Raw genomic sequence first — 230,040 nt, 5'->3', positions numbered from 1 at the left:
TCCTGGCCCAGGGGAATCCCAACTAGAGTGTAACGAGCTCCCCCCTACCCCCCAGGACCAAGTCCTGTGCTTTTGCCCCGCCTGGGGCCTGTGTTTCTGACATGTACAAGTACTGTGCTGGTGAAATGGGCTGGCATCCTGGAGGATCCAGCACACTGGTACACAAGGAACATGTGCATCCGCCAGGTCATCTAGTGGCCCCGGGAACACAGAGATATGCTCCTGAAGCTCTCCACAAGGCTCTGTGGGCCTTCCCATGTCTCACCTTAGAGTGAAGTTTGTCAGCAGCAGGTATCCTCCTAGGTCTCCTGGTCCAACGGTTCATGGTCAAGACCACAACCAGCATAGTTGTAAGGATTTCTCAAGACAATGACACTGAAGTTAAAACCTCACCACTTTCATTTGACTCTGGCTCATAAATTATCCTGGGGCATTAAGGGAACACAGGGAAAGTTCCCTGGAGGTCGGATGCCATTTCTGCAACTTCTCCCACCATTTGAGAATGGCCAGTGGGCTCTGTCGTGTAGGTGAAACCCTCCCCTCTATAGAGAAGGGAGACCCCTCTGCCTCTTCTGGGCATTCCATCTATAGTCTGTGGCACCCCCTTCCATGAATAATTCAAGGCTGGAGGGGAAACTTCAGCCTCCTGAATGTGAAGCCAGGGTGAGGGGCTCTCATGTGTCCAAGAGCCTGGATCCCAGGCCAGGATGTGAGGACAATAATGGCTTCCTTGAGCTGTGCCTGCAAGAACCCAGCATCGGAAATTGTGTCCTCACTCCCTAGGGAACTTCAGCAGGTTGGGCCTGGATTTATCACTTGCCATCAGATGAAAGTATGGTGTAGGAACCCAGGGACTGTCTTGTATTTCCCGAATACACACAAAGTAAAGGCATCAGCCAGCACCTACAGGGCACTTAAGGCCGCAGGCAGGAACACGAGATTTTGCAAAAACTTCAAAGAGTGGACATGTCCAAGGGCATGGCAAGAGCATCTGCCATGGGCTCCGTCACTGTTCTCAGAGACCCTGGGAAGTGGTCACAGACACCAGACGAGTCAGAAGCTGGGGCCACATCATTTTGTAGCTAAGGCTCATGTTCCTGAGACATCAAGGCTGGGGTCCTACATCTTCCTCCCCATCCAAACACAGCAAGCATAGATGGGCCCTCGGAGATGGTGGGATGGAGTGTGGTCCTTCCTGCCTCCCCAGCAGCTCTGACAGAGCTCAGGGCCACCCCTCTCCTGAACACTCCCCACTCTTGTTTCCAGTGGAGATACAGGTGTGAATACCACAATGTTTGGTATGAACTAGTGTAGACTCTTTCTGTCCCTCACATGGGGCTCAGCGGAAACCTTGGAGGATGACCGGGGGAGAGAAAAGTCCTAGATTTGATGGAAAGTAGGAATCAGTAGTTCCAGGTCAGATGAAAAATCTCAGACCCGTGAATCTGAGCAGCAGGGCCCGCTGAAGTTATGATAAGAATCTGATTACTGTTTGGCACAGCACCTGTGTCCAGGCTGGGTCTAGATTTACTAAACCGGCAGCTATTCGGCACCTCTTGCTGGACTTGGAGTGGTCATTCACGAGGCCCGGCTCAGAAAACCCCCCCGCCACCGCCTCGTCTTCAGCTCAGACTAGTTCAGCCTGCTTTCACTTGGTCCCGGGCCAACAGCCAGCAATGTGGGGAGGGCTTAGACACAGAACTGGGTGTTCCTCTCTGTGACTTTCTCTTTTCTAGCATTTCCCCCTCGCTACCCAGAAAGCTTAGGGACTCTGTCCTTCTTCCCTGGCTTTGCTGACCAAAGGGAATGTGGGCTTTCTACCAAAGTTTTTGTCACCCCATGCAAGACTGGCCCGGCGACTCTGGGGGCCAGGTGATAGTAAACAGTAAACGTCTTACATTGGCTGTTTCCTCTTGAGTTCTGACTTCCCTCCAAAGTCAGCCTGTTTTGGTTTACTTTTCAGAGGCCTCTGGGGATGGTTCTTTGTCCAGAGCTTCTAGCTGTTTTCCACAAGAGGCTGGTTGGTGAGGAACCCAGGCTTGCAGCTCTAAAGCAGACCTCCTCATTCTCAGTCCGAAGCTTCAGGCCCGTCCTCCCCCACCCAGACCCAGCCATGCTTCTGGAGACGCCAGTGGTTTCAATGCCGCCTAGCCCCCTGCCCAGCCGAGAGAGAGAGAGAGAGACGCGAGTGTGCAGTACATACATCAAACAGAAAGCACCCCTTGGTCAGCTGAGACGCAGCCAGAACTATGCCCGTTGTGTTCTTCTGTGCCCACGGGAACACAAATCTCACCTACTTGGTGGGGGGGGGGGCTTGTTCAGTAAACAAAATGACAGAGCAAATGAAACGCCTGGGGGGAAAACGTGGATTATTCTAGAATTTCAGTTGGAGTTAATACTTATAGATCTATACAGGTAAGATGTATAAATTGTTGCTGAGAAGCCTAAGACTATTTTTTTTCTTTGTTCAAGGAGGAATCTGGTTTCTATACAGGTAAGATGTATAAATTGTTGCTGAGAAGCCTAAGACTATTTTTTTTCTTTGTTCAAGGAGGAATCTGGTTTTTGTTTCAAAGGGCTTACTTAAGCAGCCTTGTCTTTCCAAGGAATTGGGGCCACAGCCCTCCCTCTGCTTGCCTCCTGCACTAACTCCCCATCCACAAACTAGGAAAGAAAGAGCCCCCAACTGGATGTGTGTAAGTGAATATTTGGCTTGATAGGAAACCCAGTCATGCAGTTCAGTTCCTGGGCCCTGATTTCCGGCCTTCTGAAGCCTCACCACCTGGTTTGCATAGAGAGAGCTAGAGAATCCCCTCTCTCCTCTCAGCCCAGCAGAGCAGGGGGTGAGCCCAGTAGAGCTGCCTTGGGAGGCTCAGGCCGAGGGGTCCTTACCAAGAGCCTCAGGACCTCAGGAACACCAGGTCCTCCTACAGCTCCCAGGGACATGGCACACCGCCCCCCTGTAAGGTCACGGCCAAGCTCCCCAACATCTCAGCAAATAGCCTGCAACTGAGTCCAGGTAAACCGGACTGATGGGGTGAGAGGCTTAGTGTTCTTCATTGCCCTTTGCTGTCCTGGAGGGGAGGGGAGTAGACACCCTCCTTTCAAGCAAGAAGACCATCTCAACCTTCATCTACACAGCACAGGGCAGTGGGACCTCAATCAACCTGCTCCATTTGGTTGGGGGACCTCGGCCCCTCTGAGCGGCCAGGCACTGCCCCACACTCTGTGAGACACAGGGCCTGCCGTGAAGAGTCGGTGGGTCAGACTTTATCTCCTTGGCCATTCAGCCTCTCCCCCACCTTCCTAACAGCTCCCAGTTTCCTCTGGGTAGACGACATCTCCCCTTTACGTGCAGGAGCAGAGCAACTGCTGATCGGTATCAGGCCCCTGAGCGAGCCATACCCGTCCGCTACTTTGGGGAGTCAGACTCTTGAGAGAAGCTTGCTCTGGAGTTAAAAAAAAAAAAAAAAAAAGACGGAAAACATTCCTTCTGTAGTGGCTCCTTGATGAGATGGTGGAGTTGTTCCTGGAACTCAGTTCCTGGAGCTGCTCTGCTCCCCGACCTGGCTCTGGGGCTGTTTGCAGGCTCTGGGCCCAGCCTTTCTGCCCTTTTATGAGCCACTGGGTTGTCTGTTCAAAGAGTGTCTTTTTGTTCAACCTCCGTGGAGCTAGTCTGGCTGGCAAAGAGCCCTAACTGATACAAGCATTTTTGTGAGTTATTTACTTACTATTTTCAAGACCAGGAACTTCTGAGGAGCACAGCAAATATTAACTCATTAATACTCATGATCCCATGAGCTACGTACCACTTTCTTTATTTTACAGATGGAATTAGTGCATGGGGTGGAGGGGAGCAAGTCACGCGCCCAGGGATGCACAGCCACGGATGACTGGATGGCCCTGAATGAGGAGCTGGGATTCTACCTCCTGTGCTGGCTTTGAGAACATAGTCTGTGTTCTCAAACACGAGGCTCTGTGGTCCCTCATTACCAATTAGAACCGTTCACGACACCAAGAGTAGTCAATAAGAGCCAACTGCAATTGAGGCTTAATGAAAAATAAAAGCTGTGATAAGGACGATATAGAATCATATATTTACTGACATGTAACAGTGCTCATTATACACAAGTAAAAAATGTTGATTAGAACACCTTTTATTATTAAGACAGTATAACCACTGCCCCCTCCTAGCTGGTACTCCCCCCACCCTCAACCCGTCAGCTTGACAGACCAGAGGACGCCCTGTTTAAACGTTATTCCTGAATATGTCATTGAGGATGTTTCTGGATAAGATCAGCATTTTAATCAGTGCACTCAGTAAAATCAGCTGCCCTCCCCAGTGTGGGCGGGCACCAGCCACATCATTAAGGGCTTGGATAGAACAAAAAGGGGAGAAAGGAAAATTCATTCTCTGCCTGCCAGCTTAGTTGAGCTTGGATTCACTTTACTTACTCTCCTGGATTTTCTACTCTCTTAGACAGGGGTTTACATTATCTCTTCCTCTGGTTCTTGGGCCTTCAGACTTGGGCTGGAATTATTCCTCTTCTTTACTGGGCCTCTGGCTTGCAGGTGGCATGTCATGGAGATTCTTGGTTCTGTTCCCCTGAAGAGCCCTGATTGATACAGTCATTGCTACAGCAGACCAATGTACTGTATTTTAGTGACCAGGCAGACTAGGTTCCTTCCAGCTATGTTGTAACAGAGAACAGGAAAATTCAGATGGTCCCAGGGAAAGACTGTAAATATGGACTGCTGTCCAGTATACGCGGACATGAACTTCTGAACTTCTTCTTACCCTATTTCCTACCAGGTACGTTAAAAGCACATGTACAAGTTGCATAGTGTGTACACCATAAGCCATGCTACTCAGCTCTAATGAGGATACCACTTCCACAACAACAGCTGGGCTCGGTCCTACAACTTAATTCCTTTTTTTTTTGAGAGAGAGAGAGCATGTGCAAGCAGTCTGGGAGGGGCAGAGGGAGAGACAGAGAAAATCTTTAGCAGACTCCACGCTGAGCATGGGGCTTGATTCCATGACCCTGAGATCATGACCTGAGCTGAAATCAAGAGATGGACGCTTAACTGAGTGAGCCACCCAGGTGCCCTTGATTACAAGTCTAGTAGCCACGAACCAAGTAGCTTCTACAGAGGTCAGACCAAATGGAAGGGTAATGAGGACACAACCACTATAGCCTTGAAGTCTTTGCAGGTGGCACTAATCTCGGTCATTCCCCAGACCAGGAATATGATATTACTTTTGACTATTTCACCATGGGAAATTTCAGTTCCACAGCCTTCCACTGGGATTTTCTTAAGGCAGTCATTATTATCTCTCAAGGCATTTTATAGGTTAAAGGACCAGTTCATCCAACTCTCATGTGCTCAGGTCCTGGGGTGGCTCCAAGGATTGAGTGGACCCCTTGTGACATGGATATTACCTGACTTCCATATACTCCACTCTAATAAGGATCGTGTTGGGGCTTTGCCTCCCTAGAGTAGCATCAAATCAGATGTTGTATTCAACAATCTTTGAAAGATCTATGTATTTTCCATTCTCTGACACATAGTTCTAGAATAAAAGAACATTGGTCCTTTTGGTGAAGATCTGAAGAAATCACTACAGGTATATTTGCAGTTCTCATTTCCATCAGCAGGTTTTGGGTCCAAGAATTGACTCAGGTCTGGAAACTGGGCAAGGGAACTTGACTTTTCATTGGGGCAGCTGGACTCAGTTATCTGATCATCAATTTTTAATCACTTTTGATGGTATATATGAAGCAATCTCCTTGTTGGCTGCCCATCTGTCTTGCCTATAAGAACACCATGTCCTATTAGCTATCTCCAGAGACATCCATGGACCAGGCCCCCTGGCTGTCATTTCAACCTTGCTGTCCATTCCAGAAGTTACATCACCTTGTTCTGACAGTTAAATGCTGCCCCTTGCTTTTGTTATCCACCCATTTCCATTGCTACTAGGGAATCCAGTTCTGTAAAACATGCCTACATTTTTACAACCAATAGAGAGTGGCCCCTGCTGAGCATCCCAAGAATGCTGGTGCCCCTCAGCAGTACACTGTCACCTGGTTAAGTCAATGTCTCTGAGGCTTCCGGAGGAACAGTCACCTGAAGGATGGGATTTCCAACTGAAGAGAGCAGAGCCATGCCAATTTCAGAGCCACCCAGGAGCATAGTAGAACCATCACCTTTGGCTCTTGCCAGGCTAATGAAGTTCTGTGGCAGAGCAGAGTGCACCCATATCAACAATTCTCCTCTTTCCAGTTTCGTATCCCCCTTTCTTCATTTAGGATCCACTCCCAGACACAATCCCCTGGCACCTTCTGGTACACACTGGCCAGTCCCACAGCACCATTGGACTAGAAACCCTCTCTTCACCTAGCAGCTGTACTCAGGACATTCCCAATCAGGGCGTGTGGAGGCCACTCTGCAGGGTCCTCATTGAGGGAAGAAGTGGGGTGATAAGGTCTGTCTCCAAAGTAGGGACAGGAGTTTTCTTCTGCAGGCCCAGTGGGTTCAGGGGGATCTGGAGTTCAGAGTTCTCATATACATCTTCCTAGAGAGCCCCTTTCTGAGTTCCAGGGCTTCACTCCTTCTTCATTAGTGCCCTCCCTCTGGCATAAGAGACCATCCTGAGCTTAGAATTCAGTCTTCTCTAAAGTTCTACTGTTCTTAAAATTCGGGCCAGGCCTTCCGTACTGTCTGTTTTCCAGCTGCACGTATGAGGATTTAGGTGGTGATTAACAGATTTAAACCTGTCATTTATTCTTTTCAACATATTAGAGGCACTTAGCAATAACCATCAAAAACCACGGTTCTTAGTGTTATTATTTCTCTTTTCGTAGATGTCAGGCCATCAAATCTGCTGGTGTGCCTCTTCCTCTGTAGCTCATCCAGTTTCCTACAGGTGAAAGTTTGGGCAATGGCACTATTATAATACCCAGGGACTATCAACATTCTGCTTGTCACCATCTGGCTAGGCAGTGATCCAACACCAGAACTCCATCCTTAAGGCCCATTTGCTGGGACAGTTACCTGAAATTGGGATCCTTGGAAGCAGAGGCTGAGATAAAGTCTCTAAAGTAAGTGATTTTTTAAAAATTTAATTGACAGAGAGAACTCACAACTAGGCAGAGAGGCGGGCAGATAGAGAGGAGGAAGCAGGCTCCCCGCGGAGCAGAGAGCCCAATGCAGGGCTCGATCCCAGGACCCTGGGATCCTGACCTGAGCCGAAGGCAGAGGCGTTAAACCACTGAGCCACACAGGCGCCCCTCTTAAGTAAGTGATTTATTTTGAGAAGTTTTTCAGGAGAAGAAGGGAGAGGTTAAAAGGATGGCACAGTGGGAAAAACGAAGCATGGATATGGTCCCAGCTGGAGACTAGCTCTATCTTGATCTTCTGGGGAGTGCATGAGCATGAATCACACCACACATTGGTCCCACCTTGGGGCTGGGGGCCAACTCCCAGGTCCAAGAGGTGTTAACTCCAGATGAAGCTGGCAATGGCAGAACGTGATATTTTGGGGAGGGGTGGCATCCACAGCCAATCCTCACAGCAGATGGGAGATGAAATTTTTGCCCCAAAAGGGAATTTTCCAGGATGCCAACACCCTCCACTATGCCTGTGAACTGCTCTCATTTGTTTCTTCAATAGCAAACACTTCCTTGAATTTCCTCTCAAATTTTTCTTCCAGTCTAAGTCCCATCAGGCCAAAGTCATTGTACTGAAAAGAAAAAAAATTATAAGGACAAAAATAACGATCCTCATTGTCAGTGTTATTAGACACCTTGCAATCAAGAAGTTTGAAGACCTTGCTTAAATACCTAAGTTATATTAACCAGGTGACACTTAAAAATTCATGCAGCTAAGAGTAACTGTTGTTTCCTAAATGCACAATTACTTCTCATTAAGTAGACAGGAATGGGAAATCATTGCTTACCTGAGACTTTGACTTATTTGGTTTGGGTTGTTTATTTTAGTGAGACTTAGAAAAATCATCTACGTTCTTTGCAACCATCAAAGAGCTAGTAGTCTAACTACAGTCAGCCATCTCCTTCTAGTCCTAGAGGACTTCTAGTCCTCTCTGGTGACCCTGTATGACTACACACTCCACTCACATCAAAGGAGTCTGAAATTGGGACTTCTAAGAGTTTCCAGGGAGTTTATCTGGAGAGAGATAGGAAGGGTGACATAACTTTAAGATGCAATTCTCTCCTTGGGTTTGAAGCAAGCAGGACTCCACTGTTCTTTGGGGACACCTGTCACCTTGGAGCAAGGGAATGAGCTCTTAGGGGTCTGGGGTTCTGGTTGCAGAAACAGCCTCTGGCTCACTCTTGCCCTGCTATGGTGAGCTTACGTCCTGAATTAGAAAAGTCACTCCCTTCCAGAGCCCTTCCTTGTGTGGGCTTGTCATAGGGTGAGGGAAATGTAAAATTTTCCAGGCACCAGACTATGAGGGCAGAGTGACTCAAAGGAAAAAAAAAATGAAATGAAGGCAGGGAGAGCCTGTACCTTGTAAGACACCCTGTGGTTCTGAAAGATGAGACGCATGTCCTGCACGAACTCCCCTACTTGGCGATAACCCTGTTTATTCAACTTCTTCTTGATTTTGTCCAACCACATAGGTTCCTTCAGGTTTTGAGAAACCTCTCTAATCTGGTAAGAAAAAAATATCAATGGAAGAGTTACTGGCATAGTTCAATGTCCCCAAATCCAGCAGAGACACAAGGTACAGATAATGGTGGCTCATGCTCTCTGTCTCATGGGATTCAGATCACAAATCCCTCCGGCGCCTGTGTGAAGGACCCAGAACGTCACAGTGGCCTGGAAGTGTGGTTGGTTGTTGTTACTTACGTAGTAATAATATGGGATCTTCGAAAAAAATGAGCTCTCTGAATGGCAATAAACCTTCAAGAGGAGGAACTCACATTTCTGCAAAAGAGGAAGGCTGTGAATAAAAAGCCATTTGGGTGGGGTTGGGGGGGGGAGCCGTTTGGAGACATTAAACCCATACACATGCCCAGGCAGAGACATGACTCACATCAGTATTCTGGAAGTTTCCCTAAACATGTTTAGCTCTTGGAAACAGACATGTAATAACTGAGTTACTTCTTCCACAATCAAGTTCTGGTATGATTTCAGCATGGTTGAGACATGGCTTGGATGAACAGACTCCTTTGGGGCGCCCTTCCCCTCCCCCTCTATCTATTGGACTTCTCACATGTACAAGGTAAGGAGAAGGCTTGGGGTTTGCACCTAACTCACCAACTGCTCCTCAGGCTGCATCTGCCTCTCCAGGGCCTCAGATTCCCCATGACATGGCTGCCTTCCAAAAGACTCCATCCTGCAGATGGTGCAACTCCACGGACTCCTAAGAGGTTGGGCATGAGTGGACAAGGGCCAGGGCCCTGAAAACAGACCCTGTTCCAAAGGCTACCAATATCCTCCTTTCAGGCATGGCTGATGGACACAGCTGGGAGATGAAAGGGTGTCCCAGAGTCTCCAAGACCCCCAACCAGAACTTAAGCCCACAACCCTCCTCCCATCTACAGTGGCACCAGAGGACTCAGTGCATAGAGGGTGGTGTCAGGATGAGTAGTGGGCTCTCCTTCCCCCGGCTGAGCTGCTGAGAGCACAAGACGCCCTGCCTGACACACACAAGTGTCAAAATTGGGCCTTAACCCCTGGTGACCCAGGTTTCTATTAGCCCATTGAGCCCGTGGTAAAATGCAGAAACCAGACCACATTTTCTGCCTTTTCTAAAAAAGCACAAAATGCAAACAGTTGATGTTCCCATCTTTGTGAACAGGGGCCTAGGCTAGAAAACTCCTTGAAGGGACAGTAGCAGTATGAAGGCAAGGGATGCAGCCACCAGCCTCAGCATCCCAGCCTCAGCAAAGAACAGTATTATTCCCTGCCAGTGTCTTTAAACATCTCTCTGGACCATACTACTGGACCCCAACGTCCAACCCTGCTCTTTCTCTGCTTCGACACGTAGGTTCCTCCTATTGCGGGGGGAAGGCTTCCTAATCAGGGCCAGGGGACTTTATCTCACAAACCTCTCAGTTTCCACAGGTGGGATGTGACAGTCCTCATGAAAAGATCTCGAACAAGTATCACAGCAGAACAGCTTTCCTCCGTCCCGGCACGTCTCACACTCGTTGGAGTTTCCCAGCTAGAAGGTGAAAAAAATGTCTGTGTCCCTGGTGAGACCCCAGCAGACCACCGCTATGGGAATCTAGAATTTGAGACCTTTGTGCGAACCTGCCTGGACACATCTAGCTTCTCCCTGAGGTACGAAGGAGCACCATGTGGTGGAGGCTTCAGAAAAAGTTACCATCTTCAGTGACGCTTGGGAGGAGGAGCCTGTGTGTCATGCCAGAAAGTCCTCCCTATAAAAGCAGAGTATCTAACACAGAAAGACTAGGAGCAAAACAAGAAGATGGTTTTATAGGAATCTGAATACTATTATTACTTTGCAGATAAAACAAGTTCCCGAAAGAAAGTGCTAAATGTATTTGCCTATACCACAAGGAAGACAGACTTACAGAAAGATGAAATTTTGAGAATTTAATAAGATAGCATAAACCCCTTAATGTGGAAAGTGATAAAAGATGAAAAGACACTCATTAACAATATTTTGAGTCTTGTTTTGGGATTTGGGGTGAAAATACTTATGTTGGATGAATTGGGTTCTGGTTATTTCTTTTGTTTTTTAAGAATGGCCATGTATGAGGATGTGCTAACCCCAAAGAACATCTAGCAAATTCTCCCATTCAGTGTTCTAGGGGACCCTCAAGGATACCTCCACTGGGGCTAAGACTGCTCTGGCAAGGAGCTGTGGGGCCATTTTTCTTCTCATCAGTGCAGGCACTCATAGATTACTATCATCAGTCTCTAGGAAGTGATGACCACTCTCCCCAGAAGGACAATGAAATAACAAATTCAGCCAATGTTTAAGAATCTGACATTTGTATACTTCTTAACAGATACATCTGTTTGTTTCTTAGTCCAGCTGCACACTAAACTCATCCAGGAAGATTATGTAAAATTCTAATATTCTGGTTCCGATGCCAGAGATACTGAATCAATTGGTCTGGGTGGGCACAGCCACTGGTGTTCTTTTTAAATTCATAAAATGGGTAATTTGTGCATCAGAATCATTTGGGACTTTTAAACAATCCTAATGTCCAAAACATAGCCTAGATTGAATAAATCAGAATTTCACAGAGTGGAATCTAGGCAATGTTATTTTTCAAAGGTCCTCAAGTGATTCAGTGTTGAGTTAGCTCAAGTTGAGATTTAGCCTGGTTATTAGGCATGGGGATATTATAAGTCAATGTTGAATTGGCCCATAGTATCTACCCCTGGAAAGATTATGAACAGGGGTGAGGGTCTATGTCTATCCCAAACAAGCCACACAACACTGGAATTGAGGGCTGTTTAGATGATTGAAGACTCAGTTGGCCAAGTGTCAGAATCAGTGTGGATAAGATCTAAATATTGTTGGGGAATGCTTTGAAGGTATAGTGTACACAAACCCATCTGAATACCCCTCCTCTGTTGGATGTCCTGTGTCAATTTTACTGCTTGATATCCTCTGTGAGTGCTGCCCCCTGGAGTTGTACAAAGATGACTGCTTCAAAAGTCTATTTTGATGCAATGAAAGGAATCAAAGTATGATTTAGCGTAGAGAGAGCAGTCACCCATAATTTTGACAGAAGTTATAGCAGGTAGCCATATGGGACCACCCTGTGATTGGCTACATGGTGATGGTTTCAGCCCTCACCAGCTTAGCACCTTGATGGCTGCCTCAAGACTGGAGACATGGCCTCCAAAAAAGGCCACTTGCCCTGTATGCACTTCTCTGCAGGACTCACAATAGGGTCTACCCCCTGGATTCATCACCAGCTTGGCCGAGCCTGTTCCTTCTGGTGGACCTTAGCTCTGCCTGTACCTTGGAGTGAATGTTTGCGATTTTCCTTTCCTCCCCTATTGCCTTATTTAAAATGCTATTCTCCCAAATTTGCTCCTTAACCCTAATCTGCTGGCCAGCTCTAGCTATTACCACTTTGGGCCCTGGTTCTAGAGACCCCAATGGTCTAAAGCTCTGCCTCCCATACTCACTTTCAAGGGGAAATGAGGAAACAGAAAGGTTTCCCTGAACAAAGAGGAAAAAATATTTTCACACAGAGACACCATCTTCAGAACCACCTCCCTGGTATGGGTGCTGCATCTGCTCATCTCCACTCGTCACACACAGCGACACATTCCAACTGAGTGTGAGCATGCTTCAGGGAAACACAGCAATGACAGTGCACAGAAGAACAAGGCCTCGATTATTCTGGGGTTAGAGGTATAGTACTTACATAAGGGTCAACCAAGATGTTGTCATGAGGCTTTGGTATTGTCTGTTGAAAAGAGAGAAAGACTGAATGACAATATTGAATACAAGGATTGCATCCACCCCTTATTTAACAGCTATCTGTGGAGGAATTCAAGCCACAGTCTACCCATTATTTCATACTTTTTGTATGGACCTATATATCTATTTGTAGAATAAAAAGTACCAAAATACCACTGTTTGGTCCAATGCAAATTCAATTTCCTGGATTTCTGACCCAAGGTAGACCTTTATGAAACCAGGCAGGGAGCCTGGCCCTGGTTTCCACAGATGGAGTTGGAGAAACTCCACTGGTTCTCCTACTTTGAAGGATCCTCAGGCATTTTTCTCTACCTTAGAAAGTATCATCCCACCAGGAAGTGGTGCAGTGAGAGAATCAGGTTGAGAACTCATCATCAACAGCCCCCAGTGACCACAGGACCCAGAGTCCTGGAATCCATGGAAACATACCAGAGAATTGCACTGACTTTTGCAGTCCTCTTAGGGCACAGCCTCAAAGATAAAATGTGCCCAAGGTCCTCATTGTGGCAGCTTTTCTTCCAGAAGGTCATCCTTCTCTCTCCTCCCAAAAAGATGTCATCTGGGAGACTTTTCAGAGGTAATTGATTATCACTCACTAAACTTAGAGTGCTTTTGCATATTCAACAGAATGACCAGGTATCCTTCCCTCTGTAATGTGGTTTTTATCTCCAGCCCAGAGCATAGTAGTCATAGACAAGAGTGATCCATGGGACAATGACCTGAGAAGTGTCCAGTCATTGCCTATCTCTCTGGGTGACCTAAAATCTCCCCAGGTTAGAATTTGAGGTTGAAGTAATCCTTGCGGTCAGGAATATTGTTTAAATCAACTTTAATGGCCATTAGATATTTAGTATGGGCTTGACAATGATATGTTGAATGAGTAAATAAATGAATATTACTTAGCTTAGGAAAAGAGATTACTTGCTATCTCTTAAGAAATATTAGCATACAATATACTGGAGGAATATATTATTTTGCAACACAGCAACTGTCACCAAAAGATATTAGTGGCCCTTATCAGGAGCCAATAATCTATCATGTGATATCAAGAGTGATACTGAAGTTTCTGAAAGCCAAGGGGCTCCAACAGCAAAAGAGATTCTGGGAGGCACAGAGGACCCATAGGGATAATAATGGATTGTAAGATCTTCCACTCTGGGGAGTTCACGGAGAGACGCAAAATATAGAGGCAGCTGAAGCTTGTTGCAGGAAAGTATTGTACCCATGGATAAGGGTAGATCCTGTTGATAAGAAGTTGCCAGCTGACAGGGGTAATCTGACTAACTATTTTATTTTTTGAAGTTTATTTTAATTTTATTTTTTAAGTAAGCTGTATGACCAAAATGGGGCTTGAACTCATGATCCTGAGGTCAACTCTCACATGCTCTACTGAATGAGCCAGCAGGTACCCCAAACTGAGTAACTCTTGACATCTGGGAAATGATATAGATGCTGGTCTTTAATATACTAAACTGATCAAATAATAGTTTCCCTTTAGGAAATCCAGTGGATGCAACGTCCCAAGGACTGAAAGTTCAAATGATCCAGAACATCCAGATAATCACATTCGCAGTGGAAGATGAAGTTTCATTGGCCAGCTAGGCATGGCCTTAGAAGTCTATGAATGTCTTGGATGGCCATTCTTACTTGAAGTATGTAAGAATGACACTTCCCTTCTCTCCCTCTTTCTCAAGTTCTTGTTCATACTCGATCTTGGAAAATCCATCACCTTGTTTTGAATCTACACTACACTTAACCTGTTGTAACTATGTTGTCTACATAGACTTCTTCTATAGAGGAAGAAACCATTTTCTCAGATAGAAAAGAGGTCTCTACACCCCCCTGCTGTAGCCAAAAAGGTAGCATCAAAGTAAACAATTTTCCAGATCTGCCCCTCCCATATGATACATCAATCTCCCAAGAAGTTCCTTCCCAACAGCACCATCCTCAAGAAAGGCAAGTAATTTCCCCTGAGAAAAAAAGGTCTGTGTACTTTTTAATGAAAGGCAAAAGGGGATGAAATGAATCAGAAAAGAAAATATATGTTTTGTTTCCTATCTCATGAAATGATTTGGTTTTGTCTATGGCCCAGAATGGACTATCTGCTAGAAAGGGGTTGTCTGAATCATTTAATGAAATCCCATTAGATTTCATTAAAGTTGGACAATAGTAATGATGATTTTAAAAATCTGTATTTGAGTTGAAGAACCCTGCATCATAAATAAATCCCCAAAGATTTATTTATTCAAATCCTAAAACTTATATGGAACCAGAAAAGACCTCGAATAGCCAAAGGAATATTGAAAAAGAAAGCCAAAGTTGGTGGCATCACAATTCCGGACTTCAAGCTCTATTACAAAGCTGCCATCATCAAACAGCATGGTACTGGCACAAAAATAGACACATAGATCAATGGAACAGAATAGAGAGCCCAGAAATAGACCCTCAACTCTATGGTCAACTAATCTTCGACAAAGCAGGAAAGAATATCCGATGGAAAAAAGACAGCCTCTTCAATAAATGGTGTTGGGAAAATTGGATGGCCACATGCAGAAAAATGAAACTGGACCATTTCCTTATACCACACATGAAAATAGACTCAAAAATGGATGAAGGACTTCAATGTGAGAAAGGAATCCATCAAAATCCTTGAGGAGAACACAGGCAGCAACCTCTTCGACCTCAGCCGCAGCAACATCTTCCTAGGAACATCGCCAAAGGCAAAGGAAGCAAGGGCAAAAATGAACTATTGGGATTTCATCAAGATCAAAAGCTTTTGCACAGCAAAGGAAAGAGTTAACAAAACCAAAAGACAACTGACAGAATGGGAGAAGATATTTGCAAACGACATATCAGATAAATGGCTAGTGTCCAAAATCTATAAAGAACTTAGCAAATTCAACACCCAAAGAACAAATAACTCAAATGAGAAATGGGCAGAAGACATGAACAGACATTTCTGCAAAGAAGACATCCAGATGGCCAACAGACACATGAAAAAGTGCTCCACATCACTCGGCATCAGGGAAAGACAAATCAAAACCACAATGAGATACCTCCTCACACCAGTCAGAATGGCTAAAATTAACAAGTCAGGAAATGACAGATGCTGGCAAGGATGCAGAGAAAGGGGAACCCTCCTCCACTGTTGGTGGGAATGCAAGCTGGTGCAACCACTCTGGAAAACAACATGGAGGTTCCTCAAAAAGTTGAAAATAGAGCTACCTTACAACCCAGCAATTGCACTACTGGGTATTTACCCTAAAGGTACAAATGTAGTGATCCGAAGGGGCACATGCACCTGAATGTTTATAGCAGCAATGTCCACAATAGCCAAACTATGGAAAGAACCTAGATGTCCATCCACAGATGAATGGATAAAGAAGATGTGGTATATATACACAATGGAATACTATGCAGCCACCAAAAGAAATGAAATCTTGCCATTTGCGACAACGTGGATGGAACTAGAGGGTATTATGCTTAGCAAAATAAGTCAAGAGAAGAAATACAACTATCATATGATCTTCCCGATATGAGGAAGTGGAGATGCAATGTGGGAGGTTTGGGGATTAGGAAAATGTGGGAGGTTTGGGGAGTAGGAGAAGAATAAATGAAACAAGATGGGATCGGGAGGGAGACAAACCATAAGTGACTCTTAATCTCAGGAAACAAACTGAGGGTCGCTGGGGGGAGGGGACTTGGGAGAGGGGGTGGGGTTATGGACATTGGGGAGGGTGTGTGCTATGGTGAGTGCTGTGAAGTGTGTAAACCTGGCGATTCACAGACCTGTACTCCTGGGGATAAAAATACATTATATGTTTATAAAAAATAAAATAATAAAATTAAAAATTAAAAAAGAGAGAGAGATAGAGTGCATGAGCAGGGGGAGAGCGACAAACAGACCACCTGCTGAGTGGGGAGCCTAACGTGGGGCTCAATCCCAGGACCCTGAGATCGCGACCTAAACTGAAATCAAGACTCAGATGCTCAACTGACTGAGACATCCAGGGGCCCCGACCCTATCTTATTATGAAATTTTTTTGTATTGCATAATCATGTTTGCTTTTACAACTTTGACACCCTTACAACATCTGCACCTACAGTTAAAGCATATATATGAGGTCTGTTTTGATGACTCCTTATCATCTCTACCTCAAATGATTTATCATTCAAAGAAGATCTTGCCTTTTATATAGCATAATGTTCAAAGTAGCAACTCTGAAGTCACATGCCCCCCAAAAAAGGGGACGGGAGTTGGAGGAAGCCAAATTATAATTATCCAATTGAGAACTATAAATAATTGTGCATATAACATCAGTTATGTGATGAGAACTTATAAAAAGTGACTAATAATCACCTTTCTTCTCCTGAAATATTTTCTTGGAGGATTATGTAGAAGTCCTTTCTGAAAGATAAAAAGATCCAAGTTTGTGACTAGCCTATTTTCTATTTTGTAAGTCTGGCACTTCCAGCCTCCTCCCATATACTTCTACCTAGATGTCCCACTGCCAGATCAAAGCCAGGGTGGCTAAGTGAAAAAATATCTCCCTCTTCTCAGCTATACTTCTAGAATTCAATCAGTGGTTAGAATTTCAAGCATTGGAAAATCATCTTTAGAACATTTTTCCTTTCTCTTGTCTTTTTTCCTAAGTTTTAAGAGGTTTTCCTTCATCTCTTTGACACCTCTCACTTCCTTTCCATTCTCACAATGCCACTCATGCTGAATCCATACACCAGGACTATTCAATCAACACACATTTATCCCATGCGTACTGGGTATCAGACATTCTGGACAACCTTGGACACACAAAGATAGAGAAACCCCAGTGGTATCTAGAAATAAAAAGAGAATGCCTGGAAGGATAAGTATAAAACAGTATAAGAAGGGTCTTAGTAGTGGGCTCATGGAGTCCAGGGAAGGGAGGACCAGGCCAGGTCATTCAGGGACTATTCAGAGATGGGAAACATTTGACATGAGCATTGCAAGTTGGTATAGGTATCTTTGGGCTGAAAGACACTGAAATCATTTCAAGCCCCCAAGGTTGTCTGAAATATTGTTTTAAATATGTCATTTCATGCCTCAAAAGACCTCACTGATTTTTCATTGTCTATGAGTTTAAACTCCTTAGGCTGATATTAAAACCCTCTATAAACAACCCCCATCGATGGATCACCCCTTATCATACACAGCCAGTCTACCCCAACCCACAGAGCTACTTTTTTTGTGGTTCTGGTTTTTATGCCATTCTTTTCCTGGAGCCTCCTCTTTCCATTTGTTTGGCTATAGACACTCTTGTTTCGGTGCATGAAGTTTTCTGCAAGTTTCATGCACAATGACCTCTCCCTCCTCCAAGCTCTGGCCTCTATCCAGACAGAACCCCTTTACAACATTAATGTGCAACATTATAGGGAGGTTAAGAATGTGGGGCATCTCTCCCTGGGTCAGCAGATAAATTCAGGGGCATCAGATTTTTAGCTATAACTCAACAAAAATTTGGTGAGCAAGTAATGACTGTACAACAAGGAAAGTCACATCTACTCCAGTCCTTGGAATACCTCCATTAGCCATCGTAGGGGCCTCCCACCACAACGCACACTCATCTTCCAGTTCTTTGATCTTTCGTGGCCTCCTTTGACTTCAAATTCCCTGGGGGTGAACCATCTTCCATCCTCACTCTGTATACACTTCACCAAGACTCCTGTAAGACCAGGGTAAGTTGAGCCTCAGTCCTCTTTGTCTTCAGAACTCAGATGATGAGCTCCCACCACAATGCATCTGGAACCACCCAATTTGGGCTCAAGATTTATAGCAGGAGAGTCTAGCTTCCATTTTCAGTCTTTGGAATCCCCAAATATAGCCTGTAAGACCCCTTAAAGGAGATTTCCTGCCTTGGAACAACATCTCTTTAAAACTTTGTACAATAAAAGGAGATAATTACCATCAAAATCAACCTTTTAAAAGTATTTCAAAACCATCTACAAAGGAAAAGCACATGAACCTGAAGAGTGAGAGCATCTCAATTTGCTGAAGACAGAGAACAGACCAGTCTCCAATAGCTCTTGGGACAATGTGAAGGAAGAACCTCAGGTTGAGACTGAGCTTAGAATGGTATCACCTGACATCTGAAGCCTTTATTACATTTTTTTAATCCAGTGTAATGGCATTATTAAGCAAAGCTTTTCCCCTCCCTGAAATCATGGATAGCTGAGATTAAAAATAATTGTGAAATGTTACCCAGTGGAAAATTAAGCTATGTGTAAAAGATAATCATATGATAAACAGTATTTCTCAATCATTGGGGAAATGCAAATCAAAAATATCATGAGAGACCACTTCATACCCACTAGGATGGTCATAATTAAAAAAATCAGACAATTTAAAAAAGAATTAAAACAATAACAAGTATTGACAAGGATGTAGAAAAATTTGGGCTCTCAGACATTGCTGGTGGGAATGTGAAATAGTGCAGCCACTGTGGAAAACATTTTGGTGCTTTCTTAGTAAGTTAAATGTAGATTTACCATATGATCCACCAATTCCACTCCTGGATATATAACCAAAAGAATAGAAAACATTTGTTCCCACAAAAACTCACACATGAATATTCAAAGCAGCATTATCTATAATAGCCAACAAGTAGAAACAACCCAAACTAATGAATGAATGATGTATATGGTGTATTCACACCGTATGAAATATATTATTTGGAAAAAAAATGGAGCACCAATACATGCTAACACATGGATGAACCTCAAAAACATCATGATAAGTGAATAGCACAGTCATAAAATGGCATGTATTATATAATTTCATTTATAGGAAATACCTTGAATAGGCCAATTCATGAAGCAGAAAATAGATTAGTGGCTGCTTAGGGCTGGGCACCAGGATGAACTGGGAATGTACCGACTACAAATAGACGTGGCATTTGCTTTAGTCAGGGATAGACACATATGTTCTAAGATTAGATTGTGGTGATGGCTGGATAATCCCGGGGAAATGCAAGCAAAATTCAACATTGAATTGTACACTTTGAGGGTTGAACTTCATGATATGTGATTATATCTCAGTGAAACTGTTGAAGTATTTTACATTGATTATGTAAATTAATTCCTCACAGCTATATTGTGAGGCTCTCCAATTCTAAATTCTGTGGTCTCACCACATCCAGCACCCTGTGCTGGTGGTAATCATCCATAAGGGAGGAAGGATATGAAGATGGAGGCTGAGGGCCTCTTCCCTTTTATCTCTGGTTCAGTTCTCTTTGGTTCTTTGGGCATTGTGTATAATTTCTGAAAGTATAAAAACGTCATCTTAGGGATCCCTTCCTCCTTCCCTCAATTCCTTGAATGTTGTTTAATTTGCATGGGTAATTCCATACTGCAAATCAAGGAGACCATGGAACCTACCTCGTTTCAGTCTCTTCTTATACAACATCCCCTTCACCTTACCACAGGTCACAGGAAGTATTTGAGAGTGAAAATTCACACTATCATCTCGGTGCCTTCTTGACCCTGAAAGAGAAGATTTCCTCATTCCACCTCATTTTGCAAATGCACATGCACCTCTCCAACCCTGTGGATTTTGTCCTTATAAAATACAGAGGTGCTTAGGGAAGTCCATTCTACAAATCTCTAGCATCAAAGGCTTTCTTCCATGTGATATTTTTGATACATAACTATAGAATATCTACCTCCATCTTACCCTTCAAATCCCACACACAACAAGAATGCTTTTACAGAGAAATAAGTCTTCAATAAAACTGCCTTATTCCCAATCTAGTTAGTCTTGCTGATTCTTACATGACAATGAATTCTTATATGAAATTCTTGAATTTCAATTCAATTTCAATATAAGAATTCAAATGAATTCTTATATGATTCTTATATGAAACACACAACAGCTGCCTTGTTCTGAAGGGAGGTCTCCAGCCACACTATTTCACCGCAGTTAGGTAGCTGGAAACAAAGTGAGAGACTGTACTTATGTCTCCCTAGTTGAGATCTGACTCACTGAGCAGAGAGAGGGGAATGAATGACAGGGTAACCCAATGGAGATGATGTCTGCCTTCTTTTGTTCTTGTCTCTGTTTCTTTTGTTCTTATTCTTGTCTCTGCTTTGCTTCATTTCTCCCTCACGTTAGCTTTTTCCACAGCTAAAAGAGGAGCTCAGGAACTCTAGAACAATCTGCACACTGCAGAAGGGGAGGTGGCTGGCAACCTGACTCTGCAGAAGTAGGGATGAAAGGTCTTCAAAGGAACTAACTCAAGGAGGGTGTGTAGCTGATGCTGCCCTTCCAGCTGATGTTTAGAACCATGATGGGAGGAGGGAATGTCTGTGGTCCAGTGTTGAGCTGGGTAGACTATCAGAACTGCAATGGACTGAGAATTATTGGCTTAATTTTCTCTCTTGCTTTGTGCTCAAGTGACAGGTCCAAGCACACACAATCAAAAGTAGAGAAAGGCAAAGACTACTGACCATGACTCCAGGCTACCTGTAGTGTGCAACCTGTGACTCTCTATGTAGCAAAAGAAGGACCAACTAAATAATGTGGGTTATATGGCAACAGATGATTTCCAGCTCAAAATTTATCAGTTCAGTGAAGACAGCGTCATTACACTGGCCCCTGGACCCACAAGGTCTGGCCACCAAGTTACTTGTTTGTGGGATTATCTTGTTTCTCTCCCTGACGTATTTTGAAAATGTCCCAAATTATATACAACTTTCAACAGTTAGTAAAGCTATAAAGCAATTAGGGATATGGATTTATTATTAAAATCACAGAAAACAGGAATGCACAGGAAATTAGCTATTTAGTTATTGAAAGTTATTCCCCTTTTCTTCTTTACCTCTTGACCGGAATCTTTTCTGTGGGGCCCTTTCACTATGAGTTCTGCCTCTCTTTTTCCCTGATAAAATAGAAAAATATAATAACAATCACAGACAAGCAGTTGCAATGCATATATTAGTGCTTTCCAAAATTTCCATTTAAGTATAACTTCCCCAAAGTCTGTATAATGGATAAAGAAAAATATATAATCCCTAGTGTTAAGATACCAAGAATTAGATAGCTAACAGGTTTATTTTATATTTTATTTTTCATAGTCCTACATTAGTAAAACAAAAAACAAGTGAAATCAGCATTCCACTGATACCTTAAGCAGTCATGTGTTAAGGGCTTCATAGATGTCAATTGTACATCTACTAATTTACTTAGTCTTTCCAAAAAACATATGAGATCAAGATGATGATTATTGCCATTACAGAAACTAAAATATTCAGAGAAAATTGAAACAAAAACTATAAAGTTAAGTGAAGGCATTCCAGGTTTCTTCTTGTGGAGAAATGGAAATAAACAGGTGTTCTGTGAGGGGAAAACCTACGACAGGTTTTACACATGAGACACATTCCACACACCTTGAATGAAGTCATTTATACGTTTGTGTTGAAAGTGATAATAAATGTGACCAAGGGCTTTGTTTACCTGGGTTTGGACAAAGATATTAGAATCTAAGAAACTACCAGAAGAAAACTAACCAAGAAGAATGGGTAGAATTGAGTCTTCCAAAATCTTAATTTCAAATAGTTATTAAGAATTGACTTGGTAGGTTTCTGGGGAGTGGGGAGGGAGGGAAGAGTGGTTGGGTTATGGACATTGGGGAAGGTATGTGTTATGGTGAGTGCTGTGAAATATATAAACCTGGTGGTTCAAAGACCTGTACCCCGGGAGCAAATAATACATTATATGTTAATAAAAATAATTTTAAAAAAAGAATTGACTTGGTAGGTGTTGCATCAGGGAATGTTCTTACTTTTTGCAAGTTTTGGCTATGGATATGCATGTCTGTTTGCTGTCATTCAAATGTGATTTAGATTCTAGGGCAGGAAGACAAATTCATTTTCTTCTTTCTGTGTTCAGTGCCCCACTATCTGGTGGTACTAAGTGGGATTATGTAGACCCCATAAGGAAATATTTTTGAGACTATCCAGTCCACTTCAGGTGCTATAAACTATAAGCAGATTATGAGCATATTAGACCAGCAAAGCAAAAAAAAAAAAAAATCTTTCAATTAAACCCAAAATGGACTGATTACTTGGTAAATAGCCCCACTTTCTGGACTTTATCCTACACAATTACTGAGAGAGTTTTCATCTCTTTAAGACCAAAATGGCCCCATGGACAAAAATTGATAATTAGACTTTATTACAACATCAGACAAGTTATAGACTCACAAGTCATCACTCATTGTTATTTAACCATTACAACCTGGGGACACAAAAATTAGTTATAACCTGTCTAACATTATTTAACCAAGATAAAATCACCAGAAACAAAAGATTGGTAAATTTCTATAAGAAAGTAAAAGATTTGGTTATTACCAGCCATGGGATAAGGAGAATAACTAAAGGAGTTTAAAGCAAATAACTAAAGGAGTTTAAGGCAAAAAGACAGATTAATCTTTTTGCCCCCTCTTGATTTCTCCCTCCAGAAAGTGCGATCACCAGCCAATAGAAGGTCATCCACCCAGTTAGCTCTCCAAGGGACTCTCCTCATCTCTTCTTCACCCAAGATGGTAAAGTGGTTATGGACTCTCTGGTGCTCTCTCATTACTCTCCTGAAGGTCTATGCTCACAGTACCAAGAGAAGAGATCCAGATATCTTACTCTTACCCTCCTATATCCCAGTCAGGCTTGGCACTAAAGCTCTAACCGCAGCCTTGAACAACCCAACAAATAGAGAGTCTTTTTTGGTCTCCATCTGTCCCTCTCCCTGGTTACGTCTTTCCTAGGACTGGTAGCTATGTTAAACTTATCTTTCATCAAACGCCTTAGGCCTAATATTTTTAGGGAGAAGAAGGAAACACACTGAAGTCCATTCTAGCCTATGGAGCTTTTGATAGAAGGAAACCTGGAGCTTAAAACCAACTAATTTATAATACAGCACCGTTGTGTTTTCCTTTGAAAATAGAGTGACTAAGCAAGACAGCATCTAACTAATTTTTTGTGTCCCCAGGTTGTAATACCCATTTAGTAATACAGAATCCCCCACCATGAATTCTATCATGGCATTCAATATATAATTTAAGGTTATTTTTTAAAATTGTTGGGCTTGGTATTAATTAATCTCTAATAGTAATTGTGACATTATTTAAATTATTTCCTGTTTTCCCAAAATTTTAGTAAAAGTCTCAATAGATGGGAACAATTCACTAAGTGTCAAGGAGGGTAACCAACTGTCCCAGTCCACCCAGGACTAAGGGGTATCCCGGATGCAGGGTTTTCAGTGGCAAAACTGGTAATGTCTTGGGCAAACCAGAGTGTGTTGGTCACCCTAGTTTCAAGCACCCCGCATCATAAGGCAACGGGACCAAGTCACCTATGTGACCATACAAAGTATCGGTGGAACAGGTTATGCCCGCTCCAGTTCTTTACTCATATCCACGCAGTAGAAGAATGGCTACGTTTCTCTGCAAAAAGTCAAGCAGTGGTGACAGACCGCACTGCGGAGTTGATGAAAGAATTTCACAGAGGAAAGAGCTAGCACTTGTGTACCCTGCATTCCCAGTGTTACCTCAGAGCTGGATCTGTCCAGGGACACACTTCCACGTTCTTGTCTCTCTTCTCTCATCTTCCCCCCCCCCCCAATCCTGGGGTGGCCCAAACCAGTAGCTGTTCAGTGTGGGTGGAGCCAAGAGAGAATGTGAGAAGAATGTGACCATGCCACATCCCCACTGCAGGTGGCCCAGACAGAGGTTTGCTCAGGCTGAAGGAGGGGAGGTGCTTTGAAATGGAGAAAATATTGAAATTTTAATACTAGTCCCCAAAGGACTCTCAACTACTGAAGAGGGACTTAACTCTTGTGACAAGGGAACAGGAAAACTATCAGGCATGCCCAAGTCAGGAAAAACTCCTCCAGAAGGTAGATTTGAAAGGGCAGTGAAAAAAAGAATTTATTTTCTACCTGTAATTTACCAAGTCTGGCCACATTAATAAACCAATGATGCAAGGTAAAGAAATTTCCACAAAAAGCAGAGAAAACTCAGGGAAAAGATTTTAGGTCCTGGGTAGATAAAAACTATTATATAAATGCAAACAATTTATAAGCCTGGCTCCAAATGGGTTTGCTTTCTAGATTTTGCTGCTCTCAAACTGACTGACAACTTAAGCTGTCAGTTTAAGTTTGCTAAATTTGTATTGACCCATGGGGCCAAGTAGAAGTGGCACAAACTTTATCTTACCCCTGATCTTGGCACGTCCTTGTACACGCATTTTCACTTTTCTCTCACTGGAGACCACCTGGCCAGCAGTGTCGCTTCTTTCTGGGGATAAGCAGGGGAAGATACAGAATTGGACAAAACAGCAGTTGACATAGAGACCAAAAGCAAGTGAGTAAACACCGGATTCAATTCTGAAGCCCCTTTTCCTATTCACTTAGCCAAGAAAGCCTGTTATGGTAAGGGATCTCAAACAGGTGTCTAGAGCATACTCTACTTTTAGGAGGGAAGAGTTTTAATTATGTACAAGATTTTATTGTACTTTGGAAAGTACAAAGTGGTTTAGAATTTATCTATGTGTTTATCTATGTACACCTAAATGAGAATGATATAATGATTAAATCCAAATATTTGGTATTTTGAAAATAAGTATTCTTGGGGCACCTGAGTGGCTCAGTGGGTTAAAGCCGCTGCCTTCGGCTCAGGTCATGATCCCGGGGTCCTGGGATCGAGTCCCACATCAGGCTCTCTGCTCAGCAGGGAGCCTGCTTCCCCCTCTCTCTCTGCCTGCCTCTCTGCCTATTTGTGATCCCCCTCTCTCTCTGTCAAATAAATAAATAAATAAATCTTTAAAAAAAAAAAAGAAAGAAAATAAGTATTCTTAAAATAGATGCTACCACATTTTTTTGCCCAAACAAAACTGTACACATTCACCAACAAGGCGGCCATGTAAATTGACAAGAACACAAGATATATAGATTGGTGAAAATTAATAATTTTAATTGGACTTCAAAATCTTATTATATGGCTCTGTTCTGAAATTGATGATCACATAGAAAATGAGTTCTAGGTCTCATTTTCTAGAAGAAAGGAGTGCTTTAGACCACTACTGAGGTACGCCTGGGTGGCTCAGTTCATTAAGCATCCCACTTTTGATCTCAGCTCAAGTCTTAATCTCAGGGTCATAAGTTCAAGCCCCACATGGGGCTCCTTGCTGGGCCTGGAGCTTACTTTAAAAAAAAAAAAAAGAAGAAGTAAAGCATGACTGAAATAAAAATAATTTCAGAGGTCCAACTAGAAGTAATACATAATATATTACTGGAAATGTAGAACATAAAAATTATATGAGATATCACTATTCTAGAGAGAGCCATAATTAACTTGTTCAAAAATATTCCCCTAGGCTTTTGTCTCTGTATATTTTACTATTTAAACAATATCTTTTCATTGCAAAATTTGAACATGTTTAATACATTTCCATACTTAAAAAACACAAATAATAACATAAATATCACCTATATTCCAATGACCATATATAAACCACTGCATATATTTTTATTGATGACCATCTATTGATTTTTCCATATATCCATATCTGTGTCTGTCTCTCTATAGACAAATATATAAAAATAAAAATTTATAAATATCTAAAAATACATTTGTACAAATATATATGTTTTTGGTTTTTAACCATGTGCACAGGTGCACACCCACCTATACATACAGGCTGTTTTTTTGCATTTGGCTTTCTCTGAAACATCTTAACAAATTATTACAATTTCTTAACCCAGCAGAGAAGCCACATATGGAGGATGGCACTGTCTCCTGGGATCATTTAGCTCTGGGTGATTCTGTGTTGAGTACTAAGCCATTTTGTGCAAGCCACTATGTTTTCAGGCCTCCTTGTTACAGCATCTTAGCTTATGTCCTCGTGGTGCAGCCACTAGGAAAGGGTCAGAGCCCAAGCAGGGAGATAAGAAGCAGGGCCTTACACTGAATTGCTTACCTTTTTGATGTACTCTTCCCTGATATCTCCTTTTAATCCTTGTCCAGGCATGGCCTTTCTTTTTTCCTTCGAACATAAGAGAATAAAGTTAATCATTCAGAGCTGTAAATATAATTCTCAAAGCCATAGATGTTAGTAGTTTCAAGTACTTTTTCAGGCCACAAGAACGGGATGAAATTCTTAAATACCAGCGCAGCTGTGTGAGGCTGACTACAGAGTTATGCTTTACTCCACACAGAGTTGGGAGACTACAGGAGACGACCTTCCTTTGAAAATTAAAAGCCAAAACCAAAAAACACTAAAACTGGAAAATAAACAGGAGTTTATTTTGGTGTCTTAGCCTGAATGACCACCTTTGGGGACGTATGTCAATGTTTCCTCCTCAAGAGTCAAATGTGCCATGAGGAGGCACACTCCTCATAGCAGGATCGCATCATGGATAATATGCCATGTTGGGAGTTGGGAGATGTTCTCAGCTTTGAGGTGGAGACTTAAACAATCTCTGTACTTGTAGATGTGACACAAATCCTCTCACTTCTGTGCCATCTAGTCCTGGAGGACTTAAAGAAACCATAGCAGGTTATGTGTTGTGCGGCATATGAACACATGGGTGTGAGAAGATCACTGGCACTGGGTAAATAGAGACCTTATCTGGTCACCATTGTGAAATAAAAATAGCCAGCTACTAGATTTTTACTGCCAAGAGTGAAGACCTAATCCATGGAGGGAGGCCTTATGACTCCCTGTTGAGATTCCCATTGTATTCGGAGGTGGATCAACTCAGACTCCAGGACTTACAAGGCAGGAAGGGCCTACAAATAAAAAGCCTTGCTCATCAAATGAAAATGATATGTGCAAGAATTCTGGGATTTTGCCCCGTTGGCACCATGGCTTTCCAGGACCCTGCCCAGCCCTGTGTAGGGGTTATGACTATGTGCCAAGGTCATGATAGACCTGTTTGTCTCTCAGCAGGGAGAGCCACATCACAAGGGACTTTTTTCCTGACCACTCCAGGACACTGATCAGGCCTTGACCTCCTCTGGGAGATATGGGTGGTGCCTCAACACCATCTACACTTTAGCTCACAGACCAGCTGACTCTGGCCACACCACTGTGGCCCTAGAAACTCATATGTGTCAGAAGTACGGCCTGAACCATTAGTAGTCCGACAATGGTACCCTTTAAAAAAAAAGCTACTTCCAATGCACTGATTGTCTGACTCTTTGTCCCTCATCTCTTCCTGGACACCCAACTCTGGAAGGCTCCTTGGTCACTGAAGGCAGCTGTGCCCAGAAACAGATCAGTTCCTTCCTGCATCATGATCAGGATAAAAGTGGTGGGGGATTAATGGTGTTAGACCAATTCTGAAAATTTAGGATTCTGTTCTGCCTGCTCTTGGAGATGATGCCTCGTTCTTTCTCCTATCAGTCTGGAGGGCAGAGCCTTCAGAGATCCTAGGGGATTCAGATTTAATTCTGATCTGATTACATTTTATGAAAATGCCTTTGCCCCACTTGTATCTGACCCTCAGGATAAAAGTCAGAGTGGGAATAAGAGATCGTAAGGAAAGGAGATGAAGTTACAGCCACCGAAACAGTACACACAGATTTTGTGGCAGAAACGGAAGAGCAAAAATCCAGACACCTGTAGAGCCTAGCAGGTATGGTGGAAGGGGAAGCATTAATGATATCTGCCTTGCAGAACTGCCCTGAAACCTACCTCCAGAGAGAAACTACCCCAGTACATATCTCTTACCAGAGACATGATGAGTCTACCTTTCTGCATCAGACAAGAAAACATAGATTGGCCCCAGCATCTACACATCCCATGCAAGATTCCTCTAGACATCATCCCTACCCCTACTCTCAGTCACTTGGAGGGGGGTGCAGTTAGGGAAGGCTGATGCCACTTGGTTTGTGTCATGGACAAAAAGGACAGATTGGGATGGACTATCCTCAGGAAGTGCCCCCCCAACTGAACCCCACCCCCAAATCAAGGACTAGATGCAATGAATGAAACTAGGAGCTCCAAGATTCATAGCTCACCAGGGGCCCACGTTGGAGGCACCATCCATCTTCCCCTGGTTGATGTATGTTCCATTAGGGAACCTCAGCAACTATAAATGCTTCCCTTTCAGAGTCAACATGTGTGCCCCTGGAATTGCACTTCTTGTGTGGAAATGCACTTCACTTGACCCCTTATGCAAACATGGTAAATTATACTTTAGGGTTGTCATTAGAGACCTAAATCATTTAGGCTTTATGACATTTGTTAAATACTGCAGGAAACAAATTGAATGGATTTGTTCTTAGCCTACACTGGCCAAATTAATCAAAATGGCAGATGGAGTGGTGTCTTCATAGGTAAATTTACCAGGATCTGCTGTGTTTTGTAAATTTGTGGGCAGGCAATTTTCCATGGCATTTCCACATGCCTCAAAATATCTTTGCAAGGGTGTTTGGGTAACAAACAACCTTGGAAGCCAGAGATAATGTAACCCTCTAGGTCAGGGAGCAGATTTGTTTACTGACCTCTATAAGATAGAAAACTCCCTCCTCTCCCCGGAGATTTGTTCAAGTTCCAGCTAATAATATGTTTCCTTCAAGGGTAAGGTTTGAGCAGGTGTGCCAGCAGCTTCCTCCTAAGATCGAGGTTTCTGAAGTGTGGTATTCCTCAACTTGAGCACAGCCTGTGTATGCCACCTCACCCCTAACATGGGTTTTCGGGGAGAAGAACTAATGTACCTATCCTATATCCCAGACATTTCATTCCTAGGTATTTATACAATGGATCTGAAGGCATGAACCCACAGAAAGACTTCTACAAGAATGTTAATGTTCACTGCAGCTTTTTCATATTAACAAAAAATAGGAAACACTTGCAGTATGTGTCAATAGGAGAATATATATACAAAATTTGATATACTTATATACTGGGTGATACTTTGAAAAGAAACTGAAGAAAATGCTGATATATCCAACAATGTGAATAAATCTGAAAAATATGCTGAGTTAAAGAAACCTTACATCAAATGAGAACATGCTCCAAAACCTCATTTATGGTTTTAATACAAGCCAAACCAACTTGCTGAGAAAACTTAGAAAAGTGGTTCTCTCTTATGAGTGATGGGTAAGGCTATACCAAAGGACATAAAGGTTCTTTGCAGGGGGATGGTCATGTTCTGTACCTAGATAAGGATTTGGGTTATACAGGGGGGATGCATTTATCAGAATTCATCAGATGATACACTTCGTATTTGTGCATTTCATTATAATGGTTATCTTAAAAGAAAAAGAAAAGAACTGAAAACAAATAATGAATTCTAGTTAATGATATGCAGGTTGAAGTATTTGGGGGGAAGTGTACTGATATCTGCAACTTTGAGATGTTTCAAACTTGAAGATGGGTTAGTGAAGAGAAGGAACAGACAAATGGGTAGATAGATGGAAACATGACAAAGTAAGAATAGTATAATGCAAATTATGAATCTACATAAAGTATCTTGGTATTTACACAAAATTCTCCCAAGTTTTCTGTCCCTAAACTTTCCATGATTCAATCATGGCAAAAAGAGCTTTGGAAAGAAAAGAAAGATTATTTAACAAGCAATGACACTTACAATAAAAGAAGAATTTTCATACACCACACAATAATTTGATAAGATGGCACAGTAATCACCTTACTGTATTGAGGAGAAATAAATGTCAACTTAAAATTTTTAATCTTGCTAAAAATGTTCGATCGAGGCAAATTTGCAAATATAAACTTGGAGAGTCTGCCACTTAGAGATCACTCACTAAAAGAACCAAAAGAATTAAGTCAGCTGAACAGAAGTCAAACCAAAAAAAAAAAAAGAAAGAAAGAAAAGAAAAGAGCTCTTTCCCATCTTGGAAGATGGTGGGTGACAAAGCTGAGATGCCGGAAACAAGGAAGAAGAAACCAGAAGCCAAGAAGACTGATGCTGGTAGCAAGGTTAAGAAGGGGAACCTCAAGGCTAAAGCACCAAAGAAGGGGAAGTCTGACTATCGCAGAAACCCCATCCTTGTCAGAGGAAATGGCAGGTATTCCCAATTGGCTATGCATTCCAGAAAGGCCACATACAAGAAAAAGTGATCAACAGCTAAATCCAAGGTTGAAAAGGAAAAGATTCTTGCTACTGTCACAAAACCGGAATGGTAGTAAAAAATACCTACAAAATATGTAGGTATTATCCTACTGAAGATGTGCCTTGAAAGCTGTTGAGCCACAACAGAAAACCTTTCAGTCAGCATTAGAAAACAGCAAGCTAGCATCACTCTTGGGACTATTGTCATCCTCACTGCGTGTCACAGAGGCCAGAGGGTGGTTTTCCTGAAACCACTGAGCAGTGGCTTCTTACTTGTGACCAGACCTCTCGCCTCAGTCAAGTTCCTCTGGTAGAACACATCAGAAATTTGTCATTGCCATCTCCACCAAAATTGATATCAGCATTGTGATAATCCCAAAACACGTCACTGAAGCTTACTTCAAGAAGAAGCTGTATAAACCCAGACACCAGGAAGGTGAGCTCTTTGACAGAGAGTAGAAGAAATATGAGATTACAGAGCAGCACAAGGTTGATCAGAAAACTACAGACTCACAAATTCTGCCAAAAACCAAAATTGTTCCGCAGCTTTAGACTACCCCCACTCAGTGTTTTCTCTCACAAATGGAGTTTATCCTCACAAATTGGTGGTATTAAATTTCTTACAAAGAACCTAATTAAGTAACTGATCATTTAAAAAGTAAAAGAAACAAGAGTAAGCACATAAAATTAAAAAAATATATTTTTAAATTAAGGAAATATCAACTTCAAAAAATGGTAATAGTTTCAACATTGTGATGAAAGAAAATTAAAAATAAAATGTTACAATATTACACAACAATAGCTACATGGTGATCAAATGCCCAATGTGTAGCCAATCCACATGTTCAGACCTTTGACATCACCTGGGATTGAGGCATGCTAAAGAGATGCCAGAAATCTCATCTCAAATTTTCAAAATAGCAGAGGAAAAGGAGGGAATATAGAATTCAATCTCAATCCATCAGAAAGCAGGAAATGAACATAAAAACACAGAAAAAGAATGGTCAACAGTAATATAGAAGATATAAATCCACATATATCAGGAATTCATGAAAAATGCAAAGTGAACTGAACTATTAAAAGATTAGGATTATCAGAGAAGATTATAAAAAAAAACTAAGTGTTGCTATAGGAAACATAAAACACAACTGTACAGGGGCACCTGGGTGGCTCAGTGGGTTAAGCTGCTGCCTTCAGCTCAGGTCATGATCTCAGGGTCCTGGGATCGAGTCCCACATTGGGCTCTCTGTTCAGCAGGGAGCCTGCTTCCCTCTCTCTCTCTCTCTCTGCCTGCCTCTCTGCCAACGTGTGATCTCTCTCTGCCAAATAAATAAATAAATAAAATCTTTAAAAAAAAAAGAAAAAAAAACACAACTGTACAAGAGGCCTTAAGGAAAAGGGAATAAAAAAATCCAAAGATAAAACAATAAAAGTTAAAATAACAATTTTAGCTTCCCCAGAAAGAGAATTTAAGGTAAAAGAATATATATTAGAAGGATAAGGAATAAAAGTGTGTGATTTAAAAAAATCCACTAAGTCATAACAATCATGAATTGCCTCAAAGTACTTAAAGTAAAACAACAGAATAAGGAGGAATTGGCAAATACACAATCATGTGGGAGAACTGAACATATCTCTGTGCGAACCCAAAACAGCTTAATTTAGAAGATTTAGAACAAAGTTTTTCTTGACAAAGGAGATGTGTATGGGGAGAAGCTAGAGCCCAATGTACAGTATTTTAAAGTGGCATAGGCCATTTACAAATACTGACCACACATTAGTGTGCAAAGGAACTTTCAACAAATTTTAAAGAACCGATGAGGTCAGTTGTTCAGACTGTGTTCCAGAGAGGCACCTTCCATTCCTATTTAACTAACAGAATACCTGCACTATCAGAGATGTCGATGTGTCTGTACAATACCCTAGTTTGTAATGTCCCTTTCAAGCTCCCATGGCCACCAGCTTAAGATCTGATCAGTAAGTAAGAGCAGGATATTGTTGTGGGAAGAAGAGAACTCTAAGAAAGCTTCTCAGGGAAGAGATAGACCTCTGGGGGAAGGTGTTTTTTGCTCTTTACCCTTTCTCCCTCTGTTGGCTTAACACATAGACACACGGCTGGAGCTCAGGAGGCACTTCAGACAATGACATGATTTTTTTAAAAAGATTTATTTATTTAATTAATTGAGAGAGAGAGAGGGAGTTTATGAGCTGGGGGAGGGGCAGAGGGAGAGAGACAAGCAGATTCCCCACTGAGCAGGAAGACCAGTGTGGGGTTGGGGTTCAATCTTGAGACTCTGGGATCATGACCTAGGCTGCAGGCAGACGCTTAACTGACTAAGCCACCCAGGCACCCTAGGACAATGACATGATCTTGACAGTGACTGAACTGAAAGTCAGAAGAAGCTCCAAAGTGAAGGGCCTAAAGTAGCCAAAGCAAATTTGAAAAAGAAAAACAAAATGGGAGGTCTTACACTAACAGACTGCAGCACTTACTATCAAGCTATAGTAATTAAGATGGTGTAGTATTGGCATAAAGATAGACATGCAGATAAATAGAAAAGAACGTCCAAAGTTACACCCAAACACATATGGGCAACTGACTTACCGACAAAGATGTCAAGGTAATTAACTTATTAATTCAATGTGAAATGATCTGGAACAACTGGATATCTGAATATCAGAAGGAAGGAAGGAAGGAAGGGAGGGAGGGAGGAAGAGTGGGTTCTTACCTCACACCATGAGCAAAATTAACTCAAATTGGATCACAGATCTGAATGTAAGAACTAAAAACCATCAAAGTTCTTGAAGAAAATCTTCAAGCAAAGATTTGAAGAAAATCTTGAGCAAAGATTTCTTAAATAGAACTGTTGCAAATTATAAAAAATACTGTTACACTTCTAAATAAATTTTGCTCTTTGACACTAAGAAAATGAACAGAGAAGCTACAGATTATATGGTATATAACCAACAAAGGACTTGTATCCAGAATATATTAATAACTTTACAAGTAGAAAATAGACAACCCAAATAAATATGGATTAAAAAATTTGAATAGAACTCCACTAAATGAGATCTATGGGTGACAACTAAATACATAAAAAGATGGTTCAGCACCATTACTCATTAAGAAAATGCAAATTAAAACTATGAATTACCATTAGACACCTATGAGGATGGCTAAAATTAAGATTAGCAATACAGAGTGTTAGTAAATATATGGAGTAATTGAAACTTTCTACATTGCTGGTGGGAATATAAAAAGACACAACAACATAAAAAATACTTTGGCAGATCCTTAAAATGTTGAATATGTACTTATGTTCATATGACCCAGTAGTATCACTCCTACATATTTACCTAAGAAAAATTAGATCATATGTCCACCCAAAGATTTGTATGCACATGTTCCTAGAAGTTTTATTTGCAATAGCCAAAAACTAGAAACAACCCAATGTCTATCAACAGGTGAGTAGATCTGTGGAATATCCATATAATGAAATACTTCTCAGCAGTAAAAATGGAGTGACTAATGATCACATACCAGCATGGATGTGTCTTAAAAGCTTTATGCTAAATGAAAGGGCCACGAGGGGCACCTGGGTGGCTCAGTTGGTTGAGCCACTGCCTTCAGCTCGGGTCATGGTCCCGGAGTTTTGGGATCAAGTCTCACATCAGGCTTCCCCTGCTCTGTGGGGGGCCTGCTTCTCCCTCTCCCTCTGCCTGCTACTCCCCCTGCTTGTGTGCTCTCTCTCTCTCTCTGTGTCAAATAAGTAAATAAAATCTTTTTTTAAAAAAAGGGGCCACGTCTTGAAAAACTGTGTACTGTATGAAATCATTTATATGACACTCCAGAAAAGATAAAACTATAGTGATAAAAACAGATCAGCTGTTGTCAAGAGCCAGAGGGTAGGAAAAGGGACACAGGTTCACTGGATGATGGAGATGTTACATGTGATGATTGCAGCATTACATGATAACACATTTGTTAAAACTCATCTAGTCATCCCTTAACAGGGATGACTGCTAGTGTATGAAATTATATCTCAATAAAGCTGATAAGTAAAAATGTGCAAGATCCACAGAAAGAAAACCAAAACTTTGAAGAACATAAAAAGTGATCTGAAAAAATGTGTGGTTCATTCTCCTTCAATTCTACCCAAATTAATCTGCAATTTCAGTGTATTTTCACAGAATTGGGGAGGTGTTGGGGGGAAATCTTGACTGATTCTAAAACTTATCCACAATAAGCAAGCCAGGATTACTGAGCTTTTGTTTCCTTTGCCTTTGGAGACATATCTTGAAAGAAGTTGTTGTGGCCGATGTCAAAGAGGTTATTGCCCATGTTTTCCTCTAGGATTTTGATAGATTCCTGCCTCACATTGAGGTCTTTTATCCACTTCAAGTTTATCTTTGTGTATGGTGTAAGAGAATGGTCAAGTTTCATTCTTCTATACGTAGCTGTCCAATTTTCCCAGCACCATTTATTGAAGAGACTGTCTTCTTTACACTGTATATTTTTTCCTGCTTTGTCAAAGATTATTTGACCATAGAGTTGTGGGTCTATATCTGGGCTCTTTACACTCTGTTCCACTGGTCTATGTGTCTGTTTTTGTGCCAGTACCATGCTGTCTTGGTGATCACAGCTTTGTAGTAAAACTTGAAATGAGGCAACATAATGTCCACAGTTTTGTTTTTCTTTTTCAACTTTTCCTTAGCAATTTGGGGTCTCTTCTGGTTCCATACAAATTTTAGGATTGTTTGTTCCAGCTCTTTGAAAAACACTGATGGAATTTTGATCGGGAAGGCACTGAAAGTATAGATTGCTATAGGCAGTATAGACATTTTAACAATGTTTATTCTTCCTATCCGTGAGCATAGAATGCTCTTCCATCTTTTTGTGTCCTCTCCAATTTCTTTCATGAGGGTTCTGCAGTTCCTTGAGTACAGATCCTTTACCTTTTTGGTTATGTTTATTCCCAGGTATCTTATGGTCCTTGGTTTATAGTAAATGGAATTGATTCTCTAATTTCCCTTTATATATTTTCATTGTTAGTGTATAAGAAAGCAACTGATTTCTGTACATAGATTTTGTATCCTGCCACATTACTGAATTTCTGTATGCGTTCTAGTAGTTTGGGGGTGGAGACTTTTGGGTTTTCCATATAAAGTATCATGTTATCTACGTAGAGAGAGAGTTTGACTTCTTCTTTGCCAATTTAAATACCTTTTATTTCTTTTGGTTTTCTGATTGCTGTTGCTACAGTTTCTAGTACTATGTTGAACAACAGTGGTGAGAAATTTTGAAATCTCTTTTCTGATGTTTCTCCCTGCATTGTTTACTTTTTTCCTTGCAAAAGAAAATATGAAGAGTAGGAATAGCAAAATATACTTGAGAGCTTTGTAATTAAACCAATTGCTATGCATTAGAAATAAACAAACCAGGAGAGGAGGAGTCAAGATGGCGGAGAAGTAGCAGGCTGGGACTACATCTGGTAGCAGGAGATCAGCTCGATAGCTTATCTAAACATTGCAAACACCTACAAATCCAATGGGAGATCCAAGAGAAGAAAAACAGCAATTCTAGAAACAGAAAATCAACCACTTTCTGAAAGGTAGGACTGGCGGAGAAGTGAATCCAAACGACGGGAAGATAGACCACGGGGGAAGGGGCCGGCTCCAGCCAAGCGGCGGAGCAACGGAGCACAAAATCAGGACTTTTAAAAGTCTGTTCCACTGAGGGACATTGCTCCAGAGGCTAAACCAGGGTGAAGCTCACACAGGGTCAGCGTGGCCCCAGGTCCCGCAGGGTCAAAGAAGGATTGGGGTGTCGGAGTGTCGCAGAGATCGTAGGTGTTAGAACGGAGAAGGCGGCTACAGAGGCAGAGCTGAGGATTGAACTCTCAGCTCGGTTACCTTGAACCGGTCACAGGCTGGGTGAGCTTGGAGCGCAGCTTGAGGCTGGGGATACGGGAGTGATTGGGCGCTGTTCTCTGGGGATGCACTGAGGAGTGAGGCCCCGCCCGGGCCCTCGGCTCCTCCCGGCCGGAGACTGGGAGGCCACCATTTTCATTCCCGTCCTCCAGAACTCTACGGAAAGCGTTCAGGGAACAAAACCTCCCCAAAGCGAACCCCAGCGGATTACTTAATCCGGCCCCTGGTAAGGGCGGTGCAATTCCGCCTCGGGCAAAGACACTTGAGAGTCACTACAACAGGCCCCTCCCCGAGAAGATCAACAAAATATCCAGCCAGGACGAAATTCATCTATCAAGGAAAGCAGGTTCAATACCTAGGACAGCAGCGGAATTCCAGAGGAGGAGGAAGCAAAGCACAGAACTCATGGCTTTCTCCCCATGATTCTTTAGTCTTGTGGTTAATTCAAATTTTTTTCAATTTTTTTTCTTTCTTTTTTTTTCTTCTGGTAAATTTTTTAAAACTTTTACCCTTTTCTTTTTTAATGTTTTTGGACTAGTTTATCTAAAATATATATTTTTTCTTTCTTTTTTATATTTTTTCTTTATTTGTTTTCTTTTTTAAATTTTTTCTTTTTTTTCTGAACCTCTTTTTATCCCCTTTCTCCCTCCCACAATTTGGGGTCTCTTCTGATTTGGTTAAAGCACATTTTTCTGCTGTCTTTGCCACCCTTTTAGTATTTTATTTGATCCTTCATATCCTCTTATCTGGACAAAATGACAAGGCGGAAAAAATCACCACAAACAAAAGAACAAGAGGCAGTACTGAAAGCTAGGGACCTAATCAACACAGACATTGGTAATATGTCAGATCAAGAGTTCAGAATGACAATTCTGAAGGTTCTAGCCGGGCTCGAAAAATGAATGGAAGATATTAGAGAAACCCTCTCTGGAGATATAAAAGCCCTTTCTGGAGAAATCAAAGAACTAAAATCTAACCAAGTTGAAATAAAAAAAGCTATTAATGAGGTACAATAAAAAATGGAGACTCTCACTGCTAGGATAAATGAGGCGGAAGAAAGAATTAGTGATATAGAAGACCAAATGACAGAGATTAAAGAAGCCGAGCAAAAGAGGGACAAAAAGCTACTGGACCACGAAGGGAGAATTCGAGAGAAAAGTGACACCATAAGACAAAACAACATTAGAATAATTGGGATTCCAGAAGAAGAAGAAAGAGAGAGGGGAGCAGAAGGTCTATTGGAGAAAATTATTGGAGAGAATTTCCCTAATATGGCAAAGGGAACAAGCATCAAAATCCAGGAGGTGCAGAGAACCCCCCTCAAAGTCAACAAGAATAGGTCCACACCCCGTCACCTCATAGTAAAATTTACAAGTCTTAGTGACAAAGAGAAAATCCTGAAAGCAGCCCGGGAAAAGAAGTCTGTAACATACAATGGTAAAAATATTAGATTGGCAGCAGACTTATCCACAGAGACCTGGCAGGCCAGAAAGAGCTGGCATGATATATTCAGAGCACTAAACGAGAAAAACATGCAGCCAAGAATACTCTATCCAGCTAGGCTATCATTGAAAATAGAAGGAGAGATCAAAAGCTTCCAGGACAAACAAAAACTGAAAGAGTTTGCAAACACCAAACCAGCTCTACAGGAAATATTGAAAGGGGTCCTCTAAGCAAAGAGAGAGCCTAAAAGTAGTAGATCAGAAAGGTACAGAGACAATATACAGTAACAGTCACCTTACAGGCTAATAATGGCACTAAATTCATATCTCTCAATAGTTACCCTGAATGTTAATGGGCTAAATGCCCCAATCAAAAGACACAGTGTATCAGAATGGATAAAAAAAAAACAAAACCCATCAACATGTTGCCTACAAGAAACTCATTTTAGATGCAAAGACACCTCCAGATTTAAAGTGAGGGGGTGGAAAACAATTTACCATGCTAATGGACATCAGAAGAAAGCTGGGGTGGCAATCCTTATATCAGATCAATTAGATTTTAAGCCAAAGTCTATAATAAGAGATGAGGAAGGACACTATATCATACTCAAAGGGTCTGTCCAACAAGAAGATCTAACAATTTTAAATATTTATGCCCCTAACGTGGGAGCAGCCAACTATGTAAACCACTTAATAACAAAACCAAAGAATCACATCAATAATAATACAATAATAGTAGGGGACTTGAACACTCCCCTCACTGAAATGGACAGATCATCTAAGCAAAAGATCAACAAGGAAATAAAGGCCTTAAATGACACACTGGACCAGACAGACATCACAGATATATTCAGAACATTTCATCCCAAAGCAACAGAATACGCATTCTTCTCTAGTGCACATGGAACCTTCTCCAGAATAGATCACATCATGGGTCACAAATCAGGTCTCAACCAGTATCAAAAGATTAGGATCATTCCCTGCATATTTGCAGACCACAATGCTCTGAAGCTAGAACACAATCACAAGAGGAAAGCTGAAAAGAATCCAAATACATGGAGACTAAACAGCATCCTTCTAAAGAATGAATGGGTCAACCAGAAAATTACAGAAGAATTGAAAAAATTCATGGAAACAAATGATAATGAAAACACAATGGTTGAAAATCTTTGGGACACAGCAAAGGCAGTCCTGAGAGGAAAATATATAGCGGTACAAGCCTTTCTCAAGAAACAAGAAAGGTCTCAAGTACACAACCTAACCCTACACCTAAGGGAGCTGGAGAAAGAACAAGAAAGAAAGCCTAAACCCAGCAGGAGAAGAGAAATCATAAAGATCAGAGCAGAAATCAATGAAATAGAAACCAAAAAAACAATAGAACAAATCAACAGAACTAGGAGCTGGTTCTTTGAAAGAATTAATAAGATTGATAACCCCCTGGCCAGACTTATCAAAAAGAAAAGAGAAAGCACCCAAATAAATAAAATCATGAATGAAAGAGGAGAGATCACAACCAACACCAAAGAAATATGAACAATTATAAGAATATATTATAAGCAAATCTATGCCAACAAATTTGACAATCTGAAGAAATGGATGCATTCCTAGAGACATATAAACTACCAACTGAACCAGGAAGAAATAGAAAACCTGAACAGGCCCATAACCAGTAAGGAGATTGAAACAGTCATCAAAAATCTCCAAACAAACAAACGCCCAGGGCCAGACGGCTTCCCAGGGGAATTCTACCAAACATTTAAAGAAGAACTAATTCCTATTCTCCTGAAACTGTTCCAAAAAATAGAAATGGAAGGAAAACTTCCAAACTCATTTTATGAGGCCAGCATCACCTTGATCCCAAAAGCAGACAAGGATCCCACCAAAACAGAGAACTACAGACCAATATCCTTGATGAACACAGATGCAAAAATTCTCACCCAAATACTAGCCAGTAGGATCCAACAGTACATTAAAAGGATTATTCACCACGATCAAGTGGGATTTATTCCAGGGCTGCAAGGTTGGTTCAACATCCGCAAATCAATCAATGTGATAGAACACATTAATAAAAGAAAGAACAAGAACCATATGATACTCTCAATAGATGCTGAAAAAGCATTTGACAAAGTACAGCATCCCTTCCTGATCAAAACTCTTCAAAGTGTAGGGATAGAGGGCACATACCTCAATATTATCAAAGCCATCTATGAAAAACCCACCGCAAATATCATTCTCAATGGAGAAAAACTGAAAGCTTTTCCGTTAAGGTCAGGAACACGGCAGGGATGTCCTTTATCACCACTGCTATTCAACATAGTACTAGAAGTCCTAGCCTCAGCAATCAGACAACAAAAGGAAATTAAAGGCATCCAAATGGACAAAGAAGTCAAACTATCACTGTTCACAGATGATATGATACTATATGTGGAAAACCCAAAAGACTCCACTCCAAAACTGCTAGGACTTGTACAGGAATTCAGTAAAGTGTCAGGATATAAAATCAATGCACAGAAATCAGTTGCATTTCTGTACACCAACAACAAGACAGAAGAAAGAGAAATTAAGGAGTCAATCCCATTTACAATTGCACCCAAAACTATAAGATACCTAGGAATAAACCTAACCAAAGAGGCTAAGAATCTATATGCAGAAAACTATAAAGTACTCATGAAAGAAATTGAGGAAGACACGAAGAAATGGAAAAATGTGCCATGCTCCTGGATTGGAAGAATAAATATTGTGAAAATGTCTATGCTACCTAAAGCAATCTACACATTTAATGCAATCCCTATCAAAATCCCATCCATTTTTTTTCAAAGAAATGGAACAAATAATCCTAAAATTTACATGGAACCAGAAAAGACCTCGAATAGCCAAAGGAATATTGAAAAAGAAAGCCAAAGTTGGTGGCATCACAATTCCGGACTTCAAGCTCTATTACAAAGCTGTCATCATCAAGACAGCATGGTACTGGCACAAAAACAGACACATAGATCAATGGAACAGAATAGAGAGCCCAGAAATAGACCCTCAACTCTATGGTCAACTAATCTTTGACAAAGCAGGAAAGAACGTCCAATGGAAAAAAGATAGCCTCTTCAATAAATGGTGCTGGGAAAATTGGACAACCACATGCAGAAAAATGAAATTGGACCATTTCCTTACACCACACACGAAAACAGACTCAAAATGGATGAAGGACCTCAATGTGAGAAAGGAATCCATCAAAATCCTTGAGGAGAACACAGGCAGCAACCTCTTCGACCTCAGCCGCAGCAACATCTTCCTAGGAACATCGGCAAAGGCAAGGGAAGCAAGGGCAAAAATGAACTATTGGGACTTCATCAAGATCAAAAGCTTTTGCACAGCAAAGGAAATAGTTAACAAAACCAAAAGACAACTGACAGAATAGGAGAAGATATTTGCAAACGACATATCAGATAAATGGCTAGTGTCCAAAATCTATAAGGAACTTAGCAAACTCAACACCCAAGGAACAAACAATCCAATCAAGAAATGGGCAGAGGACATGAACAGACATTTCTGCAAAGAAGACATCCAGATGGCCAACAGACACATGAAAAAGTACTCCACATCACTCGGCATCAGGGAAATACAAATCAAAACCACAATGAGATATCACCTCACACCAGTCAGAATGGCTAAAATTAACAAATCAGGAAATGACAGATGCTGGCGAGGATGCGGAGAAAGAGGAACCCTCCTACACTGTTGATGGGAATGCAAGCTGGTGCAACCACTGTGAAAAACAGCATGGAGGTTCCTCAAAATGTTGAAAATAGAACTACCCTATGACCCAGCAATTGCACTACTGGGTATTTACCCTAAAGATACAAACGTATGATCCGAAGGGACACATGCACCCAAATGTTTATAGCAGCAATGTCTACAATAGCCAAACTATGGAAAGAACCTAGATGTCCATCAACAGATGAAGGATAAAGAAGATGTGGTATATATACACAATGGAATACTATGCAGCCATCAGAAGAAATGAAATCTTGCCATTTGCGACGACGTGGATGGAACTAGAGGATATCATGCTTAGTGAAATAAGTCAATAGAAGAAAGACAACTATCATATGATCTCCCTGATATGAGGACGTGGAGATGCAACATGGGGGTTAGGGTGATAGGAGTAGAATAAATGAAACAAGATGGGATCGGGAGGGAGACAAACCATAAGTGACTCTTAATCTCACAAAACAAATTGGGGGTTGCTGGGGGGAGGTGGGGTTGGGAGAGGGGGAGGGAGGTTATGGACATTGGGGAGGGTATGTGCTATGGTGAGTGCTGTGAAGTGTGTAAACCTGGCAATTCACAGACCTGTACCCCTGGGGATAAGAATACATTATATGTTTATAGAAAAAATAAGAAATAAATAAAAAATTTAAATGGGAAAAAAAAAGAAATAAACAAACCAGTGTTTCAGAGTAGAGTGCAGGCACAGATCCATGAATATAAGGAAAGGCACATAAAAAGAACATTTCAAGTCATAAGAAAAAACAGTGGGGTTATTTCTTGAAATTAGTGTCTCGCATCATACACAAAAATGTGAAATATAGATATAAACATTAAAAAGTATTAAGTACTTCAGATATTCCAAAAGCAAATATAAATATTTTTAAAATTTTGAGGTGGGAAATATTTTTGTAAATTTTAAGTATAAGCTAGAAACCATAAAAGAAAAGCCTGACAGATTTTGCTACATAAAATTTTCCAACTTCCTTAAGACAAAAGATAATACCAACCAAAAAGAATAACATCAAACAAAATAACAACATGTATCGGCAAAATGAAATATATATATTATTAGTTCTATGCTTGTTCAGCATGGTTAAAAAAAAAATAAAGGCCAGCAGGATTGTATCACCAGCAAGACACATGCACCAAGCATTTTTAGGAGGAAATCAAATGACCAATAATTGGAAAATGCTCAACCACAACAAAAATGAAAATAATGCAAATTAAAACAGGAATGAAATAAAAACTTTTACAGGTAAAATGTTAAATGTTTGTAAAGTCTTGTGCAAGAAATACTGCTCTAAAGTAAAGAAAATCTAACTGTATGAATAGATTTATTCAGATTTATGATAAAATTCTAAATGTGTTAATATATGCCTAGAAAAAAATCTGGAAAGATATACATTAAAGTTTACAAAGATCATATATTTTATTTTTTAATATTTAAAGATTAAGTTATTTATTATTTGAGAGAGCATATGAACACACATGCACATGGTGGGGAGGGGCAAAGGGAGAGGGAGAAAGAAACCCAAACAGACCACGAGTTAAGTGTGGAGCCTGACCCCAGGCTCGATCCTATGACCCTGAGATCACCACCCAAGCCAAAACCAAGAGCCCTATGCTCAACCGACTACAGCACCCAGAAACCCAACAAAGATCATATATTAAAAATAAATAAATAAATAAATAAAGATGTGCGCATTCTGGAAAAAATGTAAATTACTATCTTAAAAGATATGATCTAATCACATTCCTTTTTTCATTTTTTGGTCTTATGGAAAGTGTTAGTTCTCTATTGCTTCTGTAATAAATTGCCATAAGCTTCATGGCTTAAAAGAATACAAACTTATTATCTTACAGTTCTGAACGTCAGAACTGACACAAGTCTCATAGGGCTAAAACCAAGGTGTCTACAGGGCTTTGTTCCTCACTGGAGGCTACAGGATTTGAAGGACTCAGGTGACTTGATTGGGGCCACCTACACAATCCAGGACAGTCTCCCCATCTCAAGATCCTTAGCTTAATCACACCCTCAAAGTCTCTTGCCATGTGAAGTAATCAGTTACAAGTTCCAGAGATTAGGACTTGGATGTCCCTGCTTCTGTTAGGGATCATAGCACTCCCATGTATGTCATGGGGATCTCCTCCATTAGACAGACTCTTCCACAGATCTTTCCTAGACAATCATGTATCTATTTTTTACTTCTGTGGACATGGCTGAGGGGATCTGTGAGTCACATACTTAATCCCTTCAAAGAACCTCTTCCTCATTAACTGAATACGCTGACTGTTCACTACTTCTGGCGCATTAGCAGAAAGTTGTCAGGCCATACTCTTGGTTATCACTACAGACCACACTTTTCCTGACAGTGAAGCTCCAAATTTTAGCACCTTCTGCAGCTTGGAAAGGCTGAAACCTTTTCAAATCATCAAATCCTGATTCCTTTTGCTAAGCAGTTCTTCCTTCAATTTACCTCTTTCCCCTTGCATTTTACTATGAGCAGCAAAATGGAAACCAGTTGCACCTTTGTCGCTTTGCTTAGAAACCTCCTTAGCTATATATCCATAAAGTTTGGCCTTCCACACTATCAGCAGGACAGAATTTTGCTAAGCTTTTGGCCACTGCATACTAAGGCTTCCCCCTCTAGTTTCCAAAAACATGTTCCTTATTTCCTTCAAAGTGTCACCAGTGAGACTTTGAACTTCCATATGTCTACCAAGTCCTCATGATGATTTGGATATCCTCTAAGACAAAATGTGTTTTCTCTACAATGTTCCGCACTTCCAAGCTTCCTCTAGCAGAGTCTAAAGCCCCATATTTCTAACAAACTGCTTAAGGTAATCTAGACATTTTCTATCATTCCACTTAAAATTCTTCCCTTTGCCCACTGTTCAATTCCAAAAAACATTTCTATATTTTTAGGAATGCATTACAATTGCACTCCACCTCCAATAACCAAAGTCTGTATTACTCTTCTACTACTGCCATAACATGACTACAAATTTAGTGACTTACAACATAAATCTATTATCTCACAGTTATGTTGATTAGAAGTCTGACAAGGGTCTCTCTGGGCTAAAATCAAGATTCCAGTAGGCCTTCATTTCTTTCTGGAGGTTGTGCAGTAGAATACATTTCTTTGACTTTCCCAGCTTCTAGAGGTCATCCATATTCCTGGTTCTTTCCCTCCATCTTCCTCCTCCTCCAGCTAACAATATGGTATCTCTGTGTGACTATCTTCCATGGCCACTCCCCCTCTCTCCACAGCTAGGAAGAGCTATTCCATTATATTGGGTCTACTCAGATAATCCAGAACAATCTCCTCTTCCAAAGCCCCTAACTTGATTATATCTGTAAAATCTCTTTTGCCACATAAGATAATAGACAATACAAATTCCAGAGATTAAGATATGGACATCTTTGGGCAGACAGCATATTATCATCACTTAGTATTGTAAATAGTAATAATGCAATTCTAGCATTAAAAACCTCATTTTTAACATCAAAAGCAAGTAAAATTTTATGTACTCTTACTTCTCTTCCTCTTGAGTCTTCCCGAAGAAGAGGTGTTTTCAAGATCCACGGTATCTAGAGAATTGACAGGTGAGGGTGAGGAAACAGAACTTAAAAACAAAAGTTACACATTTTAGGATTACTCATACTGCAGAAGACTTGAATTTATAAAGATGTTTGGGTTATCATTTCTCTCTTCCTTCTAAAGGAACTAAAAACCTACTGAATTCAGAAGTAGGAGTCCAAGATGGGCCCCGGCTCTTCCTTTGTTTCTCAACAGTCCTTGGAAAAACACTGTGAAATACCTTTGTACTTCAGTTTACTCGGGGACATTTGTCTAGGTATTAAAATTATTGTGAGGATTAAACAAAATCTTATGTGAAAATATTTACAGGAAATCACTAGATAAACCAGCAACATGCTAGAGGGCATCCATCAAAAATATGTGCTGAGGGGCGCCTGGGTGGCTCAGTGGGTTAAAGCCTCTGCCTTTCGCTCAGGTCATGATCCCAGAGTCCTGGGATCGAGCCCCGCATCGGGCTCTCTGCTTGATGGGGAGCCTGCTTCCTCCTCTCTCTCTCTCTGCCTGCCTCTCTCCCTACTTGTGATCTCTATCTGTCAAATAAATAAATAAAATCTTTAAAAAAAAATATGTGCTGAGTTAAGGATAGTCTTTCCTCTTGACAAGTAAGTGGCATCACTAGTTATCTTTTGAGACTTTTCTGAGGTTGTGACAAAAAGATACTGTTATCTACTAACAGAAGTATGCTTGGCTTTCTTGGGCTCCACAGAAGATTGGGTGTGACAGGGATGGAAATCACTTTATAAATGCAAGTGTTCACTATTAGTAGACTAATGTAGTAAACATGATACTGCCATCTTTAAGTGAGTATTTCTACTACAACACTCATGTGTAATCAGCAGGGCCCATCCTGTTAAACACGACTTTATTATGATCTCTCGCCTCTCTACTATTCTCAAAAGGGTCAGGTCAAACAAAACAGGGAACAGGATACTGGGATGGACTGGACCACCTACCACTACCCAGCCCCTAGAGCCACTCCCCATCCCACAACCCTCCAGTGGCCTTACCCATCGTGTCACATGCTTGGCTACTTTCTGGACCTTCTGGCACATCTTTTGAAAAGCACATAACACAGCAACACTTCTTATTTCCATCTGCTGGTAGCTCTGCTTCTGGGCCAAAATTGTGATGTATGAAGACTTCCATTTACCTCAGAGATCCTCTTTTCTGTACCCTTCTTGATCACCCCTTCTCTGCTTCTTCCTCTGAAATCTTCCATTGACCGTCCCCATCTCTAGCCTCTCCCTTAAGTGTCCCTTTTTCCTCCCTTGCCTTTTTCTCTTTATCAGCTCTGTTTCTGTTTTTCGTATTCTTTAAGTCAGAATTACTTACCTTCTTCATCACAGAGTAGTAGTCTGGAACTAAGCTCTTCTGATTCTTCCTCTCTATTCATTTGGAGAGTTTCTGGCTTGCCAGATACTAAAGAGAAGCAAGAAAATTACAGTCCATGGATCCTGAGGGTGACCAGGGAAGAGATTCTGGTGCTCTCATGCTGCACCATGATATTCTGAGCTAAAATGAACTGCCTTCTGAAAGAAGACTACACCTGCTCCAATAATCACAACCTAAAGCTGCCAAAGACATGCTTTTCCCATCTTTTGTACCTCATTCTGCTTTCTTTACTCCTACTTTTCTACCTGTAGCCTCAAGAATAAAGGAAAAAGATCTTATCCTTTCAGGAAAAAAGTTATTCTTTGAAAATAGTAAAAAGTAATTATGAGAACAGTTTTAAACTCATCTCAATTGGTCCATCACTACTTACATCACTAACCACATTTAAAGCCAGCCGGTCAGTGACAGCCTCACACTTCTGAAAATCAGCCAATCAGCAAGAGCCGCATTCCAGAAAGCCTGTTTCTATGACTAAACGATAACCTAGTTATAAACACTCCCCAGATCTGAAAGTCTGCAGTTCCTGAACTACAAGCTTCCTAAAACTCTTCCTAAAAGCAATTTCCTTTTAAAAAGAAACTATGTTCTGTAAGTACCGTACCTCCTTCTACCATGCATCTTGCTTATCAAGATATGGCATGATGGTCTATCCCTCCAAAAATGGATTTCCCACCAAGCTATCTTGAAGGCTCTTGAAGATCACGTGGGATCTTTGAGCCAATAGGCCTAATCCACTGCTTCTTGTGCCCAACTCAGATTGTTTTCCTGATCAATCCATCTCAACAATGACTTGAGCTCTGCCTTGTTTCATTGAGTTCTTATTTCTGAATTAATTTTTTTAAAGATTTTATTTATTTATTTGTCAGAGAGAGAGAGGGAGAGAGAGCACAAGCAGGCAGAGTGACAGGCAGAGGCAGAGAGAGAAGCAGGCTCCCCGCTGAGCAAGGAGCCCAATGCGGTACTCGATCCCAGGATCCTGGGATCACAACCTGAGCCAAAGGCAGTGACTTAACCGACTGAGCCACCCAGGCATCCCCTGAATTAATCTTATTACTTAAAGATGTATATGTAATTAGACACAAAGCAGTTAGACACTTTGGTTTGGAGGTGCAGCATTTAGCAAATATTCTGTTAATATTTTTTATTATTCTACTGTTTCATTTACTCTAACTTTTGTCTATTTTTCAAGGTTTTCTTATGGGTGTTTGTTTGCTCTTGATTTTCTTGTGCTTCTTGAATGCTGGAAGGAAGTGATCCAAAGCAAATAGATGGAGGCACAGACCTGAAAAGTCCCCTATGCAAAATTTATTGATGGACGTGGGTCCATTAGACAGTAGCTAGTGTGTGCAAAAATATTTGGTCACCCTTGGCCTTGAGTCCCTCTCCAAAACCTCTCATCAATTTGAGAAACAAAATCATTTTGTTTAGCAAATAATCTGAGGTCAACTGCTATCATGTTATCAATCATACATTCCCATTTCAGTCTCTGCTCAATGGATGAACCCAATACTCCATTCACTTGCAGAACACAATTCTCATTAAGGACTGCATGTGGTGACCTCATTGCTACTTGCCATGGCTGTGTCTTGGTTGAAGCTACAGTCTCCCCCTGAAAGAACTCCACTTCCTTTTTGTACTCTCAGAATCATTCTTGCACTTTTCTTAATAAATGGCAAAAGTTCACCAAAGATAACTTTGAGTTTCAAAGGAGAACTCTGGACATGTCAAAATAAACAATGCTTTTGGTAGTACTTCTATAAGAGAGAGAAAGGGGCGCCTGGGTGGCTCGGTGGGTTAAGCCTCTGCCTTCGGCTCGGGTCTCTGCTCAGCAGGGAGTCTGCTTCCCCGTCTCTCTCTGCCTGCCTCTCTGCCTGCTTGTGATCTCTCTCTCTGCTAAATAAATCTTTAAAAAAAAAAAGAGAGAGAGAGAGAGAGAAAGATGACCAAAATTTCCCATATCCCAACCAGTAACTGCTGATTTCAGACCATAGTCTAACAATTTCTTTTCTTTTAAAAAATCTCCATAAATTTAATAGGAAGGATCTATTTTGCAAATGAAACTACCAGATTAAGGGGCACCTGGGTGTCTCAGATGGTTAAGCAACTGCCTTTGGCTCAAGTCATGATCTCAGAGTCCTAGGATCAAGCCCCATTTCATGTTCCTGGCTCAGCGGTGAGTCTGCTTCTCCCTCTCCTCTTTCCCTGCCCCCTGCTCCTGTGATCTCTCTCTCTCTCTCCAATAACTAAATAAAATCTTGGTTTCACTTACTTCTGAAACATAAGGAATAACATGGAAGACATTAGGAAAAGGGAAAAATGAAGGGGGAGAAATCAGAATGGGAGAGGAACCATGAGAGACCATGGACTATGGGAAACAAATGGAGAGTTTTAGAAGGGAGAAGAGTAGGGGGGATGGGTGACCCTGGTGATGAGTATTAAGGAGGGCACAAATTGTATGGAGCACTGGGTGTTATACACAAACATGAACACTACATCAAAAACTAATGCTGTACTGTATGGTGACTAACATAACACAATAAAAAATAAAATTTTCTATCATTAATAATTAATTAATTAATTAACAAAGAAAGAAACTACCAGATTAAATGTAAAGGAAGAATAACTTTAGAATTCCTAGAAAATTCTCCTATGCAAAATCAATTTAAAATTGATTTAAACATTAGTATGTCTACACTATGCATGATTCGAAATCTGCAGGCAGTTGACAAAGTAGGTATAACTCACTTCTCTGTAGTGCCTAACCCGATTACTATAACTCTTTTCTAAAGCCAGATTCTTTTCTTTAATACATTTATGCTCAGCTTTGTTTGATGTCCCATTTTATAAGAAGAGGTTACATTATTTACTTGGGAAAGTCAATGGCTCATATGGACTGTTATTTTCTAGAAATGTACTTAAGTCTCATTGTAGTAGGCAGAAGTCTCAATGTCCACTCAATATTTCCTTCCCTGATCCCAGGGACTGCAAATACCATGAGATGTTACCTCTGTTTTTAGGTTATGCTATATGGCAGAGTTGATGTTAAGAAAAAGAGACAATTAACATGAGAGATAACCAGTGCTGGTGAGGATGTGGAAAAAAGGAAGTCTTGGTGCACTGTTTGTAGGATTGTAATGTGGTATAGACACTATGAAGAACAGTATGAGGGTTCCTCAAAAAGACCTAAAAATTAAAACCTCCATATCATCCAGCGATTCCATTTCTGGGTATATATCTGATGGAAACAAAATAAGTGTGTCAAGGAGCTATCTGTGTCCCCATGTTCATTTCAGCATTGTTTACAATAGCCAAGACATGGAAACAACCTACATGTCCATCAGCAGAAGAATGGGTAAGGAAAATGTGGTAGGTAGATACATATATACACAATGGAATACTATTCATCAATTTACAAAAAGAGAGAGAGAGGGAAATCCTGCCATTTGCCCTCCCTTACCTGATCCACTTTCTGGTAGTGAGCTCAAGTCTTCCTGAGGTTCTTCATCACACATTTCTAAGCAGGCACTGTTACCTTCTGCTGAACAGAATAAAATCCCTTAGAGGATCCAGCATACGACCAATGGAAATGATAGCAGGAAAAACCACCCTGACAATCAAGGTGGCTCAAGTAGCTTCCAGGTGGGATGTCCCTGACCTCAGACCCTCCTGCCTTTGAGTTCACCTGACCTGGAAGTTAACATGGCTCATGTCACTATCACCAGTGGCTGAGAATGGTTCACCCACCTCCCTCCCTCACCATACACCTAATTCCCTCTCTTTTTGACCCTTTTCACTTGGCTTTACACATTTCTTCTGTATGAAGAAGTGAAGAGGAAGGGAATCAGTGGAGGAGGGAAGAGAACGGAAATTTTCCTCCTTGTAGAGAGAAAAACAAAGATTTGGTTAGTGAAATGGAAATTGAAGTTGTACTTACCTTCCCCATCACATAGCAGTTGCCTGGGCACTTCCACTGGTTCTCCTTCACTGATCAACTGGGGAGCTTCAGGATCACAGGACCATGAAGGGAAATAAGGAAATGAGCTGAGCCAGGATGTTCAGAACACAGGTGAGCTGCCCTTTGGGAAAAGGGACATCTGTTCCAAGGACCCCACTTGAGATCCAACTGAGCCCTTCTTCCCCTGACTCCTCTACTCTCTGCTTCTCCATTTCCTTCCCATAGATCTTCCTCCAGACATTTCCACTTCTGCACTAGGAAAATGTTTGTGCGTCTTTGATTTTGTGGACTCCACTCCCCCAACTTCTTCTATTTCTTTACTTTTCTATCTTTTTGTTTCCTCAGTGGTGATCTTAATCTTATCTTTCCTGCTTATTCTTCCTATCTCTCTTCTTCTAGGTCTCTCTATTCCCTAAAACAGGGTCCACCCATTCTGTCACTGTCTCTCTTGATTTCTTCTCCTTCCAACTGGCATTCTTTACTTGTAAAGTGGAAGTTTTTCTGCTTTAGGCCCTGTTCTGTTCCCCCGGGACTCTTCTGACATGGGACCACATTGACCTCTGTTAGCTTCACATAGCCACTACCTGCAATGGGATGCTCAGGGCGTGGGTCTCTGCTCTTCCTCCTACTCAATCTTAGGGAAAAACAAGTAATATTCATCTGTGCTTCCATGCCTTTCTCTAAGGAGAAATAACAGCAGTTTCCCTGGCTAAGTCCTAAAGCCTTATGAGGAAATCTCACTTGCCAAAGTACTCTGGAGATTTTTTTAAAAAGGCACAAAATAATGCAATAACATGATGACAAAAGCTTTAATTTGGGTTCAAGAGCCCTTGATCTTTCCTTCTGACAAGAAGATCTCAGAACCACATTTCATCTGAAGCCTATCCAAGTTTATGACAATATAATAATAATATTAAGCACTAGGTATATACTTAATTAACTTTTATTCTTTATAGAAAATAAGAAGTAGCTGGGGGTTAAAATCACAATACTGAGTTCTTCCTATAAATAGACATAAAGAGTGTGAAGGAAAAAAGGCACTGTCTTTGCCAGTATTTATCTACCACAACATGAAGAGGGAATACATCTGTTCTAACAATAAGGGCCATGCTGTTCAGCTATGAATTTAGCTGCCTGATACCCTGCAGCCCAGGGCTGGCAATCCCTTCCTTACCTTGCCCACATGTTGGTGGCAAACTCAAGGCTTCCTGAGGCTCTTCTTCCTCAAAGATCTCCCAGTACGCACTGCCATGCTCTGCAGAAAGGAATGAAACCCCTAGTCATCTCAGTACACAACCAAGGGAGATCATCGTGAGAAAACTCACAGTGAAGACATGGAACACTCGGGAATCTGCTAGGTGGAGCTGTTCCTTTCACAAACCATCTGGTCAATCTCTGGGCTCACCTGGCCTCAGGTTGACTCACTCCTGTTGCCATCACCAGAGCCTGAGGACCATCCACCATCTTCCTCCCCTTGTGCATACCTAATTCTGTCTCCACTTCTTATTTCCCATTGTCCTGCTCATTACTTCTGTCTCCGCCCTTATCTCCTGCTGTCAGTGTCTCTAAGTGCTTCTCTTTGTTTGGATGTTTTTCTGTCTTCTTTTCTTCTGTATCTTTTTCTCTTGTGCCTCTGACACTCTTTAGTATTTTTATTACCTTTCCCTATCTCACTCGGGTTTTTTTTTTTTTTTGCTTCCTTTCTTCTAAGTTAGGAGAGGCATCCCTAAAATAGTACTGTATAACCTGGTTGAGTCCATTCCAATGCTCTGATCAGGAGATGGAATAAGGAACAGACTAGGTCAAGGCAACACCACCACACACAGGGAAAAGTTGTTCTAACACCCACATATAAAAGAAAGATTGTAACATTGCAATAATTGAAAATATTTACACTATCATGAGAGATGAGGCAGAAGCAATAGACTGGTGCACCATGGTGAGTGGGAGACACAGAAGACCGCAGGAAGGACAACTGATTTAATCCTAAGACAACAAATATCACCAGGTTTACATCAGAAAGTAATATGATCTGATTGACATCTTGCAAATAACAATCATGCTAAAGTGGAGAAAATGGAGAGAATGGGAATAAGAGGAAATGGTACATTCATGTTCCCTTTAACGAGGAAGCAAACTCTGGAGGAGTTTCTAGTTTCACAGAAGAAGTTGTTAGCGTTAGTTTTAGAAGTGTCAGTTCCTGAAAGTCATCTAAATGGAGAGGATCCTGTGATAAATGCCTTCAGGTACACAGAAGGGTGACCTTGGGATACAGGTGTCCCTAGCAGGCATGCACTTGAGACTCATTCTATTACCTAGGAGTAACTGAGACAGCCAAGGAGAGGGTTATTGCTTTCTGAGTATGTTCTGGGCACCACTTCCTACCTGGGGAGATTAAATCTGAAAACTCACTACTGAGTGAGTTGGAAGATGCTCCTGTCTAGACTTGTACTTCAGCTTTACAAGATCCCAACTTCTCCCCTATACGGCAGTCTCCATTCCTTATTGATTTTTAAATTATTTTTATATAACTCTTTCTCTACATAGTCTCCTTTGTGCTTTCTTCCACGTTATTATTATTTTGATGTTTATTTGCCAAATTATTATATAATCTCTCGAATTTTCATCTCCATACCTCATTTCTCCATAAACTTATACTCTTTCCAGGTTGTCTCTCACTTTCTCCTTTTCTGTCTCTTGTTTCTCTGAGTCTTTCTCTCGCGTTCCTTAAAATTTCCCTTATTTTATCTATTTTCCTTGTTCTCACAGATGCTTCCTCCCAAACTGTCAAAAGTTCTTCCCTTTTCACATGGACCACAGTGCCAGACAGCCTTCCCTCATCAGCTCTATGCTAACAATCTCCCTAGGGACCTTTTAAAGTGCAAAACTATCACTCATTCACAAAACTTATGTCCATATTGCTGGTACTTTTGGAAGTAGGCTGAAAATGATCTCGTTGCTTCAATTGCCATAACCTGCTGTTATTTGGGTTTTTATGGACATTTAATAAAATGACCCAGGCCCGTCTGCTCTGGTGCCCCAGCCTACCTCTGTTATATCCTGTCTCCCTATGTTCTCCCTGCCTAGAGAACTCAGGAGCTCTGTTCACCATTATTCTTAGTCTCTCTCACAGTTTTGGGAAAAACAAGACAGAAAATGGACACAGTCTCACTTGTATGTATGTGACTATGAAGAATAGAATGGTAGGATGGGAGAAAGGCAAGATTTTTTTCCATGCTGATCAGAAAACAAAAGTTTATTGAGAGAGTTGGGAATTTAAATCAGAATTACCTTGTCCCTCTTCTGCTGGTTGACTGGGCATCTCCTCTAGTTCTCCTTCATTAGTCACTGGGGAAACTCTGGGATCACAGGTCACTGCAGAGAAACAAGGACATGATGGACCATGGAGGGTGATGGGAGCAGACCTCATCATTTCCATGCCCCACCAGGATGGGAAAGCAAGCTGCCTGCTCCATGGGGCCACTTGGAGCCTCATTGTCTTCTTCTGCTTTCTGCCATCTTGTTACATCTCCTCTGTCCACTTCTCACTGTCCCACCTGCATTCCTGCCTCCACACATCTGTTTCCTAGCTGTGCATCTCTTCCATTGTCTGGGCTTCTAACCCATCTGTTTTTAGGCCTTAGTTTTGTTTTTGCTTTTCAGGGATAATGTATCTATTTTCTCTCATTACCCTGTCAAGCTTTCTTACTCTAGATGTCTTCAAGCCCAAGTGGTTGAGTCCATTCCAATGCTCTCTGTCAGTATTTCCCTTTCTCTCCCCACCAACCTCAGTTTTTCCCTTATTTTTTTTAACTCAAGAAAACTTTTATTTTAGGTGAAACAGGCCCAGCTGCAAAAACACTAGAAACAATTCTCTTATACTAAGGTGGAAGACTGATGATTACATTCTATTAGAGCAGAAGGAGCTGTTAAAATACTCTCTTGTCCACAGGCCCTTAAGAATGTTGTCAAACAGTTGAAACATTTGGAAACCCATGCCCAGTTTTTCTTTTCTTCTCTTCTTAAAAATTTTTATTTAAATTCAGTTTAATTAGCATATACCATATAATTAGTTTCAGTGGTAGAATGTAGTGATTCATCAGTTGCACACATTACCAGTGCTCATTACCATACATACCCAGTTCTCATTACTTCAAGTGCCCTCCTTAATGCCCATCATACAGTTAGACATTTCTCCAAAGAAGACACACAAATGGCCAAACAGCCTCATCAACAAATGCTCAACCTCATGCGGCATCAGGGAAATACAAATCAAAACCACAATGCGATACCACCTCACACTAGTCAGAATAGCCAAAATTAACAACTTAGTTTCCCTCTTAATGAAGGTCTTATGTTGGACCCAACTTCTTTGGGAATGTGTGAGACTCCTGGGGCTTCCTCTTTGTGTTCTGACCACAGGACCCCACCTTGACTGCGAGGTGGTTTCCCACAACTGTTCCCTCAGTGACATACCCACTGCTGCCTTTTTTGCTTTGCCCTTGCAAAAATAACCTGCATGCCCTTCTGTGCTTTGTTTTCCCATCCACAAAACAGAGGTTACAACAGTTTACATGCCTGTGTCTTAAAGTTTTTCAAAGATAAAAGGAAGTCTCCCACAACCCAGTAATCTCATGGAGACTGTCAGAAACTTTGCACACCTGTCTCCCATACTTTGTTCTCTTTCTCATTTTTACCCTTCCCATGTGTATCTGCCTCTTCTGTTTCCAACTCTGTTTCACTCTTGGGATCTCTTGGCACTCCTCTTTGTCTTGATTTGTTTCTTTCCCAGTGTCGGTTCCCACCTCCCTTTTTTCCCCATCATGCTTCCCTGGTGCTGTGCTTTATTTCTTCTTCCTGACTCTTATCTTGGGGGCCAGAAAAGGCATCTCTGAGCTGGTATCTAATATCTACATGATTTCACCAGATTAGTGAGCAAGTGGGCAAGAAAACTGTCCAAGCACAGGGCCAAGCATGTGCCAAAGTTCAGATGAGAAAGAGTAATCAGATAATTAAAATTACTAAACAAGTTTTATACAAATTTTTGAGGTAATTGCAGGACAGACATGAGGCTGGAACAATGGGGAGGAAAGTGGATTTAATCCTTCTGACAACAGGAAGCTATCGACTTAATGTAGGAAAGTAGAATAGACCAACCTGCATTTTCAGAGTCCTCTAGTTAACCTGGAGAGATTGGGTATGATAAGAACATGACTGGAAGGAAGATATGAGACTAGAGGCTGTTGCTCTGGTTCCAGAGAGAAGAGACATCTCTCCCCGAATGTGTATTTGGGAACATTTATGTGATTCATGGGATTCCAGAACACCCTGGATTTTTTCACTGTGGAGTGTGCTCAGGGTAAAATGCATCAGGAAACACCAGCTTGAAACTCAGCCGCCTGACACCCTGCAGCCGAACGCTGGCAACCTCCCCATTTCTTTGTTGGGCCCACATCTTGGTGGGGAGCATAAGGCTTCCTGAGGCTCTTCCTCATCATTAGTCCCCCAACAAGCCTCGCTATCCTCAGCAGAAAGGAATCTCAAAAGGAAATCTCACTGACATCTCAATTTATGACCAAGGGAAAATCACAGCAAGAAAATAAGAAAAACCAAAAAACCCTGAGAAAGTGAAATGCCCCATTCCACAAGACAACCTGACCTGAGGTTATGTTTGCTTCAGTAGCTTTCACTAGAGGCTGAGAATAATTCACCCATCATGGGAAAATATTCCCCTTCTTACTTACACATCATCCTTTTTATATTCTTCCCTTTTCTGATTCTGTAAATCTAATCACTCCCTGCCTCAGTTTCTGCTGTTGTCTCGTGGTCTTCTCTTTCTCTTGGTGTGTTTCTCTCTTGTTCTCTGTTCCTGCAACTTTCCCCCTTGTTTTCCCCTGATACTGCTCCTCCTCTCCTACCATTTGTCTCTCAGTTGTTCCTGTCTAGCTTTCTCTAAAGAAAGGCCTCCCCAAGATGGTTTGTGTTAAGTAGGACTTAACCAGAATGGAGGAAGGTACGCCAAGGGCAGTGGAACAGAAAAACAGTTCTAAACAAGGCACATGAAAAAACTCAGATGTGGAGGATATATTTAACAATTAAAATCATTGGGGAAGAAAGTTTCTTCTATTTTTCTATTTTCTTCTGTTTTTTTAAAAGATTGTATTCATTTATTTGACACACAGAGAGAGAGAGATCACAAGTAGGTGGAGAGGCAGGTGGAGGGCGGGGAGACAGGCTCCCTGCTGAGCAGAGAGTGGATGTGGGGCTCCATTCCAGGACCCTGAGATCAGGACCTGAGCCGAAGACAGAGGCTTAACCCACTGAGTCACTCAGTTTCTTCTATTTTGAAGTAATAGTGTAGCAGGCAGGTGATGAGGCTGGGGAGATAGGCAAGTGGCTCATTCCGGGGCAATGCTGGACCCCACTGAGAGAAACTTTTATTTAATTCTTGATGTATTAGGAAGTAGGAAATACTTCTTATTATTCCTAATTAGGAAAACAATACAATCTAATTTTTATTTTCAAATGTCCCATTCAGTTGAAGGGCAAATAATGCACTTAATGGCAGGAAGTTTGGAGGGAAGAGGGAGGCAGAAGCCTGCCTCTGAGAACCACGGTAGCTGACAGAGACATGGATTAGAGACTCGGCTCTGGGCACTGGACAGATGGACAGGTGGGAGATATTCTGAAGGAGAACTGACCATGTTGGAAGAGTGACAGGCATGTAACTGAGGACCAGAGAGTCATGGGCAACTGCTAGGTTTCCAACTTGAAAAAAACGCAGGTGAACAGCAGTCTATCACTGAGAGACAGAACACTGAGGAGTCAGATCCAGCTTGAGCAAGGAAGAATGAACAATGCTCTCAGTTTGGGGAGTGCCAAGGTTAAGGTTCTTAAAAGAATTCCAGTGTAGTTATCTATCCGACCCCTGGTCTTCAGGTCCATGGATAAATAAGCTCTGAAGATGACCTGGGGTGGAGATTTGGTTTTGGGAATCACTGAAATATTCGGGGAGAGGCCTATCGCAATCTGACATTTCATAAGTGCCACTTTGATAATTAGGGACAGTTTGATCTGGAAACTGAAAGCTAGTGTTGTCAGCCCTTGTGCCCAAAGGTGCTTCTATCCTGTACCCTGGCCCCAAACCTGCAGCATCCCAACCTGTTCCTCTCCCTCTTGTCCCCTATTTATCATCCCCCTAGTTTCCATCTATTCTATTTCTCTCCATAGGGGTCTTTGCACTTCCCCAGCTTTCCCCACGTTCTAGTATTTATTTTCCACTCCGTATTGCTCTTACTGTAGATTTTTCTCTCAATTTTTATCTCTAATCCTTGAGCCATTTTTCAGTTAAATAAACTCTCTGCTACATCTCCCACTTCCTCCCTGCCTATCACTGTTTCTCCCACTTTATCTTGAGCTTCTATCTTTCCATGCGCTGAAATCCTCCTGATCAACTCTCTCATCATCTCCAGCACTCAAGGCTTTGACTACAGTACCAGGGGCCTCCCACTGGCCAGCTCCAGGGGGCCAGTCTCCCACATGGATGCACATGGATGCTACCTCCAAATTCTTTTCAATGGTCTCTGAAGTTAACTGAAAATTATCCCCCTTCCCCACCCTTGAAGGTAAGAATTTATGTTTCTCTTAGAAAACTGGATCCATTTGTGTGATTTGTCCTGTTACCCTAGCTACCTTTTCCTTGTTTTCCTTCTATATTCTCCATCAAAGAGTACTCTCTCTACTGAGGAGCTCAGATTCGTTTTTCTCATGGTGTCTGTTACATCTGTGGGTAGGTAAGTTCAGGTAGAAAGAGGGACTAGCAGAAGCCTGGGATCAGAGACAAAATGCAGGCTTTGCTCCCACAAAGACAAGAAAACAAAGATTTAATGCCGAATTGTAAGTTGAATGATAGTTACCTGGTCCCTCATTAGGCAGTAAGCTGAACGTCTCTTCCAGTACTCTGACATTATTCATTTGGGGAGGTGAGCGTTCACAGGACTCTGAAAAGGGGACAAGAAAATGGCAGGACTCAGACAGTGACCAGAAAAGAGACCTCTGTGCACTGAAGCCGAACTCTGATGTTCAAGCTCCAAGGACCCCACCTGGGGCTCCCCAAAGCCTTGCTCACCTCTTTCCCATTGTGATGCACCTAACCGAAATGTAAAACAACTGTGTCTCCAACGCAGCCGTGGCACTTACTGGCCATTTTCAACACCTGGAACATTTTCACCAGGCCAGAGTTCCCGTGTGCTGATTTCAAGTCTGTTTCTAACCACTGTAAGTGACCACTCTTCTGATTTTTTTCACCTTCAATTAAGTCCTTTCTTTCTGGAAATGTGCTCATCTGTCCTGATGCTCACATAAATAGAGTCACACAGCATATACTCTTGTGATAGGTTCTTCTGCTCAGTGTACATCGGACCCTTGAACAATACTCACAACAACTTTATTTTAGATATATAGATTTCTATATTGGTAGTTTCAATTTACACACTAGAACACAGAACGTAAGTAAGTCGCCGAAGTAAGCAAGAGGTAGAGCCCAGTGAAGCCGGGCAGTGAGGACTCAACACGTTTGCCCTTAACTGGTGTATAGAAGAGGATTCGAGCCTAGATTGGTCATGTGACCTTGCACAAATCACTAACTATCCTCATGTCTCTGTTTCTTCCCCTGGAAAGTGGGAATAACAAAACTTTATCATAGGGTTGTAATGAGGAGTACTTGTAAAGGGATAGCTGTGTCAGAGTAACTTAGCAAGAAATCATAATTTTCTGTATTAATGCTGTAAGCATTATAATTTGAGAAAGGTTGGCATTGCTACTGTTGTCACTGTTAAGTGATTATTGCCCTTTATTCTCTTTTCCCCCTTACACTTTTTTTCCTCTCTCTCTGTCGCGCGCGCTTTAAGTAGGGAACTCACAACCCTGAGATCAAGAACTGAGCTGAGCTCAAAGGTCAGATGCTTAAGGGACTGAACCACCCCAGAGTCCCTCTTTTTTTTCTGCACAGCATCACTCCTTCCATATTCTCTTCTGCACACAATTATTACTCTCTCTCCCTCTCTTTTCTCTTATTATGGGAAGCATTTACAGCAGTTTCTTGGCTTTCTCTTTGGGTCTGCCTCCTGGTGCCAAACCTAACCCTTCCCCGATCCACTGAATTCCTAATTACCACTAAATTGCGTCTCCTGGTCACAGTAAGATCTGCTCTTGTGCATTCCTGTTACACCTTCTGAGTGGTCCTATCTGTCTGGCAACATTTTTGGATTCCCCACCTGGTTGGTTAGTTAGGATCCCATACAAGCCATCACTGGCCTGGCTCTCCCTTCCCCCACCATCTCCTTTAGCACCCCTCCCTAGGGGGCACTCTCCACCCAGGAGCTTGGCCCCCTGATCTCTGCTGCCTTTCCTCTCAGCAGATGAGAGAACAAGTCTCTGTGAAGTTACACATACCTAACTGGTGGGGTATTTGTAAGTGGAATGTTTCCTTTGTCTCTTCTTCATCAATGACTTCATAATGGAAGTTGTCATAAATCACTGGGAAGAGGAAGAAAAGGCAGTTAGAGACCTCTGGCAGTGACCAGGAGCTTCCTCTCTCAAATACACACCTGGCTCACCCCTGACTCCAGCAGTTCAGCAGGAGCCTTCCAGCTCTCGGGGAACCCTGGGCTTCAGCGGGTCTCATGGAACGAGAGATTGATGCTATTGTACATCTCATAAGGTTTAAGAGAAGATGGACAGTGGAAAAGTTGTAAATAGTTCAATGAACTATTTAGAACAATGAAAGCTAATTTAAAATAGATAATATATATATGAAATGTATTTTGTAAATTCTACATGCAACTAGGAATAGAGAAGAAGCAGAGGGATTTCACCAGGAGAAAAGTAATGTTTAAAGAGAAATAGACCTACATAAAAAAAGAGAGCCCCAATATCTTTTAAGGATGAAGGTTTTAAAGGAAAGAAACAAAGCAGCAAAGAAATAAGAGAAAGAGAGAAAAAGAGGAAAGAAAAAAGGAAGAAAGGGAAGGAAGGAGGGAGGGAAGGGGGAAGGGAGAGAAAGATAGGGGGAGGAAGAGCGAAGGGAAGGAAGGACCTAGGGAGAAAGGGGATCTTAGATCAGGGAAGGAGGATGATCTTGTTACAAAGTAAACTTACAGTGAAGAGGAACTAGCATTTTCCTGGGGTGGGGTGGGTGGGGAGAGATACAGGAAACAACAGCAAAAAGATACTCTATTAGGCACAAACAGTTTGAAAGACACAACTGAAAGTGAACATCATAGCTGTACCAGGGTCCCAGGAAATGGCAACAAAATGTTCAGGAAAGCAGCCTAGGGCACCCCGCTTCACAGCTGCATCTAAAGGCAACTCAACCAAAGATAGATGGAAAAGCAAAATTCACAAAACATGAGAAAAAAAAATCCAAGAAATAGAGAAAGACGCCAACCAAGAAAGATGACAGGAGCACACCTCCTGGAAGCAGCCCCCACTGAAGCGTGAGAGCAGTCAGGTGGGCAGGGAGGGAGGTAGAAAGGCTCAATTCTCACAAGAGATGCTTCTGCAATCCCCAGGACACATTGACTTCTTGTCCAGGCAAACTCCAGAGGAGGACATGGGGATAAATACTGTATGAGTCAGAGGTCTTGGGGACACAGGGGGCACCCCACGTGCATGTATGTGTGTCTCTGCAGGTTGAACAACACTCCTACCAGCTTCTTGGCTTTGAACCTTGACCCATGACTCCCTTGAACAGTAGGGTCTAGGAGGCACCAGCAGTAACTTCCTGGTGGGTGTACAGGGGCACGGTAAGCCTCAGCATGGGGAGCCCCAGAAACATATGTGATGTGGGTGCTGGTGTCCAAGGAAGGGGATCCCCACAGACCACAGAGAGGATTAGAGCCTCTGAGATGTGGGCAGTAACAATAACTGCCATTCCTTCATACCCATGAGCTTGGGCCATCCTGGTTCTACATATTAAACTGACTTAAAATTTGTGATTGGTATTTGATTCCCTTTATTCCTTTTTTGACTTGGATATACCATAACGTGGAAATATTATAGATTTTCTTTTAATCAAGGTATGGTTTTCACAAGCCAGCACATCCCAGTCTGTACATTGACTTCTTTCACTTTTTCTCTGCTTAAAAATCCTTCATTACCTCCTTATTTCCCAGATAGTAAACTTCAAATTTCTTGGCACTGGGTATCAGACCCTCAAAAATCCCCACCAACTTTCTTTCCCAGAATTAGCTTCCAAACACTCTCTCCCAGGCTGTATTTTCAGCCACAGTCTTTTGCCAGCCCACTGGTCCTTTCCCAGCTGCCACTCCCCAGTCCTCTCTAGTGACTTCTCCGCTATTTGTCTGGAGAAGTAAGTTGGCAACAACTGCACCAAATGACACATTTTCTAAGACAAAGAAAACCTTTGAATATTTGAACCTCCCTAAAGGTAACAGAGAAGCTTCCTCCCCTTTCCTACAAAAGCACATCATTCATGCCTTCCCCCCTAAAAAAAGTAGAGATTCAAATCCTACATTTCTCAGCACCAAATTCAGATCCTGGCTGAGCAATCATTGGTGGAGTTACTTGGCTAAAGGTCTGTCACCCCCACTGGCTGTAAGTTCCATGAGGACATGGATCATGTGCATTTTCTTCACCACTGTCCATGCCTGCTGTGGAGCACTCACTCAATAAAATGACTGTCCAATATTAATGAAGATTGAATGAATGAATTGGTAAATGAATGCGCTTGACTCCCCCAAAGTTGTTGAAAGCTGTAATTACCATTTTGGAAGCTTCTGCAGATCTCAAGTAAGTCAGGATAGGCCTTTAGGTTAGAGTTGCTGAACAGTACATCCAGAACTGTCTTGTCAAATGTCTTCTCCAGATCACTGAGCACACGATAGACCACTCTTTCCACTGGGACATTATTCCCACAAGCTTCTTCAAAATTCTTAAAAATATTGAACAGAGAATTATGTAGATATGGATTTGCAGGTTATAGAAGGTGCAGATTGTAGCCCAGACCACCTGCTCTCTTGTGAAATGTTAGAACGTTGCACATGTTTGGATGACTTCTTAAATAACCATCACAAAAATAGACCCTTATTTGAACGTCTCTGACACTGATGCACACTTGAGGGAGGAATTTTGAAGAATAAAGGTGGCTTCAAAGTCGAATGATTGTGGAGGCTTCAAGAGCCTGGCTAGGCTGCTATAAGAGTGGTAGTGACTGGTAATGAGAGGCCATTCTGTTGACAGGACAGTAACCACTGCCCTCCCACCAGGACTGACCTGCCCTGAAGGGCTCCAGGAATTTAGGTGACCACTCTCCCCTGCAATGAACGTGGCCAAAGGGCAAAGAAAATTCATAAAGACAAAGAGAAGGCTTGTCCTCAGTGTCCCCAGGAAGACCCATTACTAAACTTCACCTGTGTCCTAGGGCTCCAGAAATTTCTGAGGAGCAAGAAATGATTTTGACTGAGAGCATAAGCATTTGCCTCTGGATTTATCCTAACGTGACCCAGCTTGCCTGTGAGTTTCAATAATCTCAGGTTCAGATGTGTCAAATAAGAGGGCTTTGTAATGAAATATCGCCCAGTTCATTTATTTGCTTTTGGTTCCTGTTACTCGATTATATAAATGTACCTAAGATGCACTGTAGCACTGTAACCTCTCCAGTCCCAATCCAGCTCCATCTCTACCACCATGGCCTTCCCCCCACATATCCTACAGAAGAAGGAATGTTTTCTGTGTTGCTGTTTCTCCTGTCACCTCTTAACTTACAGGATGGTGGTGGTCCCCACCCACCGAAGACCCTTGGACCTGTTCATTACACCCTGCAGTCTGGCAGAACATTGGAAGAGCTGGGTATCATAAGAAAAGTCTCCTCACTTACTTGGTACTTGTGCTCAGAGATAAAGCCACGGTCTCGGAGGCCCATAAGGAAAGGAAATGGCTTATTTATTGCACTTGCGATCTCCACCTTATTCTCTTTGAAGAACCTAAAAATAAACTCATAGAAAGCCTGCTCCTCTGAGGTTTGGTCTTCTAGGTTCTGGTTGCCTGTGAACATCCTGAGAAACAAAAACACATTACAAATTGAGTTTCCAAGAGGCCTGTGGTGAGTGGAAGATTTTAGACATGAAAGATAATCACGGGAGAGCCAACATGTATCCGATAGTGTTCTTGTGGAAGGACCAGAATAAATGGAATTTGTTTACTGAGAGAGTAATCAAGGATGCAGTAGAAGAAGACACTTCACTTAAGAAGGACTGTATGTAGCAGTGAAAGAGTTCACCCTGTGATAATCAAAACTACTGAGAAAGACTTTACCTGAACCTTCTAAAGAAAACATTGAATTTAAAAATGTTAACATCTTTACAGGAATTGATATGATACTGTGATAGCGAATTTTAGGTGTCAACTTGGAGGGGGTTTGGGGAAGAGAATAACATTTCAGTTGGTAGATTTTGAGTAAGTAGACCCTCTGTAATGTGGGCCTCATCCAATCAAGCGAAGGCCCAGATAGAACAAAAAAACTGACCTTGCCATGAAGGCCCAGATAGAACAAAAAGACTGAAGAAATTCACCAACAGACCACTTTCAGACCAAAACTACACCATCAGCTCTGATGGGACTCCAGCTCCATGGCAGATTTTGGAATTGCCAGGATCCATGTTCATGTGACTGATTCCTTTTATTTTTTAAGATTTTATTTATTTGAAAGAGAGAAAAAGAGAGTGAATAAGCAGGGAGTAGAGGGAGAAGCAGGCTCCCTGCTGAGCAGGGAGCCCAATGTAAGGCTCAATCCCAGGACCCTGGGATCATGACCAGAGCCGAAGGCAGACGCCTAACTGGCTGAGCCATCCTGGCACCCCACAAGCTAATTCTTTAAAATAAATCTCTTTTACACATGTGCACACAAACACACACACACACACACACACACACACACATTTTGTCTTTTCTGTTTCTCTGGAGAACCCTGACTAATATACACTGTTTTTTTTTTTTTTTTTTAGGATTTTATTTATTTATTTGACAGACAGAGATCACAAGTAGGCAGAGAGGCAGGCAGAGAGAGAGAGAGAGAGAGAGAGAGAGGAAGAAGCAGGCTCCCTGCCGAACAGAGAGCCCGATGTGAGGCTCGATCCCAGGACTCCAGGACCATGACCCGAGCCGAAGGCAGAGGCTTCAACCCACTGAGCCACCCAGGCACCCCATCTACACTGTTTTTAAAAGAAGTTCATAGACAAAAAAATACAAAAACAACTAAGATAATATTACAGAACACAGCACTGAACAGCAAGGTGTTTTTTCTTTAAACAAGGTATGCCTGATTTGTTTTCCTTTTTCCATGTATCATTATATTTATAATGTGTCCATATTGATATTTTTAAGTCAAATCGGTGCATTTTAATTGCTGTGTAATAATATTTTACATAAATATAGACAATATTTACCTAATAATCTTTTACTGGTAAATGTTTAGGTCTATTCCGATTTTTTGTTCTTATGAGCAGTATTTTTGTGAACATCCTTGTTTAGATCTCCTTATGTGCACATAACAAGAATTCCTTTAGCTTATGTACCTAGAAGTTAATTGTACAGTAATTGGGTATACTACCTTCAAACTTTTAAGTTACTAAGTTCTTTTTCAAAGTGATTGATTAGTTTACAGTCTTGCTAGAATTTCACAAGAGTTTTTCTTTAGACCTTTGTAGACACTAAGTATTGTCATACTTCAAAACTTCAATCACGACAGCTGTAAAGCCAACTTAATTTTGTTTTCGTCTACATCAGGAAGTATTTTCTGCAGTTAAAAGAACACATGCAGGAGGTAGCAGGCTGAGAAGACATCAGGTAGCAGGAGATCAGCTAGATAGCTTATCAAACCATTCTGAACAACTACAAATCCAACAGGAGATCAAAGATAAGAAGAGCAACAATTCTAGAAACAAAATCAACCACTTTCTGAAAGGTAGGACTGGCGAAGAAGTGAATCCAAAGCAATGGAAAGATATACCACAGGGGAAGGGCCTGGCTCCCGGCAAGCGGCGGAGCAACAGAGCACAAAATCAGAACTTTGAAAGTCTGCTCCACTGAGGGACATCCCTTCTGAGGCTAAACCGGGGTGAAGCCCATACAGGGACACGTGGCCTCAGGTCCAACGGGGTCACAGAAGGATCAGGGCTGTATGAATGTCACAGAACTCACAGGTATTAGAGCGGGGAAGCCGGCAACAGAGACAGAGCCAAGGAGTGCGCTCTCAACTCAGGGTTACCTTGAACCGTAATCCGTGACACAGGTCACTGCTCTCTGAGTGGGGTCCCCACAAGATCCAGGGAGACACCCCCTGGAAGAGCTCAGGGATCTTCAGGGTTTGGAGACTCTAGGCAGAGCTGCATGCCAGAGACAGAGATGCTTGGTTACAGGCTGGGTGAGCATGGAGTGCGGCTGGAGGCCAGGGAGATGGGAGTGATTGAGCGCTTTTCTCTGAGGGTGCACTGAGGAGTGGGGCCCCGAGCTCTCGGCTCCTCCAGGCTGGAGACTGGGAGGCCGCCATTTTCATTCCCATCCCCCAGAACTCTACGGAAGGTGTTCAGGGAACAAAGCCCCCGAAAGGGAACCCGATTGGATTACTTAACCTGGCCCCTGGTAAGGGTGGTTCAATTCCACCTCAGGCAAAGACACTTGAGAATCACCACAACAGGCCCCTCCCCCAGAAGATCAACAAGAAATCCAGCCAAGACCAAGTTCACTTACCAAGGAGAACAGCGGAATTCCAGAGGAGGAGAAAGCAAAGCATGGAATTCATGGCTTTCTCCCCATGTTTCTTTAGACTTGCAAAGTTAATTTTTTTAATTTTATTTTTTTCTTCTGCTAAATTTTTTTAACTTTTACCCTTTCCTCTTTTAACATTTTTTTAGCTAGTTTATCTTAACAATAACTTTCATTAAAAAAAATATTTTTGAAGCTTCATTATTATATTTTATCCTTCATTGTATCTAACATTATTTTTTGTATAAACATAGGGTTTTTTCTTCTAAAAAATTTAGGGTACAACTTCTTCTAGTAGATCAAAATACATCCTAAATATAACACTAGGCTTGTTCTAGTCTCCAGCCCGAGCAAATTCTCTCCACCTCCTTTTTCTTTATTCTCCCAACCAACTTACCTTATCAACTCCTTTTTTAGAAATTAAAAAAACCTCTTTTTTTTCATCTTTATAGTCATATTCCATCCCTTCATTGTGTTTACCCTTATATACATTTTTCATTCTTTAAAATTTTGGGAGGTAGTTTCTTCTAAGAGACCAAAATACTCCTAAAATTAAGTGGGTGACCCTGTTCTAGTCACCAGTCTAATATATATATATGTATTTTTTCTTTTTTATAGTTTTCCTTTATTTGTTTTCTTTTTAAAAAATTTTTTTTCCTGAACTTCTTTTTACCCACTTTCTCCCCCGCCACAATTTGGGGTCTCTTCTGATTTGGTTAAAGCAAATTTTCCTGGGGTCTTTGCCACCCTTTTAGTATCTTATTTGCTCCTTCATCTATTCTTATCTGGACAAAATGACAAGACGGAAAAACTCACCACAAAAAAAGAACAAGAGACAGTACCGAAGGCTAGGGACCTAATCAATATGGACATGGGTAATATGTCAGATCTAGAGTTCAGAATGACGATTCTCAAGGTTCTAGCTGGGCTCAAAAAAGGAATGGAAGATATTAGAGAAACCCTGTCCGGAGAAATAAAAGCCCTTTCTGGAGAAATAAAAGAACTAAAACCTAACCAAGTTGAAATCAAAAAAGCTATTAATGAGGTGCAATTAAAAAATGGAGGCTCTTACTGCTAGGATAAATGAGGCAGAAGAAAGAATTAGTGATATAGAAGACCAAATGACAGAGAATAAAGAAGCTGAGCAAAAGAGAGACAAACAACTACTGGACCATGAGGGGAGAATTTGAAACAACATTAGAATAATTGGGATTCCAGAAGAAGAAGAAAGAGAGAGGGGAGCAGAAGGTATATTGGAGAGAATTATTGTAGAGGATTTCCCTAATATGGCAAAGGGAACAAGCCTCAAAATCCAGGAGGTGCAGAGAACCCCCCTCAAAATCAATAAGAATAGGTCCACACCCCATCATCTAATAGTAAAATTTACAAGTCTTAGTGACAAAGAGAAAATCCTGAAAGCAACCTGGGACAAGAAGTCTGTAACATACAATGGTAAAAATATTAGATTGGCAGCAGACTTATCCACAGAGACCTGGCAGACCAGAAAGAACTGGCATGATATATTCAGAGCACTAAACGAGAAAAACATGTAGCCAAGAATACTATATCCAGCTAGGCTATCATTGAAAATAGAAGGAGAGATAAAAAGCTTCCAGGACAAATAAAAACTAAAAGAATTTGCAAACACCAAACCAGCTCTACAGGAAATATTGAAAGGGGTCCTCTGGGGCGCCTGGGTGGCTCAGTGGGTTAAAGCCTCTGCCTTCAGCTGAGGGCATGATCCCAGGTTTCTGGGATAAAGCCCTGCATCAGGCTCTCTGCTCAGCCGGAAGCCTGCCTCCCCACTGCCCCTGCCTGCCTCTCTGCCTATTTGTGATCTCCATCTGTCAAATAAATAAATAAAATCTTAAAAAAAAAAAAAAATGAAAGCCCTTAAAAAAAAAAAAAAAAGGACGCCTGGTGGCTCAGTAGGTTAAGTCACTGCCTTTGGCTCAGGTCATGATCCCAGAGTCCTGGGATCAAGTCCCACATCGGGCTCCTTGCTCAGCGGGGAGCCTGCTTCTCTCTCTGCCTCTGCTTGCTGCTCTGCCTGCTTGTGTTCTCCCTCTCTCTCGCCCTCTCTCTCTCTGACAAATAAATAAATAAAATCTTAAAAGATAAATAAATAAATAAAAATTAAAATTAAAATTAAAAAAAAAAAAGAAAGGGGTCCTCTAAGCAAAGAGAGAGCCTAAAAGTAGTAGATCAGAAAGGAACAGAGACAATATACAGTCACCTTACAGGCAATACCATGGCATTAAATTCATATCTCTCAATAGTTACCCTGAATGTAAATGGGCTAAATGACCCAATCAAAAGACACAGGGTATCAGAATGGATAAAAAAACAAAATCCATCATATGCTTCCTACAAGAAACTCATTTTAGACCTGAAGACACCACCAGATTTAAAGCGAGGGGGTGGAAAACAATTTACCAAGCTAATGGACATCAGAAGAAAGCTGGGGTGGCAATCCTTATATCAGATCAATTAGATTTTTAGCCAAAGACTATAATAAGAGATGAGGAAGGACACTATATCATACTCAAAGGGTCTGTCCAACAAGAAGGTCTAACAATTTTAAGTATCTATGCCCCTAATGTGGGAGCAGCCAACTATATAAACCAATTAATAACAAAATCAAAGAAATACATGGACAATAATACAATAATAGTAGGGTACTTGAACACTCCCCTCACTGAAATGGACAGATCATCTAAGCAAAAGATCAACAAGGAAATAAAGGCTTTAAATGACACACTGGACCAGATGGACATCACAGTTATATTGAGAACATTCCATCCCAAAGCAACAGAATACACATTCTTCTCTGGTGCACATGGAACATTCTCCAGAATAGATCACATCCTGGGTCATAAATCAGGTCTCAACCAGTATCAAAAAATTGGGATCATTCCCCGCATATTTTCAGACCACAATGCTCTAAGCTAGAACTCAATCACAAGAGGAAATTTGGAAAGAACCCAATTACATGGAGACTAAACATCATCCTTCTAAAGAATGAATGGGTCAACCAGGAAATTAAAGAAGAATTGAAAAAAATTCATGGAAACTAATGATAATGAAAACACAATGGTTCAAAATCTGTGGTACACAGCAAAGGCAGTCCTGAGAGGAAAATATATAGTGATACAAGCCTTTCTCAAGAAACAAGAAAGGTCTCAAGTACACAACCTAACCCTACACCTAAAGGAGCTGGAAGAACAACAAAGAAAGCCTAAACCCAGCAGGAGAAGAGAAATCATAAAGATCAGAGCAGAAATCAATGAAATAGAAACCAAAAAAACAATAGAACAAATCAACAAAACTAGGAGCTGGTTCTTTGAAAGAATTAATAAGATTGATAACCCCCTGGCCAGACTTATCAAAAAGAAAAGAGAAAGCACCCAAATAAATAAAATCATGAATGAAAGAGGAGAGATCACAACTAACACCAAAGAAATATGAACAGTTATAAGAATATATTATAAGCAAATCTATGCCAACAAATTTGACAATCTGGAAGAAATGGATGCATTCCTAGAGACATATAAACTACCACAACTGAACCAGAAAGAAATAGAAAACCTGAACAGGCCCATAACCAGTAAGGAGATTGAAACAGTCATCAAAAATCTCCAAACAAACAAACGCCCAGGGCCAGACGGCTTCCCAGGGGAATTCTACCAAACATTTAAAGAAGAACTAATTCCTATTCTCCTGAAACTGTTCCAAAAAATAGAAACGGAAGGAAAACTTCCAAACTCATTTTATGAGGCCAGCATCACCTTGATCCCAAAAGCAGACAAGGATCCCACCAAAACAGAGAACTACAGACCAATATCCTTGATGAACACAGATGCAAAAATTCTCACCCAAATACTAGCCAGTAGGATCCAACAGTACATTAAAAGGATTATTCACCACGATCAAGTGGGATTTATTCCAGGGCTGCAAGGTTGGTTCAACATCCGCAAATCAATCAATGTGATAGAACACATTAATAAAAGAAAGAACAAGAACCATATGATACTCTCAATAGATGCTGAAAAAGCATTTGACAAAGTACAGCATCCCTTCCTGATCAAAACTCTTCAACGTGTAGGGATAGAGGGCACATACCTCAATATTATCAAAGCCATCTATGAAAAACCCACCGCAAATATCATTCTCAATGGAGAAAAACTGAAAGCTTTTCCGTTAAGGTCAGGAACACGGCAGGGATGTCCTTTATCACCACTGCTATTCAACATAGTACTAGAAGTCCTAGCCTCAGCAATCAGACAACAAAAGGAAATTAAAGGCATCCAAATTGGCAAAGAAGAAGTCAAACTACCACTATTCGCAGATGATATGTGGAAAACCCAAAAGACTCCACTCCAAGTCTGCTAGAATTTGTCAGGAATTCAGTAAAGTGTCAGGATATAAAATCAATGCACAGAAATCAGTTGCACTTCTTTACACCAACAACAAGACAGAAGAAAGAGAAATTAAGGAGTCAATCCCATTTACAATTGCACCCAAAACCATAAGATACTTAGGAATAAACCTAACCAAAGAGGCAAAGAGTCTGTACTCAGAAAACTATAAATTACTCATGAAAGAAATTGAGGAAGACACGAAGAAATGGAAAAATGTTCCATGCTCATGGATTGGAAGAGCAAATATTGTGAAAATGTCTATGCTACCTAAAGCAATCTACACATTTAATGCAATCCCTATCAAAATCCCATCCATTTTTTTTCAAAGAAATGGAACAAATAATCCTAAAATTTATATGGAAGCATAAAAGACCTCGAATAGCCAAAGGAATATTGAAAAAAAAAAAAAGCCAAAGTTGGTGGCATCACAATTCTGGACTTCAGGCTCTAATACAAAGCTGTCACCATCAAGACAGTATGGTACTGGCACAAAAACAGGCACAGAGATCAATGGAACAGAATGAGAGCCCATAAATAAACTCTCATTCTATGGTCAACTAATCTTCAACAAAGCAGGAAAAAATGTCCAATGGAAAAAAGACAGCCTCTTCAACAAATGGTGTTGGGAAAATTGGACAGCCACATGCAGAAAAATGAAATTGGACCACTTCCTTATACCACACACGAAAACAGACTCAAAATGGATGAAGGACCTCAATGTGAGAAAGGAATCCATCCAAATCCTTGAGGAGAACACAGGCAGCAACCTCTTCGACCTCAGCCGCAGCAACATCTGCCTAGGAACATCACCAAAGGCAAAGGAAGCAAGGGCAAAAATAAACTATTGGGACTTCATCAAGATCAAAAGCTTTTGCACAGCAAAGGAAACAGTTAACAAAACCAAAAGACAACTGACAGAATAGGAGAAGATATTTGCAAGTGACATATCAGATAAAGGGCTAGGATCCAAAATCTAAAAAGAGCTTAGCAAACTCAACACCCAAAGAACAAATAATCCAATCAAGAAATGGGCAGAGGACATGAAAGAAATTTCTGCAAAGAAGACATCCAGATGGCCAACAGACACATGAAAAAGTGCTCCACATCACTCGGCATCAGGGAAAGACAAATCAAAACCACAATGAGATACCTCCTCACACCAGTCAGAATGGCTAAAATTAACAAGTCAGGAAATGACAGATGCTGGCAAGGATGCAGAGAAAGGGGAACCCTCCTCCACTGTTGGTGGGAATGCAAGCTGGTGCAACCACTCTGGAAAATAACATGGAGGTTCCTCAAAAAGTTGAAAATAGAGCTACCTTACAACCCAGCAATTGCACTACTGGGTATTTACCCTAAAGGTACAAATGTAGTGATCCGAAGGGGCATGTGCACCTGAATGTTTATAGCAGCAATGTCTACAATAGCCAAACTATGGAAAGAACCTAGATGTCCATCAACATTAGAATGGATAAAGAAGATGTGGTATATATACACAATGGAATACTATGCAGCCACCAAAAGAAATGAAATCTTGCCATTTGCGACAATGTGGATGGAACTAGAGGGTATTATGCTTAGCAAAATAAGTCAAGAGAAGAAATACAACTATCATATGATCTCCCTGATATGAGGAAGTGGAGATGCAATGTGGGAGGTTTGGGGAGTAGGAAAAGAATAAATAAAACAAGATGGGATCGGGAGGGAGACAAACCATAAGTGACTCTTAATCTCAGGAAACAAACTGAGGGTTGCTGGGGGGAGGGGGGGAGGGAGAGGGTGTTGGGGTTATAGACAATAGGGAGGGTATGTGCTATGGTGAGTGCTGTGAAGTGTGTAAACCTGGTGATTCACAGACCTGTACCCCTGGGGCTAATAATACATTATATGTTTATTAAAAAATTTTTTTTAAAAAGAACACATTTAGCGCACATGATCTGCCATCAAGGCATCTCAAACTGTGCCCCAGCATTCTTTCCCTTAATCCTGTTCTTTCTGGGGTGTTCTTGAGATTCCATTGTATCATATAATTAAAATCACTGACAGTTGGGGCACCTGGGTGGCTCAGTAGGTTAAGCGGCCAACTCTTTTTTTTTTCTTTTCAGCGTAACAGAATTCATTGTTTTTGCACCACACCCAGTGCTCCATGCAATATGTGTCCTCCTTAATACCCACCACCTGGCTCCCCCAACCTCCTACCCCCGCCCCTTCAAAACCCTCAGATTGTTTTTCAGAGTCCATAGTCTCTCATGGTTCACCTCCCCTTCCAATTTCCCTCAACTCCCTTCTCCTCTCCATCTCCCTATGTCCTCCATGTTATTTGTTATGCTCCACAAATAAGTGAAACCATATGATAATTGACTCTCTCTGCTTGACTTATTTCACTCAGCATAATCTCTTCCAGTCCCGTCCATGTTGCTACAAAAGTTGGGTATTCATCCTTTCTGATGGAGGCATAATACTCCATAGTGTATATGGGCTACATCTTCCTTATCCATTCATCCGTTGAAGGGCATCTTGGTTCTTTCCACAGTTTGGTGACTGTGGCCATTGCTGCTATAAACATTGGGGTACAGATGGACCTTCTTTTCACTACATCTGTATCTTTGGGGTAAATACCCAGTAGTGCAATTGCAGGGTCATAGGGAAGCCCTATTTTTAATTTCTTGAGGAATCTCCACACTGTCCTCCAAAGTGGCTGCACCAACTTGCATTCCCACCAACAGTGTAAGAGGGTTCCCCTTTCTCCACATCCTATCTAACACACGTTGTTTCCTGTCTTGCTAATTTTGGCCATTCTAACTGGTGTAAGGTGGTATCTCAATGTGGTTTTTAATTTGAATCTCCCTGATGGCTAGTGATGATGAACATTTTTTCATGTGTCTGATAGATATTTGTATGTATGTCTTCATTGGAGAAGTGTCTGTTCATATCTTCTGAAGTGGCCAACTCTTGATTTCAGTTCAGGTCATGATCTTTGGGTGGTGAGGTCGAGCCCCACGTCAAGCTCCAGGCTTAGTGTGGAGTCAACTTTTCCCTCTCCTTTTGCTCCTCCCTCCACTCATGTTCTCTCTTTCTATCAAAAATCACAGACTTAGGAGCGCCTGGGTGGCTGAGTCGTTAAGTGTCTGCCTTCAGCTCAGGTCATGATCCCAGGGTTCTGGGATCGAGCCCCACATCAGGCTCCCTGCTCAGCAGAAAGCCTGCTTCTCCGTCTCCCACTCCCCCTGCTTGTGTTCCCTCTCTCACTGTGTCTCCCTCTGTCAAATAAATAAATAAAATCTTTTTTTAAAAAAATCACAGATTTGAATGAAACCATGCAATGAATGTTATTCTGCTACACAGTATTCTGTAAGCAGAATACTAAACAGAATATTCTCTGCCTAGAAAAATCCTACTCTTTTTCAAGAACACCTTGGTTATCACCTATAAGAACTTTCCTCACATTCTCCTATCTAACATGTTCCTTAATCTGTTTGCCTCTATTAGACAGAGCGAGATCATTCTTGGTTATTCCAGATTGTTCTTTGACCCCACTGTGTGGTATCATAAACAAGGATGGTAAGGTGGAGTTTTGCAAAAGCCTGTTCAATATGCCCATTCCACAATGAGCCTGCACAAAGACAAGTACAGACTCTGGATGCAGATCACTTGAGGACAAATCCTGGCTGTGCTTCCTACTTGCTCTAACCTTAGCTAGCTTTCTGAGATTCAGTTGCCTGATGTGACACAGGAGTAGTGATAATATCCATTTACAGGATGTGGGGACACTTGAGTAAGACGTGTGTTGAGTATTTAGAACAACTGTACAGCAAATCTTAGTGAACAACAAATGGAAGAAATCTCAAGGAAAATGTACAAGAGGTAGCTCTCTCACACCCATCTGCAACTGCAGGGGTAAGAATGGCATTCTACATCAGAAAATTAGGTTAGAGATGCCCCTCCCATAAGATTTCAAGCAACAGTCACAATAAAATATGTTTTTCTCTGGTCTAATATAGAGACATGTGTATATTAAAAAGTATGACTCGTTGTTCTGTATCTAAACCTGTCCATGTAAGTGTTATCTATACGTGGAGACCCCTGGATTCCAAACATTATGGTCAAGCCTGAGAAAAATAATTTCTAAACCAAAAAAGCTTTGTAATTCTGGTTCTTACTCAATAGGTGGTCCCCCTGGCTGATAGTGTCTTAATAAACCTCTCTGTAATTCTAAAAGGTGTAAACGCTTGTAAGATTTTTCTATCCCACATTAAGAGGGTCATTGGGACTTCCCATTATAAATATGCATTAGAACAGAATGAAACCCATTCCTTCTCTGAATTCCTTTAAAAAAGAAAATGACTTCTGGTTAAAGCTAGTTAACCCAAGACAAGTGCTTTTCCCTTAGACTAGAGAGCTCCCTAAATTGAGAGTAAAGGAATTAAAGGCACAATAACTAAGGGAAGGGAGTTAGGTGAGAAATTGAAACCAAAGTCTGAAAGAGCAAAAGTGGTCTGGGTGCTAACTGCTGTAGCTGGTGGCCAAGGACCCCAGAGGCAAGAAAGGAGTCCATCCAGTATATCCTGCAGTGTGGCCTGGGAAGGAGACTCATGCATTAACCAGCAGGATTGCTTGAAAGGCAAAATACTGAGCGATCTGCTCCCTAGCTCCTCTCGGACGCCCCCATGCGCATCCATGCAGGAGCAGGAGACTCGAGGCTGCTTAAGAAAAATAGAGATGACTGGGGTTGGCGGGGGGAGCCTTCACCCTCAGGCATTTGGGATTCACAAAGCCAAGACCACAGATTTTCAAGCCCATCTCATTAAATGGAGTTCCAGACTAGCACCTCAGTCCCTTGCCCTTAAGTAGGAACAAACAACAGGCCACAAGCACTTGCACAAACCTACCACAGGAAGGAGTAGAACCAAGATGAACAAAGAATTAAAATGACCCCAGCATACACAGAAATAGTGCTGGGGACAGAAGAGAGTTTCCAAAAAACAAGTATTGTCGTACAGATAGGAGCATATATTGTTTCCAGGATGACATGAAGAAAAGATCAGAAAATAAGAACACAGTGGGCCTGGAAATTTGAAATGGTTGTTAAGATTAAAAAAGAGAAGACAAAAAGGTTAGCAGAAGTGGTTATAAAATAAGAGAATTTTCCCAGAACCCAGTGGGGAAAAAAGGGCGGGAACCAACCAACTAAACTTGAAACCCTCAATGTCTGAACAGTTATTCAAATCTACAGACTCAGAGGTAAAAGGAAATGGCTCAAAAATATATACTCTGTTCAGTTATTCATGTGTGAAGGCAAGATACTTGTGCAAAGTACACTGTGCTGAGCAGAGCATAACCTACACCTGAAACTAATGTAACATCGTGTGTCAACCAAACTTCAATTAAAACAAATCGTTGTGCAAAGGCTCAAAAAATATTTCTCTCCTGCACCATCTATGTTGGTCACACAATTTTCTTTGAGATTTTATTTATTTATTGGAGTGAGAGAACAAGGGAAGGGAAGGGGCAGGGTGAGAGGGAGAAGCAGACTCTCCTCTGAATAGGGAGCCCAACACTGGGCTCGATCCCATGACCCTGAGATCATGATCTGGGCCGAAGGCAGACACTTAACTGACTGAGTCACCTAGGTGTCCCAGTCACACAATTTTTAATGCCATTTCTTTACTTCTGGGCAAAGGTAAGATTGCATCTTCCTGTCTCCTTGAACTAAGAGGTATCACTTCGGCAGAATTCCAAGCTAACACCTGATTAGCCATGCTCACTTCTCCTCTGTTACAGTGGCTCTCATTTCATATGGCCTCTACTCATCAGCCAGAGACAGAGTCCAAGGTGAGGGTTCCCTGAAACAGAGGTCGTTGACCCACTGAAATTTTAGAATCGTTTTTGCAATAGAATAATCTACTCCATTCTTACTGACACATTCTCTAGAAAAATTATTTGATGATATACCACAAAAAGAGAATTAAAAAATCAATACCAGCAAAATTTTGCTATAAAGGAAGTAGAAGGCATCACCCAAACCAGTTAAAATAGTGATGTCTAAAACCTATAAATTTTATTTCAAAACAAAAGCACATCTCAAAGGTGATTTCTTTTTAATTTTTAAAAGATGTTATTTATTTATTTATTTTAGAGAGAGAAAGAAAGAGAGATCACAGAGAAAGAGGGAGAAACAGACTCACCACTGAGCAGGGAGCCCAATTCGGGGCTCTATCCCAGGAACCTGAGATCAGGACCTAAGCCAAGGCAGAAGCTCAACTGACTGAGCCATCCTGGCGCCCCTCAAAAATTACTTTAAAATAGTGAAAAAATAAAATTAGATTTAAAAATTAAAAAAATAAATATTTGGTATAATTCTTCAGGGAATAAATAAATAAAAACAAAAAATAAAATAGTGATTCTCAAAGTATGGTCCGGGGACCCCTGGGATTATATAAGACCCTTTTAGGTATGACCAGGGTCAAAACTGTTTTCATAATAGTACTAAGACATTATTAACCCTTTTCCTCTCTTGTCATGTCACACATGTGTAGTGGAATTTCCCAGGGAATACATGTTCTGTGGCATCACAAAAGATTGAATGCAGAACTGATAGGAGAATCTAGCTATCTTCTACTGAGGCAACTATTAAAGAGATCTGTGAAAATATAAAGCATTGCTAATCTTCTTATTAATTTACTTTCTTTTAGAAAACAGTTATTTTTCATTAAATATGTCATTTATATTAGCAGGTAATGAGTACATTATTTTCTTAATGAACAAATACATATTTAAGTGCTCAGTTTTAATTCCTAATATGGCAAATATCATATAGATGTCATCATATAGATGGGGTTCTCACTGATTTCCTATTCTCAAATGATCTAAGAGATACTGTTTGTTCAAAGTAATAATAGCAACTATGTGATTAGAGCATTTGGATAAGCAAAATGACAACAGCAATGTTGATAAGGACAGGAAGGAGAAGTTGGTGACATTCTAAGATTCCTGCATCTCCCATAAAGCAGGACAATGTAATTTGAAAACATGGATATGAAGAAAATAAATGATATTAAGCAAAGTAAAAATAAATAAGTAAATAAATAACTAACAGATATGACTAGTTGTAAATATATATTCAACCTCTAGGGAAAGCACTAAAAATGTTTTAAAAGAAACATAATTCAAATACCAGGGGAGAAGAGAAAATGGGGTCATAAAATGTTCAAATAAAACCATAAAAGGCAGAAAAAGATAAGAAGAAAAAGTAGAAACAAAGACAAAAATAATGAGTAGAAAACAGTTGCAAGCATGTAGCTATTAATCCAAGTACACAAATACTCTATATGTGAATGATCTCAATATAACAATTAAAAGACAAAGATCAATAGAGTGGAAAAAATAAAACAAAAAAACACCCAACTATATGCTGTCCATAAGAAAGCCACCTTAAACATAAAAACATAGACAAGATGAAAGTGAAGGGATGGAGAAAGATATACCATGCCAATGTTAATCAAAGGAAAGCCACAGTAGCTATATTAATTTCAGACAAAGAAGACTTCAGAATAAGGAAAATTGTCAGAGCTAAAAATGAGCATTATATAGTGATAGAGGGGTCAGTTTCTCCAGGAAGACACATGAATCCTTCATATGCATGCAACTAACAAAGTAGAATCAAAGTACATGATCCAAAAATTGATAGAACTACAAGGAGAAACAGATGAGTCCTCTACAACTGTTGGAGACCTCAATGCCTCTATTTTAGTAATTAATAGATCAAGCAAGCAGAAAATCAGTAGGAATATAGTTGACCTGAAAAGCACCATCAATCAACCTGATCTAATTGTCATTTATAGAATATTCCACTCAACAACAACAAAATACACATACCCCTCAAGCTCACATATGCCATAAAATATGCCATATTATGAGCTATGAAACATACCCTAAAAATTTTTAAGGATAGAAATCATTTAAAAATATGTTCTTGGAGGGGCGCCTGGGTGGCTCAGTGGATTAAGCCGTTGCCTTCGGCTCAGGTCATGATCTCAGGGTCCTGGGATTGAGCCCCGCATCAGACTCTCTGCTCAGCGGGGAGCCTGCTTCCCCCTCTCTCTCTGCCTGCCTCTCTGCCTACTTGTGATCTCTCTCTCTGTCAAATAAATAAATAAAATCTTTAAAAAAAATATGTTCTTGGAGCATAATGAAATAGAAGTAGAAGTAACAGATAGCTGGAAAATTCCCGCAAATACTTGGAATTAAAGAACACACTTCTAGGTTAAAGAGGAAATATCAAGAGAAATTATAAAATATTTTGAGCTAAATGAAAGTAAAAGCACAGCTTATTAAAATTTAGTAGCAAAAGCAGTGCTTAGGAAAATATACAGCACTGAATGCACATATTAGACAAGAAGAAAGATCTAAATGAATAATCTAAACTTCCACCTGTAGAAACCAAAGAAAAAAGAGAAACTGAGAACTAATGCAAGCAGAAAAAAATAAATCATAAAAAGTAGAGTAGAAATCAATGAAACAGGAAAACATCGGAGAATATCAATGAAGTCAAAGCTGATTTTGGGGGAAAATCAATAAAATTGATAGACCTCTAGAAAAGCTAACAAAGAGAAAAGATAGACATTACTGATATCAGAAATGAAAGAGGGATCATCACTATTAATCCCATGGATGTTAAAAAGATAGCAGAGAAATAATATCATGGAAAACTCTACAACGAAGAATTTGGTAGAAGATGAAACAGACAAATTCCTTAACAGACACAAACTACCAAAGTTCACACAAGCAGAAACAATCATCTGAATAACATATATCTACTAAAAGAATTGGATCGATGATTAACAGACCTCAAAAAGGGGTGTCTGGGTGGCTTAGTTGGTTGAGCACTTGACTCTTGAGTTAGGCTCAAGTCATGATCTCAGTGTGTAGGATCAAGGCAGCATCAGACCCCTTGCTCAGCTTGAAGTCTGCTTGTGATTCTCTCCCTCCCTCTCCCTGTGCCCTCCTCCCCAGCCCCATCCCACTCATGGTTGTGTGTGCACACACGCATGGGCTCTCTCTCTCTCTCTCTCAAACAAACAAACAAATAATAAAAGAAAATCTTAAAAAAAAAAATCTCCAAAAAAGAAAAGCACCAGACCCGGTGGTATCATGAGTGAATTCTATGGAACATTTAAAGAAAAAAACGATACCAGTTCCCTCTGATCTCTTCCAGAAAATAGAAGAGGTATCACGCCCCAACTCATTTTATGAGGTTAGCGTTACCCCACCCTCACTTCTCAGTGCCTTCCTTTCCCTGCCTGGAGGCCAAGGACTGGATGGACTCAAGTGTGCTCATCTCCCATTCTCAGGACCAGGTGGAGGAGCAGCTGTGGGCTGCATCCTTGGATTCCAGGAGGGAGGGTGCTGGGTGCTGAGGACCTACCTGGCTTTTCTGCAACAGCGGGTGATTTTCTGGGGTCTGGCCAGCACTGGAGTTGGGTTAGAAGGGTTTCCATACCCTTCTACATTACTTTAATTTCTAACAAGAATGTATTGATGTCTTTATCTTGTATTTTTAGAAGACAAATTCCCTCCTTCCCTAGTCAAATGTGTAACACCCCAGAACAGATAAAGCAATGTCTCCCTCCCTACCTGGTTGCCTTTGTCAGTATTGGATCTGCTTTCACTTCCCCTAACTCATGGGTGTTCAGGGGCCCTGCTTAGATGAGCTCTGAGCAGAACTATCCCCCGGCTACCCAGAAACCAGAAGTTTGATAACAGGCATCCAATTTCAACGTTACTTTTTCTAAAAGAAACTTTTCTGGGCAGAGTTGTCTTTGGGGGATTGGGGTAGGGAGAGAGGAGATGTGGGAGCAACGAGAAGATTTGTAGGGCCTGGGAGTCATGGAACCCCACAGCAAGGCCTCAGGAGGATCAGTTCCACCCATGCCAGTCCAGCTGCATGACTTTTGCAAAAAAATAAAAGGGTGACATGAGTCAAGGTGGCCCCAAGTTTCCCCAGCAGCTAATCTGCTGTGATTTAAGAAATCTGATCTGCCCATTATTGATTTATGTGGAATTTTTTTCTGTCATATACCTGTGGAATAAGTCTAGGAAGACAGAAATAACCAATGTAGACGCCGACCTTACGGCAGATAGGGATCAAAGACAGGAGGTGAGGACTGACCTGCGACTGAGCTGGCTGCCTCCACCCGCCATCTTCCACTGCCAGGCCCACTGGGTCATGGAGCTAGCCCAGGATCAACCTTGAGCAGACATTTACTCCCTTTGTGCTTCCCCAGAGCTCTGAGGAGAACGTCTACCAATTGATTGATCTCTCAAGTGTGGCACCTAAAGGATAAAAGTGAAATCGCTGAACAACGTGATGTGACTGCACCGACACAACGTCCCCCTCCGTGCCCAATCTCTAAGGTGGTTCTCAGCCCTGGGGACGAGGGGCAAGGCCAGCTGGGTTTCCACTGCAGACAGGTCACTGTTTGTGCAAAGGAAGGAGAACAGAAAGGTTGATTTCACGCAAATGGATCCAGGTTGTTCGTGGTGAGGGGGCATAGTATATGGGGGCAGGAAGTGAACCCCGTGTTTGCCCCAGCCTCTCTCTGCTCAGGTGGTCATGAGAAGGAAAGCCAGACATTTCAGATATTCTCTGAAATGGTGGACTGGCCTGGCACGGTACTCAGCCTGAACAAGAACAGCATTATAAGATGGGGAAGATGTTCCTCAAATTGCCGGAAAGCAGCCAGAGGCCAGAGAAAACTCCGGACTCCTGCAACCAGAGGGAAGTTCCAAGTTTGAGCAGAGAGGCCTGGTGTGCCATTCTAAGTTTTCTTACATTCATGGGCACTTTACAGATGCATCCAGGGTGACGAGAAAAACTGAGCTTCAACTCATCACTGAAGTCGGGGTGACAGGCTTCCCGAGGGATGGGAAAAGGGTTTGGTACTGACATTACCTAGACCTTAAAGGACGATGTGATGCTGGCTACCAAGGGCATCACATTCATGTTTGTATGTACTTTTTTCACACGTAGCCAGCCTTTCATTCTGTAAAGGATTTGAAGCCACTTATAAAACCACACTGTATCAGCATAAAGTTGGAAGAGAAAGAAACGGGAGCAAAGCACAAATAAAATAAACAAAACTGGAGGACTAGAAATCCCGGTAGGACAATGGATCCAAGACAGGCAAATGGGAGCCAAGGCATCTGTAGAGTCCAGGGCCTCTATCAGCGCAGTAGGCCAAAGCAGGTGAGGCCTGGGGGACCAGAAGCAAAGCAGGATGTTTCTAAAGTATGTTCCACTGGATCCTGCTTCTTCCGGCTCATTATAACTGTGCTAGAAATTTGCACAGATCTGTTTGCAAAGTGTAGAGGGCCAGAGACTTCTACCCTTCTGCACACTTCAGCTCTTTCTTTCCTCCAAAGAAGTGAACATCCGTCCGGGTGGGACAGATTCCATATTCTGGAATATTGATGAAGACATTCTTACCAGTGGGTGGGGCCTACAAGCTTAGCAGGTGCTGTACACACATGGGACGGTCTGCAGCCACCTGCTGCCCGTCCTTTCTCTCTCCCTCTCTCACTTTGTGGGTCAAAGGAGCTGTGAAGCTGAGCTGAGTGGCCCAGGCAAGGCCTGGCACAGACTATGAGAACCCACTGTGGTGTCTCCTTTCTCTCCTCTTCTTGCCCTTATTAAGCAGCAGGCAGACCCAGGGCACCACTCAGCTGGACAATGACATAAATGTACCAGCTTCTTTTGCTTAGAAACACAAGGTCTTTGGCATTCCTCAGGGGTACTCCCATCGAGTTTACAAGAAAGCCGTAGTTTGCGCTATCCTGCATTAGCCCAGATAACAACAGACTGGAATTTTAGCTTGTATCTCCCTCTATCTTGTTTTTCTCTATGTTCACTAGAGAACCAGTCTCCCTGAGGTAACAGATCCTGGACCAAAACCATCTATGCCCATCAGATGATCCCTGGTTCCTAACACAGGGTAGAGTTGTTTTCTTTTTTCTTCCCTATGACCTGTAAGATAAGAAGATTCTGGCCTCTGTCCTGTCTCTGTTTTCCCACCCAGATTTAGGCCAAGTAGGTGGGAACCTCTGAAGGCCAGTCAATGCTTTCTTTATAACTGAAAAATTCCTCTCCATCTTGGTAAGTGTGCTAAGATCTGGCACTTAGAATCATGTAGTCCTCATCGCAATCCAGTGCTAGAAGTTAATATGCTACCTTGCTCCTTGCCAAAATCTACCAGACTCCCATCTTTGAACACTAATGGGATTTCCACTCTGTTTGTGTCCAGGCAGGTCAGATAACCAAGCTCAGACTGAGCATACTTCTGTGAAGACTCATTGCCCACAATTCATTCTGATACCAACTTTTAGTCAGTTGGCGTTTTGGGGTATGAGTAATCAAAACTTCACTGGCTAATTCAGGCAGAAAATCAACTTCTTAGACGTATGTTGGGTAACTCCCAGAATTTACAGGATGGCCAAGGACTGAGATAAGAAAAGAAGCAGTCTGAGGAGTAAGATCCTCAGCCCAGGTCATTCCACGGACCTCAGATCCATGGTATGTGGCCACCGATTTGGCAATGTGTTCTTTCCATTCTGGCTAGAAAGGAGGGTCGGAAGGAGTTGTAGTTCCTGCATGACACATAAGCACACTCATTTACAGTTTTGTCTCGGGTTATATTAACTCACCTGTCCTTTGTCATAAAATAGAAGAGATCTGGATCATCTGGATATCCCACAGAACATCACACTGATCAATTACATTGGTGACATCATGGTGATCGGACAGGATGAACGAGAGTTGGCCAGCACACCTGCTGAAGAGGAATAATGTTGACCCTCAACAACGGAGGAATAATATTGACCCTCAATCTCAGAAGCATCATGACGACCCCAAGAAGCCACCTATAAAAATGTACATACTGTATGTTTTCATTTCTGCAAAACTTTGATATCGGCAAAAAGAATCTGCAGTAACAGGAAGCACATCAGTGACTGCCTGATGCTGGGGTTGGGGAGGAGGCTATTTGCAAAGGGTATGAGGGCACTTCCTGGAACGAAGGAAATGATTTATATTTTAATTGTAATTATGATTACATTGTTAAAACTCATCGAGTTAAACAGACACTTAAGATGAATGCATTTTTATGCCTCAATAAAATTGAGCTAAAAAGGAATTATGCATAATTTTAGTAAATTCTCAGAACATGTATCATTGAAATAAACAGCTCAACTTTTCTCATTAGTACTGTATTCTCAAGCATGCATGGCTTAGAGAAAACATCTTTCATCTTTATTCACATCTTTTTCTAGTTTAATCATTTCTGTCTGATCTGGCATTGTTTCCTCACCTGCTCCCCACCCCCCCCACCTTTGCCCTTTCTATCTCTGGGTGGGTCTAAAGGAGGGGATTCTTGGTTCCAGGCTGGGATGTCCAATGTCCATGAGGCGGTTTTCTAGGGTAAGTGGAGGGCTTCAGGTAAATGAAGTGTGACAATTGTACAAAATGGTCTGATTCCCTCTCTCTGCCCACACCCCTGCACCACCCAGTGCTGTATGTGACCGAGCAAGGCACAACCCTCTCAGCCTTGAGCACCACATTGTGTCCTGGGGCTCCCTCGATTACCACGGGCTTCCTGAGTCTCCTATGCTTCTGTCATCTTTACAGTGCTGACCTTCCAGCCCCAGAGCTGGGCCTGTTGCTCTAGAATATGCCTGGATTGCTGGTGCCTCCATAACAAGCAGGGAAGGGGCTCTCACTTGAGCCTGTGAGCCTTGGTTTCAAGCCTTCTTAGACCCCAGAACCATTTCTCCCTTTTTTTTTCCCCACTGAGGAGCATTGGTGTCCTGGTAAGGGGAGTTCATGGGTGGAGCACATTTGAGAATTATTGATTTAAATAAAGTTAAACAGATTTCTGTGTTCTCACAGACCTTGCATGCCAATGTACATACGGAATCTTTAAAGGGTGTTTGGAAGGGGTATTCTGCCTTCCCTGAAGTGGCTGTCTAGAGTCTTCTCCTGGTCCCAGCTCTTAGACCTGGCTTCCTCACATCCCCTGCTCCCAAATGTCTGCCTGGCCCCTGGTCACTTTCCTGACCAGAAGTCTCCCTACCTTTACATGATTTCAGATTATTTTTTTTTTATTTTAAAGATTTTTATTTATTTATTTGACAGACAGAGATCACAAGTAGGCAGAGAGGCAGGCAGAGAGAGAGATGGGGAAGCAGACTCGCTGGCGAGCAAAGAGCCCAATGCAGGGCTGGATCCCAGGACCCTGAGATCATGACCGGAGCCGAAGGCAGAAGCAAACCCACTGAGCCACCCAGGCGCCCCATGATTTCAGATTATATTCAGGTTCCCTTTTATCTCAACTTTCTCAGACAATAATTTTATACTGACAAATTATGGGCATTTCTGAGTTACCTCCCCTCCCCTTTGGTTTCCGTTTGTTTTTTGAAGTTTGATGGTTTCTAATACATTTATTCAGTTGTATAACCATCATCATACTTCAGTTTGGAAACATTTTCATCCCCCCAAAAGTACAGAAGGAGGACAAATCCTGGGGAAATAGAAGTGGGTAGGGAAGCATACAGATGGTAGATTCCCAGCTCCGTCCCATGGACCCTGGGGCTGGACCCTAATGCCTCCTCCCCCCTGCCCAGCCCCCCCCCCCAGGCTGATCCAGATGGCAGCACTCCCCACCTCCCCCAAATGCCCCCGGGAAACTCACAAGTGTCTGGACGGAGATGGAGGAAGGCAGCAAGCACTGTCTTCAGCTTCCTGCACGATCTGCTCCAAATACTTTCACTTTTCTTTTCTCCGGAAGCCTGGCCCTCACTGCATGTGGCAAAGCACAGACTTCCTGTTTCACCCACTGGCATCTCCCTGCTGTTCTCTCAGTCTTCCAGGAGTGATCCCTGCCCAGACCCTGAACTGGGAAAGGGGCAGAGCAGGTGGCAGACCCAGCATCCAGGTGGGTTTTTGTCTTGGCTGCTTTATTCTTCATGTTTGGTGATTGGGTTCTGATAGCTGATTTCCGGCAGCAGCTACAGGATGGAACCCAATTACTGAAACTGTGAGCCTCTCTCTTTGTAAAATATTGTCTTCCAAACATAGAGAGCAAAGTGGGATTTAACCAGAGACTCTGAAAAAGGGGGACAGACGTGGGAGTAGTGGGGGAGCAGAGACACAGCTCAACACTTTTTTTCCTAAATTCTAGCCTGTTGTTGTGGATGGAACCAAGATTTGCTCTCTACTCTCCTCTTCCGTGCTCTATGATTTGCACTCTGCCCCAAATGGGCAACTTATTTATTATCCATTGTGTAAGTGACTAGAGGTAGTTGGTGGGAAAGAGACAATAAAGAAAAAACATTTAATTTCCTCTCTAGTGTTTCATGAGCTTTTTATATATTTTTCTTAAGTACATTTATGATTGGTTCCTTGAAATAAATTCCTGGAAATGGAATTTGGAACTCAATGGAATACATACTTTAGAGCATCTGACCCTGATGGCTAAATTAGCCTCCAGAACATTTGGACCTGTTTACATTTCCACCAGGCGCATTTGTGATTATTGCTTTTATTCTTTATGTGGAAAAATTTAATAGGCAAACATTATTTAGTTTTTGGGATGCCTGGGTGTTTCAGTGATTAAGCATCTGCTTTCTGCTCAGGTCATGATCCCAGAGTCCTGGGATCAAGTCTGGCATTGGGATCCTTGCTCAGCAGGAGCCTGCTTCTCCCTCTGCCTGCTTTGCCTGCTGCTCCCCCTGTTTGTGCTCTCTCTCTCTGACAAATAAATAAAATCTTTGTAAAAAATTATTACGTTGTCTTCTTTTGTACTGTCCCAACTCCTAGTGAATTGCCATGTTTTTATATATTTATTGCACACTTGACTTAATTGCCTATTTATGCCTTTTGCTTTTTTTTCCTATGTAGATGTTTGTCTTTTGCTTATTCATTTTTAAGACTGCTTTACATGATAAAAATGTGAACACTTGCATATAAGACCCAGTATCATGCACTAGTGAAAAATGGGGCTTAGACATTGGGGAGGGTATGTGCTATCGTGAGTGCTGTGAAGTGTGTAAACCTGGCGATTCACAGACCTGTACCCCTGGGGATAAAAATACATTATATGTTTATAAAAAAAAAAAAATTGGAAGGGGAGGCGAACCATAAGAGACTATGGACTCTGAAAAACAACCTGAGGGTTTTGAAGGGTCAGGGGTGGGAAGTTGGGGGAACAGGTGGTGGGTAATAGGGAGGGCACGTTTTGCATGGAGCACTGGGTGTTGTGTAAAAACAATGAATACTGTTACGCTGAAAAAATAAATAAAAAAAATTAAAAATAAAAAAAAATGGGGCTTAGGGTTGCTTGGATGGCTCAATAGGTTAAGCCTCTGCCTTCGGCTCAGGTCGTGATCTCAGAGTCCTGGGATCAAGCCCAGCATTGGGCTCTCTTCTCAGCGGGGAGCCTGCTTCTCTCTGCCTGCGTCTCTACCTACTTGTGATCTCTGTCTGTGTCAAATAAATAAAATCTTTAAATATATATATATATATATATATATATACATATATATATGTGTGTATGTGTGTGTGTGTGTGTGTGCTTTAAAAATGGGGCTTTAGTCAGACAAGCTCTGCTTTACCAACCTTGGGCTAGTTATTTAACCTCTCTGTGCCTTGCTTTCATTCTTGAGAATCATAACAGACGAGGAAAAAGGAACCTAGTGGATATAATGTTCTGAATGCTGTAGTATAATTAATCATCCTAAATGTAACCCCAGGGCCACTTCCTCTTCTTACCACCTGTTCATTCTGGCTTTCTCTGGCTCTATGCTGATCTTTGAAGTATCCTTCCCCATTGGATGGATTCTGTCTATCTCAGGGATTCTAGATCTCCCTTCTACCTGTTCTCAGTCTTCCAGGATTTCTTCACGATTATAGATCTCCCATGGTGTCTTTTCTTTCTCAGTACCGTTATGGATTATCCTATTTTTACGATATGTTTCTTTTATCCTGTCAAACTTATAGGATGTGGGAATGAGTAGAGAGAGAAGGGACGCTCTGTCTACCACTGGTATTAGCCCTGGAACAATCATTACTTAGAGTTTAATTTTCAATCATACACAAAATGAAGTTGGAAAGTTGGAATCTCTGTTTGTTTTGTTTTAAAAAAAAATCTCTGGGTGGTTGAATTTTTTTGTTAGTACTCTTTTCTTGACAATTTGTCAGGAATGTCCTCTGTAAGTTTTCTACCTATTATAACATGAATATTTTCTCCTGGCCTATCATAGCTAATTTTTACAAATGTCTCATGGGCATGGGAAAGGCCCATGTCTGTTCTGAGATATGAAATTGATACATATAATAAATCAGTTACATTGCCTTTACTAATCATGTCTTTCACATATTTCACATCTGTTTATGTTTGTCTTGCTCCTGTGTCAAAGATTATAGGTGGGTTACTAAAGTTTATACATATTATCAGGTTTTCGTCTTTCTACTCATTACTGGGTGGGTCCCTCTTTACGAGCTTTGTTAGTGTCTGCCTTAAGTGACTGCTCAGGCAATCTTAACTCCTTTCAATGCAGCCATGGACGATAGAACTTATGACCATAAACCTAGAAGCAAAAAGTCGGAATTTATTTACTTTCTACCGCTTCCAAGTCATATGATATAGGGCAAGATAGTAAACATCTCTATGTCTCAGTATCCTTCACAATATAATGGGTACAATCACAGTAACCATCTTGCAAGGGTTTTGTGAAACTCAAATAAGCTAGTGCACGCGAAACTCTTAGAAAGAAGTTTGGCACGTAGGAAGTACTCAACAGATATTGGCTATTTGAAATCTGTTTTATGTTTACCAGCAGCCCCTTTGGAATTTCGGCATCATATTCTTGGTCGCTTTCCATCTCCATGGTTGCTGGGTGTTGTTATTGCCTCCTATGCCCATGAGCCTTTGAGGCAGGCATTTTGCTTTGCAGACAGCTCAGGGCTGCCTTTGGGACCAGGATGCTGGTCTGAAGATGGCTACTGAGTGCAGAGAACAGCTCCCCAAGTTCCCAGAGTCTTTCTTCTCTTCTCTTGCCTCTTTCATAGGATGCTCACCATGACCAGAGCCTTAGAAGAGGCTCTTCTCCAGCACTTCATATACCAGAAGCTGGAAACTGCCTATGCCATATACAAGCCATTTCCCTTCCTTGAAGGCTTCCGAGACAACTCCTTCATCACGGAGACAATGTACAGGGTGAGTCACACTGCCTGCTTTCCCATGTCAGCCCAGCCTCACCAAGGAGTCCCCATTACTGAAGTTTCAAGCCCCAAACTCCTAGGGCTTCTGGAGCTCAAAAGACCTATTCCCAAAGGCTCATTGTCAGGGAAAGATGGGGTCACAAGGCCTGCCATACAAATGACCTCGACCAAGCTTACTCGAAACAAGAGAAATGTATTGTCTCACAGTTTTGGAAACCAGAAGTACAAAATCCAGGTGTTGGCAGGCTCTGAGGGAGCATCCATTCTCTAACTCTTCTGCCTTCTGGTGGTACCAGCAACCCTTTGTGTTCCTGGGCCTATAGAAAAATCACCTATAATCGTGGTTTCAATCACCACATCAGGCTTTACATGACCTTTTCCTTTCCTTGTCTTTTCTCCTTCTCTCCTTTTATAAGGACACTGGTCATTGTGATTTAGAGCCCACTCTAGTCCAGGGTAATCTCATCTCAAGATCCTAATTTAATTACATCTGCAAAGACCCTTTTTGCAAATAAGGTCACATTTATAGGGTTCAGGTGGACATGTCTTTTTGGAGGAGTGACACCGTTCAACCCACAAAGGACACCCTCCCAGTTCCTAAGAGCTTGTTGAGCACAATCCATTCAGACGTGAAGCAAGGCAGGCATTGGAAGATAGGACTATGCAGACAAAAAGGGCATTCTTTTATAATTTGGGGGTTTTCTTAATGCATTTCCTGAGCACCAGGCCCAGGGAAGTGCATCAGTGGTTGAACGATCTTCTCCCAGTCTCGGCCTGGTTGCTTCCAACCCGTCTTCACATCACAGCCCAGATGTCACTACTCAGAGAGGCTTCCTCAACCCACTCATCCAATTATTTCTCCAAGAAATCTATGCTTTCTTTTCACAACAATTTTCTCAATAGCAACTGGGGATTTCTTTAATCTGTTTATTATTTAATGCCTATCTTCTCCACCTGACAGTGTCCCTTGCCCAGCATGGGTAGCACCATGTGTATTTTATCCATTGCTTTCTACCCAAGGACTAGTCTAGTAGGTGCTCAGTGTTATGTTGTTAATTTTCCTGCCATGTTTCTCCTTTTGGCCAGCTTCTCCTGAAGAGGAGTTCTCTGGATGACTTCCCTGTGGCTAGAACCCATTCAGGCTACCCCAAGTCCAAGAAAGAGAGCAGAGGCTAACAAGCAATTGCAGAATTGCCCCCTTGTGACCAACTCCTTGATCCATTGCTACAGAGTTCTGCCCAGAGCCTTGGAGAATTAATGACACAGTAGCAGCCTCGACTCCCCTTTTCCTTCCCTAAAATTTCTCTCTTCCCTCAAATGTACCTAAAATAAGGTTCACAAAGCAAACTTACTTTAAAGAAGTCTATTTATTTATTCCTATTTATTTATTTAATCCAAATATATATGAAGTTCTAAAAGTAAACATGTGGAACTGTAATTTTTCTATGTTAGAGTTTAACCATGCATTTGTGCTGAATTCCTTCTTAACAGAACAGAATACCATTCCTACAACTCAGAAAACCATAAGTGTGTAATAAACTTCCATTCTGTTTTATAATCGTTTATAATAATCCTTGACTCCATTTTTTAAGGAATCCTTGGAAGCCTGTAGAAATCAGGTCCCCGTACCCAGAGTAGCGTACAACATCCTCACCCACCTGGAAAAGACCTTCAGTCTGTCGGTTCTGGAGACGTTGTTCAGCCGAATTAACCTGCGTGAATATCCCAATCTGACGACGATTCTCAAGGGCTTCAGAAGAGGTACGAGGCTTCTTGAATATCTTTTGGGCTATAAAAGCATGCCAGAAGCTGCTATGGTCAAAGTCTGGGTTGGCTTTCAGCCCCTGGAATTATGCACTTATAGTGCCAGGTTCTCTGGAGAGATAGGGAGTGTACTCTGTCACGGGTGTGCCAGGAAGAGCAGCCTCTGGCCCCAGCTCTCTAAGATGAATTTCTAAAAGACACATTTCTGTCTTACCTGTTCTATAATGTGGGGGAAAGTTGTCCAGTTTACCCCACTGGGGAGTCTCTAGGGAAATGCAGTTCCAGAGACTTAGTCTGGCAAAAGGATGAGGAGAGCCAGAGGGGAAGAGAAATGAATAGGGATGGACAGTAATTATCTTTTTTTTTTTCAGTACTTACTATGTACCAGGCATTGTCCCAAGCCCTCTATATGATTACCTCATATCATCTTTATTATTACCCCATTATTATCCCCATCTGACATATGAAGAAATTAAAGCTCAGAATAAGTTTCCCAAATTTACTTGTCTGCTAAGAGCAAAGCCAGCTGTCCCACTGAGGGTTCCTAGCACTAGGGCCTGAGATTTCAGTCCCCCTTTTAAGTAAGGACAGGTGGAAGGCAGAGTGTAAACCTGGAGGAGAGGAGAGGGAGCTGAAGACAGAGAGAGGGTAGAAGAAGGAAGCAGAACATGATGCGCACTGGGAACGAGAACAAGCTGGATAGATCAAGAGCAGGAGAAAGAGCAAGGACAGGGTTGGGAAGGAGAAGCCCAGCGCAAGAGGAAGAGGTGACATGATCACTTTAGGCTTAAGGCCTAAAGCGCATGGCTCATTTAGCTGAGAACAACAGGAAGAGGACCAGCAGGTCACCCTGGATTGTAACATTTTATTAGTGGGTTCACCAGTGTTAGCAGCAATCACCCAAAGAAGAATTGACTCCTTGAGCTAAAGGGGCAGCAAAAGAGAAAAGTGCCCTTCCCTGTCCACCCAGGTGCACTTGAGTCCATGCTCCTGGCATCATCGGGATGGCATGAGGAGGACTGAGTTCTCAGAAGCCATGCTAAGTCAGTCTGAGAGCCAGAGGCACCACACCCTGCAGTGCTCCCCCTGACCTAGCCAAGCTCACGCATCTTTCTGGATCTGCAACTCTAAGCTTTTGTTTTAGGCCCCTCTCCAAAATCCCACCTTAATTCTTTTTTCTGTTCACTGGTTGAGACAACTTAACTCCTGAAATAAGTGATGGAGAAGAATCATAAGAGAAACCTGGCAATTGAAGGAATCACATACAGAAAGCCAAAGGCCTAGAGTATTGAGGATGGGGTGGAAAGTTGGTGTGGCCCACCACAGGGTGTGAGGCAGGGATCATGAGTCTTGTTCTGCAGAAATGAGCATAAACCAGAGTAGAAAGGATGTACCATGTGAAGGAATTTACATTTTATCTTGTTTGCTACAGGGAGGTGTGATGTGTTTATTTATTAAAACAGGGACATGTATTAAAATTATAACAGTATACAAAATTGTCTAGATTCTGAAACCAAAACTAAAGAAAAACGGAAGAAAATTAAATCTCTGAGTTCAAAGTGAAACTCAGCTTTATGTGCGAAATGACTTCAGTATTAGACCAGAGGCCTAATGCCCAAATCAAACGCATAGAATAGAAAGGGGCCACAAAGAGAAGATGCTGGTTGTGAATGGGTTCTATGCACCTGGGGGAGGATGAATCACTCCATGCCCCCAACTCTTTGGAAGTCCTGTACAAAGAAATTCCCTATAATTCTGAGTAGCCAGGGCGTTGATGTGTGTTCCTTGGCTGATCCCAGTTGTCATTGCCTACGGAGGATGGAACAGAGCTGTGCTGACCCTCCTCGAAGCTCCAGCCAACCCAGCAGAAGGATGCTCCCTCCAGATGCTGCTGCCACTGCCCCCACCCCAGAGCCACCAGCCCCCTTCGCCCAGTGTCACCGAACCCAGTTCATCAGCACAGCACAGCGCTGAGATCGTAGGCGAGCCATCCAGCCCTTCTGACCCTGCTGTGGCTCTCCCCAGAGCCACCCAGGAAGAAAGGATCATTCCAGGTAAGGGAAAGACTTTGTCTGACACCTGTGCCTCCCCGGCCTAGGGTACCTGTGGTCGTGTCTAGAAGCCCAGGGTCCCACCTTTTGGTAATCTTGTTCATCCCGTGTGCCCACCTACCACACACAGCCTTCTCCAAGAAGGACTACGGGCCCTGTCAGAAGTTTGGGGAAAGCCTAGAGCCCAAATACCTGCTTCCCACCCCTGGAATAACCCAACTCTGTGCCCTGGGGCATTGATGCTTTTGTCCTGGTTGTTTTTACCATTTGCTTTCCTCCCTGATATGCTGTCCCCGTACCCTGTAATGATTTTTCTTCCTCTCTTCAATGCCCAATGACAACTTAACATCCGAAATAAATGATGAAGAAGACCCACAGGAGATGTTTGGCTCTCCCCCCAACACTGTTCAAGGTAATATTGTTTGGGGCTGACTTAGTTTAGTTCAGAGTGGATTTGAGGGGCAAACATGCACCTGCCAACCCAGAGGCATGTAGCAGAAGCCCAGAGAAAAAGAACTGGGTGAGACAAAGAAAAAGAAACAGGAGGACTGATGCTCAGCTCAGCACAGGACTACTTGTCAGGGATAACTCCACAACCAGTTTGACGCCATGATGTCCAACTAATAACAGTGTTCTGAACTGACACGTAACTTGCACAATACCCCTCTCTGTGACCCTCACAAAGTCTCTCACTTTCTGGTTACATGGGCCTTCCAGTCATATTCACTTTTACGTGGTTTGGACTCTAAGAGTAATGTTAGTGAAATTATTATAAAAGATGATAGGGACACCTGGGTGGCTCAGTGGGTTGAAGCCTCTGCTTTCAGCTCAGGTCATGATCCCAGGACCCTGGGATCGAGCCGCATCAGGCTCTCTATTCAGCAGGGAGACTGCTTCCCTTCCTCTCTCTCTGCCTGTCTCTCTGCCTACTTGTGGTCTCTGTCTGTCAAATACATAAATAAAATCTTCAAAAAAAAAAAAAAAAAGAAAAGAAAAAAGATGATAAAACGTTGAAGGATCTGCTGATTGAAAAATCTGTGAAAACATTGAAAGATTTAGTTTCCAAAACTGTGTTTTATATCTCTCCCAACCATCATTATTAAGGACATTGATTCATTAAATGTAACTATGGAGTATTATCAGGCACTGTCGAAAATGGTATCATGGATTCTCCAACACTGAGCATAAAGGGCCCCATTTGGTCCAAATGTTTCCTTCATTCCTCTAATACCCACCATCCATATAAGATTAACATAATCATGAAGCCAATGACAACAGAAGATTCCATCTTCTAGACTACCTAAAGAAAGAAATCAATTATTAAATTAGGAAGTAATGGATCACTGTATCCTATACCTGAAACTAATAACACTGTATGTTAACTACGTTAGAATTAAAATTTAAAAATAATAATAAAGTTGAAAAAAATTGTAAGCAGCTAGTTGAAAGGAAATGATTATTGACTCTCCGCTCTATCCCACCTTTGCTGGACCTTGGTGTTGGGTTAGCCCCATCGTTTTTACTGAGGGAGTAGATTAGTGTTGTTTCTCTCCCTCTGATTCCTGTTTGCTGGTCCTAGGACCTGAAATTTCTCTTCTCCCTCGGTTTAGTGTCCAGTAACACTCTGAGCCCCAGATAAAAGATAACAAAATGTTCAAGAGATGCCCCACCAGGCCATGTGCCAGGTAATTTTGATGTAGACAACTTTAGCTTGCCCTACTTTGTGTCTACCGAGAGACAAGGTCATTCAGGTCTTCTTGAGACAGGGCTCTCCTGTCTCAAGATATCTTTGGGCTGTGCTCCCAGCCTTCAGGAGCTCCTACATGCAGGAGACCCTGGGGTGGAAAAGGGAGAAAAGTCCTGGGAAAGGAAAACCTAGAGTGGGGTCACTGAAGATGAGAGGCAGGAGCCCAGTTGGTACCCACTGGGCCTGGGCTACAAGCATCACGAGGAGGTCTGCTAAGCACAAGCATTCATTGCCATGAGTGCTGGTGGTAGGAACCCTGGGGAAAGGACAAGGACTGAGTCAGAGAAGAACTGTGTAAGTCACCCATGCTCTGAGGTCATTGCAATAAGGTAAATTTCAAAACTGCTCCATCCAAATGTGAAGGAAACAAAATTGCTGTGTGGTCCGGGTATGGATGGTTACTTTTCCCAGTCCCCACTCCGACTGCGGAGAAGTTTCAACTTTAAAACCAGTCATTTCTATAGCATTTTGATTTTTAAGAGTTGATAGGATTAAAATAATTTTAAATGCAACAAATTATTTAAAATGTCTCATGACTGCTTGCCAAAATCTGAGATTGATCTCATAGCACTGTGCAAACAAGAAGGTGACAGTCTTACTTGAGATTTATAATGGCTTCCAGCCCTTCTGTCTTCTCAGTGCAGCAAAGAAGTAGAACTTTGTATTTATTTGCTGTTAACACGTGCTTACAAGGAGAGGTTAGCTCCTGCTTTCTTGGTCCTTGTACACAGAATTATCAAGACTCTTAGCTTCCTTCACTATTTTTCAAGGTGAAATCATGACAAAGAGAAGGTCCAAAAATATCCATTCACAGACCTCTAAGCAATAACGTGTATTTTTCCTATGATGAAGACATTCCCCTTCATTGAAGCCACCAGAATTCAAGGTCAGCGCTCACCCAGTTCGAAGCCTCACTCCCTGCATGAGGGAGGCTGAGAACCCTTCTTCCTCTCTTCCACTGAGTAAGGGGAGCCTCTCGAAACAGGTCAAACTGAGCCTTCCTCTGTGTGACAATTGTTCCCTGCTTCACGGGGGTAGCCGCACAGGCAACTCTAACCACAAATTGATCACATCAAGGCAGAGCCAGGAAGCCCCATGGGCTGGCAGACCCCCAGCCCATAGTGACGTGTTTTGCACCCTCCTGCTCTGCTCTCAGCTCACTCAGGACTTTTCCTTCAGCCTGTTCCAAGCTCTGAACTGAATTCTCTTTCCTTTGTTAGTGATAACAGATGACTCTCGTGAACCAAACGACCCCAGAGAGCTCCAGGAGGCATCCAGCATACCTCCCAAGAAGAAAGGTAAGGAAGGGCCGCCTTTCTCCTGTAGACATCAGGAGCGTGAATTTGGAGATACTTTCTGCTTTTCTGCTATTTTCTCAGAAGCTCCCACCATATGATTGTAGTCATGATGTACACATGTTTCTGCATTCACTGTGTCTTCCTTGAAGGCTTTCGTGAAGACTGCAGGGAAGCCAGGAGGCACTGAGGGCTGTTGGAATATGTATCCATTGCAATCACTTTCTCTGAAATCATCAAGGTCTTCTTTACCCACAACTTCTTGAAGGGTTAGTCACACCTCCCTCTAACTGAAAGTGGGTTCCCCTGAGAGGACACTGCTTTCTCTCAAGATAAGGCCGCATACTGTCTGCTATCACTCTTGGTGGAAGGCAGGGAGGATGTCCACTGCTTGCTACCCACCAGCCCCAGCCAGCCCCTTCTTCCTCCATCCTCTACTTTGAAGCTTAACCATTCAAATGAAATACTCCCTCCCTAGTCATCACTACCATTCTTGACTTGCCCCCAATTCCTCAGCACACCTCAAAGGCTGACTTAGAATTTTTCTATTAGTTCAAGTCCTGCCACCATCCTGGACACCTTCAAGGTACACAGGGATAAGAGTACCCTCAGATCCTTCTTCAGGTCTTTTCCAGTGACTTCTTCCTGCACCAATTCTTGGCTCCTGCACCCAAAGGCAACCCATCAGCCTTCTCATCATTGAAGTCTGGCTCGACCTCCCAATAATTAATTTCAGAATTCTCTTTTTTGACCTCTAATCCTTAAAGTCTGCTGCTTCTACAGCCATTGTTCCATCTCTGAGCTCTCCTCCTCTGCCCAATCTTAAAAAATTAATTCGAGAGGCACCTGGGTGGCTTAGTCAGTTAAGCCTCCAACTCTTGATTTTGGCTCGAGTCATGATCTCAGGGTTGTGGGATCAAGGCCCGTGTTGGGTTCTACACTCAGCACAGAGTCTGCTTGTCCCTCTCTCTCTGGTCCTCCCCCAGCTCACATATGCATGCTCTCTCTCTCAAATACGTAAATAAAATCTTTTTAAGAAATTAATATGAAGGTATCGCTACCTGGTTTCTTCCTTACAATTTGTTCCCTCTGGAGCTGTCATTCAGCTTCATTTGGATAACCAGTGCACTGGCCTTTCTCTTTTCTGGTTCATCATATGTCCTCTTCATGCCCCTTTATACAAGGTTAGAGCCCACAAACCATCACTTCAGTAACCTCTTGCTGATATCTTAATCTGCCTTGACTCTCACTGTCTTTTCCTAGTATCCTCTGGCAGGTCTTGGAGGGACCCCATTATTGGCTTTCTGCACACTGTGTCTGAAGACAGGCACTGCTGGGGAGAGCCACACAGCAGGACAGAGCACATGGGCTGTGTCTTCATGACTCCAGCATAAATGACCCTCCCATGCTGCCTGACAATTGAACTTCTTGCAATGATCCTTTCCAATCCTGAGCTTTTCCTTTGAACTGCCGACCCTCTCACCCCCTCTTTTTTCTTAACAGATTACTTTTCCTCCTACTTCATAGAAAGGCTCAGATAGGAATCCCCTCAGTTCCTGCTACCAACCAGCAAACTCTAACTGCATCTGTCCCCTCCTCTCCAGTTCCCTCTTTCCCTCTATAGCCATCCTTCCACCTCCCCTGATGAGGTCCCTTCTCTTTCCTGAGAATTCAGCATCTCCCTGTCACAGGATCTGCATTCAACCACTTTCCAAACTTATCACAGCTCATGAAAAGAGCTTCCTCTTGATTCTCAGCTCACCTCACCTGCTTCCATAGTTCTCTCCTCCATCTCACAACCAAACTGGTAGAAATGAATTAGCTAAACTCACTGTCTACATCTCTTCATGTCACTCTCTCCTCTGCCATGTTAGAATTTCTTCTCGCGCATTAGTCCATGAAGCAGCAACAAGTAAGGTAACCAGTACCTCCTCACCACTATGGTGTGAAGACCGAAAGGGAAAGCTGAAAATTATCGACACGTAAAGCTGGCAGGTCTATGTTTGTAGCCATGAAAAGATGATCTGTACCTTTTCTGTTTAGGAAAGAAAAGAAAAAGATGTATCTGGTCAACTCCAAAAAAGAGACGCCAGAAAAAAAGCCTCCCAAAAGGTAAGATGAGAGAACAAGAGGAGGTCAGAGGTCACAGGCACCTCATGTTTGCAGGTCAAGGTGTGGGAAGTTGAATTTTAATTCTAATAAATGAGGAGACATTGAAGAGATTTCATCAATAAAGTGACATGATCCCATTTTATGTTTGACAAGAATGGTTCTGGGGCTGTGTAAAGAATGAACTGGAAATGGAAAAGAATGGAAGCAGGGCATCCCATTTGGGGGACAGATGTCACACAAGTGGATAGAACTCTGGATTCAGATCTGGCAGTGGAGATGGGGAGGACGGCCAGTTCAAGACCAGCTTGGAGGTAGAGTTGAAAGGCCTTGATAAACTGGAAGCTGAGGAGCAGAGAGAAACAAGGCCTGCTCTTCAGTATCTGGCTTGAATGGCCGGGTGGAGGGTGGCATGCATTGCTTAGAGAAGATGCAAATAATTGGAGGAGAAATTTTAGAATTTTCCATTTTTTTCAAGATTGGTGTTAGCAGTCTATGACCTTGTGCCAAGCTAGTAAGTTTTTTGTCAAAAACTGAAGGCTCTGAAATGGTACCCCACTTGCACTAACACATTCTTTAGGTGTATGACTGACCACTGCAGGAACCCAGGCACCTGAATCCAAGGGGAGAGAATTCCTTATTAATATTCACAACCAGCTCAACAGCCAGAGTAACATTGCGGCACCTAACTCCCCCCACATGCAGACCCATAAGCAACGAGAAGAGAGCTGATGGAATCTTTCTGAGGGCAGATGATATCCCACAGACAAGAGACAGAGAATGAGAATGGTCGATTTTCTGTTTAAGGACAAGGACAACCATCCTCTTGCCCTCCTGAAAGGAAAAGAAAACAAAAAACAAACTAAACAAAACAAACAAACAAAAACACCCTCTTTGCTGCTTTGAGATAAAATTAAAACAAGCCTGGGTTCTCACCCTTAACTTTTGGAATTTAAATGCCTCTTTCTAAGAGGCAGAGAAAAGCCCAGGTGTCTCCAGGTTTTACTGAAGTTGTCTCCAACTTCTGGGCTTCTCCCCTTTTGATGTGTAAATACCTGTGGAGGGAGGACTCCTCCTCCACTTTGGATTTATCTTTGGGAAGTTAACTTTGGGACTTAACCTAGGAAATTAACCCTGCTCTAGGCATTGGGCAATCTCAGGAGATGAGAAGTTTTATTATCCTTTTAGATCAGACAGCAATTGACTAGCTATAGCTCTCATTCTCATGGTATGTGAAGAGCAAATATGTCTAGGTAAGTGAAAGCAAGCGTTCCCTATCTTTATTCTGTAGGTATTTCCATATCTCTGGGGGCGAGGGCTTCTTATAGAAGCACTGAGAAATCAAGGGAGTTTAATTTCCCCACAATATGCCACTCTGGCACTTGATTAAAAATCAGATTCAAAGATATAAGTCCTTGGCAAAATGAAGGCATCCAGGACCATGGGAAAGGGCACCCTAAACTTGACAAGCCCCACCTCAGGCATTGCAAATCCTCTGTGTTCCAGACTCTCACACCATGACGGGGCCCCTCAATTCTTTAATACTTTGCACTCTCCCTACCAGAGGCACCTAAGGACCCTTGGATTTCTCCTGATCCATATCTAGGCCCTCAGGAACCTGGAGAGGTACTTTTTTTTTTTTTTTTTTTATTTGACAGAGAGAGAGGTCACAAGTAGGCAGAGAGGCAGGCAGAGAGAGAGGGAGAAACAGGCTCCTCACTGAGCAGAGAGCCTGATGCGGGGCCCGATCCCAGGACCCTGAGACCATGACCTGAGCCGAAGGCAGAGGCTTAAACCACTGAGCCACCCAGGCGCCCCCTGGAGAGGTACTTTTTAACAATCCCCCTGCGCCAAAACAGACTATTTGGCCATTTTTACTCGGATGCGGCCACCGCATGTGGTGTCATACAACAGGGCCCAGGAAAGAAATTCTAGTGCTCTGGGATTCTGGTTAATTTCAACAGGTTTTACAGGGGTGAGAGCAGATGGTAAGTCTAAGGGAGAAAGAAAGGTACACACAAGAAAAATATGTAATTACAGAGAAATAGCAGGAGAAAAACAAGACACAGGAGTACAGAGATCTCAAAATCTGTGGGAGCTGGGAGCATGCAGGAGGGAGGTGCTTTCCTGGGCACCCTGGTGAAAATTATTCAGAAATCACTATTTGGCCCAGGGAGAGCCTCACCTCGGCACAGAAGCCAAGAGAAGCTCCAAGTGGTGGAACAGGCAACTCAAAGGGAGGACGATTCACCTAGGAAGTCAAATGTCATGCCAAGAGCCCAAAAGGCAAGCCCTGAATGTGCCCAAATCTCTGGACCGGAGGGTAAGGCCAGTGACAGAATCTGCCATTTGAATGGTCAATGGTCGGTGTGGGAGGGTCTTTCACGGAACAGGCAGTGTTAGGCGGGCATGTAAAGGTAACAGCAGAGGGAGGGAGAAGTGCGGAAACAGGTGTGTTTGACAAGAGGGAACACAGATCTGTTGCACCTGAGGACATTTTGTGCAGAAACAGCTCTGTCCACACAGTACCGCTGACCTCAGCTGTGACCTAAGGCAGCAGCTCTCAACCTTTTTGGTTCCAAGAGTGCTTTACACTCTTCAAAATCACGGAGTACCCTAAAGACCTTCTATTTCTGTTGTTTATATTTATCTGTATGTACTTCATTAGGCATTAAAACTGATCGTTTGAAAATATTTATGTGTTAATTCATTTAAACATAACAGTAATATACCAACTACCTATTAACATAAATGACATATTTTTATGAAAAACAAATATATTTTCCAAAAGCAAAAACCGGTGAGAAGACTGGCACCATTTTACATTTTTACAAACCTCTTCGTGTCTAGCTGAATCCAAGACAGCTGGATGTGTATAGCTGCTTCTGTGTTCGATGGGTCGGGAAACATTGCTTTGGCGGGAGGACAGGAAGATAATCCAGCTTCATGAGGATCTGTAGTTCCAAAGGGTGGAGTATTTAAACAGTTTCTTGAAATAATTCTGTATGTTCACCTTTGATATTGCACCCAAAGTCAAGAAGGGATGGTTTCTTAAAGGTTAGTTGTGAATTAGCATCTGAAACCCCAGCAATTAACTTCTTACACCCTTCTGAAACTAATAATACACTATACATTAATTAACTGAATTTTAATATAAAATTTTAAATTTTTTTAAATTAACTTTTTATACTCTGCTGCAATACAGCACATTGTGCTGTCTCGCATTTTATTTTTTTTTTATTTTTTTTTTTAAAGATTTTATTTATTTACCCGACAGAAAGAGGTCACAAGTAGGCAGAGAGGCAGGCAGAGAGAGAGAGAGAGGGAAGCAGGCCCCCTGCTGAGCAGAGAGCCTGATGTGGGACTCGATTCCAGGACCCCGAGATCATGACCTGAGCCGAAGGCAGCGGCTTAACCCACTGAGCCACACAGGCGCCCCCTGTCTTGCATTTTAAATGGCATATCTGCTTGCACAGGATTTTATAATATCTCGAACATTTGGAAAATATTGGTTCACTGAATTCGACAGTAAGCTTGCAGCTCAATCACATGAGTATTTTTCTCAAGACATTCATGCTTCAAGATGTAGCGAACTGCTTTAGATGAACTCCCCAGTTTTCCACATAGACTATTAAAAAGATGTCTACTCAGGGGCGCCTGGAAGGCTCAGTCAGCTAAGCATCTGACTTTCAACTCTTGGTTACAGCTCAGGTTGTGATCTTACGGTCGTGGGATCCAATCCTGCATCAGACTCTGTGCTCAGCGAGGAGTCTGATTCTCTTTCCCTCTCCCTCCCGCTCACTGTCTCTCTCAAATAAACAAATAAAATCCTTTTTAAAAAAAAAAAAAGATGTATACTCAAAGGTAGAAATTTAATAAAGTTAATCATTTTCATTGGTTCATCAGGAGCATTCTTCAATGAAATTGGCTTCTTCTTCTTTTTTTTTTTTTTTGATGGTCTGTGGCAGAAAAAACAGTATGTAGTTTAGGGACACTGCTTTGATTTGTCCTAGGGTACCAGCAGCTTTCCCTGCCATGACTGCTGCTCCACATGAGAACTTGTCAACATAGCGAAAAGGCAAAGATCATCTTAGTATGGGACCAGTTTTGACCTCAAAGATCTCCTGAAAGGGTTTCTGGGATACCCCAGGGATTCACAACTTCACTTTGAGCTTCTGGTCCAGGGCCTCAAATGACTGCCCCTCACTAGACATCTCCCTTGGTAGAAGACAAGCTACTGCCCAGCCTTGCTCTGCTCCTCCCCAGAGGCATTCAGACCCAGTGGTAGAATCATTCTCAGAAAGGGTTATGGAGGGGCATCTGGGTGGCTCAGTGCGTTAAAGCCTCTGTCTTCAGCTCAGGTCATGACATCAGGGTCCTGGGATTGAGCCCCACATCAGGCTCTCTGCTCAGCGGGGAGCCTGCTTCCCTCTCACTCTCTGCCTGCCTCTCTGCCTACTTGTGATCTCTGTCTGTCAAATAAATAAATAAAATCTTTTTAAAAGGAAGGAAGGAAGGAAGGAAGAAAGGGCTATGGAGGTGCAAGCAAGACCTGGAAACTCCAGCCTTCACCGCAAAAGGTCTTTTCTGGGACCTCTGGAGACTCCTATGGGACTTTCCAGGGGATTTTCTGAGACCTGAAAGAAACGTCTTTTATTTTTTTCAGAAACCAGTGATGACTCACCAGAAATGAATGAAGAGAAGAGCCTCCAGGAGCCGCCCAGCACACCATCAAGCACCCCACATGGTAAACAGGAGGGATTGCAAGTTTCAGCATGCAGTCCCCAGGAGCCCAAATCAGAACTGTTAGACTCTAAATCAGTGTTTCTCAACCCTTTTTCCATTATCACTGCCCTAAGGAGCCCTCTTAGATATTTTTTCCTAGTCAAGAACACAACCTATGATATTTTAATACCACAAATATATTATATCTCCGTTTATGTTTAGATAGCTAGGAAGATAATTATTTTGAGGAGGAATAAATTTGTCTCTCCATATACTTTATACATAAAAAGAATGATTTCCCACCCCAATCCCCAAACCAATTTTTTTCTATCTAGGAGCAGTACCACTACTGCTGAATGTGTTCTAAATATATTCATGGTACTCTATTGGAAGTTCCCAAATCATGGAACAAAAGTTTTCCCAAGACACAAATTTCCAGGTTGCCCAGTTGACCTTTCTGGGAGAGTTGGGAAGAGACCAGCTCATCATAAACACAAATGCAGTCCTATAAGCAACTGAGCAGTTACAGATGACATGGCTGTGGGCATGCATGATGACATGCACTGACAAACGGTGAGGGGACTGTGCCCTCACCACCGCTACCATTGGCCATTTGCTACCACTGTCCTCAGAGGGGAAGAGAATATGGACATTCTTTTGTGTGTTGGCAATGTGGTCATTGTGTCACAAAATCACAGAACACAACTCTCAAATGAACAGTATTTATTGTCAGAAAGAATGGGTAAAATTTTCCCACCTTGAAATACAAATGATCATTTTAACAGTTTCTCCCATATTACACTAACTTATATAGAAATACTGCAAATTTTCTCATGGATAATTTCATTTTATTTGTACAACAATCCTTGAAAAATGTTGAATAATGATTTCAACTTTTACAGATGAGACTGAGACATGCCAAGGATGAGTGGGTTTTTCCAAGATCCCATGGATAAAGGATGGTGGCATAAGACAAACACCTTGGTCCCCTAGAACTTTCTTCAGACCCCATTATAATAGAAGGGACCGAAATAATGTTGTCAACTCTTTGCCAACTCAGTATTGTCTGAAATGAGGTGGTCACAAGTTTAAAGCCTCTTTAAAATGACTTTATCTTATTACTTTCTAGATCCAAAAAATAATGGAAATAAACAATCTTTGCAAAGATCTCCTAGGGAAAAGCCTAAGTGTAAAGAACCTATTCGGTCTCCGTTAGGGTGGATCTAATGTTACTTTTTCGGGTTGTTAACACTCTTCCAGGCTACGAAAGACATGCTAGACCATAAAAAGATTTGTGCTTTTTAAAGTAGTGATTTATTTATTTTTTTTCAACATGGAAAAATTTCCACACTATAAAAGCAATAATGCAGCCGCCATTGGGATTAGCTTGCTGTGTGGGACAAGAACCACCCTTCTCCTCAAAAGCCAGTGGCTGAAACAAGAGAGCTTACTTATTTCTCACTCCCATGTGGAGGTAGGCTAGAATCTCAAACTCCTTAGTTATTGTACCACCATTCCCAGAGGGTGGCATCCCCTCACTGGGTCCAGCTAGCGGGTCTACATTCCCACCAAAGGAAAGAGGCAAGGTCTAGGAGAGTGCGTCCCCTCCATTGAGGACACTATCTGCAGGTTGCAATCAGACATTCTGTACCATTTCTTTACTATGAGTGACCCGACTACACCTGACTGCAAAGGAGGCTGGGAAATGGCATTTTTATTCTCGAAGGACAGGTATTCAGCTCGAAATCCAACCACTCGGTGAGCAAAGAAAAGTGACACCAGAGAAAGCCGAATAATCAGCAGTCCCTGCCCCATGTACCATGGTGGTGAGCAATGCTAAGTGCTCACCATTATTTCCAGTTCTCTTCCCAGCCCTGGATGCTGCATTTCTCAGCTCTTTGCAGGAGACAGGGCGGTGATCACAGATCTGGCCAATAAGCTGGTGCGAGGGTCACTTCTGAGTCAAAACGCAGAAGAGCACTGTGCCCCTCTGCACCTCCTCCCCCTGATTGCAGAAGTGTGTGGAAGAGGGAGGTGCCAGAAGCATGGGTCTCAGCCCCACCACAAAGGCTGCCGGGAGACTCCAAGTCCTGCAGGGGACTCTGTGTGACTGAGACATAACACTGTGAATATGAAGCCACCGAACTGTGGTTTTGTTTGTACTGCAGCATAAGACTATCCTGGCCTGTGTGATACAGTGTTCTCAATAAAATCCACAGAGTCTGTACGGGAAGTTACTAATCACAAAGTGAAACTCCTATTTCATATCTGCTTCCCCTAGTTTATTTCTGTACCTTAGACATCTGCATACATTATCTCATTCTATATACATAGAAGCTCACACTATAGGGTCTATAAACAGTTTTTTCATTGTATATTTAATACACATATCTGCATATCAATGTTATCTATTTTTCTTTCTTTTAGTTATACAGCACATTATTGTATAATTAGCAATTTAGTTTAAATAATCGCCCATATGATGGACAGTTAGGCTATCTCTAATTTTATATGAAAATAGAAATCATGTTTGTATGTGTTTGTATCTTTGCACACATGTCCAGTGATTTCCTCAGAATTAATTTCTAAGTGCGATTACTTGGTTAGAGCCTGCACATCTTTGATTTTATCTATGTAGGCAAATTTTATACATACTGCAATTTTTCTCATTTTTTTGTCTTAATATTATAAAGATGTTTTTTAAAGTGTGGGGATTTTTCATTTTTTAAACAGTCAAATCTATTCGTCTTTCACCTTTATGATTTTTGCCCTTGAGTTTTAACTAAGTAAATCTCTTACATGTGGCTTATAACAATCTCTCTATTTTCTTCTACTCTTGAAAAACTGGTTATTAACTTGAAAAAAATTATATATTTTGTTTTATTTATTTTTAAATGGCATATTTTAAATGTTCATAATTTGGTATATCTATTACTTCTTTTTTTTTTAGATTTTATTTATTTATTTGACAGCGAGAGAGAGAGATCACAGGTAGGCAGAGAGGCAGGCAGAGAGAGAGAGAGGGAAAGCAGGCTCCCTGCGGAGCAGAGAGCCCGATGTGGGACTCGATCCCAGGACCCTGAGATCATGACCTGAGCTGAAGGCAGCGGCTTAACCCACTGAGGGTTAACACACCCAGGCGCCCCTATCTATTACTTCTTTGTTCAATTCTTTTTTATTTGCAAATGAAATGGAGTATTTTTACATAAATTTATTTACGAAGTATTGATATTTTAAGCTTGAAGATCAATATTTATAGCCATAAGTGATTTTTTTTCCTGTTTTAGGAAAGAAGACAGAAAAATATAATCTTCCATCTTCAAAAAGAAGACAGGAAAGAAAGCTCCCAAGAAGTAAGCAAGAAGAATGAAGCTACTTTTCCCTTGTTCAGGGGCTTACCTGGATGACCAGCATGACCTCCTTCAGCCACATGGCCATCTGGGTATCCCTGGAGCACAGACAGTCCCATCCTTGCCTTCTAGACCACCCTATTAAAGGACCTCCCCTCAAAAAAGAAGAACCCAGACACCATGTTGGTTCCAGCAGACTTCTTTCCTCTTATCAGTAGGAGGAATAGGGTGGAACTGGATAGGAGGTGTCAGACAGTTTTGAGATTAGGACTGTGTCTAGTCTGGCTCAGAGCAAGGATGAATAGACCAAGAAAGTCTTAATGGGCAGGCAGGATTCAGACTCCCAGTATCAAACTGGAGTTAGATTTAGAATTACTGAGCATTCAAAATCACCTGAATTGACTCATGCTTGTTTTTCTTGTGTCTACTCCATGCATGAAAACTGGATTATTTGTAGTTTAGGAAACAAAAATTTGTGAAACTGTATTTTTTAGTTCCTCTGCTTTATCTCTCTGCTGTCCTTGTCTCCCTGAACTCTCTCTCTCCTACTTTTCTCCTTCCCTTTTCCTTCATTCTTTTACTCAAAACTATGTATCCAAGGTGTGCCAATCAGTAAGGATTCCCTTGGATTCTGGGCCATTCTGTGAGCACCCTGGGAGGGCATTTTCCCTCGGCTCCCAACATGCATCGTGACATAAGCATCACTGCTTTGGACATGCTCTGAATTTTCCTGCTTGTTTCTAGGGCCTCTCAGTCTCAGGTTTGACCCCTGAGGGGACTCAGATCTCCTTGCTTGCCCTCTTCTTCCCCTTGTCTCTTTCCCCTGATTTCAACCCCATCACCTCCCGCGGCTGGAGGACACTTAGTCTTTGTCATATGCTGCATTTTCTTTACCAATGACTTCTAGGAAAACTTCACCTTTAGACCTCCAAACTTGTATTGTTAGCCTATAAAGGTAATTTTTGGAACTTCGAAATCCCTTGGGCTCTCAACAAGTTCTGTGTTTCAAGATTTAGTATGAGGTCTCCAAAACAGTCTCTACTGAGCAGTGACATCTCAGTTCTAGCCAGTATATATCCTTTCCCAGATACTTATTGATTTAAAAATTAGGGAACCCTGGGCCATTGTGATTCATAAGGATAAAAAATACATCAGTTTAATATTTTCAAAAATATGCTCCCCTTATATATTCAGTCAGCAAAGGCGAATGGAGTGTAAGGTATGTATCAGGTACATGTCCCAGGTCCTGTGGGTTCAGCAGTGAGCAAATCACAAGTATCACTACCCTCGTGAAGTTTACATTCTAGTTGATGTGTGTGTGATTAATAGACAAAAAGGGGAGTTAACGGGGAGAAAGAGAAACAAGATGAAATATTGTGAGTTTGGGAAAGAAAAAAAGCTACACACAAAAAAGAAGAGGAATAACTATAAGAAAATAACATAAAAATGAAGTACAAGAGTACTGAGATTTCCTGAAAGGTTGAGGACTGGGGTATGAGAGGGGAAGTCACTAAGGGGAGAGGAGGCAGTTCCCTGGGGACCCCATTTAAACGATTCACAAATCACTATCCCATGCGCAGCCTCACCTAGGCCCAGAATCCAAGAGAAACTCCACGCGGTGGATCAAGCAACTGAAGGGAAAGATGATTCAACCAGGAACTCAAAGATCATGACAAGGGCCCCAAAGGCAAGGACAGAATGTGTCCAAACCTCTGGACCAAAGGGTAAGCTGGGGACTGAACCTGCTCTGTGTGGGAGGGCCTCTCATGGGGCAGGCACAGGGTTGGGTATTATGTGAAGGAAATGGTAGATGGGAGTAGAGCAGACAAGACAGCAAGGAGCTGCTAGACTGAGAGTGGTTGTGGAAAGAAGTTAGTGCAGTGCTCCCCACAAGCAGGTCCACTCAGCTGTGCCACGTGGACTCAACATGACCACTTCCCAGTGTCTGCTGTTTACATTTCCGTTGGTAGTCATCACTGCTCCAATGGGTCTGGGGGCTTCTGTCGGTTTCATGCTTGTTCCATGGGAGGAGCGGCACCAATCCTCAAAGTGGACACACTCTTAAGTGTATTTCTTAATGGCTTATTTCTAGAAGTGAAGTGGCTTAATCAATATTTAAAATTAACATAGACTGATGATCATATTGTTGCCATTTTGGACTCCCATTAATAGCGTACAGATGCTCTTTTTCCTCCACCTCCACCAAAACTAGAAATAATAAGGCTTTTCTGTGTTGACAGATTAAAAACAAAAAATTATATTCCACCCATGTTTTCCTTGGAATCTTTTTGCATCTTGCACGTGATAGATTGTATTACTGCTCACTGATATCTCAGAAGGTTATAAACCCTTGCCCCGTGAACTCCATGTGGCCATGTCACTTGACTTGTCCAAAGAAATGTGGACAGGTGTGAGGGTCACTTCAAAGCCAAAGCTTTAAGAACCTTTGTATCGGGGCGCCTGGGTGGCTCAGTGGTTTAGGCCACTGCCTTCGGCTCAGGTCATGATCTCAGGGTCCTGGGATCGAGTCCCGCATCGGGCTCTCTGCTCGGCAGGTAGCCTGCTTCCCTCTCACTCTCTCTGCTTGCCTCTCTACCTACTTGTGATCTCTCTCTGTCAAATAAATAAATAAAATCTTTAAAAAAAAAAAAAGAACCTTTGTATCACCTTTTTGTCTGCCATGGGACCAACAGTGTTCTAGAGAGAGGTTGCTCTGTTCCCAGGATCCATATATGTCAATGACACAGAACTAGCTTGTGATGAATGAGTAACATGAAGGAGAAGTACAACTGGATTGTTCTAAGCCAGCACTTGGCAAACTTTTTCTAAAAGGGGCCAGATAATAGTTCAAGATTTGCTGGCCATAGAGTCTCTAGTACAACTACTCGACACTGCCACTGTAGAATGAAAGGAGCCAGAGACAAATATATATAAGCAAATGCAAATAAAACTTTATTTTGATTTTTTATGTTTATTTTGTTAGATTTTACTTATTTGAGAGAGAGACAAAGAGAGAGTGTGTGAGAGAGAGAGCATGAGCAAGATGAGGGGCAAAGGGAGAAGCAGATTGCCTGCTGAGCCGGGAGCCTTATGCAGGGCTCAATCCTAGGATTCTGGGATCATGACCTGAGCCGAGGGCAGATGTTTAACCAACTGATCCACCCAGGTGCCCCAAAACTTTATTCCTAAAAACAGGGATTGAGCCAATTTGGCTATTTGGCTGTCATTTGCTGATACCTGTTATCAACCACTGAGATGGGAGTTTCACAATTTACCATAACATTATCTAGCCTATTTCTACTAAGATAACTGTTTTTTAAAACAAATTTGCTATTAACATTTTTTCTTTTGAGGATCACCTGTTCATATTTACCCATTTTTGTATAGGATGATTCATTTTTTGTTTACTCTATTACAGAAATGAAAACTTTGTTATCTTATTACAATTTTTCTTATTTTATTTCTGTCTTTTAACCTGAGAAATTTTTGGTTGTGGAGACTTGTTTTTTTTGTTTTAATATTTTATTTATTTGACAGAGAAATCACAACTAGGCAGAGAGGCAGGCAGAGAGAGAGGAGGAAGCAGGATCTCCGAGGAGCAGAGAGCCTGATGTGGGGCTCGATCCCAGGACGCTGGGATCATGACCTGAGCCGAAGGCAGAGGCTTTAACCCACTGAGCCACCCAGGCGCCCCTGGAGACTTGTTTTTTTAATTTGGTTTAGACAAATCAGTTTATCTTCCCAAGATGGTTTATGCCAGAGTTTCTCAACCTTGACATGATGGGGATTTCGGGTGGAATAATTCTTCATCATGAGTGCTATCCTGTGTATCATGAGAAGTCTGGCAACATCCCAGCCATTAAATGTCAGTAGCATCTTCCTCCCAGTCATGGAAACAAAAAGATTTACCAGCATTGTCAAATATCCCCCAGTGGACCAAATCACCTAGCACTGAGAAGCATGGCTTTATGCCCAATATTTCTGCCTTAAAAAGCCCTTTCTGTATTATATTTATAAGGTTATATCCTTTACCTACTTCTGTTTGTATTAAATTTTGTTTGTATTATTATTTTGTTTGTATTAAATACATATATTATGGATATATGTATGTTTATATTAAAAACATATTGATTATTATATTAATATATATTAATTTATGAATATACAGCATCTGTAATATTTTTAGCCTTCCTCTCTATTAACATGAGCTTGCTATCTTACCATGATCAGTGCCATAATGTTCATTTCACAAGATTCATATCTATCTTGTTTCTCCAAAGTGGTAGAAAGAAAAAAAAATTACATTAAAATAGTTGGTATAGAAAGCATAAAAATCTGTTTCAAATTATAGATGACATTAATTTCTTTCATTTTTTTAGAGAAGAAAAGGAAAAAAGATGTTGATTCAAGTTCAACAAGAAGGTGCCAGAAAAACATTCCTCCAAAGGGTAAGCCAGAGGCAGGGACTGTCCCTCAGGCTGCATGGCACCTGGCCAGCAGCTGATTGTTTGTCTTCCTGTCTTCCTTCTCTTTCCCTCCCATCCTTGTCCTCCTCTACGTAGGTATCTTTCACCTACATTCTTCTCTTCTCTAACAAAGTGTCACGCCTGACACTCCAGGTGAATGCCAGTGCATACCTTGGGTTGCCTACCCCATCACCAACTTCTCCACTGGGATGGATTCTTCAACACAGAATCCACCAACAAAGACCCAAAATGTTTAAGAGAAAATGACTGAACTCATGAGTCAAGTTCTAACATCAACTTCTACTTCCTTCACTGTAAAATTTGGTGAAAACTCTTAGGGAAGCAAGGCCCTGACGGTGTTCCTATTTGCAAAGAGCTGAGCTTTCTCTTCCTGTGATAGACAGGGATGCTGGACTGGTCTCTGTGGGTCTGCCCCTTGGCTTGCTTCTGCCCCCTGCACTCCGAGGCCTCTTGGGGTCATTCTCCTCCTATCTTCCTCCTCCTTTTCCCCCTCCTCTTTTTCTGCCTGCACTGATTTTCTTTCTGCTTTTGTGACACTTCTTCAGCATTATCTCCTCTCACTCTCCCTTCCCTTTATGGTCCAGTGACATTGGTCTTTTTTTCCCCATGAATTTATTGAATTTACTGTTGAGGTAGAACAGGTACCCACAGACTGGGGCCATTGACAAGTCTGTGGCAGGTCTGCAAAAAGGAGGAGCTTATAAATTATCTGTGACACTGAACACATTGTCTTCACAGACCATCTCAGTGGAGGTGCCTTGATATCCATTTTTTTCTTTTTTCTTTTCTTTTCTTGTTTTTTTTTTTGTTGTTGTTGTTGTTATTTTTGTTTTTGGGGTTTTTTTTTTGACAGAGAGAGTGTGACAGAAAGTAAATGAGCTCCCCGGGGGACACCTGGGCAGAGGGAGAGAGAGAATCCCAAGCAGGGTCCACACCCAGAGTGGAGCCCAACATAGGGCTAGATGCCGCAACCTTGACAGCCTTGATTCTATTTTGATCAAGCTGCTATCTCTCAACACATCACATGTTGAGTAGTGCTCGTGTAATATGCCTAAGAAAAATGCGTGTACCATAAATGTACACCTTGAGGAATTAACCCAAAGGAAAAACGCGGAAACACAACATAACCCACACCCACAATCCAACCCCTACCCACACGCTGAGTGCCCCCACCAGCCTGATTTCTCAGAGCATGGGCCATTTTGAAACTGGATGCTATGTCCTCCTTTCCTGCTCAGGACATCCTCAGCAGTACATACACTCATACACTCCCTCCCCAAAACTAATAATCCCCCTTGCTCACCTTCCCTTTGCTTCACACCCTGAGGTCTCACCTTGAAGTAAGCATTCTCTGTCCCAGCAGGCAAGGGTGAGTCTCCCTGACATGACTTCATAGAGCCCGGTGTTATTTTTCTTCATGGCACTTGTCACAACTGTAATTAACTGTTGACTGTGTAAAAGGCAAATGAGATCAGTAAGCCGTCAATCTTGCTCATTGCTCTATGTCCAACTTCTCCATGCCTCACAGTTTATGCTTAAATAACTGTCAGATCAATACATTATCCGTTCTTCTTTGCAAAGTATGAATACCAATATCAGAGTCTCAGTTTACTCATACAATTCATTATGAGCTTTAATGACTACTACCATGGAGCTCCAGAACTTTCTCCAGGTTATGTCTGTCCATGAATGATTTTCACCTTTTTGCCTTTTCCTATGTTCGTCTATCCAATCAATAATTACTTTTTTTCCATTCTGTTTTTCCTTGTCTCTCTTAGGCTTTTTGTTTCCTCCATCATACTTTTCATTCCCATGAACTCTCTTTGTTAATTGCTTACTTTTCATAACAGGTTCCTCATTGTTTGCTCACACTTATGAATGGTGATCTCATACATGTGGTAGAGCTCCAGGCAGGCCTTCTCCTCAGGGGTCCATCCTTAAAAGCCTGTTTGCAAGAGGAAGACTAAGCCAAATGCAAAATTATTGGGAACAGATCCGAGAGCTGTCCCTCCTTAGGTTACGTGGTGGTGGCTTTGGAAATACTCAGGACTTAAGGTCCTGCCTGACTTGGTAAGCTGCCTGCACCAAGAAAAGGACGGAGTCTTGCTTGTGCCCACAACTCTGTACCCTGGCTCTCTGCCCAGAACTGCCAGTGCCACCCACTGTTCCTGCATCTGCTTACAAGGATGTCTGGGACCTATATTTACCATAGAAAATTAAGGAATTAGTTCCATGAGACAGAGAACTATACAAGGTCCCCAGTGCCCCGCTAATCCCCCTTGGGGTTTACAGCAGTCCAAAGTTGCTTGTGGCTCTGGCTTGTCACCCACATTAGGAACCCCCAGGGGCAAATCTTTCACTCAACTTTGACAATAATACGCACTTAACATAAACTTGCAAGTAAATTGCATAGTCAAGATTATAAGCCCGGCCAATCTGGCTCCTGAGGCTGAGCTGTCATCCCCTGGGCCATATCAATTTGAGTGGGCAGAGTCCGGAGACAAGCAGCAGAGCCAGCCATTCCATGTGAGAATTCTGGCTGGCTCTTGAAGCTAAGTTCTTCCCACCCCCATTCCTATCCAGGCCTGCTATAGCCCCTGCCCTTCCAAGACTGGACATCTTCTATCTTTCTGTTCAGGGGAGCCATCCTTTCAGTCCTCAGGGATCTCTGCTTTCTTATCTGATTCAAGTTCACATCTTTCCAAAGTAACTAATGGTTTCTTCACCATTAATGCTGCTCTGTTCTTTTTCCAATGGTGCTCTCTTTTTCATACACTTCTTTTGGCTCTTTTTTTAAAGATTTTATTTATTTATTTAACAGAGAGAGAGAGAGATTTAGCGAGAGAGAGAGAGAGAGAACAAGCAGGTGAAGCAGCAGAGTGAGAAGGAGTAGCAGGCTCCCTGCTGAGCAGAGAGCTGGACACAGGGTTTGATCCCAGGACCCTGGGATCATGACCTGAGCCGAAGGCAGAGACTTAACTGACTGAGTCACATAGGGGACCCTCCCTTTGGTTCTTTTAGTAAGTATTTGAGAAAGTTGGACTAGTTGTTCACCTAGACTTATTCCACAAGTAACGTCCTGTATAAGCACCATAAGTTATAGGAAGAGCTTTCTCCTTGCCGCCAGAGATACCTCCTGCAGTCTATCTGGAATGAATCCATCTACAGTGAGGCTGGGACAAAAGAAGCAGGAATTGTTGATATTTATTTTAAACTTTTATAACTGCTTATCCTGAATCAATATCCCACATCCTTACTCAGGGTTTCACAGTTACCAAATCTCTCCATGTGCAATTTGCAGATTAGTCTAGAGTTCTTGGGGGTTTCTTTTTTATTCACAGGGAAAGAAAGAGAAAAATAATAAAATGAAAAAGGACAGTAAAAAAGGAAGACTGACGCTAGTAACTCAGTGCTAAGCACCTCACTCACCCTGCCTTGGTTTAAATCAGGAGATAAGATTATAGGAAAAAACCTTTCCTCTAGCCACATGTGCACCACGAAATATTTTGAACAGGCAACTTCTGTTCACACAGAAGGATAAGCAGGATGCTTATGAAATAAAGGAAACTTAGGTGATGGCCAGTTAGCTTATGAATTAAAACCCATTCACCAAAGAAGCCTTATATGTTTTACTAACCATTTTGTTTGATGTAATGTTGGTGGCAATGGTTTGGTTTATTGGAAACTGCTCTGTCCATGTTAGCTAACCTGCCTCTCAGAATGGAAGACCTCCTGCCAGTTAACCAGAGGTTGTCTCTGGTGCCATTTCCATGATTATTGTTATTACTATTATCAGAATTCAGGGAAAGGAAAATCCATAAAGAAGAGAGAATGAAGACTGAGCAACACTACACTCTTCTACTTTCCCTTCTGCTTTCAGAAAAACCTGAAGATGAAACTGTAGATTTTCTCTCTCCTGAACTTCCTGTGACCTGTGGTGAAGCCAAAGGGATTTTATACAAGGAGAAATTGAAACAAGGTGAGTTTCTCAGTCTTCTCTTTGGAACCCCTAAAACCACTAGAAGAGACGGAAGTACCAGTGTGTTGAATCACCCAGAAAATGATCCCTGCAAGCGAGGTTGCTGAGAAAGAAGTGCTTGCTAAGAAAGAATTTTTAGTTTTCGGTGTCATGGTAAGCCTGGCAGCTGGGCCACTCTACTCCCACATGGAAGTCATCCATGGACCCAATGGCACTACTTGCCTCATGTAGATGTCACAAAAAAATGCAAATCCTCTCCCACTCCCACACCACTCCTGCAGGTTTTAGGGCTTCCTTCAGTCTGAGAGAGGAGGAATCCAGACTCTTTTGCTACTGCTCCCTCCCTCCAGGGAGTCTCTCTGGACCCAAGCAGGTGGAACAACCATAATTAGGGATTTGAGGTTTAGGGTGAATTCACAGAGAATGAAATTGGATCTAGGAATAGTCCATCTTTATCTTACAGGCTCCTCAGAGAAGTGCATTCAGAATGAGGAGGGGGTTTGGTTCACACCAAAAGAATTTGAAATCCAAGGAAAACGGGCAAATACAAAGAAATGGAAGGAGACCATATACTGCAGAGGAAAGACCTTAGGAGAACTGCTGAAGGTATTTATCAGGGAACAGAAGGGTGATGGGTTTAATTCCTGGAAGGATAAGTGGAATTCCAATAAGAGAAATGTGAAGGAATTTCCTTTAGGATTCAACAGCATGATTGAGAAGGAGCTAGATTTTTCATAGAAAAATTTGTGGGTGAGAAAATTAGGAATGCAGAGTGGTGGTACCCACAGCAGAGAATGTTAAATGTGAGGAAAAGGCTGTGAGATCAGGAGAGTTTTAAGAAACTTAGCCTGGGGGTATTAGATGGGGTGAGCTAGGAGGAAGCCAGATGGAGATACAGACCTCTGAGAACTTCCCTGCACCCTCTGCCCAAAAAAGACCTCCTTCATACCCAGCTCCATCTGGACCCCTGGGTGACACCTTTCCAGACCACCCTGTCTGTCATGCAGTCAGTCCCTCGTTTGTACTTCCCCGGCTCACACTCTATCCTGTGAGCAACAAACAAGGCTAGTGGTCTTTATGATCCCAGAACCCAACACAAAGCCTCCCCAAAATGCTAAAAAAATTATCGCTGGGGTGGAATCATAAGGACTTTACCTACAGAAGGAAAAATGGAGAGGAAAAAGTGGGTGAGAAAAGACCTGGAAAGAAGGACTAATGGGTCCTGGGTTTGAGTAATGGGGGAAAAACTTATTTTGTCAAGTGAAGTCCAGAAGAACTGATTGGAGGATGGAGCTAATGTTTCTCTCAGACACCTTGGGTTTGAGACTGAGTAGGATGTCCTGGTACAAATATTCACTAGGAAGTGAGAACTTCGATGTGGACAAAAGAAGAGGTTCTAGAATAACCTCATTCACTGACCCCTTCTCTCTTTCAGAAAGGATTTTTGTTCTGTCCTCCAAGAAGTGTCAAGAGAGAGATAAAGAGCAGGTGAATTTCTACCACATTTTCAGTCTCCGTATTGCAGACTCTGCATTCAAAGGCTTACCTTTGAGTCCTCGAGTTCCCCAGCCCTGGGTCACCTTTACTTTTAGGCATTGCATCCTCATGACAATAGCATTGGCACACTGGTACATGTATGCGCCGCCGTAATTTCACAGTTCATTTGATATGGGGCCACAAATAACTCTTAAAATAAGAGGACAGAAACTGATGATTTACATGTGTTTCAGACCTGGATATTTGGATGAATACAGACCAAAGTTCTCAGAAATTGAGTGCGCTAGTTTGAAAAGTAATTATGCAATAGAGGTAGATAAGAACAGTATGTGAAAGAGCAAGAAGACCATCCTTGATTGAACATAAATATTCCTCAATTCAACACGATCATTATCAATAGTACCAAAACGAAATAGTGTTTGAACTGAGCTTTGTCTCAGCAGAACATCCCTCCAGGTGAAAATGGCAGTCATCATTGTCTTGTACTGTTCCTCCTCAACCTTCTTCACTTGCTTAAATATGTCCTCCAGATACAAATCTCACTCATGAACTTCCCATTGATCTAAACCTTAGGCAGAGGCAATGGTGCCTTTCTCATGTCACTCTGGAGGCTGCCCTGACCCTTGGCTGGATTCATTCAAAGTTTAAAAAGCCAAAGGGTCCCCCAAAGCTGTTTATTGTATAAAACATCTTTTCCATGCTGATTTGAAATATCTTCATGTGTACAAGGATGCTCCTTGTAATAGCCAAAAATTAGGGAAGAATACAAATGGCCATCATTATTATAAACAAACTGATACATCTACTGACTGGTGTTCAAAAAAAAAAAAAATGCATGGTTATAGACTCCTCCTTAGTCAATGGAAAACCACCCAAAGGTTCTAAGGTCAAGAAAGTTTCAGAATTTTAAACTAGTAGTAGTAGTAGAAGGAACCCGATTTTATTTATGAGACTATGTAGGTCTATGATTGAAAATATATCTGAATGAATTGGTTATTTTGGCATAGGATTACATAAGACATTTGTTTTCCATATGATACGTTTATGTACAGGTAGAAAATGTCCATTTATTACTTTTGTAATGAGAAACAAAACAATAAAGATATTTTAAATCCAGAGCATTAATCAATGGCCCCAATATTATAGTTCCTTCTCACTCATAATGTCACACGTCAGCACATTATAGTCAGAAGCACACTTGACCCGACCTTTCGGTCCTGCCTATCAGAAGCCACATTGGGATAATGAGATAATCTGTAATGACTACAAATGGACAAATGCAGGCCTTTTCTTCAGTCATGTTATCTTACACATCAGTGTTGCTCAGCAATGTACCCAGTCTCCATTGGTGTCTATCTTTTTCAGTGCGTACTGTCAAGAAACATGATGCCCATAGTCCAAACATATATTTTGTGGCTTCCCTATGGGATGCTGCCCCCATAACCCAAGGCAAAATGAGCAGCTGGTGCAAAGTCATAGGCTCAGGGCCTGTGAGAGCCTCTATCACTAGAAGAGCCCAGTATGAAGACAGCAGTTGCTACTCTAATAGTTTCTAGTGAAAACTAATGAGAACAAGTTTTTTGTCTTTTTATATTTTTTGACAGATTCTAGAGCCTTTGATTAAAGAGATTCCCTTCAAAGTGGGCCAATTTACAAGGAAGCATACATAAGCATAAGTAAAATCTATAAATGAGGAATATGTTACCTTGAAATCAAAGGCCTGAAAGACGTTGGGCAACAGGCCTGGGTATTGAGAGGGTTGATAACTGGTTCTCGACACTGTCAGGGATGGAGAAGCCTTCAAATGACCAAATAACACCTAGAAATTTGCTGAGCTGGTGGGGCCTTGTACTGCGTGTGGATAATGGCCTGTCCCTTTTTGTGATCTCCTTTGTGAGTAATTGTACATTCTGAATGAGTATGTCAAATGAAAGGGTGTCATCAGTGTGGTGTCATGCTTGCGCTCCTGGGGAAAGTAGGATGCAGTTAAGGTCTTGGCTGCAGAGGTTGTGTGTGATGCTAAAGCTGTTGAGGTACTGCAGGCAACCATGTAAAGGTGTGCTATATCCCCACAGACATGGAGGCAAGCTGCAGCTCAGATGCTGTAGAAAGAGGCACAGAGAAGAACTTTCTAGTCAAATCTGGGACAGCAAAACACTTGCCAGTCGCCAAGAGGTTGGTGTCAGTGATTTCGGTAATATTGTGTTTAAGAGCCTTAATGTGTGGAGCTCCTTTGTGAGTAATTATATCCCACTAAATTTAAACAAGTTACCCTCTATACTCTTAGGGGTGTTGCCAAAGATAAAATAGAGGACAAACAGGTATACCTCACTGTAACCATCAAAATTGTTGCCTCCCCTGATGCCCCATGGTCATAATATAATACTAGTGGCTCTAAAATCTCACATAGTGGGCATGGATGTTCTTACCCAATGAATAATGAAGTAAAAGAAAATTGTTTTTGACACTTAACAATCAGTCTTACAACATGGAACCCATGGACCTTCCCCTCTGTTAAAATAGTTAGTAAAATCCAGTATAAATTTCAAGCACCAAAACTCATGATACAAGATCTACTCAAGCAGGAGTGATTACCTCTACTGTTGAATGGTGGAAAACTGCAACCTCAGTGCCGTGGCCCAGCAGGCAGCAATACTAAAGCATAAGACAGTCAGCAAGCTAGAGAAAGAGAAGATAGACCCTGGTCCCTGAGACTCATTGCTTCTTGATCCAGTTGTCTTCTGGTTGCCAGCAAGGAAGAGAGATCAGCCCTCCACCAAAAACTGGGGCCAGATAGTCAGAGCTGATGATGCACTACATGTACCAAGAGAGTATGAACTGATTTATTACTCATATAAGGCGGCTTTCTAGGGAGAGCGGGGCAGCCTCCCAAGCTGGTCTGAAAATGATCTGAGTGGCCAGGGGGAGTAGCCCAAGGTTTTATAAGGGCTGGAGGAGGTGGGGGCCAGGGTGAGAATTCTCCTACAGGGGCAGAACTTATTTCGTTTGAACTTCTCACTGGGGCCAAGAGGGGGAGTCCATGAGCTTCCTTATTGAGTTGCCCAGAGGAGCCAAAAGGGAAAGACGGAGGAGCGGGACTTGAAGCTCTCAGCCATCAAACATAAAAGCCACAGTCGGAACACGACTGTGGAATTGTACATCCTTTCTCTCTTTCTCTGCGATATCGTGTGTGTTGGAAACTGTTCCACGCCAGAGCCTACGGAAGGGGGTGTCATACAGTGAGGGGGGTCATGCAGTGAGACTGTGGAGAGACAGTTGGAGAGAGAGAGAGAGGTAGAGGAAGAGGAAGAGAGAGAGAGGGGGAATGAGCATAGGTATGAGGCTTTGCCTTTATTGGGGTAGAGGGTAGAGGCCTAGGTTTTCTCTGGGTCACTCTTTATTGGTGAATTTAAAACGTAAGAGCTAGAATTTCAAGTGTGGGAAGAAGGTGGGGGGAAAGGTAGTCCAGGGGCACCTGTGTGGCTCAGTTGTTTAAGCACCGGCCTTCAGCTTAGGTCATGATCTCCAAGTCCTGGGATTGGCCCAGTGTTCAGTGGGGAGTCTGCTTCTTCCTCTCCCTCTGCCCCTCTCCCTGCTCTCTCTCTCTCTCAAATAAAAATCTTTTTTAAATTTTTAAAAAACAAATAAACAAACAAGCAGCCCAAATAGTCAGTTACTGAAATGAATCACGATCTCTAAAACAAAGGAAGCTCAGTGGAAATTGGTGGCCTGACTCTATCCAGTTGTGTGGCTGGAAATGGGTTTATTTGAGAAATAGCGAGATAGCTGTGTTTATCAGGGGACTGGAGCAATCAAGACTTCAGTCAGGCACTTGCATTACCAAAAAAAGGAAAAAAGAACTATCAGTGCCCACACTACAGCAGGGGTGGGGCTCTGGATCCAGCTAGGGTCTCAACTAGGAGAAGCGAGTAGGTCTGGGTTACATGGGGAACTGGCGTCTGCACCGTGGACCTGGGTAAACAAGGCGTCCAGTCCCAGGGCAAGAATGGCCATTGAATGTCAACTCCAGGGACAAAGAAAGGCAGACTGGGAGGTTCCGGAGGGGAAACTCAGAAAGATCACGTGAAGAGGAGCCCTCTTTATGGAGTCCTGGGGCTCCTGTAAGTACACGAATCTGCTCAGGAAGTCTCCCCAATTAAGACAGAGATGGGGGGCGCCTGGGTGGCTCAGCGAGTTAAAGCTTCTGCCTTCAGCTCAGGTCATGATCCCAGGGTCCTGGGATCGAGCCCCGCATCAGGCTCTCTGCTTAGCGGAGACCCTGCTTCCTCCTCTCTCTCTCTCTCTCTGCCTGCCTCTCTGCCTACTTGTAATCTCTATCTGTCAAATAAATAAATCTTTAAAAAAAAAAAAAAGACAGAGATGGACTCACCCCCAAATCAAGGGGGAATTTTTACTTCAGCTGAGTAGCTAGATTTTTTTTATTTATTTGAGAGAGCGAGCATGAGCAGGGGGATGGAGAGAGGGAGAAGCAGACTCCCACTGAGCAGGGAGCCCAACACAGGGCTCGATCCCAAGACCCCAAGATCATGACCTGAGCCAAAGGCAAACGCTTAACCGACTGAGCCACCCAGGCACCCCTCCAAGTGCCTAGTATTAAGAATGGACAAAACATTTCCATCCCTTATGTCCTCAGCCAGGTCCTTGTACTTGTGTTGTGGACAGTTGAGGGTAGTGGCAGGATTTCTCTCCTTAGATACGACTGATCCCCGGCTCCTTCAGTCCTTTCCTCCAGCTCCTGATGGTCTATTTCCCACCTTTTCAACACCCAGAAAGACGTCTCTTCCTGGCTCCTATCTTTAGTACAGAGAAAACATGTTCTTATGTATGGAGCCCCACTATCCCTCTTGCGGGGTCAGGAGTGGAACCAGGGGCTCCTGCCTGTAGGTTCTTATCCAGCAGTAAAAAATCGCTTGTAGAATTTACTGGATCTCATTTTAAGGCCAGGAGAAAGACAATGATTTCAAAGGCCCACGAAACAGCCAATTTATACAGCAGCTCTCTATCTTTATGTTTCCGTTTTTCGGCCATAACGTCAGGAACCGTTCTGGGTCTGCCCGGCACACCTGCCTGCACACGGTGGATGGGACAGCTCTGAACCCAGAGGCACAGGCAGCCTGGGTGCCAGTCTGGCTCAGTTACTAAGTTGTAGCGACTCTGCAGGCTAAAAAGCATCTTGCCTTTCCAGGCTTGTAAAATAAGGAGGTTGCCAAAAGCTGGGTTTTCTCAAATTTCATGTACTTCCAAACCATCTGGGATCCTGTGAAAACAGATTTCAGTTCAGTAGGTCTGCATCTCTAGCCAGTTCCCAGGGGATGCTGATGCTGCTGGTCCTCAGGCCACACTTTGCATAGAAAGGGCTTAAAGGATGCTCCATCCCTTCCAGCTCTGCCAAGGTGTGGTTCAAGGGCAGCTTGATGATTCTTGCCATTTGCCTGTCTGTGATTGGTAAGGCCATGCTCGTCCCCCATCAGCCACCTCCCGGAGCACCATGGTCAGGCGGGTTGGAAACTTCCACTGGGCAACACACGAGGATGGTGTGTTCCAAAGCCCCTCGGTGTCAGGGCTGATCCCAGTGCTGCTGCATTCTCTCCACTTCCAGGGGGAACACTCCAAGGAATGTGAGGTGTGCTGTAGAGGGGGACCACTGGTCTGCTGTGACACTTGTCCAAGAGCCTTTCATGAGGACTGTCACATTCCATCGGCAGAGGCAGAGAGGTTAGTGAGACACAGCCTTGTCTTTTGCACACAGACTCTGCCCAGGCTCTGCCTCTAGTATCTCTTCTCCAGGCAGAAGAGCAGGACCTGTGAGTGTCATGGCTCAGGTATGACCCAGAGCAGCAGGATGGTGTATGTTCCATGTGGTATCATGGCAGCCTTTACTTCTGAGTCTGTGACAGAGCCGTCTTGCCTAGACCTTGCCACTGCCCCTGGCGAGCGTCCTCTCTTAGTGTTACAACCCTGACTCCCATCCCTGGGGATTGAGGATGGGAAACACTAGCTGTTGATGTTCCGCACTTTTTCAGAAAAGGCAGGAAACATGGCCTGTTCCTGCATTTTACCATGGGCTCAACGGGCTGATAGAAACCTGGGTCCCCAGGGGTTAACCCCCAGTTTTGACACTTGGGTATGACAGGCAGGGCGTCTTGTGCTCCCAGCAGCTCAGCTCAGGGAAGGGCAGCCCACCATTCACCCTGACACCACTCTCCGTGCACTGAGCCCCCTCGTGCCACTCTCAATGGGAGGAGGGTCTTGGACACTCCAGGAGGTGTCCCCTTCATCTCCCAGCTGTGTCGTCCATCGGCCATGCCTGAAAGGAGGACGGTGGCAGCTGTAGGAACAGGGTCTGTTTCCAGGGGCCTGGCCCTTGCTCACCCATCCCCCACCTCTCAGGAGCCCGTGGACTTGCACCTTCTGCCGGATGAAGGAGTCTTCGGGAAGGCAGCTGTGTCACAGGGAATCTGAGGTCCTGGAGAGGCAGATGCAGCCTGAGGAGCAGTTGGTGAGTTGCGTGCAAACCCCAAGCCTTCTCCTCACCCCAGACACGTGAGAAGTCCAAAAGATAGAGGGGAAGGGAAAGGGCGCCCACAGGTGCCTGAGGGAGCCTGCAGTGTCTCGCTTCTGAGGATGGCGATTCGGTGCCCAAAGTCCAGAGTTCGATGCACCCCAGGGCTCTTTGGCAAATGTGGCTGGACGGCTGGCGGTGTCTGGCTGCGCCCTCTTGTGCCTGTCTGTCTGGGCATAGGCCCGGCTTCGCTCTCTCGAAGCTGCATTTCCCTTTAAAACTCTCTTCACATTTTACAGAAATGTGAGTTCCTCCTCTTGAAGGCCTACTGTCATCCACAAAGCTTCTTTTTTGCAGAAACCCCACATAACGTAAGTGACATTTCATGGTTCTTGTTCTCTGGGCATCTCTTTGACGGAAAGCTCACTCTGGAATTTGGGAGCGTGACCCCTAAGGGTGCCGGCTGTTGGCCAAGAGCGGGTTTAGTTGCAGAGTCTAGGGGGCGGATACCCCTGTTCAAACTCCACCCGCCGAATCTGGGTTCTGGGAGCCCCGGGCGACTTGCTCCGCCTAGCAGTTTCTCCTTCTCTTAGATGAAAATGTCTTTCTTACAGTCAGCAGAGGGTTTAGAGCCCTTCCCAGGAGACTTCAAGTCCCGCCTCCACCATTTTTTAGCTGTGAAATCCTGAGTAGGTTGTTTAAGGTCTCCCTCCTTTGGTTTCCTCATCTGGAAAATGGGCGTAATTATAGTACCAATCTCACAGGGTTGTTGTAGGATCATATGTTAACCTAGTGGCAGTGCTTAGACCATGTCTGGCATAGACAAGTCCGGTGCTAATATCATCACTTCCGCTGTGTTTCTGTTGGATCCCTTCCAGGAATAATGGCGGTGCCAATATCACTCTTTTGGCTTTGTCCCTAGATTCGAGATTACGGAGAGCCCTTTAAGGAAGCCATGTGGTTGGACCTGATTAAGGAAAGGCTGACTGAGAACATGTACACAGTGGCGTGGTTTGTTCGTGACATGCGCCTCATCTTTAGCAACCATAAAACATTCTACAAGGTAAAGCGTGTCTCTGGTTTCCTCTGCACCTCCTTTCCACTTTTCCCTAATTTCTGGAGCAGCAGAGTTTTGGGAGAATTTTACCAGTCTGGTCCTGGAGAAAGCTCAGAATGAGTTGGATTACAGAAGAAAGCGGCCTCTTAATTCCAGGGGTGGAGAGGAATTCAGACAGAACAGGGAGAGGGAAGCATCCTTCCCTGAAAACAATCCGTCCCCAATTCTAGGACAGGCAGGATAGTCACACGGAGAACAGCCCATCTCATCCTGCCTCATTCTAATGGGGAGGAAAGGTGATTTATGGTTACCTTGTTCTCCATGCCTCAGAAATACAGAAATGAACAAAGGAATTCAACTTCATGAAATAAACTCCCAGGATGTTCATGCTTGGATTTTTTTTACTTCTAAATTTTTCAAGGGACCCAAACCTCCAGAATTGCCCTCAGAGAGTGCTGGGTTCATCCTTTGTCCGCAGTGAGAGACAACCAGTTGAGTTATCTTGCAAGCCAACAGGTTGTTAACTGTAGTCTGTTGAGTTTATCTTGATTTATGCCACTATTTGTACAGATACTTCTTGGGAGGTATCTAAGGAAGATTTCCATTTCCACCCAGCCTCCTTCCCTTCCTCCATGGCACAAGTTGCCATGTTCATGAAGGCACAAACTGTAAACTAGTGTCAGCTTATGGAGCTGGAGGGAGAATCTACCCAGGGAGCCCCTCCATGCCTGGCCCAGTGTCAGCCTTGGAGAACGGAAAGTTCATCCTTCCTTCAGAAGGTGGGCTTTCAAGAAATGCTTTATCTTTGTCTGTTTTATCCCAAGCTCAGGCTTTGCAGTGATTAAAATCAGCTCTCCAGTCCTGACCACCAGTCAGGTCCAAGTTAGGAATCGTGCAGAGGCTTGTCCATTTCAGTGTTGTGGCATCAGCATCTCCCCGTGCCCTGCGCACTCCACCTGGCTGCTGGGGAAGCACAGTATTCAGGATAGGCAGGGTGGGGCTCTAAAAAAAAAAATAATTTGAAAATGCAAGTGTTTTGATAGTCCTAATTATCCTTAAACGTCTGTTTGTTTGCTTTTTTTTTTTTTTTTTCCTTTCAGGCTTCCAACTTTGGTCAGATAGGACTGGACTTGGAGGCAGAATTTGAAAAGAACCTCAAAGAGGTGTTTATTTCTTGCAAAGCCAACGAGAACAGCTTCCAGACTCGGTGACCCTGTTTTAGAAAGACTAAGCCACCCCAACTTCAGGATCCAGATGACAAGACCCTGGCCATCTTTAGATAGCCAGTGAGTCTGGGATGCTATTGGCTGCCCTCTTGACTCAAAGCCAGAGCCTTCATACCATCATCAGGCCTTCTTTTTTTTGTTTGATTCTTTCTACACCTAAAAGTGTGTGTGTGTGTGTGTGTGTGTAAGATACACGTCTAATCCCCAGCCAAAACCACAAGCCTCTTCTTTGTCAATATTTCCATCTCCCTTCTCCCACAGTTATCTATTCTCTTTCACTCAACTAAACTACAGGGATAATAGCTTCAGAATTTCTACAGTCCAACCTCTATGAAAAAGAAACTAAGTTAATCTTAAATTGTGTGGAAATTATCTTGTTTCTCTTTTATATGTATATCCTGTTATATTTTGTTTCTGTTATATAGATGTATAATTTATATATAAATATATTTTATATATAATATATCATATATTATATGATATATTATATGTCTATATATTATTATATATGCTATATAATAACACATATATCATATATAATATATCATTATATATTTCATATACCATTGCAGAGAGTATTTTTTAGAATTTTGCACTTGTATTTGTGAATGAGATTGGTCCATAAGTTTCTGTGTACTGTCAAAATCAGATGTAGGGCTATCTCAGCTTGGCACAAGTATGTCTAAACTTTCTACCTTTTTTGTGCTCTGGAATAGCTTATAATGTTTTCAATGAACCAACTCATAAAATTATATAGCCTACTGTTCTTTGAAGAGGTAATATTGACCATATTCTTTGCTTTTTCAGAGTCATTAAATGATTCAGATGTTCTCTTGCTTTTTGAATCAGTTCCAATTTTAGTTTTCTAAGAAGTCATTCATTATATGTTGTTTTGACTTGGCCTTATTTCTGCCATATTATTTTATTCCTTCTCTTTGGAATACTTTCATGTGATTTTTGTCTATATTTTCTTTGTTTTTGCCTTCTACTCTGGCAGACATTTGTAAGAGTTTTTAATTTTAATATTTACCTGCAAGCTTTCCAAATGCGTTTTTAACTTACTTTTTAAATGTCAGAGCCTAGGGTGCTTGGGTGGCTCAGTCCGTTGAGCGGCTGACTCTTGATTTCAGCTCAGGTCATGATCACAGGGTCCTGGGATTCAGCCCTGCACAGCAGGCTCTGAGCTCAGTGGGGAGTCTGCTTGACATTCTTCCTCCCCCTCTGCCTTTCACCCTGCTTGTGCTCTCTCTTTCAAATGAATAAATAAATCTTTTATAAGATAAATAACTAAATGTCAGAGCCAAAAATAAAATATCTTCAATGAGCCACATATTTAAGCCAAGTGTTCGTCACCTCTTATGCCCCTAGGTTTCCTAATTCAAACAGGGAGGAATTCACTATTTTATAATATAGCTATTTATTATCATTATTAAATGTTTACTTTTAATTTGTATTAATTATTTTAGTTTTATTCAATTATATAAATCATTATTTTGTTTTTGTTTTTTTTTTAAAGATTTTATTTATTTATTTGACAGATAGAGATCACAAGTAGGCAGAGAGAGAGGAGGAAGCAGGCTCCCTGCTGAGCAGAGACCAACGTGGGGCTCGATCCCAGGACCCTGGGATCATGACCTGAGCTGAAGGCAGAGGCTTTAACCCACTGAGCCACCCAGGCGCCCCTTAGTTTGTTATTTTTACATTATAGAAATTATTTGTTACTTCAAATAGCTACCAGAATGGAAAAGCTGAGGTTAAAACCACGATAACCCAGCTTCAGGACAGCAATATTAATGCTGTGAATCAGTGTCGCTGGTCTTTTCTTGCAGTGACTTCTCCTTGCTTCTTTTTTTGCTCCTTCTTTCAGTCAGTGTATCTTTAGGGAATTTTTTTTTTTTTTTAGGTAATTTTAAAAGAAGAGTACACATATGGCATGTTTTCTGAGACTTTGCATAACTCTGAATGTCTTCTCTGTTTTCATAAATTCACTGTTGGGCTTATATATATATATATATTTTTAAAGACTTTATTTATATATTTGACACAGAGACAGAGAGAGCACAAGTAGGCAGAGAGGCAGGCAGAGGGAGAAGGGGAAGCAGGCTCCCTGCCAAGCAGAGAGCCCGAGGCAGGGCTCGATTCCAGGACCCTGGGATCATGACCTGAGCTGAAGGCAGAGGCTTAACCCACTGAGCCACCCAGGTGCCCCTACAATATGTATTTTATCAAAACTTCTCACCTTCAAAATCAACTTGGGCTTTGGTCTACTGTGTTTGGGCATTTTCATCCTATACCTGTGAAGCGTGCTTCTTTGTTAGTGTGTAGACACATAGCGGGTTTCCTTGTTCTCTCTGTACTTACATATTTTGACAGGACAGGATTCGGTGTAATATTCTTATCATTGATCTTGCCTGGGGCTCTGCCCTTTCAATATACGTATCCAGTTCTTTTTTTCAGCAGCTGCATTAAATCTTTCTGATCCTTTTGTTCTGGGCTCTCTTTCAAGAACATCTATTATCCATATGCGGCTCTCTGCTCTCTGGCTTCCCTATTTATCATTTAAAAAAAAGAAAAAATAAGTTCCGGGAAGCACTCCTCTTCTGAGGTCATCAGTCTAAGACTTCAATATACTTATTCAAAACAATTACAATTCTATGGTCAATATCTTTAATGTTTTTTTATCATTTCAATCATGCTAATCGCTCTCTATCAACCTAGCAAGCTTTTCTTATCACAACACTTTTCTCTTCTCAAAACAAAAGTAAAAACTTACTGCCACTACTAAGCTGTCCTGACCTGTGTTCCTGATTTCTCCATTCTTATGTAGTGTCAATGGAAGAGTGTTATGGACGGAATTGTGTCCCCCCCCCCCCAAATTCCTGTGTTGGAGCTCTAACACCCCATGCGCCATACTTGGAGATAGGGCCTGTAAGAAAGGGTTAATGGTTAAATGAAGTCACAAGGGTAAGGCCTTAGTGAACTAGGATGAGTGTCCCTATAAAAGGAGGAAGAGATGCCCAAGGGGGCTCTGCCCGTATCCACAGAGGAAGGGGCAGGTGAGGAGGCAGCAAAAAGGAGGCCCCCCTCCCAGCCACGAGCCCACTCTCCCCTGTAGGGAATCAGCAGACACCTGCACCCAGAACTTTCAACCTCCAGAGCTGTGGGAAATAAATGCCTGTTGTCTATGCTGCCTGAGCTGGGGGTTTTGTTGCGGCAGCCCCGGCCGACTGACACAAAGAATGAGAGGCCCCTTGGGACCCCGCTGTCCTCCCCAACCAGGGACTCGGACGGGAGCGTGTGGGAGCCTCCGTCTCAGTTCCAGGTGTCACAGACTCATAAACAGACAATGGAGAGAGAGAGTCCCCCACTGTTTCCATAGCAGCGTGAACCACGATATGGACTGGCCACCTATGATCCAGGAAAGGGTGCAGGCGCTTGAGTCCTGACTTAAAAGAAGCAGGTAAAAAAATAGAATTCCTTGTATGATGTGGGAAGGGGACAAACAGGGCCATAAAGACTGCAGTTCTTGATGCTGTTCTGGGAGCGAAGACTGGGGGAGGGTGTGGCGAGAGATGGCCATCCCTGCGGTACAGATCTCTCCTCCTCCCAACTCACTGTGCATCAGGATAAAAGATCTCTACGCCCACCCCACCCCACCCCACCCCACCCCACCCCACCCCACCCCACCCCACCCTTGCCCCCGGCCCAATGTTTACCAGTGGCCAAGATTGCTGTGTATTAAATGATTGCGCATCTTTTGGTGACCCTCTCTTCCATTCTGGCCCTGGCAAGCTGAGTGGCGTCTCTCTTTCTCCTATCACAGCTGTGGCCTGCTCTGTAACTGAAAAAGAAACCAACAACATTGAAAGAGTCATTTATTCCTTTGAAAGTTTCAAACACTAGCAGTTTAGTTGCCATGACAACCAAGACCCCATCCCAGAAGACTTCTCTCCCTCTGGCTCCCTTTTGTTATCCCACGGTTCCTCTGGTTTTCACACTATTTCCACCTGTAAGAGCAGGGTTTGGTTTATTCTGCTCTACTCAGCTGACCCTCATCATCCACCAGTACCTCCAGGAGGTAGGCTCCCGCCTGCTCTTCCCTTGACTTCCCACCCCAAGTCCCACCCTCTGGCGTCAGTGACACCCCTGCACACAGGCCAATTGCCTCCCCCCAGGAACCCCTTCTAGTTCTGCACCCAGGCTGTCTCTCCCTTCTGGTCCAGCTCTGTTCCATTCCTCCCCTCCCACGCTGGCCAGGCCTGCTGAGAGCCTAGGTCAGCCCAGAACAACCCCCCCAAACTGTGACACCGGAGGTTATAAATGACTTTAAAGTGGTCCCTTGAAGCTGGGCAGGGCAAAGGCTACGACAATGTAACATGGAAAAGCTTTCTATGGGATGTGACTGGAGGAATTATACATAAGAATATGTACTCTCCTCCAGCTGATACCAGAAATTGGTACCTTGGAGGTACCTTGGAGGGGCACCTGGATGGCTCAGTTGGTTAAGTGTCTGACTCTTGATCTCAGCTCAAGTCTTGATCTTAGGGCCATGAGTTCAAGCCCCACATTGGGCTCCACACCCAATGTGGAGCCTACTTAACAAAAAAAAAAAAAAAAAAAAAAGGAGGGAGAGAGAGAGAAAGAAGAAATTCAACCCTGGAAAATTCAATCTTAGGATCTGGGAAGGCAGGGTCCCTGGTCAAGTTAACCTGTCCTCAGGGGAGGTAGACTTAACTGTCAATCAGCCTCTGGCCTGAGTCCCTTTCTCAGATGCTCTCCGCACTCTGGCAAAACCAGACCCAGCAAGCAAGCTCCCATCCCGCAGGTGGCTGGGGAGCTGTGCCTCCAGCTGGCCTGGTAGGTCCTGCTGGGAGTCCTGGTCTCTCCCCTTCCTTCTCTGAGGAGACTGACTGCTTCTTTCCCCCTAAAGATTCTCCTACTCCATCATGGAGTTCCTCGCCTCCTGGAATTGGGCGTGTGGACTGCAGGATTCCAGGCTCTCCCTTCTGCCATTGTCCCTGGGAAAAAGAAAAGAAAAGGGAAGGGAAGGGAAAGGAAGGGGAAAGAAAAGCACAGACCCTACTCCTTATGAGCCACGCCTCTGTGAAGTGACACGAGATAACAGAATCCATGAAGCCATTGTCTTACTCATTTTTCCCCTGGTCTCAAGGGTGCCACCTGCATCTCCGGAGCTATCTAGAAAAGGGAATGCCCTTTCAGCAAAGACCCTCTCCGCAGAAGGTTCCTTCGGGCAGTGTGCCAGCAGGCGTTTCTGTTGGATAAGACCAGAGCTGAGATTCCTTGGCACTGGAGACACCTTGCGCCAAGAGTAGCCATTGGCATCTGATGGTTTGGAGCAGGTGAACACCCTTGTGGGACCCCTCTCCTCCGTTGATCCAGAAGTAACATGGAGGCCAATTTGCCAGCAGACAGCACAAGGCCTTCAAGCGAGGAGACTCGGGAGCGAGGACATGGACCTGCGCCTGGACGCGAGGCCTGAGTGCCAGCAGGAAGGAGCAGCTGCAGGTCAAAGATGTCAGCTGCCACCAGAACTCATCTGTCCCATCGCCCTGGGACAGAATGTGTTCAAGGTGGAGGGATGGTTTGGCACTCTAAAGCTGTATAGTCTCAGGAGTGAGATGAGGCAGACACATCCTTATTTCCCAGGGGCAACACTAAGGTTTCCAGCCTTTAGACCCGGCAGCCCTGCAGGCAGGTAGTTGGGGCGCTGGGGTGGTGAGCTCAGACCCAGGGCTGCAGCGATGCCCGGTGGTCAAGGCCCAGACCAAGGGGCTGGCTCTGTGGATCCCATGCCTAGGGTCTGAACTGATTAATGGGCCCTCGTGGTATGAAATCCTGGTCTTTCTGTCCCCCTGGGGCAGGAGGCTTCTGGCAGCCCATGAAAGGTGGGCGTTGGGGCTTACGGGCACGTGAGAACACTCAGCAGTGGGAAACACGTGAGATGCTCTGGCGCATACTCTATCTTGCAGGGAGGTGTATCCCCTGTGAGAGGCTCGTCCTCCTAAGAAGCAAGGCAGAGGATTGGTCCTAATGTGGGGCACAGGCAGTCAGGCTCTGAGAGTTCCAGGCACTCAGGACTTCTGCGGTAACGGAGGATGAAAGGCCCCTTCTGTTCTCATCACCAGTTTAAAACCTCAGGGTCAGTGTAGGCACACTAGGAGGCGCACTGGGAATGCAGACTGGAAGGAGGGCTGTGGAATCTGTTTCCACTGAAACAGTTTGGGGCTGGTGGTTGGCCCAGCCTGGAGCTGGCCACCAGCGTCCTCTGACCTGGATTCTGGAATCTCCCATTGGCAGGAACACCCATAGGACCTGCTCTGGGGGAAGCTGCACCTCTAGAGGGGCCTTTGGTCCCAGTAAAGTATCTCTGACCCGACGGTGTTCAGAGAGGGGTTCTCCAAGACGGCTGTGTGGGGCCGCTGCTTGCCAACATGGCCGTGGCTCACAGCTTCAGAATCACCATGAAGCTTAAGATGCAAATTCCTGGGTCCCTGGCCCCAGATGGCAATCTCCAGGGCTGATGCCCAGAAAGTGGTGCATTCTACAAACTTAACAAGTTTTTCAGGTGACACTTTTTTGCCACCATTAAGTCTGACCTCCACTGCCCTTTGATAAGACCCACTGCTTATCTTCTGACAAAGGAACCAATCTAACTACTGCGGTGAAGCTTGCAACTTAGTAACAAGAGCTTCCCAGGCCCTGCAGGGTGACACAGCGCGCGTTTGTGGTTAGCTTGACTTCCAGGCTCTTTTGTTTGGCCATTTCATGTGTTCTAGTTTATTTAAGCATTTATTCAAATAGAACCAGTTTTCAGAAACAATGATAAGGAAGGAAAGAAGGGGTTTCCAGAAGGAAAAATGAGACCAGGAGGAGAAGGCAGCTGGGAGTGGAGGTGGGGAGGGCTGGGAGGAAAAGCAGCAGAGCTGGGGGATGGGGGTTAGAGGACAAGCGCAGGACCTTGAAGAGAGGGGCAAGTGGAGACCAGCTTAAGATGCTTTGTCCCAAGTCGATCTTGAGAGACCTGAGATGTCTACATTCAATTTGAAGCTTTCCTTGGATGTTGGTCCGGTTATGTATTTGAATGTGAAATCACCCTAAGGTGGCTGCCACACGCCCCCTCCCCCGTTGTGGTTAGGCTAGGGGCAGTTGCAAAGAACAAGGAATCCAGAATAGTGCCACGTCCCGGGTAGACCGGCTTCATTGCAATGGCTGCAGGGAAAAGCAGGAAGTGAAGGCAGTAGGGGGCCCAGAGCAGAGGACCAGAGGCTCCAAGAAGGCAAGGGAGGCAGCCTCACCCTGAAAGAGGCACTGTGGTCACCCAACATCTAGGGGGAGGTGGAGACAGGAAATAGGGGAGGTGGCTGGGGGTGTGTCCCTTGTGCCACCCCACCCTTCCCTCTTAGTGCTTCCAAGCATCAGGTTCCCACCATCCAGGCTTTTCAGGGGGAGCTGTGCAGTGGGGGTGACAAAGAAGGACCACTGTACCCAAGGCAGGAAAAGCAGACAATATGGACAGGGGTCAGAGGAGTCTCCTCTAGGATCCAGCTCTGGCCTAGAATACCTAAAACTAAAACACACCTTGTACTTGATGTAGTTTTGGGATGTTGGTGAGGTCCAGAGCTGGAGGCCAAGAAAGAATTCTTGAGATGTCTTTGGAGCAAAAAGGTGGTTTTATTAAAGCACGGGAACAGGACCTGTGGGCAGAAAGAGATGCCAACCAGGGAATGTGAGGAACAACCGATTATACACTTTGGGGTTGGGGGAAGTAAAGACAAAGGGAACTTCTGAAAGGATTTTCAGATGCTGAAGAAGACTTACAGGATACCCCAGGCCTAGCTATTGTCAAGCTAAGGTTGTTTTTCCCTCTAGCAAGGCATTAACATTGAGACAGTTGAGAGCTTCCTGGAGGAACTTATACCCTGCTGGCCTTCAGTATTTGTCAGTGAGCTGCAGGTTACAAGGACATCCAATTTGAGGTACATTTTCCTCCAGAAGTTAGGTCATTGCTAAGAATGCCCCCTTCCTGCAAATCACCAAAACAGCTGCAGACCGAGACCCATGTCCTGCAGGACAGCCATCTCCACAAGCCAACCGCTGGGTCTTCCTCCCCCCAGCTCCACGGCAGCCAGGAATGCCCGAGGACTGCCACACACACCCCACTTGGGATGGGGGGTGTCTGCAGGGTCTCAGCTGTGCCCTGTCCCCAGCCCACCCTCTGCTCCCCCATCATACTGAAGAATCACACCCACTCCTGATCCCCAGGAAAGAGTCACAATCCTATCGAGCTGTCACAGTCCATCCACCTAACTTCTTTCCATTTAACTGTTTCATGTAGTTATTTCACAGAAGTCATTTCTTGAGAACCACTAAGCCTGGCTTGGGCTTTATTTCTGCTGGAAGAACACCTGCCCTCAGCCCCAGGGTATATAAAACTTTCTTTCACAGGCAGATAACGGAAGGTGCCCAGCCCCAAATTACTCATTCTAATTCCTTAGCAGGGAAGAAGTGTCATTGATCCAACCACGCATGCAGTGTGTCTGACACACAGTGGCCACTCAATAAAGCAAAGTCATTGCCATTGTCTGAGATTAGTGGGCATTCCTAGCCCTTTACCTGCATTGTCCCAGGTCCTCCCTTACCACCCTCCCTGTTGGTGGTCCATGGAGCTGAGGTCCCATCACGCTCCATGCTTCAGCCTGGATGCAGCACAAATGACCAGCTTCCATCTGGTCTGGCCAGAATCCACTATCTGACTAAGGTCAGACATGGGTATCCCCAAAGAGAAATGACCCCAGTCCCACTCAGAGCGACTACATGCCCAGAGGGGTAGATGATGGGGACAGAGGGAAGCTGTGAGGGTGGAGTTCCCGAGACCCAGCCTCCTCTTGTTCCTTGTTTTCCTGGATATAGTTTTCATTGTGGAAACCTTTTTTAAAAGGAGAGGGAATGTTTTTCTTGGAAATACTCACAGCAAGGCATCATCTCTACCTCACTTCCCCCCACTCCACCCCTCCCCCAGCTTCCTGGGGTGGAAATTTGTGATCTAGCCCAAGGTCCAGCCCCAGTGACATTCCAGACAAGAGGCAGGAAGTTGGCAAACAGCCACAGCCCTTCAAAGAGCTGGCCCACAATTTACTGGCTCTGCCTTTAGGTGGCATAAATGCAGAATGGGCTGTGTGTCCTCACCTCCACTGGAAAACCACTATTGCCCAGGTTTTGCAGTAGCTTCCCTGTTGTCCCCACTTCTATCTCCCTAACCCCCATCCCAACTGCCCCCCAACCCCATCCCAGACCCTATTTCCTGCACAGTATTTCCTACTGTGCCTATTAGAACCCTCGGATCCTACTGACTCCACCCTCACAGTGAAAGCCCCAGGTCCCGCCTGGTGGAAACTCCTCACTACTTCTCCCTTTTGCTGGATCCTCTGCACCTCACTGTTCCCCTCATTGTTCCCTGAGCACCAGGGGCTCCTGCTCAAGGCCTTTCCAGCAACAGTTCCCTGTGCCTGGAATTTTCCTCCCCCTACAAATGCCCATGGTTTGCTCTCTCATTCTTAAGGCATTTTACTCAAATCTCTCCTTCTTGGGGAGGTTTACCCTGGCTTGCCCCTACCCCTGCACCCCTGCCCTCACCTGACCCCTCTCACTCCCTCTTACCTGCTTCCTTTGTTTCCCTACAGGGACCCACTGATCATGTTCCAACACAAGCTGTCCTTTGTTTATTATAATCCATGTCTGTCTCTTGCCACTATGATGTAAGCTCCTTGACGACACGATTTTTTGTCTACTTTGTTGGTCAGTATACCTCTGTCAAGCTTAGAAGTGCTTCATAAATATTGTAGAATGAATGAATGATTCTATTCTCCCAGGTAGCCTGAGCCAACTGGCCCGTGGATTCCAGAGCTTCTCTGAGCAGTATCTTGCCTCCTTGTCTCCCTTCCTCGTTCATTAGTGTGGATCTCACTCCTGAGTACCTGGGCCAAAACCTCTTGTGGTAAGTTAGTTTTGCCCCAAGATTTCTCCTGCAAAAAGTCTCCCAGAGGGGGACAGATGGGCAAGCTCAGCAAGCATGCAAAACACTTCATCATCGAGAGACTTGCCAGTTCTTCTGGCCACAGACAGAATCTTGGGCCACCTCAGGTCCCCTCTGATGCCACCTTCATTTCCGACCCCAGTTTAGAGACTGTTGTTTCTGGCTGTTTTGCCTAAAGATTCGCAAGAAAGAACAAGAGGCTTTAAACTCAATAAGCTTAGCTGCTGTGACTCTAATTTCTACTTAGGAAGGAAATGGATTAAAAATTCAAGACTCCTCACCCCATCTACTGAACTGTGTCTACTCTTTGATTTCAAAGACCAGACTGGTCTATGAGCCACGCTGGATATTTGGCATGAGGTCCCAGGCTCTTTGGGTCTCTTCAGATACCAATACCACTGAGAGAGAGACGGGTGTGGGACGTGGCCTCGAGATGGGCAAATTCCCATTGTAAGTGGCATGTGCTATGATCTGTCTGACATTCCACCTTTTAGCTCATTCCTTGCCTGTGGAGCAGTCAGATCCCATTCCTACCTGTGCCCCACCTCCAAATCTCCTACCCCATCGCTTCTCGGCCTTTTGGCTAAGATCAAGTGCAAATCTCCTACCCCAACATTGCAGCACCCTGGAATTGACCCACTCTTTCCAGTCCTGCCTCCAATTTCTGACCTTTACAGCCTGGTCATGGATTGTTGCCACTCCTCGATGTGTCTTCTTCTTAACTGCTCCCAGGAAATGCTCACCTCACCCTAAAGAAGCAAGAAGAGGAAACTAGGAGTCTTCTTATGGCTTCCTTTAGTTCAGAATTGTTTAGCACCCCTGAGCCCACTAAGCCATGGATTCCATGGCCATCTGGAATGCTGAGTATGTGTAGAAAGTGAGAAGGGGAATAGGGTTCCATATGCCTCCACTCCTAAAAATTCCCAGAAAAAAATATTTTTTATAAATGCCGAAAATATGATACAACTGTTCATGGAATCGGCTAACATGAATCATAGTTCTGTTTGTTCTGATACTATAAAAATCATAATTTTTCGTGACAATAGAAATAAAAACCCTAATTTGTCCAGCAAATAGTTTTAAAACAATTGGATATCCACATGCAAAAAAAAAAAATTTTTTTAAGGAAAAAAAAGGAACTCAACCTCATAATCTCATACCACATACAAAAATTAATTTAAAATGAACCATAGATTAAATTATAACAGGTAAAATGGGAAAGCTTCTAGAAGAAATATGGGAAAAAATATTTGCCCCTGTGGTCAGCAGGATGACTTCCCAAAGATGCCCATTCCCTAACCCTGAACCTGGAATATGCTAAGTTATATGGCAGAGCGACTTTGCAGATGTAATTAAGGTTACAGACTTTAAAATAGGGAGCATATCCAAGTGGGCTTAATCTAATCACAAGATCCCTTAAATACAAAGAACTTTCTCCAACTAAGCAGAAGGGAAAATTAGAGATTCTGTGAGAAGGATTCCACATGCTTTTACTGGGTGTGAGGGTTAGGCACTTATGTGCAAGCATCAGAGAGAGGCCTCTAGGAGCTAAGGGTAGCCCTGGGTGACACCAGCAAGGAAATGGGGACCCTGGTCCTATAACCTCAGGGAACTGGATTCTACCACCAACCTCAATGAACTTGGATTCTTCCAAGGAAATAGATTCTTCCTGATCCTCTCAGCACAAGCCCAGCCAACGAACACCTTGGTTTTGACCTTATGAAAACCAGAGCAGAGAAACCAGCCAAGGAACCCACACTTCTGACCTCTAGACTGTGAGATAAATTCATGTTGTCTTGCGTAGCCTGGATGGTTCAGTCAGTTCAATGACTGCCTTCAGCTCAGGTCATGATCCCAGGGTCTGGGATCCCAGCGTCCTGGGTCCCACATCAGGCTCCTTACTCAGCAGAGAGCCTGCTTCTCCCTCTGGCTGCTGCTCCCCCTGCTTATGCACTCCCTCTCTCTCTTCCTCTGACAAATAAATAAACAAACAAACAAATAATAAAATCTTTTTTTTTTTTAAAGAAATTTATGTTGAATTATGCTACTCAATTTGTAGTAATTTGTTATAGCAGTACTAGAATACTAATAGAGATCTTGGGTTAGACCTACCTAAAGATTTTAGGTAGGACATAAAAAACATGAACTGGGGGCACCTGTGTGGCTCAGTCAGCTAAGTTGCCTTTGGTTCAGGTCGTGATCTCAGGGTCCTAGTGTCTACTTCTCCCTCTCCCCTCTCCACCTCTCATGTACTCTCTTTCTCTCTTTCAAATAACTAAAAAAAATATTAAAAAAAAAACACATGAATCGTAAGAGGAAAAAATGTATATATTGAACTTCATGTCAATGAAAACCTTCTGTTCTTTGAAAGATAGTTTTAGGAAAATAACAAAGACCAACCAAACCAAGACCAGAAGAAAATTTTTACAAAACATTTATCCAGTGAAGGACCTGAATCCAGAATATACAAATAAATCTTACAACTCAGTAATTAAGAAGACAAAAGACCCAATTTTTTTAAGGGGGGAGGGCAAAAAAATTTGAACAGATGCTTTATCAAAGAGATAAATAAATGTCAAATGAAGCACATGAAAAGATGTTCAACATCACTGGCCATCAGGAAAATGCAAATGAAAGTCCCAGCTAAATAACATTACATACCTGTCAGGATGGCTAAAATTTAAAAGACTGACAATACTAAGAGTCAGCAAGGATGCATAACAAATAGAAATCACATGCATGGCTGAAGGGAACACAAAATAGTACAGCCATGTTGGAAAACAGTTTGGTAGTTTTTATAAGATTAAACATACGCTTATCATTTGATCCAGCAATCCCCCCATAGTTATTGAAATGAAAACACAGGCCCACATAAAGACTTGTACATGGATGTTTATAGCAACATTATTTGTAATGGACTAAACTAAATTGAGAAATATCCTAAATGTCCATCAACCAGTGAAATGGTAAACAAATTGTGGTACATTCATGCAATGGGATACTATTCAATAAAGAATAAAGTATTGATACACACAACAACATAGATGAATCCCAAGAATATTCTAACTGAAGAAAGCCAGACTCAAAAGGCCAGTGTGATATTTTTAAAATATCACAGACTGGGTGGCCTAGACAAGAGGAATTTATTTATTTTCTCACAGTTCTGGAGACTGGAGGTCTAAGATCAAGGTGTTGGTAAGGTTGGTTTCTGGGAAGAACTCTCATCCTGGCCTGCTGACAGCCACCTTCTGGGTGTGTCTTTACATGGCCTTTCTTCTGTGTGTGTGCATGTGTGTGTGTGTGTGTGTGTGTGTGTGTGTGTAGAGAGATTTCTCTTGTCTCTTCTTATAAGGACCCCAGTCTCATTGGGTTAGGGCTCACTCATATGACCTCATTTAACTTTAATTATCTCATTGGAGGTCCTATCTCCAAATATGGTCATATTCTAAGGTACTCAGGGTTAGGATTTCAATATATGAATTTGGGGGAAAAAACACAATTTAGTCCATAATAGATGGTAATGGGATAATTTCATTTCTATGATGTCAGTTGGATGACCATCTAGAGAAGGAAAAATGGGAAGAACAAAACAGAAATTGAGAGTGGCCCTGGGCTGGATTAGGGAATGAGAGAGAACTGACTGCCAGCGGGCTAGAAGGAACTTCCTGGGATAAAGGAACTGTTCTCTGTTTTGATCATATTGGTGTCGTAAGGCTCCACATTCATCAGGACTCATTGAATCTACATCTAAAAGGGGTGAATTTTATTGTATGTAAACTATCCCTCAATAAATCTGACTTCAAAGAAGTCAGACCCCCCATTTTGGTTCCACTTGGTCCACATGGACCCTTAAATTTGATCATTCTTGTTACTTATGCTTTTGACAACAACAGATGAGTTTTCTAGAGTTTTTCTGCCAAGTCTTCTGCAGTGAAAGACCCATTTAAAGGCACAATACCCAAAAGAAGGCTCTGTGCCTTTAAGATCCCTACAACTCAGGATAATGATTTAGAATGAATTGCCTGCTTTCTTTCCTCTCATCCCAGCTAATAGTTCAGAGTAGGTGACAATTAAAAAAAAAAAGAACACAGCCTATCCCATCTTACATCTTCAGGTTCCCTGTATTTTACCAGAAACAATGGCTGAATTCTCTAAAGTAAGGACATGTCAGCTGCCATCCTCAGAAGTGCTGACAACAGAGAGCTCAGAAAACAGATGAACACTCATCCCAGACCTCTCTGGCAGCAGTTACCCTTCATATAGAGATGAGAACTGCTCAGTAAGAACAGATGGGGGAAAAAAGATGGAAACAGCATCTGCCCTAGGGCATTCCTGCTTCACTTTACCATTCCAGGTCTCCCACACAGCTCAGTGAAATTCAGAAAATGCCCTAGATTTAAGACTCTTCAATCCTGATGTTCTACCTAGATAGGTAAGTCACAACACACTGTATTATGTGTACTGGGCCAGGTGCCAGAGGTGGAGTAAGTGCAAGAAAGAGATGCTGAGTCAACCTGCTTACCATAATGAGCAGTGAAAATTGTGAAATTTTTTCACTTTTTCTCCTTCTGGGATCCCTATTATGTGACTGTTGGAATGTTAAATGTGAAAAGTGAAATACTTCCACTTTTTATCTTTTATGCTACCATATTACATACATACACTACAGATTGTAAGGGAGGGAAAAAAGTTGCAAATTAAACTATGCCACAATTATTTTTTATTTCTTAGGAATTGTATTTATTCAGGAAGCTTTTAAACTTATTTAGACAGATTCTTTTTTATCCCATATCACCTATGAGCCAATAAAAATACAGATGCAAAGAAAAGTGATTGGTTAAGGTGTTTCTTAAATCTATTCCTAACTTTCTTGAACCATATTTCAAATCAAAGTCATCAGATTCCGTGTTTTGTCAGGCTGTCTTTCTTGGCCAAGGTTAGCGAATGTTTTCTGCAAAGGACCAGATAGTAACTAATTTGGGCTGTGGGGGCCATGCACCTTCTTGACACTGCTGTGATGAGAAACAGACATTGGTGATACTTAAATCAATGGGCATGGTCCAAAAAAACTTTATGGACACAGGAATTTGAATGTCATCATTTTCACATGTCATGAGATATTCTTCTTTTGTTTTTTTTTCCAACTATTTAAAAATAGAAAAACCATTCATATTTATAGGCTATGCAATAGCAGACGGTGAGCTGGATTTGGTCTGTGAGACATAGTTTGCCAACCCTTCTTCTATACTGTCAGGAACATTGGTAATGCAGTCTATCTTTTTGAATCATATGCCATAATCTCCAGGGTTGTCCTGAAACAATCCATCTTGCAAATTTGGATGCTGGGGAACATTGGTCAGGACAGACTGGGTTATGGTGCAGTAACTCTAAAATCTCAGTGGCTTAGAGACTTCTAGGAAAATGACAGAATAGGAGGACACCAGGTTCACCTCGTGCAGTGTGATCCCCTGGAGAACACCCACATTAGCACAAATAACCCAGAAAGCAACCTGAAGAGTGGCAGAACACTCTCTGCAGCCAGAGGTAGACAAGAGGCCACAACAAAGTGGATCTACCTCCTCCAATCACTCTTGGCAAGATCCCATCAAAACAGTGCTACAAGCCTGGCAGTGTGCAAGCAGCCCAGACAAAGGCCAATACCACTCCAAAGTGAGTCCTGCTCCAGGGAGAAGAGACGATAACCACACACCAGTCTGATTGTGGCCCCTGCAGTGGGCTGGGGGCAAGCAGCTGGTCTAACTACAGGCCCCACCCACCAACAAAAGTTTCTCAAGGGACAACACAGGGAAAGTGCCCTGCAGTTTGGTGCTACTTCATCTCTGGCAAACACCTGGTCTTACTCAACTCAAGCCCAAGGTATCCCCAGACTGGCCCACTAATACCACAGGCACCAGACTCTGCCCACAACAGGCAGAGAACCATTGCTGGCTACACTGAAGGCAAACACAGCTTCACCACAATGGTATGTCACCCCTGTAGCAACACACATAGGAGACACCCCTGAAGCACAAGTTTCTGGTGAAAAGAAGACATTGCACTGTGGGGTACTACAGGACTTCTTCTTCATAAAGCCACTACTTTCAAGTGTGGGAGATATAGCTGACTTTCCTAACATGTAGAAGCAGACACAGAAATAGACAAAGTAAGGAGACAGAGGAATATGTCCCAAATGAAAGAACAGAACAAAATCATAATAAGAGACCTAAACAAAATGGAGATAATATCTGAGAGTGAATTTAAAGTAATGCTCATAAAGATACTCACTAGAATTGAGAAAGGAGTGCAGGACCTCCATGAGACCCACTACAAAGAGATAGGAGACCTAAAAAAAGAAGCAGTTAGAGATAACTAACTAAATGAAATTAAAAATAGATTTTTTTTCTAATTTTTAATTTATTTGACAGACAGAGATCACAAGTAGACAGAGAGGCAGGCAGAGAGAAAGGAGGAAGCAAGGCTCCCTGCTGAGCAGAGAGTCCGATGCAGGAGGACACTGAGATCATGACCTGAACTGAAGGCAGAGACTTAACCCACTGAGCCACCCAGGTGCCCCCAAAATAGATTTTTTAATTAGATTTTAACTAAGTGAAATTAAAAATAGATCACCTGGGTGGATGGAACTAGAGGGTATTATACTGAGCGAAATAAGTCAATCAGAGAAAAACAATTATCATATGATCTCCCTGATATGAAGAATTTGAGAGGCAATGTGGCAGGTTTGGGGGTAGGGAAGGAAAAAATGAAACATGGGATCGGGGAGGGAGACAAACCATAAGAGACTCTTAATGTCACAAAACAAACTGAGGGTTTGCTGGGGGGAGGAGAGGTAGGGAGAGGGTGGTTGGGTTATGGACATTGGGGAGGGTATGTGCTATGGTGAGTGCTGCGAAGTGTGTAAACCTGGCGATTCACAGACCTGTACCCCTGGGGCTAATAATACATTATACATTAATAAAAAATTTTAAAAATTATTTAAAAAATAGATCACCTGGAATAAATAGCAAACAAGAAGGAGCAGAAGAACAGATCATCAACCTGGAGGACAGAGTAATGTACACAAGTACACAAAATGATAATAGACCCAGGGAACTCAGCGACACTGTCAAGCATAACAGTCACATAATAGGGATCCCAGAAGAAGAGAGAGAAAAGAGGAAGAAGATTTATTTAAAGAAATAATAGCTGAAAACTTCCTGAATCTTGGAGACAAAAGAGAAATCCAGATCCAGGAGGCACAGAGAGCCACCAACAAGACCATCACCAAAAGGTCTACATCAAGACACAAAGTAAATAATGTGGCCCAAAGTAGTGATAAAGAGAGCATTTTAAGAGCAGCAAGAGAAAGGAAAGCAGTTACATACAAGAGAAGCCCCATAAGGCTATCAGTGGATTTTTCAGCAGAAACTTTACAGGCTAGAAGAGAATGGCATGATATATTCAAAGTGCTAAAAGGAAAAAATCTGCAGCCAAGAACACTCTACCGCAAGACTTTCATTCAGAATAGGAGAGATAGAGTTTCCCAGAAAAACAAAAGTTAAAGGAATTCATGACCAGGAGCAAAACCAGCCATGTTCCCATCACACAAAATGCCATAGGCCTGTGGATCCCAAATCCACAGTCCAGCCACCGTCCTGCCTGAGTCAGCATGTACTGCTTGCCACCTGCTCAATGCCAAGTCAACACATCTTCACTTCAGACTGACAAAGACTCAAACTGACACTCTTCCCCTCAACTTCCAGCTGGTGTACTCAAGTTTATGCACAAAAGTGGGCATAATTATAACAGCAGAATGAAGCAACCCAAATAGTGACACTAATTCTGTAGACTCTACAATGAATAAAAGGAGTGTGCTAGGCTGGAACATTAACAAACACATCAAAGAACAATACATACAGCATAAACAAACCCAGAAAAAATAAAACAAGATGAAATCAGAAAGGGAGACAAACCATAAGAGACTCTTGATCATAGGAAACAAACTGAGGGTTGCTGGAGTGGAAACAAACTAGGGTGGGAGGATGGGGTAACTGGGTAATGAGCATTAAGGAGGGCACATGATATAATGAGCACTGGGTGTCATATAAGACTGATAAACCACTGAACTCCACCTCTGAAACTAATAATACACTATATGTTAATTAATTCTATTTAAATTTTAAAAAAGAAACCCCCCTCCAAAATAAAATAATATTTCAATGGCTCAAAACAACAGTTTTTTATCACTCATGTAAGGTCCCCTGAAGGTCAGGGCTACTTTCTAGGACAGCTGTCCCTCATGCAATGACTCAGCTTTACTTCTTCAGATAAACACATAAACCTCAATATTGGCAAGGGGCAAGAATGTGGGAAATCACATCTTAGCTCTTAAAGGTTTTCCTCTGGAAGTGACATGTTTTGGTTTTCATTGGCAAAACCAATCACATGGCATGGTCGTTTGTAAAGATATCTACAAAGTCATTGACATTGTTACCTCCAAAAGGTGGAATCTAATTCCCCTTCCCTTGCAAGTGACTAGACTAGGTGCCTCAGTGCTCACACAGGTAATGTTGCAGAGGTTGTCCTGTGTGACTTTTGAGGCTAGGTGTCTTACTCTGTTCAGGCTGCTAGAACTAGATAGCACAGGCTGGGAGGCTTCTGAAAAACATAAATTTACTGCTCAAAGATCTGGAGGCTGCAAATCTGAAATCAGGATGCCAGCATGGTTGGGTGAGGGCCCTCTTCTAGGTCACAGTCTTTATGCTGTGCCTTCATATGACAGAAGTGGCAAGGGAGCTCCCTAGGGTCTCCTTTTTAAGGGCTAATCCCATTCATGAAGGCTCCACCCTCATGACCTAAGCACTTGCCAAGGTCCCACCTCCACATACCACACATTAGGGATTAGTTTTAAACATGGGAATTTTAAGGAGACACAAACATTCAGTCAGCAGTACAAATGATTGAGCAATATTTCTGAATTTTAAAAAACATTAATGCAGCATAAACTATAGTTATAATGACACCACTAGGCTCAATCTAGGCTTAACTCATTGAAATATGCCAGACTCAATTGCCCAAAAATGGTCCTGTAACTGTACATGTATTTATGCAGAAATGGGGGTGGTTGGGTGGCTCAGTCATTAAGTGTCTGCCTTTGGCTCAGATCATGATCCCAGCATCCTGGGATCGAGCCCCGCATCAGGCTCCCTGCTCAGTGGGAAGCGTACTTCTCCCTCTCCCACTCCCCCTGCTTGTGTTCCCATTCTCACTGTGTCTCTCTGTCAAATAAATAAATAAAATCTTTATATACATAAATATAAACTTCTCTACACACACATAAACTTAGCCTTCCATACTGTGTATATGTCATAGAAATGTCTATCACTCTTTTTTCCTGTTGTTAAAAAACACATAACATTAAAGTTACCATCTAAACCATTTTTAAGTGTACAGTTTGAAAACATCAAGTATATTCACATTTCTGTAAAACAGATCTCCAGAACTTTATCATCTGAAAAAAAAAGTTCATTTCAAAATTTACACCCATTAAACAACAATTCCCATTTTCCCCCTCTTCCCAGTCCCAGTACCGCCCCCCACTAATCACCACTTTATTCTCTGTTTCTATGAATTTGACTACTTTAGATATGTCATATTAAGTAGAATGAAACAGCATTTCTCTTTTTTTTTTTTTTTAAGATTTTATTTATTTGACACAGAGAGATCACAAGTAGGCAGAGAGGCAGGCAGAGAGAGAGAGGAGGAAGCAGGCTCCCCGCGGAGCAGAGAGCCCGATGTGGGGCTCGATCCCAGGACCCTGAGATCATGACCTGAGCCGAAGGCAGCGGCTTAACCCACTGAGCCACCCAGGCGCCCAGCATTTCTCTTTTTGTGACTGGCTTATATCTCTTAGCACAATGTCTTCAAGGTTTATTCATGTTGTAGTGTTGATGGGATTTCCTTTTTTTGAAGGCTGAATGATATTCCAACATATGTACAGATGACATTTTTAAAAAAATATTTTATTTATCCATTTGACAGAGAGAGAGGTCACAAGTAGGCAGAGAGGCAGGCAGAGAGAGAGGGAGAAACAGGCCCCCCACTGAGCAGAGAGCCTGATGCGGGGGCCAACCCCAGGACCCTGAGATCATGACCTGAGCCAAAGGCAGAGGCTTAAACCACTGAGCCACCCAGGCGCCCCCAGATGACATTTTTTTTACCCATTCATCCATCAACGGGCATTTGATTGCTCCCACCTCTTAGCTATTGTGAATAGTACTATGTCCATGGCCATGCAAACATCTCTTCTAGACTCTACTTTCAAAAGTATGGGATCCAGTGGAATTGCTGGGTCAATCCAGTGGCTCAATTTTTAATTTTTTTTTGAAGAAACTTCAATCTGTCTTCTATTATAGTTGCACCATTTAACAATCACCAACAGTGCTCAAGGATTCCAATGTCTCTACACCCTTTGAACATTTGTCATTTTCTGTGTTTTTTTATAGTAGACATCCAAATGGGTGTGAGGTGGGATTTTTTTTTTTGTGTGGTTTGGATTAACATTTTGGACATTCCTTTTTTTTTTTTTTTAAAGATGTATTTATTTATTTGACAGAGAGAGAGATCACAGGTAGGTAGAGAGGCAGGCAGAGAAAGAGGGGGAAGCAGGCTCCCTGGAAGCAGAAAGCCTGATTCAGGGCTCAATCCCAGGACACTGAGATTATGACCTGAGCCGAAGGCAGAGGCTTAACCCACTGAGCCACCCAGGTGCCCCGGTCATTCTTAAATAATAAAAAGGTCCTTTGGTCTTTTTGAGGTCCAAAAAACTATCTAATTTTAGCAAATGTGGTAGGCAAAGTAACACCCACTACTACCACAAAGATGCCCTAATCCCTGGAAACTGTGGATGTGTTTTGCTACATTTCAAGGGAGAATTAAGGTTTCTAGTCAGCTTCGCTCAAGCCCCCAGGTGGCCTGTGACTCCTGCAGGGTTAGCAGAGGTAAAAGCTGAAAGAAGATATAAGGGGCAGGAGAGATCATCCTTACCAAAGGCAGATATAGGACGATGCTTGCATCTTCTGGGTGGGAGAGTCTCCCAGCAATAATTGTTTCTCTTCAATAGTGCTTTGCGGAGTCCTCAAAGTTACGGCTTCTGGACCCTTGGGCAATCCTTGTCTCTGGCCAGGTGCTCCTAATCCCATCTTCACCTTCTGAGCTAGTGGTACATTTCAGCGTCTTTTGGCTGATGGCCTCTCTCCTTTGGCAAGAAGCCTTTAAAGACAAGACTTTTCCAACAATCCCAAGGTTAGATCATTGCACCATTCCTCTTAGCTCTTAAGAACACTCTGGCATCCTTTCCTCTCTTCCTTCAAGGATAAATGTGTGGTTTTCTCCCCATTGCTTATGTATCTTTGCTTGGCCACCAGCAGGGCAGTTCAAACCATAGCCCTTGATCTTTTCAGGGAAAAAAAAATGTGTTTAATATTCATTAATGTGGCTGATTTTATAGTCTTGCACTTCTTCTGAACAATGGCCTGGATTCTTTCACATTTTCTTATGATGAGCATTATGAACCACTTTTCTGTTCTTGCTTTTAGGGACATTGCCTAAGTCCATTCTTAGCCAATATATGTTTATATAGTATATCTATGGATAAGTCAGAAATAGTTTCACACAGTAATAATATGGTTGCTGTTATGGTAAAATACAATGTTGGTAAGAACTTAGGAATCTTGAAATAATTTACATTTTTTCCTAAACTAATGTATTTTCAGAGCTATTTGCAAAGTGTGTGTTCTCCGAACATGTCCCCCAAACCTATACCCTTTCTGACTTTAAATTCATTATCATTGCAGTATCTCTATAGACAAAAGAAACACCTTACAAGAACCCTCAACAAATTTCAAGTGACTTTAGCCACCACTTCCTCTCTTCCTTCCATATCTTGTCCAAGTTTAAAGTTCTCTAATGAGTGCAAAGGATTTATACATCATGAGAAAGATTATTGTCGATGTCATTTATGATATCAACAAACATTCTAAATACCAATTGACACAACTTTCCAATCCAAGACCAGGATATCAAGACCAAAATGACCTTATAAAGTTTTAATAATTTGTTCTTTGTAGATCATCTCTTACGGAAAACACAAGAAGCTAATAACAGTTGTTGACTCTTAGACAAGAACTGGGGACCTGAAAAAAGAGGGAGAAGTCCTTACTACTTACTAACTGTCATTTTTAACTTTCTAGTTTTATATTGTATATTCCCCCATTCAAAAACTGTTTTAATTTTAAAAATAAAAATTTGCATTTGAAGATATAAAATTACCATTCTAGCAATCAATGTTACAAGTAAAAGTCACCTTTTTACATAAGAATAGTTTTAAAAGTTTTAAGATTAGTATGATTTCATTTATATGTGGAATCTAAAAATCAAAACAAATAGACTCTTAAATACAGAGAACAAACTGGGGGTTGCCAGAGGGAGGTTGGTAGGGGGAATGAGTAAAACAGGTGAAGGGGATTAAAAGGTACAAACTTCCATTTATAAAATAAATAAGACACAGAGCATAAGGAATATAGTCAATAATATTTTAATATTGTTGTATAGTGACAGATGGTAACTATACTTATCGTGGTGAGCGTTGAGTAATGCATAAAATTGTCAAGTCAATGTACTGTACACTTAAAAATAATATAACATTGTATGGTAATTATGCTTCAATAAAAAAATTTAACACCTCACCCCAAAAAAGGGGAAAAAAAGGAAAGCTTTAAGGATAAATTAAATTATGTATTTTAGACCTAGGGCTTATAATTGAGTTAATTTTGGTAAATTTTTTGAGTTTTTATTTTACTCTTGGCACTCAGATTATTTTATATTTCAATAAAAACAAAGGGACAGCTTGGGTTTTGTGAGGAGGGAATTTGTGAAAAGGGCATGTCTTACTGACCAGTGAGTCCATTACATCATTTGTACACCTGCTATCTACAGGCACTGTGTCAAGTGCCAGGACACAAAGGTAATCAACCCCGGCAGTCTTTCTGGCCTTGGAGAGATTTGCATATTGCAAAAGAGAGGGTCATGCTTTGAAATCTCAGAGTTGAGGATGGAGGAAGAGAGAAGACACACAGAGAAGAGGCAAGAAGGACTTGAAGCCAAAATGGAGTCTAGACATGATATGGAATGCACTAGAATCTGAAAATAAGTAGGGGTCTAAGGGTGGGAAAGTGTAATCAAAGCAATGGGTGAAAAGAGGCTCTTTTCCACAAGACAGGTGTCTACACCCAAAGCAAAGTGGAAAACTGAAGACCAAATTTCCTAAGAAATTTGGTCCAGCTCTCAAGGGTGATAAAATGAACACCTTCAGCCAAGTCATGTAAATGTAAACTGTGAAAGAGAAGTTCCTGTCCTCCTAAGCTCCTGTACAGCCTTTCTAAGCCTCAGTTTTTCTCATTTCTAAATCAGGAATAATAATACCTATATTATATACCTGTTGTGAGGATTTGATTTTATGTATATAAAATGGCCTTCATAGTGTCAGGAGCATAATAGCTGTGAATGGGTTGAGCAACTATTTTGCTTCTGTTGTTGTTATCACCTGTAAATAAAACTAAATGTCATAATGGTGGATCCCATGGATTGGCTCTTTCAATCCTCATTTCACCCTCACTTTGGGATAACTTCCTGTTCCTGTGAAACTAGGAACTATATTTCCCAGACTTCTTTGCTTGTAGAGTCTTAATGCCAGATGGGTTCCACCAGTTAGAGGCAATCACTTGAGATTCAAAAGATGAAAGGAAGTGGAGGCCATCTTCCAGTTGCTCTTTCTTCTGCAAATTTGCTACATTAAGAGGGGCCTGAGGCATGGGCAGAAATGGTGGAAACAGCTGCTAGACCACCAGATCCCTGCTGCAGTGGGATTTTGACACCAACAAGTGGTGGCCCCTGATTTCCACTCCTCCAGCCCTGCTGGTGTCTTTGTAAATATCTAAGTCCCATATTAAATCCCATGTGTCTAAAGTACCTAGAGTAATGATTCCTATTTCTAGAACTGAATCCCGACTTACTTAGAAGTGGATGTTTTATCTAAAGAAATCTCATATGTAAACTCCCATGAAGGACTTTATTTTGTACTACTGCTTCAAAATGGCTTAGATTTAAATCATGAGTTAATTCCCATGTTTAAACCAATTCAATGTTCTTCTTAATGCCATTTTCTTTGAGAACTGTTAACAAAATACAATTAAAGTGTTCTGGGACTTTGAAAAGTTAACTCCAAGTACCACATTGAAAGAGGCAGAGCATATTTTTTTGTTATAACCTAGCCATTGTCTTTCCTTATACTTTCTTTGGTTGAGAGGAAAATGGTCCCTGAAATAAGTTTGCCTCCTCATATCTGTTCTTCCTTCCTTTCTTAGTATCAAGAACCCCATTTTTAGACACTACTACCCAGCTAAAATTTATTCCCACTCTCCCTTAAAGCCACACATAACCATATGACTAAGTTTTGGTCAGTTAAATATAAGAAAAAGTGCTTTGTGTAATTTCTAAAAAGAGTCTTTAGAAGGAGGGTATAAACCCTCCTTTGCCCCTTCTTCCTTTCTGTTGGCTGGAGTATGAATGTGATGACAGGAGCATTAACAGCCATCTTGGGTCGTGAGCAGTATAGTAATCATGGCAGAATAGAAGAGAATGAACCTGTTGCCTACAAAGCTGCTGTATAGGACTGGATTGTTTACCTCTAGATTCCTTTTACATCAGAAACAAACAAACAAATAATCTCAAACCTTAAAAAAGTCATTGTTATTTTGTTTTTGTTTTGTTATTACATGTAGCCAAGCCTATGCCTAATTAATAATAAAGAAACAGCCAAATTTCTTCTCTTCCTATCAGCCATGGACTGTTTCTCAGTTTTTAAAAATTAGTGCATTCTCAAAAACTGCCTCATTACTGAGACACAGTAGGACATGCTGCCAAAAATGTTGATCTGGGTTTAAAATTAAAGACATAAAGTGATTTCACAGAGGCCAATTCCATGTACACAGCAGCAAAATTTGCAAGCCAGAGGAATAACTCTGACTGACTCAAATGGTTGAGTAAAAGGTAAGTCCTCAAGCGTAGCTAATGATCCATTAGGGCTAGAGTTATTGATTCAGTATGGCTGAATTTCAGGTTAAACTCTCTCTCTGTTGGTCATCATGTGACCACACCACAACCGACAGCACATCCAACGGCACAATCTGCTTTGCAGCTCTTTATTCCAGAGCCCATACATCAGAGGGTTAAGACATTGGGCAAATGCAAAGACTCCAAAAAGCACCAGATTTAAAACAAAGAAAAACAACCCACACATCTTTCCCAAACCTATGAATATCAGGGTTGGTATCACATGTAAACCCATCTGCACTAAATGAATAAGGACTGTTTTCCTTGCTTTGATATTTGATCTATTAAAATGGCCAGCCCGTTTCCCTTCTTGGTAGATCAGAGAGTAACTTACAAGAATTATGGACAGAAGAAGGAAAAGGAAAACCATGCCAATGGCTCTGGCAGCAGAGCCATTCAAGATCACAGGGCAAAGGGGTTCCGATTTAAAAACAGCACCCTGAGTGGGGCTAGTGCCCTCTATGAGGAATAAGCAAACATTCTTGAATATAATGATTGTCCAAGACCCAGCCAGAACCCTATACTTAACTGAATCTACAAAGGACAGAGCTTTCAAAGGCCAGCAAATGGCCAGGTAAGTGTTGACAGCCATCAAGGCCAGGGTGAAGAGGATCCCTTCTCCAACACTTAGCTGGACCCCAAATACCACCCAGCACATCAGCACCGGACTATTGGCCAGCAGAGCCCTCATCCCTTGGAATACCACCCCCAGGCCACAGTAGGAGGAGACGCACAGCAGATGGTGACACAGGAGGATGTATCGGGCCTCTTTCTTCAGCTTCGAATTCTGTGACACTATTGTGACGATGATGACAGTGACAGATGTGGCAAAGAAGAAGGCAACTGTGTACACAGAGGCCTTCACCGTTGCTTCCAGCCTCAGCCAGTCTGATATGTTGCAGTGCTCAGAAGACAAGTTCATGATCTTTCAGGGCAACTTGGCTCCTGCAGGATTAAAGAACAAGGAAGAGTGAATCTTAAAGCTTCTGGTGTGGTTTTCCAGCTCTGTAATCTAGCAGAAATCTCAAGGAATACATTACACCTTTTTCTGTATAGAAGACAACAACTTTAGACAGCATCGACATGAATCAAAGAAACTGGAGAGATCTTCTGGGCTCTTCACTTTATTTCAAGAGAGGAGCACATACTCAAACCATCCAAAAGGAAAGTTTGAAAGATGTACTCTCGGGAGTCAGCAAATTGCTCAAAATTAGGTCAAGGTTTTATTCTTTGTGCATCCTTTTCCAACTTTGATTATGAGAACTTTTTCGACTCAGAGCCACAGTTGATGATCCCAAGTACTTGTTAACACTTAGCGCATGCAAGGGTCTGGGGAAGACATTAGGGCAAGAGCTGTAAGGAATGTGGGGAAGCCATTGATGCAGAGTCCTGAATTCATTTGGGTCCATAAGACATGACAGGGATATTAAGAAAATGACAGCAGTTACAGGTGACATTTACCCAGTACTTTCTAGGGATCAAAACTATTTTTAGAGCATATTCCTCACCAGCTCTGGGGTATGTTTTATTTTCCACAAAGTGGTTTTATTATGCACTTTTCACAGATGGGAAAACAGACCTAAAGAGGCTAAGTAACCTGCTTGGGGCCATATGGTTATTGGGTACAGGGGCCAGGATGTGAATTTCAGAGTACAACTCCAGAAACCACTCTCACAACCACTATAAGAATGTTCATATCAGTTTATAGCAGCAATGTCTACAATAGCCAAACTATGGAAAGAACCTAGATGTCCATCAACATTTGAATGGATAAAGAAGATGTGGTATATATACACAATGGAATACTATGCAGCCATCAAAAGAAATGAAATCTTGCCATTTGTGATAACATGGATTGAACTAGAGGGTATCATGCTTAGTGAAATAAGTCAATCAGAGAAAGACAACTATCATATGATCTCCCTGATATGAGGAAGAGGAGATGCAACATGGGGGGCTTGGGGGGTAGGAAAAGAATAAATGAAACAAGATGGGATCAGGAGGGAGACAAACCATAAGTGACTCTTAATCTCACAAAACAAACTGAGGGTTGCTGGGAGGAGGGGGGTCTGGAGAGGGGGGTGGGGTTATGGACATTGGGGAGGGTATGTGCTATGGTGAGTGCTGTGAAGTGTGTAAACCTGGTGATTCACAGACTTGTACCCCTGGGGATAAAAATACATTATATGTTTATTTTTTTAATTAATTAATTGATTAATTAATTAAAATGAAAAAAAAGAATGTTCATGTCAAATGCAAGGTCAAATAAATGCACACTATGTGTTCTTCTTTGGCCAATGTCATTGGTTCCCAATGTCAGCTGGACCTCATTTGTAGAAATACTGTTTCTGTTGTTAAGCTGGTAGACTGCACATCCAGCAAGGTTCTCGGATCTTAGGATTACTGAGGGACAGTGACCACTGAAATGGTAGTAGACACATTAGATCTTCTCAAGCAGAAACAGTGGTAAGTGATTATGTGCTGCAGCCTGGGGATCCTCCAAATCTCAGGATCACTGTCTCTGAAACTCTACTGTAGAGATGCCAACCTTTGCCTCCCGTTATGGCTTTACTCACTCCTCACCACCTGTTGCATCCCCTCCCTCATCAGAGTTGACTGGAACCAGGGGTACACATCTGACTCATGGAGAATTATTCTGGACACTGAGCTGAATCCACCAGTGTCTGCCTCTTAAAAATCTGACTGAAGAATTCTCAGAGAATGGAGTTTGAGTGTGATGTTGTATGATTGGCCTGCCAGTCATATTGGCGTGTAGGTGAGTAGAAGAAAGTGATCGAGAGAGGTAAGAGAGAACCAGAGGGAAACACAGAGGCCCTGCAAGGCTCCAAAAGCCCTTGCAAGACAGAGAGAGAAATTTCTGATTCTGCTGAGATGCTCTGGGGTTCTAAAAATATAACACACCCCTCTATTATTTAAGTTAGCTTAAATAGGTTTCCTTCTGTTCCTTTAGGTCGGCCACTAGCATTGAAACTGTATAGAGTGGACCCTGAAGAGGCCCAGTATATCATATGGATTTCCTAAAAAGCATATAACCATGGAGACAGCTGCTGCAACTTGCTGAGAGTCCGAGATGCCACAACTCCTTATGAAATTCTTTGCCCAAGGCATCTGTTCTCCCCCTGCATATTGTGTTGTCACCCTTTGTGGAGATGTTCAGATGGATTTTTGTGCCATTGCTGTGCAGTCAAACTCCATGCATTTATTCTTCTCTCTCCAGCCCCCAGAGAGGAATAGAAATGGGAATGGTCATTGTCATTGTCAAACTCAATCATCACGCTTTTTTTTAGCTGCAGAATTTTTGATCAAAATCTTATACCAGAACCCTTCAATAATCAACAGAATAATGCTTATCCACAGGGCACACTCCTGTAACTGTCCTCAAGGCACCACCATAGACACCAAAGGGCCCCAGTGAAGATGGCAGGCAGACCCTGGTAAGTTAGAACGCTGCCCTGCCTGGTGGAATCATAAGAACTGGGCTTTAAGCCTAGGTCTGTGGCCAATGAGGAATATGATTGTGGATATCAAAGTCACTTTGCTTCTTTGGTCCTGGTTCCTTACATCAAAGTCATGCAGGATTACAAATTCCACATCTTTTTTATCTACAGAGTCATCCTCACTGACATCCTCAAGAGCTAAATCTTAACTTGGGCCAGCAGATTCTGGGCTTTTTCCTTATTCTTGAGACAAAATTGGCCCTGTGCTTGACTCGGAATGTCCCCATCTTATTCTCCATGGCTGAGCTTGAATAGAACTGCCAGCTCTCTAGGACAGGGCCTGCCTTGTCCCACTAGGTCCCCTCTAGGACCCAAAATCCAGTCACTGAGTCCCTAAATTAGAAGGCCACTGCTGGCAGTCTCCACAATTGTGACAGCCTGCCTATCTGCCTGGGCCTCCCAACAATGCTCATTCCCGAGCTCACTTTGCTGGGTTTGACCTAGCTGATGGGCTATGCTCCCCCATTATTCAGTTTGATTCCCACCCCCCATTCTGCCCAAAACCTCAGTCATGTCTTCAGCTTCCCTGTTGGATTCCTCATTTCTGCTCAGCAAGGCTTCCTTGCTCTTGCATGTCCCCCACCCCCATCATTCCTACACACCTGTCTGGCTCTTTCACAGCACATTCCCAACAGCAATGAGTGGGGCTTGGCCTTGTTGTGTTCTACGACTAGTAAATCTACATGGAGCATCAGAGACTCCCATTGCGCTTCCTTTGAAAAAATTTTTACAAGCTTCTTTTCTCCCAAATTACTGTAGCTACAACTATAATAAACCCTTCTCCTTCCAGATCTAATACGCTTTCCGGCAACTAGTTTCTGTGACTTTCTAATATGTTTAACAGGCTGATCGATGTGGCACATCGTTGCATCATTCTACTCTACCAGTCTTCACTGTACATTGAAACACACAACCCATATCGTAAGCGGTGAGCTTACCAGGTGCTAAAACACAGGTACTGACGCGCAGGAGCCTCTCACCCAACGGAAGAAGCAGAATACTATATAACTAGGTAATAATAACCAGAAGCATCATGTAGTTTCACTTAACCTGCCAAATGAGCAAGAAAGTTGGGTGTCTCCAGCAGGGTTGGGGGGTTGTTCAGAATAGAAAGGGTCGTGGAGTCAGTGAGAGAAAGCTTCTTGGAAGAGCTGAGACTCAAACCTAGTCTTTCAAGGTTGAAAACTAGAAGAAAGCAGGACCCAGGAGGAGGTGCATAGAGACGAGGAGAGGTCCAGATTGCAGGCAACAGAAAATGGTAAGGGCCAAGCTGGGGCAAAACCTGGGAGCTTCAGGAGACAATGAGCCGATCCAGTCTGGGGGACTTATTCAGAGGATTAAGGACAAAGTCCAGGACCAGATTTGGAGGACCTTCATTCCATTCCAAGGGTAAAAATTCACTTCGCACTCAATAAGGAGTCTTGCATGATTAAAATTAGGAGCAGCACATGCGACAGGTTAAGAGGACACAGGAGATGCTCACCGTTGCCTGCACAGTGGGGTCTGATAGGAGCTCTACAAAACAGGAAGCCTGGCTGAGGACAAATGTACACAGTGAAGACACTACTACCATAGCAAATGGCTTAGAATTCTTCTTGCAGGCATAAAATCACCAGGAGAGTTGCAAATCTGCAAAATCAATGAGGGCAAGTTTTATTGCCTTTAATTTATTTATGAGAACTCAGAAAGATGAGTTATTTATTCAGGATCATGCCACCAGACAGAATCTCCCAGTCTTCAAATTCATATTCCTTCTCAGAGGTGTATTTGCCTATCAAGAGCTCATGGCAACAAAAGCAATATAACAAGTCCCCTTCTATATGTCTTACCTCTACTCATGGTCCATTCCTAGAGTCTTTTTCTTTGGAAATTGTAAAATGGAAATACCTGTTTTCCTCCAGCCCTAAGGGTTCCTTTGGCTTCAGCTCTGAAAGAAAACCCTGGAGCTAAGAATCACATTTGTTCCACAACTGCTGTGATGAAATCAGAAGCAGCTGCCATCACTCCCTACAAAAATCCCGCCGGAAGCATGGGGGTTGGCGGGATGGGCGCCTAACAAAAGCAGGGAAACAATGGGTCTCAACCTTCCAAAGAGCCCGACTTACGGCAAACCCCTGAGGGCAACATGCTACTCTTGGTGGGAAACTGAATATATGAACACATATGGTCAATCCATGTATAAAAATTGAACGCTGAAACTGCCTTCGGCTCAGGTCACGGTCCCGGAGTTCGGGGATCGAGTCCCACATCGGGCTCCCAGCTCCATGGCGAGTCTGCTTCTCCCGCTGACCTTCTTGCCTCTCATTCTCTCTCTCACTGTTTCTCTCTCAAATAAATAAATAAAATCTTTAAAAAAAAAATTAAATACTGATCCACAGCCTGTAGCAACCTGCCAGGAAACCAAGCCCTCGCCCACAGTAACAGGTGTCTCTTGTGACCGTCCAGGTAGCCAGACAACAATCTCTGAAATAACTAGCCCCAAACAGCCAGAACTTTATTAATGATTGGCAGCTTCCCTAATTTTTGTCCCTGCTTCCAACTTAGGACCAACCAGAGAGAACCAAATATGTCCCCCCACCCAGTCACAAAGACACCCCACTTCTAGTTAGCCCTCCTCCAGCTTCCCCAGGCTCCCATCAGAGCACACCTGTAGCCTCCCATGTCCACACTAAGCTCTCCCATTCCTCTGCATGCCTCTGAGGCTTTGTTAAAAAGCAAGTGACTGGGGCCCCCCAATAGCATGTGTACTTGGAGCCATTTCCCCAGGGAGCTAATGAATGGGCGGCCACACATTCTTCCTCCCCAACTTGTGCCCCCATGTTAGTCCACAGCAGGGTCCAGGGAGACAGACACCTTCACGGAAGGACCCTGCCTACCTTCTGAGTCCTGTGTCACTGAGCTGGGCGATCTCCCCCACTCTTAGCTCTGAGGGCAACCATTCCTGAACAGACAGCCCACTTTCGAAGAAAACCAAGAGAGCATTGGATGGGTGCTAATGTAAGGGAAGGGTCTGGAAGGGAGTTAGGAAGAGGGTAATGACACAAACAGAATATAACGGTAGATATCCATGCTGACTGCTCACTACGAGAAGGCTCTGGGGGGAGCTGACTTCTTCAATCAGCTCACCAAGCCCAATAAGGAGGCACAATCTTTTTTCGCATTTTTCCCAAAAAGAAACTGAGATATAAAGGTGGGAAGGAAGTCATTCAGGGTTAATGAGCTGGTGACAGTGAGACTGGAGCTTGGACCAGGCAGTCCACCTGCAGTCTCTAAACCCCCGGGGCCAGGTGCCCCATGTCAGGGAAGGGCGATACCTAAAGGTTGTGACAGACTCCCCACAACTTTCTCTCAGGGGGTTGCTGGTTAATGGTGAAGTCTGGCTTCCAATCTAATTCTTCTGATTTCTGAATTGACATTTGGCTATTGTTTGTTGAGTTTTTTCCCAACAAGACCCTACTGGTGCAGGTGAATTGAATTCTTCTTTAAAAAGAAAAAAAAAAAAGACTTAGCAGGTGTTATGGTCTGAATCATGTCCTTTCCAAAATTCACATGTCGAAGCCCTAACCCCCAGAACTTCAGAATGGGACTGTATTTGGAGACAGAGTCTTTAAAGAGGTCATTAAGTTAGAATGGGGCCATTATGGTGGGCTGTAATTTCATCTGACTGGTGCCCTTGCACCCTTATAAGAAAGGGAGATTTGGACACACACAGACTCTAGAGATGTGTGTTCACAGAGAAAAGACCACGTGAAGAGGCAGTGAAGGGAGGACCTCAGAGAAAACCAACTCTGCTGACCCCTTGATCCTGGACTCCCAGCATCCAAAACTGTGAGGAAATACATTTCTGTGGTTTAAGCCACCTTGTCTGTGGTATTTTGTTTCGGCAGCCCGAGCAGACTGATCCAGCGGAGAAAAGCAGCTCCTAGCGACCACCTTAGTTCCAGCTCACTGAGAAGGGCTCAGACTCTCCCATGGGTCCACCCAGACTCTCCCCAGAACCTCCACCTGGGAATTTCTGAAGGAGGAAAGATCTATGAGAGGAAGGAGGGCCTTTCCTTCTTGGGTGCTCACGGTCTGTTGGGTAGTGTGGGCCAGGCTTAGGGCCAGTATCTGACTTACCGCCAGTGGAAAGGACCATCAGCTGAAAACAAAGCTCAGAAATGATTTCAAATTGCTCTGTGGCTGCCGGCAGAAGGCCAAGGAGAATAAGTGGATACTCAAAGAATTGCTCTTAAAACACTCCCTGGATGATCAGATCTCCTCTCCTACAATAAACATGCCCTCCTCTCTTTAAACATGTCCTCCCCTCTGATCTAATCGTGATCTTACTTCTTTGGTTATTTTAAAAAATCACTCCAGTCTGGGAAGCTTTGGTGATCTCCTCTGTTATTCTCCTCAAAGCAGGCAGGAAGGAAGGGAGGAAACCAGTGTCTGCTAAGTACCAGTCACTTGATATCAAGAAAGAGCACATAGTAAATATTAGCTGTGATTGATAATCGTCTGAGAACTCACAGAGGTGACGTGGGAACTAGATGAAATCACAAAGGCTCTGTAGGTGTATCCTGTGATTTCTGAAGGCAGAAAAATCACACATTTTTCGGAGTGCTTTTTCAGGCAGTTAACTTTTTGAGTTTGAACTCACCTTTTTATTTATAAAGGGAAATTCTCCGGCTTCCTTCCCCACTTTTTTCTGACCAAAATTTTGATCTACAGGTGTTCTTCTAAGCACTCATAGTATTCATTAATCCAGAGACCTGACACCTTGCTTAGCAAGAACCTTGGCCTTTTCTGAGCTACTTAATGTGTAAAAACACGTCTTAAGGGGCGCCTGGGTGGCTCAGTGGATTAAGCCACTGCCTTCGGCTCAGGTCATGATCTCAGGGTCCTGGGATCGAGCCCCGCATCGGGCTCTCTGCTCCGCGGGGAGCCTGCTTCCTCCTCTCTCTCTGCCTGCCTCTCTGCCTACTTGTGATCTCTCTCTCTGTCAAATAAATAAATAAAATCTTAAAAAAAAAAAAAACACGTCTTAAAAAACAATGCATTTGCGCATGTTTACTTGAGGTTTTGAAACACAAGGCTGCCCATGAACAAGGGTAGCCACGTGAAACAAATCCCCAAACCTGGAATACAAATAAATATTCAAGGAGAAAGTATTGAAAAGAAGGTAGTTCATAAGAACAGTGACAAAGCTCTTTTCATTCTATATCTAAATAATAGTAACTGTGTGTGATCTAACCTCACAGTAACAATGATAACAAAATAGCACACAATTTAATGACACATTTCACTGTGCTAGATGTATCTGCAGATATAAATAGACAAAAGAGCCATACCAGGATTTCAGAAAAACACTGTACGATAATACTAACTGAATAATATCATAGGCAACAAACATTTTCCATTAATCTTCATATGAGCTTAAATAATGAATTTATATATGACCAGCGCACTGGCTAAAATAAGAGTCATTCAGTTCTGCTTGGATGGATCTCTCTGCACTGGCGTGGAGTAATTATGAACAAAAGTAGTGGTCTCGACAGATAAACACGTATTCACTCAACTGGTGAATTTCAGCTCGAGGTATCATCCAATTTTTGAAAGTTCATGTTTCGCCACTTCGCTTTTGTCAAAGACTTGTACTGGTTCCTGTTTTCACTAACTGAAAAAAAGATAAAAAAAGCCACAATAGCCTTCCACAGTTGTTGGAGCCAGGATGGAGGCAGCATGCACCCCAAGCAGCAAGAGACCCCCCACTCACCCCACGTCCTTCCCAGGACCATGCTCAGCATCTCAGCTTCAGGCTGCCAGACTTTTGAACTATGCCTATGAGCTTCACCTCGATTTATTTTGTGCAGCCACTAGGTCCTATGGGATCAGAAAAGTTTATGGGAGTTGATATTGGGGTCTGGAAATGTTCACAATTTCTCCAAATAAATAAATGGTAATTGCTTCTTTGCTTTATGCCATTTTGGCTTACAAAATGTTTTCGTGGGGAAGGGGGTCATCTAGGTGGCTCAGTCGGTTAAGCAACTAACTTGATTTTGGCTCATGTCGTGTTCTCAGTGCCATGAGATCCAGCCCCTCATTGGGCTCCATGCTCAGTGTAGGGTCTGCTTGAGATTCTCCCCCCTCCCTCTTCTCCTCCCCCATTTGCTCTCTCTCTCTTTCTCTAATAAACAAATAAAATCTTTAAAAAAAAAAATGAGACACGTGGTGGCTCAGTTGGTTAAGGGTCTGCCTTTGGCTCAGGTCATGATCCCAGGTCCTGGATTTGAGGCCCACATCGGGCTCCTTGCTCAGGGAGGAGCCTGTTTCTCCCTCTGCCTGCCATTCCCCACTGCTCTCTTTCTCTCTGACAAATAAACAAATAAAATCTTTAAAAAAAAAAAACTCTCGTAGGAACACTTTGATTTCAGATAGCAGGATAAACCTGCACATGTGTGCCCACCAGTGTGGATCTAAGAGTTGGAGACCCATCAATATCCAAAACACACCAAGAAGTCTCTGAAGTCAGGGAGCTTACACAATCAGAGCCCCTGACACTAACCTAGCAGTCAGTAGACAGATGGTATTTTTCTCCCTTCCTCCCTCTCTCTCCAGACACCAAAGGTCAATATGATGTCTATAAACCACAAAAAGCAAACAGCGATCTATATGTTGCTAAGCATGTGATTCATTGTGAATGCTATTTCCCAGAATTTGAGAGGATTTTGTCTCTGATCTCTTGGTTTTGCATTTATTCTTGAAATACCTGAAGCTATTTGATTTGCTTTGCTTTAAAGATTTCTTTCCTTCTTTATTTGTCAGAGAGAGAGAGGAAGAGAGAGAGAGGAAACAAGAGAGAGCCACCCGGGCATTCTTGAGACTATTTTAATGTTACATTATTGAATTTATTAAGTTTTTCAAAAATTAATTTACCTGTGTATCACTTTAACGTTATTAAAGCTTGTAAGTCAACAGTAGTTGCCAAGATAGTGAATTGTGCGTTTTGCTGGCAGGAAATCCTCTATACTATAGTCAATGGATTTCTTTCTTGCACAGTTAAAATAATGGACCCATCCCAAGCAACAGCACACACGCTTTCTGCCTCAGCAGACCCCACCTGGCTTTAACCATAAACCAAATGTTTTATCAGTACATTCTTCGCAAACCTGAAATCAGCAGATTCCATGAAGCTCTTTAGCTTTCTCTCTCTGACTCAGCATTGGGGATTATTGTAAACTTTCTGTCAGATTTAATTCTGTTTCCCCCAATTAAGGTACAATGTAATTATAGCTATTCTTATTAACCTTTTTTACAGGCTGTTATTTGTTCCACTGGATGAAAAAGAACCCGCTTAGTTTTGAAATCCACATATAATATACATTGCTTGTCAAGTACTTTTATCTGTAGTAGGTACCTTTGAGTAATATAAATTATACTTGATTATATATGTCATGCAAAGTCGATTCTCTTTATCTGAAAACTGTGATTTATAATTGAAAGTAAAACCCATGGAATGTCTTAACTTTTGCCTACTCTGTAAATTTTTACTTAGCACATAGTTGATTATTAACTTGGACTTTTACTTAACTATTATATAATTGATTTCTCTCAGTTTTCAGAAGCCTGTTTATTTACAAAGTTTCTTTGGCAGGGATATAAACCTCCGACCATAGCAGAGTCTATTACCATATGGATAGACTAACATTTTTCCATAGGAAAATCCATTTATGCCAAGTTATTAAAGTTCTTGATTATTTTCATTAGCATTTGTATTTGCCTTTTAAAAATGGCATAGAGGGGCGCCTGGGTGGCTCAGTGGATTAAGCCGCTGCCTTCGGCTCAGGTCATGATCTCAGCGTCCTGGGATCGAGCCCCGCATCGGGCTCTCTGCTCTGCAGGGAGCCTGCTTCCTCCTCTCTCTCTGCCTGCCTCTCTGCCTACTTGTGATCTCTCTCTCTCTCTCTGTCAAATAAATAAATAAAATCTTTAAAAAAAAAAAAAAAATAAATAAATAAATAAATAAAAATGGCATAGAATTTTGAATCATATTTATAGAGCAAATGGCTATGTCAATATTTATCTTTGTGATAATCTTAAAATATGACCATTATGTTTATCTGTTTATTTAATGCACTTATTCCCAAATAAGAAGCATATTATTATTATTAATGTTATTTGGCAAACATTATTTATAACTATATTTTGTATTTTTCAATAGAAATTTCATTGTAAGTATTGGTGAAAAAATTATTAATGTTGAAAACCTCAGCTGTTATCATTCAACCACTTTTGAAAGATCAAAAAAATGAATAATCAGAATTTTAAAATTCATGTCCATATCCCATTTTCTCCATTCATACATTCACTCATTCATTCATTCATTCATTCAATAACTATGTATCATGTACCCACCTAGTGTCAAGCACTGTGCTAAATGCTGAGCCTGCATAGATGAATGAGATATGGGTTCTGTTTTTAAAAAACTTACTTCATTGGAGGAGGAAGAAATATATATATTTTTTTCTTTCTTTCTTTCTTTACAATTTTGAGAGCTTGTTTCTTCTAACAATTAGACCAAAATGAACTCAGAATCTAGTGTATTACCCCATTCTGTTCACCTGTCTGATTATATTCTTTCTCTCTCTCTTTTTTTTCTTTTCAGTTTCTGGTCTCTTCCAATTTGTTTAGTGTATATTTCTCTGGGGTCATTGTTACTATTTTAGCATTTTGTTCTCTTGTTCATTTATTCTTCTCTGGACAGAATGACAAGATGGAAAAACTCATCCCAAAAAAAGAGAACAAGAGGCAACCCTGTCTGCCAGGGACATAATCAGCATGAATATAAGTAAGATGTTGGAATTAGAGTTCAGAATAATGATTATAAAGATACAAACTGGGCTTGAAAAAAGGATAGATGCACTAGATAATCCCTTTCTGGAGAAATAAAAAAACTAAAATCTAATCAAGTTGAAATCAAAAGATATTAGTGAGATGCAATAAAAAATGGAGGCTCTAACTTCTAGGATAATTGAGGCAGAAGAGAGAATTAGTGATAAAGAAGACCAAATGATGCAAGAATAAATAAGCTGGGAAAAAGAGAGATAAACAACTACTGGATCACGAGGGAAGAATTCAAGAGATAAGTGATACTATAAAGTGAAACAATATTAGAATAATTGGGGTCCCAGAAGAAGAGGAAAGAGTGGAGCAGAAGGTATATTGGAGCAAATTATAGCAGAGAACTTCCCTAATCTGGGGAAGGAAACAGGCACTCAAGCCCAGGAGGCACAGAGAATTCCCCCCTTAAAAGCGATAAAAATAGGTCAACACCTCAACATACAATAGTGAATCTTGGAAATCTCAAAGACAAAGAGAAAATCCTGAAAGCATCTCAGGACAAGAGGTCCCTAACCTACAAGGGTAGAAACATAAGACTGGCAGCAGACCTAGCCACAAAGACCTGGCAGGCCAGAAAGGACTAGCATAATATATTCATATATATTGAGAAAAATATGCAGCCAGGGATACTTTATCCAGCAAGGCAATCATTTAGAATGGAAGGAGAGATAAAGAGCTTCCAGGATAAACAGAAACTAAAAGAATTTATGATCACTAAGCCAGCCCTGCAAGAAATGTTAAAGGGTTAGAAAAAGGTGATTTTTTTTTTCCTCTGTATCCAGATAAGAGAATCTGGGGAAGTTATTCTTTTTCTTGCATAAAAAACCCAGGTGAGAGATAGGGGTACAATTGTTGATGTACCTATCCCAGTGGTATGTACCCACAAATATATATTTGTGCCACTCTGATCTTGTGAGACTTATTTCCATACTCAAATAACCTTCCAATAAAATTATAAATTTTTTACCTTCCTTTTCACCACCTCTTGGCCACTTAAACTATCTGCATCCATGGGCTCAGGCTCCCACTAAGTCCACTAAAGAATCAGGCTTACATCATGGTTATTGCCATTGTTATTGCCAATGTTACCTAACCTGAGCATCTACCTTGTTTCAGATTTTCAGATTGCCCTGATCTTAAAAGTGTGGTTGTCACTTAGTCTATGTCTTGAATTCCTAAATGTCTGGTCACAAAACGTTGAATATTACTTCTGGATGATCCAGGACTGGAGCTACATGAGGACATTTGCTCTTCCAGAGTTGTTAGAGTGGTACCATGCAAATCCTTACCTGGACCCCAAAGAAATCTGACCTGGTCAGAAGCTAAGTGTTCTTACTGAAGGAAGAACAGACTTCAGACAGAAAACCATTGGTAATAAAAAGAGATGAGCCAAAAATGAGTGGGACCTGTAGGGGACTTCAGTTTGTGTGACCAGAGCAGTAAGAATTCATATAACCAAGAAGGGATGTGTTATCTCTATGGTCCTCCCAAAAATTATGCATCCTATTTTAACACTTGGAGATGGTTTGCTTGTAAGATTAAGATGCCTCTTTATATAACATCAGGAGGTGACTAATTTGATCCTGGAAATGTAATCTATGGAAACTACTGAGTGTACTTACAGGTTCAACAGAAAGATATTAAAATAACAGCTGAAAATAGAAGGATGCTTGTTCCCTTGGAAGCAATGAAAAGCAAATAGTAAGATGTTAATAATGTATCACCATTGAAGAAGCAATGAGGCCCCAATTAATGTAATATCCTGATCTACTTAATAAGCCTATCCCACAAGCTGAGAGATACTCAGCCACAGTATTATTATTTTTTTCTGCTGTGTGATAGAGTTGTGTGAGGTGTCTATAGTTAGTTAAATGGAGAAGTAAGGCATTTGTGGAGCTCAAAATCTTTTAGGGAAGATAGATGTCTAAGCAAATAGTTTCAATTCTATGATTTAAGTGCTTTAATTCAAAGTGCCATGGAAATCAGAGGAGGGAGTCTAATCTTCCTAGAAGAGTCAGAGAAAACTTCTCATTGGGAAAATGCTCTAAAAAATAAGGAACATTCATCCATCCAGCTAGCCAGTCTCCTATTCATCCATTTATTAGGTATGTATTGAGTACCTCTGACTGTTCTAGATGCTGTGGATGCCCAATGAACAAGACAAACCAAGTCCTTCTTTGAGTGAGTTTGCCATTCTGGTGGGGTACAGATGATATTACCAAAAGAAACACAGAATGGCTCCTTAAAACCACCCAATATCAACCTTCAGACCTAATTTCCTCTCCCACAGGTATTTTCCTACTGAGACCAGAGTGCCTTGACCACTTAAACTGGAATATTTCCATCCTTTGTTTAAGTATAGTTCTCAACATGAAACCAAAATACCAATTGACTGTTTACCATTACAGTGGGATAATTCCAGGAGTGCATGATTAGATAAAATGAGGTTTCTGAAAATGCAGAGTAGAGAATCAATTTCAAGCAGAAATAAAAGTGAGAAACATGAGAACTCCTTACCTTACATTACCAGTGGAGGTCTTTTATGCCAGTGGAAAATAGGTTCTCTTTTCTAGGAAAAAAGTATATGGAAGAGCAGCAGGAGATTCTCCGAGACTCCTGGGTAGAACTCCCAATAGCCAGCATCTAATGGAAGTGAATCAAGCGAAGTCTCTTACTTCACACTCTCCCAGGCTCCTGAGTCTTCAGACCTAGGGCCCCTTCTGTGCTGGCTGCAACAAGTGTCACCCTATGATTCCCAGTACAGAGAGCTGCAGGACCTCAGAGAAAGCGGGGATTTTTTGTGGTAACCACTTCCTGAAAGAACACTCCACGTCTTCTGTCCAAGAGGCAAATGGAGGAACCCAAGGCCTCCCCTCTTTCACCCCTTCTGGGGTTGGGACCCACTTCATGGTTTTTGAAGGTGACAAGAGAAAGCGTTTCTAGAGAAAGCTAAAAAGCTTTCTTCCCCAGCATAAGGGAAACATTCAAGCCACTGGAAGCAGCAGTTTTGAGCCAGACTAGCTTTCAAAAATCTGATGTTACATCTATAGAAATGACCACAATTTCGTAACAGAGGCAAGAGAACTGCAGTTAGAAGCTTCTGCAAGGCACAGTTGGTTCCATTCTGAAAATTCATATTTCCTGTTTGCCAACATGTCTGCTTTAAGTCTCTCGAGCTGCTAATTACACTGCAAGTGTTACACACCGAGTTCTCCTCATATTTATAGCCTCATTTCTTTTTAAAGTTATTCAAGTAATATGTTTGTTGTCAAAAACATAAAATAACAGATAGGCATAACTAAGAAAAATCAAAATCCCCCATAACTCCACTTGAATATAAGCACTGTTGGCACTTTGCAGTACATCCTTCCAGCCTTTTTTCTGTGGTGAGAATGAGCTTCTCAACATCCATTCCACCCCATCCCATTGCAGAACATCCATGCAGATTTCTTGAGATTTATCCCATATCTACCTCCATTATGGAGCCTGATTTGGCTAAACTAAATTACAATAATCCTAGGCTCTTGCCACGGTGTTTGTTTCAGGGATCAGCACCTAATCCAGACCTAAGCCAATCAATACAAAATGTTCCTTTGACCACCGGGAAAGTCACATAATCAAGATGGTCCAATCAGAGCAAAGCCGAGGACTCCCCCAAAAGGCCAAGGGAGAGACACTCATCCCTTCTCTGTGTTTGGACAACAGGAAGCTGCTGGTCGCCAGCTTTTGTCGGGGGCGGGGGTAAAATATAGGAGACAGGGCGCCTGGGTGATGCAGTGGGTTAAGTCTCTGCCTTCAGGTCAGGTCATGATCTCAGAGTCCTGGGATCGAGCCCTACATCGGGCTCTCTGCTCAGGGTGGAGCCTGCTTCCCCCTCTGTCTCTGCCTGACTCTCTGCCTACTTGTGAGCTCTCTCTCTCTCTGTGTCAAATAAATAAATAAAATCTTTTTAAAAAACTAAAAAAATAGGAGAAAAATCTTTGCAACCTTAGGTTAGGCAGATGTTGATTATATAGGATACAAAAAAGTTGAAACCACAAAATAAAAAGTGTATAGTTTTTTCCATACTTAAAACTCCTACTTTTGAACTCTTATAACTTAATTAAAAGATAATAACACAGATTTTTAAAGAGCACAGAATTTGAATAGACATTTCTCCAAAGAAGACATACAAATTGCCAAGAAGACATGAAAAGATGCTTATCATCACTCTTCATTCAGGAAACATAAATTAAAACCACAATGAAATACCATTTCATATCCACTAGGAGAGTTTGCATCAAAGGGAGGGAAAATAACTAGTGCTGGAGATGACGTGGAGATATTGGAACCCTCATACATAGCTGGTGGGGTGTAAAATGATATAGCTGCTTTGGAAAACAACTGGCAGTTTCTCAAAACATAAACATAGAATCACCATATGTCCCAGCAATTTCCATGTCAGGTATATACCCCCCAAAATGAAAACATATGTCCATACAAAAACATTTGGTTTGTACAAAACGTTCAGAGCAGTTAATAAAAAAAAATTTTTTTTTTAATGTTCAGAGCAGCATTGTGCCTAATAGCCAAAAAGTGAAACAACCCATATCCATCAACTGATAAACAGATAAATAAAATGGAGTTTATCCATATGGTAGAATATTATTCAGCCATGAAAAGTAATGACACATATTACAACATGCATGACTGCATTACGTTAAGTGAAAGAAACCAGAAACAAAGCAAACCTACATATTATATGATTCCATTGACATGAAATGTCCAGAATAGGCAAATCTGCAGAGACAAAAAGTAGGTGAGTGGTTCCCAGGGCCTCAGGGGAAATGGGAATGACTGCTAATGGGTATAGAGTTTCTTTTTGGGGAGATGAAAATGTTCTAGAATTGGATAGTGTTGGTGGCCACACAACTTTGGAAAACAGTTTGGCAGTTTCTTAAAAAGTTTATACAGTTACCACATGACCCACTCCTAGGTATTTACCCAAGACAAACAACAACATATGTTCACACAAAATCTATATACAAATGTTCATAGCAGAATTATACAAAATAGCCCAAAGGTGGAAACATTCCAAATGCCCATTAACTGGTGAATAGATAAACAAATCTTGGTATATTTACACCAAGAATACCGTTCAGCAATAAAAAGAAATAGTTAAACTACACTTATACACACTGACACAAAATATGGGTAAACCTCAAAAGCATTATGCCAAGGGAAAGAAACCAAACGCAAAAAAGATACCAAATGCATAATTCATTTCTACATGCTATTCTGGAAAATCCAAAACTGTAGAGACAGAAATCAGATCAGTGGTTGCCAAGAGTTAGGGGTGGAAAAGGGACAGCTACAGGGGGGCAGAAGGGAACTTTTTTGTTTTGAAGGAATTGTTCTGTCCTGAATGATACAATGGTAAACATTTGTTGAAACTCAAAGAACAGTGGCTCCTGGGTAGCTCTGTTGGTTAAACCTCCAACTCTTGATTTTAGCTCGGGTCATGATCCCAGGGTTGTGAGACTGAGCCCCACGTTAGGCTCTGTGCGGCACATGGAGCCTGCTTAAGATTCTCTCTTGAGGGGCGCCTGGGTGGCTCAGTGGGTTAAAGCCTCTGCCTTCGGCTCAGGTCATGATCCCAGGGTCCTGGGATCGAGCCCCACAATGGGCTCTCTGCTCCGCAGAGAGCCTGCTTCCTCCTCTCTCTCTGCCTGCCTCTCTGCCTAGTTGTGATTTCTCTCTGTCAAATAAATAAAATTAAAAAAAAAAAAAAAAGATTCTCTCTTGATGGGCCCCTGGGTGGCTCAGTGGGTTAAAGCCTCTGCCTTTGGCCCAGGTCATGATCCTGGGGTCCTAGGATTGAGCCCCACATCAGGCTCTCTGCTTAGCAGGAAGCCTGCTTCCCCCTCTCTCCGTCTCTGCCTGCCTCTCTGCCTGATTGTGATCTCTGTCTGTCAAATAAATAAGTAAAATCTTTAAAAAAAAAAAAAGATTCTCTCTCGCCCTCTCTCTTTGCCCTTCCCTTTGCTCTCCCTCCCTCTCTCAAAAACAAACAACGAAAAACAAAAATCAAAACAAAACAAAACAAAAAATGAAAAAACTCTCAAACAACTATAGGATCCAAAGGGTGATTTTTTTTTTTTACTGTGTGTAAATTATACCCCAGTAAATCCAATTAAAAATAAGCTACATTATCCTAATCCATCCTCTCCCTACAAAAAATATAAAAATTTAAAAAAATATATGTATATATATATGTATATATATTCAGGAACTTTTTTTTTTAATGTGGGAAGAGTCCTATAAAGAGGAAGGAAAGCCAAGTACATTCACTTCCTCAAAAATGTACATCCTCTATTTTCCAAAACACAATTAAACATCTACGAATATCCACACATCACCAGCTTTGTAAAAACTCTTAATTAAACCACTCACCTTTTTGAGAAAGAAATCAGCTTGGCTAAGACTGTCTCTCCCTGCCCCTCTCACCTGGTCACACTTGTTTTCAGCTGGCAACCTTGATGCAAGCTGGGAGAATGTTTGGTTTGGTTTCAAGTGTTTTCACTTCCTCTAAAAGGAGGTTACTATGGGCAACAGAGAATGATAAAATTGGATCCAATCTGCCCACATGAAAGGTGCAGTGGGCAGAATCCACACTCTGCCCACACCCCCTAGGGTCTCTTTTCCATTCCCCCTGGTTGTACACTTTCCCTCCCAGCAGCCAGCACCAGTGGGTTAAAGCCTCTGCCTTTGGCCCAGGTCATGATCCTGGGGTCCTAGGATCTGGGTCCTCAGGCCCAGATCCACCTTGCTGCTGCATTTGGTAAACCAGTCACCCTGGAAAGAATTCACCCCGCTGGCAGCAGCCCCTACCTAGTGACTGGCAGATAGTCTACCTGCCTCTCAGCTCCTTTGCACCTGATGAAGACAACGCCAAGGTAATTTTACATCAGTGCTTCTCATACTGTTATGCTCGCATGAACTGGCTGGGGATTGAGTTCCAATGCGCATTCTGATGCAGGAGGTCTCTGAAGTTCCAGTTCCAACAAGCTCCTGGGTGATGCAATGCTGTGGTCCACAGATCCACTTTAAGCCCCAGGGTCTCTTGTCAGAGCTCCCTACAGGGTCTAGCCAAAAACAATAGGCATCCACACATCTTGGTGTGCTGGAGCAAGAGGAAATGCCTCAGGGACAAAATGTGGGTAAGGTCAGATGGATAAGATGTGGACCCACAGGCAGACTATAGAAGGGGCTCCTTTCCAGAACTTCCAGATACCTAAATCCTGGTATTTCAGAGGCACACCAGGATTTAGGAATTCAGCCAACATTCCCATAATAGAGGCGTATTTGTGGGCTGAAAAGCATAAGAAATTTCTGCCCCGCATCCCTGACCACTCAGAGGCAGTGAGTGGCAATGAGCTGTGGGGAAGGGGCGGTGCACCAGGGAAACTGGGGGCCGTGAGCCCACAGTGAGCCTGTGAAGGATACAGCTGTGTCTGACAGCAGGGGAGCCGAGGTGGGTTTTAGATGGTTTCAATTTTTTTTTGTTTTTTTTTAAGGAAAGAATGATTGTTGTTGGAAGGTAGACTGGTATGCCTTTAGGCTCTGTCAGAAGACTGTTTTGTTAGGCCATGTCACAGAGCACTTAAGGGTTGTTCATCAGGTTCATCCATAGGACAGCTCAGGAAGCAATTACCTGACCACATGTCAAGGTTATGAGGCTGGAAAATGTCCTCTCCTCTGGGCTCCTACAACACATTGAAACTACTGCTAGAACAGTTACTTCTCCCCTTGGTTGCCATTCAAAAAATATTTGCCAGGGGCGCCTGGGTGGCTCAGTGGATTAAGCCGCTGCCTTCGGCTCAGGTCATGATCTCAGGGTCCTGGGATCGAGTCCCGCATCGGGCTCTCTGCTCCGCGGGGAGCCTGCTTCCTCCTCTCTCTCTGCCTGCCTCTCTGCCTACTTGTGACCTCTCTCTCTGTCAAATAAATAAATAAAATCTTTAAAAAAAAAAAAAAAATTTGCCAAATGCCAACGTGTTTCAACCTGCATTTTAGGCCCTGGGGATCCAAGGATAATCAACACAGAAAAGTGTTCACAGAATTTATATGATAAGTGGGAAACATAAATGATAAGCACAACAACAAATACATACAAAATATATCAAATAACTGCCCCGTAGAGAATTAAAAAGAGGTGGAGCCAAAGCAGGGGACTTGGTAACCACTTCAGAATGAATGGTGAGGGAGGATGTCTCAGTCCATTCAGGCCGGTATATGTTGTTATACATAATATATATGTATGTGTGCGTGTATATATATATGTGTGTGTGTGTGTGCGTGCGCACGCACACATGTGTGTATATAAGCTGTGGGGGCTTATAAACAACAGAAAATTATTGCTCACAGTTCTGGAGGCTGGGAGGTCCAAGATCAAGGCTGCATCCAGCTCATTCATTGTCTGGTGAGAGCCAGCTTCCTGGATCATAGAAAGCCATCTTCTTTCTGTGTCCTTACATGGCAGAAGGCACAAGGAAGCTCTGTAGTCTCTTTCATAAGGATACTAATCCCATTCATGAGGGCTTTGTTCTCAAAACCTAAACATTTCTCAGAGTCTGCTACCTCCAAATACCAGCACACTAGAAAAATAGGTTCAACGTATGATTTTGGGGAGACATATTCAGTCTGTCACACAGGACCTCTCTGAGGAGGTGACATTTAAGCTGAGATTTGACCAACTTCAGCTATGTAACGAGGAGAAAGAACACAGCTGATGAAAGGACACATGTAGTACAAAGGCCCTGAGGCATGAATATACTTGGCAATTTCAAGGAAGTGAAGGATCAATGTCCCTACAACAGAACAGATAAGGAGAAGAATTATTTGAAAAGTATGGGAGAAGAGTCAGATCTGTATAAGCTAGAGTAAATTTAGCTAAAATTTAATTTAGTTTGATTTTTCCCCCCGTTTGGTAGCCAACATCCAATATGGATCCCAGTGATCTTAACCTCAATGAATCTTAACCCATGAATAAGCCTCTACACAATGACCTGGGGCTGGCTTGTATGAACAATAGAATACAAGAAGTGATGGTTGGTTCATGACTTCTAAAGGTAGGTAATAAAGACAATGCAGTTTCTGTCTTTGTCCTTGGATTAGCTTTGTAAGGACACCATATTGTAAGGACACTCCAACAGTCTCAAGGAGAGGCCCACATGGAGAGAAATAAACTTGCCAGCAGCAACTTGCCAGCCTCAGAAAGCCTTCTTCCCACCGCAGCCCCAGGCAACATCTGACTGACACACTCTGAGCTAGGGCCACCCAACCAGGCTACTCCAAAATATATGCTTTTTTCATAAACTGCTTGAGAGTAACTTGCAGGATACTTCACTTTTAAATACTTCAGCAGGCATCCCCCAATACTAGAGAACTTTGGCTACATAATCACAATTAACATTACTACATTAAAAAATTAGCAATAATTCCATAGTATCATCTAACATCCACTCCATATTCAGATTCCCCAGTGGTCCAACAAATATGTCCCTGGGACTTTGGACTCATTTTACTTGTGATAATTGTGATAATTATCTTATGCTAATTATCTTATGATAATTCATGAATAGGTTTTAAGCAAGAGATTGGCATGGTCTTATTTGCAACTTCAAAAGTTTTGTCTGACTTCTGGATAGAAAAGAGATTGGAGGAGCTAAGTTAATTTCTCGAGGCTGCTATTATAAATGAGCACAAACGTCAATGTATTTTATTTATTTATTTATTTATCTATCACAAATAGTAATTTATTTTCTCATGGCTCTGGGGGCCAGAAGAAGGAAATCAGTAGCGCTGAGCCAAAAATCATCTGCCTTTGCAGCTTCTGGTGGGCGTTGGCATTCCTTGGCTTATGGCTGTGTCACTTAGGACCTCTGCCTCTGTCTTCACCTTGCCTTCTTCTCTTCTGCATGTGCCAAAGCTCCCTCTGCCTCTCTCTTACAAAGACACTTTTGGCTGCATTTAGCACCCACCCTGATAATCCAGGATCATCTCTCCTCTCAGCATTCTTGACTTCATCATATCTGCAAAGACTCTTTTCCCAAATAAGGTAACACGTACAGATTCCAAAGAATAGGACCTGATGTCTTTAGGAAACCTTATTCAGCTTCCTCCAGGGACCCAGAATAGAACTGAGAGGACCATTGGCGGCCCCTACCCATGTCCAGGCAAGATGTCTATGTCTTGGAACAAGATGCTGTTGGTGGAGGGGTAGACAGATTTAGGGTAATTGCTAATAGATGTGATAGGGAGCAGTGGGAGCTCTGGGAGAAGTGCAAGAAATCAAAGAACCTCCCGGAGCCTGTCTAGTACTCCCACTAATCTCCGTTAACTGGTTATCAACTCCTTGAGAGCCCAAAGCCTTTCATTATGTCATTACCTCTGGGACCCAGGCTGAGGCTTTTCTTATGGTGGGTCTACACCATAATTTAACTGAATCGAAAAGAGATACAGGGGTCAGAACATCAATTAGCCTCTTTGCCGGACTTTTGCAATGTCTAGAAATGTCAGAAAAGTTCTGTTTGGGGGACACATGGGCGGCTCAGTCAGTTAAGCCTCTGACTTCAGCTCAGGTCCTGATCTCAGGGTCCTGGAATTGAGTCCCACATTGGGCTCCTTGCTCAGCAGGGAGTTTGCTTCTCCCTGTCTGCTGCTCCCCTGGCTTGTGCTGTCTCTCTCACTCTCCCTCTGATAAATAAATAAATAAATAAATAAATAAATAAAATATTTTTAGAAAAGAAAAGGTAGGGAAAGAAAAAGAAAAGCTCTGTTTGGCGTTGTTCTTTGAACGCCAGTGACCCAGTCTGAACCTCTCAAAAGAACCTTGTTCTTAAATTAGGGCTCCTGCTTCCCCTCTGTCTGACCTGGGTGGCTGCAGTAAGAAATCCAGAAATCTCTGAAAAAGATCTTTTACAAACTAAGCAAAAGCAACTTACTTTTTTTTTTCTTTTAAACTGTCTTCAGTATTGTTATATTTAAATTTGATTAATATGATATGACATAATGAAATTTAAATTCATCTGGTCTTACTGATTGTTTTAAGACCAACAGCTGACAAGCTTTGAACACATGTGATTTCCTGATAACTTTACCTTAGTATAAATGTGACTAAGGGTCTTCATCCATTTGTATACCTTAAACAAAGAAATCTAATGCACATGCACAAAAATCTTCTTTGAAACCAGTAAAAAAAAATGCTTACACCACAGCCATATTCTGTGAGGTACAAATGTGAAATACATTCTACTAACTTTCTAATGGTAATGAAATCAACTTTCAAAATACTGTCAATTATTAGATTTTATCTTAGGTCAACTAGTATTGCTTGCTTTCCTTAGCTCTTATTAAAATAACCCTAAAGAAATGAATATCTATTTTTACATATTTACTCATTTCAAGTATGGATACCTGGGGTGCCTGGGTGGCTCAGTCTGTTAAGTGTCCGACTCTTGATCTCACCTCAGGTCTTGATCTCAGGATCATGACTCAGGGTCATGAGTTCAAGTCCTGTGTTGGGCTCCACATTAGGTGTGGCATCTACTTAAAAAAAAAAAAATATATATATATATATATATATCCATATATAGATATATATCTATATATAAAAATATATAAATTATATAATAAATGTAATTTATTACATTTATATATATATATATAATAAATTACATTTATTATATAATTATAATTATATAAATTATATATAATATATATTATATATATATATTATATATATATATAATATATATATTATATATATATATAATATATATATATATAATATTATATAATAATATATAATATATATTATATATAATATATATATAATTATATAAATTACATTTATTATATAATTTATATTATAAATATATAACATATATAAATGTAATATATGTAAATATATATCCATAAAATATATATATATATATCCATATACATGGATACCAAAGAGATTTGCTACATTCAAGACCTACACAAGGTCTTCCAGTGTTTCCACAAAGCCTGGAAGGACAAAAAGCCTTAGAGGGATGTTTCTGCCTTTTCCAACCTCAGGCAAAATTTGACATGCCCACCAAGTGCCAGTCCCCTAAAACAGCTCCACCCAATCACAGAAGTGCACCAGGGAGGGAATGAAATCACTTTGGCCGGGATACAACTTCTGCAGGTTGCATGCAGATCAACATCCTGCTGCTTCGTATTTCCTTCCTACTCTTCCTGATCTTGGCTTTTCATCTCACCCCTCCTACCCGCCCTGGCTCCCCCTGGTCCTGAAGATCTATCGTGGACACAGCTTGACACCAGGACTACTGCATTCCCTCTCCAACACCAGGATCTGGGGGTTCAGGTTAGAGATACTTGGGTTTTCAGTTGGATCTCAGGATGGCTGTCTACATGGGGCAGGGTGTGGAGAGAGGAAGGAACAGGAATTAGGCATGAATCATTTGGCAGACGCTGAGGTCTACCACACGTCTGACCATGTCTAATGCACTAGGGATTCTGTGGGGAACTGACCATAATCTCTGCCCTCAAAGAGTTTACAGTTCAGTAAGGGGTGGGTAGAGATGGATGTACAAGTCACTCCGGGAACACAGGTCATAGGCACTCAATTCAGTATCAGGAGGGGAGAAAGTATGGGACTTGGGGATGGAGTTGCCAGATTTACTAAATAATAACACAAGATGCTCTGTTAAATTTGAATTTCAGTTAAAAAGCAAATAATTATTTGGGGTATGCATATCCCATGAAATATTTGGGGCAAAATTACAGTAAAAAAAAAGTGTTCATTGTTTATCTGAAATTCAAATGTAACTGGTCAGCTTATGTTTTTATTTCAACCTCCAAAAACTGATTTGACTCAACCTATAAGACTGAATCCCCAAATTTTCAAGGGTAGACCTTGCAAGTGGGCAGAAAAGAGGCAAATACTTATGTCATGCAGTTTGAAAGATAATTCTAAAGCCCCTTTTTTTCTCACTTTCATCTATCTGTAAAGGTGTTTGTAATTCTACCATTAAAAATTAGCTCTTTGGGGTTATCTGACTTTTTTGTTTTCTAGTGAAGTAGTAGAAAAAGGAAAATCAAGAAAGCTACTGCAGTTTAACATAAGAAGGAACCTTCTAGAATTAAAGAACTGGTGAGTATTAGGAAGTGAGCTGTCATAGAAGATGTTCAAGAATTGGTCAAATGTAAGGGAGGTAAACAGGGGTCAGTTGGGTCAGGTGTTGGCAAGTTTTCTCTGTAAAGGAGTAAATAATCAATATCTTTGGCTTTGGGAGTCACGTGTTCTCTGTCACAACTGCTCAAATCTACCATTGTTGCCATTTTGTAGCACAAAAAAATGTATAAATGCATGGGTCTTGTATTCCAATAAAAGTTAATTTTCCAAAACTGGGTGTCAAAGTAGATTGGGCCCAATTTGCTGACCCTTGGCTTCGATAATCTCCGACATCTTGTTAAAGCCTCAGATTCTCTGATAAGTTAAAACTTTCAAAATGCCAACACCCCCAACAGTGGTCCCTTAACAGTACAAACTGTTGATCCTGGAATGAGTTTTCAATTCAGGCCTCTGAGAAAATATATGGGTGGACCCCAGGGATGGTCAAGAAGATGTCAGTATGCAGAGGAGGAGCAAGAGTTGAGGAAAAGTGGCCCTGTTGGCCTTCAGAGTGTAGATGACTGGAAATCAGAGATGACCCCTACATGGTCATCTCCCTACCACTCCACTCCCACCAGCAGATAGAGACCAGGAAGAAGTGGGGGGGGGGGGGGGGTGATACTTGTTTCAACCACCCACATATTGAAATGAATGACATCAATGAATGTTCACAGCAAGAGTGGAGGAAAGGCCACTTCATCAGCCCAGTGGTGAAGCTAACCCAGTGGATTGGATTATAAACCAACACCAATCAGTTCCCAGAGTAGGAGTCTTTGTTCAACAAGGAGATCCTGTTCTCTAAAAGGCATTGAGAGGAAATAAAACAAGCCCTCAAGGGGTTAGTAAAAGGAAAAAAGAGAATTTTAGTATTTTTTCCTTTCCCTTTTGTTTTTTTTTAAACATTTTATTTATTTATTTATAAATAAAGAGAGAGAGAGAGATCACAAGTAGGCAAAGAGGCAGGCAGAGAGAGAGGGGGAAGCAGGCTCCCTGATGAGCAGAGAGACTGAGATCAGGACCTAAGAGGCTTAACCCACTGAGCCACCCAGGCACCCCTTTCCTTTGCCTTTTAAAAATGAATTCTATCTACGGCCATTATTTTGTGTCATCCTGAAATCACTCAAAGACTTAACATAGAATTTTGTTCCTAAAAGCCCTAGATCTGAGGAAGTTCTTGAGCCATGCTGGCCAATTTTCTGCTGCCATTACAGGTGCCACCACCCTGCAGGCTCTGCCACCCATTACCAAGGCTCTGCCATGCAGCCTACGACCCCCAACACCCAAGACTGGGTCCTCACTCAGACCCCGAGAAATCAGTCCTAGCGCCCTCTACCTCAGGTTAACTCCTTTGATGGCTTTATTCTTCCACTCACTCAGATACTCCAGGGCCACCAGATCTGGGAGAAACCACATAGCACCTGCTCCCTGAACTACTGCTACGGGTCTCTGCAGGACTAAGGCTCTGCTTGGTTCTGAACAGAGTGGGTGCGGAGGAGAGTTTGTGGGCTTAGTTATTACGGTATTCCCTTTGTCTTCCCTCTTCCTGTTTCTCCTCACAAAGGGAAATGGAAGACTGAGGCATGCAGGCATCTGGACTTTTGTGGGGTGAAGTGTGTCAGCATGGGGTCTCATGCGGTCTCCTATGCCCTGTCTAGCCCAGCATGCAGACTTTATCCCATCATTGAGGCATAACAAAAATTGTGGATTTGTAGCAAATGGTTTAACTCGATACATTTAAATGTCTAAATGCATAATACAGAATAATAGCTACCTTGTGCAGCATTCATAGGTATCAAAGCATTTCATATTTGTAAAGCAAGGGTATTTTCCAGGAAACAGTTATTTTCCTGTTTACCAACCATGATAGAAATGTGTCAACATTTAAAAATTTTTTAAAATTTGAATTACATACATTTAACATACAGTGTTATATCAGTTTCAAGTGTGCAATACAGTGATTCAACAATTTTTTTTTTTTAAGATTTTATTTACTGGGCGCCTGGGTGGCTCAGTGGGTTAAGCCGCTGCCTTCAGCTCAGGTCATGATCTCAGGGTCCTGGGATCGAGTCCCACATCAGGCTCTCTGCTCAGCAGGGAGCCTGCTTCCCTCCCTCTCTCTCTCTGCCTGCCTCTCCATCTACTTGTGATCTCTCTCTGTCAAATAAATAAAAATAAAATCTTAAAAAAAAAAAAAGATTTTATTTACTTATTTGGCAGAGAGAGAGAGATCATAGGTAGGCAGAGAGGCAGGGGGGAAATACACGCCCTGCTGAGCAGAGAGCCTGATGTTTATTCCTCGATCCCAGGACCCTGAGATCATGACCTGAGCTGAAGGCAGAGGCTTAACCCACTGAGCCACCCAGGCGCCCTCAACAATTCTTTACATTACTCAATATTCATCATGTTAAGCATATTATTAATCCCCTTCACCTATTTCACCCATTCCCCCGCTATCTTCCCTCTAGTAGCCATCAGTTTGTTCTCTATAGTTAAGAGTCTGTTTTTTGGTTTCTCTATTTTTTATTTTGTTTGTTTGTTTTGTTTCTTAAATTCCGCATATGAGTGAAATAATATGGTATTTGTTTTTTTCTGACTGGCTTACTTCGCTTTGCGTTATACTCTCTAGATCCATCTGTGTTGTTGCAAATGGCAAGATGTCATTTTTTTATGGTTGAGTTATATTCCATTACACACACACACACACACACACACATACATACATATATACATATGTATGTTCTTTATCCATCCATCAGTTGATGGATTGCTTTCATAATTTTGCTATTGTAAATAATGCTGCAATAAACATGGGGAACATGTATACCTTTGAATTAGAGTTTCATATTCTTTGGGTAAATACCCAGTAGCACAATTACTGCATCATAAGGTAGTTCTCTTTTTAACTTTTTGAGGAACCTCCATACTGTTTTCCACAGTGGCTGCACCAGTTTGCATTCCCAACAACAGTGCACAAGTGTTTCTTTTTCTCCACATCTTGGCCAACACTTGTTGTTTCTTGTGTTTTTTATTTTAATCATTCTGACATGTGTGAAGTGATATATCATTGTAGTTTTTTTTTTTTTTTTCTCATTGTAGTTTTGATTTGCATTTCCCTGGTGATGAGGGACACTGAGCATTGCTTCATGTGTCTGTTGGCCATCTGAATGTCTTCTTTGGAGAAATATCTGTTCATGTCTTCTGCCCACTTTTCATTGGATTATTTGGGGTTTTTTGGTGTTGAGTTGTGCAAGTTCTTTATATATTTTGAATACTAACCCTTTATTGAATATGTCATTGGCAAATATTTTCTCCCATTCAGTAGGTTGTTCAGTTTTGCTGGTTGATTCCTTTGCTCTGCAGAAGATTTTCTTTTAATGTAGTCACAATAGTTTATTTTTACTTCTGTTTTCCTCACCTCAGGAGACAGATCTAGAAAAATGTTGCTACATCCAATGTCAGAGAAATTTCTTCCTATGCTCTTTCTCTCTCTCTCTCTTTTTTTTTTCTGTATGCTCTCTTTTAGGAATTTTATTTTTTCAGTTTTCACATTTAGGTCCTAAATCCATTTTGCTCATTTTTTTTGAGGATTTTTGCATCTCTGTTCATCAGAGATGACCTGTAGTTCTCTTTTTTTGAAGTGTCTTCATCTGGTTTTGTTTCAGGGTAATGCTGGACCCATAGAACGAATTTAGAAACTTTCCTATTTTATTTTCTGGGGGTAGTTTGAGAAGAAAAGGTATTAACTCTTCTTCAGATGTTTGATAGAGTTCACCTGTGAGACCATCTGGTCCTAGACTTCTGTTTTTTGGGAGTTTTTTGATTACTGATTCAATTTCATTGCTGATAAATGGTCTGTTCATATTTTCTATTTCTTCCCGATTTAGTCTTGGGAGGTTGTATGTTTCCAGGAATTCATCTATTTCTTCAGGTTGTCCAATTTTTGTTATATAATTTTTCATAATATTCTCATTTTACCCTTTGTATTTCTGTGGTGTTGGTTGTTATTTCTGTTATTTCTGATTTTGTTTGAGTCTGCTCTCTTTCTCTCTCTGTTTTTAAAGGAGTCTAGTTGAAGTTTCATCAATTTCACTGATCTTTTCAAAGAATCAGCTCCTGGGTTGATCTATCTGTTCTACTGGTTTGTTTGTTTGTTTTGGGATTGAGGGGGTTGTTTGTTTTAGTTTCTGTTCGTTTATTTCTGCTCTAATCTTTATGTTTTCCTTTCTTCTACTGGTTTTGGGTTTTGTTCTTTTTCTAGCTCCTTTAGGTATAAGGTTAGGCTTTTATTTGAGGTTTTTCTTATTTCTTGAGATAGGCCTGTATTGCTATAAACTTCCTTCTTAGAATACCTTTTGCTGCATCTCAAAGATTTTGGACCATTGTGTTTTCATTTTCTTTTGTCTCCATGTATTTTTTTTATTTCTTCTTTGATTTCTTGGCTGACCATTCATTATTTAGTAACATATTATTTAACCTCCATGTACTTGTGTGTTTTTTTCCAGATTTTTTTCTTGTGGTTGATTTCTAGTTTCATAGCATTGTGGTTGGAAAATTATGACTTTGGGTTTTTTTTTTTTGTATTTGTTGAGACTGGTTTTATGGCCTAATATGTGATCTACTCTGGATAATGCTTCATGTGCCCTTGAGAAGAATGCATGAATGTGCATTCTGCTGTTGTAGGATGGAATGTTTTGAATATATTGGTTAGATCCATCTAGTCCAATGTGTTATTCAAAGCACAGTTTCCTTGTTGACTCTCTGTTTGGATGATCTATCTATAAATGTAAGTGGGGTGTTAAAGTCTCCTACTGTTATTATTTACTATTGATTATTTCCTTTATGTTTGTTTTTAGCTGCTTTATATATTTGGATGCTCCCATGTTGGGTGCTAAATATTTATAATCATTGTATCTTATTGGTGGACTGTTCCCTTACTGATTATATACTGTCTTTCTTTGTTTCTTATTGCAGTTTTTTTTTTTTTTTAAAGTCTATTTTGTCCAATATAAATATTGCTACCCTGGCTTTCTTTTCACATCCATTTGCATGATAGATGCTTTTCCATCCCTTCATTTTCAATCTGCATGTGTCTCTAGGTCTGAAATGAGTCTCTTGTAGGCAGCATACAGATGAGTCTTGTTTTTTAACCCACTCTGTCATCCTATGTCTTTTGATTGAAGTGTTTAGTCCATTTACATTAAAAGCAATTATTACTAGGTATATACTTGTTGCCATTTTTTAATATCTATTTTATGGTTATTTTTGTAGTTATTCTCTTTTCTTTTTTCTCTCTCTCTCTCTCTCTCTCTTTTTTTTTTTTTTTTTTTGAAGAGTTTATTTATTTTTCTATTTACTTGAAAGAGAGAGTGAGCAAGTGGGGCTGGGGGTAGGAAGGGGCAGAGGGAGAAGCAGACTCTCTGCTGAGCAGGGTGCATGATGAGGGGCTCTATCACAGGACCCTGGGATCATGGCCTGAGCTGAAGGTAGACACTTAATCAACCAAGCCACCGAGACACCCCTTCTCTGTTCCTGTCTTCTTTTGTTCTCTTCTCTCAGCTTGCTAACTTTCTTTAGTGAAATACTTGGATTCCTTTCTCTTCATTTTTTGCATACCTATTACTGGATTTTGATTTGTGGTTACCCTTAGGTTTCAATATAACATCTTATGTACATAGCAGTTTTTATTAAGTTGATGGTCACTTAAATTTGAACCCATTTTTTATTCCTCTCCCCCAACCCTCACATTTTAGGGATATGGTGTCGTAATTTACATCCTTCTATTTTGTGAATTCATTGACTGTTTTTTGTAGGTACACTGAATTTTACTGTTTGTGTGCATCTCATTTTTCTTACTCTTGTTTATGGTCTTTCCTTTCCACTCAGAGTCTCCTTTAACAGTTCTTGTAGGGCTGGTTTAGAGGTCATGAATTCCTTTAACTTTTGTTTGTCTGGGAAGCTCTTTATCTCTCCTTCTATTCTGAATGATAGCCTTGCTGGATAGAGTATTCTTGGCTGAAGATTTTTTTCCTTCTAGCACTTTGAATCATTACACTCCCTTTTGTCTGTAAAGTTTCTGCTGAAAAATCACCTGATAAACTTATGACGTTTCCCTTATACATAACCATCTTCTTTTCTCCCGCTGCTTTTAAAATTCTCTCTTTGTCATTACTTTTTGCCATTTTTATTACTGTGTGTCTTGGTGTGGAGCTCCTTGTTTTTTATTTTGTTGGGGCCTCTCTGTGCCTTCTGGATCTGGATTTCTGTTACCTTCCCCAGATTCAGGAAGTTCTCAATGATCATTTCTTCAAATAAATTTTCCACCCCCTTTTCTCTCTCTTCTCCTTCTGGGTCCCTATAATATGAATGTTATTATGTGTGATAGTGCCAGTGAATTCCATAAGTCTATTTTCATTTTGTATTATTTTTTTCCACCTGCCCAGCTTGATTGCTTTTCATTACTCTGTCCTCCATGTCACTTATCCATTCTTCTGCTTCCTCTAGTCTACTATCTATTCTATCATATTTTTAATTTCGGTTATTGAGTTCTTAATCTCTGATTGGTCCTTTACTATGTTTTCTGTCTCTTTGCTAAGGGTCTCAATGAAACTTCCACTCTTTTCTCAAGTCCAGTGAGTATCTTTATGATCATTACTTTAAATCCTCTATCAGGGATATTACTTATCTCCTTCTCATTTAACTCTCTTGCTGTGATTTTGTCCTGGTCTTTCATTTGGGACATATCCTCTCTCTCTTCATTTTGTCTAAATCTCTGTGTCTGGTTCATGTGTTAGGAAGGTCAGCTACATCCCCAGCTATTGAGAGTAGTGACTTTATGAGGAAGAGTTCCCATGGTGCCCTCTGATCTGTTCATCAGAACTTGACACTTGAGGAGTGTCTCCTTTGTGTTTCACACACCCTACTGTTGTGACTGAATTGCTTTTGCCTTTAGTCCATTCATTTGCAATGGCTCTCTTTGCCGATTGTGGGCAAGGTTTGGTCCCTGTGGTGTTAGTGGGCCAGTCTGGGGCCACCTTTGGCTTGAGTTGAGTCATACCATGTGTTTATCAAAGATGAAGTACCACTGAACTGCAGGATGCTTTCCTTGTGTTAGACCCTGAAAAACTTTTGCTGATAGACCAGACCTGCAGTCAGAGCAGATATGTGCCCCCAGCCCATTGCTGCAAACAGACTGGTGTGTGTGTGGTTACCTTCCCCTCTCCCTGTGGTAGGAGTCACTTTGGAATGGTGCTGACCCCTGTCAGGATGGTTTGCACACTGTCAGGATTGTGGAACCTCTTTGGACCAGCTCCAGAAAAGGACATACTGAAGATGACAAGTCCACAGAGAATGAAGAAGGGAGGGCTTGCAGTTGTAGCAAGTTTGTGAGCGTTTGCTATGGGAGAGGACCTAGAGCGAAGGCCTGGGTGGAGGGGCACGTCTTCAGAGAACAAAGGGGTGGGGGTGCATGTTAGCAAGTTAGGTAGCAAATGTTGGCCCTACACTTGTTCCTGCAGCTGTCCGTGTATCTTGGCTGTGCAGAGGGGAGGGAAATGCTGCCAGCCAGCTCCTTCATCCCTGGAGAAGTCTTCCAATGATCCCTGACCCTCCAGCACATGCTCTGAGACTAGTAAACAAGTCCTCCCTCCCATATAGCCCAGGTGTTTTTCAAACTGCTACATCTGTGCTATATCTCTGTGGGGCTATTTGCTGTATTGTCTCCTTTAAATGCAAGGACTCAGTTTCCTTTCTTCTTCCAGCTCTCCCAAAGCAGGGCCTACTGATTTTTGAAGTTTTGGGTGTTAAGTCCCACAGATTGTGAGGATTCATGAAATTATATCCTTCTGGTTTTCAAAGCCAAATGTTAAGGGGATTTGTCTTCTCTATGCGTGTTCCCTATTCCTGGGTGCTTGATATGAGGATCCATTTTGCTCCCAGCTGTATCTCCATCCTTCCTACCCTCTTTGATGCAGGCTTTTCTATACACTGAGCTGTGGAGAGTCTGTTCTGCCAGTCTTTGGGTTGTTTTCTGGGTGTTTACATGGATTGGAAGTTACCTAGTTGTATCTAGTAATCTAGTTGTATCCATGGTATGAGGTGAGTTTAGGGCCCTCCTATTCTGCCATCCTCCCCAGAAATGTCAGCAATCCAATATTTCAGCATTTTAACACCCTGTATGGCCATACTAAGAATACCAGCTGAATATTAGCTTTGCTATACCCAGAATGGACTGGATGACAGTTTGGGACAGATAATGTGTCATCAGGACTCATAATTAAATATGGTTTTCCCACTGTGTGAAGAAATACTTCAGAAGGGGAAAGGATATAAGATTGTTTTCAGTGTCAGTACCTGGCTCTGTCAGTCAGGCTCACACAGAGCTTCTGAGCACAGGAGCCTCAGGCCTTGCATTCACAGCATGAGCAGCCTTAAGCCAGATGTGACACAGACTAAGCTTGCCTTCCTTATCTCGTCCTTCCCCATACACTTGCTCTTTCCTGGCCTTGACCTCCTTCAGCCCTGGGAGCTCTGTCTGGCATTCCCTCTCTCAGATGCCACCAATGCTCCCAGAGCATTTCATACCCTTGATACATTCTTCCTATATCAAAATGTGCTGCCCTGTGTCTCTTTCCCTCAGCTCTCTGCTCTCTGCTTAGAAACTGAGAAACTCAGCTGCCTACAGTTGAAAGTGTGATCTCTCCCAAAGGCATCTGAGTTGTAAAAACTGTCATGAATGCCCTCAAAAGATAAGCTCTTAAGATTCCATGAAGGTGATTTTTAGGGGAGAAAACCTTCCAAGTATGCTACACAGTGGAGGAAGGGGGGTGGGGAGGAAGGGGAATGGTTCTATCCATTCTGCATAAAGTTGGTTCTGATTTTCAGGAACACATCCTAACCACGCTCTGTGGGACTGAGTAAATAAATAAGAAGGGTACCTCTCTGGCCATGCTCCTTCCACAGCTCAGAAAGCGGCACCTTACCACCCTTTGCTCCCCAACTGGTGAGACTTAAGCCAGTTGGCTGGAGCTGTGACACAGCCAGAACCAAAGAGCTGAACTTAAGGACCATCTCATCAGAAATCAGACTAGACCTGAGATCAAGGGAACCACAGTGTATGAAAGGGAAGGAGGGAGACGGAGAACAGGCCCTTGTCTCAGAGTATCCTTCTCCCACCCACCTTCCATCGTGCCTATAATCCACTGAATCATAAGAGCTTCTCAAGATTCCAATATTGATGAGAATAAACACAGCCCCTGGTAAATACTATAATTCAGTGTTTATTCATCTATTCATGTTTCCCAAACATTCTGAACATTGAGACTATGTAAGACATCTACAGTTGTATCATTTAACAGTGATCAAAAATATATCCCAAAGCCTCCAATTCTCTATCATGTCATCTTTTCACTTATCACTTCTCTGCTTTATCACTATCTGAAGTTAGACCATCTATTTGTCCACTCCTCTACTTGCATCTTTTCTCGCTTCTCCCAACAGGTACCTCACAAGGGACGAGACCCGACCTGGCCCATCACTATAACCCCACTGCCTAGAACAGTGTCTGCGTGTAATAGCACACTGTGAGTGTTTTGTTGAATGAATGAGAGTAAGACAATGATGATGATGATGGTGATGATGATGATGATGATGGTAGCTAATCCTGGGAATAGCTATGCTCTGCAGCACATTATTCCGTTTCTCTACATATATTATTTCATTTAATCCTCACAATCCAATGGGGAAAGTGCTGTTATTATTCCCATTTACTCAGAAAATGGAAACCAGAAATGTTAAGTATAATACCCAAGGTCACACAGTGGATGACAGAACCAGACCTCAAACCTGGTTTGAGGAAACCTGGTTTGAGGAAACCCGGCTCCAGAGCCCATGATCATAGCCACTTCACTGCATTGCTCTGCAAATAGAAGACAAACCTGGACCCTTAGAGAAAATTCTAGTGGGGAACTTGAAACATGAAATGAATGGCCATCCCACAAGCTAGAATGTGACAAATGCAATGACAAGCCATAGACTAGGTGATAGGTTAGTTCAAGGGGTCTCAAGGATATGCTTACTGAGGGTGGCCTGGGTAGCTCACTCGGTTAAGCGTCTATCTTTGGATTGGGTCATGATCTCAGGGTCCTGGGATGGAGTCCCACATGAGGTGGGATCCTGCTTCTCCCTCTCCCTCTGCCTGCTTCCCCTGCTTGTGCGTTCACGCTCTCTCTCTCTCTCTCCCCCTATCCTGCCAATATATAAAATCGTCAAAAAAATAAAAATAAAAATCAAAGAATATCCTTACTGAGCAGCAGAATAGGGTCCAGGTGCCCTTGAGTTATGGAGAGAACTGACAGGAACAGATGGGGATAAAAGTATCCCAAAAAACGGAATAGTATGACAAAAGTCACAGAAGTAAAAAATGAGAAGCCATGATCAGACTGGTGTGAGGGAGTCCGGTGTGGTTGGAGCCCAGGACTACAGGGGCAGAGGACTAAATGGTGGAAGCTGAGGCTGGATTGGGGGAGGTAGTGGGGCCTGGGCACTTCATGTGGAAGGGGGTGACATGATCTGAAACCTCTGAAATGCCTATCTGTTCTAGCTTGGCGACCAGGAATAATGGCCACTAAGACACTGGGGACCCAGGAAGTGGGCAGTTTGGCCCCGGGGATGAGGAATGTCATTTCCAGCAGTCAAGGTAAGTGGCGGGGTTGGGGGGTGGGGGGTGGGGAGACCCACTTGAAAATGAGCAGAGGACCAGTCAATGTCAGAGGATTGATGGGCAAGAAAACACCTGGAGGGAACAGAGGGAGGGGAGAGCTGGGCCACTGAACTCGTAAAGGTTTGAGCTCCAAAGACACTTAATTGTTTCACAACTTTGCTCTGGGCTATCCCTGATCATAGATGTTGTTAAATTCTGGTTAAATTCTGAACCTGCCTTGTGCTGAGACTCTCTTTCCTTTTTCCTTCCCCCAAGTTCATGAAGGACTCCCTACAAATCTCATCCTTTTGGAGCCTCACAGACCTCTGGGTTTTCAGCTAAATTTAAACAAAACACAGAGTATCTACTGCTGATCTGTGGTGTTATTTAAAATGCCCTGAGGCTTGGGACACCTGGTTGGCTCAATCAGTTAAGCATCTGCTTTCCGCTCAGGTCATGATCCCAGGGTCATTGGATCCAGTCCTGCATCCAGTCCTTGTTCAGCAGGAAGCCTGCTTCTCCTTCTGCCTGCCACTCCCCCTGCTTGCTCAATCTCTCTCTCTCTCTCACTCTCTCTGACAATTAAATATAATAAAAATCTTTAAAACAAACAAAAATAAAACAAAATGCCCTGAAGCAAAAACAGATTTCAAGCCAGGAGTATACCCTTCTAATCCCCAAATCAGAGTTTTTGTAGGGAAAAGGAAGCAGATGAACCATGGTCCTGGAAGGAACAAATGAAACGATGTTTACGCACAGCAACTGTTTTGCTGTTGGCAATTAGAAAAAGTAGACATCCAGAGAGAGTCGTAGGACAAGAGCAGTCAACCAGAGGATTCTCTGCAGGTCCTGTAGGAACACAGCTGGACCTCTGACTCAGCCAAAGGCAAGAAATGTCACCCATGCAAGAATTCCAAGTACTAGTTATCCAAGGCATTGGGGCCCGCCATCCAGGATCAATCACATGGGAGCCATGGAATCAATAGTAACACAAGGCACACAGGCCCCATGTCATTCTGGATCCTCGTCTGGGCAAGAGATGGATCTTAACCCCAACTGATTCAAGAGCACACCCTGGTTCACGTAACAAAAAGCACAGATTCTTGAAAGCCTGGCTGGGCTCAGATGAGGGCATCATTTCTTTGTATTTCCAACTCATGGTTCTGTTCTCTCTAACCTTAGATTGTTAGCCATTCCCCATGTCTGATGTGGTAGCAAAAGCTCCCCCCAGCAGTTTGAGGCTTGGCTCCCACAAACTTAGTGAGGTCAGCAGAGAATGGCTCTTTACCAATAGTTAAGCCCAAGTTTAACTGGGATTGGAGTGATTAGCTTGATTTGGGTCGTGAGGCCATTCCTAAGCCAATTTCCACACAGAGGGCAACAAGATTGCAGAGATGTTAAATCTGCAAAAGAAACTCCTTATAGTTTTTCTGCATTTTCTGGGACTACATAAAATCTAAAACCAAAGGCGGAGAAACAGGAAAAGAAAAAAGCAGTGAGATTAGCCAGTTTCCTGCAACATTGTTAATGAAGGCCACAATAACACTGTTTGATACTAAATGGAATTCGGCACCGGAAAAAATTCAGTTAGCGAATAACAAGGAACACTCATGTCCTGCTAAGTGCCAGGCATTGTTCTAAGGACTTTACATACTTTCAAAATTCTTCTTTACTCCTAAATACTTCAGTGAGCGTTTCCTAAAAACAAGAGCATTCTCTCGCATAACTGAAGTACAATTTCCAAAATTAAAAATTTAACAAAGTTATAACACTGTTACCTAATCTCCAGAACTGAATCAGATTTAGTACTACTGATGAAGTTCTAGAACCTAGATGAGGTTCGGTGGGCTCAGGTCCAGAGCCGATGACCAAGAAAGAATTCTTGAGACATCTTTGGTGCAAAACGGTGGTTTATTAAAGCACGGGGACAGGACCCGTGGGCAGAAAGAGCTGCTGCCCCGGGTTATGAGGGATGGCAGGTGATGTACCCTGCGGTGGGGGGAAGGTGAGGGGAAGGGAGGTTTCAATGGAGTTTTCATATGCTAAAAAGGGCCTACAGGGTGCTGGGAGTATCCCGGAGGTCTTCAGGCTTGATCAATGTGGTCTTTTGGCAAGCCATTAACATCAAGATAACTGGGAGATTCCTGGTGAAATGTCACAATCCTGCTAGCCAGCGTCTTTGTTAGAGAGATTTAGGTTCAGATGAGATTGAACTATATTTACATTTCCTTCTACCTCAGCCTCCTTCAGTTTTGTGTATGGAGGGGAGGGCTTGAGGAACTGAGTTATTTGCCTCTGGAAATTATCAATAGCACAAGGTAACTTCTTTGTTTGTAGATCTCTAGGACATTTGTAAACCAAGGGGAGCTATTTGTTTCTCGTTTATGGCGGTCAGGGTGCCTGAGGAATGCTACACACACTACCAAGGGGAGCGGATGGAGAGGGGGTGCAAGGTGCCAGCTTTTGCTTTGTCCTCAGCCAGCCTCCGGCTCCCTCATCACTACCACTGGTAAAAACAATCTGGGATCCCACATTGCATTAGTTATCATGTCTCTCTCTCCTCCTTCAATCTGGATCTTCGTCTATCTTTCATGATACTCACCTTTTTTTTTTTTTTTTAAGACTTCATTTATTTATCTGAGAGAGAGTGAGTGAAGAAAGAGAACACATGAACAGGGGGAGGAGCAGGGACAGGGGGAGAAGCGTACTCCCCACTGAGTATGGAGCCCGCCTTAGAGCTGGATCCCAGGACCTGGAGATCATGATCTGAGCCAAAATCAGACTATTAACTGACTGAGCCACCCAGGCGCTCCGACACTCACCTTCTTGAAGAGTACAGGGAAGTTATTTTTTGGAGTATTCCTTAATTTAGGGTTGTTTTCTGTTTCCTCCTGATGAGCTTTAGTTTATATGCTTTTTTATCGAGAGTCTCACAGAAGAAATGCTCCCTCCTAATGCATCGCATCGGGAGGCATATATCCCTTGAATTTATATGCTCTAAATCATTTACACCTCACAACAACCCAAGAACTAGATATTCTTTTTTTTTTTAATTTTATTTATTTATTTGACAGAGAGAGACCACAAGCAGGCAGAGAGGCAGGCAGAGAGAGAGAGAGAGAGGGAGAGAGGGAAGCAGGCTCCCTGCTGAGCAGAGAGCCCGATGCGGGACTCGATCCCAGGACCCTGAGATCATGACCTGAGCCGAAGGCAGCGGCTTAACCCACTGAGCCACCCAGGTGCCCCAAGAACTAGATATTCTTCTTCTCCTCCTCCTTTTTCTTTCTCCCCATTTTACAGAAGAGGACACCAAAATGTATAGAAGCTGAGTTACCTCTAAGAGATGAACAAAGTAATGAGCATTGGGACTTGAATCCAGGTGACAAGGCCACAGCGGTTATCCTCTTTTTTTTATTTATTTATTTATTTGACAGACATCACAAGTAGGTGGGGGGGGGGCGGGGAGCACGCTCCCTGCTGAGCAGAGAGCCCGATGCGGGGCTCGATCCTAGGACCCTGAGATCATGACCTGAGCCAAACGCAGAGGCTTTAACCCACTGAGCCACCCAGGCAAGGGGTTATGCTCTTAACCTCTAATTTATGATGCCTCTCAAAAGGGCCACTATCAGGCCATCTTCTCTCTGGGGTAGAATGGGTTTAGATGACACCATTCTCACTATGTGAGAAAGAAGTCCCCTGCTTACATGCCAAGCATGTGCTTCGCAGGCATTAGCCTACTTGATCCTCACAATAACCCTCTGATGTGGCCTAACCATCATACCTACTGTACGGCTAATGTCCAGACCACATAAACACACAGGGGAGAGTGGAGTCCAGCTCAGCGCTGACTGACTCAAAACCTAAATACCTGAGCAGTGTGTGCTCTTGGCTTCGGTCACCCATGCTCTGCTGCTTTGCATCCAGGAAGAGGAGAGCTCTTTGGTTTTCATAATCACTGGTTTACATAGTCCTAGGAGTTTCCTAATGCTGGCCTTTGGTCTTCACAGTATATTGAAATCAACTGATCTCTTGCAGAGGAGCCTACATAGTTCTCAGGTGGGGAACCTGCCTGGCGAGCAAGGTCACAGAAACCATCTGGGGCTGGAAGAGCCACGGGTGTCCCAGAGAGAGCACTGGAACTTCAACTTGCCATCAAGGTGAAGAGGAAAACTGGAAACTACAGACACATTGGAGGAAGGCCGGAAGGCAGGACAGAACAAAGAGGTCTGAAGAGTTGGAGCCCACTGTGACATCTCACCCATTGGTTTCCTAGGTATGTCTGCGCAACTGGAAGCTATAAGGTAGATACATAAGAAATCCAGCAAAAGCGATCATAGAAAACAGAGTCATAGAAAAGAGAACAATCCACCTCCTATGTAAAGTGAAAGAGCCTGTCTACTGATTCTCCCTTAAAATATACATTGTCCTACAATAGCTTGTATACATTTTCCTGGAGAGAACACTTGCCCTACAAGAAGAGAATGACTCAAGTGCCCCCATCCAAACTCCTTGCCTCTTAGGTTCATAGCATTCACATTTCATCTCTTCAACTGGATTCATCAGAAATATTTGCTCCTATAAAGACTGAGGTCATGACTGACAAGACAAAATGCTGGATCTTTCTCATCTCAGTTCATGGAGTCCCAGACTTAGTCTTACTCATTAGTGACCTTCTCAAAGAATATGACGTGGAGTTGACTTTTGAACATAGAGTATGAATGTTGAATGTCAATGATCCATTTCTGGACACTCAAAATATTTTTTAAAATTGTATTTAAGTTACAAGTGTGTTGTGCTCTAAAGGAAGTGATAAAATTTAAATCCAAACCTATAAAACAATGAAGTTAGTATATAAATATATCGGCATGTGGGTAGCCTCAGAAGGATTCATTGGGCATTCCATTGGTGAACACCCTGAGAACATTTAAAATAAGACTTGATCTACAAGCAACTTTTTGGGAAAATAGATATTGAATAAAAGAAGTAACATCTATAGCTGCAAGAAAAATATTTAATGATTTGCTTACTATCATCACTGATTTCCTTAAAGTCTTAAAAAAATCATTTACATTATTAACCAACAAAATTATCATACAATGCCCACAACCTGATCATTACTTCTTTTAAGACCCACGCGGGAGAAAGTATTTAATTTCCAAGTTAGTGACAGCACTGGCATTTTTACAACGTCTACTCTTATGAATCACATGTTACTCCATGAGGATATTGATTATTTCTATCAGAAAGTATAATGTAAGACACTTGGAAGACTACGGTGAAGATGGAAATGTGTCATTGATTTTGCTATATTTCCCCCTTGATCCGTCTTGGAATTTGAATCCATGGAAAATGTAAGCTTGCAACCGCCAGGGGCAGGAGAAGTTTTATTGGTGCTTGGGGATGAAGTGTAAGGAGGTCCTACATCAGGAAGAAAATACCAACCTGAATGTCTGGGATTTCTCTTCCCGTCCTTGCATCTAACACCCCTTAGGAAAAGCAAATTGCTGTCTCACTCACGAACCAGACAAACCCTGGGGCTCTTTCACAGCTTGTGTATCAGACAGCGATGTGTGGGCTGTGAGAGAAAGGGGGGTGTTGCAGGAACCACAAAACAAGACACAGGCTGATGAACTTTAAAATAATTAGGCTTTTCTATTGATATGCATTAGACAAGTATGTAGGTAGCGCATCGTGACCATGATTTTATGGGTATTAATGCTCAAGATGAGGCTAGGGAAGGTATTTAAATGAAAGGACAGAGTTGTGTAATTAACTATACCTTGGACTTCAGGTACATAGAGGTGGATTCACTGGGCACCTGAGCAGCTCAGTTGGTTAAGCCTCTCTGCCTTTGGCTCAGGTCATGATTCCGGGGTCCTGGGACCAAGTCCCATGTCCAGCTCCTTGCTCAGTGGAGAGCCTGCTTATCCCAATGACTACCACTCCCCCTGCTTGTATGCGTGCACTCTCTCTCCGACAAATAAATAAATAAATCTATCTAAAAAAAAAAAAAAAACGGCAACCCTCTCCGGTCCTCTCCCTCCTCGCCAGCAATGTATTATCACTTGCTTTTCTCTGCACCCACTCTGCTGTATCTACTGAGGCTCATATCCTTGCCAGGAGTGTCAATGCTTCGAAATCTGGGACACGAAAAACTGCGAGGGCTGCCTTAGGCTCTTAAAAATGCACCCAAATGTCCTTCCAGGCCTCGTGAGTAATCACCAGCCAGACCTGATCTGAACTCAGCCCACTGGCTGCTGTGGGAAAGGCTTTACCTAGAGGAGCACTCCGTACTACCACTGGCTCTAGAGAGTACTTGGGTTTCTGCCTCCTTCCAGAACTAGAACCAAAATCCTCAGGGCACCCCCGCACTTTGCTGCCTCTGCCACAGTGCCTGACCCCTACCTCTGGAGTCACCGGCACAGCTAACTCCAACGGTGGCCCTGCTTGAGAGATGCCCCAGAGTTTTCATCCGTTTCATTAGGGTTTTTTTGTTTTTCTAGTTTTTGTTTGTTTTTCCTTTTTTTTTTTTTTTTAATGATTTTATTTATTTATTTGACAGAGAAAGACACAGGGAGAGAGGAAACACAAGTAGGGGGAGTGGGAAACAGAGAAGCAGCCTTCCCACTGAGCAGGGAGTCCGATGTGGGGCTCCATGCAAGGCTCAATCCCAGGACCCTGGGATCATGACCTGAACAGAAGGCAGACACTTAACTAACTGAGCCACCCAGGTGCCCCTTGTTTTTGCCTTCTTAAACGTGGCTTGCTGCTCTGATCCCCAGTCCCATACATGCCCTTTCTTTGCCAGGTGGCCTAAGAGACCGAGGCACTGTGTCAGGTGGGGAATAAACCCCCCAAAAGCCTACAAAGCCCAGCAACTCTTTCACATTCTTAGGGGTTGGATACATTTGCACCTCATTAATCACAGCATTTGGGACAAGGTGCATCTTACCCAACCACATGATGCTCCACACCTTACTTTGGTGCCTGGGTCTTGCTTTGTCTGTGGGATCACTGCTCATTCTCTGCCTCACAGATGAGTCTTGGAAACCTTATGTTGAGTAAAAAAGGTCAGTCACAAAAGATCACATATTGTATGATTGCTCTTAAAAGTTGGATAGAGGGTCAGTCACACAAACCAAGCAGCTGCTCTCAACACGGCGTCACCATCTCCAGGATATGTCCTTGGAACAGCCTCTGGGAATGGGAAAGGCAAGTGGAACCCACATTCCAAGGACAGGGGTAGTGGGGAAGAGCCTCCAAGTGCCCAAGCCCAGCTCACAGGTCAACTAACGATCCCATCTTTTCCATGACCTTCCCCCACCCTGGTCCACTTTAGTCAGTTTGGGGAGGAAGGAAATGGTTTCTAGTTTACACACCACCTTGCACAACCATCACCAAAATCACTTTTAGAATGTCTTTATCACCCTCAAGGAGCATATCCATTAGCAGATACTCTCTCTTTCCTCCCCAACATCCCCGCCCTAGGCAACCACCAATCCACTTTCTGTCTCTACAGCTGTGCCTATTCTAAACATTCCTTCTAAGAGCAATCATACAATATGTGATCTTTTGTGACTGACCTTTTTTACTCAACATAAGGTTTCCAAGACTCATCTGTGTTGTAGCATGTACTGGTACTCCATTTCTTCCTGTACCTGAACCACAGTCCAGTTCACAGCTCTATCCCATTCCGTGCAGCCATTTGCCACGTGATCACCGTCTGGGTTGTTTCCACTTTTGACTATTACGAATAATGCTGCTGTGAGCATTCATGGCCAAGTTTGTGTGTGGACACATGTTCTCCTTACTTGAGGGTATACCGGAGGAGGGAAATTGCAGGGACATTTGACAATTCCTTGTTTAAACTTCTGAGGGTCTGAAAACTTCTCCACAGCAGCCACACTCTTTTGCATTCCCACCAACAGAACATGAGGGTTCTAATTACTCCACATCCTTGCCAACACTTATCGGTCAGGTTGACACAGACTCGACCATCACAGTGTCCTTGCAGTAAACTTGGAGGGGCGTGGGTGGGGCTGACTTCTACTCTGAGGAACAGACAGAACAATGTCCTTGGGACAACGATGGAGTTTTCACATCTTCATGTCTGGACTGACTTCCTAGTGGTTCTGCTCAAATAAGGCAGTCAAGGTAACATTGGGTATTCCTCAAAAACCTTCAATATCTGGGGTGCCTGGGTGGTTCAGTTGGTTAAGCATCCAACTTTTGGTTTTGGCTCAGGTCATGGTTCAATCGGTGGTGAGATCGAGCCCTGTGTTGGGCTCCATGCTCAGCAGGGAGTCTACTTGAAGAGCCCTTCCCTCTGCCCCTCCCCCCATTCAAAGTCTCTCTCTCTCTCTTTCTCTCTCTCAAATAAATAAATAAATCTTTTTTTAAAGAAAAACCTTCAATATTCTGTTTTAGCAACTTCCTCAAAAGCTGATTTTATCCCAATCTATGTTTTTTTAATTTTTTTAAAGATTTTATTTATTTATTTGTCAGAGAGAGAGTACACACAAGTAGGCAGAGAGGCACGCAGAGGCAGCAAGAGAAGCAGGCTCCCTGCCGAACAAGGAGCCCGATGTGGGACTCGATCCCAGGATGCTGGGATCATGACCTGAGCCGAAGGCAGCCGCTTAACCAACTGAGCCACCCAGGCGTCCCTTCCCAATCTATGTTTAATCCACACCATTAAACCCCCAAATTAAGGCACAGATTGTGCACAGATAGTTCCACCCAACTCCAGTTATGAAATCAGTTGAATGCATGACTAAAACTGAGAGGTAAAAAAATAATAAATGAATAAATAACACAAAGAGAAACAGCTTTCACAGGCAGCTCTCAAAATGTTTCATCTTCTTAAGGGACAAGGTTGTTATTACCTGATATAATTCAGTGAAAGGTAAGACAACTATTGGAACAACATGCAATTTGCCTGAAAATCAAGAGATAACAATATGTTCCTCTACTGCAGATGAGAAGGGTTTAGTGCTTGTCTTTTACGTTCTAATGTAGGGTGGATTTCTAGTCCTTTAACCCGGATGTCCCAACCCTTGGATCAGTCAGACGCTTTGCTCTGGGCCTGCTCTCCAGCGATCTGTATCAGCGAGAGACCCCTAGGCAGGTGAGAGCGGTGACGCTTGTGAAGGAGAATAAGTTCCTGGAAAGCCTTCTGTGGGAAATGAAATCAGTATCATGAAAAACTGTCTCCACATCCATGTTCACAGTGGTGTTATTCACATAGTCAAGCTAAGGAAACAACCTAAGTGTCTGTTGATGGATGAATGGATAAAGATGGGATAGTATTCAGCTATAACAAAGAAGGACATCCTGCTATTTCTGACAACAGAGACAGGCCTGGAAGACATGACATTAAATGAAATATGCCAGACAGAGAAAGACAAATATTGTGTGATCCCACTCAATGCAGATTCTTAAAAAAAAAAAAAAAAAAAAAGTTTGAATGTACAGAAACACAGGATAGAATGGTTGCCTGGTTGCCTGGTTGCCAGGGGCCGGGGGGTAGCAGAAGTGAGGAGGTGTTGGTCAAAGGGCACAAACCGTTTGGTTAAAGGTGATTATGTTCCAAGACTGTAACGTACTGCATGGCGTTTATAGTTAACAATACTGGATTGTATACTTGAAAGTTGTTAAGAGAGTGGATCATAAGCATTCTCCCCACAAAGGAAACGCTTGACTGTGTTGATCACTTCACAACGTACTTGTGCATCAATCATGGCCTTGTACACTTTAAATAGACATAGTTTTATTTGTCAAATATACCTGAATAGAGCTAGAAACAGAAAGAAAAGAAAACCTTCCTTGGGCATTCCAGATCTGAATTGCACACTGTTCAGACTAGAAGCTTCTCAGAAAGCAGAGGTGAGGTTGCCTGGGAATTTGGGAGAGGGTGAGGCGTGGATTACAACAGGTACCATGAAAATTCTGAAGTTGTTTGATTGAGGTGACAGTTCCCGACTTACACTAAAACTCATCAAATTTAAACATGCACATTTAAATAATTCCAGTTCATACTACATCACTTATACATCAATAAAAGTACAAAGTTTCTGAGGGGAAAAAAAATGTAAAAATCTCACAGACCTCTTTTCAAACAAGACGGACCATCTGCACTCGAGGCACTGCCGTAATCCTGACTTGCTGTCAAAAGCCTGCTTGAAGTGAGTGCTATCTGAGGACAGCAGAAAGGACTACTAACTATCCACTTGCTCATGTTCTGGTCAGCAAATTCAAACATTTGGAACACATAAGCCTAGTGCCTCATCAAAATGTCCTCAGTTAGCCATAATTTCTCACAATGTTCTCAATTATTTTTTTTAAAGATTTTATTTATTTATTTGACAGAGAGAGATCACAAGTAGGCAGAGAGGCAAGCAGAGAGAGTGAGAGGGAAGGAGGCTCCCTGCCGAGCAGAGAGCCCGATGCGGGACTCGATCCCAGGACCCTGAGATCATGACCTGAGCCGAAGGCAGTGGCCTAAACCACTGAGCCACCCAGGCGCCCCTCAATTATTTTTTAATCAGGGTCTGATATTTTAAAAAACGGCAATCTGTAAGACATGTAAATATTTTTTTGAGAAAAAGAAAACAAAACACAAAAAGAAGGAAGGATGGTAGACGGCAATCTGTGGTAGACAGAATAATGGCCCTCCAGAGACGGCCTCATCCTAAGCCCTAGAACCTGTGGCTATTATAAGTCACATGGCAAAAGAGGAATTAAGGTTCCAAGTCGCATTAAGATTATTAATCAGCTGACCTCAAAACAGGGAGATTGTTTGGATTATCCAACAATCCAACTACTACTGGGTAAACCAATGTAATCGCAAGGGCCCTTAAAAGTGGAGGAGAGAGACAGAAGGTGATGGGAGCCAAAGAGAAAGGCATAGAATGACGGAATGCTGCTGGCTGTGAAAACAAGAATAGTGACCACAAGCCAAGGAACGCAGACACACTCTCAATCTGGTGGCTCTTCCCTGGAGTCGCCAGAGGGAACACACCCTCGCCAACACCTTGATTTCCACACAGTAAGCCCCATTCCAGACTTCTGACCTCCAGACCTAGAAGATACTAAGTTTGTGTTTTCAGCCACTAAATGTGGGGTAACTTATCACAACAGCAATAGAAAACGACTATAAGTACCTTCAGGTGAGGGAAAACAGCACTGGCCTCATTTCTTCCCGTTCACTTAACCAGTACTGAGAACTTTCCAGGGCAAAGAATGTTATTGGGCACAGGATACATACAAGTGAAATGAAATTTGCGTCTGGCGCCCTGGAGTGTGTGAGACCTAAAGGGAAGAGACTGGAAAAGAAGCAATGAGAGGTGGGACCTAGACTAGGACGAAGAATTAGGGATTTTCAGTCCTCTTTGGCCAAGAATCCTACTGGCCCTGCCCTTCTCCTCCATCTACAAAGTGCCATGTTTTTGCGTCCCAGACTTCGGTGAGGGTTTTGCATCTCACTTCCCTGCTGTCTCAGTGAAATGGAAGGTGCTTCTCTCACGCGCATGTGGGGTGAGGCTTCAAACCCTTTCCTCCGGTTCTAAATGTGCAGAGCATTAGCGAGCCTCAGCCAAAGCCATAAACTTCAACCGGCCACAAGAGTGTGCACGTGAGATGACTGCAATTTTTTCCTGCCAAACCAGAATTAGCCGGTATAGGAATGAACGAGCGTGGAGATTTGAAATTGCACCGATTGGAAGAAAGCCCAGGTTAGGTTCGGGCACCTCCAAACGTACCCTTTTTAAAGCCACACGGACTGAGGCCTGAAGCTCGAAGCTCCACGAAACGCTCACCTGGCCCGGCAGCTAGCGGCAGAGGAGCCCGGGCCCGGGGCACCGAGCGCACGGAGCCGGCCGGAGAGCCGAGCCGCAGCCCCCGGCATCTCCATCCAGGATGCTGGGCGACATTGGAACAGCTCTCCACGCCCAGCCGCTCAGGGGGCTCCGGGGCAAACAGCAAGTTCGGGGATCCGGGCCGGGAGCCGAGTGAGGCCGTAGCCCCGCGCGCCGCGGGCGGTGAGTATCCCGAGGCCGTGCGGCCCCGGGAGGCACCCTGGACCGCGCAGGTGGCCGCTGCTCCCCGGGGACCTGGGCCAGGCGCGGCGCAGGCCAGGGGCATGGCCGGGAAGGCTGCCGGGCGATCGCCCGCAGGGCTGCGCCGAGACGCGGGGTTAGCGGGCTGCGGGCGAGGCCACCGCGGAGTTGGCAGGGAGCTTCGGGCCGGGGCGGAGCGTGGGGACGCGCGCCTCTCTTCCCCCGCGGCCGGGACCCCCACCCGGTGCGTCCGGCAGAGCGCATGGCACCCCCCGGCACCCCAGGCAGTGGCGGAGCGGAGAGGGGGAGACCGGGGGCTGCGGTTAGGGGACGTCCGGGGGTGCGGAAGCCTCCCCGCGCAGGCGGCCGGGACTGCGCTCGGCCCGCTTCCCAGCGGAGCTGGCAGGTTCCGAGCCCGCCGGAGGACCCGGGTGCGCGGGATGGGGCTCTCAGGGTGTCGGGGAAGCGGGCAGAACGCGGAGCCCGGGAGCGGGGCGCGCGCAAGCCCAGGGCGCGCAAATGCGGGTCCCGCAGTGGGGAGGAAGCGGAGACCAGCGGGGGCGAGGGACGCGGGGCGGCCATTACCCGGCCGGACGCCGCCAAGGCCATTGGCGAGGTTTTAGGAAACGGAATTGTGCTTACCAATTAAGTCGTTTTCTTTGCGCGGGAAAGTTCATTCAGGCTGATTAGCAAGGATAAGTGAGGACTATTATTGAGAATTAGAAAGATTCCTTTTCGCCCTGTCTGGCGTGGGTGTGTATGTGTGTGTGTGTGTGTGTGTGTGTGTGTGTGAGTGAGAGAGAGAGAGAGAGAGAGAGATATGAGGAGAGGGTGAATAAAGTAGGCTTTGGAATCCCTCAGGCCTGGCTCCACCACCTGCTGGTTTGACCTCTAAGCTTCACTGTCCACATTCGATCGTAGCCTCGGTTTTCTCGTCTGTGAAATGGGACATTAATGCCAACTGGACAGGATCCGTGTGGAAACACTCAGCACAGTCCCTGACCCATAGAAGGCATTTATATGTTAAGTTGTTCCCAGTACAGCGTGAACCCAGGGGACGTTTCCTTTTCTCCTGCGCTGGCCTCTGTGCACTCGCTCCGCTCCCCAACCATCGCGGTTCTAACCTCTTCAGCCTGTTGGGCTCAAGTGCGCTCCCTAAGGCCCAAGATTGCCTTGCACATCAGGTCTAGAGAGCAAAAGAACCCACAGTCCAATTGCAGGCGGCGGGGCCACTCCCCTCTGCATCTGATGAGAACCAGTTACTGTCACTCCCCTGCATCTGATGAGAACCAGTTACCATCCTACCCTGTCCACCTGTAATTTGTTTTCACTGGGCACTCTCTCCTTTGCTCGCCATTTATAAAGCACTCGCCGCATGCTAACATAATCATAGTAGCCAAATTAAAAGTGAATGACTTGCTTATAAAACTTACTGCGGTAAGAGAGCCGTGGGAATTTAATTTGGTTTTAATCTCTGATACACTCCAGCTGGATCTAAATTATTTTCACCTCAACCTAGTGGCACATAAATATGCAGCTGGCCTCCATCTCATAGCTTTCATGGGTTACAACATTTCCCTTCTTTTATGATGGTTCTTCCACCATTTATGAACCTGCATTTGGGGCAAAGGAAGGTTGACTGTTGGTCCCATAATCTGCCGATTGCCTTCCTTCACTTCCTTCAGTACAAGGCCCTAATGTTATATGCGGAGCTTCCAACAGGCCAGCCTAGAATGGGTTCCATCTTACCTGATGATCCTAGAGGAAGCCCCACACTCCATGCCTCATTTACCCCAGTGTACCCCATGCGTGTCGATGTTTTACATGTATGTCAGGATGTGGAGAAGGTGGGAGAGCTTGAAGGCCATGTGATGGAGAAAGACAGGGAGCCTGGGGTCAGGGTGGCCCAGAACCATCTCTGGTCCACTTGTGTGTACTCTCTCCCTCTCTCCCTCTCTCTCTCACAGAGTGTAGACTAGGATATAATACTCAAAGAGTTATTTTGCATCTTATAATTATGTAAATAGTAAAAAGCAAACTTGGGAGTGGAGGGGGTAGAAATTTATTTTTCTGGTGTGTTCTTTTGTTTGTTTTAGTTAACCTGGTTGGACAGTAAGTTAACTGTGATTAGCCCAAACAGGTATTGCTTATAGAGAGATTTAGATAGGAAATGCTGATGGCTCTGCTACCAGGTGTATCTTTTTTTTTTTTTTTTTTAAGATTTTATTTATTTATTTGACAGAGAGAGAGAGAGATCACAAGTAGGCAGAGGCAGGCAGAGAGAGAGGGAAGCAGGTTCCCTGCTGAGCAGAGATCCCAATGCGGGCCTCAATCCCAGGACCCTGAGACCATGGCCCAAGCCTAAGGCAGACGCTTAACCACTGAGCCATCCAGGTGCCCCTGCCAGTTATATCTTTAGGGACCTCGTGAGGACAGGACAGAACTTCGTTTTAGCTCCCCCCACCCTCCACCAGTCTCCGCACTGGCTACTGGATGCTACATACACCCTCGAACCTCTTGGATAAAACTTGGCAATTAAATCCTATTCGATGTCATTTATTTATGAACAAATAATGGAAATGCCGAGAGCAGTTCAATGACTACTGCCTCTCTCAACCCATAGAATAAATAATTCAGTGAGAATATCAAGTTCTTAACATTGCTTAGGAAAATGCCTGCTATTTCAACTCATGGGTTGAAAAACCATAACCTTTGTGATATTATTATTTGACACATTTTCAGAGATGTAAGCGGGCTTTAGAAAAATGCCAAGTTGTGTTGTTTTGTCTAACTAAACAGAGCTGAGCATTATCCCACAGATTTTATATGCGTGATGTTATTACATCATGTGCCCTCCTTAATGCCCATCACCCAATTGCACTGGGTGTTATATGCAACTGATGAATCATTAAATTCTATCTCTGAAACTAATAAAAAAATTTAATTTTAAAAAATAAAAAATAAGGGCACCTGGGTGGCTCAGTGGGTTAAGCCTCTGCCTTCGGCTCAAGTCATAATCTCAGGGCCCTGGGATCGAGTCCCACATCGGGCTCTCTGCTCAGCAGGGGGCCTGCTTCTCTCTCTCTCTCTCTCTCTCTCTCTGCCTGCCTCTCTGTCTGCTTGTGATCTCTCTCTGTCAAATAAATAAATAAAATCTTTTAAAAAATAAAGTAACATAAAATAAAATGATGTTATTATTACTCATATAGGTCAGTCATTCCCCCGATTCTTTGCTTTCTGGCTTCTTGGAATTCTACATACAAGTAGCAGAGACAGAGGGAAGACAACCACTGAACAGCCCTTCTGATCCCTCTGTAGGTTTATCCTCTGGGCCTTCTGCCAATGCAGCTCTTTTCTGGGCTGCAGGCTCTGGAAAGCAAGGGCTATACCCCATCACTTCCTGTCCCCAGGCAGTCTGTCCTCTTGCTAGAGGAAAGCAGGGTAGTGGCAGGCTAGACTTCCCCAGGAAAGTGGCTCTTGAATCATCTTCGTTCTTTTTTTATAATCGAGCCACTCATCCACCAGATGCAAAGAGCTGATCCAAATGGCATTTAAGAGATGGAGAGAGGGACTTTTATTTTGTTATCACAACGTTCATATGTATTTATTATGATTTTTTTTACCAACAAGGTAGATTAAAGGAGGAAAATTACTTTAAGACCATCATCCAAAGAATAATCTCCCTTAAAATTTTTCTGTTTCATTTCAGTCTTGGAGTGAATGGATACCTATTTCTAACAAAAACAACAAAGGGATTATTGCCCACATCCAGTTTTGTAACCCGCCCATGTATAATACACACCTTCTTTCCATGTCTTCAAACAGCCTTGTATAATGATTGATTGATTTAACATATACTCTAATGTTGGAGATTAGAAATGTTTGCAGGGGAGGGGAGTTCTCACCCTGTCAAGGTTTCATTACTATATTTACCTGAATCTTGAAGGAGGAGCAGAAGAGGAGCGGGAAGTTAGGAGAGAAGCGTTTCCCAAAAGAGAGAAGAGAAGGTCATGCCCCAAAGTTCAGGACAATGTGTCAAGGTCAAGGAGATGTAGGTGCTATAGCAGGGCTGGAGCACAGGGACCAGGGCGCAGATAATCTATGGAGAACCTGGCAATGGCAAAGAGAGTCTGGGCTTGATCCTAAGGATAGTTTGACAGCGTGGAGAAGTCACATGACAAGATAGCATTTTATCCCTCCCAGCTGTCTGCAGAGCAGAGAGATGGAAAAGGACCCAGGCAGAGAGGAGCAATCTGGGCAGAAAGTGTAGCGGTTGAGAATTGGGTGGGTGTTTAAGACATAGAATCACTTAAAGGATAAAAATAATAACGAGGATGAGGTATGAGAGAAAGGGAAAGTCAGGATGAGCCCCAAGACAGATCCATTAAACTAATCTTTCACTGACATTCTTGGTTCCCCAATGCCCATTTCTTCCCAACAAATTCTTAGCCAGAACCAATGCCACGGTCCAGGGATCAGCCAGCTTTTCCTAGGAAGGGTCAGAGAGTAAGTATTTTAAGTTTCATGGACCACATAACCTTTAAGAAAGGTAAAAACAAAAACAAACAAAAAAACAAAAAACAAACAAAAAAAAAGGTAAAAACAATTCTTAGCTTGGGGGTGTGCAGAAAGAGGCTGTGGGCACTGTGTAATCCACACAGTCCGCTACTCTGTCCCCTGCCCTCCCAACCTGTCCACACCGGAACACTGCTGAGAAAAGCCCCACCTTTGGAGGGCGTCCGCATGTATTTGGGCTTATTTTTTAGACCTCCTTCCTCCATTGCAACAACATGATTTTCAATAACAACCATGTAGTGGTTTGCAATAAACAGCATTTTCTTATTTTTTCTTTTGTTTTAAAATAATTAATTGGAAAAAAGAACAGATTTCTATCTTGAAGACTTTATTCAAATTGAGTAAAACATTTCCTGTATTGATTGCACACTTCACTTTCCAAACAAAAGGTTTTCACCTCACCGTCTTACCCTGTTTCACTGTTTTACACATTAAACAAAATAAAATCTCCAGGTAGGAGTACAGAGTGACAGAAGTAAAGAAGTCAAGTTCTGGTTCTTTGTCTCTACAGTGACTGTGCTGTTCATCCATCTCGAACTCACTGCTGAAGGTGGGGACATGAGACACCTTGGGGAATGCGGACCAAACTGGGCCACAGAGAGTTCCAGTAATTCTCAACTCCTGGGAACTTACTCTCAAGTGTGTGTCTGGGGCCACACGGGTGTTAAGGTCAATGGCAGGACCAGGAGTTCTCTGAAATAGCTCCTGTGGATAATACAGTGTTTACGAAAGGATAAGTAATAGCACCATGCTGGTTTGAAGTTTACAGATAGAAAATTTTAAACATCATAGTTTCGAACTTTGGCCAGCAAAAGATTTTTTTCAGAAGAGGAGTATTTTATCAGTGACATCTAGATTTGCTGGCACATAGTGATCATAATAAAAAGCAGACCAACTTTTAGTTGTTTGTTCTTGTCTTAACGTTCTCCGCTGATGATGCTCAAATTGCATGCTTCCGCGTCCCAGGGCTCCCAGCGCTCTGTCCCTGGTGCTGCTCGCCCACGGCTCTGCCTTGCTGTCTTTCAGGGCTTAGCTCCACCTTCAGAACCAACCCAACAATAGTTTCCACTCGTCTCTTCCAACAGTCTCTTCCTGAATGTGGAGGGCCCTTCATAACCACCATCCTCTTCATTCTCAGCCAGTGGCCTCACTTCTACTTGACCCAAGAATTAGACCATTGGGTGTAACTTCTCCTCCCACTACTTGGCATCTTCATCTCCATCCACCTGCTGCTTTGCTCCTCCTGATCAAGACTAATCCTGCTGTTCCACGACCTCCAGGATCACTATCTCTGTCTCTGTCTATCCTTCTGTTACTCCTTATCCTCAGTTCTCTTACATATACTTAATTCTCACCCTAAGAAATAAAAATGAAACCAGAGTCCTTGCCTAATCCGGCATCACTGCCCCCCCTCCAGCTCCAGCCAGCCTCTGAGCCTCTTTTCTGTGTCTTGTGTATCAGACCTGAGTATCACCATTATTAGAAAGCTCCAGCTCCCATTGTAATAATAATAATAATAATTGGCCTTCTAGTTTACCATCTCTTCTGAGTTGTGTTCATAGAGGTTGGTCTTCTGAGGTGAATCCACTCTTTTGTACTGAAAAAACTCAACGTTTGGACCCACAAAATGAGGAACAGATACTCTGCCAAAGGCTCTACCAAGGCAAAGCTCCCCTGAAAGGTTGTTTAGAGCCAGCTGTCTTCCTTCTGTGACATCTTTGTTGTCACCTGTCAGTATCCATCCCATTGGTGGACACAAGGCATGGGCTTTGGAGTCAGGAATACCGGGGTTCGATTCCTTGGGTTCCTGGTAGCCATACTTCCTGGTCATGGGAACTTGGGAAAGGCACTTCACTTCTCTGAGTCTATTTCCATTTCTTTAAAATATGCATAGTAATGGTTACATACAGGATGACTGTAGAGATGAAACAGGCTTCACAAAAGCGCTTGTCAATAAAAAGGCAGGAGTGTTCCCAAATCTGCATAATGACAAGATGAATCTGAAGGCCAGTTTGGGTATGGTGGGGAGGTAGAGCTGTCCAAAGAAGAAAAACTACTTTTGGCTTGACGTTCAAGGAAATTATTTGTCATGTGTATTTCAGAAAATCTTGGAAAATGTACACAAGTCATGAAGATATTGGGTATGATTTTGAAGATGACCCCAAAGATAAGAAGACACTTAAGCCCCACCCAAACATTGACAGTGGATGGGCTTGGATGGTGGTTCTTTCCTCTTTCTTTGTGCACATCCTCATCATGGGCTCCCAGATGGCCCTGGGAGTCCTCAACGTGGAATGGCTCGAAGAATTCCATCAGAGCCGTGGCCTGACTGCATGGGTCAGCTCCCTCAGCATGGGCATCACCTTGATTGTGGGTATGTTCGCATGTGCCCTGTTGTAAAACTGAATTATTATAAGTTGACAATTCCCTGCTGTAAAGTTTTATATGGTCAAAACATTAGATACTAGATGTTAATGATATCTAGTACTATTTTTTTTTTATCATGGGACAATATATATAAGATCACGTTTACTGTTTTAGCCATTTTTTAGGTATATAGTTCATTGCCACTAAATGCATTCATTCCCACCATCCATCTCCTGAACCTTTTCATCGTCCTAAACTGAAACTCTGCACCCATGAAACAGCAACTCTACTTTCCCATCTTCCCTTCACCCCTGACCATCACCATTCTATCTTTGGTCTCTATGAAAGTACCTCATATAAGTGTAGTCATACAATATGTGTCCTTTTGTGTGATATTATTATTTGGATATTATAAAAAATTTGGAGTGTTTTAAAATTTGATCATTTAAAAAAACCCTCTTTTACCCCAAACTGTTTTCTTGACTGCTCTAATTCATTACATATTATTACAGATCTGTTTATTTAATATTTGGAAATATTTGTAAAAGATAAAAATTTTAGAGAAAGCACCACAAAAGGCAAGTGACGATCTTATTTCAGAGTTCCTGTGATTTAATTTGGAATACTGATCATATGCTATTGAAAAATCTATTGAACTGCTTTTAGAAAAGTTACTGATGTAGCTAACAGGAAGGAATAATAATGTATTTTCTAATTAAACCTAACCACACACCAATCCGTGAAAGTCATTCTCATGCAGTTGGAAATGCCAAGCTAGAAAGTTATCATAAATATACTGTTATTATAGCCTATGTGTTTCCTGTTGGGAACTAAACACTTTTTACTGTCAACTAATATTTAATAAGCATCTATTATATACCAGGTGTTTTCCCTTACATTATCTCTTGAAAGTAAAAGCCACAATTTTACATCGAAATTTGTTATATTTATTTTTATTTATTATTTTAGAGAGCATGCACACAAGTCGGTGGGGGGACAGAGAGAATCTTAAGCAGGCTCCATGCAGAGCACAGAGCCCCACTCAGAGCTGGATCTCAGGACTCTGAAATCATGACCTGAGCCAAAACCAAGTGTCCAACACTTAACCAACTGAGCCAACCAGCACCCCTGTGTCGACTTTTTAAAAACTTTCTAGTATTCACGAAATTACACTGGAAACATAAATAGCCTCGAATCTTTTTCTGGTTCTGTGAGAGTCTGTGTTTGATGGGAGTCTCCCTTTTCAGTGATTTCCACATTGGTAACTAACTCCTTGAATCCAATTCCAAGATGTGTTGATCTTGGCTGGCATTCAGTTAATGTTATTTTGGATAATACGAACAACGTTAATAACAGTGGTAGTGCTAATGATGGAAAATAAGGACGAAGTATTATTTCTCAAGATATGTGTGGAGTATGTGTGTTTATCAAAGGGAATTAATAGTAATCTAGTTTTAAAATTACATAAGGGCACCATTACGTGTGGGAGGGAATTGCCGGTAGATCATCTGGCCTGCAACATTTAGGAACTGACTCCTTCAACCCTACATTGACCTTGTTAAAACTAGGATATCATCATTAAGAAGTAGGAAGGTTTACTTCAGTGTAGGCAATGTGTTAGTTTTATGTTGGATGTGATTCAACCTTCTCAATAAGTCAGTGAAGGAAAACTGCATCTAGAATACCTAAACATCCAGGCTTTTGCCCTTTTTTTTTTTTAAGATTTTATTCATTTATTTGAGAGAGAGTAGAGTACAAGAGAGAAGAGTACAAGTCGGGGGAGGGGCAGAGGGAGAGGGAGGAGCAGACTCCAGGACTCTGGGATCACCATCCAAGCCAATGGCAGACGCCTAACCAACTGAGCCACCCAGGCATCGAATTTTTACTTTTTTAAAAATAAATCTTTAAGGGGCACCTGGCTGGCTCAGTCCATGGAGCATGCGACTCTTGTTCTTGGGGTTATGAGGTCGAGCCCCACATTGGGTGTAGAGATTACTTAAATCTTTTAAAAAAATCTTTAAGGGGTAGAACAAGATACTTACAGATTCAATCTAGGAACTCTGTGTCCACCACAAAAAAGAAGACTCAGTGAAAAGCCAGGATAGGAAATGTCCCATTATTTTCCAAATCACCCAGTGAGGTTGTCTCATACGTTATTTTGTACTTCACAAGCTCTACCAAAATAAGCAGTGGGAACCAGTCCTGAAAGTCTTGGAAATGATTTTGGAATATGACCCCCAAAATAAGAACACCTAACTCGTAGCAACGGTGAGATGTGATGGTCCGCCTTGATTTAATTGGGAGGTAACTATATATTCAAATTTCTGTTTGAGAGTCCATACATCCCAGACAGTGTCATTTCAGCTTGTAGACTAACCTCTCTACAGGAAAGGCACCTGCTCGATAAATATCTTGGGTCTTAGAAATCATAACACAGCAAGGCTCATAGTTATATAAATAAAAGGTCTTTTATCTTATCATGATCCTAAATTGCTATTTGTTATCTTAAGCTGCCTGATACAGGATTGCTGCAGATCTGTTGGGTGTTTTCCAAGCCAGAAGCCTGCAAGAACAGCTTTCCTTGGGGCGCCTGGGTGGCTCAGTGGGTTGGGCCGCTGCCTTCGGCTCGGGTCGTGGTCTCGGGGTCCTGGGATCGAGTCCCGCATCGGGCTCTCTGCTCAGTGGGGAGCCTGCTTCCCTCTCTCTCTCTCTGCCTGCCTCTCTGTCTACTTAAAAAAAAAAAAAAAAAGAACAGCTCTCCTTTATTTACCGCTTAACCATATGCCACGTGCACGTTATGCCCATGATCTCCTTTGATCCCACAGCCCCACCAGCACCAGCCCATTGTCTCTATCTCACAGAAGAACACACAATGTCCACAGACTTTAAGGAACTTACTGGAGGTTGAACAGCCAATAAGCATGAGAGAGTCTCCAAAGCTGGTCCACTGGACTCAGAATTGTGTCTACTGCACCCTACTGCCTGTCACTCCATCAGATGAGAACTGAGAATATGTGTGAAGTGAATAAGTAGAAATTGTTCTCATTTTCCAATCATTGTGAGCCCATTTGGGTTTTCTCTTTTAAATAAAAAAAAAAAAAAATCCGTGAATTAAGTTGCAGAGTTGAAAGCCCTCCCTCTCTCTTGGGCAAGTGGCTTGCATGTAAGAAACTTGATAATTTCATTCTTGTTTCATTCTTTGCTAGCACGGACTTTGACAGTTTCCTACTGAAGGTCCCAATTTTTAACAAAATGTAATCACCTCTGTCGTCTCTACAGCAGCCTCGGTGACAGCCATGGGACGCATTCTTGGCGGAACCTATGTTAGGGGCATCTACGGGCTGCAAGAGGTCACTGTCTTGCTAAACAGAGTTAGAGAGGTGTTTGCCAATCCTCGCTGCACATCAGATCCACGTGGGGAACTTTAAAAACCCCGCCTCTCACGCTGCACCTCGACCATCAAATCAAAATCTCTTGGGATGGGATCTGAGCATCAGGATTATTTTTTTTTTTTTTTTGAGATCCTAAGTGACTCCAGTGCTCAGCCTAGGCAGAGAGTCATTGAGGTAGAGGCTCTGAACTCCTTACTGCAGGGAAGGGTGAGCCCTGGTGCCCAGGAGTTCAATGAACTACGTACTTTCATCCATGACTGTATGTCAAGTTCACCGGGACAGGCAAGAAATTAGAATTTCCTCATGGTGTTCCCTGCAGCTCTATTGTGTGGGAAATGGGCCAAAATTAGATTCCTTCTGCAGAGGAGGGAGTCTGTGTCTCATCCCAGAACACTGAATTCCTCTCACAAAAGTGGGAATCATAGCCAGACGACTGTCCCTGCACCTCCCTTGCCCCTTGTCCTTAGACTGCGTGGGGAGTTCGTTGCATTTTGGCAAAATGCTAATTTGATCTTAGAGATTCCAGCTGAGCATCCATAATGATGTGAAAATGGAGCAGAATCAGAACGCTTGGGTCCGGCTTCCTTATTTTGACTGATCTGTGTTTTGCAGCCGTGGAGGGATCACAGCATTTCCAGGACGACTTTGCTGGTTGGGGCTGACTTTGCCTGTCTGCAAGTCCTAAATGACCAAGGCTCCACCCTGTGAGAGATGATGAACTGAAAAGCCAGAAAGTATCATCATCTTACCTTATCATCAGTAAAGCAATTCATCCTTTCTTTTTGATATACAACATTTCTCCAGACGGGAGTATCTGCTCGCATTTGGGGGGAATTCTACCTCCGTCCTTTTTCCCCACATGCTTTCTTAATGCAGTGTTTCAGAAGTGTGCAGTAACACAGAAAAACTTGCTTCTGGACCCTTTCTGTAACATGGAAAACATGATCATGTTCCTGAACTGGGATCTGGCGACCTGTCATCGCCTAAACGGCCGATTAACAGCCAACCGATGAGTCGTGCCTTTTTCTCTTTTTTATCCACTCATCAGAGATTCCAGTAGTGAAGCAACTGTGGGTTTAGGAAAATAAAAATCTTTATGGGGTGCCTGGGTGGCTCAGGTGGCTAAGCATCTGACTTTTGATTTTGGGCTCAGGTCATTATGTCAGGGTTGTGGGATTGAACCCCATCTGGGGCTCCACACTCATCTGCTTGAGAGTCTCTCCCTCTGCCCCTCCCCCCACCCAGGCACATGCTCTCACGTTCTCTCCCTCTCTCTCAAATAAAAATCATTAAAAAAAAATATTTATGGGGGAACCCGGGTGGCTCAGTTGGTTAAGTGGCTGCCTTTGGCTCAGGTCATGATCTCAGGGTCCTGGGATCAAGCCCCGCATCCAGCTCCCTGCTCAGCAGGGAAACCTGCTTCTCCCTTTCCCTCTGCCTGCCACTCTGCCTACTTGTGCTCTCACTCTCTGTCAAATAAATAAAATCTTAAAAAAATATAAGAAATTAAGAAGTATTTGAAGAAATCAAAGACACATCTTCAACTTACGGTTTCTGAATCTCGGTTGCCCCCAATAATTCCCTCAGATGTTTATATCAATATGTTTAGTTTATATATTATTTATACAGTGTGCTCATTTTATAATATCTAACAGTATATTTATTTAAAATATATTTACTATACTGTCTATTTTAAGAGGTTCACCTGCTAAGTTATTTTCTGTAATGCACCAGGGTTAATTAAATTAATAAATTACCTTCATAATTTTTAAGATCAGTCCTGCTCAAGAAAAAAAAATTCATTAGCAAACTGTGTATCCAATTATGTACATGCATATAGGTAGAACTTTAAAGGAAAATTTTATTTCAGTTGGAACTAAAAGGGGAAGCTCCTTAGAGTTTAACAAACTTTTGGCCTGAAATAGTCCCACCAGAATATAGGATTTCATAACTATGAAAAGTAATAATGATCAAAAATAGATGATTTTTTGGAGAAAGACAACTATCATATGATCTCCCTGATATGAGGACGTGGAGATGCAACATGGGAGGTTAGGGGGGTAGGAGAAGAATAAATGAAACAAGATGGGATTGGGAGGGAGACAAACCATAAGTGACTCTTAATCTCACAAAACAAACTGAGGGTTGCTGGGGGGAGGGGGGATTGGGAGAGGGGGAGTGAGGTTATGGACATTGGGGAGGGTATGTGCTATGGTGAGTGCTGTGAAGTGTGTAAACCTGGCGATTCACAGACCTGTACCCCTGGGGATTAAAATACATTATATGTTTATAAAAAATAAAAAAATGTTTAAAAAAATGATTTTTAAAATGTACCCTCTTACTGAATACGGACTACAGCCTCCCATTTTATTGCTAAAATACAGATTGCTTTTTGCACAGGGAATCATGGATCCAAACGCAAGCATTAAGCTTCTGTGACATCAGAAGTTAGCACAGGATCGCCAGGGTGGCTCAGTCCGTTCAGCATCTGGCTCCTGATCTCAGCTCAGGTCTTGATCTCAGGGTGGGGAATACAAGTCCCGCACTGGGCTCCATGCTGGGCATAGAGCCTACTAATAAAAATGAATGAATGAATGAATGAATGAATGAATGACTATCAGGAAGAAAACAAAGAGGTTGACAAAAACCAGAGTGTCATAAGAAAGTAAGCAGCCAGGACATAATGTCATACAATACTATATTGCTGTGAGCCCGGCACTGTCTGTGGACTAAAGTGTATTTCTGAGTCTCCACACAGTGTCATAAAAATCCATAGCCTGACTGCTCAGCCTAGGCAGAGAGTCATTGAAGTAGAGGCTCTGAACTCCTTACCACAGGGAAGGGGACTGAGAGTCAGCAGGGGCTGAAGTACAGTACGAAGCAATGAGAATTTCTTTGCAACACGGTTTGCATCCAGGTGTCCTCATGAGAATAAGCTATCAGTTCTTTGCTGGAAGCATGGGAGTCCTGAGAACCCCCTTGCTGTACTCCCCCTAGGTCTGGAGTCAAAAACTCAAATAACAAGTAATGTAAGTGAGGGCAGGAGGCCAAGTACGGGACCAAAGGGAGGGGTAGTGACTACAGCAAACTAGGAGTGTGGGCATAGGGAATCGGAAAGCCATGGCGCTGCTCCAGCCCATCTTGGCTATGTGGGAAACTGCGGGATTCAGTGTTGCCATTGGATTTCTTGGGAATGCTCTTAATTTTTAAATGCTGGCAACTGATTGAAAAGATCTTTTAAAGATTTTATTTACTTATTTCAGAAAGAGAGAGTGAGAGCGGGAGTGGTGGGGAGTGGCAGGGAGAGGGAGAAGCAGGTTCCCCGCTGAGCAGGGAACCCAACACAGGGCTCGATCCCAAGACCCCAGGATCAAGACCTGAGCTGATGGCAGTCGCCCAACCAACCGAGCCACCAGGTGCCCCAAAACATCTTTTAAATAAACAAAATACATCCACAGGCTGAATAAGCCCATAGACCGCTAGTTTTCAGACCTACCTGTGCTGTAGACAAGAGAACAAACTAACTCATTTGTCTATTTCAGGTCTGCCTTCTTGAAAACCTAGAACCTTGTGCTGTCCAGCAAAATTACTGAAACCCATCTTTGCATGCTAAAAGTTATTTGCATATGGTGCAATGGGGGGTTGGGTTCGTTTTATTTAATAGCCCTAGTAATGTTTTACTCTTTGTCTTCATGTGAGGATTTGAGAGGAAAGCATGAAAATAAAACACCATCAGTTAACTCCCTTTCTAATGTCCCACGACAGGACCTTTCATCGGCTTGTTTATTAACACCTGTGGGTGTCGCCGGACCGCAATAATCGGAGGGCTGGTGAACTCGCTGGGCTGGGTACTGAGCGCCTACGCCGCAAACGTGCATTATCTCTTTATTACCTTTGGAGTGACAGCTGGTAAGGATATTGATTTTTTTAGCCTTAATTTTAAATATATTTGCTAGGCATTTTGACAATGAATAATTGTGGAGGAAAGAAAGCCATTAAAATAGTTAGTCTTTTTTTTTTTAAGATATTATTTATTTGGGAGAGTGTGCAAGAGAGCACAAGGGTGCGGGAGGGTAGAGAGGGACAGGGAGGAGCAGACTCCCTGCTGAGCAGGAACCTGGGATCATGACCTGAGCTGAAGGCAGACACTTAACCCACTGAGCCACCCAGGCATCCCATATTTTGTCCTTCTTTTCTTCCACCCCACCATATACTCCAGGAAATACTTTTTAATATAAGATACTAAATATGCCTTACATGTGGAAAAACAACATAACAAGTGTACTTGGCCTTCCTATTAGAATTTAATTAAATTTTTCATGATTGGTTCCAAGTGCTTGTCTTCTCTCTTATGAGGAATAGGAAAAGGAAAGTAATAATACATAGATGAATGGACTGAATATTAAGAAAGCTAATAACACTCTCTCATTTAATAACTACAGAATGGAGCATAAATCATAGAATAATTATTTTCTCCTTCAGCCCTATTCAAATTAATGAAATAGCAGCAAAATTCACATATATGTAGACTCTTAAAAAGCAAATCTAAGTCACTGGTTACGAGGCAGCATGGTTTAAAATCCATTCTGCAAAATACATTTCCAGCTATAATTTCCTTTATCAACAGGATTCACATAAATAAGAAGCAGTTTCTTACTTGTACAATTGGATTGCCGTGAACCAGATCCAGCCTGACTTTCTTTTTGAGTACAGAACTACCGTCCTAATAATGACACATGGGCAGAAGTGTTGGTATAAGAGGTAAAAGTTAGAATTTGGAAACCTTGCTTCCCCGCCACCCACTTATTATCTGCTGACTTTGGGCAAATTACTTAACCTACTCATACCTCAGTTTCTCTATCTGCAAAATGGGATCATTAAGAGTACTTGGTTTACAGGGTTGTTGAAATGATTAGAAGATCATCTGTATAAAACACTTAGCATGATGATTGTCACAAAATAGAGTCCTCAGTAAGTGTTAGCTAATATGTAATTGTCATATAGAATGTAACATTCTTATAATGAGCTTAAGGGCATGCTTTATGATAACAGGAGACGTGAACACAAACACCTGCTCACCAAAAAGCTGGCAAGTTGGTCCTCCGTAATTTACACCGATCCACATCTATACATAAAGCTCTTCTTTGTCCCTTGAAGCATAGGTTAAAAACCGTTGATCTGAAGAACTTGGTAATTGTTCTTCAAGAGTAATTTAAGATGTTTCCCGTGAGTATTTTAGAAACTTTCCCCCAAGCACTCCAATGCATAGAGTCCTCACAGGGGTTTTCATACTAAAGGTGAGGAAATGAACATTCTTGCTGAGCCTAAGGAGCCACACACTGGGGTCCCTGCACAGACCCCAGTGAACGGGATATGGTGGTGGTTGATTATACAGACTGACTTGATCCCACAAACTGGGACTTGAGATTAAACCTCATCATTTAGACATTCCTAAGATTAGCCTCTTTGTTTACATGAACTTTATTTCTTGCAGTTGTTTATTGACCTGCAATTAATATTGTTTCCATATTCTTTTTTTAATTTTTTAAATTTTTTAAGTTAAATTTTTTTTTAAGATTTTATTTATTTATTTGACAGAGAGAGATCACAAGTAGACAGAGAGGCAGGCAGAGAGAGAGAGAGGGAAGCAGACTCCCCGCCGAGCAGAGAGCCCGATGCGGGACTCGATCCCAGGATCCCGAGACCACGACCCGAGCCGAAGGCAGCGGCCCAACCCACCGAGCCAAAGAATATTGTTTCCATATTATTTTTTATTCTTTTTTCTTAAGATTTTATTTACTTATTTGTCAGAGAGAAAGAGAGCTCAAGCGGGGGGAGCGGCAGGCAGAGGCAGAGGGAGAAGGAGGCTCCCTGCTGAGCAGGGAGCCTAATGTGGGTCTTGATCCCAGAACCCTGGGATCATGACCTGAGCAGAAGGCAGATGCTTAACCGACTGAGCCACCTAGGCGTCCCATTTTATTGTTTCCATATTCATTCACTTATATATTTAACAAATATTTCTGGACCCAAGAACATAGGAGAAAAATCAGAGGGCTGGTGAAAGGAAAGTGTGTCTTGACAAGGACAGTCTATTGCTTCCCACATTTTATACACGAAAAACCCAACGAAAGTTCAGAAAATAAATGTATCCACCTCCCACACAAGCATATATCTAACTATATGTAACTGGAAAATCCAGCTAAATCAGTTAGCTTATACAGACAAAATCCTGGGCTGTCATTAGGGAGGCATGTGGAAACTGATTGGCAATCTAGCCCCTATTTAACCGAAAAGAAAGATGGGAAGATCTTAAAAAAGCAAGTGCTTAAGAGATATATTTCACTATACAATTTACATTTAGGGGAAAAAAAAAAAACTTTATTGCTATCCTTCTTCCTTCCAAAAAGCATTTGAGGCAGATTTGTTTGTATCTGTCTCTCTCTCTCTCTTTTTTTTTTTTTTTTTTAACACCTAGACAATTGAAACTGTATAGGAGTATCCTTCTATTAAGCAGAAAAAGAATGTCTGTTTGAGCAACCTTAGTTAGCCAAGGAAGTCTGTACTGAATTTCTTCAGCCTTAGCAGAGGTCCATTTTCTTTTTTTTTTTTTTTTTTTTTTTTAGATTTTATTTATTTATTTGACAGAGAGAGAGAGCACAAGCAGGCAGAGAGGCAGGAGGCAGGCAGAGAGAGAGGAGGAAGCAGTCTCCCTGTGGAGCAGAGAGCCCCATGTGGGGCTCGATCCCAGGACCCCGAGATCATGACCCGAGCCACTGAGCCACCCAGGCGCCCCTAGAGGTCCATTTTCTTAAGCCTGTCTCCTGAAAACATCTTTTCCCCCATCCACACTGACCCAAGATCACAGGATTTTTTTTTCTTCCCATCTGGACCTCTTTCCTCCACTTGGCTGGGAGGGCTGTGGTGAAGAATTATTCTAGGACCCTGCCCAGGGCTGGACATTAACACGCCTTGACTGACCACTTGGCTAAAACCCATATTCCCAAGGCCTGTCCTATAAGCTCATGGAATAATTGTGCCCATAACAGACAGCAAAACCACATGAGGAAAGGGATTCTGTCAAGGGCATGGATAGTGTAACAGGGAAATAAATATTTGTACCACTGGCCATGGATTTCTTTTTTCCTCACACATGGGAGCGTCCATTATTCACACTAAGTTAGAATGAGTGCAGCTTTTAGGCTTGGGTACCTCAATTCTCTTCCTATTAATCATTTTATCCCGCTGTTGTTTAGAAATCCATAACCACATTAAATTTAGGATGTTGGTTACTGTCAGTAACAAAGCCAGATTTTTAAAAAATTAAACTTATTTTGTGCTCTCACCAAAATCCAGATGACAAATTTCACAGACGAATGACCCAGTTTCGTCAACAAATTTCAAGAAAGAAGAGATAAATTTCAAGAAAAAAAAAACAAATTTAAAGAGCATTAAGGTTCATATCAACAGGGGTGACTGGGTGGTTATTTGGATCCTGATTAAAGAGAAAGGTTTTTTGAAAATATAATTATTTATGAGACAATTTGAAATGTGAACACCTTCTAGATATTTCATGATATCAAGGAATTGTTCATTTTATCAGTTAAGATATAATCATGCTGGTTAAAGAATTCTTCTATTAGAGACTTATACTAAAATATTTGCACTTGAAATGAATTACATGAGATTTACTTTACAATTGGAGGAAAGAGTATGTTTATGGGCTATTAAATACTTTTCTCTGCCTCTTTAGATATTAGGAAATGAGAAATTCTGGGGTTTTTTTTTTTGTGAACATAAACATCATAAAAATTAATCCAGAGTTTAGTTCAAAATTACCGATGGCTGTTTTCTTCATGCTTATTTCTCTCATAATGCAAGTAATTATTATTACCCTCACTGAGGCTTGCAAAGGGGCTTGGGGACCTGACCCCACCTCTGCTGGGAATCACTTAGAAGCTTAATTGTTCTTAAAACAAGGGTATCCACCCTGACGACCTCTGACAGTTGCTGTAAATATCACTGCTCTCAAATAAATAAAGGAGGCAGGTTGCTTCTGGAGGTTTCTTTTAGAAATTCAGGCTGAAGCAAAATTCTTCTTCAAAATCCTACGGGCCAGGGGTGGGGAGAGGGGTATGAGCGGTTCAGTGGGAGAGGCAGTGAGCAGTGGAAAAGGAACAGGCTGGGCAGTGGGGTCTGAATTCCTCCCAGGATTCTCCAGTTTCCTGCAGCAGGGTCTTGGGAAAGTAACCTAACTCTTCATGAGGTTCAAAAGAAGGGCATAGGGATGCCTGGCTGACTCAGTCTGAAGAGCATGCAACTCTTGATCTGTGGTTTGTGAGTTCAAGCCCCACGCTGGGTGTAGAGATTACTTAAATAAATAAAACTTAAAAAAAAAAGTAGAACCACAGCTAACTTCTGGGTTACTGTGAAAACCCAATTACATAAAGCCTATGAAGTAAGTAGTCCAACATTGGTCCTCAATTAATGGTAATGACTTCTATAATTGTATATACGATGGTTCTTGTCTTTTTTTAAAAATCAAGTATTTCTGAAACTATTCAATGATAATGAACTAAGGAGGCTTCGGCTCTGGGAAACAAGATTGGTCAAAGTCTCTTTTGTACTCTCATGCTGCCGTTCCATTGTCAGGAAGTCTTAAGTATTAGGACCATATGGCCGCATGATCATTGAAGTGGGTCTTATGGTTTACCTCTGTCTGTACCTAGAAGTTGAGAATGCAACCTACAACCTCTTGGCCAGCATTTTATATTATTTTATTTCATTTCATTTTTTTAAATAGGTTTCATTTTTTTAGAGCAGTTTTAGGTTCACAGCAAAATTGAGCAAGAAGTACACAGTTTTGTTATGTCCCCTGCCCCCAACGCACACCATCTCCCCCACCAGCCTTTTAGTTTTGTCAACGGATATTACAAACTGTTCCAATTTTCTAAGAAGGATACAAGTGAAAATCAGAGCTGCAAATTAGCATTAGGTGGTACTGACATCCAGTCACTGGGTATATTTATAGGTACCTTACTTTTATTCTTCCTATTAATTTGTGAACAAATGAACCCATTCCTGAGGCTTCTGCAAATTGCCCGGAATTCCTCTCCATCCGCTGGTACAAAAATACTTTCCTGGGCACTTAAGGCAATTAGCACGGACAGCAGGGCCCCAACATCCGTTCATTCTTCCATTTATCTACCTTCTCATCCGTTCGTTCATTCTGATATTCTGATGTGAGGATGCTGGCTTATTTTATTATTGGAGGAGCCCATGCTCTCCCATGCTCTCCTGGAGGGAGATGATGGGCTGGAAGCTTCCGTGACCCTAACTGTGCTTACCCACAAGGTTGCTTTTTTACCAACGTTATTTCTCTGTGTAATTGAAAAAAAAAAAAAAAAAAAAAGAAAAGAAATAGCATAGGGACGGATATAATGAATGGCAGATGACCTCTACAGGCTGCAAATGCCGGATATGGCCATTTAATGTTATGCCGTCTGCTTTTTCTTCCCATCCAACCCGCGCAGGCTTTGGAAGCGGGATGGCCTACCTGCCGGCGGTGGTCATGGTGGGGAGGTACTTCCAGAAGAGACGCGCCCTCGCCCAGGGCCTCAGCACCACCGGGACGGGGTTCGGCACCTTCCTCATGACGGTTTTGCTCAAGTACCTGTGCGCGGAGTACGGATGGCGGAATGCCATGTTCATCCAAGGCGCAGTGTCCTTAAACCTGTGTGTCTGCGGGGCGCTCATGAGGCCCCTCTCTCCGGGGAAAGACCCGAACAACCCCGGAGGGAAAGATCCGCGGGTGGTGCTGACTCACTCCCCTGGATCTAGGTCCAGTGGGCCGCTGGGCGGAGCGGGAGAGAAGGGTGGCGGGCCCGGGAACGAGGAGACCGGCGGTGACCCCCAGGCCGGGGCGAGCAAGGAGAAGGCGGGGCACAGACAGACCACCTGCGCCTTCGGGGTTCTGAAGACGGCCAGCCAGCTGACCGTGAGAGTCCGGAAGGGCTTCCGGGACTGGTACTCCGGCTACTTTGGGACGGCCTCGCTCTTTACCAATCGAATGTTCGTCGCCTTTATTTTCTGGGCTCTGTTTGCCTACAGCAGCTTCGTCATCCCTTTCATCCACCTCCCGGAAATCGTCAATTTGTATAATTTATCGGAGCAAAATGATGTTTTCCCTCTGACTTCAATTATAGCAATAGTGCATATCTTTGCAAAAGTGATCCTGGGCGTTGTGGCCGACTTACCTTGCATCAGCGTTTGGAATGTCTTCCTGATGGCCAACTTCACCCTTGTGCTCAGTATTTTTATTCTGCCCCTGATGCACACGTACGCTGGCCTGGCGGTCATCTGCGCGCTGATAGGCTTTTCCAGCGGTTATTTCTCCCTCATGCCCGTAGTGACTGAAGACTTGGTGGGGATTGAGCACCTGGCGAACGCTTACGGCATCATCATCTGTGCCAATGGCATCTCCGCGCTGCTGGGACCACCTTTCGCAGGTAAACGACGCAAGGTTTTAAGAGCTTAGAGTACATGTGGAGAGTGAGGTTGCGTTCTCATTCATATTTTGAAGTCCAAGATAAATAAGAAAGAAGTTCCCATTTGTGTATATGCTCCTTTTTGTTCCCACTCCAGTCCCCCAGCTTCTCATTTGTAAATGTTAGCAAGGTAATGGTCATTCTTTCAAGCAGAATGTGCAGGAACGTTGGGTCTCTATCTGCAGGGGAAGTTGGCCAGGCTGGTCAAGTGGGCAGTGGAATAGTGCAGAACCCCTGCCCCAGCCGGGAGGAGGCAGCTTCTACCCAACTCCAGCTGATTTCTGTCACTAAGAAATATGGAAAATTATTACCAAATCCTCTATTGTTAGAGGTCCCCCCCTCCAAGAAAAACTAGGAACTCGGGCTCTTCCGTAACCATTTCCAGATTTTTACAATTTAATTTAATTTAATTTAATTTATTTTTAATTGAATATAGTTGACATACATTACATTAGTTTCAGGTGTACAACATAGGGGTTCAACAATCATGTGCATAATGAATTGCTCACCGTGCAAATCTGGAACCATAACAGTTCCAGATCTGTAAAACACCGTGCGTGGGTCCACACAACACATCTATGAGCTAGATCTAGCCCCATAGGAGTTTCTTACCTCTGCTATCATCATTGTCACAAACTTAGCAGCTTAAAACAATACATATTTATAATCTTACAGTTCTAGGGGTCAGGAAGCTAAGTTAGATCACAATGGGCTGAAATCAAGGTGTCCACAGAACTGTTCTTTCTGGAAGCTCTATGAAGGATTTCTTTGTTTCTTTCTCTCTCTCTCTCTCTCTCTTTTTTTTTTTTTTTTTTTGCCTTTTCAGCTTCTTGAGACTGCCTGCATCTGGGGTTCCTAGCCCCTTCCAGCCTCTTCTAAGCTGGTGATGCAGCAGTGGCCACAGACCTCTCTCTGATTTTGATTCTCCGCCTCCTTCTTTCATTGATAAAGAGTTTATGGAGGCTGCTGGAGGTTTTGTGCCGTGTTGTAAGCTGACTTGGCAGAGCCTGACATGTTCCGATGCCCACACTCCCTGCCAATCTCGCCCCTCCTGGCCCTTCATTTTCATATCCTCTGCAGGAATACCTCTTCCAGGGAACCCCATGGGTGCAGGACAAATACTTCCCCGCCCCTTCTTTCCAGTCTCTCAAGGGATCATAGAGTCATCTCCCATCCTAAGACCCCACTGGCAGAAGGCTTGTTTCAACACATTTACTTTGAAGTGCCCCGCAGAATTTGATGTTCAAGACATCACGGTTTTTTGTCTATACAGGTGACAACTTGGCAGCTGGTTGACTAAAGGCTTAAGAACCAAGGTGCATTTTAGGAAACCCTTCTACGCCTTATAGTTCAGAAGTGACTTTCAGTACGAGTGACCAAATTACCACATTACATTCTTGCTAGAAATTCAAAATGGGCTAGGAATTATTACTTGCAGGGTTTGCTACAGGGAAAATTATTGTTCACATTACCTTTTTCTTTTCTAATGGGTTCAGAAATGAATGTGTTTTCCATTTTTCAAAGTGGCTTCTACTGGCATTAAGAAATCTGGCACCATTTACCAGCGTGTTAGACAATCACATAGTTCCATTTAGGCGAAGAATATACAATCAGATAGTGAAACAGACATTGCAGCTGTGTCATTTAACAACATGAACTTCTTGATCTAATTCATTTATAATACTGTTGGGCATTCAGTTCCTTTCCTGGAAAGATGTAATAATAGTGCCTACTTTTCTAGATGTTTCCAGTGTAAAATATAGCAAAACGTGGCCCCCGGATTTGACTAAGAATCTGCATATACCTCCTCTCTTTGCCTAAAATGTAAGAGCCTAGCAACAATTTGCAGTGTTTTCCATCAAAGGCTGGGAAGACCTATTTAATAAATAAGTAAAACAACCATCATTCCTCGTTTGACAGACTCAAAGGAGAAGTGAATGCAATGTAATAGGGAACCAGATTTTTCTTGGAAGCTGTTGATTTGAATTGATGGTTGGATCAGGGATGCCAAGGATGCCAGGCTCTGAACCAAGGAACCGAGATCAGATCTGTAGGGAGAAGTGGTGAAGGATGAATGAGGTGGGCAGCTTGTCAGAAACATCGTTTCTCCGAAGAGTTATATCCATGCGTGCTGAGGATCAAAGCACGAAGTGAAGTCCTGTCTCTCCCGACCCGCTTTGCCTCTGACACAGGAATGGATTCAAACTGGCAGAAATGTTAAAATGGGCACCAAAGAAAAAGGGCAGGATCCAGAGTCTTTTAAAAATAAATCTGAGGGGCGCCTGGGTGGCTCAGTGGGTTAAAGCCTCTGCCTTCGGCTCAGGTCATGATCCCAGGGTCCTGGAATCGAGCCCCGCATCGGGCTCTCTGCTCTGCAGGGAGCCTGCTTCCCTTCCTCTCTCTGTCTGCTTCTCTGCCTACTTGTGATCTCTGTCTGTCAAATAAATAAATAAAATCTTTAAAAATAAAGAAAGAAAGAAAGAAATCTGAAAGGTAGACTACAGAAATCTATGGGGTTAATTTAACATAAAATTTAGGATTACTCCCCCCCCCCAATCCTACTATGAAATTGTTTGGTCAAGTTGGGGGCATTTTTTGAAAAAAGGATACATGAGTTACTGAGACAACCTTTTTCAAACATTTATACATTTAGAGGAAAGAAAATATTTTAAAATATAATGAACTCAGTTAACAACTGTAACAAAGTATAATATACTTAGTGTGTTCTAAAGTCTGCAAAGACAAGAGGGGAGATGGAGTGGAGGGAAGGGCATGCTAGATTGTGCTAAGAGTGATGGTGTTTTTACATAAGGGTATGTACAGACAAGGAGCCAAGAGAAAACGTATTTGAAACTCTTGTGGCTTGTGCTCAAGGTTAAGCTTGGGGCTGCAGGGGAAAGAGGTAGGGGCCACTTCACAGACCCCCGGAACTTATATTCAACCACTTCAAACAAAAGAAGTCGATAAACACTCTGAACAAAGTACAAATTAATTTTCCAATCAGTTAAGACTTTGTCCTATTTCTGAGATCCGTGTTCAGCTGCAAGGATAGTTCTGCTCATTCCAGCTGTTAGTGTTCATGATTTATAGTGATCGTTTATTCTGTCACTTGATCATAAGAAAAGCACAGATTCCGGGCACCTGGGTGGCTTAGCCAGGGTTCTGGGATCAAGCTAAGCAGGAAGCCTGCTTCTCCCTCTCCCTCTGGTCCTCCACCCCCACTCCTGTGGTCTCTCACTCTCACTCTGCTCTCTCTCTCTCAAATAAATAAAATCTTTAAAAAATAACACAGTTTTAACTGTTGCAGTGACAAGATCGGCTTTCATAGGGGATGAGTGGAATATGAGACCCTCATTTGTATTTACTGATTGTTTTTAATGGTAGCTTCTAGATAATCCTGTCCCACGCTCTGCTTGTAGACACAGACCTTGCTGCATTAACTGCCCGAGGACCACTGCGTCTTGGTAATTCACAGCGGAGCGCGGTGGTCACATGGTGCCTCTGAGCCAAGTTAGGTGTGTTCCTGTTCAGATGTCAGTGTCGCAGCGCCTTTCGGATTCAGTTCTGAAGCCAGGGTCTTTGTTTTTTGGATTAGATGGTTCATCTCCCTTCTTCTTCTTGTCTCAGATCGGAGATTGGGAAAAACTGATAGAGCCTTTTACTAAAGTTACATCTCAGGAGTCCAGTGTTTTCTTCGTTTGTGTGTATCAAACAACATGCTCAGAAAAGTTGGTTAACATTTAAAGGAGATCTGGAGTCTACAGATTTGAGTGGTTACAATATATAAATGTTTCAGGCTGTCCAGTGTTTTTCTTTATGACTACTTTGACTCATCCTGGCGCATTAATTATGCAGGAGACACAATAAACAAAGATGACACACAATTGCCAGGAAGTCAGACAAAAAAGCAGTGACTTTCCTGTAGCGATTTGCAGCTGGGAGAAGGTTGAGTTGCATTTATGCCTTCGTTTGCCAGTTGGATATTTTTTAAAAGATGTTATTTGAAAAGTGGTCATGGAATACAACGTTTGGTCCTTAAATCCTTCCTATTTTCCTTATATCTTTGCTAATGAATGTACTTGTTGATATGAACAAAAGTGAATGTTCAAAATTTACTTTTTTACCGTAAATGAAATTCCTGTGCATAGCTTAATCCTCTCAGTTCACATGGTTTGGCTGCGTGGGGGCCCTGACATGTGACTGATTCTTTGGTTTAATCACTGAAACCTAATCACATTTCATAGTTTCTGAGGCTTTTCTTTCACATTTTAACATCTCTGAAATTGGAATGCATTTTACAAAGTCCCAGGAAAACATGGAGTCATATTTTCATTGACAAGGATATCTCTTTCTTATTGCTACAGAAGATAATGATGCATCATGCAATTCATGATATCTTAGAATCCATGAAATATAATAGTTTTTTTCCAGAGTGCCTAGTAAGATTATTATATGAAAGTTTTAGATTATAGTATTAAAAACTGATCATTTAGTCAGCATTGAAGGCTCTATCCTTGACAATGTAAAGTTCTTTGTATATAGAAATATTAAAGTTTCATAGCTGTAAATGTGAATTTTGTAAAACATGGAAAATTTTATTCTTTCTAGAACTGATGTTTACTCTCAAATATTCCACAGGGAATGTAAGTTCAAATGTCTTCCACTCAGCTTCTTTTGATATACCCTAGAAACTTCTTCAGATGAGTTTTGGAGGTTTGAGAAAAGATCTGTGAAAAAAGAAAATCATTAGGTTCACTTTTCCCTGCTGGCTTTGTCCCAGCCTGAGAGACTCTGAAGTCTGCCAACCAGATCCTGCCAAGTGTCGGCCAGCTCCTGTTTCCCTGCCTTAAGCACTTTGTAAGGTACCCTAGCATCTTGGGAGATAAATGCCAGCTAACCTCAGGCACTGCGAAACTCTGGCTTATATAGCCTGGGCTTAAAAAATGGCAAACTGATACATTTGGGGAATGACATGCCATAGAAATAAATTCCCATAGAAATATTTACAGTTGCAAAAAAAAAAAAAGAAAAAAAGAAATATTTACAGTCGCAATAATTGTGTTCTTGACTCTTACCAACTAGGTTACACTGAATATATTCCTTTTTGTTTTTCAGGCTGGATCTATGACATCACAGAAAAATATGATTTTTCCTTCTATATTTGCGGCCTACTTTACATGGTAGGGATACTCTTTTTACTCGTTCAACCGTGTATTCAAATGATAGAACAATCCAGAAAAAAATACATGGATGGTGCACATGTGTAGCGTCATGTTCTGTTTCCTGTAAGATTTCTTTGGGGGACCCATGCCTACCTCACATGGTTGCTGTGAGGAGCCCATGACATCTTTGGGAAATGCTTTGTCTGGTAGCCGGCACTGTCATTTGTAAATGCCATGGACTTCATTTGAAAGCAGCACTGCCTTTCCGTTTGGGGAGAAACAATGTCGGAAGGGATGAAAGACGACATACATTTTAAAGATGACAATGTCCTTCAAGACAATTTGTTAAATAATTGGTATAAAAGCCCTTACAAAATCTATTCTGTCTCGTCATCCACTGGGACTAAGGTTTCTAGAAACAGCTTCTGAAGCAAAGACAAGGAATAAAGTCTTGTCAACTCATCTACTCTTCGTACAGTGAAAATAAATTCTCTAAATGCTTCTGGAAAGCTTATCGGTAAATGGGTTTCAAGCACAAGAATCTGATTAGCCTTCAGAACTTATTACAGGGAGCTGTTGATCTACTACGGAAAAGCAAAGGCAGGCTCTAATTTCACAGATAATACATTTAGTACAATGAAAGAAACAGTTTATATTTTTATGAAAGAATTCTGCAGCTAGGGAGTATAGTTTTTCAACCCTCCTCTAAGAAAAGCATCTGTCTTCAATCCTAGTTTAGTACTAATTAGTTATAAACTGAATCTTAATTCAAAACCTAGATAAATAGTAATAATTTCCTTAGCAAAAAGTTATATTTTTCACGCAAACATTGAATCAAGGGCTAGGATTCAAGCACTTTCATTTGTATCATTAACCTCTTCATTTATGAGCATGATCGGGGTTTATACAAATTTTTTCTGAGTTTCTCCTGCGTAGTAAAACAGAGACGAAACTGCTGGTTGTATATTGGCAGTTAAATTATCTGTGAAGTGTGTTACTGATCCAAAATATGAGACTATCAAGTCGTGAGGGTCAGAAATGGAATGCCCTTGGTCTAGACCTCTGTGCACCTGACATTGGAGTAGGTGGTAACTGACAGCACTTCTCCAGGGCCTCTTGTCATATAGACCAGACGTTTGCCTGAGCTCGACACGGTTTTGAAAATTGGTCTCTTGACTCATTTCATACACAACATAACTGTAATCCGTGACATCAGATGATGTTCTTCCTTTATCTGAGATCTCTATTTTTCTAAGCCAAACCGTTTTCAGCCTGTAAAATGTTCTTCCCCAGAATCATTTGGAAATTTCTGGCTGCCTTACTTGTTTACACACATTTTAGAACTATTTCAATTTCTACTAACAATTTGCTCATCGCATACACACAGATCCTTTCATATCATTGCCAACGTCTTGGGTCAAATTTATCTAAAGTGAGCACAGACCATTCTCAATTAACCTTGGTAATTAGAGACAAAAATAGTCCTAACAATTGGAATCACAGAGTGTTACCCCAAACTTTGTTTTAGCCAGCAGTTTCAGACAACCTCCACCAAACACTTTAGAGCTGTTGACGAGGAATTACAGGGACAAGCTTCCTTTTTCTTCCATCTCCATTATTTCCTGCTCTCATGTCTAGTGGGAAGGGTTTGTATAATCAAAGGGGCCACCAAAATCCCAATAATAATAATAAAAGGCAGCTAATGGAAAGGAGAAACAAAAGCATGATTAGTATACACGCTCAATATTACCTCTAATGACTCAAGAACCGCCTGTAAATTGTTATAGGTAATAAATTGCATGTCATCCTCTGTTTGGTTCAACACAATGACCTATTTGTTATCATTACAGCTTTGGCTACTGTTTAAGAATCCAGCTGTCTATTTTGATAAAGGTACTCTTAAATCCTGTGACAATGCTGTCTCTCTATATATATTTACTGTAAACTCAGATAATGAGACCGAGAAAACATGTGTGTTTTAAAACTGACTACATGACTTCCATGACTTTCATTTTCAGACAACACCAAATGAAGTATTTTCAATGGTGCTCTAGTCAATGCATTCTGATGTTCACGCTGCTGTCTGTGCATCTTAAACAGGAATTTTTTTTTCTAGTTCCCTGGCTTTCGTTATCCCGAAGTTAGATCTGCAATTTATACAGGTGTTCGTTGACTTTGCATTGATGGAATAGTGATTTCTACCGAATCAGAAGTTCCTATTTTACAAAAACAGTAAAACCTGCTTGCAGTACTCATGTTGACAACAGAATAAAAGAGAATGCTCTGAAGAATTACAGCAAATATATGCATACTTCCTGTTTAAACTACGTTATTCTTTACAGTTCTTTGATGATATTATTAAGAGTTAATTGTATATTTATCCCGTGTGTTTTATCGTGTTCCCCTCGCATATCTAAATCATTTTTATTTACATACGATGAAATAAATTTTGTCCTCTTTAAAGATGGTCAGTGTGTTTTTGTGTAAAATCTCTATTTTCTTGGCTTTAAGTGGGGAAAGTCCTAAGAAATAACTGATGTTTATCTGTGTGGTTCTTTTCGCTGGACCAGTTTTTCTCTAAATGTGGTCATAGAACCACCTGGAGAGGATCCCATAGGGTGGTTGTTAGAAGTGCAAAGTTCAGCAATTAAATTTGAAATGTACACACCTTTTAATCCAGCAATTGCATTTCTAAAATTTTTCCCTACATATGAACAGAGACAAATGAACAAAGATTCTTACATTTGTTGTTTGTTATAAAAAAAAAAAACTGGAAACAATTTAAATGTCCATCAATGGGGAACTATAAAATAAAATATGGTACTTATGCAACTATTTTTTTTTTTTAAAGACCCATCTAGGGCACCTGGGTGGCTTAGTCAGTTAAGCATCTGCAGTTGGTGCAGGTCATGATCTCAGGGTCCTGAGGTCGAGTCCCATGTCTGGCTCCCTGCTCAGCAGGGAGACTGCTTCTCCCTCTGCCCTGTCCCCCAGCTTGTGTGCTCTCTGTCTCTCTCAACCAAAATAAATAAAATCATTTTAAAAAGAATAGTGGCATTATTTTACATTTTTGTGAATTTCTTTAATATCTGGCTTCATAGAAGAGAGCTGGATTCTCATCTTCACTTCTGCATTCAATCTGCTGTGATATGTGGTTTTGATTGACATGCAAGAAAAAAAGTTCAGCCTTATACCAATATGTAGTTGGAAAGGGGAGGAGTATTTTAATAGTCTTCTCAGAGAATTGTAGGTTTTTTTATTTTATACCATGCCAAAACTCAACACACTTGTATTTCTTAAAGGTTTGTTGCAATGTGGAATCTGACATAGTATCAATGAACTCTTTGAACAGTCTTCACTTAGAGGCCATTGATCTGCCTTGCACTTTGGATGGATCTTTCGCCCAATTATGATGTGGTAACAGCACTTTAGTCATTAGGAAAATATTGGTCTACTGAGTCTTATGGATCTTCCAGATGTTTTTATGTTTCATACAATGTGGTTAAAAATCATGCGATCTTTGTGTGATTCCATTTCTACGAAACATCCAGAATAGACAAATGTATAAAAACAAAGCATATTGGTGGTTGCCAGAGGCTGGGAGGAGGGGGGAATGGAGAGTGACTGCTAGTGGCCATTGCCAAGGGGGTATCCTTTTGGTCTGATGAAAATGTCCTGGAACTAGATACTTGTGCATAATTTTGTGAATCTATAAAAACCACCGAATTATATGCTCTAAAAGGGTGAACTTCATGGTATGTAAATGCTATCTCAATTGGCAAGTGGACAAGCTCATGGAGGTTGATATAAATTACCCAAAATTCTGATTTCCTTTGGAAAGCTTAAATATTATTGTTGGCAACAAATACTGCAGTTATTTTCCTTGAAGTGACAGCCTCATTTTCAATAATGTGTCTGCCAAATATAAACACGGCTTTTCATGCAAAAGGCACGAGCAAGCTTCATTGGTTATGGAAGTGCTTTGCCCCTGGACTTTGATTTGTAGAGACTATGCTTTGTGCCTACTTCCCATTTTGTCACGCAGAATATTAAAAAGATGTGGACTCACGAAGAAAGACTTAATAAAGAAAAGGTGATCATTTTTAAGATTTCATCAAAGATAAGTGAGTCTGGCTATTATTTGACTGCAAGCGCATGGCCGTGAAAAATACAATGGCTTCCCGGACGTTTTGGTGTTCCTTCTTTGACCTGTGCTAAGGTGCTTTGATGCCCCCACCATGGCTTCTGCACCATCAGTGCAAGCATCCACACAGGTGCTCCGGGATCAGCCATGAGAGTGAATAAAATAGTTCAATATTGTGAATGTTTCAGGGCCACTTCAGTTTGTCCCCAAGCATTTACATAAAAGATCAGTGCAGGGGTGTGGGGCAGCAGAGGGGCAAGGGAGGGTGCCTGGGTGGCCCAGCTGGTTAAGCATCTGCCTTCGCTCAGGTCATGATCTTTGGGTCTTGGGACTGAGCCCCGAATCAGGCTCCCTGCTCAGTGGAGAGCCTGCTTCTCCCTCTCCCTCCCCCTGCCTGTGCACTCTCTCTCTTTCTCTCTCTCTCTCTCAAATGAATAAAAAAATATTTTTTAAAAAAAGAAGAATTTCTCAGATTAGCTGGTGCTGATATCAGATGAGCACAAGCAAGATGGCGAGTCTAGTCACTTCTATTGACTTGTCCGTGTATGAGACAAAAGTACAATACTGCAGAGAAGACACTAACTCAGCCTTCATGTTTGCAGCTAAATCTTTAATATGACAAGCTACTGTATCATTAGAAAGTGGTGCTGCTGTGATTCCTTTTGCTGACTCTCCATCCAGCAGGCATTCAGCAGCGTCAGCCGAACGGGCGCCTATGTCTGTCTCCTGCCAGTTGGGTGCAGTCACTTCCTTGAGCTGTACTTCAATGGCTTTTGCATTTCTCGCTTGAAAGGCTGTAATGATCAATTTGGGGCTTTTAATGAACTCATCACATCTACATTTAAAATACTCAGTTCCCTTTTCTTTAAACTCTACATTATTATTCTCAAAATGGTGCCACAACTTAAGAGGCACCAGAAAGGTGGGATTTTAACATCATAAAGCTGAGGAAGAGATAAATCTTGGGAAAGATTTTCTTTCATGTTCCTGCCTTTTTTTTTTTTTTTTTTAGCAGATTTCAGTTTCCCCTTTTTCAGCATCTTTAGGTTTAGACAGTGCAGCTGTGGGCTAGGAAAGCAAGCTCTCTAATGAGCTTTTTTAAAGCAAATGGTCCATCCTTAATATAATAAAAACATAAGTAAATTTTTAAGTTTTAGAATAAAAGACTATTAAATTCTAAAATTGTGATTTTTATATTAAGTTTAAAACGCATAAGCCATCTAGAAGGATATTTTTAAGTTATATTGTAAAATAAGCTAAGAAGTATACCTACCTCTTGCTTGAGTTTCCACATAGGAAAACTTAAGGATATCAAAATGGCTTATTCCATGATAATGAGGTTGCATAAATT

At 42.4% G+C, this 230,040-nt stretch overlaps 4 protein-coding genes and 1 pseudogene across 19 annotated transcripts; 3 read left to right on the top strand and 2 right to left on the bottom strand.

The window, feature by feature from the left end:
- Window positions 1-7,290: 7,290 nt before the first annotated feature.
- On the bottom strand, window positions 7,291-85,669 carry LOC123950651 (nuclear body protein SP140-like protein). Of its 10 annotated transcripts, none has more exons than XM_046018831.1 (25): window positions 85,587-85,669; window positions 83,545-83,669; window positions 63,540-63,717; window positions 62,426-62,594; window positions 60,095-60,178; window positions 58,558-58,641; window positions 53,933-54,016; window positions 51,816-51,896; window positions 50,621-50,686; window positions 50,144-50,224; window positions 46,627-46,713; window positions 46,302-46,406; window positions 45,231-45,284; window positions 26,450-26,515; window positions 24,688-24,768; window positions 21,298-21,357; window positions 19,859-19,963; window positions 18,005-18,147; window positions 16,806-16,853; window positions 12,390-12,431; window positions 10,080-10,195; window positions 9,286-9,391; window positions 8,875-8,952; window positions 8,533-8,676; window positions 7,291-7,744 (listed from the first exon to the last, which is right to left on the bottom strand). In XM_046018831.1, exons 2-25 carry the CDS (start codon window positions 83,556-83,558, stop codon window positions 7,637-7,639), a joined length of 2,184 nt encoding a protein of 727 aa, XP_045874787.1. In that variant the 5' UTR covers window positions 83,559-83,669; window positions 85,587-85,669; the 3' UTR covers window positions 7,291-7,636. The 10 variants fall into 10 exon arrangements, with proteins under 10 accessions (XP_045874787.1, XP_045874786.1, XP_045874782.1 ...); XM_046018830.1 differs by having other exon boundaries at window positions 83,545-83,672; window positions 85,587-85,644; XM_046018826.1 differs by lacking the exon at window positions 85,587-85,669 and adding an exon at window positions 81,014-81,177 and having other exon boundaries at window positions 83,545-83,672.
- On the top strand, window positions 30,344-31,189 carry LOC123950857 (annotated as a pseudogene).
- A 41-nt stretch (window positions 85,670-85,710) lies between the features above and the next one.
- SP110 (SP110 nuclear body protein) lies at window positions 85,711-125,292 on the top strand. Of its 3 annotated transcripts, XM_046018837.1 has the most exons (21): window positions 85,711-85,829; window positions 88,964-89,111; window positions 90,709-90,877; window positions 92,680-92,934; window positions 93,299-93,343; window positions 95,899-95,976; window positions 98,017-98,085; window positions 100,256-100,405; window positions 102,749-102,829; window positions 106,095-106,160; window positions 107,738-107,881; window positions 110,537-110,605; window positions 114,525-114,623; window positions 115,087-115,229; window positions 116,059-116,111; window positions 118,196-118,295; window positions 121,741-121,856; window positions 122,532-122,640; window positions 122,943-123,014; window positions 123,566-123,706; window positions 124,801-125,292. In XM_046018837.1, exons 2-21 carry the CDS (start codon window positions 88,965-88,967, stop codon window positions 124,909-124,911), a joined length of 2,217 nt encoding a protein of 738 aa, XP_045874793.1. In that variant the 5' UTR covers window positions 85,711-85,829; window position 88,964; the 3' UTR covers window positions 124,912-125,292. The 3 variants fall into 3 exon arrangements, with proteins under 3 accessions (XP_045874793.1, XP_045874794.1, XP_045874795.1); XM_046018838.1 differs by lacking the exon at window positions 100,256-100,405 and having other exon boundaries at window positions 115,069-115,229; XM_046018839.1 differs by lacking the exons at window positions 93,299-93,343; window positions 100,256-100,405 and having other exon boundaries at window positions 115,069-115,229.
- A 22,348-nt stretch (window positions 125,293-147,640) lies between these two features.
- On the bottom strand, window positions 147,641-199,237 carry LOC123951121 (probable G-protein coupled receptor 148). 5 transcript variants are annotated; one of them, XM_046019797.1, is made up of 4 exons: window positions 199,148-199,237; window positions 165,067-165,192; window positions 155,150-155,295; window positions 147,641-151,093 (listed from the first exon to the last, which is right to left on the bottom strand). In XM_046019797.1, the coding sequence occupies exon 4, from the start codon at window positions 151,068-151,070 to the stop codon at window positions 150,156-150,158; it is 915 nt and encodes a 304-aa protein (XP_045875753.1). In that variant the 5' UTR covers window positions 151,071-151,093; window positions 155,150-155,295; window positions 165,067-165,192; window positions 199,148-199,237; the 3' UTR covers window positions 147,641-150,155. The 5 variants fall into 5 exon arrangements, with proteins under 5 accessions (XP_045875753.1, XP_045875752.1, XP_045875754.1 ...); XM_046019796.1 differs by lacking the exon at window positions 199,148-199,237 and having other exon boundaries at window positions 165,067-165,257; XM_046019798.1 differs by lacking the exons at window positions 165,067-165,192; window positions 199,148-199,237 and adding an exon at window positions 160,956-161,079.
- SLC16A14 (solute carrier family 16 member 14) lies at window positions 198,062-226,987 on the top strand. Its single transcript, XM_046019793.1, has 5 exons — window positions 198,062-198,487; window positions 205,183-205,454; window positions 212,605-212,748; window positions 218,370-219,344; window positions 224,499-226,987. Exons 2-5 carry the CDS (start codon window positions 205,196-205,198, stop codon window positions 224,648-224,650), a joined length of 1,530 nt encoding a protein of 509 aa, XP_045875749.1. The 5' UTR covers window positions 198,062-198,487; window positions 205,183-205,195; the 3' UTR covers window positions 224,651-226,987.
- The last annotated feature ends 3,053 nt before the right edge of the window (window positions 226,988-230,040 follow it).

This window comes from Meles meles, chromosome 9, assembly GCF_922984935.1.
Source record: "Meles meles chromosome 9, mMelMel3.1 paternal haplotype, whole genome shotgun sequence".
NCBI lineage: Eukaryota > Metazoa > Chordata > Mammalia > Carnivora > Mustelidae > Meles > Meles meles.
This window is presented reverse-complemented; position numbering and strand designations above follow the sequence as displayed.

What these genes read in the sequence shown, in the direction of transcription:
- LOC123950651 (XM_046018826.1), bottom strand. Translation starts at nt 81,072, where the DNA reads ATGACCCAGTGGGCCTGGCAGTGGAAGATGGCGGGTGGAGGCAGCCAG. An exon ending in GCCACCAACATGTGGGCAAG is followed by an intron (nt 50,687 to 51,815) that starts GTAAGGAAGGGA and finishes GTGATCCTGAAG; the next exon opens with CTCCCCAGTTGATCAGTGAA. An exon ending in GGGAAGAGTACATCAAAAAG is followed by an intron (nt 24,769 to 26,449) that starts GTAAGCAATTCA and finishes GCTTATCCCCAG; the next exon opens with AAAGAAGCGACACTGCTGGC.
- SP110 (XM_046018837.1), top strand. Translation starts at nt 88,965, where the DNA reads ATGCTCACCATGACCAGAGCCTTAGAAGAGGCTCTTCTCCAGCACTTC. An exon ending in TTGCAGAAACCCCACATAAC is followed by an intron (nt 123,015 to 123,565) that starts GTAAGTGACATT and finishes CTTTGTCCCTAG; the next exon opens with ATTCGAGATTACGGAGAGCC. An exon ending in ACCATAAAACATTCTACAAG is followed by an intron (nt 123,707 to 124,800) that starts GTAAAGCGTGTC and finishes TTTTCCTTTCAG; the next exon opens with GCTTCCAACTTTGGTCAGAT.
- LOC123951121 (XM_046019797.1), bottom strand. Translation starts at nt 151,070, where the DNA reads ATGAACTTGTCTTCTGAGCACTGCAACATATCAGACTGGCTGAGGCTG.
- SLC16A14 (XM_046019793.1), top strand. Translation starts at nt 205,196, where the DNA reads ATGTACACAAGTCATGAAGATATTGGGTATGATTTTGAAGATGACCCC. An exon ending in GGGCATCACCTTGATTGTGG is followed by an intron (nt 205,455 to 212,604) that starts GTATGTTCGCAT and finishes GTCCCACGACAG; the next exon opens with GACCTTTCATCGGCTTGTTT. An exon ending in TACCTTTGGAGTGACAGCTG is followed by an intron (nt 212,749 to 218,369) that starts GTAAGGATATTG and finishes CAACCCGCGCAG; the next exon opens with GCTTTGGAAGCGGGATGGCC.